This window comes from Martes martes, assembly GCF_963455335.1.
Source record: "Martes martes genome assembly, chromosome: 5".
NCBI classification, from domain to species: Eukaryota; Metazoa; Chordata; class Mammalia; order Carnivora; family Mustelidae; genus Martes; species Martes martes.
In genome coordinates, this window is record NC_137892.1 from 120,647,408 (window position 1) to 120,935,765 (window position 288,358).

General features: G+C 46.5%; 2 protein-coding genes across 2 annotated transcripts in view; both read right to left on the bottom strand.

Moving 5' to 3' along the window:
- The window catches only part of SAP30L (SAP30 like), a 9,725-nt gene extending 8,600 nt beyond the window's left edge, over positions 1 to 1,125 (bottom strand). Inside the window, exon 1 of the mRNA XM_080804397.1 lies at positions 269 to 1,125. Coding sequence (XP_080660523.1) covers positions 269 to 466 — 198 coding nt within the window. The 5' untranslated portion in view covers positions 467 to 1,125. The remainder of the gene's footprint in view (positions 1 to 268) is intronic.
- A 10,117-nt stretch (positions 1,126 to 11,242) lies between these two features.
- Positions 11,243 to 225,431, bottom strand: GALNT10 (polypeptide N-acetylgalactosaminyltransferase 10). Its single transcript, XM_080804209.1, has 12 exons — positions 225,223 to 225,431; positions 131,396 to 131,498; positions 128,208 to 128,346; positions 101,755 to 101,921; positions 54,878 to 55,063; positions 50,855 to 51,038; positions 45,750 to 45,867; positions 31,007 to 31,114; positions 27,079 to 27,300; positions 24,082 to 24,198; positions 15,719 to 15,868; positions 11,243 to 15,208 (listed from the first exon to the last, which is right to left on the bottom strand). Exons 1-12 carry the CDS (start codon positions 225,379 to 225,381, stop codon positions 15,050 to 15,052), a joined length of 1,812 nt encoding a protein of 603 aa, XP_080660335.1. The 5' UTR covers positions 225,382 to 225,431; the 3' UTR covers positions 11,243 to 15,049.
- Between the last annotated feature and the right edge of the window lie 62,927 nt (positions 225,432 to 288,358).

Here is a 288,358-nt window from a genome sequence, read left to right on the forward strand (position 1 = left end):
TGTTAAGTCTTCCCAGGCAGGAAAGGTCCTCGGAAGCCCCCCTTCCTCCGCCCCCCAACTCCCCGGATTTGGGCAGAATCCCAGTCCGAGCCCGTCTGCGCTGAAGCGGCCTTTGAAATCCCGAGTGCAACTCCCCAGGTTTGCAGATAAAGGGCGGCGAGGCCCAGAGCGGGGAGGGCCCCGGGGTCCGGCCCGCAGCCAGGGACAGCGGCCGGAGGGTGGCGACGCGCGAGGACCCAGCCGGGGCCAGGGGCGGGGGCGGACTCACGCTCTTGTCGATGTCCAGCTTGAGTTTCTTCTGCGAGATGCTCTTCTGGACCCTCTTGCTGAAGGAGGCGTTGCCCGCGGGCCGGACGCAGCGCTCGCCGTCCTCGATGAGGCAGCAGCTCTGGCCGTAGCCCGGGGCGGCGGCGGGGGCGGCGGGGGGCCCTTCGCGGCTGTCCTCCTCCGTGCTAAAGCCGTTCATCTCCCCGCCCCGGGCCGGCCCCTCTGCGGGAGGATCCCCTGTAGGCCACTCCGAGGCCGCGCACCCCGCGGGGCAGGTCGCCGAGGCCCCCGCACCCGAGGGTCCCGTAGTCCGTCTCCAGACCAGGCGCTGCTCTGCCCCGCGCCCGGGAGGCCCGGCTCTGCTCCGCCGCGCTCCGGCTCCTTCGGCCCCCGGCCCCGCGCCTCCGGAAAGCCCCTTGCTCCCCGCTCGAGGCCCCGGGGTCGGCTCCCGCGGCTCGCAGGGCCCCGCCGGGGGTCACCCGGAGGCACCTTCTGCCGGGGGCCCAGAACCGTTACCCTTCGGCAGGGGCGTCCGGGAGGGCGTCCCAGGAAGCAGCCGGTCCCCGGGGACTCTGGACCCGGCTTGCCAGGGGGTTTCGAGGGCCCCCGCCGGCTCCCGCCTTCTTTCGGCTGCGGGGCAAACTCGCCGCCGGGCAGCTCCCCCGGGGTGGCGCGGCCTCCCCGCGCGGGGCCCGGCCTCGAACCCGCGGCGCCCGGGCCCCGGGGCGCGTCCGGCTCGCCCCACCCCTGCAGCCGCTCGGCTGCGCCCCGAGTCCCGCGGCAGCCCCTGGGCCGCCCGGCCGCCGCCCGCCCAACGCACCGCACCACAACAGTTCGCTCCCCCGCCCTCCGCGGGACAGCGGAAGTCCCGCCTCAGCACGACCATTGGCTGCGTTTGCTCTCTGGGCGGGGCCGATGCCGCCGCTGGCATACTGCATTGGGCACCTCCGCCGCCAGTCCTCGGCGCCTGGCTACTTCCTGGACTCTGCTGGGATGGGTTCAAAGTAGAGAAAGTGGAAGAGGGAAGAGTTACCCGGGTGCGGGCGGGGAACGGGGCCGCACACTCCTCAGGCCGGGGGAGGGATGGTGAGCCGGGGTCTGGTTGGACAGAGGGCCAGACTCCGGGAACAGAGGAGCACATTCGGGGGCGTACAGAAGTACAGACGTGGGCGGGGGTGCCGAGGGACAAACATAGGGAGGGGCATTTGAGGGGGGACCTTACGGGGATAGAGGCTCTGCCATGAGAAGGACAGACAGGGTAAAACCGAAGAACCAGGGTTCAGAGGACCCGCAGACCGGTGGGACGTAGGGTGGATGAAATAGGACAGAAAGCCAGACATGGCGGGAAAGACTGAGGGACAACCCGGTACAGATACGTGGAAAGACATGCAGAGGAGATGATGAGGGTCTGATGGCGGGTATTGCAAGGTAGTCGGATGCTTGAGGGTGGCGGAGACCTCAGACTGTAGAGACTGGGACTGGCTTGGTGCGCGCGGAAAGAGGAGGAGAGGGTTGAAGAAGACCCCCAGGGGGCTTGGGTGACCCCTCGGCGGTGAAGAATCGGAAGTCATTATAAGGTCTAGAGGGTGGACTCGGTGAAGCGCGGGGAAGAGGAGGGGCAGCGGAGCCCGCGGAGAAAAGGTTGGGGGTGGAGGATCAAGGGCCAATCTCCGCATAGGGAAGGGCTTGCCGTGTGCGGAGTCCCTCCCTGGAGCTCTGTAAGCCGTAGCTTCTATTTCAGCCTCCTGGTCTGTCTGCAAGGTGACCGTGCCCTACCAACACTCTGAGCTTGGGGTTCGGCGCGAGGGCATCACACACACTTAGAAAGGCCTTGGGGAAATCTAGTCTAGCACCCCAGTTATGCCGCCGCTGAGTGACAAATGAGGGCCTGTGGCCCGTCGTAGGGACTAGACCAGGGTCATGCTGTCATGCAGTCATTTAGGGATGGGTAGCATTGACATTGACGGGGGAGGGGGTGGGGGACGGGGCGGGGAGGTGGGGGAAGGGTGGAGAGGGGGTATGGAGGGGCGAATGTTAGGTGTGCAGGTGTACCTATTTTGGTATTTTGGTAGTACTAGCTGGCTTGGTGTTGAAGAGGCTTCTGGTTTGCGTCCTGATGAAAGAGGACCAGTTTCCATATTCAGAAGCAGATGCCCTGTGATCTTAAATTTTCTTAAGTGACTTTAACCGTCACTTAATTTCACATGTGGGATAGCCATTTTAGGAAATTGGCCTACCAGAGAAAAAATAAAACGATGATGTCCGTTGTAGGATTATAACAGGAAAATTGAAAAAGAACCTCAAGTTCCACAAGAGAAGTGGTTAAGTAAACTAACATATTCAGAATGAGGTATTTTGTGATGTTTTCCACATTTAAGGTAGTTTCAGCATCAATGTAATTTTTTTCTATATATAATAATTCATTAACTCTTCAACAAAGAATTGATGAGTTGGAGAAGTGCTCTATTCATGTTAAGTTAAAAATGCAGGATATAAAATTGCATATGGGATATGATGTGTGTACATCTAAATTTAAAAAAAAAAGGAAAAAAGCAAAGCAACTATTTGTGCATCAAATGTACACCAAAGTACTAATAGTAATTACTTGTGGGTAGCGGAAATACGGCTGATATTTTTCTCCTTTTGGTCTACTTTGCATTTTCCCCAACAAGCATTTATTGCTTTTGTAGTAGGAAGAATAGAGTGAAAATTAATGTAAAAAAAAGGCACAGTTTAATAAAATTCCTCACTCAGAGTTCATACATTCAGAAGTAAATTATTGAGCATATTATGTACACTCATTTCAGGGTTGGCCACAGGAGAAGGATAGAACATAATCGCTGCCCTAAAAGAGAGTATCTTCTATTAGGGGAGCTCAGATACATATACAAAACACAGCTGTGTATCTGTACAAGTCAGCATCTGATGTTGGTTCCAAAGTTGACTGGTATGGGTGAGCGCCCTACATTTCCCACATATATTTCACCCTTACATTTTTTTTTTTTTTTCAAAACCCCACTTGCATCCAGCGCCAGGCTGCTACAATACACACAGCTTCCTCAGCACTAGCTTCCCCTGGCATTGCCTGTAGAGCAGGGGAGGAGGACAGACAGGTGACTTTTCCTTGGGTGCGTTTTCTCAGCCCTAGGGGTATTGGCTGCTCCTTATCTGTTATTTCTGTATTCTTTAGAGTTCTCTTTACTCTCTTTTGCTACAGTGCCCTGTTATAATTAATAACCACATTAATTTTTCTCCCTTCAAATTGCTGTGTGGTTTCTCTCACCTAATTGGACCCAGACTGATAGCCCCAACCTCTGTGTAATTTTTTGAGCAGGGGGCATATGCTTTTAACTATCCTTTATATACAATCCTATAGTCTTCCTTCCAGGAATATTTTTCGTAAGTCCTCCCCCATGTTATTATGTAGTTCAGTTCCAAATAGCAATATTTGGAAAAAATTCTGATTCCTTTGCTAGGGGAGTAAATCCATAACTTCAGAAAGGAAATATAAATATTCAGATAATGAAGAAATGAATACAGAGAGAATCTTCTGTGATTCTTGGTCTGCTTTGTGTAGGATTTGAGATTGTTGAAACTGCCAAGAGAATCTGCTTTGCTACATTTATAAATTTAGGTAATTAATTTACGTCAGTTGCTTAAGTGCTTAGAAAGATCTTGCTTTTTAGACTTTTAAGTCGGCCCTGTTGGGCATTTAAAGTGTTTGAGAAAATTAGGCATATTAAATTTGTAATTGTAGTCTGAAATGTCTAAGGAAATTTGATTAATTAAAGCTGTAAGTCTGTGAAATGTTTAAGGAGGACTGAATGTACTAAAACTTCAGAATTAATTCAACAGTAATCAAAGAACAAGTAAAAGTGATCTTATCTTTATATGAAAAATCACTAGGTTTATAACGGAATAACAAGATTTGTCAATTGAACATAAGGCCTTTGACAAAAGCTAGGTTTTATAATGGACAACTTGAGTTTGTAGCTCTAAGATTCTTTTCCATGCCCAAATCTACCTCCAGATATTTAAAATCGCAGCTATATCACCCCCAACCTTATAGTTCTAGCTGAGGCCTCTCTTCTGAGCTGCAGAAAGCAGCATCCAGTTCTTTGCTCAGACGCTCCAGAGGCATCGCAGACCCAGATGTTCAAGTTAGAAACTTTTCTGTTCCCCGAATCTTTTAACTATGCAGCCTGTACCCCCTTGATTCTCCCTTCTTTTCACCCCACTCAAAGCCCACCCATCTTGGAAGCACCTTCTTCTCCTTCCAAAAGGTATTCAGAATCTGTCCCCTTTGCTTCATACCCTATGGCCAGCAGCACTAGTGGAGGCCACCATCATCTTGTGCCTACAATGCGTCACTGGCCTCTGAGCTGGTCCCTAAACCACTCTCTTCTGACAGAGCCTCCATACAAACCAGACCTTGCTGCACCCTTCTTAAGGCCCTATGCCAGCTTTCCAGTGCATTCTGACAGTGCCACCTGCTATCTCTTGGCTCTGTTGCCCTGCCCCAGCTCTTTTATTCTGCCCCAAGTTCCTCAAATAAGCTGAACTCCACCCTACCCCGAGGTCTTTGCATTTGCATTTGGCTCTACCTGGAATGTGGTTCTGCTTGCTTCTCCTGACCCACAGCTGGCTCTAGCCTTCAAGTCTTAGTTTATTTTTTTTTTTTAGAGAGAGAGAGAGATGGTGGAGGGACAGAGGTGGGGAGAGAGAGAGAGGAGAGAGGGAATCTTAAGCAGGCTTAGTGCAGAGCCTGATGCAGGGCTCGATCTCACAACCCTGAGATCATGACTGGAGCTAAAATCAAGAGGCAGATGCTTAACTGATGTACCCATTAAAATGCCCCCTTCAAGTCTTAATTTAAATGTCACCTCTGCAGAGAGCCTTCCCTGATTAAAAGGAATTTCCCCCCATTGGCCATTTCTATTCTCCTTTCAGTGTCTTTTCTTATTAGCACTCACCACAATGTGCAATTGTCCCCATTTCAAATATTAAGCTCCATGAAGGCGAGGACCGGGTCTGTCCTGTTTGTTGTAGCTCCAGGGCATCTGACACTAATTCTCCAGTTCTGGTGGCTAATAAGAATGGGACTCAGCAAGCATTTTTCAATGAATCACTTTATTTTTTCAAAAAAGATTTGTTTACTTATTTGACAGAGAGTGAGCACAAGCAGGGTGAGTGGCAGAGGGAGAGGGAGAAACGGACTCCCTGCAGAGCAGGGAGTCCAATGACCTGAGCCGAATGCAGACGCTCAACCACTGAGCCACCCAGGCGCCCCTCAACAAATCACTTTAATATATTCAACTATACCAAAAAATTTATTAAGTAATAAAAAAGATACAAAGCAGTATGCAGAGTATAAATTCCATTTGTTTTTCTGAAAAGGTTTATACACAAATACATATTTTATGGAAACACAAGAAACTAGTCATTGTGGCTGCCTCCACAGTGGGAACCATAGGACAAGGGAAGAAAAGTAAGAAGAACTTAATTTTTATAACCTCTTTTCCTATTGCATATTTTACAATGTGCCTATATTTCTTTTGCAATAATAAAAAACCATCCTTTGGTATTATTTGGTAAGAAATATGGAATACCAAAGAGGTTGGAAGAATCTCAGATAAAGGATAGTCATTTATTTTTAATTTTAATTAATTTTTATTTATTTAATTTTTAAAAAGATTTTATTTATTTATTTGACAGAGAGAGACACAGCGAGAGAGGGAACACAAGCAGGGAGAGCGGGAGAGGGAGAAGCAGGCTTCCCGCCCGAGGATGCAAGGCTCCATCCCAGGACTCTGGAATCATGACCTGAGCTGAAGGCAGACCCTTAATGACTGAGCCACCCAGGTGCCCCTGTTTTTATTTTTTAAAACAATTTTATTTATTTATTTGAGAGAGAGAGAGAGAGAGAGCATGGGCGGGGTGAAAGGGGACAGAGGGAGAAGCAGACTCCTCACTGAGCAGGGAACCTGACGTGGGGCTCGATCCCAGGACCTGAGCCAAAGGCAGCCACGTAACCTACTGAGCCACCCAGGGGCCCCAAGTGCAGTCCTTTCAATGGAATAGATTTAGCTTTATGAAAAACCCACAATATTGTCCTTATTTTTCTCATCTTGCTGAGCACCTGTGAAAGCTTCACCTGACTCTGGCACTTGACAGGCATCGGCCGTGGGCCAATGATAGCCACTGGCGTGGTGAGCAAGAGTAAAGACCCTGGTTTGAACTCCAGCTCTGCCACTTCACTAGCTGTAGGACCGCTGACAGCTCACATGAAGCCTATGAGTCTCCATTTTCTTCATCTGTAAAATGGTGTGATAATAGTACTTCTCTGATGGGGCAATTGTGAGCATCTGATGTGATATTGTAAAGCACTTGGCACAGTGTTGTCTTGTACCCAGTAAATGTTCATCCATTACATGCTGATGCCCCTAAACTTCCCCTTGTACCCAAGCTGAGATTTCTGCAGGAAACTCAGGCTGTGCTCAGTTTTCACTCAGGCAGTCGCCATATCCATCAGCACAGCAACAATTGGGAGACTATTTGATTATTTTATTGTATCTTAACCCCATCTTAAAAAATTTTGTAAGAGGAAAAATCAAAGTACCAATAGTAGTGATAAGAAGTATGTGTATATCAAGAAAGTGAAGAGGGGCGCCTGGGTGGCTCAGTCAATTTAATGTCTGCCTTCTGCTCAGGTCATGATCCCAGGATCCTGGGATGGAGCCCCGTGTCAGGCTCCCTGCTGAACCTGCTTCTTCCTCCCCTGCTCTCCCTGCTTGTGCTTTCTGTGTCAAATAAATAAATAAATAAATAATCTTTAAAAAAAAAAAAAAGTGAAGAGACAACCAACAGAATGGGAGAAAGTATTTGCAAGTCATACATAAAATAAGGGACTTGTATGAATATATAATGAACTCCTATAATTCAACAATAAAAAAGACAAAGCAATTAAAAAGTAGGTAAAGGTTTTTTTTTTTTTTAAGATTTTATTTATTTATTTGACAGACACAGAGAGACACAACTGAGACCACCCAGGCACCCGTTTGTTTATTTTTAAGCAGCAGCGCCCATTAAAGCATTTTATTTGCATGCATATATTACATTTGGGGCTCTATCTCACAACCCTGAGATGACGACCTAAACGAAAAAAATCAAGAGACACTCAACCAACTGAGCCATCCAGATGCCCCAAGCATCTTTTTTCTTTTTTTCTTTTTTAAAGTAAGCTCTAGGCCCATTGTGGAACTTGAACTCATGACCCTGAGATCAGGAGTCACATGCTCCACTGGCTGAGTCAGCCAGATACCCCCTTACGCATGTTTTTTGATTAGTGAAGAAAAATAACCAAATTGGGGATATAGTAGGAAAAGCAGGAAATATATCATCAAAGATTGTATTAAAAAATGCAGGTGTAATTGCAACTGATATATCCTTTTTATTCCCTAGGAATAAATGTGCCCTGTTGACAAAATAAGGCTTTTGTTTGACTCTTTGCTTTTGACATTAGTCCCATTTTCAGAAACCAATTATGTATGGAAGTGGGGGTGTATGTGCCTTCAGGGGAAAGCAGAAGATCCCTTTGCCCTTTCTGATTCTCCTTCCTTGAATGCTAGATCACCAAGCAAACTTCTCCTAAGGAGTAATTCAGCCAATTCTAGGAGGTTGCAAAAAATATTGACAAAGGGAGCGCCTGGGTGGCTCAGTGGGTTAAAGCCTCTGCCTTCGGCTCAGGTCATGATCCCAGGGTCCTGGGATCGAGCCCCGCATCGGGCTCTCTGCTCAGCAGGGAGCCTGCTTCCTCCTCTCTCTCTCTGCCTGCCTCTGCCTACTTGTGATCTCTGTCTGTCAAATAAATAAATAAAATCTTTAAAAAAAAATTGACAAATTAATGACCTACATTAAATAAGATGTCTTTAAACTGAAATACACATAAAACAAGGTTATGTGGCTCTTGTGGGCCGAGGCTCACGGGAGCCCACCTCTGTACTTGCCTTAGGGGTGTGGTTCAATATTTGCGAATTCAGTGTTCGCGGTGATGCGATAGAACAGAATGACTGTGAACAAAGGGAATGAGCTGTGTATCAGGAGAAGTGCCATGAAGGAGGCTACACAGTTGCTCAGCACGACGAGAATGATGTGTGCAGGAGGTATATTCTTGACAGGGTGGGCTGGAAGTTTCTTGGGAGAGGGGAAAGCTAAGCTAGGACTCGAAGTATGGAAAGAAGCTGCCAAGTGGATAAGTATATCCCAAGTGGTGGGGCCAGCAGGGGTCTGGAGGTGACGAAGACTTGGCCTGCGGGGACCTGAGCCCTGCTGAGGAGGTGGTGGAGAAGCAGGCAGGGCCTAGTCTGGAAGGACTGTTAGGACCTAGCTAAGAAGTTTTCATTTTCTCCTAGAGGCCTATGGTAAAGTTACAAGCAGTGCAGCAGTAATCAGGTGTTGCTGGGCCCTTGTTTGTTCTCAACACTAGGCTGAAGAGGTCACTGATTGTCCCTTATTCATCTCTGTATTTCCAGGGCTGAGGACAGAGCTGGGGCCAACTACTGTGGCACAGAGCATGGACCACCGCAGGCCCACAGTGTATATTTCAGTTTGCTTTTGTCGTCTGAATGACCAAGCCCTGGGGTTCTGCAGCTGTAGCTGTCAAGAAACTGTCGCAGGGACTTTCCCCACGATGTGGACAAACCCAGGATTCAGGCCTTGGCTTCCCAGGCTGAGAGACCAATGGTGGGGGAGCTTAGCGCTCAGTTCCAGCAAAGGCAGACCCGTCATCCCCTTCCTCCCATCCTTAGGCAGGAGCTGGCAGGAGATCAGATGCTACTTCAGTTCCAAGGGGCTCATGAACAAAAGCTGCCAAGTTGCTTAGAAACCTGCTTTTCTGAGGGTTCACCAGGTTTTCCTTTGTTTCTATGGCATTGTGTGTGTGAGTGTGCATGAGCACACTGAGGGGCCATCACCCCGCCAGGTCTGCAGCAAGCGGGACCGGAACGTGAGAACTGCGGGCTGCCCTGGGACACTGTCGCAGTCCCCAGGTATGGCCAAGTCAGGCAGCCCAGGCGTTTGAGGGGCAACAAAGCGGAGCCAGCTGCCTGCGGCCAGAGGTGGGCAGAGCTGTGAGCAGCTGCAGGAAGGAAGCTTCGGATACTGAATCCTGCACTCGCTTCAGCAACAGCCCAGAAGCCCTAGCATGGGAGATACCAACAACAGAACCGAGAGGGGACACCACTCTCATCCCCTCGTTGAGCTTGGAAAATAAATTCTTGAGATGAGGGTCACTGCAAAATACCAGGTGTAAGATTTGTAGGACTACAGCAGTCCTAGCTGCCCATGATCTAATTTGGTCCCCTTCTTCCCACTGTCATGTGGGAAGTCTGAGGCCTGGAGAGGGGAAGGGACTTTCTCAAGAACACATAGCGTATCACAGAGGTAGGAGCACTCTTTCTCAGAAGGTCTGTGGGTTGTGAGTGGAGGGAAAATAGCCCAAAGCATAAGCTGGTACTATGTTATTCACCTATTTGTCTCTCCTTCAATTACTTATTGAGCCCTTACTTAGTGCCAGGAGCCCCAACAAGGAGCTAAAATGGATGAGAAATTTAATTTCCCCGTCTTCCCACCTGCTCCAGTGAGGAAGGACCTTTCCTCCCAGCAATCAGTAATTTTGAGATTCTGGCTGCCCTGGATTTTCATGCCTACTATGCACCCAGCACCTTGAGTCATTCCTGGCTATCCATATCAGCCAACGGCACATCTGATGCTCTCACCCTGCCTGGTTAAAAACCCTCTAAGAGTTCCCACTGCTTTAAAAATAAAGCTCAGAGACTCCTTAACATGGCCCAGGAGGCCCTGCAGGGTGTGGCTTCTGCCCCTCCCCTCCCCTTCCTTCTTTTCTCTCTTCCCCTGCTCCGGCCTCACTGACCATCATACCTGTCATGCTCCCCACACAGGGTCTTTGCACATGCTGCCTGTACACATGGAATGTTCTCTCCTCTCTCTCTTCTTCTTGTAAAGGAATTTAATCTTTATAAAAAGAAGCCATTACAATTTTAGAAGAAAATTAACTTAATATGGAGCTTCTGGTTCCAGTGCTCAAAACCTGCCCCTGTGGCAGGTGAACTGATTCCCCGCTCCTGTTCATCGACCTTCTGCAGGCCGTGGGTGGGTCCACAGCGCCCTCTGGTGGTCTCTGAGTGACAGCACCAGCAGGCAGCTTTTGCTCTTGGTCATAGCAGTCCCACCAAGTCTCAACCACAGAACCACAGTTGGAGCTGGAAGCATCATCCAAAACCTTCCTAGTTTATGGCAGAACACTGAGGCCTAGATAGGGGGCGGGATTTGCCCAAGACCTTACAGTCCGTTGCAGAGCCAGGCCAGCCAGTGCTCTTTCTACCACGTGGCATTACATATATCTAATATTCAAAGTGTCACCATGTTTTGGTAGGTAAAAATTTGTGGCTGATAGGTGAGCATCAGAAATGAACTATTTCATGTTGTTCTGTCCATCCAAAATCTTCAAGTCCTGGCTGTAGTCTGTAGGACCCTGTGTGGGCTACCCACTTAACCCGGGAAGCTCACCTCCTTCTGTGCCTTCAACATGGGAACACCCTCCTGCCTCAGGGCCTTTGTACTAGCTGTTCCCTTTGCCTGGAGCCCTCTCCCCTGAGCTGCATCTTGGATCCCACTCCCTCCTGTGTTCCAGCTCTCACAGAGAGGCACTCTCTCACCAGCCAACCTAATGTTGATCCCCACTCCAGTCTCTCAAACATCTTGTCTCTTATCCTTCAACACCCGGTTCACATCTAGAATCATCTTCGTTAGTTGTCGGGGGTCTGCCTTCTTCTCTAGAATGATGGCTGTTGGGAACTTGTTCATTATCCTGGGTACTGAGCAGACATTCACTGAACATGTGGGGAATGATGGGGTAGAAGACGGTGTGTGACAAGAACAAGGCAGATAGCATGTTACAGAAAGTCTGGAGGTTTATTCAACAACAGTCACAATCACAATTGTACGCGGTAAGTCAGCTCTTCACAAAGGCTCACTTTTCCAGGCAGAAGAGGGGTTGGTGGTCTTGAGCTTTCTGTGTAGAATACCCAGTCTGCCATCTCAATATTCCCTGCCTATAGTCCCTTTGGGATCCCAGTCTTCAAGCCCAAAACAGAGCGGGAGCCCAACCCTGTTATCTGACAAGGCAGAATCAAAGCCATGTGGTGAGCAGGTGTTAAGAGGGTCTTGCCACTGGGGATGTAGGTCCAACTCCCACCCCAGAGGTGGCAGTGGGCCTTGGCTCAAGATCAAGTTTGGACTGAAATAGGACTTGGATTTTCACAAAGAGAAAGTAGAAAACAATTCCAGAGTAGGACTGCACCCTTTGCCCCTCTTCCACATAAAAATCTCCAGAAAACATCAAAAGTGCACAGCTTCCCAGGAATTAGAAAAGATCCCCCAACCTGTACAAGCTAAGATCACTGAAGCAAGGAATCCAGGTTTCTTAGTCACTACTGTAAAGTGCTTTGCCACGCTTTTGAGACTCCAGAGACAGAAAAATGAAGATGCACGGAAAGAAACATGGAGTCATTTAAAAAGATTATCATCTCTTTCTTCAGGAGAAAAAGAAATTCACCAGGTAGGTTTGCAAAGTGAAGACAATGTGGACTTTGGGGACCTATCTGCCGCACCTACAGCAAGAAGTGCTCCTTCTCCCCTAGGCCTGTGGGAGGACCCCCCTCCTGCCTCTGAACTAGTTCTTCCTCAGGGGGTGGATGCCTAGTTCCCAGATGGCTTTCGAGGTCAAAACCTCCAGGCAGAGGCACACGGTGGGATGGCTTTTCACACATGTGCCTGCACACTTGGCTCCCTCCCAAGGCCTTGTATCTCCAGCAAAGATGCTCTCTGCATTGCAAAATGCTTCTGGAGGCCTCCCGTGGAAAGGCTGCTGTTGGGCCCCCTGGTCAAGATACTCTCCAGCCACACCGTTTTGTGACCTCCTGCTCAGAATAGAGAGAGGAAAAGGGGCCCCCATCCTCACCCATTACCCAGATGAGAGCACCTGCGCAGACTCTTGGCTGCCTTCCGGAGCGATAGGGGGCAGTGCCAGCAGGAACCGGAATCTTTGAGACAGGTGGTTTTCAAAATTGAGGCCAAAATGAGGGGTCAGTATTTAGTATTCCGTCCATCGGTCAGCTAAGCCATGAACGTCTCTCTTTCTCTCCCCTATTACTCTGTCAAGTCCCAGGACCTCCGGATAAGACCTGCTCATGGGAACTCCCCCTCCCTTGTTGAGGGGGCCGAACCAGACTTGAAAGAGAATCAAAGGATGGCAAAGAGGAAGGCTGTGGCCTGCTGGCTGCTGCTCCTGCTGTCCAAGCAGTCCTGGTCTTGCCAAGGACACAGTCACCCCCTCAGAATGGGACCACTTGGGAATCTAGTGAGTGCTCGGCACTCTGTCTGGGGGCTGGGATGGGGACTTCAGGCATGGCCTCTCTGGGGCTGCTGAGGCCCTTCCAGGCCACAGACTAAACGAGTTGTCCTGCTGCCCCTTGAAGGGCTTCTTTGTCTCAGATCCTGCCTGCTCTGGGCCCAACGTCTCCTACTTGAAATTAGAAGTTCCGAAACACACACTCATCCAACAGAAAATGCACACACCACCACCAGTGTTTCCCCTCCCCCCAACCCTGCCCCTGCAGGTTTGTCTAGCAAGGCACTAGGAAATTGTTCAAGTTTAGGGATTTGCTGTACATTTGCATTTTGTCTTCTTTTTAAAAGGCACAGTTTTTATTTAAATGATGCTGCATTGCTTTCCGAGGATGACCCCTAATTCAGCTCTCCAAACTGCAACACTCCTGTTCTCCTAGATCCTGGAAGGGGCCTCCTCTTCGGACTCCTTCCTACGGAGGGCCAATTCGAAAGATAGAGGACTCATCTGGAAAAGACACGAGGGATCAACAAGGAAGCTTCTGAGCTTCTGTGAGCACAGGGGCCACTTCTCCTGTTGGCAGGTGGCCAGGGCAGGGCTTGTGTGGGGGGCAGAAGTGGAGGAAGTGGTGCTCTGCCAGCTCTTTGCATAATCGGGGTGGTGGTGTTTGGGAGTTAATCCCTCCCCCCACCCCCAGACAAGAATGGCCTTGAGATCAGCCAGCATCTCAAAGGCAGATTTGTGGCTCTGTTCCCAGATATATGTCTCATTTCATTGGTAAATGCCACAATCGAGAGATCCAACTCTAATTGGAATACCGACTTCAAGTATTTCCCGGACTAGCTGGTGGAAGCCATAGGTTGTGGAATGTGATTTCCATTTCTGAATCAGTGGGGGGCAGGCTGGTTGCAGAAATGATTCCTGTTAGTTTGGGAGCCCTCTGGGAGTCTGACACATAATTAACAAAGCAAAAGGTAAACAAGAAGGGACTGGCATGGACCTAGGTGTCCATCTGCTCGTGGGACACTGGGCGCTTTACTCCACCGCAGCTGGGAGGGTGGTGGAGGGTCACAGGGCTTCGGGACTGCGCTGAGGACTGTGTCATACCAAGGTCTCTGGTACGAGCTGACGGACACAGGTCACCCACCCCCCACCACCAACCTCGGATTTCAGAGATTGTCTGTAGGCAGGGGGGCTGCCTTGACTGTACTACACTTGGCTGGCTCTTTCCAGTCACAGCATTCCAGAAGTGCATGCTGGATGCTAGAATACCAGAATCCTGGGTAGCATTCTAGGTTGTGATCTAATGATAGAGTTCTTGAAAAATTCTAGAGCTCTATATGAGAACTAGAGCCGCGATGAGGTCAGAGGCTGGGCATCTTGCCCACGGTCTGCCCTGGAGGCCTCCAGATGTTGTGAGGGGAGCACCTCAAACGTCTGCTCCTCTCTTGAGGCAGGTGATTGCCCAAGACAGAAAGAGGAAGACGGAAGCACTGATCAGGGAAATTCTGCCAGCCTATCTAGTTTGGAGGTCTTCTCACTAGGCCCCTTCCACTGGCCCAAGGCCATGTGACACAGCTCTGAGAAGCTGGTGGCTGAGCTGTCCTGTGCCTGCCGAGCACTAATGTGGACATTTCAAGCGCCCAGAGAGCAAGGAAAGAGAGCCCATGTGTCTGTGGTGGCAAAGGAATGTCTGGGGGTCCCACTTCTGCCCCCAGGCCTGGCAGTTGGCCAGTGCTCAGTATTGAACACCGTGACAGTCCAGGTGAGGCCTTTGATTGCATCACTTGGGGCTGTGACAAAGCCCGTAACTGCAGTTGGCCCACGACAGGCAGATACTGAACATCTGGCATTGGCGGCCCCCAGAAAAACCTCCTCCCTCCCTTCCTGGGGCAGATGAGGGCACTGGTGCTACAAGCTGCCCAGACAGGCAGAAGCTGCCCCTTTTCTGGAGGACCGTTCCGGATGAGCCATCTGAAGGCTAGGCAACCTTGTGGGACCCACTGTGGTGTGGCCTAGGGCTGCCCTGGCATTCCTCCCACATAATGCTCAAGGGCCCGCGGTAACAAAGCTGAAAAGGCCCTCCGGGATTTCCATGATGCCATCGGGGGTTAAAGCAGGCACTGCTCTCTGTGGGGGCTCCTGTGGGGTCTGTTCTCCACCCCACCTCCACCCCTGGGCTTTAGGGACCAGGCGGACACCTTGCGCCAGCTTTAAGAGCCCTCTGTGCCCTGGACCGGCTGGCCAGCACCTCTCACATCACGGTGCCCACGGAAGCCCTGCCTCCCTCGGGAGGGGAAGGCTGCGGCGGGGCCAGGGACGACTCCGCCAGGCCTGCTGAGGAGACGTGAGGGCTCAGTTCCTGTTGAATTTTTCCAAGACTGTCGAGTTGGTGTGTTCAAACAGCCACTGCTGGGTGAGAGAAGATGGGTTACAGGTGTTCATGAAGATCCGGTGGTCACTTTCGCTGCAGTCCATGCAACTGCCGCTGACGGGGTGGTACAGGGTCTTGTCCTAGGAAAGAGGGAGGCAATCAGCCAGGCGGTGCTGGGGACACTGAGCGGCGGCAGCAGCAGTACCATAAAGCAGACTCGAGCCCCGGGGCTGGCCTGCAAATCGCCCACCCGGCAGGCTCGCCTGCCCCGCCCTCCCTTGCCTGGCCTGGGCCTGCTGCCTGAGTCCGGCCTGGACGGATGCAGGTGGAAGTGAAGCGGCCCACTTTTGGCTGCGCCCTAAGTCTGCTTGTCTCTGGCCCCATTTCACCGGTTTTCATCGTGTCTTTGGTTTGTGCGTGTTTTTTAGTGGACAAGGTTGCCAACATTTAAGATCCTATAGATTCCACATAAAAATCTGGATTTCTGGCTTCTCTCGAATGACTGAGAAGTCGGGCATGGCGGGTTTGTGGTGCAAATATGTGAGGGAGTGGGCTCTGTGGGGGGAAGGACGGAGGCATGGAGTGTTTATCGGCTTGTCTTTTTTTAAATCAAGCCAGTTGCCCTGTTCCGCCCACACAGCCTGCCTTACTTTGCGGTACTTCCACAGCTGGTTGCCCTTCATGCTGTGGCAGTCATAGAGGGTGACTGGGCTGGTGTTGGAGACGGCGTCAAAGCAGAACTTCTTGGTGTGCTGGGGGTCTCCGGGCCGGATGTCCTCTCTCCAGGTGAAGGTGAACACCTGTATATACAGGGACGTTGTCACAGGGACAGCAAAACCAGGGGACTTTCTCTTTTTTTGGAGTGATGGAAAACGTTAAACACAGAGATCCAGAAAATAGTATTGACCACGCCTGTTCCAATCACCCAGCTTCAAGAGTTACCACTCAGGGCGGATCTTGTTACAGATTTACCCCCTCTATGACCCCCACCCCCACACTCTTCTGAAGCAAGTAAGAGACCTCACATCATGTCCGGTGTAAAGACTTCACCAAAGTGCCATTATGGAAATAAAAAAGTTACCACAAAGTCCTCAACGTCATCAAGTAGCTAGAGGTCAAGTGCTCTTGCCTTGTAAGTTTCTTTTCACAGTTTGAATCAGGATCCAAACCAGGTTCACATATTGCATTTGGCTGAGAAGCACCTTCCCCTCCACCAGCAGCTTTACTGAAGACTAGCTGGCATACCACAGACTGCACACACTGGAAGTGCACAATTTGATAAATCAGACTTGTTTACAGCTGTGAAACCACCACCATCATCAAGGTCATGAATATATCCATCACCCATGAAGTATCCTCACTTCCTCTGTGGTCTCTTTCTCTTGTCCCTCCTCATTCCCCATGCCTCTGGGCAACCACTCCTCTGTTTTCCAGCAATAAAGATAAGTTTGCAAGTTCTAGAATTTTAAGGAATCCTATGGTATATATATATTTTAGATTAATATATAAGGTATTATTTGTTTCGGGGTAAAGGTCTGTGATACATCAGTCTTATACAATTCATAGCACTCACCATAGCACATACCCTCCCCCGTGTCCACCACACAGCCACCCCATCCCTCCCCACCCCCTCCATTACAGCAACCCTCAGTTTGCTTCCAGACATTAAGAGTCTCTTATGGTTTGTCTCCCTCTCTGGTTTTGTCTTGTTTCATTTTTCCTTCCCTTCCCCTATGATCCTCTGCCTTGTTTCTCAAATTCCTCACATCAGTGAGATCATATGATAATTGTCTTTCTCTGATTGACTTATTTCGCTTAGCATAATACCCTCCAGTTCCATCCACATTGCTGCAAAAGGCAAGATTTCAATTTTTGATGGCTGTATAATATTACATTGTATATATATACCATTCATCTGTTGATGGACATCTAGGCTCCTTCCATAGCCAATAGTTTGGCTATTGTGGACATTGCTGCTATAAACGTTTGGGTGCGTGTGCCCTTCAGATCACCACATTTGCATCTTCAGGGAAAATACCCAGTGTGATTGCTGGGTTGTAGAGTAACTCTATTTTCAGCTTTTTGAGGAACCTCCATACTGTTTTCCAGAGTGGCTGCATCAGCTTGCATTCTCACCAACAGTATAGGAGAGTTCCCCTTTCTTCGAATCCTCACTAACATCTGTTGTTTCCTGACTTGTTAATTTTAGCCATTCTGACTGGTGTGAGGTGGTATCTCATTGTGGTTTTGATTTGTATTTCCCTGATGCCGAGAGATGTGGAGCACTTTTTCATGTGTCTGTTGGCCATCTGGATGTCTTCTTTGCAGACATGTCTGTTCATGTCCTCTGCCCATTTCTTGATTGGATTATTTGTTCTTTGGGTATTGAGTTTGATAAGCTCTTTATAGATTTTGGATACTAGCCCTTTATCTGATATGTCGTTTGCAAATATCTTCTCCCATTCTGTCGGTTGTATTTTGGTTTTGTTGACTGTTTCCTTTGTTGTGCAAAAGCTTTTGATCTTGATGAAGTCCCAATAGTTCATTTTTGCTCTTGCTTTCCCTCGACTTTGGCAATGTTTCTAGGAAGAAGTTGCTGCAGCTGAGGTCAAAGAGGTTGCTACCTGTGTTCTTCTCAAGGATTTTGATGGATTCCTTTCTCACATTTAGGTCTTTCATCTATTTTGAGTCTATTTTTGTGTGTGGTGTAAGGAAATGGTCCAGTTTTTTTGTTCTGCAAGTGGCTGTCCAAATTACCCAACAAAACATTTGTTGAAGAGACTTTTTTCCGTTGGACATTCTTTCCTGCTTTGTTGAAGATGAGTTGAGTTGAAGATGAGTTGAGATGAAGATGAGTTGACCATAGAGTTGAGGGTGAATTTCTGGGCTCTCTATTCTGTTCCACCGATCTATGTGTCTGTTTTTGTGCCAGTACCATACTGTCTTGATTACAGCTTTATAATAGAGCTTGGAGTCCAGAATTGTGATGCCACCATCTTTGGTTTTCTTTTTCAACATTCCTCTGGCTATTCAGGTTCTTTTCTGGTTCCGTACAAATTTTAGGATTCTTTGTTCCATTTCTTTGAAAAAAGTTGATGGTATTTTGATAGGGATTGCCTTAAATGTGCACATTGCTCTAGGCAGCACAGACATTTTCACGATATCTGTTCTTCCAATCCATGAGCATGGAATGCTTTTCCATTTCTTTGTGTCTTCCTCAATTTCTTTCATGAGTACTTTATAGTTTTCTGAGTACAGATTCTTGGCCTCTTTGGTTACATTTATTCCTAGGCATCTTACGGGTTTGGGTGCAATTATAAATGGGATTGACTCCTTAATTTCTCTGTCTTCTGTTTTGTTGTTGGTGTACAGAAAATGCAACTGATTTCTGTGCATTGACTTTATATCCTGACACTTTACTGAATTCCTATATGAGTTCTAGCAGTCTTGGAGTGGATTCTTTTGGGTTTTCCACATAAAGTATCATATCATCTGCAAAGGGTGAGAGTTTGACTTCTTCTTTGCCGATTTGGATGCCTTTAATTTCTTTTTGTTGTCTGATTGCCAAGACTAGGACTTCTATTACTATGTTGAATAGCAGTGGTGATAGTGGACAACCCTGCCGTGTTCCTGACCTTAGGGGAAAAGCTCTCAGTTTTTCCCCATTGAGAATGATATTTGCTGTGGGTTTTTCATAGATGGCTTTGATGATATTGAGGTATGTACCCTCTATCCCTACACTGTCAAGAGTTTTGATCAAGAAAGGATGCTGTACTTTGTCAAATGCTTTTTCAGCATCTACTGAGAGTATCATATGGTTCCTGTTTTTTCTTTTTTTAATGTATTATATCACATTAGTTGATTTGTGGATGTTGAACCGACCTTGCAGCCAAGGACTACAGTATGTATTTTTAGTCTGATTTCTTCCACTCAACATCATTTTGTTATGACAGCATTTATGAATAGTCTGTTCCTTGTCATTGCTAAGTAATATTTCACTGCAACATACACCTTTTACCTGTAAGACATCTAGGGGCTCTCAGTTTTTGGTTATTACAAATAAAGCAGCTATGAACATTTGTGTACAAGTCACTGTATAGACATACCTTCTTTTCCCTTGGACAAACACCTCAGAGCAGTATGACTGGATCAAAAATAGATGAATGTTTAACTAAGAAACTGCCAAACTGTTTTCCAAAGTGCTTGTACCATTTACATTCCAAGCAGCAGTGTATTCTTCCAGTTCCCCTACATTCTTGCCAGCCCTTGGTATGGTCAGTCTTCTGAATTTTAATTTCCATTTTTCCAACGGAGTTAAGCATTTTTAATGTGTTTATTTGCCACTAATACACATTCTTTGCTAAAGTGTCTGTACAAATCTTTTACCCATTTTTTAATTGGATTGTTTTCTTATTGAGTTTTGAGAGTTTTATGTATTCTGGATCCAAGTCTTTTATCAGACACGTGTTTTGTAAACATCTCTCCCAGTCTGTGCCTTGCCTATTTTCTCAACAGTGTCTTTTAAAGAACAGAAGTTCTTTGTTTTGTTTTTATTTTATTTTTATTTTTTAAAAGATTTTATTTATTTATTTGACAGAGAGAGAGAGAGAGAGATCACAAGTAGGCAGAGAGGCAGGCAGAGAGAGAGGGGGAAGCAGGCTCTCTGCTGAGCAGAGAGCCCAATGTGGGGCTCCATCCCAGGAGCCCCTTGTTTCGTTTTTTAAAAAGTCCAATTTATCAGTGTTTCTCTTTTATGGATTGTGCTTTGGTGTTTTATCTAAGATAAAACTTTTTTATCCAAGGTCACAAAACTTGTGAGTGCTTTAGCCAAGGTCACAAACACTTTTGTCTACATTTTCTTCTAAAAGGTTTTAGGTTTTAAGTCAATGCACCATTGTGAGTTAATTTTTCTCATATAATATAAGGTATGTATTGAAGAATTTTGGGGGGCCTATGAATATCTAATTGTTCCAGCACAATTTGTTGAAAAGACTATCTTTTCTCCACCGAACTGCCTTTAAACACTGGCAAAAACTGATTGTCCATGTACATGTGGGTCTATTTTGGTCTCTTGATTCTGTTCTATTGATTTTTCTTTATGCCAATACCTCACTGTCTTGATTACTGACAGTTATATATCTTGAAATTAGGCAGTGTGAGTCCTTTAACTTTGGGCTTCTTTTTGCAAGTTGTTTTGGCTATCTAGGTCCTGTCCATTTCTGCAGGAAATTTTAGAATCAGCTTTTCACTTTCTGTAAGAAAAGCCTGCTAAGGGGCGCCTGGGTGGCTCAGTGTGGGTTAAAGCCTCTGCCTTCGGCTCAGGTCATGATCCCAGGGTCCTGGAATCGAGCCCCGCATCGGGCTCTCTGCTCAGCAGGAAGCCTGCTTCCTCCTCTCTCTCTCTGCCTGCCTCTCTGCCTACTCGTAATCTCTGTCTGTCAAATAAATAAATAAATAAATAAATCTTAAAAAAAAAAAAAAAAGAAAAGCCTGCTAAGATGTTAGGGTTGTGATGAATTTACATAATGGTCTGGAAAGACCTCATGTCCAACCTCTGGACATGGCACGGATCTCCACTTACTTAGGACTTCTCTCATTTCTACCAAAAATGTTTTGTAGTTTTCAGTGTACAGGTCTTTTGTCAGTGACAGGCCTGAGGATTTCATATTTTTTTTGTTCTAGTAAGTGCTTGTTTTTAATTTTAATTTCTGATTCTTCATTATTCATATATATAGTAAGTTGACTTCTGTATCTTACAACTTTGATAAGTTCATTTATTAGTTCTGGTAGTTTCTCTGTAGATTCAACTGAATTTTCCACAAAGATGATTATAGACTCTGCAAATAATCATTGTTTTCCTTCTTCTTCTTCTTCTTCTTTTTTTTTTTTTAAAGATTTTATTTATTTATTTGACAGAGATCACAAGTAGGCAGAGAGGCAGGCAGAGAGAGAGGAGGAAGAAGGCTCCCCGCTAAGCAGAGAGCCCGATGCGGGGCTCGATCCCAGGACCCTGAGATCATGACCTGAGCCGAAGACAGAGGATTTAACCCACTGAGTCACCCAGGCGCCCCCATTGTTTTCCTTCTTTGCCCACCTGTAGGACTTTCCTTTTTCTAGCCACAGGGTAGAACCTTTAGTATAGTTCAAACAGAAATGGTAAGGTAGGAATCCCTTTCTTGTTCCTGATCTTAGGGGTAAAAAGCATTCAGATTTTCACCATTAAACATGGTGTTAGCTGCAGGCTTTTTATAGACAATCTTGATCAAGTTGAGGAAGTTTCCTTTATTCCTGGTTTGCTGAGAGTTTTTATCAGGAATGAATGTTGGATTTTGTCAAATGTTTTTTCTGGGTAAAGCTGTAAAGGTGATTATATGGTTTTTCTTTTTTTTTTCTTTAAAGATTTTATTTATTTGACAGACAGAGATCACAAGTAGGCAGAGAGGCAGGCAGAGAGAGAGAGGGAAACAGGCTCCCCGCTGAGCAGAGAGCTTGATGCGGGGCTTGATCCCAGGACCCCAAGATCATGACCTGAGCTGAAGGCTAGAGGCTTAACCCACTGAGCCACCCAGGTGTCCCTGGTTTTTCTTTTCTACTTAACATGGTGAATCTACTGATTAATTACCTTTTTCTTTTCTTTTTTTAAGATTTTATTCATTTAGTTGTCATAGAGAGAGAGAGAGAGAGAGATCACAAGCAGGGAGAGTGGCAAAGGGAGAAGCAGGCTCCCTCCAGAGCAAGGCTCCCTCCAGAACAAGGAGCCCAGACTCGATCCCAGGGTCCTGGGATCATGACCTGAGCCCAAAGCTGATGCTTAACCAACGGAGCCACCAAGGTGTCCCGATTTTCTAAAATCGGGATTTTTCTAATTTTCTAATTAAGCCCACCATGCATTCCAGGGATAAGTTACACTTAGTCATAGTGGATTATCCTTTTTATATACTGCTGGATAGGATTTTCTAAAATTTTGCTCAGAATTTTTGCATCTATGTGCACGAGGGATACTGATATGCAATTTTCTTATCATGTCTTAGTCTGGTTATTGCTATTTAGGTAATGCTGGCCTCACCAAATAAGTTGCGAAGTATTCCTTCCTTTTCTGGAAAAGTTTCTGTGGAATTGGTAACATATTTCCTTTAAGTGTTTTGTAGAATTCACCAGTGAATCCTTGTGGGCCTGGATTTTTCTTTGAGGGACAGTTTTCAATTGCAATGTCAGTCTCTCGAATAGAATCCCGTTGTTTTCCAGTGGGGCTGGTGAGAGCGCTCATCATCTCTGGCCCTGTGTGAGCACTGGGCATGGCGCCCTCAGTACTCCAGCAAATGTCCCAAGGGGAACTTGGTAAATCCCACAAGTTCCCTCTGTGTCTGGTGCTCTCCTCACCTAGGAAGGACTGGGAGAGCCGTAGGGCTTATCTGCTTGCTATCCCTCAAGGATAACTGTCCTCCACTGGCTGATGTCTGCTCCCTTGAAAACAGTTTTCCACATACTTTGTTTTTCAGTCGTTTCTGGCAGGAGGGTAAGTCCAGTCCCTATTGCCCTACTCCACCCTGGCCAGCAGTGGACTTAATGGTGGCAAAGGAGTGGTACCGGCAGCTCCTGCCTCCTGATGTTTTGTTTCCCAGACCCCCTGTAACTTAGGGGCTGCATTTTAGATTCACAATTCTCCCTTTACAGGCTCACTACAGCTCTTCGCTCAGGGTGGTTGAGAGCCCTGGGGGATACAGATCCCACTGGGGCAACCAGGCCACCATGCTTCCCATTTCAGAGTGGGGAGGCGGGCACAGCCACACCCCCAGGCACCATTTTGTTGCTCGTTTTCGGGAACCCCTCAGGCGTTAATGTGGACTCTCTGCCACACAGTGAGGCTCTTCTAGGCTGAGCAACCTGGGCACATTCTATCCAGGCCCTGGCTGTTGCTGGTCTCTTTTAGGGTCCTAGGGTGGGGTGGGTGTGGGGAGCAGTCACATGCTGCCTTGGCGAACTCAGGAGAATCCGCGAAGGGGAGACACTTCTAAAAATAATTGTTGTCAAGAAAGGAGGAGGGAGAGCAACAAGGACTTCCAAGGGAGGAGCAGACACTGTCAGGCTGGGCACTGTGCCCATCTGAGAGGCAGCGCTGTTCCTGCTCAGCACGCATGCCATGCACTCCTCCTGAGTTTTGTTTTAGCAGAGGACTCACAATATAGGCTTCTATCCGTGTGCTCTTCCAAAATGCCAGAAAACGTAGTAGGGAGACTATAAAAATGTACCTTTGAACAAAGATTCAATGGATGTGGTGTGATCTGGGGTTAGTTGCTTGGAGGAGGGGACCACCGAAAGCGGAATGCAGTTTCTTGAAAGTGGTGCCTTTTCCTGCACTGCTGGCTTGCACTCTTCATTCTTCTGATAACACTCTTCATGATCTCCTGGGGAAGCCACCCTCTTCACTGTCCTCCCACCCCTCCGGTGAGGCTGACCGCACCCCCGGCTCCAGGTGTGGGCATGTGACCTGGGCCTAATCAATACAAGGACTCATCACATCCCTATTGTAACGGGCTCAGGAAAGCCAGTATGTGAGTGCCCCAGGGGTTTTCCAGGACTCTGGAAAAGGACATGCCTTTTCATGGAGGGACTGGAAGCCTTTGCTGCTGGCAGTCCTATCTGCAACCACATGGGAAGAGCCAGGTGAAGGATAAAGCCCAGGGCAAGGAGGCAGAGTTGAGACCCTGGAGGGGTCTCAAGAACATCATTTAAGCTTTTCAGCGGTATGAGCCAATATGTTCTCCTTTCTGTTGAAGGCCATGTGGACTGAGAGTCTATGTGCAACTAACAGACCAGATTGGCGATTTTACTGCACTGGGAAGGATTCCTCTTTCCAAGGTGTTCAGGAAGCTCTTATAACTCATCCCCTGGGCTGACTTTGGTCTGTCATCACTGAGCCTTCGGCTCTCCCCTGAGGCCCTGATACATGTGCATTCCAGGCCGCATACGGCACAGGGGAGCCGGCAGCCACGCCCCGAGGAGTGGCCCTTACCTGCATGTTGTTCCAGGCAGCCTCCCCGCGGCCCCGGACACAGCTCTCCAGCCTCAGTGGGGAGCCCAGGGCCCCGTGCTTCGTGTCAGCACACAGCCCTGTGCCCACATTGTGGATCTGATAGAGACAGAAAGAGGGGACCAGTGAGCACCTTGAGATAACCCTCTGGCACCATGCTGGGGTGGGACAAGGGAACCCAAAAGAGACATCAGAGGGGAAAGCTCTGCATAGTATTAAAAAAGCTTGGCCTCTGCTGGGGGAAGTGCCCTGTGCCTCTCAGTAACAGAATACTCAGCCCACAGAGATGAGCTCCTCCAGGCCTGCTTTGTCCTAGGGCATGTAGTCACAGGGTGGTGGGCTGGGGTGGGGGCCTAAAGGGGGCGGGTGGTATTCAAAGGACTCCCTGGCTCGGCTCCCAGAGAATTTGATCCACTAAGTCCAGGAACTGAATTTGGTTCCCATTCCGGGAGATCCAGGGACCATACCTTGAAAACCACTCTAGAAAAGGACATGACACCTTTGCTGTGGGGTCTTGGACTCCCTGCCTTTTAGACCAGGTAAATGACAAAAGGTTCTCCTTCCTGAGAATACCAGAAGATGCAGTGAGCCACGTGCGGAGGAGCCCCGGGCTAGGAGCCAGGAGTGGCCTCACTAGCTGATGGCCACCGTGCAGGTGCCGCATCCTGGAGTTCCTGGCTCACAGAAGCACTCCATTTTGACGGAGGGTTTGGAGGTGTGGTGGCTGTGAAAATGTGCCACTCAGTTATCCTGTTGCAGGGAGTCTGACTGCCCAGCAGCCGTGGTCAGAATCTGCTGTGTCTGAGCGGAGGCCATGCTCCCCGTGGGCTGCTTCCAGCCAGCATCGGAGGGGGCAGGGGCACTGCAGCAGGGCCCGTTCCTGTTCCTGGCGACGCCAGACTCCTCTGATCCGGCTCAGTTACTTGGCTCAAGCTTCCTTAGAGCATCCTTGCAAAGTGCGACTCCTCCTACCCCAGCCCTTCTTCCTCCCCTCTCCCCCTCCTGGAGGGCAGACCAGCCCCACAGTCAATCTCCCAGCCTCTCCTGGCTCCCTTCTCATTTCTTCTCTCAGGTGTTGCCCCAACAAGTCTTTTGGTGTCTGTTTCTCAGAGGACTGACCTAATACAGGGGAGAAAGTCCAGAAACTGGCAAAGAAATGAAGAGCTTCATGAGGGAAGTCCACACGACACGTCCTCTAGAATATTTGTGCAGGGGTTGGGTAGGGCTGGCCAGACGGCTTAGTCAGGAAAGGTCATGAACAAGTCATTTCTGCTGGCCCCAATGCATCTGTCCTTGCTCTGGTAAAACACCCTGGTTTTCTATGGGGCTACCGCTCCTTGCCCACCCTGTGGCCTGTCAGAGTATCTGTCCTATCCCTGGTTGTCCCCTTCCTCCAGTGGCCACAGGGATCACTGCAGACCAAAATAAGACCTTAGCTGGCTTCACTGGGAAGGAGGAATATACTTTTTGCTGATTGGCCAAGGTTTGTGAGCTCTGAGCTTCTGGAAACCATCTTGCTACCCTCAGTGTGAAGCTAACACAAAAGGAAGCAGAGGTAAATAGGAGAAAAAGAAACTGACATCATTTGAGCCCCTGGATCCAGGTGTGTCTGAAGCCACAGCTACCCAAAGTTTCTAAGAGAATTAATAAATTTCTCTTTTCACTTTAAATTGGACTTCCATCACCTACAAGTGAAGGAGACCCAACTCTTATTATGCTCTTTGTCCCCAAGCCTCAATATATCCATCTATCAGGGAATGGATCCTCTCAGTTCAGAGACCCAAGAGCCAGAATCTGATGATGGAGTGCTTCTCCCCCTAGAAGATGGCATACCTTCCCCAGCAGGACTGGCTTCATCAGTGTGTGACATGGGCAACGGCCTGGGGCCCCTCAGTCAGAATGGCCTGACACTGGTTTAAAGTTCGGCTATCATTGTCTTAATTTTTTTTTTAAGATTTATTTATTTGTTTTAGAGGTGGGGAGGGGCAGAGAGAGAGAGAGAGAGAGCGCGCACGCACACGCCTCAAGCAGACTCTGCAGTGAGCACAAAGCCCAACTTAGGGCTCCATCTCACAACCCCGAGATCACCACCTGAGCTGAAACCAAGAGTCAGACACTCAACCGACTGAACCACCCAGGCGTCCCATTGTTGTCTTAAGATTTTTAGTATTTGATCTTTGTGAGTGAGATCTGATAGTATAAGGGAACCTGCGTGTGAGCAGAGGTGCTGACACATTACACGAGCATCCGATGTGCCTTCCTTCTGTGTTTGCATACAGCATCTGTGATGCACCCCCAAGCGCAGAATCCCAGAGGTCCCGCTCGCACAACAGTTCGGCAAGACTCAAGTTACGGCTATGACTGAGTGGGGTGCTGGCAGGTCTGAAGGCTACACTTCCTTTCCAACCAGGACTAGACTGCACAAAGGAGGGCCACAGCATTCTGGGCTGAGGAGCTCTATTTATCCTCTTACTTGTGTGATTGCCCTGGAACCAGATACCACTTCCCTCACCAGCAGCAGATAACCGCACAGAAGGGAGAATAGGACAGCCCACAGTCCGCTTTCCTTCCACCCTTCCTCACTCAACAGCAAGCTGCAGGGAGAGCATCTTGGTAGAAACAAGTGAAATTATCAACAAGTGAAATAAGATCGGCTGAGTCCGTTTCGTGCAGGGTTTGCACTGTTCTGGCAGGAAATACATATGCACGTACAAGGGCTGAAATACAGATCGTGAAATTTCATCCATCTGGCCTGTGAGTTAAATGCTCTTCTGTTTGCATTTAAAACTGGCTCTGCAGAGTGGGAAGATGAATGGTAAAATTTCTGCTAATAATTTAAGACTTTAATTTTTCCCTACTTAGAGCATTAAGTAGCAAATGAAAAACCCCACCATCACAAGGCTAGAGAGAATCGGGAGAGCTCTACCTTTTTGCACTGGGCTCCACTTATGCACCCAACCCAGGCCCCTCTGGACTCACCTCCCCCCAAGCCGCGGCCGGGGGCTCCACGGGCGGGTAGAATTTGGGCAGGTCCCAGGCGATCTTGGTCATAAACCACTTGAAACTCTTGCAGTTAAGGGAGCTGCGCAGCTTCTTCTGGGCAGTGACGTCCCCGGCCGAGAGGTGGCGGTACTCAGGCCGGCGCTGGTAAATGTGCTCTGCGTACTCGTCCATCCACACTTCCGCCACTCGCTTCAGGTTCTGGAGGGCGACAGGCAGGCAGAAGGGTCAGGCCCTGTGAGGGGCTGAGGCCAGGGGGTGGGGGGGTGGGAGGCCTTGTGGACCATATGGTCTCAACTCTGAGGTGGCTATAAAGGAGCCCGACATAGTACGTAAATGAATGGGTGTGGCTGTATTCCAATTAAACTTTATGGACATTGACATTTGATTTTCACATCTCACAAAATATTCTTCCTTCATATTTTTACCTTATTTGAAAGTGTAAAAATCATTCTTAGCTCATGGGCCACACAAAAACAGTTTGCTGACTCCTGAGCAACGAGGAAGGAAGCCAGCAGGAGGGGGGGCCCATGCCAAAGGCAAAATTCACCAACTCCTCCATTTTGCTGACTCTTGAGTTTGGGACTAGGAAGCCATGAAATCACCTAACCAATGCCTCATTCTTTCTTAGTGCTGAAGAGACTGACAGTGGGTTAGAAACAGGTAACGAACAATGTTATATCTGCCAGGCCCCAGCATGGCCAAGGCTGGGCTTAATTTAAAACTGAGCTCGACGCCTGGGTGGCTCAGTGGGTTACAGCCTCTGCCTTCGGCTCAGGTCATGGTCCCAGGGTCCTGGGATGGAGCCCCGCATCGGGCTCTCGGCTCAGCAGGGAGCATGCTTCCCCTGCTCTCTTTGCCTGCCTCTCTGCCTACTTGTGATCTCTGTCAAATAAATAAATAAAAAATCTTAAAAAAAAAAACAAAACCCAAACAACTGAGGCCCGAGGAAGCTGAAAGCCTGAAAAAGCTGGCACACCTGAAGACTCTCCTTTTCCAGTCTGCCTGCCCAGGTCCTTGGGCACACTCATCTGCTCATGCCACAGGGAGGATGAGGAACTGCTACAGATTTCTCTCCAACCACAGGCTGAAGTGGCTAATCTGACCAAGGAGAGGTGCCCGGATACACCAGTGCAATTATAAAAGGACCAAATCACATATTTTCATTTTAATTGCTCTTTAAATTACTATTTTAATGAATATTGCACTTTCTAGACATGCCTCTCCCAGATCTTGAACTTTTGTGCAGTTGACTGGACCAAAGTAAAGGACTCGGCATTGACTTCTGTTACATCTCCCCTTGCTGAGTCACACGGAGGACTCTGGGATTTTAGGAGGCTGCGTGCTCCTCTCATCCTTCCCCCTGACACCTCCCTGGTTCTGGGTCCCAGTCCTGCCTGAAGCCCCTCTGCTCTTCTTGTGTTTGCATTACGGATTGCCCAGTCTTTGGAATAAGAGGCTTTTTTTTGTTTTGTTTTTGCAAGTTTGAGTGGGTTTCTGTTACAGCCTTCCCTAAGATCCCTTTCCCAGGGGCAGAAATAAGAAGGATTTTTGGTAAATTTAGTAAACAAACTAAGGCCAGTTACTCGTTCTTGAGGCAGGTGAGCTGCTGGTTAGCTCATCCTTCTTAAATTGCCACTTCACTGCTCTCTAGCTGTTTGTCCTTCTGGAATCTGACAACTTTAGTAAGACTGCAGTTTCTCTCTTTATGGGGCTCTTTTAGGACTTTTAGACGACCTCTCCTCAAATCTATCAAAATGATCTTCTAGGAGATAATGCTCTAGAAGGATTTGGCTGTTAAAACAAGAAGCAAACATTTACAATATGATCTGCAACTCAATGAGGGCAGTTAGACGAGGTGATAAAAATTCAGGGGAGCTTGATTCAGGCATTTTTGTGGTCCTGTAAACCGATGTGGGGAGCCCCCTCTGATTGTTAACTGGTTTAAAGTCACCAGGAGACTGATGTGATACAGTCGAAAAAGAAGTTAAAATGTTTAAACACAGAATTCAGAGAAGACCTTGAAATAAACTTCCCAGTCTCGTTAACAGATGGAGACATTAACACTAACAACAGCAGCCACTGTTTAAGGGACGATTGCTGTGTGCCAGGCACCGGTCAGGCCTAAGTGGGTTTGAATTCCAGTTAGTTAAAGTCTCCACATTTCACTCTCCTCATCTCTCAAACAGGGATTAAAGGCACATGAGAATTAAGTTCTATAAATATGTAAGAAGCTTTGCGTGATGTCTAGCTCACAGGAAGTTTTTATGTGCTACTATAGTTAGCTATTACCCATTGAATTCATCTATGGTTCAATAAACAGGAGGTCGTGGTGCCTTTTAACCAGGTGGATCTTATAAATGACCAGGTAAGAAAAAGCTGCTTCGGAAATGAGCCTGCTCAGGCTCAGAGGTGTCCCCACTGTCCCACTACTCCCAGTAGCAGCGAGTCGCGCACGTGCGCTCTTGGGCTTACTGAGTGACTTTGCACTGGTTTCCTGTCTGGCATCTTTCTCTGGGCTTGCCAGGGATCTCAGAGGAAACGTGATTCCGACCCGCCCCCGCGGGCTGTGCCCATGGGCTCTGCAAAGTGCAGAGGGCCGGTGCGGCTCTCGTCGGAATCTTCTACCACTAGAGGGCACTGCTGGCTCTCTTTTTCTTCAACGCGGGCCCCAAACCAGCCCCTGCCGCCTCCGCAGCTCAGCTCCCACCGGCGGATGGAGTCTGGGGGGGTCCCGCTGCCGCCGGATGGAGCCTCCCAGTCTTCCGTGTAACTCGTAGGCCCGGGGCTCTTCCTGACCTGGCCTACAGTTCTGCACTGCATCGACTGTCAAGTGACACGGGACGGGGAGGTGGCGGCTGGGCCCAAGGAGGCTGTTCGGACTGATGCCAAACAGGCTCCCGCGGCATGGGGGGCTCTCTGTCGGGAGGGGTCTCCACCAGGCACAGCTGTACCGGTTACCTGGTTACCTTTCCAGCTTCCCACAAACCTCTCTGCGGCCCTCTTTACCTTCTGGGGCCCTCCCCCGCCCCATTTTTCTTTTGTGGTCACCTTCCCCCCAGCAAGACACTTAATATTTTAAAATGTTAAGGTTTAGGGGAAGATCATTAATACAAAAACAAAAACAAAAAACAAAAAAACCCAACCCCCCAAACAAGCCTCTGCCTAACACAGTTCTATGTGTAGCCAATGGCCAATTTAATTCAAGCAATGATTAATACAAACCATTTTAAGGTAATGAAATAGTTTGACATAAGTTTTGGCAGCGAAAGTGGGGGAGGGGGCGGGGAGAAGAGAGAGACACTGACATTTATTCCTCACCCTCCTGCCGTGAACTTTTAAGTGCTTTGCCTCAGGCTTTCCCCAACACACCAACACACCACCCCACCTGTATTAATATTGATCTAACAGGTTTCTTTAAATCACTCCTGGCCTAACTTTGCACCTACTTCAGCTTTATCCTAAGTAATCATATCTGAAAAAATCGTAAGTTTGCTACACGAATACATATTAATTTCTAATGCACATTAATTTAAACACATGTAAATAAAAATGTTCCTATGTCTGGCACCTAAAATCATCTTGTCTGTCACAGTTGGGGAAACTGTGCCATCTCCTTAATTCTCTGGCAACACTGAGAGTTGTGAAAAATTAGCTTCCTTTGAACAAAAGAGGAAACACAGGCTCGGAGGAGTTAAGCAACCCTCTCAAGGTCACAGCGAATGAGTGGTTAAGCAGGGCTTTAATAAGTTATTTTAAATTGGGTTTCACCTACAGAGTTGGGGGCGGGGGAAGCATGCACATCCTCACACCCGAGTCACTTGGCTTGGAGTCCCAGGTGTCTCAGGAGGTCTCTGCTGTGCTGATGCGCCCATCCCCCTCCCCCTCCAGGAAGTCACTGCCTTACCCGGGCCAGGCTGACTCCAGCCGGAACCTTGTAGGGGACGTACTTCCTGTAGATATGGCCCACCCTGGAGCAGGGGATATCTTCCATGCGACCCCCACACATCCACACCTGCAGGATGGGAAGGGACAGAGAAGACGTTATTTCTGCCTCTCGTTCATCATTGCCCCCAAAGGCCACTGTCCCCTCCTCCCATGCATTCACTGAAAGGCTTGGATGGTCTACTAAGCCCCCACTCACAGAGTGAGGAGGAAAACACAGTAGTAACAACAGCAGTTTTAAATAGCTGACGGCGCTGAGTGCTTACTCTTTGCCAAACGCTATGGTTTAAGCTCTCCATGCACAACCGCATTGAAGCCTCATCAGAAACCCTACAAAGTGGGTAGTAATGGCGCTCCATTTTATAGAAGAAACTGAGGCTCAGAGAAGCTAAGAGTCTTGTCTAAGGTCACAAGGTGAGTGAGTGGCGGAGCCAGAATTTAAACCCAGCTTCAGCTGACTCCAGAGCGTGAGCTCCGAGCAGGTGCAGGTGCATGGAGAACTGTGCTGAGAATTCTAAGGCAGCAATGGAGGCTCAGTGGGAAAGATTTCGGGGATCGCTTCGCGATGTCTGTCACAACTATGAGAGGGAAGGAATGGCACACAGGTTCTGTGTATTCACTGTCTGTGGCATCAGGTTCTGGGGTCTCCTCTGAGACCTGTAAGCCTCCTGCTGGGTCACCGTGAGCAGAGGCAGCAGGCTCCCTGGACGGACTTCTCTGCAGTCTGGGTTCCTAAGCCCCGCAGCTGGGAACACGGCAGAGAGGAATCCCGAGCTTCTCCTTGGGGTTCCCTACTGGGCTGGCATCACCAAGAGCTTCCTGCTGGTCTGATGGCAATTTAGGAATTCATTAGTATCTTGACTCACACCCCCTGCAGGGCTCGGGCTAAATGGACCCTCCTCAGCAGTCCTGGGTTGAAACCTCAGTCCAGCCACTTACTGGGTTTGTGACTTTGATCAAGGCACTTAACTTCTCTGAGACTCAGCTTCCTCATGTGTAGACGAAATGAAGCCGACCTTGGGGATGAGATCTCACACGTGAAGGGCTTACTGAGCACAACGCTTGGCACACAGTCCCGGCAGGGACACGCACCACAGTGATTCATCTAGACATCTGACTAGTATGTACGGAGTATCCACTACGTGCCAGGCATTGTGCTCGGCGCCTACAGGGGTGAGTCCACCCAGGGTGAGTATGGTGCCCAGCTCCAGGATGGCCCCCCGGTGAGCCTCACCTTCTGGTATTTGCACCTTTAGGGGGTTCCCTCCCAAATGTGTCCCGTAAGGACGGACCTGTGTAGCCAACAGAAAAGTCTAGAAACAATGGTCATAGAAGACACCATGGCTTCCGCCTTCCTCCCTGGGACCACTTGCTTGGGGGCCCCCAGCAGCCGTGCTTTGAGGACACTCAGGCGGCTCTGTGGAGAGGTCCTGGTGGTGAGCAGCTGAGGCCTTCTGCTCCTTGTGCCAACGTGCCAGCCACGTGAGCGAGCCTCTTAGAAAGGGAGTCTCCAGTCCCTGTCCAGCCTTCAGATGCCTGTGACCCTGGCTGACACCTCGACTACAGCCTCGTGACAGAACCTGAGCAGAGCTGTCCTGCTAAGCCACTGCCAACTCCCTGAGCCACACAAAGCTCACGGTACTGCTTACTGCTGCTTTGGGGGGCATTCTGGGAGTATTCTTTTCCTGCAGCAGTAGATAACTAATACAGGAAGGCAGTTTCAGACCGTGATGTGTGCTGCGAGGGAGCCAAAGCAAGGCCAGACTCACTGTATGGATCTATGAGAGGTTCTGTGACACAGATCAGGGAAATCTTCACTTTGAAGGGAATGTTAGATATGAGACTTAAATAATGAGAAGATAAAAGTAACATAAAGATCTGAGGGGTGAGAGAACAGGTGGAGAGAGGAGCAAGTGAAAAGGCCCTGAGGTAGGGCCAGGCTTGACTTCATCACTGAACAGAGAAAGCCAGAGGCCTGAAGCAGAAGCAGAGATGGGAGCAGAGGTCAGAGAGGTGAGCAGGGACCATCATAAGGGTCTCACAGGGCAAAATGAGGAGTCTTCACCAAAAGTGTTCAGTGAGGGTGACAATATGATCCAATTTCTATTTTACTAAGATGACTCTGCCTGGCTGGAGAATGGGCTAGGGTGCAGGGAGGGCCTGGGAGGTTCTTCCAGATAGAGGCAGTCATGCTTCGGTTTTGTGGATGCTGTAGTGATGGTAGGGCTCAGCTGTACTTGGGAATATATATATATATATATATATATATATATATATATATATATAATGTTAATATATGTACATATATAATATATTAATATATAATATAATATATATTAATATATATTTATATATATTATATATATAATATAATTAATATATATATATTAAAAATAGGCTCCATGCCCAGTGCAGAGCCCAATTCGGGGCCTGAACTCATGACCCTGAGATCAAGACCTGAGCTGAGATCAAGAGATGGTTGCTCAACTGGCTGGGCCACCCAGGTGCCCCTCGGTGTGTTATTATTAACGTTATTACCATGTTCCCTCATTTATGAATGAAGAGCAGGAGTGGGAACATTTGCAACCCTGATTCTGTGCAAGAGTATTTTCCAGCTTGAATGGCTCCATGGGATATTGGGGATCTGGCTTCATGTCTTAATTAATTCACAGGCTCTAGAAGGGCTGCTTTCCCACCACAGGTACCTGGGTGTCCTCAGTCCCTCATTGGCCTCCGCCAGCCACTGTCTCCAATGACCCCGGAGGTACTGTGGCCCAGGCTGCCTCCAAGGGGATCTGTATGCATGGGGCTACAATTAGTGGAAGTGCTGCCTGGAGAAATGCAATTATAGTCTGATCTTGGGGGAGAAAAAAAAAATGGAGCAAGTCAATAGAACAGAACATTGGTCTTGAGATAATGGGCTCCTGATGGTAGATTAATGTCAAGGCCAAGCCAAGAAGTTTATTTTCAAAGCAGGAGATATTGATCAGGCGCCAGCATCCCATAACAATAACTCTTCCTTTATACAAAATGACTGATGTGGAAGCGATGCTTTTGTCTGGCGGATATTGCCCAGCTTGTGGCTGGGCTAGCCCAGCCTTTTGGGAGGCAGAGTGGTGCGGAGCAGGTGGGGGACACCTTATCCCACTCTATTTTTGACCGTCTCCTGGAGAGTTGACTAGGCCGGCATCCAGCTCCCCGAACTCCATATTGAACTCGCATTAGCCAGCCAGGATGTATCTCCAGCTCTGCCTGGCAGGAAACCTTCCTTTGTGTACAGAATGATCAATCTTCAAGTCCTTCTCTTTGCTGTGACCTCTGGTTTCTTTGGCCCTGACCACGGTGGCCACCAGCCTGAAGGTTCCTGAAGGACCAGGATGCCCTTCATCTGCTGAGCGGTGTGAGTTGTCCCAAACTCACCCTCAGAATCCTGAGACGTCCGGAGCCCAGAAGGAGTCCCGGTTTGGGAGGACGGGTTTATGCTTCAGCTTCCCTGCCTTGACCATGACCCACCGACAGCCAAATGAGAATGGGAACTGCCTTCAGACACAGATATCTGTTTGGCTGAAGCTGCTGTCAACCCCCGAGTCCTCTGGGAGCACCCGAACAGCCTGAAAGGGCCCAGTGTAGGGCACGCCCAACTCTTCACAAGGCCCTCTAGCATCTTCCACAGTGATCAGCACCTCTGTGGTGTTTGCTGGTTATCTGGCAGGATCCCAAGACTGGAGGGGACTCTCCCTCCAGGAACATGACAAAAGCTGAAGGCCCAGAATGGGGTCATGACTCGCCCTGGGTGGGATGTGGCCACAGATGGTCTTGATCCCAGGTCCTGTGGTTCTGCTCATGGACCTGGGCCCCCACTGGTGTACCGTTAGGGCCCTCTCCCGCCTTCCTTCACAGCTGAGACAGCTGCCACTCAGACCCAGGACAGCCATGGCCTGGGGCTCTGAGCACACACCCCTCCCCATTCCCAACGCTGCCTTGTGCAGCTGTGTGGTTGGTACCAGGCCTTCACCTGTAGCACTGTGGCTTCAGGGGAGCTGCAGTGTCCTGTGACCTGGGTGTGACAGCTCACTACTAACTCACCAGGGTGCTCACGTGTAATGGGACAGTCGTGAAAAGCACTTAGCTTGATGCCTGGCCGTGGCAGGCTTGACCATGTTCATTTCTGTTTGCAAAAGAACGAGAAGTACCACCACCTTGAAATGATACAGCATTTGCCCCTTTGCCCAACACCATCATGGTTTCTCACCCGTGGCCTGATTTCCAAAACGGAGAAAACTGAGGTTCAGAGACATGAAGTGGTTTTTCTAACTTAGTGGCAGAACCTGTAGCTGACGAGAATGACAGGGCTGTTGGGGGTGGGGGGCGAGGGTGGCTGGTACAGTCATGGGGCACCTCTGGGGGCCTGGCTGCCCCAGGGTGCTTGTCTCTCCCCAGAGTAACACACGGGCAGAAGAAGACTCCAGCTGGTGGCAAAGGGAGTGGGGCACAGCCTGCAGCAGCCAGACCACATGTGGCTGGGACCCCACATATTTGGGTGCAGACACGCATAGACCAACGAGATGACATATTTGCAGCCCCTTTCTTCTGTCGGCTTCCTTCCCTCCCTCCCTGTCCAGCCCCTTGCTGGCCTCCTCACCCACAGGGAATGCGGCTGCCTGTTCTGGGCGCCGGGCTCCTCGGCACAAGGAGTAAGCAAACACCGCCCCCACCCCCTGCCCCTACACCATCAGCCCGTTTTTTGGTGCCTTTCTCCCCTGCAGAACGAGTACAAACCAAATTGTAAAAGCTTGCTCCCCATTCATTTTCATTGCTGCTTTGATTTATTTTATTAGCAAACTTCTTTTGTGTGATGACAGGCTTCATTACAGTGTCTATAAAAGACAATTACTTGCTCTTATCTTCTAAACTGAGGAGTAAAGAAACAAGTGGTGATATGCATCAGAAAGACACACCAGGTCCCAGAGAGCACATGGCAGAAGGGCCAGTCCTGTCAGGGGACCTCCCTCTGTCGAAGACACAGCTGCCTGGATGCCACCAGGCCTGGGCGGCCGTCCTACCTGCTGATGGCCAGGAGAAGATAACAGCCAGCAACAGCTTCTACTCCTGGCATCTCGGCTGGGGACCTCTATGGGGTCCAAACCCTATTTAGTTGTACTTGGGGGAAATAAAAACAGTAATTACCCCCAGTTATTCTGCCATCTGTGTGCTCAGAAGGTGCCCAGGGTTGCTGTTAGGAGCTTGGTTCTAGAGTAAGGACTGAGGTCTAATCCAGGCTCTTAAGCAAGCTTTGGCAGTCTGAAAGCCTCAGTTTCCCTGTCTGTGAAATGGGATGAAGTTTTGTGTTTGCCCCCCGGGGTTGTGATGAGGCTGAAATGAGGTAATCCCGAAGCAGAGGGCTGTGAGCAATGTGTACGTGGGTGCACGGGAGCTGGTGGGCACTTCCCTGAGGAAATAAGAAATGGTGTTACATCCGTCTTTTCTGAGGCTCTTGTTATTTTGAATATATTAGGGGATGCTGTTTTAGGGACTCTTGCCAGCATGAAAGGACCTCACTCATGGTAGTTTTAGATGATTACTGGATGCACACAGCTGGTACAGAGTGGGAAAAAAAACGGTTTTATTTGATTTTTAAAACCCACTTGAATTTACTTTTAAGTTAATATTTTACATAATATAGTTTTAAGCATATGTGTATCTAAATGAATAAATTAAGTATTTGACTAATTGAACCATATCCCTAGGTGTTTATAGACAAGTTGGCAAAAAAAAAAAAAAAAAAAAGGGCGATAGTTGCCTTACATTAGGGTTTTGTTTCTTAAACTAATAAAGAAATTCAGTTAAGATGCAGGGTCCCTGAGGTTTGACTTGTACTTTGAACAGAGCATTTACATAACAAGCCATTGAGGAAGGTGCTATTATACCTTCTACGTGTGAGGAACCCAAGGCCTGGGGAGATGAAGCGCCTTCCCCAAGGTCCCTCTGCTCAAAAATGGCAGAGCCCAGAGTGGAATCCAGGGTTGGCTCCCCCAGAACCAGGCAGCTCGGAGACCTCCAGGGAGTCTGCACCTCTCCGATTTAATCTTTCTAAAGCCTGGTCCTGACCCTATTATGGTCTTCTGCCAAGCCCCCTATTAGCACCTGTCTTGTCTGCAGAACAAAGCGTACCCTCCCCCGCCCCGACTTGCAAACAAGGCTCTCTCCTACCTGTTCTTCTGTTCTCGGTCGCTTCCAGCCCTCTCCACGTGCCATGTACTTGGGCTGTGGAAGCCGCTGAGAACCATGCCGTTCGTTCACTTTTCTGCTCGGTGGGGCACCTTGCCTTTCTTTCCATCAGTAATACAGCCCATACTAACGAACTTCCTCCCTCCCTCCCTTCCTTTCCTTCTTTCATTCATTTATTTACACATGGCCTAGTCACTGGTCAGCCTTGCTCTAAAACCCTGTTGGAAAAACTGGACTAGAAACTCGCTGCCAAGCGTGGACCCAATGACCCAAGTCTATAGCTGGGGGAAGGTGCTGGGATGTGCTGGCCAACCCGCCAGGCAGCTTGCCTGTCTGCTCTGTCCTTCCACATCCAAGCCTGAGCGCTCTCTGTACAAGACCCCATGTATTCATCACAGCCACAGTTTTCACCCTTAGGAACATCAGAATCACCTGGAAAGCTGGCTAAAATACAGACTGCTGGTCCCCACCCTTAGGGTGTCTAATGCAGCAGGTCTGGGGTGGAGCCCGAGAATTTGCATTTCTAACAAGTTCTCAGATGCTGCAGATACTGCTGGTCTGGGGCCCACACTTTGAGCACCAGTACATACTGGAATAGTGACAGCCTTCCTCAAGATAATGGTACTAGTGAGTTCACACAGCCAGCCCTGTGAGCTTGGGGTTACTAGTACCCTCATAGATGTGAAGATACAGCTTCAGCAGAAAGGGCAACGGAGACGTCCAAGAGCTCACTGAGAGTTCGCTCCAGAGCTGGGCCTGGAGCCGAGGCTTTGGCCTTTGTCTTGTCAGCCTCCAAGCTCTTTCCACTCTGTCTTTCCTGCCTTCCTACACCTGTAGCCCCATCACATCAGCTGCAACAATGCCAACATTAGTAGCCACTGTTTATTGAGCATTTATTATGTGCCAAGCCCTGAGCTAAGTTTAACACCGTTTGACTAACATGATGTTAACACCTACGCTATGAAGTAAGGATTATTCTATCCCCATCTGATAGCTACGAAGCTACGTCCAGAGAGGTTAGGTCACTTCCCCAAGGCCACACAGTGACTAGCTGATCACGCCTGCACCAGAACCCAGAAGGCATGCCTCTGAGGGCCAGGTACTTAATCCCGCGGTGTGGTAACATGAGGGTTCTGATGGGAACAGCTATCACTTACTGAATGCCTCTTTTCCGCCTGGCTCTTAGGCCAGATAAATGTTCCATGCCATTTAGTTCTCATGGCAAAGCTCTGAAGAAGCTGCTCTCGCCATTTTTAGTGATGAAAGATGGAGGCGTGGAGAGACAGGTGTGTGCTGGTTGGTTAGCCGTGTATGACAGACGGCCTCGGGCCTCTGAGCCACCTTTCTGGAGGAATGGGGGGATTCGCAGGCCCCCACAGACAGAGATGTTCGTGGAATTTTAAAGGGCTTGCTCAGAGTCATGAGCAGAATGCTCTCCCTGCTTCCAGCAGGCGGCTCTTGGGCTGGGCACCTGTGGCTGGCAGGGGGAATGTGCAGCCAGCATGCTCCTGGCATCCTTGGATAACCCACTGAAGGAAAGAGCTAGCGCCAGGGGGGCCCTGCAGCGACACTGCAGCTGGTCGGAGTCAGAGGGGCTGGAAGGGGGAGGGGAGAGAGATAGGGAAAGGTGTTGGCATGCGGGTGCTTGGATTCCCGGATTGCCTTCTGCCTCTTGAACTGGTCTCTGGAACTCATTTCTCCCTGCTGGGCGGCACCTTAACTCCCCTGGGGGCTGGACCTGACTTCCGGGCCCTGCCTGTAACAGTGGCCTCTCTCTAGGTGGGCTGGCCTTTCCTCCACCTCTCCCACCATGGGGAGTGACATGAGCCTGGGGCTCTTTAGGATCAGGACACCTAGGATCTAGCCGAGGGACCCTGGCCCAGTCACTGGACCACTAAAGATGTCAGGTCACAACATCGACTGTAACCAGTTTCTGGGGGTGCTCCTACCTTCTTTCCACACTCTTCCATTTAATCCTCCTGATGCTGCTGTGAGTTTTATAGAAGGAAAACCTGAGCATTTCCTTTTTGAAAATCTGCCCCAAATCTGCAGCCTGGGACTGGGTTGGGCTTTGACAGCTATATCAAACAAAGCAAAGCCAGGCCCCCTGACACTCCTGCCTCTACTCAAACGTGATGGGTTTCCCTCTCCAACAAGGCTGTCCCCCGTCTCCTCGTGTGGCATTCCGTTACTCCCTTGCTAACGTGAGCCTGCCCCAGGGGAGCCTCAGGATGTCCCTGTCTCTCCCTCCCATAGGGTAGTGGCTGCTGCCTCTGCCTTCTTGAGCCCACCCTCCTGAGCTCAGGGCGCTCAGTCCTTCCCTGGGGTTTCCTCACTGTCACTGCCTTCCCTGGAGTCCTGCCTCGGTGGGAACCCTCATCCCTGAACTTGCAAATGGCCCAGACACAGCAGTGGGATATATATGGTGAGAGGGTGCTAGGAGGGCTGAAAAACTAACATTTTTTTTCCTTCTCAGTTAAAAAAAAAACTTAATTTTTTCCTGATTATAGAAGTGATAAGTACTTATGATGAACATATTCATTGTTACAGAAACACATCAGTAGAAGGGGATGGCCGCATCTGGAGCTCTCCTACCCCTGATGCCGCAAGGGACAGGAACCCTTCATGGTTCTGTGGGTCAGAGCCAGGCTCCGTCTGAGTCCAACAAGCAGGGCTGGCATCCCTGTTCCAGCTGTGTGATTCTGTGGAAGTGATTTAACCTGAGCCTCAGTATCCTTGTCTACAAAAAGAAGAAAATCAGAGCAGCACCTTGGGTGTATCATGGAGGTCGAACGACAGTGTGTGAACAGTGCCATGCATGGAGCCCCACACATTTCTGGTGTGCGTGCCCAGGAAACATTACTTGGCATGAGGAGAGTCTCTGGGTTTTTGTTTGCTGGTTTGCCTTCCTCATATTTTTAAACATGAAACATGAGATCATATTACATATAAACTATCTTTCACTTCTGTTTAAACTTAATTTTGCAGGCATCTAACTTTTTATAATATTCCATTGTTTAGGTGTGTTCTAACTTACTTATACCTGTAGGATGTACATTTGGGTCATTTTCCATTGTTCCCTATTGTAAGTAAGGTCTCAATAAATAGCTTCTACCTAAATCTTTGCTCATCCTTGTAGCTGTCTCTTTTGCACAAACTCCTGGGTGTGGAATTTGAGGTCAAAGAATGTGCTTGCTTTGGCATGGAACAGATTTTGCCAAATTGCTATTCCCACGAGCTATCCACTCAGCATGTTGCAAAGCCCTCCTCTCTCCTGCAGGCACATACATATTGTCCTGCTGATACTTCCTCTCTCCTGGATCTCAGAGTTGAAGACAGCCTAATCGTGGCCTCCCAGAGACACTGGGCAGTCCTCCTTCTGGCTCATCCTACTGCTACCATCTCTACCAAGCCATCCTTGTACCTGTGTACCCCCACGGCATCTTATTTGATTCTATCTCGTGGGATAAGAAGGAAAGTTACAACAGCACTGTCTGGGATGTGAGGGCCAGAGAGGTCAAGCGATTGGTCTAGGGCCCCCAGATGGATAGATGGAGAGCCAAGATGAGAAGCCAGTGCCCTGCCTTCTTGTTGAGTACCCTTCCCACCACATCACTGTTACCCAAAGATGGTGATATAAGTCTGGGCGAAGGAAGTTTTGTCAGATATGAACTGATGCCACTAAGTTATTTAAAATACCTACTATGGGCCAGACACTGGGTCTAGAGATAGCCTCCAGGGAGCTCACAGTCCACTGGGGAAGACAGTCCACCCCTTGGGTCATGTCAGAGTGAGGAATCCAGAGCCAAGCCAGGACTGATGTTGGGGTGGACCCTAGCCAGTACAGGGAGCTCAGGTAAGGCTGCATGTGGGCTGGCCAGACTAAGGAAAGGTGTTTCAAGAAGTGTGAACAGTATGTGCTTCCAAAGATGACTTGACATATGAGCATAGAGCTTGTGAGTAGTTCCATATGGCTGGGCACACACATCTGTATGGACATCTGTGGTTTGCTCTGCCCCACATCCATTCTCCTTCTAGATAGAGTCCCTGGACTCTCCTCTGGGGAATCGGCCCAACCCCACTTTCCTGTCTACAGGATGGGCAAGGAACCAGCAGGCCAGTGAGACTCAACTTGGGGACTTCTGCAGGAATGATGGGAAAGACAAACTCTCTTTCCAGTGGGATGCTGGGTATTTCCACAAGAGAAAGCCTGCCCTGAGCAGGAAGCCAGCCCGGATGAAAGCAGAGTCAAGGGACTGAGAGAGATGGAGACCAGAGGAGATGGATTAGTCCCCTGGATCCAGCCAAGCCTGAAAGGTCCGTCCTGGAATTTCCACTGTGTGAGCCAACTGATTCTGATTTTTTGTTTTGTTTTGTTTTTGTTTTTAAAGATTTTATTTACTTATTTGACAGACAGAGATCACAAGTAGGCAGAGAGGTAGGCAGAGAGAGAGAGGAAGGGAAGCAGGCTCCGTGCTGAGCAGGGAGCCCAATGCGGGGCTCAATCCCAGGACCCTGGGATCATGACCTGAGCTGAAGGCAGAGGCTTTAACCCACTGAGCCACCCAGGTGCCCCTGATTCTGATTTTTCACTGAAATCAGATTGACTAGGATTTGGGTCATCTGTAACCAAGAGTGCAGACTAAGGCAATGGGGCAAGAGGACAGGGGGAGGGTGGACGGACAAGCAGGGGTCAGCTCACAGAGGCAGGTACAGGCAGGCTGTGGAGTTCAACATTTAACCAGCCACTAGGAACAGGGAAGATTCTAACTGCAAACCTGGAAGACTTTGATAGTCTGACTGTGCCTTTTGGAAACAAAATCTCTCCTGGCTGAGAGAGAGAGAGAGAGAAAGAGAGAGTGAGAAAAAAAATCAATGACTCTTCCGGAAATTTCAAAGCCTTCAGAATACCTCTTCTAGGGTTTTCCCATCAGGATAGATGGCCTACTCTGGAATAGGAGCCAAAGTATTAATTCATCAGTCCTGATGGCGCATATCAATTTATCTTAATTTCTGAAAATACACTCGAGCCTTTCAGACCATTCTCTTTTCTCTGTCACCAAGAAGAAAACGGGTCTCAGCAGAGATGAAGCAGAGGGAATACCGCCCTTTCAAAACGTTCCGCTCTGGCTGAAATGGAACACCTGGCATCACAGGGAGGCGTCTCTGGCGCATGAATGGGCTCTCCTGTCCCCTCAGCACGGCAGGCAGGCCTTCCGCGGGGGCTTGGGAGACAATGTGCTGGAGATGAGCCAGCACGGGCTCTGGGAACCCACACTCTCCAAGCCAGGAGAGAGAAAACTGAGGGAGGCCAGTCTCCCTTCTAGACCTGGGAGCGTCCTCATTACACAGAACACTTTCCCCTAGAGAAGAAGGACATTAATTGGATCAAATGAAACAGGAGCCAGCCCTCCGTCCCCCTCCCGGGTGAGAGACTTCCAATATGGCTTCATTAGCAAGTCTTTTGTAAATAAACTGTGTGGAGAAAAATGCCATTTGTTCTGCTGTAATTGCCTGATGAGCATCATTAGATGGGTCTTTGAAACCCACAGAAAGAAGTCTTTTTGGGTTTAGGAATTCCTTTGTGCAAAGCCTTCTCTGTTGACTCTTCTCCAAGGAGGGCGTTTCTGAACCGGGACTTCTTGACCATGGGGGTTGGTTTCTGGCCAGTGACACAATGGCTCTGTTTGACACACCAACACAAAGTTATTCAGTGCCTCGTCTGTGTCAGGCAATCCTTTAGGGACCTGGGATACAGCAGTGAGTGAAATACACACACATTCCTATCCTACTGCCATTTCCATTCTGGTGAGCACTCAGAACACAGGTGTGCCCATTTCTGGGCACACACTTGGTAGGAAACTTCGTAAGTCAAGATTATTTGCCAGATTGAGGAATTGTGAGGTTACAACTCTTTGGATTCCCTGTGTGTGGTTTCGCTGTACCCATGAAGATGTGACATTTGGAAAACGAGACTGCATGGCCTAGGGATATGAAATGAATGACATCTGTGCCATCACTTGCTAGGCCTGCACCCATGGCAGACATCACTAATCAATCACTGCCTTTCCTGGTTAGCTTGGCTGCAGCGTTGGAATACACAGTGACACAGTGTTGGGTAGCCCCTATCCCTGAGCAGATCGGAGTTGGCTGTGAGAGGAAACCTCTTTGCTATTTCTTACTTAGACTGTCATTAATTCACTTCACTGAGAGGCTGTAGAATATCCCAGTAAATTAAGAATAACCCCAGGAGGGGGACAAAAACAAATGAAAGGAGGAAAGACTGTGGTTAACTTCACAGGCTCATTTTCCTCTCAAGTGTCCTTCTCTCCCTCTCCTGTCCCCACAGAGGCCTAGGAAACGTGGCAGGTCAGAGTGCGGGCTCTGCAGTCAGGCACACCTGGGGCCAGGTCCTGGTTCCATTACTCCACCTATGTGGGGCCTTGGTCTGAGCCCCACTTCCCTGCCTGTGAAATGGGCATAATGACGACATCACTCTGCTAGGGATGCTGGGAGGATGAAATAAGCCGACACGTATGAAGGCTTTGGCACAGTGTCCTGTCAGCTCTGAGCAGGGCTGAAATCCAGCTGTTGCACATCAGAGGGGACACAGACCTGTTTGCAGCTGGCGTCCCCTCTGACTGGTTGGTGCCTGGACCCTCATCGCCGTTAAGTATTTCGACTATCAGCCCTGGACACGAGTGTTAGTTTAGGGGCCGGGCCTCTTACGGGAGACAGCTCAGAACTCCGGAGGTAGAGCAGACACAGATCGCCCTTCAAACCCAAATAATGTGGCAGAATTCCAGGTTGTTTGCTTGCTAAGGAAGGGTTTACGTTCCCCGGTTCTGACCGGCTCAAGCAGCAGTTCGTGCAGTGACAGTAATGATGTCGAGAATGAAAACAGACTTTGGGATGTTGTTCAGGAGCACCCAACCAGCATGGTCACATTTAGTTCTCTGCTCGGCCCTGTGAGGATTCAAATATCATTAAGCTCATTTTGTGGAAGCAGAAACTGAAGCTCGGAGAGGTGAGCCTTCCTTATCCAAGATCACACAGCTGGTCGGAAGAGGCAGAGCTGGGATGTGACCCCATCACCAAAGTCTCAGTCACTGAGACAATGGTCTCTTGCATAAAAAGTTGGTGCCCAAGCTGGGGGTGGGGGGGGGCATTGGGGTTGTGTTTTCCCAGCAATGCTGCTACTGGCCATCCCCTGTGGGCGAGGAGATGCCCTTCCAGGGCTCCTGGGGATGTTAGCAGCAGGCCCTGGCCGGCCCCAAGGGCACAGAATAAGCTAACCCTTTCCTCAGAGGGGCCAAGCCTCTCTTCCTCACCTGACTCAATGTGGAATTCCACAAGTGAAGGAGAGAAAGTGGCCCTAGAAGTGTGGGTAGCTAACTAGTAACCACCATTTCCTTACTACCATTGTCCAAGCTTCTATAGCACATGGGCTGGTGTAGGGTAAATGTTCATTCGCTGGATTTTTTTTTTCTTAACATTTTTAGTTTGTTGTTGATTAATTATTTTAGACAGAATATGCACGTGCACCCACCCATGTAAGGGAGCAGGGGGAGGAGCAGAGGGGAGGGGGGAAAGGATCTTGAGCAGATTCCCCGCTGAGTGCAGAGCCAGATGTGGGGCTTGATTGCTGGGCCCAGGGATCATGACCTGAGCCCAAACCAAGGGTTGGATGCTTAAATGACCGAGCCACCCAGGCGCCCCTCACTGGTTCTTTAAAAAATTCTACCAATTCTTGTTGGTTGTGTCCCCAGGTTGTATGTTAAGCACTTCTAAGATATTACCTCATTCAATCTTCACAACAGGCTGTACGGTAGGTAGTATCATTACTCTCTTATTTCAGATGAGGAAAGAAAGCTAACTGAACTTGGCCCATCACCAAGCTCCTGAGAAGTGGAGTTGGGATTTGAAACCACACTGAGAAGTGGAGTTGGGATTTGAAACCACACTTTTCTAAGTCCACAACTTGGGCTCTTGACCACTACTGGTCTCTACGGCCCACTCCAGCAGAGGTGGGTACAAAAAGGAAAACCTGAGAGGGGCGGCCAGGAAGCACTCAGGCTACCTCAGGATCTGGGAGGCCGGGGGACATCCTCGGAGCACAGTACTCCCTAAAACCTGTGTATCCTGCTTGTCCTGGTTTCTGTGCCCTGCTGCTGGTTCGCTGCGTGTCTCACTGGGAGACAGGACACCATCCTCACCGGAAGAGAGACCTGTCTTATTCTAACACTGCCCTCCTAAGAAGTGGCCAACGTAAGAGCCGTGGTTAAGGCCGGTCTATGGCAGCCTGAGAAGGCACCCCATGTCCACTATCACACACAACAAGGAGTGGCCCATGGCCCCCGACTTCTTCACTTGATCAACAGGAGCTGCAGAACCCTGAGGGTCCAGGCTTTCCAGGCTCAGGACAGATGTCGAGGGGGTGCGGCAGGGAGAAGGGGGCATCCAAGAAGGCGGCTCACCTTGAATGAGATTTCATACTGCTCCCCTCCCCAGATCTCTAGGCCTGGGTCATACCCGCCCAGTTCCCAGAACCATTTTCGATCCACAGCGAACAGTCCACCGGCCATCACGGGAGACCTGTCAGGGAAGAAGAGTGTGGTGTGAAGACCAAATGCCCCAGCCGCGTGCTCTGAGTGCGAGCGGACACTGCTGCTCCCCTGGGATGGTGTTGCACGCTGCCCTGTGAGCGCAGCCCACATGCCTAGCAGGGAATCCAAGGCCCTTCCAAGGAAGGGCTCAGGCTGTCTTCTATCTTGGCCGTAACATCCCTTCTTAAATGCTACCTTTTAACTGAACCGATCCAAAGCTCCTTTCAACCATTACTTGTGAGAGGAAATCATAGGAACGTGGGCCTTGCAGCTTCGTTGGCCATGCCTCTCTGGTCCCCCCATGCATTCAGTTGTCTCAATCAGGTCCCTCCAAGCCTGGCTGGGTGTGGAATCTCTTAGAGAGAAGACAAAACACAACTTGCTGGGCCCTACCCCAGACCTATGAAGCAGGTCCTGGAGGATGAAGCCTAGGATTGTGTGTGTTTTCAGACAGGTTCCTTGGGTGATTCTCAGTCAGCCCAGCACTGGACATCTATTCTGCTGAGAGTCTGCAGAAGAAGACACAGTCTCTGTTCTCTCTGTTAAATTGGGATACAGCTAACTGCACACATTCACTGCCTCATTGCTCTAATCACTGAGTGCCAGCTGAGCTGTAGATGCTGGGGGAATGTGGAGGTAAATCAGAGTTGACCTGGGACTTCAGGGGATGCTAGTGTGGGTGGGCAGCCTTGTCAGGATAGTAGGATCCGTAAGACCAGTGTGGTGTCACAAGGGCCTCTGGCAGGTGCAGCGAACCCTATAGGAACACCAAAGGAGGGACTGTCTGCTTCCAGATCTTGGGAGGTGACAAAGGAGGCTGGGGCAAGAGTCAAGGAAGGGTGCTTGCAGGGAGGCATTCGAGGTGGGTTTGGACAAGTGGGAAGTGAAGGAGAAGAAGGAACCCTGGAGAGGAAAACCCCAGGAGCAGGAGCAAAGGGATGATAAATTGGGGCACCACGGGCAACAAGATGTCAGCATGGCATCATGCCAAGCCCATGGGGGATGCCACACTGCAGCCCGCCTGCATCCCTGCAGTGTCTCACAGACCTGGTCCTTGAGAGGGCTACCAGTATTTGCTGAGGGAAGATCTCTCAGAGTTGCCATGTCCTTGTCAGGCTCCACTGAAAAACTCCAAACCCTCAGACCAGATAACATTCCAGCAGCAACTTCCTACCACCTCCTGGCCTTGGGAACTGCGAGCTCATGGAAATTGGGCTGACTGAAAAAGAACGAGCTAACCCACATGCCTCCCAAGCTTCCCTTCGCAGGTGAGCCTTGACAGCAGAGGAGGGACTCCTTTCAAAGAAGAGCCCCTTGAATATTCACGGAGGGCTCAAATGTGGCAGGTGCTTGCCTGAACTAATTTTTTAATAAGATGGCTACTCCTCGCATTGACCTCCTGAGATGGGCCTTGTCCTCCTCACCCCGCTGATGCATATAGAAACCAGAGCACAGACAGGTAACTTGCTCAAGGCTTCACAGCCACCAACCTGATTTTGAATCTCTAATCTTTGCCAGAGCTCACACCCCTCAGGGCCACAAAACAATTCTTCCTGTCAGGCAGGAGCCATCAAGAGGCAGGTGATGCGTGAACAGGACAGGGATCGGGGTAGGTAAGTCAATCCTCCAGCTTCCTCTCTCTTTTACCTTTGGTGGGATCCGAGACGAAGCATTTAACCGCTTAACCCTGTGTCGCCTGGTACAGCAGCCACAGGCCACGTGTAGCTGCCAAACACCTGGAATGTGGCTACTATGAACTGAGATGTGTTGGAAGCATAAGATACGCCTGGATTTCTAAGACTTAGTGTGAAAAAAATAATAGGGAAGGCCTCATTAATAAGTTCAGGGGTGCCCGGCTGGCTCAGTCAGTGGGACTTGCAACTCTTGACCTTGGACTTGAGAGTCTGAGCTCCATGTCAGGTGTGAGATGACTTAAAAAGATAATCTTAAAAAAACAAAAAACAAAAAACCAATTTCGAAGTGTAGGTCACATGTTAAAATAAGACTATTCTAGGTATACTGGGTTACATAGAGTATATTACAAAAATGAATCTTAGCTGCTTCATTTTACCTTTTTTATGTGGTCACTAGGAAATTTAAAAGTACTCATGCGGCTCACATTATATACAGACCGTGCTGACTGCACACCTCTGGGCTGGTCTGCCCATCTACACAATGAATGTATAGCTGTGTTTCCGAGCTCGCATTGCCATTATATTTCTGAAAGTACCCAGTATTATGAAAAATAAGGTGTCTAGTATCAACTTTCCTTTGTCTCCTGCAGGTTGCGGGGTTTGGGGTTTTTTTGGCAGGAGCCGCAAATACCCCGCTTGGAGGGGCAGGGAATGTTTCGGAGCCTTGTGGTTCATGGGCAATCAAACCCAAGGCTCTGTCCAGGGAAATCAGCCTGGGTGGAAACCAGGGTCAGGGGCCAAGGAGCTGCTGTGGAACTGGGAGGATATTAGCCTTAAGGCATGTAGGTGCTGGAGGCTCACCTCCAGAGGGAGGCCTCCCCTCTGGCCCTGTCTGTTTTCTGCTGTGTTCAGCAATAATGACAACAATTCTTAGTGTCTAGTGTCTACCGCTCGCTTTCCCGACATCATCTCCGACTCTCACAAAGCTCTATTTCTAGGCCTCCTTTCAGATGGAGAAATCTGAAATTCAGAAATGCTACCTACTCTGCTCAAGGGCAGGCACTAAGTGGACGAGGCTCGGTTCCATCGGGGGCTGCCACCAAAGCCCGGTCCTTCAAACATCATCCTACTGCCCTGTGCCTGCAGACTGCCTGCTGGCTGGCCCTGTGGAGAAAACAACCCGGATTTTTCCAGTGGCCTCCCCCTGGGTTTTGTCCAAGTACAGTTACAGAAAAGACACTTCTGGATAGAATCAGGATACAACAGGTGGAGAGTCGCTCAGGAAGCATCTAGGCCAAGGGCTCTCAACTGTGGCTGCACACAAGCATCCCCTGGGGCTTTAAGGAGCATGGATACTGAATCCCAGCCCCAGAATCCAGTGTAACTGGGCTTGGGGGTGGCTGGTGGGTTTTGTTTGTTTGTTTGTTTTGACAAACTCCCCAGGTGACACCAGTGTGCAACCAGGGTTGAACGCCACTGCCCTAGGGCAGGCCTGATGCCTACTGGGAGACATGGGGGAGAGGCCCCGGAGGAAACCAGAGGTGGCCTCCGCCACTAAGCAGCTGTGGGGACTGGACTTACCCTTTCCTCATCCTGCACTGAGAAGATGAACATGCGAGACCCATCTTTATGCACATTTCAAATGTAGGGCCTATAAGTCAGCTTATGGTACCAGTTCAAGCCCAAAGGGGTTCTGGTTACCCCGAAAAGTCTGTTTTCTGGAGTAGTCCATGTCACCTTGGGCATGTCTCATGTCCTCTCTGAGCGGTAGGGTCTGCATCAGGCAACGGTGGAGAACGGTACCCACCCCTTCCAGGGCACCTTGGTGAGGACTGTGTGTGAAGTAATGACCCCCTTCTCAGATGGGGAGCATGAGGTGCAGGGAAGCTGGGGTTCACTGGGGTTAAACTGTGCTTAGGTAGGTGTGGTACACAGGATAATGGTCCCCAAAGAAGCCAATGCCTACCTCCTGGAACCTGGGAATAGGTCATCTTTTCAAAGGGACTTCGCAAATATAATTAGGTGAAGGATCTGAGATGGGGGGAGATTGTCCTGGTGGTCCCAGTGCAATCACAGGGGTCCTCGTACGTGAAAGAAGGAGGGCCAGAGTGAGAGAATGGGATGTGATGATGAAAGATGGATGGATGTGGGAGAAGGAGTGGGAGGGGAGAGGGATTGAGAGGGAGGGGTGGGGGGAAGAGGGAGAGAGAGAGACTTGGAGGTGTTATGCTGCTGACTTTGAAGATGGAGAAAGGAGCCAAGAGCCAAAGGATGTGAGCAGCCTCGAGAAACTACAAAGTGCAAGCAAATGGATTCCTCCTTAGAGCCGCCAAAGGGGACACAGCCCTGCCAACACGGTGACTTTAGCTCAGGAAGACCCCTTTTCAGACGTCTGAGCTCCAGAACTTTAAGAGAATAAATATGTGTTGTTTTAATGAGCCAGTAAATCTGTGATCATTTATAATTAGGAAACTAATACAGCCAGGAAGCTGGGTATGGGCTTTCCACAGGTCTTTCCACACCTCCAGCAGGGGAGCCAGATTGGCCCACAGGACAGCACAGGATGGGTGCCTGAGAGGCCCTGGCTCTAATTCTAGTCTGGCCGCTAACTTACTGTATAAGTCAGCTGCACCCTCCCTTCCTGGGGCCTCAGTCTCCCCATCTGCAAGGGGCTGGAGTCCATTACCTATAGGTCCCCCTGGCTTTCACATTCTAGGACATTACAGGTCCACTCCATACACTCCCAAACTTCTACCATGGGACAAGCTGCGATTTCCCGAACACTTCCCTAATCTTTCTGAGAGGGAGTAACTAAAGGATGGGACAACTGGCTCCAGAGGCAGGCAGACAGACCTGCGTGTGTATCTGGCCTTGACCCACTGTGTGAGCTGGGAAAGCTGCCTCACCCCCTGGAACCTTTGTGTCCCCGCTTGGACAAGATGGAGAATAATTCTGACTACCTATGGTTGTGGGGGGTTAAAGAGGACTTGCACGCAATGTGCTCAGCACTCAGCTGGCACTCAGCAAGGGTTCAGCCTGTGCTGCTGGTGCTGCTGACAGTGATTATGATTGCATACTAGGCTTAAGGGACAGAGCCACTGGGCTTCACCCCCATGGGCCGTCTGGCTAATCACAGATGTGGACAAGGAAGAGGTGGCCAGCTGGGAGGTCCCTGAGCTGAGGCTCTGTGACAGGCTGGGAGGAGCTGTGCTTCCGGTTGGGGATGTTGGCCCCGGTCCCCATGCTCTACACTCCTGGGGGAGGGGGTGATCCTGAGTTGGATGTGTTGGGAAGGGGTCACCGGGTCAGCCACTGGGACCAGCCTGGGTCACTTGTACTTACTCAAATGGGTCGCTGGGGTCAGCTTTCTGCAGTTCTGGAGGAATTGGGATCCGCTTATAGTACATCTCCCAGTCAAAAGCGCCCCGCATGGCATCCCCCGCCTGTGTTTCGTACCGGAAGTCATCGTGGTCAATCACATCAATCATCGGGCACACAATGGTCTTGCGGTTCCGAGCAATACGGTCTGAAGAAGCCAAGAGATCCCCGTTAGGGAGGCGAGACGGGGGAGCAGCTAAGAACACGACCCCGCTCTGCAGCTTACTCGCATTTTTAATGTGCCCTGAGTGAATTCTCTGAACACTGGAACTTGAGAATCCCAAAAAGAAGGGAGAGCGCAGGCTTTAAAAAAGATGGGCCAGGCCTCCCATCCCAGCCCTGCTGCCTGTGAGCTACATAAATAATGTCTCTGAGCCCCAGTGTTCTTTGTGAAACAGGGAGAAGAGGCTCCGAGTCCCAGGTGGCTGAGTACGAAACACCGTGACAGCTAGAGGCACTCAGGACGGTTGCCTGTAATTGGTCAGCACTATGGTGGAGAGAGGGTCATTTTCTTCTGGGAGACCTCCTGTCCTGGCCTGTCAGGCTCTACCTTGCAGGTTCTAACCTTGACTTGTGGCCCAAAGTAGCCAGGCATCCTGGCACGTGCCCCTGACAGTTTCTCAGAACTTCCTAGCTATGGTCGGTGGCTTAGTGGCCCTCCCTGTGAGAGTTCAGCTCAATTCTTCCAATGGTGGCAACTACTGAGGAGGGAAATGGGCTATGTCATGAGTCCCTCATGACCTGACATGTGCAAGCAGGGCCCGGCAGACCTCTCTCTGCAGGAATTCTATAGGCTAGGTGATTCAAGATGGCAGGTGGGCTCCCTAACTGGATGGCCTTTCATGGTCCCCTTTCAGTCAGGAAGAAGCTGATTCTATAAAATTCACTCCGCTCAACCTACCAACCAGAATTTTAAGCTTTGGTTGGCTTTGTTTTTCAATGTTCCTTCTGCGAAGAAGCTCTGACTGCACCTTGGGGGATGCCAGCGATTGGGGAAGATGATCTGCCATAAGGGGCAAATGGGCTGTGCTTGGGGGCCTGTCTGCTTGGGCCAGCAGTCAAGTTCAAGGCTTGGAGAGTGGAGCCTGGTAGGGCCAGTGGAGGCTGGCAGCTGCCTAGGGCTCAGGCTTCATCAAACAGAGTTTTCTTCCAGGAGAGAAAGCAGCATTTTTGCCTTTTTCTAAGCTGCAAGACACGATCCATAGGTGGGTCATGAAACTGATTGAGTGTGTGTGTAAAACGAACCAAAAAAGAATACTGTCAGGGTGCATTCCAAGTGAAAAATACTTCTTCAGGAAAAGTGTTTTAGTCCTGCTGCATGGGTGTGTGTTTGAGTACCAGATTGAGATGTCCAGTGTATTTCTAACTGTGGCACATATCAAAACAGATCGAGAAATGCTGCTTTTGGCAGTGTGTCCTCTGGCTGCCAGTGCCAATGCATCCACGGTGTGTTTACAAGCCCGCCAGGGCTGCCCCTGCCCCAGCTGCATTGAATCAGAATCTCTGGGGGTGGAACCTGCGTCTGCCTGGTGAATGGGCTCCCGAGGGATGCTTAGTGAAGTCGAAGAAACTTCTCCAAGGAAAGACCTAGAGAAGTGCTTCCCTTCCCAATTATTCAGGGCTGTGCAAGGGATTTCACTTCTACAGAGGCTCTGGGCCCAGGATGTAGGGCTCTGCTGGAGGTTGGCTGGTTGTGGGAGGTGGTAGGTCAAGGGTGGCATCGGACAGACAGCATTCCGGGGTGCTGCACTCACTGGGGGACAGAATGCCCAGGTCCAGACCCTGGTGTCATCACCTACGAGCAGCAGTACCTTGATAAAGGTTATCTGATGCCTCTGAACCTTGGTTTCCATGCCGACAAAATGGAGAAAGACAACACCAGTCTCCTGGGGTCCCTGTGAAGACCGAGTGGGACAGTGGGGCCAACATGCTCAAGCCAGCCTCTCACACATGCGCACATGCCATCAGCACGCCGCAGACATGGTCTGTGACCAGGCTTGCGGAAAGAAGCTCAGAAGCTGGGCATCTCCCTCGTTCTCTTGGCACTTTAGTTTTCTCATTTTTTGTATGTGGATAATAACGCCTGGCCTGTCTGCTTTACCCCATACCCATCAAATTCAAATATGCCTGTGTCGTAAAAAGCTAAGGGACTAGCAGAGCCATGTGGATGATGATGATGATGATGATCATGATGATGACGACGAGAGTAGTGGTGGTGAAAACGAGGATCAATAGTGGCTTTCCTTTGGGGGAACTGAATCCTTCTCAGGCTCAGGAATGCCTTATCGCCACAGAAGGCGGAGTGAGCTATGCAAGGAAGTGTTTGTTCCCGGTTTCGAGACAAAAGCCCTGATGCACACTGTGGGCTGCTCTTCTGAACAGGGACAGACTTTTACATCTATACCACCCGTTCACGTTTCTATCGGAAAAATAAAAAATAAAAAGAGGGAGCATGTTTCTTCCATGTATTCTGCAGATTATGACAATTACCCTCATGCATTTCCATAGAAACAGAGTTAAGGGCTATTTAGGCTCCCAGCTCAGCTTCGCGCCCCACCACTTGCTTCTCTTTATGAGTCACTGGATAACCCAACAAATGGGTTGTTCTTCAGTACCATCAATTAGGTGATTGATGGTGAGGCTTTTTTTCTTCCTCTTTCCCTTTTTCTCTTTCAGTAATGAGAGGCAGATGCAGACACCTCTTGGCTTAATTAAATAGTGTACCAGAAAATTTGTGTTATATCCTTTTCCTAATCCGGTGGGATCCTGGACCCTTGGGGTCAGAAGCATGAGGTTCCACGCTGATCGGTGTCAGAAAACAGATTTGCTGGATTATCGCATTGAACTGCGTGGGTTTTGCTTCCAGTTCTCACCTCTGCTTGGTGGCCTAACCAGGGCTCCTCCAAGTGTGGTCCCTGGAGCAACAGTGTGGGCACTACTGGGAGCTGGTTAGAAATGCAGCTTCTCAGGCCGTACCCCTAGATCTCCTCAGTCAGACACTCTGGGGGTGGGTCCAGCACTCTGTTTTAATGAGTCTTTCAGGTGATTCTGATGCAGGCTCACGTTGACCCTAAACTTCAGTCCCCTTTGCTCCCCAGCTCTCTGTTGTGGAGAGCGTACCCACCCGTGTGTTACAAGTTCAGCTTCTCTCTAGGTTGACAACTCTTCTCTGATTTGCCTCTGTCCCTGTCCCTCACCTGATTCCCGGTCTCAATGGGTCATTTCCTCGATGCCCCCCTGTTAGCTCCAGCTCACCACCTTCAGTGAATCTGAGCTCTGCAGAACTCAGACCTCTTCCTCCGCCAGCTATGAGGCACCTCACCGCCCAGAATCCAATCCTCATGCTTCCCTTCTGTCTGCAAGGCTGTGGTGGATGGCTGCTGGATCGTGCTACTCTGTCCACAGCCCTTCTCTGATAGCTGTCAGAAACTATCCAGAGAGGAAAGGAGTTTAGGGAAGGCAGTGTGGTGTTGTGAGAGTGAACAGACTTTGGGGCCAGACAGATGGTCACTTTGACACTTACCACCCAAGGGAACAATACTGAGTCACCCAGTATCTCTGAAACTCAATTTTTTTCTACAATTCTGACCTGGCATGGTTTTCTGAGGACTGGAGATAATGCTTGTAAGTTTCCTGGCTCGGTAGCAGTGCAGTGAAGGTTAACTATTCTAAATTGCTAGGATAATGTCCCTCACAGTTTGGCTCCTACCAGTAGACAGCCTTGGCTTGCTTTCCAATAAAGCTTGAAGTGATTTGGGGGAAGCAATTATGTAAGTAGATGTTAGTTTGCTGTAGTCACTTCCCCTCTCAGCTTCCTTCTCTATAAAATGAAGGGACAGGGCTTGAGTGGATTTTTAGGGTTTCTTTGAGCATTCCTGTGTCCTCGGGGCACCTGAGCTGGCTGGCTGCATCTCAAGCAGCCAAGGGAAGCCCTGTGGACGATCCCTGCAGAAGGCTGGGGCTACCTAGCCTTGGGAGGCCACTTACCGAGCAAGGGGGGTAGCCAGTTGACATTGGCTTCACAGTGCGAGTCCAAGAATGTGATCACATCTCCTGTTGCTGCCGAGGCCCCCAGCATTCGGGTCCTTATCAGACCTTCCCGTTTCTTGGTTCGAAGAATCCTCACACTGGGGAAAAGGGCCATGTAGTCTTCAAGTGGCTTTTTCAGGTGCTCTGTGAAAGGGACAGAAGGGGACAGACGGGTAAGAACAGCTGCTTAGTGACCATTCTTGTCACCCCTCCCTTACGTGTGCACTGTACTTTATAATTTAGACGCAGCTTTCCCGCAGGGTGCCTCGTTGGCCCTTACAGGTGGGATCAACACCTGTATGCCCTACATGGGAAAACTGAAGCTCAAAGTCGTCTATGGACAGTGCTGGGCCTGGAACACACAGAGCTCGTCTGTATGAGAGGGTGCGCAGCCGCGGTTTAGGCATGACTGGGACCTAGTCCCTCTCTTTCCGGAAACAGTACTTGGATGTTGCTTTGTGACTGCCACCCCCCCTTCTTAGGAGGTGCTCACTCCAACCCCTGGAGCCGAGGGGCAGGAGCACGTGGCACGGGCCCAACCAATCAGGGCCTTTCATTTCCTTGCCTACAGTGTGATTGGTTCAGGGATGGCCACGTGACTCCAGTAGCTACAAATAATGAACACTTGAAAAAAAAATTTTTTTTTGAACTATGGAAAAATGAGGCCCTTGCGTTTTACTAGAGTTGTTAAGTTGGTTGGCCATAAATCTGGAGGTGCTGGTGACAGTTTTGGCAAATGAGGTGATGAGAGGTGGGAAAGGGGATTCCTGCTGGGACTGAAGTAAGTGTAAAAAGAGTTGAGATGGAAATGATCCTGATGGCGTTTTGATTCCCCAGATCCCCCTGTGCCCCAGGCAGGCAGACTCCTATATGATCTTACTACATGTGAAACAAATTCCTCTTTTTGCTTATTCTAATGTGGGCTGGGTTTCTGCCTTGTGCTTGGTAAAGTTGTTCTGAATATATCTCGAAGGTAATTTCTTTTTATTAAAAGTCCCAGACTTAACACTGGTGTCTCTTGATTTTATTTTTTAAAAGTTTTTTTAATTTTTTATTAACATATAATGTATTATTCGCCCCGGGGGTACATGTCTGTGAATCGCCAGGTTTACACACTTCACAGCACTCACCACAGCACATACCCTCCCCAATGTCCATAACCCAACCACCCTCTCCATACCCCCCCTCCTCCCAGCAACCCTCAGTTTGTTTTGTGAGATTAAGAGTCTCTTATGATTTGTCTCCCTCCTGATCCCATCTTGTTTCATTTTTTCCTTCCCTACCCCCCAAATCCCCCACGTTGCCTCTCAAATTCTTCATATGAGGGAGATCATATGATAATTGTCTTTCTCTGATTGACTTATTTTGCTCAGCATAATACCCTCTAGTTCCATCCATGTCGTTCCAAATGGTAAGATTTCACTTCTTTTGATGGCTGCATAGTATTCCATTGTGTGTGTGTGTGTGTGTGTGTGTGTGTGTGTGTATCCCACATCTTCTTTATCCATTCATCTGTTGATGGACATCTAGTCTCGTTCCATAGTTTGGCTATTGTAGACATTGCTGCTATAAACATTTGGGTGCACATGCCCCTTTGGATCACTACATTTGTATCTTTAGGGTAAATACCCAGTAGTGCGATTGCTGGGTCATAGGGTAGCTCTATTTTCAACTTTTTGAGGAACCTCCATGCTGTTTTCCAGAGTGGCTACACCAGCTTGCATTCCCACCAACACCGTAGGAGGGTTCCCCTTTCTCTGCATCCTCGCCAGCATCTGTCATTTCCTGACTTGTTAATTTCAGCCATTCTGACTTGTGTGAGGTGGTACTTCAAGGTGGTTTTGATTTATATTTCCCTGATGCTGAGTGATGTGGAGCACTTTTTCATGTGTCTGTTGGCCATCTGGATATCTTCTTTGCAGACATGTCTGTTCATGTCCTCTGCCCATTTCTTGATTGGATTCTTTGTTCTTGGGTATTACTCTTAATGATGAAATACTAAATGCTTTTTATCCTATGGTGGGAATAAAGACTGTATACTCTCTCACCACTTCCATTCAACACTGTACTAGAATTCCTAGCCAGTGCAACTGGCAAGGCAAAGAAATAAAAGGCATAAAGATTGGGAAGAAAAAGGATACAGTATATTTATTGTAGATGACAGGACTGTTTACACAGGAAAATCCTAGGAAATCTACAAAGACGCTAGAACTAATAGGTTCACTTAGCAGGATATCAGGATACAGGTCAACTCTCAATTAATTGTGTTCCTATGTACTGGCAGATAAAAAAAAGAACTGGAAAATGCAATTAAAAATGAATACCAGGGCGCCTGGGTGGCTCAGTGGTTTAAGCCGCTGCCTTTGGCTCGGGTCATGATCTCAGGGTCCTGGGATCGAGTCCCACATCAGGCTCTCTGCTTGGCAGGGAGCCTGCTTCCCTCACTCACTCTCTCTGCCTGCCTCTCTGCCTACTTGTGATCTCTCTCTCTCTGTCAAATAAATAAATAAAATCTTTAAAAAAAATAAATAAAAATGAATACCATTTGCAATTTAATGAAAAGAAGTAAAAACTGTATACTTTGAAAACTGTAAAGCACTGTTGAAAGACATAAAAGACTAAAATAAATGGAAAGAAAGTCCCTGGTCATGGACTGGATGACTTAATATTGTTAAGATGGCAATACCTCCCATATTAAACTGAAGATTCAATGAGCTAAAAAATATCACAGCTGAATGCCTTGCAAAAACTGGCAATTGATAAGCTGTATCCTAAAATTTATGGAACAGATCAAGGGATCCAGGATAGCTAAAGCAATCTTTCAATTATTTATACATGAACGTCCATAGCAACACTATTCACAATAGTCAAATGGTGGAAAGAACCCAAGCTTCCATCAACTCATGAATGGATAAACAACTATGAAATATATCCATGCAATGGAATATTACTCAACCATAAAAAAGGAACGAAGTACTAATCCAGGGTACAATGCAGATGTACCTCAAAACGATACACCGAGTAACAGATGCCAGACACAAAAGGTCACATATTGTATCATTCCACTTGTATGAAATTCCAGAATAGGTAAATCCATAGAGACAACAAGCAGATTAGTGATTACCAGAGACTGGGGCAGAGAGAGAAATGGGGAGTGACTACTTAATGGCTATGGGGTTTCCTTCTGATCAAACATACTATAACTAGGTGATGGTTGCACAACACTGTGAATGTACTAAATGCCAATGAATTGTATCCTTTAACATGGTTAATTTTATGTTATGTGAATTTTACCTCAATTTAAAAAAATGGGTAAAAGATCTGAATAGGCACTTCTCCAAAGATGATATACAAATGACCAATAATCACATGAAAAGAAGTTCAACATCCTAGTCATCAGGAAAATGAAAATCAAAACCACTATGAGATACTACTTCACATCCACTAGGATGGCTATCATGAAATAGTCAGATAATAAGTGTTGACTGAGAATAAGAATCTTCATATACTGTTGGAGAGAACGTAAAATGGTGCAGGCACTTTGAAAAGAGTCTGGCAGTTCCTCAAGCAGTTAAGCAAAGTTACCATATTACCCAGCAATTCCACTCCTAGGTAAATACCCAAGAGAAATGGAAACACAAGCCCACCCAAAAACTTGTACTCTGATGTTCACAGCAGCAATATTCAAAACAGACCCAAAGTGGAAACCATCCAAACATCCATCAGCTGATGAACGGATAAACAAATATATCCATACAATGGAATACTATTCAGCAATAAAAAAGGAAAGAGCTGTTGCAATAATACAGATGAATCTTAAAAACAGTATGCTGGGTTAAAGCAGTCAGACACATAAGTCTAGATATTATATGATTCTATTTATGTGAAATTTATAGAAAGGCAAAATTATAGGGACAGAAAGAAGGTCAGCAGTTGTCTGGGGCTGGGCGGGGAGTGGGGACTGATGGCAAACAGACACAAGGGAGCTTTTTGGAGTGATGGAAACATTTAAAACTGGATTATGGTGATAGTTTCACAACTGTGTAAGTTCACCTAAGAACACACTGAACTGCAGACTTAAAACGGGTGATTTTTACATTATGTAAATTGTATCTGGTTAAGGCTGTTAAATGAAAAAATTGTATTTCTATGTACTGGCAAAGAACAACTGGGAAGCACAATAAAAATACCCTTTATAAAATAGCTTCCTATAGTTAAAGACTCAAATAAATGGAGACATAAATCATACGTATAGATTGGAAGACTCCATATTGTTAAAGAGTCAATTCTCTTCCAATTTGTCTATAGATTCAATGCAATCCCAATAAAATCACAGGTTTCGAAATTGACAACTTGCAAAGAACCTTGTAGAGTGAAAACAATCTTGAAAAAGAACAAAGTTGAAGGACTCACACTGATTTCAAAATGTATTATAAAGGCAAAATAACCAACACAGTGTAGTACTGGCAAGGGATAAACAAAAGTATCAACAGAATAGAATAGAGAGGCCAGAAGTGTACCTACTACATATATATCGTTGAACTGATTTTTGACAAGGCCACCAAGATAAATTCAATGAGAATTATTAAAGAATTTTCAAAAATGTCAAACGAAACAAATGAGCAAAGAAAAAAAAAAAAAGAGAAAGACAAACCAAGAAACAGACTGAACTACAGAGAACAAACTGCTGGTTACCTGAGGGAGGGTGGGTGGGGAGGGGGCAGGGGAAACAGGTGATGTGGAGGAAGAGTTCACTTACCATGAGCAACGAGTCATGTACAGAATTGCTCATCACTGTACTGTATACCTGGAACTAATAGAATACTGTATGCTAACTATACTGGAATGGAAATAAAAAACTTAAAAAAAAAATAAGACAGCATAACTGGATAGACACATGAAAAAAGACAAACCTCAACCCCTACCTCATACCATACACAAAAATAATTTTAGATGGATTGCCGGTTTAAACATAAAAGCTAAAGCTATAAAGCTTCTTGAAGAAAACATAGGAGACTATCGTTGTGAACTTGGGGTAGGGAAAGATTTCTTAGGATATAAAAAGCACTAGCCCATAAAAGAAAAAAAAACCTGATAAACTGGACTTGATTAAGAACTTGATCTTCAAAAGATATAGGCAACAAAATGACAAGGCAGGCAACAGTCTGGGAGAAAATATTCACAAGACAAAGGACTTGTATCCAGAATTTGTAATGAATTCTGACAAAATCAATCATAAAAAGATGACCAATGTAAAACTGGGCAAAAAACGTTGAAACATTTTCACAAAAATACATTTCACGAAAGAACTGACAAATGGCCGATAAGTATATGAAAAGCATGACCCAAATTAAAAGCCTGAGATGCCGTTCCCTATACATTCCCCAGAATGACAAAAAGGAAAAATGGGAAAAATGTCAGGTTCTGGGGAGGAGGTGAGCCATTGGAATTCACTACTTGCTGGAAGAAATATGAAGTGTGCAACCGCTTTGAAGAGCTGTTTGATTCTTTCTCATAAAAGTAAATGGGCAGGTATCCTATATCAGCCATTCTATTTACAGTTATTCACCCAAGAGAAACAAAACATACCCCCCCCAAATGAGTGTTTCATAGTAGTTTTATTCATAGTAGCACCAACTAGAAACAACCTAAATGTCACCAACAGGTGAAGGGATAAACAGGTCGTGGTGGAGTCATACAATAGATTCTACACTCAGCAAAAAAGAGCAGACTTTTGATATATCCAACCCCATGGATAAATTTCAGAATTATTACGTTGAACCAAAGAAGCCAGATACAAAAAAACTTCGTGTATGATTCATTTGAGGTTCATCAACAGCCAAAATAATCTTTGAGGATGGAATTAAGAGCAGTATTTGCCTTGGGGTGTGGGGACTGGCTGGAAGGAGCATGGAGGAAATTTCTGGGGTGAGACAATTTCTGTACCTTGACTGGGGTGTTGGCTTCTTAGGTGTACACACCTGTTAAGCCTCATGGAATTGTGTACTTAACACAGCTGTGCATTTTTTCCATTATTTGCAATTTTTACCTCAATTAAAAAAATATTGGTCTATCAAACTTTACACTCAAAAAACAAATACTCCAGTTAAGAAATGGGCTGAAAAAAAAAAAAAGAGTTATCATGCAAAAAAAAAAAAAAAAAAAAAAAAAAAGAAAAGAAAACAAATGGGCTGAAGACATAAATAGACATTTTGCCAGAGAGGACATCGAGATGGCCAACAGACACATGAAAAAAGATACTCAACATCACTCAACGTCAGGGAAGTACAAATCAAAACCATGGTAAGCTACCACCTCACAACTGTCAGAATGGCTAAAATTAACAACACAAGAAACGAGAGGTGTTGGCGGGGATGAGGAGAAAGGGAAACCCTCTTGCACTGCTGGTGGGAATGCAAATTGGTACAGTCCCTTGGGAAAATAGTATGGAGGGTCCTCAAAAAGTTAAAAATAGAACTATCCTATGATCCAGCAATTGCACTACTAGGTATATTTATCCAAAGGATATAAAAATACAGATTCGAAGGGACACATGCACCCTGATGTTTACAGCAGCATTATCAACAATAGCCAAACTATGAAGAGAGCCCAAACGTCCACTGACTGATAAATGGATAAAGAAGACATGGTATATATACACAATGGAATATTATTCAGCCATCAAAACGAATGTTGTCATTTGTAACGATGTGGATGGAACTAGATGGTACTATCTTAAGGGAAATAAGTTAGGGAAAGACAAATACCCTATGATTTCACTCGTGTGTGGAATTTAAGAAACAAAACAGATGAACATATGGGAGGGGGAAAAGAGGAGAGAGGGAAACAAACCATAAGACTTAAAGATGGACAACAAACTGAGGGTTGATGGAGGGAGGTGGCTGGGGGATAGGTTGGATGGCTGATGGGCATTAAGGAGGACACTTGCTATGATGAGCACTGGGTGTTGTACGTAAGTGCTGAATCATGGAGTTCTCCTCCTGAAACCAATATTGCACTGTGTGTTGACTAATTAGAATTTAAATGAAAATCTGAAGGAAAACAAATACTGGTCAAAACACATACTTGTTCTCTCTCTGCCTCAGCTGGGAAAGTTGGAGCTGACCGGGAATCAGGAGAACAGGGCTGCGCTCCCACGTCCAGCACATTGGGCCCATCCTTGATTTCCTCTGGGCCTGAATCAGGGTTTGGATCAGAAAGTCTTGCAGGGCCCTGGACCCAGACCTCACAGAAGCCCAGTTCGCACGTGACCAGAGCTCCTGGGTGATCCCCTTCCCTAACCCAGGCCCCACATCCTGCTCTAAATTCACTCCATCCAGGGTTAGGGCTGGAAGGGCCTTCCTAAGTGCATCGAATCAGCTGGTGGGCTGGCTGCAAACGCAGCTGTGCTGGGCACCATCCAAGGGCTGTGACTTGCTGAGCCTGGGGCAGTAAGTGATTCTGATGCACAGCCAGGCCTGGAAACTAACAGAGTAGTTCAGTTTCTTTATTTTTTAAAAGAGATTTTATTTATTAATTTGAGAGAGAGCAAGAGCGAGCGAGAGAGAGAGAGAGAGAGAGCATGAGCAGGGGTAGGGGGGAGGGAGAGGGAGAGGGAGAAACAGACTCCCTGTTGAGCAGGCAGCCCAACTAGGGCTTGATCCCAAGACCCCAAGATCATGACCTGAGATGAAGGCAGACACTTAACCAACTGGACCACCCAGGAGCCCCTCGGTCTCTTTATTTTAGAGACAGAAAGCTGAGGTCCAGAGAAGGGAAGGAACCTTCCTCTGACATATACTTAACAACAGGCCTGATTTCAAACCAGGATCCCCTGGCTGCCAGAACCCAATGACCTCTTTTTTTCCCCTAACCCCATATAGAAATGAATCACTTTCACTGTTACGTAAGGCAGATTATAATCTGCAAAGGAACTTCACACATTTGATCCCCCCTTGCTTCTTAAAATCATACTCTGGATCGTGCTTCTGTCCCCTTGACAGGGTGAGAAAACAGATGCTCAGTGAAGCTAAGAAACTTGCCTGAGGTTGTACAGCCAGTAAATCACTGGTTTTCTATAGAAACATGATGCTTTCCCCCTTCTTGTGTTTTCCCAAGCTCTCATAATCACATATTACAATTTTTGCCAGTTCCACTACCCTACTATAATTTATTTAGTTTAAAAATCAACTCACCTTTTTATTTTTTAGTTTTTTTTAAAGCTCTTATTTAGTTGAGAGAGAGCGAGCGAGAGAATGAGTTGGGGAAGGGGCAGAGGGAGAAGCAGACTCCCCGCAGAGCAGGGAGCCTGACATGGGACTTGATCCCAGGACTCTGGGCTCATGACCTGAGCCGAAGACAGACACTTAACTGACTGAGTCACCTGGGCGCCCTCAACTCACCTTTGTAAATTAAGCATTTTTATTGAATTGCATTTATTTTAAAGGGAAACAAACACCATAAATGGGAAATTAGTACTATTTGTGAAAAAGAGCTAATAAATAAAAAGCCCAAATAAAAGCAAAACAGTGTGACTCGATTTTAGCCAGAACCTCCTGCTTCCCCACAACTAGGAGCTTATGGTCTATCCTCTCTCTTTGTCAAGAAGGGAGATATGGGCAACCAACCGAGACTCTCCATCCGAGGTAATCAGAAGAAATGGATGCGAGCTGAAAAGAGAAAATGTTCTCGCCACATGATTCAGCGTGGCCTAATGCAAAGTCTCTGAACCAATGGGGATCATCTCAGGTGCCACTTAAAAACATTTATGCCATGGAACACTCAGGATGCTGCCCTGGTCTCTTGATGTAAGTCTCCAGAAACTTCCAAGACCTGAAGTGTGTTTTGTGTTGTAGCGCCTGGCGCCTTGCAGGTTGGAGCAATTACATGATACACAGAGAAAAGATTATCTACACATACACAAGTGCGCTGGAAGGCTGAAAAATACTCCAGGTCGCCTTCTCGCTTGCTCGCCAAGATTAATATGGCGCCTCCTGCCCTCTACCACTTCGCTTTGGAACAGCGACTCTGTAGAAAGCAGAAATCAATTTGCCCTAATTGAGGGACTAAATCTTTCCGAAAGAGACTTTCTTGGGCAGTGAAACAAGATAGCAAGAGGCATGATCATGCTCCAGATATGCTGCTGTTCGGGCAGGAACACCAGCTTGAAAAAAAAAAAAAGGAAAAAAAAATCCATAGTCATTGCCTGTGACCAGCACTGCTTCTTGGCTGGTCATTAAAACGAGGATGAGATAATCTCCTTCACCCACACACCACTACTCCCATCAGAGGGTGAAATACTACCCCGTCCGGCTCTAATCATCGAGGGCCTGGCTCGGGCAGAGCCCCGTCGCTAAATCACCCTGAACGCAGATGGCTGCAGTCATTACAGATCGACCAATTAGGGCCTTTTGACAGCTTGTGGCAAAATCGGAGCAATTATTTAGGGGCAATTATGCTCCTCCTGTCCTTATCAGAACATACATTTACACAAAATCAGGGCTGTTGCCTTATTTTACCGTGCTGTCTTCTTGGATGAGCACATTCCCTAAAGTCACAGAATTTTAGAGCTGGAAGGGACTTTGGACGAAGATGATGATGGTTATGATGATGAAAATTATAGGGAACAATTACTGAGCCCTGGCTCACAAATGGAGCTCCCTGCTTCATCTACATCATCTCTGATGCCTACAACAACACTACACACAGGGCATCACAGCCCCATTTTAGAGAAGACGCCACAAGCCTCAGAGTGGGTGATGTAACCCGCTCAAGGAACACAGCCGATCAATGACCAAGCCGAGGTCTAAAACCCAGCCCCGCCTGACCATGCAAGCACAGGCTCTTCCCACAGCACCAGTCCTCCCCTCCCCCTCACATGAGTCAGGTCCTTCATTCCACCCAGAGAGGAATGGGGAGGGCCAGAGAAGTTAAATGTCTACCTGCCCAGAATCCTACAGCGACGCAGTGTTTTCCACCCTGGGATTTCTCTCGGCTTCCTAAGCACTAGGACAAGGATGGAAAACAGGCTTTGCTAAGCTAATGGTTGTAACGGATACCTAAAGCTGTGTTAAGAAAGACTCTGAGGTTATATCCTGGCTCAGCATCAAACTGCCAGGACTGAGGAGAGATGTCTGCCCTGAGGCAGCAGTCCTCGTGGCACATCTTCATTCCTCTTTTGGGGCCTGCTTGGATTGAAAAGCAATACAGAATCGCTTCAGCCCTCACTGGCCTTATTTAATGATGAGTCAGGGCCGTCCAGGAGGAGTGAGGTTGATTCTGAGGGCGAGCGGTGTCACGGTAAGGCTTTAGGCAGACGTCAGAGAGCACTTAAGGGTGCTCCCAAGTGGATGCTGTGTGCCCCGTCTACACCTCCTCGGCATCTGTTCTCACCTGCCTCTGCTGGGCACTCTCTGCGCCCATGGGTGGACCTGAGTCAAGGGCTGCGGTGTGGTCACACGGCCGCCCGGCTCCCTCGCTCCTGGGGTGGGATAACTGGTAACCCAGGGCTACCGTGGGAATCGTGCACAGCGGTGCCAACACGGACCTTCCGTTCCATTCCCACCTCCTCACTCTCTTGCTGGTGTTTCTCGAAATCTCCTCCAGAGTAACTACTTGCACTCAAATCGTGTGTCAGTTTGCAGGAAACCCCAACTAAAACAAAACCAGGTAGGGACGCCTGGGTGGCTCAGTTGGTTAAGCAGCTGCCTTCGGCTCAGGTCATGATCCCAGAGTCCTGGGATCGAATCCCACATCGGGCTTCTTGCTCGGCGGGGAGCCTGCTTCTCCCTCTGCCTCTGCCTACCACTCTGTCTGCCTGTGCTTGCTCGCTCTCTCTCTCTAACAAATAAATAAATTTTAAAAAAAATTTAAAATTAAGACAAAACCAGGTAGCAGGTAGGATTTCCAGCAACTGCAAGGTCGGCTGTTTGGTTCTGTGAGGCTGTCAGTGAGGACTTCTGCTCAGTAGCCCCCTACCCACTGTCCTGCGGCACCTGGGTTCTGTCAACAGCCGTTACCGTGTGTTCTGTACCAAACCCATTCACTCACAGAAGCTTCACACACTCCCTGCGGCAGCTTGTGATTGGTGGCCCTGTTTGACCGATGAGGAGACTGGCACCCAGAGAGGTTGAGTAACCTTCCCCAGGGCCACACAGTTAGGAAGTGGCCGGTTTTGGATTTCGATCCAGGCAGTCTGGCTCCAGGGACTGTTGTTGTCTTTGTTAAAGACACTCTGGGAAAAAAAATTAAGTATCATTTCACATATTAACAAAGTAGAATAGAATAAAGGCCCCTCTGCCATCAGCCCATCACTCAGCTTCAGGAATTATCAACGTCAGGACGCTCCTGTTTCCTCTCTGCCCCCCACCACTAGATGGTACTGGAGCTACCGAGTCTGCGCTCAGAACCATTCCTGCAGTCAGAGGAGAAAAGCCTGGGGAGTTACTGTGCGAGAGTAGGACAGCTCCCACCGGAAGCGCACCAGCCCTTTCTCAAGAACGCTCCCTGTGAGTTACCTCAAGGTCAAGCACATGGTAACTTTTCGGGAAATATTTACTGATTACCTTGTTGGACTCCCCCAAAAGCCAGTATGAGGACGGTGGGACAGGTATCAATTCTGGCACTCCTAGAGAGCAAACAGGCCGAGAGAAGAGAAGTCTTGCCCCAAGTCTTTCAGCCAGTGGGGTCTGAGTGAGGACCAGACCTCAGGGCCTGTGCTTCCCAGGGTCCTCCCTATATACCTGTCGATGTCATGCTGTGTGTGCACACACGCACACACGCACGCGCATGCGCACACACAGGCTTCTCTGGGGTCTGCAGCTTCTCCTTCCTGTCTGGTCTCCAGGAGAGTCAGGACCGTGAGGATGGTTCTAGCTGGCAGGCTGTGGCACAGCGAGGAACTGCAGTCACGGGAGCAGCGCTGGGTTGACTGTGTCCCCCCCAAAGATAATTTGAAGTCCTAGTCCCTAGAATCTGTGAATGTGACCTTCCTTGGAAATAGGGTCTTTGCAGATGTCATCAACTTAAGACAAGGTCATAGTGGTTTGGGGTGAGCCCAAATGCACTGACTGGTATCCTTTATAAGAAGAGGGAAATCTGGATGCACAAGGAGAAGGACACATGACCACAGAGGCAGAAACAAGCAGAGATACACCAAGGACTGCCAGCAACACCAGAGGCCTGGAAGAGGCAAGGAAGGATCCTTCTGTAGAGCCTCCTTCGGGAACATGGCCCAGCAGCCACCTTGATTTCAGACTTCCTGCCTCCAGAACTGAGAGAGAATCAAGTTCTATTGTTTTAGGCCCGCTGGTTTGTGGTACCTTCTTAAGACAGCCCTAGGACACTAAGACAGAAGGGTGAGGTTTTCACCCTGGGATCGTAACAGTCGGGGACACAGCAAAAATATAGTCCCAGTCCAGCCACTGCTATCCCTCGTCTGAAGCACTGTGATCTCTGGGCAAGCACGGTGGCCGTGATTGCTGTCCCTGCTCCACTCTGTCCCTCTTTAGTCTGCACACAGCAGTTCACGTGGTCTCTAAAAGGAGAAGTAAATCGCATCTTGTCACTCTTCCACTGCCTCGGGTAAACCACCTTCAGTGGCTTCCCTTGGCTCTTGGAAGAAGGTCCAAAATCCTTAACAGGGATGACAAGGCTGTGTGTGCATGGTTAGTCCCCTCCCTTCCTTGCTGCCCCCACCTCCATGCCTTCTTCCTTCAGGCATCCAAAGGCCCCACAATGATCCCCTCTGCCTCCAGTTGTCTGTCCATGCCAGTCCTTTGGCCTGGGTTGCCAAGTTGGCAACTCTCCCCCGTGACCTCCTGCTCATCCTTCAGCCTTGACTCAAGACTTCAGCTCCTCACTAACGCCTTCCTGATGACCTCCTTGACCACAGCAGATCTCTAGGGCAGATCGTCCCAGAGCCCTGGAACAGGTCCTTCACGTCCCTGAGCTCAGGCCATCATCTATCGTTCTGCATTCATGGAATTACTTACTCTGTCTCCCTCCCACTTTGAGCTCCCGAAAGGCGAGCCCTGTGAACACTCTGCTCGCCATGTAACTTATGCAGAACCAGAGGCCTCTGCCAATCTCTGCTGAACCCACACGCCTTCCTCCTCCATCCTTTCATTCGGTTTGATTTGATTTGATCTGATTTCCCTGTGAAGGAAGCAGGTCACAGTTCATCATCCTCATTTTGTGATGAGGGAAGTCAAGTTCAGGGGATGTGGCTTCTGGTCCAAGGTTACAAAGCCAGCAAGGTAAGTGGTTAAGACAGGACTCAAATCTAGTTCAGTGCATTTGGGGATCTTTACTCCAGTGCTGTGTGCAATCAAATCAATTCCCAGGTAGAATACTTGAGCGTTGATCCCTGGTGCCATTGAACCTTGAATAGACACCTGCTGAGGGGCACCCGAAATTAAGGAGCTCTGTGTGTTCCACACTCTGACAGGGCCCACAGCATGTGGGAGAGGGGCCCAGGGATGGGCAGGAGGGAAGAGGAGGGGGAGGAGAAGGGAAGTAGTGATCAAGTCACAAACCAGACAGATCAGCATCATCCCTGTGTCACTTGGTTCTCCAGCCCCCGGGGTGTTGTTAATAAGGCAGAAGCTGCAGTGGGAGAGGCTGCCCTCCACACATCTGGGCTGGCTTCTGGGAGCTATAGGTGTTCTGGGTCTTGTCACATCTCAGCTCCACTGGGCTTCTGGCTATTAAAATGTCATAGCTCATCTGTTTCCAGGACTGACTTATTCACTTGTACGTCTTAGTGTATTTCAAGGCACTGCCAATCCACTTGGAGGACGGAGGGCTCACAGCAGTCAAAAGTGTCACCCTTTGTCCTGTTACGACACTTAGGTGTTTCTAGCCAAAGGAAAATTGTTAAGATGAGGTGGACCCTCATCTTTATTATCACTGTCATTGTCATGACTTCTGTCGCATGCTCACTGTGTGCCTGGGCCTGCTGTCTCATTCCCACAACAACTTTACTAGGTGGGCACTGTTAACTATCTTAGATGGGGAAACTAAGGTTTAGAAAAGTTTTATGCTAATCTATGTCCAAACAGTGAGTAGGTGACAGCCAGAGTCACACCAGGTATTCCTGATTCCCAAAGCTGGCATAATTAACTACAAAACTACATCACCCTGGTCTCTCCATTCTGCCTGGTGGGTATGTTTCCAATCCCACAACCTCTACCCTATCTCCCATCCCCTGGGATGCTCGGGGCTTTCACTTGCTTAGAAAACTTACATACAGGTGACTTCGAACAGCAGGAAAATTTTAAAAAGACAGGTCGGGAAGGAAAGCTATGGAAAGGAAGGAAATGGAAGGAAAGCTATGATGGTGCCAGGATGGGTTTTGGCAGGTGAAATGCACAGGCGTTTAAGCATCCTTTACTGTTTGGAAAAGGCAAACAGACCAGTCCTTCAGGAAAGACACACTGTTCTGGCCTTGAGTTCCAGAAGAATTTCAGAGTGGCAGAGCTGAAAGGGGCCCTGGGGCTCAGCTCGAAGCTCTTTCTCATTCTCCTTGGATGTGCCTTCTCTCCTAAGACAGCTGAAGGTGTAAGGGATATTTTTGATGGCTGGTTCTAAAAACCCAGCCATTTCTTTCCCCCTTTCTCCTCCCTGCTCTCCCCTTCTTGAAAACAGCTTTAATGAGATATAATTCACATCCCATACAATTCACCCATTTCAAGCCTACAACTTAATGTCCACCGGCCAGTCCTGCACTGTTCAAAGTAGCAAACCAGCTGTACCTTAGCGAAGGCACTTCTGTGGAGAGAACTTGGGTCCGTTTCATCAGGAAAGCATGTACTGTACTCCTGCTGGGTGCCAGGATCTATGCTGGGCACATTCCTTTCTGCTGATCTAATACCGCTGTTTTCAAAGTGCAGACCCTGGACCAGGTGCATTAGCATCCTCTAGGAACTTACGAGAAATGCCAATTCCGAGGCCTTTCCCCAAACCCCACTGAGTCAGATCAGTGGGGCCCACTCACACAGATTTTAACAAGTTCTCCAAGTGATGCTTGTGCATGTCAGCGTTCAAGAAAAACACCAATCTGACTTAATGCAGAAGGTGAGACCAGAGAAATGAATCTAGGTCAACACGATCGTATCAGGATTTCTAAATGATTAGAAATGGAACCTCAGTTTTCCTGCTAGAATAATAGAAAGCTGAAGTTCTTCAAGGAGTGCAAGACTATTTGCTGGCCGCCAGCAAAACTGTGAAGGGGTTGGGTCCTGGCTTGGGTACCATACCTCCCTCCTTGTCCTTGGACTCACCTGGGCTCTCCTTCACCTCTGCAACCCTCCTCTTGCCTTCAAGTGAGAGAAGATCTGATAAATGAATGTTCCTCCTGATAGGCTCAAAGCAAGGGTTCTCAAACCTTAGCCCTAAGAATCCCTGGGGGAACCAGTTTTCACGGACATTCTCTGTTGCGGAATAGTGACTTTCAAACGTTATGGCTGTGACCCATAAAAAATACGCTTTCCATTATGACCTGGTACACAGACACATAACTGAAATACAAGGTGTGATGCATTTGGATATGTTTTTTTCTATTCTAGCCTCTTGTATTTCATTTTTGTTAAAAAGGTGGTCACCATCCCTGAAACTGGTGTCATGACCTTCCAATGAGTTTACTACAATCCGAAAAACCCTGCCCCAGGGCATGATCTGGAGCCTACAGTGTTAAAAAAGATGCCTCTTTTGATCCTTAGATCCTTGGTCATGGCCCCTGACCAGAGGCCAGTGCTCCCTGGCCAAAGCCCATTGTTGTTACTGTTGTTATTGCCACGATTCTGAGAAAGTGTGCCCAAGGTCCAGTTCTATAAGCACGACAGCCACTGCATGACCTTAGGAGGCCATTACTAGAACGCCTGTATGTTGATTTGAGATCTCTGGAGTACCACATGGGTGGAGAAACTGATTATACCCAAATGGTCAATTTTCTTCTGCCAGAGACTCTAAATGGCATATTTAGGTGTCCTTTCTCTCATCATAAGAGCTGCCAGGAAAGTGTGTGTCTCAGGGCTTTTGTATCTATGGGTCCTGCGTCCCTGCGGCTGGAAAATATAAAGGACACAGCAGATCTGAGGGAACCAGGCCTAAGCTCTTTGTCAGAAGCCAACATAGCTCCAACACCCGGCTGGCTCACCTTCTGATTCAGGGGTTTCCCAACCTGCCCTACTCAATGTCCCTTAATTTACAGTTAGCTTGTACGGTCCCCTTTTATACTTAAAATAAAATTCATAAATAATATGACCTGCTTAATACCCAGTTTGAAACAACTCTAGACCATGCCTCAGCTGTGATCTGAAGGAAACATAATAAAAGAACATGTGTTCCAATAAGCAAATACTTGGGATGACTAGGAGAAGACAGAGAAGTAGCCATTGGGTTACATTTTAGTTCAGCTACCGGATCAGTGCAGGTAAGTGGGTTGGCAACTCAAGTCCCAAGAGCAGCACCCAACTTCTGTTGATGATGTCATTTCCCAAAACAGAAAAACTTCTAGAACAAGTACAATCTTCCCTTGATATACATGTATTCCTGGAAAACACAGAACATGCCTGGGGGGGAGGGGAGAAAGCTCCCCTGGGGGAGAACACTACATGTGTCTGTAAGCTGCTTTGAGTGGTAGTTGGCGACAGGAGAGGAGAGAGAGGAAGAGAAGGTTGGGTGAAATGCTCAGAGGCATGTTCTAGTAACAAAATACATTTCTGGGGGTAAACTGAGGGAGGAGGATGGAGAGCCAATAAGGTGGGGCATTGTGTGGTCCAGGGGCCTTGGGAGAACAGGAATGTCTGGTGAAAGTTGTACCTGGGTTGCTATGGTGTTTATGATATGAAACGTCTCCTCTGTCTCTTCCCATCAAGTGTTCAGTGAAATTGGAAGCCGTCCCTGATACCTGTGCACACATGGATTCTTTCAGGGGGCTCTTGGTCCAGGGTGGAAACATGGTGAGTCCCCAGAGCAGAAGCCGGAAGCCAAGGTCAGCCGACTCAGGTGTACACCCGCTGGGCGCCAGGCACTGTCCTGGGCTCTTGGCTGGCTCTAGCCACACACACCCTTCACCGCCACCTTGGGAGGGTCACCCCTACAGTGCAGACGTGGAAACAGACCCACAAATGGTCTGTCACTGCCCATGGTCACACAGCTGGTAGAAATTCCCCTGGAGCTTGAGCCCAAGTCTGTCTTTCTCCACCACCCCTCTCAGTCCGTGGCCCACCAGTCGGAGGGCTTAGACACACGAGTGAAGTCTACTGCTCTGGCTCGTTTCTGAGAATGAACAGGAAGTAGACCTCCAAGCTAAAGACAAATTGCACATCTTCCCCAAACATTTGCTTTGAAACCACAAGCCCCTCTGTTCGCTGGCATCACATTACAAATCACCCCGCTCCTCGGGGCCCAGGTATGTGGCTTGAACATGCCTTTGGTGATTTTAAGAATGAATTATGCTCCTTCCTCAGGCAATCACATCCACGAGCTAGCTCCCAGAAATAGAAAGCACTTCATCACACAAATTAACTCCTCTCCCCGATTTCACAGAAGATGAGTAATCTATGAAAAAAGAGATGCTATTATCTAAACAGGCAGCCTTATCTGCACTTTTAATTTCAACTAAATGCCTTGGTTCCTTTTCAGCGGGTGGGCAGGGCCATAAATCTGTTTAATAATCAGATGACGAATAAAAACACTCCAGAAAACACCACGATCAAGTTAATTACAGCCTCCCCTGTTTTCTGAAAGCGACTCCCCACCAATCAGCTACAAATGGGAAGAGAAGGTCGGGGCCCTTGGATGAGACCTACCCCCTTTTTCACCCAGTCGGAGCCCGTCCAGGGGAGTAGATTCATGGGCAGTCCGAGCCGTGGACTCTTGGTAGCTGCTCTTAAATTATGTCAGGTTGTCAGGGGTTGGGAGAGCAACACGTGTTTCATTTAGGACGCCGGCTTCCATGCCTATCCTTTAAGGTGTTATTAAAAAAAGGAAAAAAAAATTCTTCCACTTCAGCAACAGTGTCAACCTGTCAGTTTCGTATTTGTTAAAGGGCAAAAGTATTCTCCTGGGGGAGATTTTCCTGCTCGGCACACAGGAAGAGAAAGTGGAACATATGTCAGAGCGTTTCCTTAGCACCCCTCTAACTACTGCCACCCCCTCTCCCCACCAGTTCCTTAACCCACCCGTGGCTCTCTGGAAACCTCTGCTCTGCGGAGTCCTGCAGACTTCTCATCCGGCCCGGCCCCTCCGTGCTTCCTCACTGCTCAGTGTCACAGCAGACACCGTGGGATCTTCTGCTATCTACACAAACTCACACGCAGAAATTAATCTGGGTACACAGGTCTCTGGCCCCTCATCCTTCATCTCTCATCCCATCCACACTGTGACTACAGCACGGCCTGCTGATGTTATCCGGTAACACGCCAGGCCTCTCAGTGGATGTCCAATGCCCACCTTCCCAGGCCAACCTCTCATGTCAACCCTGTACCTGAGCCTCTCTGCAGATACCACTCGACCACTTTCTTGCCTTCATTTCTTGACTCTTGCAAATCCCTCAGCTCAGAGCATCCCTCCCTGCTTCTTTGTCCTGGAGGATCCTATTCTCCCTTCCAGGCTCAGCTCACAGTGCTCCTGGAGGACCAACTGTGTGAATGGCATTCTCTGATGATTCCCACTGACTGTAGTGTGTGCTCTGACCACAGCTCTGTCCGCATTCCACGCGTGTTCTGGTCAGGACTTGTGTCAACCTGCCTGGCAGCAAGCTTCTTGAGGGCAGGACCAAGGCTGATTTATTCCCCGCCCCTCACAGCACCTGTAATTCTGCAGGTGCTCACAGATAATCCGGGCAACAATTACAACTTGGTTAGTTTTCCTGGTCATTTGCTGTTTTTATTTTTTAAAATCTGTACACATAACGTGCTTCCAGAGGACTCAACGTGTCACCCAGGGGAAGAGGTCAAGCATATTTGGGAAGGTCCCTGTCATTCAGGTATTCACTTGTGAGTTTTTAAACATAGGAGGTAGCCAAGGGAGGCAAAAGTTATCTTCATAGCAGGATGTTTATCAAAGAACTGGCCGCTCACAAAGTTTCCACTCATACATCACTCCCCACTTACCAAAAGGATTATCTCTGCCTAATACATCTGTATCTATTTGTGAGATGGCTGTGTTCCAGACGTGACTACCGGCAACATAACCACAAACTGATTAAAGTTGCTGCAGAGAGAGCAGCAAATGCAAAGGCCCTGAGGCAGAGGGGGCAGGACCTAAGGCAGTCACTGACTTTCCTGGTTCATGTTTAAGGCCATTTCTCGTAGGCAGACACTTGCACTGAATCCTGTGAGGGCATGCCTCAAACATTCAAACAGCCTGCAGGGAGAGAGACACAACTGACCCAGAGGGACTCCATTTTCAGATAGGAGGCATTCTGGGTATTTCATTTTTTTCTTTCAAAAACAGAAAAATCTTTACTATTTTCTGAGATTATAAGTGGGATACATTTGTTGTAAAAAGAGCTTTTTTTGACCATCAGGGAGGAAAGTATCATGTGAACAAGCCAGTCTAGTCTCATCCCCCAGTGACTGCCATTCAATAGTTTGGTGTACTTCTCTGCCAGTTTCCCGATGTTTTTGAGCTTATTTATTTATGTTTCCTGAAACCTGTTTTTTTTTCTCCCATTTAACAATACATCACAGTCATCCTTCTACATCAGCACGTGCAGATCTAGCCTGTCCTTTTCCCCACAATCACTCTCGGTCCTCCAATGAACCCAAGTGAGGGAAAAAGCCCCATTCTGTCTGACACAGAGATGAAAACGTTGGAGAGGTGGAGTGTTTTGTCTCAAAGTCGACAACTGGGAGATCAGCAGACAGGGCTCTCTGCCTCTATAGCTCACATCCTGTGCCTCTATAGCTCACATCCTGTCTCTGACACCAGGCTGCATGCCTTCAGAAGAAAGGACCAGGACCAGGACCAGGAGACAAAATTTGCAGAGTTACAGTTCAGTTCGACACAAAGAACATTCTAACAGTGAGAGCTGCCCAGTAGGGAGTATCTCATCAGTGTGTTGTCCACCATGGGAAGAACTCGAGCAGAGGCTCCACTCATTATACACGCCACAGAAAAGACTCAAACGTGGGGGAAGGACGATGTGGCCTTGAAAGCCCCTGCAAGCCCTGGGATCGTGTGATTCTGTGGTTACAAGATGAGATGGCTGTCCGTACCATGAACTCCAAAATGGTGAAAATCCAGCTGAGGACCTAATCCTTTAACTGGAGGACTCCTTCTGAGATGCACTTAGCAATCTGCATATAGAACACGGTTTTCCTTTCATAAGGTCTGGCCTATTTTATCTACCTCTGTAATTTTCTCACTGCCCCAGCTGTGAGCAAATTTTACTTTCAAGGTTGTATTTGTTTTATTTGTCTAGGACCAGAAAGCACACGGATGCTGCCTCGGGCTGCACGCCACGGGGTGGGCCTGTGTCAGGCGATGTGAACACAGTTCCATGCATTCTGAACACAGAGCAGCACCACACAAAAGACTTTTCCTGTCCTCTGGTTGTGTGTGAGTCATTCGACGTCCCGTGGTCTGGTTTGTTAACCTGTGCTCAAACTTCCACAGCCCTCTAACGTCCATCGCCAAAGTGCCCTGGAGAGCCATCTCGTTCCCAAGCAGGGGCCCAGGGGGCTGGCTGAGTGGCAGGGCCAGAGTGGACCGACATCACCCAGAAACCAAGCAGAAAGACCTTGGCATGCCAGCGACGCCCCCTGCTCCTCGGTACCTGTCCTATTTGGGTCGGTCACAGTGACCTGACTTTCCCCCATTCGACCTGTTCCTGTGGGTTACCAATCTTCCTTCTGGGGAGTGGGGCATTTAAAAACTGAAGTCGTACGTGCTCATTTTGAAAATCAGATTGCAAAAATCAGTGAAATATCCCCATTTAGTGCACTGTCGGCGTGGCCTCTCTTAATCCTTTGTGGTCTGTTGGGGCTTTGATGGCTCCTTAGTAGAAAATCCCCCTGATCCAGATGGTCACCCTTCCATAGTCCTTACTGCGGCACAGCACTGAGCCGAGCCTCCCATCTAACAGGGACGGGGCAAGCTGTTCAGGAACCAGGACAGTTGAGCTCAGGCCCCAGGTGTACCGAGGAAGATATTTCTGCTGCTGGAAGCCCAGAAACAGCTGTCCCACAGTGACAGTGACTCTGGGTCAGGCGTGGCATTCCGCCTCCTATGAGTTTTATCTCATTTCCTATCCTGGTGATCCAATGGGGTGGGACTGTCATCTCCATTTTAAGGATGAGAAAACTGAGGCCTAGGAGAGCTGGTGCGTCTTCTCTCCCTCCAGGAAGTAGCTAGCAGAGCAGGGACCTGAAGCGGGGGAGGCTGGCTTCAGAGTGAATGCTCCACTGCCAAAGATGCACAGCAGGGTGCTGGGAACAGATGAACCTTGGGGAGCAAGGGCTCCCCAGGAGAGTTTCAGCGGACTCCTCAGCGGGGTCAGGTGGGAGGGACTTTTTAGGCACAGAGAGCCACCGGAGGAAAGAAAACACAGCCCTGAGGCAGTCGAGTTTCCAGGGAATTAGACAGAGTTCAATGTTTTCTCACCATGATAAATTTTAATAAACACTGAAAAAGTAATTCATGATTTCTTCTAATTAAAGAGCGGTATTTCCTAAGACTGTATGAGTATCAAACAGAAATACAAATTTAGCCTATAGAGGATTAAGACACAAATCCTCCCCAACCCTTTAGAAAGGGAACATGCTAAATCTCTAAAACCTTGCAGGAAATAAATTAAATAAACCATCTCCTTTCCTTCAAGACAGTATTATTTTTTAATTAGATGAGAAATAATACACATATTCTGCTTGTTAAAAAAAAAAAACAAACAAAACCCTACAAGTACGAGACAGGGTTAAGCCTTTTCCTGCCTGTACAGATCTTCAGTCCTGCCTTAGTCGGGGCTTACTCCTAAGTCAACAATGTCAGTGGTTTGCAGTGTACGTGTCCACGCATTCTTCTATATGACTGCACACACATACACATACATGTCGGAAACATACAGAACTGCTTCTGTTTGCGTGTGTTTACATAAACGGGTTCCACAGCTTGCTTTTTCGTTGTTGTTGTTTCTTACTTTTTCATACATCTCAGAGCTCTGTTCGTGTCATTTAGATCCGGTCCCTTGTTTTCAATGGCTGCATCATACTCCGTATTAGGGCTATGTCTTCGTTTATGCCGCATCCCCTATGGATGGGCCCTCAGGCCGTCTCTAATTTGGTAACCATTAGAAACAGTGCTGCGGTGAGCAGGCTTCTATGTGCCTCATGGCGCACACGCTGCACAGTTCTCTAGGATAGACACCGAGAAATGGTATTCCTGGATTTTAGGATATGCACCTTAAAATTTTCTGATACTGCCAAAGTGCCCTCCAAAGTGGAATTCGCAATTTTTAGTACCCCCTGGGCAGTTTCTGTTTAGAATGGTGCGAATCTTGGGAAAGAAGGTGGGGTGGAATGAGGAGAGAGGTATTTTAAATGGGATATTTGATATCAGAATAAAATGATTATTTAGAAAAATAGCTACTGTTTTCATATTATACACTGGATAAAGTAGCACAGGACAAAATCTTGGTGTGGGGTAATACACAAAAGAAAGGCTCTCCAAGAGGGGGCCAGGCCCTGTCCTCCAAGAATCTCTGGTGAGGGCTGGAGATGGGATAGGATGGGCATACTTCTCAAAGGGAAGGAAATGGTGAAAACAGCAAGATGCAGAACCCTGTTAGGATTTGGGTGAGGGTCACTGATTACGGTCTGGGAAGCAGGGGGATGGGGTGGGCAGACTATGCTCTCCTTCCCCAGGCCTGCTCCTGGCCTCTGGGGCCACCTGTTTAAGGAGGCAAATCTGGTAACCATCAAAACCACAGTACGAGGCATAAATTCTCTGGGGCTGAAGGGAGAGCTGCTCCTCTGAGTTCACAGATCGCTCCCTGGGTCAAACACTCCCTCCTGGCCCGTCTGACTGAAGAAGGTCTGTCTAACCTGGATGGCCCAGAATTTCAGGGGAAAATGTGGTTCCTTAGTAACTTAGTAAGGCTGCCTCTGTGGACAGTGGTGGTTAGAAAGGCACATTTCCTGCGGCTTTTAACGTGTTAATGGTATATGAAGGAGGAGACAACCCTTCAGAACACAGCCCTGTTCTGCTCCCAAGTGTGCACCAATTAAGATGATTACTGGTTTCCTTACAACACAAATACTAATGGCCTGTCACGCTCTGGCATATTTTTCTTGGTAACCTTCAACTTGGAATGATTAATATGGCTCCTGTGGCAAGGCTCATACACACAAAGGCAGAAAACGGGGGATGGAGGGGGGCACCCAACTCTGACGACGGCACATCCAGGGAGGCAAACATCTGTGAAAACAAGTTCTGAAGGGCTGTGTGACCATAGGAGGCCACGGTCATGATCAGCGGGGGAGAATGTTCTGGGAATGCTCTGAGGAGTCAGGATCAGGGCCAGCTGTGTGATTCTGCCGGGGTCCCTGTCCCTCTCTGGGCCTCAGTTTCCCACTTTTAAAGATTTTTTCTTTTTTTCACTTGACAGAGAGAGAGGGAACGCAAGTGGGAGAGTGGGAGAGGGAGAAGCAGGCCTCCCCCCAAGCAGGGAGCCCGATGCGGGACTTGATCCCAGCACTCTGGGATCATGACCTGAGCCGAAGGCAGGTGCTTAACAACTGAGCCACCCAGGTGACCAGTTCCCCACTTTTAAATGGGGATCGTAATCCCTTTCCTGCTTGCCAGGTGTTTGTACAGGAGGGGGCTTAAAGATGCAGAGTGGATACTTCCTTGTTATGGGCACTAGTTAAAACGAAAGGGCCAGGGAGGATGCATGGCACAGCTCGGCTACTAAGACAATGCCTCCCCTTTCTACATTCCATCTCTGTAAGCCTCAGTTTGCTCATCTGAAAAGTGGGGATAATATAGAACCACCCTCCTTAGGGTGCTGGGATGAAAAGAGATGATAGGTGCCAAGTGGTCAGCAAGCCCGGTGTCTGAGCCAGACTGAGGATCAATACTGTGGCCACAGTTACTATTCCTGCCGCTGTTACACCAAGCCAGGGAAACCAGCATCAGCCTTGAAGCTCCCAAGGAAACCCCACCTCCCCAATTTACACTGTCTAGAGACAGTTCCCCCCATAAAGAACACTTCAAATTCTCCTTCTATGTCATCGAGGCTGGGGAGGGCACCCAACTGCCCTAGACAGAACTCTTTCCCAGTTCCCAGTTCCATGCCTTTCATTCAGGGAGAAAAGTGGTAAAGACTATCTCCATCTGGTCTGTTCAGAAATACAAACTGCTAGGCAGAGGTACCCCCCCCCCCCCCACTGAGGGTTTTGGTCTAACATTCAGTGATTCATGAGGAGGTAATCACAGGAGGCTCCCCTAACCATCCCTCCCCCAGCCCATTCACCTTATGTAAAGCACGGTACAAAGACAGTCTCAAAGTCTTCTCTCTCAACTCGGTAATCACCCCTAACCCTACATTTTGGAGTACCGTGGGCATCGTATCATAGGGGAGCTCACATGCTTCCAGGGCCAGGCAGCTGAGAGATGTATATGAAATGGGCCAGATGGAAACCCGCAAACCCAAGTGGGGTCACATGGGGGCTGTCGGCCCAGAGATGCTAACAGGAGAACCAGAGGTTCGGATTTTTTATGGGAATCCTCCCAACTTTCAACTATTGACAGACAATTGAATCAGATGCTGAAATTATTTTGAAGGCCTAGCAAGCAGATCTATGGGGATATATCCAGCACCTTGAAAGGAACATAAACTCTTCAAAGCCAGAAATTTATGACCTAGAGCAAAGAAGGAGTCATTTACCAAATGGAGTTCTCTAAACCAAAGGAGTTTAATGGATCAGAAAAGACAATAAAAACCACCTGTATTTCTGCCACCCAAACACTCCTAGCATTTTATGCTTCCAAGCACTTAAAAGTATATGTATGTTTGCAGATGTTTTGCTTGGTTTTTATATTTCATAGGATGGGTCCAAGTGTGCACGCAGACCAACATGTTGAGGAATTTTTTGCCTGCGCTCACCTCTACCTTGCAATCATCTTCGAATGCTGCCCTCTTCAGGCAGCTCCTTACAGCAAACCCTCTTCCTTCTTTCTGGGCCCTTCCTCAGGAAGGCACTGGGCCAAAGCTCCTCAAAGTCATGGATGGTGCCCATTAAAAGAGGCAAACTACTGTGGGCTCCTCCACAAACACCCCCAGGGATTTACCTGAGAAATATTAGCCAAAGCACTGACTTTCATGTGTGAATTTTCACTGCAAAGAGAAGAACCTTCATAGTTGCTAAAATAATTTTTTTAAAGATTAAAACTCAAAATGAAAAGGCAAATTAAAAAACTCCTGGCTAACTCTTGGATCCACTGAACCCCCATGGAGAAACCCTGGTGTAAGGCACAGGGACCCAAGGTCCTTGTGAGCTGAGCCTCTGAAGCTTCTCTTTGTCTGGGAGTCTTCCCCCCACCCCCATCCCCCACCCCATGGGGTCTTCTTCCCTGCAAACCACAGGGCTTAGAAACCACAGAGGCCACTGGTTTTCACCCATGCACCCTGGGGTGCTAGAGTTGAACCCAGGTGTTCCTCCCACCTCCTGAGGGCTGGGGCGGGGTGTGGGGGGGCATACTTGAAATTATTTTCTACATTGGGCTCTTGGGCAAGATTTCTTTTTTAAAAAGTTTTCACTATTGAAAAAAGGGGGGGAAAAAGTTGGCAAAGCACAGACGTAGGCCACTCTCCTCATTTCACAGATGGGGAGATGATGATCCGGAGAGGGGCAGGGCTGGTGACAGATGGGCCTGAGGACGTGAGTTTTCTAATGGGCTGGCGCTCCCTCCCTCAGCCCTGCCACCAGCCTGCCTCGGACTCCTCCCCCAGATTTCTCTTGCCTTTTTCCTCCGAAACCCCTGAGGCCTCTCAGCTTTCCTGGTACACCCTGTGTCCTCCCTGATAGAAGCCACCAGCTCCTTCAGTTTTCAAGTGTTCCCTATGTATTTCTGACGTGTAGATGGGAAGACACAATGCACCAGGGGTGATCTGTGCAACGTGGGGGAGCCTGTTGAACCTGTTATCGTGTCAGATGTGTGCAGCCGAAGGCCTCTAGCATATTAGAGGGAGGGGGTTGGCCCAGTTGGCAGGTCTGTAAAGAGAGACATAATCTCTTAGCTGGAGATACCTTTGAGTCCATAGAAAGAAGAAATGAATTCAACCTCAGGATCCGTTCTAAACATTAGCACAGAGGTTTTCAGGAAATGGAGTCTTGCAGCCAAACATCTCACTGATGGTGGCACTAAGGTGCTAGGTCTGTGACCTGGAGGAAGAAGGGGCTGTGGGGTGGGGGTGGTCCTTGGTGGACCTGTGTTCTAGACCTGAGTGAGGCTGGCCTCTCTATGTGACCTTAAACCATTCATTTATCCTTTCTGGGCCTCAAATTCCTCATCTCTGAAATGTGGCCACTGCCACAGAGCTGACTTCGCTGGGTTACACTAAGAATGGAAACATGGGAGGGATGGTGTCCAGAGTCAGTCTGACAGGTTTGTCACTTAATCCCTGCATTTCAGTCTCCTCATCTGCAAGATGGGAGCAAACCAACTTACTCAAACTGGGAGGAGTAGGGAGGTATCAGCGAGTCTCACTAAAAAAGAAAGTTAGGATACCAAAAAACCAATTCTTTGACACACAGTAGCGGTGTTTGCCTCAAACACACCATTCGTAGCAAGGGGTCACATAGCCAGCAAGCTTTCAGCAGGCAGGCCCACTCCCTGTACCTCTGCCCTTCAACTGCTCACTCTACAGCAGGAGAGGCAAGTGCCGGCCTGGAAGCACACAGACCAAACAGTGAGGGTCCACCTTCTAGGCTCAGCATCCAAGGCTCAGGGCCCCAGGAAAGGGAGACCAGCATGGGCTGGAGCATCCAACAAGACTTCTCAGAGGACCTGACCAACTGGGACCTTGCAGGGTGACGAGGAGTGTGAAGAGGAAAGAAGGTGGTACTGGGGGCTGAGGTGGGCTGGGCCGGCTAGACTTTGTGCCCTGTGAGGGCAGACACCTGACTCGGACCCCTCATCTGTCCCATCTCGGCCCTGTGAGCACTGGCGAGGCCCTATGTGGCCGGAGCATCCTACATCTGACCACTACCAGTGCCAGAACTTGACGATCTAGCTGCAGAGATGAGAATGAAGCAAGTAAGCAAAAAACAGCACCGACTTGGAGTAGAGATGGCGATGCAAGTGACTGGCGGATGTTCACAAAGTTACAGGCTCACGTGACCATAATGGGGTCCCGCAGCATCCCTATGCCTGGAGTTCTAAGAGCCACAATGCCATCGTGTGTCTATCCCATTCAGGGCACAGCAAATGTGTGTCATAGTGATAAGGACAGATAGACACACAGCTGTGGGTTTTCTCAGAGGTGGAAGCAGGGGGCACCCATCCCCATCTGGTCACGTGGACACTTGAGCTACCAGAAAACACCATACATTATGGCAGGAGATGGAATCTGGCTTTCTGAGTGGTCACCAAAGGGCTGGGAAGGAGTTTGAGCTTTGACCAACGGGGAAATCGATGAGAGAAATTTTCCTTCCTCTCTCCCGTCCATGTGCAGGGATGACGCCCAGATGCTGTTCCTTCTCACAATCTACCGAGGCAGGCCCCCACCCCGCCGATTGCTCCTGCCTGCCCACACCGGACCTTACTGTACAGTGGGAGCCTCTGCAGCAATTGCCTCTGGTTTCTTGCTCCTTCTCCCTTTTTTACCCTCTGCCTCATTGTCTTGGGTTTGCTCCTTGCTAATCGTGGCTTAGGGCCTGTTTTTGAGAGGATGGAGACTAAGTAAGACAAAGAAGAACCACACATTTGCTCTCATTTGTAAAATAAAAAGTAAGTCATTCACAAGCTCGGTGCTTCAAGAGTTGTCAGTAACAAAATGACTTGCCTGGGGCCCCTGGATGGCTCAGTTGGTTAACGGGGGACTCTTGATTTCAGCTCAGATCCTGATCTCAGGGTCCTGGGATCTGCACTCAGTGAGGAGTCTGCTTGAGGATTCTCTCCCCCTCCATCCCCTCCCCCTGGTCACGTGCACGCGCGCATACACACACACACACACACACACACACACCAAGATAAATAAATCTTAAACAAAAAAATGACTTGCATGCAACGCACCTTATAACACATCCCACCCAGTGTCCTGACACTATGGAAGAGAGGGTGAGATGAGGAGACAGCCTCAGGAGGGTTTTGATGCAAGGACTCCAAGGCACTCTGGTATCTGTCCATTAATTGAACAGACACTTAATGATGCCGCTCTGCACCTGGCATTGTGTGGGGTGCCAGGGATGCAGAGGTAACTAAGACATGGTCCGCAGCCTCAGGGAACTTATGGTTGAGTAGGAAAGTGGACACGGCAATGCTGGGGTGGGCACCAAACAAGAGCTATTTCAGGAAGAGGGCAAAAGGAGGGAAGGATCTTCGCTGTCCTGCTTGAGGATGGGAAGGGGGAGGAGATGGCTTCACTGAGCCTGGTCCAGAGAGGTGGAGCTTAGTTTGCCACGAGACAAGGGCTTTGTTTCATTCCTCCGGGTGAGGTGGAGAGGGCTTCCCCTGTTAAGACCTTTGCTGGGGAGCTGGCAAAGAATTAAATCAAATGTGGGGGGATGATATTTAAATAAATACTGGGGTGCAACAGTGGCAGCATCACTGCTGTCTGTTTCTGCTCGCCAACTAGTGCTTCACCCCCTTTACTATCCCTCCCAGCACCCCCAAACCTATACAGAAACACCACAGTCCTGGAGATAGAAGCCATAACCAACGTCGGAAAACTGACACAAACAACAGTTCCTGCAAAGCCAAGGTGCTGGCAGAACAGTACCTTTGGAAGAACACCTCCTGTGTAAGCGTCCAGCCCTCACCAGGACTCAGAGCTCCGCAGAGCGGGGCTCAGGAAGTGGGCGGTAATCAGAGAAGCAGAGGGGGAGGTCACAGCGGGTGAGGGGGCCTGGGTTTGAGGCAGAGTTTGAGGCAGGAAATCCCATTTTTTAAAAAAGTTTACAGTTTTGCCCACCTGAGTGAAATTTCTTCCTCGCCGTACTTATAATCTGATGTAAGACTTCGGAGAGAGCAAAGCTTTCTTAAACCTGAAAACATGAATAAAATGTCCTCAGCAGCTGCTATGGGGAGTTTGGCCCCTTGAAATATGAAGAAAACAGTCAGTGGGAGCGCAGCTGTCACCTGGTGTCTGTGTTCAGGCTTGGGGCTGCCCATCACCTTACCGAAGTTGGTCAACCATTTACAAGGCTTCGCCCACTAAGTGCCAGCAAACAGGCTTCTGCATGAACAGATATGTAACTGGCATAATTTGAAAAATGGCAGGTGACAGTGTCAGATCCAAGGCCATTTCCCTTCTGCTGCCTGATAGGCAAGGTCTCTGGGGGCAGAGACCAGAGAAATGGTAGAAAGGAGTGGGATGGGCCTGGGGCCCACTCATCTCAGGGAAGCTCCCGGCCCCACAACTCACTAGCCATGTGACCTTTGCCAAATCACTTCACCTCTCCAGCCTCAGGGTCTGCAAATGCAAAATGGGGGTCACACTATCCCCACGTCACAAGGCGGCCATGGAGAAGTACTGAGACATGAGTACAAACCACTTTACGAGTCTCATGCTCTACTGACTGAGCTAGCTGGGTGCTTACAAACCACTTTAGCATGGAGCCTGGTACACAGTAAACACTCAGTCAAAGGCCAGGAGACCCTGATTAATAGATGAGCTTTATGCCCACCTGGGGAAGGATGGTCACACTCACAGAGTCACTGCCATCACGGTGGGCTGTGTTGAATTTGCCAGGCATTTACGCCACTGACTGAGCCATGTGGATGTGGTTAAAGTCGTTTGCAATGATGTCGTGAGAGCTTGACTCACTGCTATGACCTGACAACAGCTGAGACCCTGTGTGCTGCACGCGTGCTTGAAGAGCTCAGACGATGGAGTAATATTCTTACAGATGTGTTCTCAGGTTCTGGTGTCTTTTTTCCTCCCCTCGAAGGAGGTCCAGTCTCTCAGCTGATCTGTAACGCTGCCAGAAACTCTCTCAACAGAAGTCTGGAAGCCAGTGGTGGAGCTCCTGAGTAGCCCAGATTGCATTCAGCAGATGCTACTTTGCCCAGCTGGAGCACAGGGAACAGATGAATGAGCATCGCAAGAGAGCCTACAGCTAGCTCCTTCTGAGGAGCTCCTTGAACTTGTTAGCAGCAGCCCTGATGCTGAGTTCTCCAAGCAACTAAGGTACTTGGTATTCAGTGATAGCATGAGTATAGCTGCTAATGATCGTCCTCTGCCTAGTTAGGTAAAGAAAAATGTGTTTGTCTGGAAAGCAAAGATAAAAGAAGCCCATACATCTTAAAAAAGGAGGGGGGGGCGCCTGGGTGGCTTAGTCGGTTAAATATCCAACTCTTGATTTCAGCGCAGGTCAGGAACTCAGGGCCATGGGACTGAGCCCTGTGTAGGGCTCTGTGCTGAGCATAGAGCCTGCTTAAGATGATTCTCTCCCTCCCTTCCTCTCTCCCTCCCTCTGCCCAGTGCCCCCCTTCACTTGCACACCTCTCCTTCTCTTAAATAAATAAATAAACACATTAATAAATAAATTAATTTTTTTAAAGGGCAGTAAAGGGAGGGAGCAGTTAATACCACAGAAATCAGCAATGTTTCAAATCAGGGCTCCCCACCTTCACTCCAGCTGTTGCTACTTTTTACCAGCACGTCATTGGCTATTTGCGTTGGTTTTGGCTGTTACAGATAACACTACAGTAAACATCCATGTCCAGACATCTATTTGCTCATCTTTGATGGTTTCCTCTAGAGATGGAATTGCTAGATCAAAGGCAATTTTTAGGGAGTTCTGATCCACATGCCGTCACCTTACACTCCTGCGAGCAAGGCAGGCTGGGTTCATTTCCCTGCATTGCTGAAAGCAGATGTTTGAGCAAACACTGCCCTGCAGAGCCAGGATCCCGCACCTGGCTCCCACCATGCTGAAGATACAGGGCAAGCCCAGACATTCTACACCAAGCACCCCCTCCTGCTTTGCTCTCCGGCACTCCCCGCTCCGTGGCGACCGCACATCACTGCTGTTTCACGCTTGGCCCTCTGGAGTAGCACCGTCCGAGAGAATTTTCTGTGATGTTCTGCCTCTGTCCCATCCTAGGTGGTAGCCACTCGCCATGTGAGGCTACTGGACACGTGGAATATGTCTTGTGTGACGGAGAACCTGAATTTTTAACTTCAGTGAGTTGCCATTTAAATTTCAATAGCCACACGTAGCTGGTGGCTACTGTATCAGACAATACAGCTCTAGGGGTTCCAGAAGGACTGTGGCTTATAGTTCTTCTGTAATTGATAATCATGGCCATAAGAGATCCTGCATTATTTGCACCAGCCCTGATTTCAAATATTTTGTTTCCCACTGACCCATAAACATTGACATTCTGGAAATTTCTTAAATGTCTGGAAATTCTGATATTTCGGAATTTAAATTACACTCTCCCAGACTGCATTTCACACCTAGAAACTTCTGTCACATTATGTCTCCTTAAAGACTGGGAAATATTGGGCTCCTAGCTCAGCAGAGAAGCAGAGGTCTGTCACTCAAGGGGTATAGTCTCTCAACAATCACGACTATCAGTCTATTGCTGATATACCATTCTGCCTCTGTGCTTTTGTTTATGCTGTTCCCTTAGGCCAGTGAAACCCCTTCACTAGGCAGTGACATCTCTAGGAAGCCCTCCCTGATTATTCCCTTTTAGAATTAAAGGCTGCATCCTCTTTGGGACCACTAAACATGTCTCATGGCTCAGGTGAGGGCCTTAAGTCACCACTTGGGACCTATTTAACACTTATTTTATTTATTTATTGAACATTTTATTTATTTAACTAATTTATTTTACAGAGAGCGAGAAAGACAGTGATATCAAGGAAGGGACAGAGGGAAAAGGAGAGAGAATCTCAAGCAGACTCCTCACCTAGCATGGAGCCTGAAACAGGGCTTGATCCCATGACCCTGAGATCATGACTGGAGCTGAAACCAAGAATCAGATGCTTAACGAACTGAGCCACCCAGGTGCCCCTAAGCCCTATTTTAGATAAAATTTGAGTAACTTTAGTACTGGATTTTTTACTCCAAAGCTTATTTGAAATAGCAAATGAGGTGGGAAAAAGGCTCAGAGGGACAGAGGCACTGGAGGTGACAAGAAGTAAAAATCATCTAAGTGTCAGGCAGTAAGGGAGAAGAGTTAGACAAATACAAATACCAAACCTGGGCTCCTGAAAACTGAGGCACTGGGTCATCTTGTGCAAGAGCAAATACTTTTCCAGACCTCAGTATTTCTTGAGAGTATGGTTATAGTGAAAACTGATGCTCATTAAGACAACTATAAGGCATCAAATGCTAACTCTAAACACTGGGGAAGTGGAGAGGAAAGTCATCCTAAAGTTCTAGGATTTAAAGCTTGGTAGGACTTTAGAAGTCATCCATACTTTCTAGATGTAGACACTGAAACCCAAGGAGATGATGTAATTTGTTCAAGGTCACAAAGCTATTTACTGGCAGGGCAGGAACCAAAGGCGGTCTACCAGTTCTCATACCAATACCTGGAAAAGTCACTTGACGAAGTTTTTCACTCCATGACGCCACTGAACTGATGAGGAATTAATGGAGGAAAAAAATAACGTATCTTCTTGGCCACTACACGAAGGTATTTTCTCTTGTCACTAATGATAAACACTGGAAAAGGATATCTCTTTGTATGGAAATGGTGTCAAAAGGAAGAATGAAATAGGAGTTGGCATTTTTATCTTTATGATGAACATGGTGTGAATAGCATGACTTGGGGGTGACATAATACTTGAGAGAGCATTCTCTGATTGGGGTGATTAATATCCAAATTGGTAATACACATGGGCAATACATTCAGTCTGTCGTGAAAATGGAATCCCCCAAACACACGACTGTCCATCATGATGCAAATGGCAGAAGAGAAGTAAGTGGCTGATGATACACAAATGATTTCAATGCCCTGTCCACCCCCAGCCACTTATTTTAGGGCTCTGGCCATGGAGAAAGAATAATAGGATTGATCTAAGGCAGTTACAAGCCACCAATGATAGATAAATACACATCTTCCCACTCTATGCCAGAGCAGGTATTCAGAACAAGGTGGTTCACAGAGACAGACAGCTCTTTAAATGATACCTTGCAATTACATTGCAGCCTTCCAGCAGATAATAAACCTTCAATGTCTTGAATAATTTAAAATTTTCCAGCGGCATGAAGGTTGAAAGGAAAGAAAATCACACTCTGCTTTGGAGGGAGAAAAAAAAAATCCTCAGCAGATCAACTGTGCGAATTCTGGCAGAAAAATGCCGAGTTTTTCATTCTTTTTCCTGATGGGTGGATATAATCATTCCAGCCCAACCTGGTCCCTGATTTTCAAAGTCAAAGAGCTGAGAGTGAATGGATCTATGAGACATAAAATCAGAAAATATAAGGCGTTAAATCTTTACATGTTATCACTAACGTCACAAAGGTGGTAATATGTAAGAGGGTATTATTCTGGATCCAAATAAACTTGAGTTTGGATCCCAACTCCACCACTCACTTGTGGTGTGAACTTGATCTTTCTGATTCTCCTTTATCACCTGTAATATTCAGGACAGTAATGCCAATCATAGCATTCAGTGGATTATGAATTAACAGCTCCAGGCATATATTAAATGTTAATAAACAATGGCATTAATTATTAGTTTTATAAATTATTATTGCTAATAATGGTAGTTTAAGCTTTGGGGGTCTTCAAGGTGTAGCTAGCTACAAGGGGGATGAGTGGAAAAAATAGAGACAGATGAATAGTTTCATATCAAGGAACATTATGGTGTCTACATCAATGCTTATGGTGTGGTTACTCTGAACCAGTCACTGCTCTGATCCCTCTACGAGCAATATCTCAATTAATCTGCACAGCTCTTTATGGAAGTAGCCCAATTTTACTCAATGAGACACAGAGAGATTAAGTGCTAGTTCAATGTCACCTATTGTCTGACTCTAGAGCAAGGGTCCTTAGAACCCAAGGATTCAAAGCCCAGACCACTTAAGGTTTAAGTTTTGTTTTTAACTTTTCAAAAAGATTTTATTTATTTATTTGACAGAGAGTGACAGAGAGAGGGAACACCAGCAGGGGGAGCCGAAGAGGGAGAAGCAGGCTCCCCTGACGTGGGACTTGATTCCAGGACCCTAGGATCATGACCTGAGCCGAAGGCAGACGCTTAATGACTGAGCCACCCAGGACCCCCTGCATTTAACTTTTTAAAAACAATTTGCACAAGCACAATTTCATGCCGTTACAAAACCAAAAGTATGGGGCGCCTGGGTGGCTCAGTGGGTTAAAGCCTCTGCCTTCAGCTCAGGTCATGATCCCGGTGTCCTGGGATCGAGCCTCACATTGGGCTCTCTGCTTGGCAGGGAGCCTGCTTCCTCCTCTCTCTCTGACTGCCTCTCTGCCTACTTGTGATCTCTGTCTGTCAAGTAAATAAATAAAATCTTTGAAAAACAACAACAACAGTATCTTTAGGGGAGTTGATGGTCATAAAAGTTGATCCCTGGTACTGTCAAGGTGGGCTTTTGTAGTTACCGTCATGAGAGCACATGCCTTTGTGAGAGGACTAAGAATACTGTATGTGCTGTGTTAGCACCTAGCTCCAATGTTAAGATGGGGTGGACACTTGACAGCACTGGCTGGGAAACGTATTCAAGGCTGAGCTTTGGCACATATCTGGCTCACACAGTCAATCAGCAAAGGGGAAAATAAAAGGACATGACCTGGGTGTCTGCGTGTGCTACTGTAGCCTTGCCCTTTGAGGCCAGTGGACAGTTGGGCCAGCAGCAGCAGCATACCCACTGGCAATAGCCGGACTGGGAGATAGGACTGTGTTCCTGACTTCTGCAGGTGCCTGTGCCCAGCCAGCAGCAGGTGCTCCTGAAGGAAAGCAGGACTTCGTCACGAACCTGCCATATGACTGAAGGGCCCCTGGGGCCTGCACTTCTCATCTCAGAAATGTGCAGGCTGGCTATAGATTCCTGAAAGTAGAGCAGAAATTCCCTAAACTCTGAAGTCGTGCTGCCTGCAAACACGAGGCTTCTTACCATCAGTGGAAAGCCTTGATTTCTTCCAGATTTAAAAATAGATTTTGCATGTGGGTAACTTGCAAATGCCTGAACTTGAGGTTTCGCATGTGGAGAGCTCGCTAAGAGATAGGATCCGTGGGAGTGTGGAAGAAATATTTAAAAATAAAGGTTGAAATGTGAATAGAACCAGAGTGTCTGTTCTTGAACTTACTCTACCATCACATTTTTAAGAAATTTATCTTGCAGTGGAAGGAACTTGGGGGTGGAGATACAAACAGGGGCTTCTGAAACACGGAGGGAGCCGTGGGAAGACCAAGGCAGAAATAAACCTGGTTGCCGGATGTTGCAGGGTGAAATGATTTTAATTCAAGATGAGGAAACGCTTTCCCAAGAGCTGCCGGGTTCATCGTGACGCAGCAGGATGGACCTGGCACTGGGGTGCAGAGGCGGCCATCAGCAGCACAGACCTACCCTCATGGCAAACCTTGGTAGGTGAGTACGCTGAGCTCAAAGAACCAAAACCCGGGGTATTCTCTATTTCTGAAGTCATGAATGTGGTTAGAAGTGGGCTCACATGGAGGAAGCCCTTTGTGGGCAAAAATGTTTACAGGTGAGTTTTAAATGCCTCCAGAAAGGGCTTGAAATCCATGTGCTGGAGAAGAGGGCTTTGAAGTCAGGGGGATCCCAGGCTGGAGGAAATGTGGGTCTACCCCAGAAAAGATGGGACCAGTAACAGAAAAAGCAGGGAGCTTTTGACAGAGGACCAGGCAGGGACCCAAGCACATTCTCACATCAAAAGAAATATTTTTTTCCTGGATGTTTCAGGAGGAATTTCTTCCATGCCTGCTGCACTTAGAGTTATGAGCTTGGTTGGGGCCTCAAACAGGTGATTATGGTAATTTAGGGAGAAAGTACTAAGCCATTTCTGTCACAAGGCCATTCCAGCTTGAAAATAATAGTGCCTCCTTGTATTTATAGAGTGCTGAATACTTTCCAAAGCCCTTTCACATCTATTATCTCATTTGATCCTTACATCGGGGCCAGAGATGTGGGTTGCGGCTCTGCTGCAGGGCTTGGAATGACAGGTTTCCCCTGTCGGGACTTCAGTCTCCCTACGGTGGTCCTGGGACCACATGCATCAGAATCTCCAGACAGAGGGGCAGAGTGGGGATTCCCGGGCTCCACTCAGACTGAGGACCTGGGTGTTGGCGGGTGTGGGGCCCGGGAATCTGCATGTTAAACATACCTCCCAGGAGACTCTTATGCATACCACAGTTTGAAAACCCCTGCTCTAGGATTTCATACCTCCTCAGCAGTGAGGTCTTGTCCTATGAAACACACATACTCAGCCACGGAAAAAACCCTGAAAAAGTATAAAATTCTGACGAGTGGGGAGGAAACAGGCTGCTGTTGGCTGAGTGTATGTGATCATCCAGATAATAACAGCCTCTCGAGGTTGTAATTAGTGCCCTCGAAATTGGACTATGACTGTTTAATAATTTAAGTGAGATCATCAGGATTAATGAATAGCAGTTGAAATTAAATGTGGGACCATAAATCCACATGGCCTTTTCCAGGCCGGCACTTATTTATGACAAGGCATCCTGGAAAACAGGGGTCTGGCCGAGGCTGAACCTGTCTCTTCCCGCAAGGGCTGTGTATGTGTGTTTGCACCTCAGGCAGCCCAGACTACACACATGTTCAAAGAAATCACCATCCCGCTATATGACATAGCATCTGTCTGTGACCCATGTCCTGCCATTGCCAGAATCCAGTGTTTTCCAACTCCAAACACCGTTTCAATACCATCAAAATAGGATGAGATGCTGGTGACGAATGCGGATCACCACGGACCCAGAACCTCCGTGGGTGGGCCCTGCCAGCCGGCGTTTTAACAAGCTCCTCGGCTGACGCCGCCACGGAAGAGTTACGACCCACAGCTTGAACCCTGCTGGAACTGGCTGCCACAGGGGACACACTCCAGGTGCTGACTGCCTGCTTTTGAGGTCACTTTCTCCTTGGCCAGCAGGCTGGTGATTCCTTGGGGTTCTTTCCTTCCATGGAAACGGCATCCTCTTCAATGTTCTTATGGAGTTTTTAGCTCTCACACTTTTCTGATTTCATCTGAGCCCTAGAACAGACCTTTGAGGCAGACGGGGTAGCTCAGCGCCCATCACACCACTTCCTAGTTACTAGTACTAACCACCACCACAGCATCATTATCAAGGACCGTTTACTGAATGCCAACGTACGCCAGACGCTGCCGAATGCATCGGCTCATGAGATGGGAAAGGACGGGGGTCGAACGGGCTGGGCTCAGCTGGCACCACAGCCCAGCCCACTGGATGAATCACCACGGCCACGGGGAAGGACATCACTGGCCAGACGGGCCGGAGCCATCCCCATGGCTAGGTGCTAGTATTGTCCAGCTGTCCCTGCAGGAGCAGAGGAACAAACTGGGGGCGAGGAGTAGTTCACCAAATGGATTCTGGCCCTCATCATCCCTCAGCCGGAAGGCAGGAAGGAAACAGGGTTTTGTGTCTACTACGAAGAATATGTAGAGTCGATTCTGCTCAGGAGCAAGGTCCACTTATAGGTCATTTTCATTCACTCACTGCTTCTTCTGTCTTACGGCAGCAGGGACATGTTTTCTGGGGAAGGTCAGGCCTCGTCTTTCCTCCCACCCGGCTGAAACGAATCTGCTGGTTGTAGTGGGGGTTTCTGGGAAGGTTAGCGTCAATTTGAATTTTACGTTAACAGAGACTGGAATGCAGTTATTATTTAGAATATTCTAGAGCAGATATTCTGGCAGCATACAGAAAATAAAAACAACCTCTAACAGTTTCTGAGAAGACTGGACACAAAGCAGGGCTCTATAACTCCCCCTGTATTCACCCTCATGGCGGATTGTCAGCAATGCCCAGTAAATCCCACGCATTACTAGCACAGGAATGGAGGGCACACAGTTGATGGGGGGAGTTATTGGTTATTTTGAGATTCCTGGATGCTCATAAATAATGTGGGCATCTCTGAAGAGGTCTGCATTTTTGAAGCAAACAAAACTTATTTTTTTTTTTTTAGCGTTCTGGGAAGAATGAGCGCTTTGGTCTTTCAAGAGAAGGAAGTGAGTATACACAAGGATCCAGAAAGTTTGGAAAAGGCAGTCTGAATCTGTTAATACTTTACAGGAACCGACATCACTAAGCCACCCAAGAGGAAGGGATGTTACAATAGCCTCATACATGCCTATTTCTTTGTTCTAGAGAACGATGCAAAAATGACATTTTCAGAGTTTTCTATTTGAGACAGTAAAGCTAGAGACTGAAGAGAGAGAGAGGAGAGAAATTAAACTCTCAATGCCCATGAACACTAGATTGACTGGCAGGACGGCAATGCTCTCCTTTCAATTTTTGGAATAAATAAAGGACACTTAAGTGTGTAGATTGAGCCTGCTTGATCTTCAGAGCTGTCAAGTATTGCCTATTTTCGACCATGAACACTGGTTACATTTTAAGTTGTCGTGTTTACAGCTCTGAAGCTGCCTCTGGATCCAGCTTACACCTAGCTCTGGAGTTGGGGGTTGCCCAATAAAGATGCCTGTCAGGGGCTGGAAGTTCTGCAGAGAAGTTGGGAAGAATCCCTGATGTATCTTTCCCAGTAATTCACCAGTCGCCTGGGTGTCAGGTGTCCAGCGGTAGGTCAGAGCTAATGCCTACTTTTCGGCCAGTGTGCTTTGTGAATGGGTTAGGAACTGTATTATTTAGAGAACTGGGCTGTTACTTATAGTGACTGAAAACAGCAGACCTACAGATTAGACATAAGCATTTCTTTACCTAAGAACTTTTTGTTTTTTTTTTACCTAGAAGTTGCTTTACTTAGGAGGTGGGGTAAGGAAAGGATGACAATTTCTTGTACTTTGGTTTGTACTTTCTACTAAATGTGAATTTTCCCTTTAGGCAAATGCTGGCAACTAAGAGGCTTGGTATGAAATCAAATACGCGGTGTTTGAATCACTTGCAGAAGTGTCTGGTTCACAGTAAGTGCTACACAGTTACCATACCTCATTCTTGTTATTGCTGGTACGGCCTGGTCCTTGTTGGGATGCAGACAAAATCAGCCCCTTCAGCTCCCCACCTAATGAGCTAAGTGTGAGTGATGTAAAAAGACTTGGTTGGTTTGAGCCAAATCAAGTTAGGTACTAAGGAACCTCTTCCTTTCATTTCAGCCTCAAATTTCATTTCCCTCAAGACCCTGAGTAAATAACAATTCATGTCAGCCCTAAGCCGAGGGCTTTTTGTAGTCCTACTTCTGGGGGCCTTATTTCAAGGACCTCTAATAATAACCTGCTGTCTTGCGTGTTGCTTCCCCCATTATGTTTTCAAGGAAACACTAAAACAGTGGAAAGGGTTGGTTTTTAATCCTCACAAGAAAATCAAGAGAATATTAGCAATTTAGCACAGCTGGGATGCACCAAGTTTTTAAAATGTAGAAAGCTCACCCACCTCAACAGAAGCGTCACCTTTCTGAAAATATAATGCAGCTCTTTTCCACTACAGAGATGATTCTTGCCCAAACATCAGAGTTTTTGATGCTTCAGATACAATCTGAGCAATTTATCTGATTTTTTTGCTATCTCAGTAAATCATTTATACATAGTGCTTGATTCACAAAATCCTGTTTTTTTTAAGATGCACAAAATATTCCATAAAAATATTGACTCCTGCATCTAGTTGTTCCTGCCAGATACCCACCAAAAGGTTTATAGATTTCCCTCATTATAAACTAATTGATATTCTGTAACAGCTCTAATCTGCTTAGTAGTCCTCTCCTTTGGAGTCCAAGAGAGAAGCATTCCAGATGTCAAAGATATTACAGGAGAAGGGAATCAAGAAGCCTGTGGGTTTTCTTAGTGGTAAGACACCCTAGAGACTGATACTTAAAATGTGGGATTCTTAAGATTACGGAGCCCATCGTGGGGAAGATCAATCCTTCCTGTCAAGTGGGATTACCGCCCAGCAGGAGACAAGCTCAGTCCCTCCTTACCCGTGGTTTCACTTTCTCTGGTTTCACCTACCCGCTGTCATTTGTGGTTCTCCAGGCAGGTGACCCTCCTTCTGACACACGGTCAGAAGGTCAACAGCAGCCTAAAGGGCACATCACAGTGCCTACGTCATTCACCTCACCTCATCTTCTCGTGGAGGCATTTTATCATCTCACATCATCACAAGAAAAGGGAGGATGGCACAAGGATGTATTTAGAGAGAGAGAGAGACCGTATTCACACATAGCTTTTATTATAGTCTATTGTTATAATTGTTCTATTTTGTTATTAGTTGTTAAACTTTTATTGTGTATAATTTATCACTTAAACTTATCACAGGTAGGTATGTATAGGAAGGACTACGGTAAATATGGAGCTTGGTACTATCTGTGGTTTCAGGCATCCACTGCGGTCCTGGGGACATATCCCCACCCAGGAGGGGGGGACTCCTGTACTGTAAGGGCAGGTAAGCAGTTTAGGCCACTTACCACCAAACTCTTTGAACCTTGGTTTTATTGTCTGTAAGACGGCACTGCCTCTCCTGCCTCCTACTACAGAGGGAGCAATGTTTCACTTCTGGGGTGGTCAGGGGAGGTCATGCTGGGCAGCTAAAATACAAACAGTCATTCTACCTGCATGGCCTGTTTCATCCTCTCCTGCCTGGGGTGTGCTCACCGGCATGGGCTCTGCCCTGCCAGGGAGGCTCACAGGTCCTCGGCCGCTAAGCTCGTCCTGGGGTCACTTAGTTCAGGAGGAAAGCGGTAGGAACAGATCAATGCTGTGTTCTCTGGATCAGCCTCTCCAACAATACAGCTTGTATTCTGGGGTCATCTGACTCCTGTCTCTATTGCACAGTTGCCTCAGAGGAGGAGAGGTGTGACAGTTTATAATGACAAAGGGAGCTCATGGTAGAAAATTAAGAGAAACCCGGATACAAAGTTAAATACGACTGGGTGTCCATGACACAAAGTACAATGTAAAGGCACTAAACACAGGCTCAGGGTGTGGAACATCATATAGCTATTAAAAAACAGATGAGTTAACTCTCTATCTTTTGACTTAAGGGATGTCTGTGATACATTAACAGGAATCAAAAGAGTAATGGGTACAGGATGACCCCATTAAAAGGAAAAAAAAAACACATGTAAAGATGAGGGATAAAGGCTTTAGCATCAGCGTGCATGGTTTTAAATCAAAGTTCTGTTTCTTTGGGTTAAGTACATGCCGACTATTTAATCTCTCTATATCTCAGTTTTCTCATCTGTAAAATGGGGATAAAAATATGGCCATTTTTAAGCAGAAAAAAGTGGTTTGAGATCACTGAGTCCAGTGGTTTTCACACTGGGAATGCCAGAACCCTCAAGAGAGGCAATGGTAACGAATGCATGAATTCGCTTAGCACAAAGTAAGTGCTCAGTAAGCACTACTTCCTGTTACTACGAGCTGTTACATGTTAGTATTACTGTGCAGGATAACACGCACCAGACTATTAACATTGGTTACGCGCAGTGGGAGTGGAGCTAGAAGGGGACTGGGAGGGTATGAAAAAGGAAATGGAAATGAAAAGACAGTGGACACCAAACAAGACATACAAATGGCAGAGAAGCATCTGAAAAAATGCTCAACAGCAAAGATCATAGGGAAATGCAAATTACAGCAACAAAATCCTCCTACACACCTATCGGAAAGGCACAAATCCGCAACACTGACAGGACCAAATGCCGACGAGGGTGAGGATCAACAGCAACTCTCATCCACAGAGTCTCTTACACAACTAAACACACTCCTACTATGTAATCCAGCAACTGTACTCCTTGCTATTTATCTACGAGGGTCGAAATATGTCCACACAAAAACCTGTGCATGGATGTTTGTAACAGGTTTATTCGTACCTGCCCACACTCGGAAGCAACCAGGATGTCCTTCAGCAGAAGAGCAGAAAGAAAGACCACGATAGCCACAGATAATGGAATATTAGTCTGCAGCGAGTGGAAATGAGCCACAAGCCGTAAAGTGACAAGGAGAAACCTTAAATGCCTATTACTAAGGGAGAGAAGCCAATCTGAAAAGCCTACATACAGTATGATTCCAGTTATGTCACACACTCTGGAAAAGGCAAAACTATGGGGACAGCAAGCAGGTCAGTTGCTGCCAGGGGCTAGGGGGAGGGGAGGATGAACAGGCAGAGGGTAGAAGAATTTTAAGGCAGAGAAACTACTCAGTACGACCCCATAATAGTGGATATATGTCCTCATGCATTTGTCCAAACCCACAGAATATATGACACCAAGAGCGAACCCCAATATAAAACTATATATTTGGGGTGATAATGATGTGACAACATAGGTCCATCAGTTGTCACCACTGGACCACTCTGACGGAGGTGCAGAGCACTGACGAGGCCTGGGGGCTAGCTACGTGCGGGGTGAGGGTGGAGGGGCATGTGGGAACTGTCTGCACTTTTGGCTTGACTTTGCAGTGAACCTAAATTTGATCTACAAGATAAAGTGTATTAAAACAAACAAACCTGAGCGGGGGGGGGGGGGGGGGCGGGGTGGAGGAGGGGAGGAAAACCTAAATGCTAATAGTAATTGCCTGCAGATGATGAGGTTATCAGCTCTTTCTGCACTTTCAAAGTTTCCTTCACTCCAACCCCGGGCTCATGCTGTTCTCTCTGCCTCTTCCCATGACCTGGGGAGTATTATATACTTACCCGTTAGGACTGAGTTTAGCTGGAATTTTCACTGTGAAGTGCTCCCTGACTTTCTCTGTGTTCCGCAGAGCCTGGATCTCCACCGACGGGCAGACATTCTGTGGTCTTATCATTGTCTCTTACCTCGTCGGTCTGCCCTTCTAGATGTGAGTCTTTGGGGGGTATGTCTGTCTTGGTTCTGTTGTACCCCCAGTGCGTCTAGCACAGCATCGAGTACAATCAATTCATGAAATTTGTTGAATATATGAATTTGAATTAAATCAGGACAAGTGTAGAGAAAAACAAAATACACAGTACAAATCTCAGGGTGAAAGAACGGAAACAGTATGGTACAAGTGGGGAATGGCCACCCCAAGAGTTGTGGGGGTCCTGGCAGCAGATGGAGGCTGAGAGAGGAACAGACCTGCATGCAGTGTCAAGAGCGGTGTGTTGAAATGCAGAGTAGGACAGGGCAAAAATGGATGTCCTTGACGGGTCCCCACGACTGGCAATGGTCAGAATTAATAAGCCCATCATGGAAAGAGGACCCAACTCCAGCTTCATCAGTGAGGGCCTCTCCTGTGTGAGCCAGTGGGTCGGGCAATGTCCATGATCCTCCCAGCACCAATCACTGCTGATGAACCATCACGAGCTCTGCACACACTTGAAACACTTGCTTAAGGTTTCCTTCAAGGGCACCATTCCCAGTACATGTGCTTGTTTGTTTGTTCCCTGATGGGGGAACATTCTAGGGAGCCCATCATCATTCAGCCAATGTAACCAATGGAAAGTAACCCTTTCCATTACTACATATCCTATTTTTCTGCAAAACCAACTCTATTTGAAAGTGTAGAGGAGAAGGAGAAAAGGAATAGGAAAAAAACCAGATGAACAAAGGCCTCTCTTGTTTCTTCTAATAAAACATCTCCCATCCGGGCAGCGTAATCTGGAGGCAGGTCTGCTCCTCTCTACCCTCATCTCTCTCTCCCACTGGTACAAAAACACCTCTATGTCCTCCTAATCCTCAAGCAAAGCTCACACATTTGAAGAGCTTTTGGACACCCCCGGAAAACTCCGCACGCTCTATTTGTAAGCAAGGCCTTGACTGTTCTGGGGTCAGCACCAGCCTCCAGTCTAGTCCCCAGCGTTCCCTGCACAGAGCCCTGGATCTTATTTCAAGCATTCATCTGCTCCAATTTTGTCTCCTACCCGAGGTCTCAACCCTTAGCTGAATTACAATTAGTTGCCCTGAGGAGCCTGGAGGAGACTCATTTCAGAGGAAAATGCCTTCTGCTGGGCAGCGCCAATCTAGCCCGTAGTTAGCATCTATGAATTTCAACTCTGAGAACTGCCTCTGCTCATACGGCCCAGAGACATCTGTCTTTTATGATGGCCCGTATTTGCTGTACTTTGGACAGGCCTCTCCATAGTTCTGAAATTGCTTCTCCCAAATCTCATTTTTAAAACAATCACTGCTGAGTAAGTTTTCTTCCAAAGCTGCCTTAAGAATTCCTTCTTGAAACCAGAATAATGATTGCTTTTCTGAAAAATGCAGGTTGGGAAATCTGACAGCCACCGTGCAGGACTGAGGGGCATGAAGTAAGAGTTGGCTTCTGGGTTGCACACCTGATTCACTTAGAAAAAGGGGCAACAATTAGGGGCCTTAGTTGTCATTCTCATCTGGGAAATAGGGATAGTATCTCCTCTTCCCTATCTTATTAGGGTCTGGCAATGGCACCACATTGGACCAATATGTTTGCTCTCTGGAGAAAGAGATGCACTTGGAAAATGTCATTCTTATGAAATTTACCACTTCTTTCTGAAGACTGTCACATTCTTTTATTATTGGGGGGTGGGTATGTCATGTTATTTTTATCACTGAGGAAATTGGGATATTAGAGGTGCAAACCATTATAGCCAGGATTGGATGTGTTTTATAATGAGCTCTTTTTAGAAAGAATCCTGCTCTTTAATACAATGGAAAAGTAATTTATCGAAAAGTGTCCTTGGGGATAGAGAAGAATGCCGCACTTCTGCCACGTTTCTCATAACCAGCTGAGGTGAGGAGGGACAGGCTGCCCTGGGAGCCCGGAGACAGGCTTCCTGTTCTTCCTCTGCAACCAGCCAGCTATGAGCTCTAGTTAAGCCTGACCACAGTTCTAGGCCTTGGGTTTCCCACCTGGAAAAGGAGCAGGCTGAGCGGTTATCTGCGATATCATTCATTCTTAAGCAGTGCAGCTCCTCTTAGTGAACACCTTTTCAGAAACCAAATACAGACCATACCAGGAGAGGGAGCTGAACTCACCACCCTCCAATGCCCCACTGCACCAGCGAGGCTCACTCTACTGCTCACAGTGCTCCCTGAGGCACCCCTGGGCCCTTACTGCTCTGAGATGCACACTGAAAGCCAACAGCCTAGATGGTCTTAAAATTCTTTTCTAATTGAGCAGGGAGACACACTCATTTCTAGTCCAGTGGATGTGTGGTTTCTTCTACCTCTGGGGGACTCACGCCCCACGACACTCAGACAGGGATCCTGCCAAGTGGTGCAGGGTCCACCCCCTGGACAGCTGCTGCTTCAGAACACAGGTGACAGGGACTCGCAGCTGAGCATAGAGACACAGGCTAGCACCAGCCATGGAAGGAATGTCTGTCTTCCCCAGCCAGGGCTGTCTCCGTGGCTGCAGATGACCCTGCTGCTGGTGTGGCTTTGTGTGCGTGTATGCGTGTGTGTATGCGTGTGTGTGTGTGTGTGTGTGTGAGAGAGAGAGAGAGAGAGTGCGTGTATGGCTGGGACGTGCTTCCTCCCTCCTTGACCATTCATTCATTCAGTCGCACACAGGATCCCCTGCTCTAGACCATGAATGATCTAATGAGGAGGACCAGCAACAAAGAGCCATGCAACTACGCAACGACACACAGAGTGGAGTGAGCGGTGCTGATGACACACCTGACTGAAGACGGTGTGGGGAGTCAGCATGAGAAGAGCTGGCAGGAGGACATGCAGGCAGAGGGAGCAGCGGGGAAGATACCAAGGTAGGATGGAACCTGGCCTGCTGGAGGAGAGGGCAGCTGTGGCTGGTACCCCTGGACGGTACCTAGTAGAGCCCTGACACAGAGGCCATCAGGTTCAACCAGGCGGCGAGCCTGCTCAGAGCAGGCGAGCTGGAGCTCAGTCTTCTCAGCTATAGAATGGTGTGGCAGAGACCAGAGAAAGGCACGCTCAGCCCCTTTTCTAATGTACATCTCCCTTTCCTACCTCTCTTCAAGATGCCCCAAATCAAAACACTTCCACTTCCAGGCACCCTGGCAGATAGGGACGCCTGCATGTCAGATTTTCTGGCCAGAAGTCTTTCCTGAATAAGAAGGCAAAATCTTGAAAAAGGGAGGCTTTGTTCTCTTTACCCTTCTTCCTTCTCCCTGCCTGAAAGGCAGACTTCCCAGAGGCACAGCACCTATTTTGGGACCATGAGGATGAAGAAGAAGGAACAGAGAAGCCTGGTTCTTTGATGATAGCCTGAGGCAGCTATACCAGTCCTGGATCTTATGGTGAATGAATGAATGAATGAGCCCTTACCTGTTTGAGCTATTGTTTATTGAGTTTTCTGTTATTTGCAGTTCAGCGCACATTGATACAAATAGGATAAAAACAGAATCTACTTCATGGGATGTTTCGAGGACTAAATGAGATACTGTGTACAGGGCCAGGGTCACGGCCAGGCACACAACAAGCATCAGTAAACGGTGGCCCATCTGCTGGTGCTGCTGAAGAAGAAAACCTGCCACCCCTTTGGCCAGTCACTGGATGGAGCGCAGGGGCAGGAAGCTGGGGTGGGGGTGGGGGGGGTCCTACCTCGATCACTGAAGTCATCAACCAGCACGATCTCGGCGATCAGCTCCGGGGGTGAACGGTTCAGCACGCTGTGGACAGTGCGGAGGAGGGAGGACCAGCCCTCGTTGTGGAAGGGGATGATGATGCTGGTGTTGGGGAGCGTCTCCAGGTAGCGTTTGCCGTTGCAGCTAGAGGGAGACACAGGGTACAGGAGACGACAGGTTCAGCTCTCATCTTGCCAAGAGGACTCCACAAGCACACGGCTTGGCTAACCGCAAATGCCACTCCTTTCTAGCCTTCAGGGAATGGGTGACAGCCAGGGACAGCTCAGTCACTTTAGAACCTCCTTCCGCTTAGCATCCCGAAGTCATGCTTCCAATTTCCTGCACACACAGTAGACAGGGGTATGTCCACAAGAACCCCTGACTCTGTAAAGAAGCAGTTACAAACCCACGACAGCAGCACTAGGGTTTGGTGTCCTCCATGTGCTAACATGTTTAAGCCTCAGTCACTATAGGAGCATGGTTGCCCATCTCATGATTCCAAGTGGAAGACAACCCTTCAGTAATGCTCTGGCCTCTCTCCTCACCCCTCGCACATTCCTCACCAGTGGAGGAGAAGTCATTTGCCCACAAGTTTGGAGGAACACACTGGGCTTCACCGGCTCAGCCCCTCCCCCTCCCTCCCTGGACTCTGCTGGCAGAGGGTACATTTTCCCCTTTCTCTCCAGAGTCCCACGGTAAGCTTGGGGATGGGAGGCCCGGCCCCTTTAATGTCACTGTAACACCCAAAGGGATTAACATAGTTCCTTAATATCATCAAATACCTAGTTGGTGTTCAAGCTTCCCTGATCTTCTATCTTTTCACAGTTGTTTAAATCAGGATCAAGACAAGGCCTACGGCTGTCTTTAGCTGATGCACCTTCTAAGTCTCTCTTTTCCTTACAATATGTTGAAGAAACTGGGTCAATTGCGCTACTGGATTTCCTACAGTCTGCATTTTGCTGCTTGCATTGCTATGGTGTCTCTGAACATGTTCCTCTGTCCGCCCCCTTTGGCTCCTGTAAACTGGTAGCTAGGTCTAGGGGCTTGACCTAAGTCGGTGAGACATTCTGGCAACCTCTTCATAGTGGTGTGAGCCTCCTACAGGAAGCATGTACAGCCCAGATGTCTTCCCTTTTGTCTTGCTGGTGGCCACTGATGATCAGGGCCTAAATCCTTCAATTCATCAGGGGCTTGCAAAATGGTGATACTTTTACTCTATCATTCTTCATTTACTGGATGGGATAGTATAATGAAGAAAAATGATCACAACAACTATTTGGTTGAGGTACAGGAAAGTATAGGAAAAGTATAGGAAAGACATGACAAATTCCTGATCATTAGTTTTCAGAATGACTGGGTTCCCTACTATGTTCCAAAGATGGCCAATTATTTGTTTTCATTATGAACTAATAAATCTTCACATAATTAATATATTTCAGTTCAGTGCAAATATTCTTCTTCTTTTTTTTTTTTTTTAATTTATCCATTTGACAGATAGAGATCGCAAGTAGGCAGAGAGGCAGGCAGAGAGAGAGGAGGAAGCAGGCTCCCCGCCGAGCAGAGAGCCCGATGCGGGGCTCGATCCCAGAACTCTGGGATCATGACCTGAGCCGAAGGCAGAGGCTTTAACCCACTGAGCCACCCAGGCGCCCCTCAAATATTATTATTCTTAATGGTTCCCAAATAATACCATCTTGAGTCCAAGAAAGTTTTCTCAAGTTGTCTCCTAGTCCTTTGGATATGACCACAGAGTACTGATAACATCCTTGCTTCCTGATAAAAGATTACAAAAGATTCTCCAGGCTTAACCTGTATATTTTTTGCCCCAACTTGGATCAGCCATTCTGCCAAGGAACCCCAACTCCTGATTATCATCGAGATCACCATTTGGATACTACAATATGGGTGCTGAGGGCATTCATTACTACTGGGTTGGTTATGGTTTCTATGCCTTTACAGTGGTCAGAGCCAGAAATGCTTATTTTATTTTATTTATTTTTTAAAGATTTTATTTATTTGAGAGAAAGAGACAGAGAAACAGAGAGAGAGCACAAGGCGGGGGGAGGGACTGGGAGATAAGCAGACTCCCTGCTGAGCAGGGAGCCTGATGCATGGCTCAATTCCAGAACCCTGAGACCATGACCCGAGCTGAAGGCAGACCCTTAACCAACTGAGCCACCCAGGTGCCCCGGAGCTAGAAATATATTTTTAATACATGCATCATGAGTTCATGCTGAAGTTTTATATTTGATAGGGCTACAGAGTTTTGCTGAACCTTAATATTATACTACATGTCCTTTTTGAGATATAATTCACATACCATAAAATTCAATATAAGATTCACCCCTTTAAAGTGTATAATTCAGTAGTTTTTAATATACTCACAAAGTTGTACAGCCATCACCACTATCTAATTCCAGAACATTTTCATTGCCCCTAAAATAAACTTCATATCCATTAGTAGTCACTACTTATTATCCCCTCCCCTCAGTCCTTAGTAACTACTAATTTGCTTTCTGTTTCCATTGGTTTTCTTATCCTGGACATTTTATGTGAATGGACTCATATAATATGTGGCCTTTTGTGTCTGGCTTCTTTTAATCAACATGTCTTCAAGGTTCATCCATGTTGTAGCATGTATCAAGACTTCATTCTTTTTATGGATGAATAATATTCCAGTGTATGGATAGACCATATTTTATCTATGTATTCATCAATTGATTGACATTTTGGATACCTTTTGGCTATTATGAATAATGCTGGTATAAACATTCATGTATAAGTTTTTGTGTAGACATGTTTTCAGTTCTCTTGGGTATATACCAAGTAGTAGAACTGCTGGACTATATAACTCCATGTTTAACTCTTCGAAGAACTGCCAAACTGTTTTCCAAAGTGGTAAGAACATTTTACATTTCCACTAGCAACCTATGAGGGCTCCAATTTCCCACATGTTGACTGACTCTCATTATCGTCCATACTTTTGGTTATAGCCACCCTAGTGGGTGTGAAGTGGTAACTCATTTGGTTTGATTTGCATTTTCCTAATGACTGATGATGTTGAGTATATTTTCAAGTACTTACTGACCATATGTACATCTTTTCTAGAGAAATATCCAGTAAATATGTATTTCCTTTTTAGACTGTTCTTACTAATGCATAGAAATATGATTGATTTTTGTATACTGAACTTGTATCCTGCAACTTTCTGAAATCCCTTATTAGTTCTACTAATTTTGTGTACTTGTGTATTCCTCAGGTTTTTCTATATATACAGAAGACAATGTCATGAGAAAATAGTTTCCCTTTTTCCAAGCTAGATGCCTTTTATTTCTTTTTCTTGTCTAATTGCTTTGGCTAGAAATTCCAGCACAATGTTGAAAAGAAGTGGCAAAAGCAGACACCCTCATTTTGTTCCTGGTCTTAGGAGGAAAAGCTTGCAATCTTTCATCAATAAATATAATGCTAATGTGGGTTTTCCATAGATGTTCTTTACCAACTTGATGAAGTTCTCTTATATTCCTAGTTTGTTGAATGTTTTGTTTTGTTTTGTTTTGTTTTAATATTTTTTTTTATTTATTTGACAGAGATCACCCGTAGGCAGAGAGGCAGGCAGAGAGAGAGGAAGAAGTAGGCTCCCTGCGGAGCAGAGAGCCCGATGCGGGGCTCGAACCCAGGACCCCGGGATCACGACCTGAGCTGAAGGCAGAGGCTTTAACCCACTGAGCCACCCAGGCACCCCTGTTGAATGTTTTTGTAACAGAAAAATATCGGATTTTGTCAAATGCTTTTTCTGAATCTACTGAAATGATCACATGGGTTTTGTTCCTCTATTCTTTTAATAAAGTGTATTACATTGATTGATTTTCATATGTTGAACCAACCTTGTTCCTAGGATAAACCCTACTTGGTCATGGTGTATAATCCCTCTTATACATTGCTGAATTTGGTTTGCTAGTATTTTGTTGAGGATTTCTGCATCTACATTCAAAATGGATATTGGTCTACAGTTTTCTTGCAATGTCTTTATCTGCTGTTATGTATTTTATCTCTTTTGCTAAAAATCTAGGTTCTTAACATAGTTACTTATTTGTTTTTTCCTATAATATATAACTGTTTCAGAAAAGCAATTCCAATATCATTGCTAACAATTTGATTATATAAAATTTGAGATTCCTCTTGTCTTTCGTTTCTTTTTGTCTATGGGGTACATTTCATTCGTGATATTAAGGATTTTCCTAGGGCCCAAATGATGGGACCTGAGGACCAGGCAGTCCCAGAACTAATGTCAAAACTGTTTACTTCATCCTCAGTCAGAAGCCAGGTATGGTAGGCAGAGTATCAGCCTGATGATGTCTAAGCCTTAATCCCCAGAAGCTATGACTATGTTACCTTACGTGGCAAAAGGGACTTGGCAGGTGTGGTCAGGGTTAAGAACCTTGAGATGAGTTTGAAGAGTTTGGATTACCCAAGTAGGTCCAATGTAACCACAAGTGTCCTTTAAAGGTAGAGCACCTTTCTAGCTGGGTCAGAGAGATGAGAAGGAAGGAGTAGAGAAATGAAGTGTGAAAGGGACTCAACTCACCACTGCTGGCTTTGAAGATGGAGGAAGGAGGTCATAAGCCAAGGAAAATGGGCAGCCTTTAGAATCCTCAGCTTACGGCCAGCAAGAAACCAGAGTTTCACTCTTCATAACCAGTCTGCCAACAACCCAGATAAGCAAGATTGCCCCAGGGCCCTCAGAAGGGAATGCAGTCTGGCCCACAACTTGATTTTAGCCCAGTGAGACCCATGTTGGACTTCTGACTTACAGAACTGTTAACAATAACTTTGTGTTGTTTAAACTGCTAAATTTATGTTAAACTGCCAAGGCAGCTACAGAAAACTCGTACACAAAAGTCATCTCTGATACCCTTTACCCAGTCTGTAAACACTTCAAAAGTTCAAGATTTCACAAAAAATCCTCATGAGTCTCACGTGGCAGCAGTGGGCTGGAGCTGACAACCCTCTCCATTGGGCAGGTGCTCTCTGGGTCCCCTCAGCTTTTACCACTCTCCACAGCCTTACACCAGAGCTGTTTCACTCCCTTACGTTGTCTTCCAGGCCCCTAGAGGCCTTTGGAGTTGAAAGTCCAGAAGTAAAAGACATTGTAGGAGGGAGCTAGCTCTACAAGACTGGTAAGAAGTTTTGGGGAGAAAATGTGGAACAACAGAAGTAACAACAAAGTATCTCCTTTTGTATGCCACTGCAATCCATTGTTTAACTGTGAAAACGCATCAGGGGTGCGCTGCAACTTACTTTGAAACATCTCAAACAATAAAATAGATTGACAGATGGAGAGAGGGATGGACAGATACGTAAGAAAGCAGGGAGAGAAGTGCTAACTGCAGAATCTCGGCGGTGGGAACACCAGCGCTCAACGTGCAGTTCTTTCAAAACTTCTCTCTATGTTTGATGATTTTCAGAAAGAAACATTAGGAGGAAATGGGTCAGGGTCCACAGTCTCCTTAGTTGCAAATTCTGTCTCTGCTAGAGGCACCAAGGGAAGCTGGGGGTGGGGGGCAGGGACAAGAATGAACCCTTGGTGTCTGACAGTGAGCTCCGTTCCAACTGTGTGGACAGGAACCCCCCCTTAGAGCACATCCCCCACTCAGCAACACCCCAATTCCCACCCCCCGCTCCCCTGCCAAATTCTGCCAGTCCAGTTCTGCTGGACAAGTCAGTCTCTTTCCTCTTGGGACCTTGGGACTTCTTTCAGGTCCCGTCTTGCTCCTCCATCTGGCTGGACGGTTTCTAGCCAGGCCTCATGCAGCAGCCCTCCTCTGGCCCTTCCCCCAGCTCTTTCCCCACCTCTAATCCCTTTGGTCACGTCAGCCAGCTTTCTCAGGGAGAAACTGCATTATGTGGGTTTTTGCAAATAAACGAAAGCACCTCTTTCTTTAAAAAAATCCCTTTCCCTTGACTCAGCTGGGTCCTCTGTGGCCAAGAAAGATGGCGATATCTAGTTTGCTACGGAAATTCCTGCCTCCCATCCAATTTCACAGGAGGCTCGTTCGACTGAAGCAGGGTTGGGAGGGGGGGTGCGGTTAGCAGTAATAAGTTGCCTGGAATCCATGGGGCGAAATACAATAGAGCTATTACCCCACAGAGAGGCCTGGCTCTCTCGAACCCCAGCCTGGGCCTCACAGCCTGCCAACAGACACACAAACACCATCCCGTATTAAGGGAAATAGGCAATGCCACAATAGACTAAATTCACTTCTAATTTCATTCAATCATGGAATTACAGATCATTCAGAACTCAAATGAAAGGCTCAGCTTGGATCATAGCCTTGAACATGTACCTTTTTTAGGGGCCTGGGGACTAGTCCTTTTCTCCCTCCTCTATCCATCCGCTCATTTATTTACTACAGAAACACACAACAGCACTCTGACTTTTGCCATGGGCACTAGTCATTAGTTGGCTTCCAGTGTAGTGGAGGCTCTTTGTCTGAATAAAAAATTGTCTGACTTGCTGAAACCAGTCTCTCCAGAACCCAGCAGGAAGCATGGTGCCACAGACCTGCCCACAAGCCCCCTTCCCGTAGGGGAGCTCCTGCAAAAAGCCCCTTCTTTCCTCTCTTAGGAGGCCTCAAATACCAGCAGGAAGAGGAGGCCTGGGGATGGGGGATGGAAACAGAAGGCTCCTGCCTCCACTGACACCCTCATCTTAGCGGTCCTCTTTAAGACCCATCTGCATGTTGTGTCTTGAGATGTCACCACTGCAAGGTGGAGTTACGCCCAGTTCTTTGGTGTGTGATAAACACGAGGCATCCCTGCGCCCGACGCCTTTAGTGAGTGGCCAGGAAGGGAAACTAGGGCACGATATTCCCAATGTAAGGAGGCTGGGTTCGGCCACGACCAGACAATAACAACTCTGCCTTCCCACAGTTCATCGTGCCTGATGGTTTCCAGAGCACTTGTCCTTCTCTCTCTCCTCTAATCTGTACCAACGCCAGGGAGGCAGGAGAACTGGAGAGTGCCCATCGCATTTCCACAGAAGGAAAACAGGGCTCAAAGAGGTAAGGGACCTAGATCCAGGACTCAAATTTAGACAGTATTTATTTAAAATAATACTTATTTTAGCCATTCTGACAGGTGTAAAATGATCTCTCATTGCGGTTTTAATTTCTATCCCCCTGATGATTACTGATGTTGAGCATTGTTTTACACCTGTTGGAATGGCTGAAATAGAAAACACAAGGAATAACAAGCGTTGGCAAGGATGTGGAGAAAAAGGAGCCCTCCTGCATTGTTGTTGGGAATGCATACTGGTGCGACCACTCTGGAAAATAGTACTGAGGTCCCCCCCCCCAAAAAGCCAAAAATAGAATTACTGTATGATTCAGTAATTCTACCACTGAGTATTTATCCAAAGAAAACAAAAACACTAATTCGAAAAGATATATGCCCCCCTATGTTTCCTGAAGCATCATTTACTATAGCTAAGACATGGAAGCAACCCAAATGTCCATTGATAGACAACGGATTATCATTCAGCCATAACAAAGAATGAAATCCTGCCATTTGCAACAGGGAGGGACCTAGAAGGTATAATACTGAGTGAAACAAGTCAGAGAAAGATACCATACATGTTCATTCATATGTAGGATTTAAGAACAAAACAAACCAACAAGAATAAAAAGAGACACACAAAAGAACAGACTACTAAATATAGAAAACAGATGGATGGTTCCCAGAGGGGAGATGGGTGGGGATGGGTGAGATAGGTGATAGGGATTAAGAGCACATGTATTGCAATGAGCACTGAGTAGTGGAGAGCATTGTTAAATCACTACATTGAGCACCTGGAACTAATATGACACTGTATGCTAATTGTACCTGAATAATAAAATACCACAAGGTTTTTCTTGAGGAGAAAACTGAGAACTGCTCAGGGATAAAAGTCTTAAAAAGCACAGAAAGGCTAATCAACAATGGTAAAGGTAACAACGGCAACATCCTGACACTTGGGGCGGGCCGCTGCTAAACATTTAGGGAATGTTCTCTACTGCGCGCTTCCATGAACATGCATGTTTCTATGACACGGCATGTGGCAAACCCACTCGATGGTGCTGTCCTGTTGCCTGAGTATTTCTGGCCCCAGACAGCACCATAAAAGAAGCGCCTATGCCTGAGTGAAAAGCAGCTGCCCCTTGCACAGGCATCTGTGCTCTGTCTTCTTTCTCCTTCTTCGATAACAGCATCCTGCTTTTCCTTAAGGAATCAATCTCCCACTCTTCAATTCTATAGGGTTCAGGGGTGGTCTCTGCCTTGCTTTGAGGGTGGGCAAGGAAACCTGGCTCAGCCAATCAGAACACTGACTTTCTCCAACCACAACGACAGTGCGGGAATGGGCACCTCTAAATCAGAGTACACTCTGGCTAAGAGAGAGATCAGCTCTTTTCTGCTGACACTGAACATGGGAGGATAGAAGTCTGGTCTGTCTGAGGCCACCATACATGTTCACTGCCTTCAAATGAATTTAACGGAGTAGAAAATAGAACCAAGAGTTGAGAGAGGTTCCTACTGGCATCATTCAGGGACACAGATCCAGCAATAGCTGAAGCCAAGCTCTGCTCCTGGCCTTTTCAGTTACGTTGAGTCAATACATTGTCTTAGGTAAGTCTGAGTTAGGTCTCTGTCACTCATCACTGAAAGAATCCTTGCTGTTATAACTGGATCATCTAAGCCCTCTCAATCAAATCAATCTGTTTTGGAACCAAGGATGGCTTCTGAAGGACAGAAGCAGAAACGGTTCCCCAGGAGTCACCTCTGATCTGCAGGGGCAGCCTCTGTCTCCCGCTGAATTCTGCTCATCACTGCCTGGGAGAAAGGGGCTGGGCTGAGGGCCCTTGTGAGGGTGGGAGGCAGTGCAGCGACTGGGAGATAACTGAATCCATCTGTGACTGAGCAGCCCCCAATTTCATATTCCCTGCAGGATTCTGAGCTCTTGGGACCCAAATACAAATCTAATACACTGGCCCTTGAGATGCCCCCTCAGGGCTTAATGCTGGAGCACTAGAATATGAACGAAAGAAGTCAAAATCAAAGGGAAGCATTTCAAAACTCTTCTCTCCCGAGACAACTTTGAACAGAACAATCCAATCATTTTGAAGGGAATTATAAAAGACACTTAATTCTCTAGCATAGGACACCATCCACAGACCCAGCTGAAATGCAAGTCAATTGAAAAAACCTGATGTTGTATGTGTCTAAGGGACCAAAAGGGCTCTCAACCTGGCTTCAAATCCTGACTCTGCTACTCTGCAGCCATGAGACCCAGGGGCAGGTGTCCATACTCGCTGAGCTTCTGTTTCTTATCTGTGAAGTGGGGATGGTAATACCATCAGAGTGTCATGGTAACATTTAAAACAGCCACATGGACAGAGTGGCTAGCTCTGTCCTTGGAGAAGGGTAAATGTGGAGAAGAACTAGGAGCAGAAGAATGTCCCAGATTTCAATTCTCTTGGAATCAGAGATGGACATTCCAGAGAAAGGCACAGGGCTTTAGTAAGGCCTAAATAAGAGTTTTGCTGCTGTAGACATGCATCCCATTCTTGGTACCCCAGGTTTAGCCAGCTTGTGGCTCAAAACATTTTCATTTGTTGGCTCCCTTAATCATGCATGCATTCAAGAAATGTTTACTGAGCACCTACTATGTGACAGATACTATGCTAAGCCCTGGGATTACACTGGTGAGGAACGAGTATCCCTAAGGGATACAGAGTTGAATGGAGGGAGGGAGATAAATAAATGAGCAGTAATAAAATCATGATAACTCTTCCCACCTCCCTGCCTGTGGCTGTAAGGGGAAGGCAGAATGAAAATGGCTGGAAAGACAAAGTGTGAAGGCATTACAAGCAGTGCATCCTCGCACCCAGCTCTGCGCCTTGCCAACAGGGAGTAGGTAGTTAATGGTTGCTGGGTTGAACTGGAGCTGGAAGGGCCTAGTCCAACCCTTTTGTTTTCCGAGTATGGCAGGGAGGCTTAGAGGCTGTGTGGAGATCCCAGCCCACATGGCCAGTGGCTACTGGACAGGGAGCTGGGGCTAGTTCTTCAGTTTAGTCACAACATGAAGAGGAAAGCCTTTGGAATCTCTGGATGTAAAGAATAAATCTGAGTCATAGAGAGTTTCAAGGACCTGGTGTCTGCTGTCATGTTCCAAGTACTACCTGGGGGCTTTGGCAGGTCTGAGGACGGCTTGACCATGCAGTCTAGAGGAGTGGGTCTCTGGGGGTTTTGATGAGCTTCAGCATAAAAACTACCACTAGTAGGAAGGTGGGTGCTTTCAATATGCTTGCTGATGTCCATTCAGTGTTTGTTCACCTTTATTGGAAGGAGTTTGTATGGATGTGGAGCGGAAAACACCAACTACTAGTTGCCTAACCCTGGGCAAGTTACCAAACCTCTGCAAGCCTCAGTTTCCTCCTCTGTAAAATGGGCCTCAGTTTCCTCCTTTTTAAAAATGGATTTGCAGAGGCACCTGGGTGGCTCAGTCGGTGAAGCATCTGCCTTCGGCTCAGGTCATGATCTTGGGGTCCTGGGATCCCCGTGTTGGGCTCCCTGCTCAGTGGGGAGTCCACTTCTCCCTCTGTTCCTCCCTCCCGCTCGTGCTTGCTCAAGCTCTCTCTCAAATAAATAAAATCTTTAAAAGAAAATGGACTTACGGTATGAGCTGAGAAGTGACTAGGACAGGAACTCTGCAAAGATAAGGGTGCATCAGAGGCCATCTTGGTTCAAAAAGAAACATCTGTGCTCATCAGGTCAATCATGGGCCTCCCTTGGCCATGCCTTCTCCTTGAACAGAAATGGCTATGCCTGAGGAAGGCTGAGGAACAAGTCCTGGGTGAGCCTTATAACCACACCTTCCCTGGCCATGATGGTGCCTGGGGCAGGGGTAGAGACCTGACCCAAGAGCAGCCAATGCATCAACTTGCCCGTGGTCAACAGCCTAGTAAGAAATGTGCCTAGACTGGGTGCACCAGGCCAATGAAACCTCTTTCTCTTTCTTGGAGATGCCCCTGATGTATGGAAAGGGAGTCCAAGAATTAACAAGGGAAGCAGACACACAGCTATACAGAGAAGAGCCAAGGCCTCTTGATGGATGGGATCCAGAAATTTCTGCTGTTGGGGGGGGTCATAAGAGACTCTGGTAGCCAGACTTAGAAACATCTTCCCATTTCAGGCACCGGGAAGCCTGGCTACACCTTGCTTTCACCTCTTCCTCCTCGAGAGCCTCGATGGTTTTTCCCACATTCCAACTAGCTACATTCCCTTTTCCCTTTACTGCCCCTGCCTCCCTGCAGGGGACTGCCCCATCAGGTAAAGTAACCTTGCGGCCAAGGAGTCCATCATCCTATTCCCAAGTCCATTCCCAGAAGAGAAAAACAAAAACAAGCATCCAAAAGTTGTACTTTAGCTAGATGAAGTGTCCTTATTTTTTCTTTATTATTTTGAAAAGAATGGACCCTTATAGAATTAAGCTTTCCAAACTCCAAAATAAAGCTGATATGGAAATCGGGACCCGCCAGGTCACGGACACTTAAGGCTGCTGGGGCACACTGTATTGTTCCACGTGATTCCTGAGGCCTTACCAATACTGTGCCCACTGGGCCACCATGGCATCATGAACGATTACCTGCTGTCCGTGGGGTTTTACCACCACTGTGCTCTGTACACTATACAGTGAACTGTTCTTCAGTGAATATAAGGGCAAGTTGTGTGTGTGTGTGTGTTTTTAAGGGAATGATCATCTGAAAAAATCCTTGCGGAGTGACTCTGTTGTTTAAAGCTCCCAGTGTTTATTGTCTTAGATAAACAGTTTTCTTCTAGAAACGGGTGCACCATTTTAACACCTTCCCATGGGAGTCGAGTCAACACACCCTCCTCTGCCAAACAGGTGAGTTTTGGGTTTTCCGCTGACCAGATGGGTCTTTGGGAGTCAGTTTGTGTGTCTTAGGCGTGGCAGAAGCCAGGATCTCTTTGGGTTGAGGGAGAAGGTCAACTACCGCGTGGCTTCAACATGAAAAGCCAATGAGAATCGCTGACAAGGAAGGCTGGAAGGGCTTGAAGCTCACCTTGTTTGCGCTCCTTATTTTGTAGATGAGGAAACTGAGGACTGGAATGGGGAGGGACCTTTCCAGAGTCACAGAGTGAGATGATACATGGATTATCTCAAATAGTAGCCCACGAGAAAGGGTACTTCCTGAAGTAGCAATAGCAGGTGTGGTGAGGGAAGGGGCATGGGCTGGAGAGACCCTCAGATCTGGGTCCAAATCCCACAGCTGTCATTTAGCAGGGGGTCACCTTGGCAATGTCACAGCTGCCCTAAGCCTCAGTTTCCACCTGGCTAAAATGGGAATATAATTCCTTCCTATTGAGGCTGTCACAAGGAATGAAAGAGATACTACAGGTGAATATAGCTGGTACAGTATCTGGCTCAATAATGTGAGTTTCCACCTTCTACAGGCCACAGTGTAGGTCCTTTTCCAGTAAATGGTTTAAGTTCAGTATTCTAGTGTTTTTCCCTATCTATTTTACATAAAGAATAGTCAATCCCTTATAATAAAACATTCTCAGTAAGACTATGTCCAATGGGCTCTGGAGCCACCGAGAAGCTAAGAGGAAGTTATAAATATCTCCAGGTTCTGGAACAAAAGGAAGAAACTGGGTGTTAGTGGGCAGAGTGTGAAAAGATCCTGCCCCCCCATTCTCTCTCCAGATGCAGCTCTGGGCCCTCTCCTGACACATCTTGACAGCAAGCCTTCCCTCCTCCGCTGGGGCTTGGCTCCCAGCCCTTCTCTACACCTCTTTGGGGGATGGGATAGATGCTGGCTTTTTCGTTAACAGTCTGGCTGCAATCAGAGGACCCAGAAGATTAGTGGGACAACATGTGCCAAGGCTGATGTCTTTACGAAGGTCCTTTTCCATTCAGGGAGGCTTTGCTAGAAGCCAGCTGCACCCACCTGCTCTTCCCTCTTCTCAACAGACAGCTCAGAGAATCTCGAAGAGTTATTATTACTAGCTATGCACCCTGCACTGTCCGTTCATCACTGGTCCTGCACCCCTAACCCGCATCTGAATTCAGATACAAGCAATATTCAAGACATCTTGGTTTGTGTTACATTTTCCTTTCCCTTTGAACTCACATTTTGGAAAGCCCTTTGTTCAGACCATATCTAGTTTTAAGACAGTTATGACAACAACAACAAAATTTTCTAAAAGCACACAGCAAAATCTAATGGTTTTTTTACACCGCTGTCCATGATAGGGTTGGTCCTCCCACAGATGTAACACGTGATGTAGTCCATGTGCTCCAACTTCCAGCACAGGCTGACAGTGGGAAGAACTCTGGTTTAATCGATACGGAATGGGAGGTCAAGGTACCCGGAATTAGCAGCAGGAAATAACCATCAGAAGGACCACACTTCAGATCCTGAGTAAATGCCAACTGCTGGGCAAACATCATTAGGAGGAAATGGGTTTCAATAACAAGATTCTTGATGATTCATGAAGGAGGAAAAAGAAAAGTAACCTTGTTCAAGGATACTGTTGCTGCTCTGTGTCTAGAGACAGAGAACTGGAAGAAGCAATCTGTATGCCCATCAACAGAGTAATGACTACGGTAGGTCAGATTTTTGTGGAATATTACATGGCTGTTTGAAATGTCTTGGAAACATGACCACAACATGCTAAGCAAAAAAAGCTACTTGTAGAATAAAATACATATGGTACAACCACATTTTTGTAAAAAGGACCCCAAAACTCCCCAAACAACAACAACAACAAAAAACAAACCCCTTCATCTGTCTATATATGTTGCATAAACAAAGGGGAAAAAAAAAACCACAGAGAGCTCAACTGTTAGCATTCACTACCTGGGCAGGTTTAGGATTGGAGGTGGGTGCTGGTGTTAGGGATACTGCTGATTTCTTCCCCCCAGAAAGGTGGGAGCAGGAGGCTTACAATCAGGAGTGAATAATGTCCTATTCTATTTATTTATTTTTAAACATCTATTTATTTATTTGACAGAGAGAGAGAACGAGATAGTGTACAAATGGGGTGGAGAGGGAAAAGCAGGCTCCCCACTGAGCAGGGAGCCTGATGCAGGACTTGATCCCAGGACCCTGGGATTACGACCTGAGCTGAAGGCAGATGCTTAACCGACTGAGCCACCCAGGCGCCCCTGTCCTATTCTACTTAACAGCGCTCCTCCGCTGAGCTGCTCTGGATACCACCTTAATGAAGGGAGAGAACTGATCATCGCCTTAACTCACAGTCATCATTCTCTTTTTCCTTAAATTCCTTCAAGGCCAGCGCCACTTAGAAATCAAACCCGTCTCTGTAACCAGTTTTACTGAGTGTTATCTGTCTGCTCCTGGACAACCATATATTACCTTCAGCATCTGAGTCATCTGTCGCTTGTGTCTGTTTATATATATATATCTCACTAATCCTGCTTGCCATGCCTGGTCCACTTGAACCTTCATGCACAAAGGATTAGAACCTAGAACGTCTCCCTCCTTCTCTGCAAGGAAGGGGTCTTGGTCTGTGTGTGAGGCAGCAGGAAGAGTTTAAGCTTGGATCCAGGTTTGAGTCTTTCCTGCTCTCTGCTGGCTGAGCTCATCTGAGGTCCGGTTTATCCACCTGTAAAATGGAGCTAGTGGTCCCCGTGAGGTTCAACAATTTCAGAGAGGCTGGAATCACACGGAGCTGTAACAGTGTTTTTGTGCATGAGAAGACAGTGTTGAAACAGAAAGGGAAAAAACATCATGCAAAACCTCAAAGTTGGAAGAAGTAAACTGAGGCTGGTAAAGTGCTCAACTCCACGCTTGGCACATAAGTGCGTGACAAACGGGAGACATTGTTATTATTCATGGGGAATACAGCCTCCATTTCTAGAAGATCCAGAAAATGCACTGGTCTGCAGAAAAGATAAAAGAACAGAACCACACATCAGCTCATGCGGCTGTCAAGTGCTTTCCACCTAGCATAAATTGTAGGGGATATATGCCCATTTGATTTCTTAGTTGACAGGCAGCCATTTTTGCTTACAACCCATCTATCTCTGAAATTTCAACGAAGGGCTGAATTCACTGAAATCTGTTTTTACAATTACAGAAAAGAAGTCAACCTGAGAGGTTTTATTGGCTGCCATTTTATTTTAAGGCTTATAAGCAACTTTAAATCTCAATATTAGGTCTGAGGATCAATAACTATTGTCTTGAAAGAAACACCACTGTTCAGAAGGGAGTCATGTAATTTCAGAGAACTGATTTAAGCCTCCTGAAAAATCAGTGATGCTCCAAAGAAATCTGGACTTTTTCCTTTCTCTGCTCACAAATCACTCAGGCTATGCCCCTATTACACAACTGCCTTGCTACCAACCTGTCAAACCAGGGCATCCTCATCCCTCCCAGACTGAGCATCCCGGGGGTGCTAGGCTTATACTGAAGTTCTCCATTAGCAACTGTCAACCAGCTTACTCCAGTACATGGATCAGGAGAAAAAGGGTAAGAACTGCAAAAATACAGACTAAATATGTCTTCCAAGCCTGTCGCTGTTCCACAGAGGATCTGACACATCTCTCGGCACTGTGGTGGGATAGGGGCGGGTGCAGACTCAGGCCATCCAGTCCCATTGCAGAGGGAGGAAGGTGTGCACGTGTCCCTGCCATGACCTGCACAGGGCACCCAAAATCCATGACCCCGCACACCACCCCATAGCCCACAGCTGATCTTGGATCACTTCTAGATTTACTATCCATTATGCCTCAACCATTTCTTGCTATTCAAGGAAAGCAAGTTAATTAAAATCACAATAAAAACAGAGCAACTCAGAAAAGGATACCGTCACCGTTTCCATTTTTCACAACATAAATGGCACCATTTACTAAACTGCCTACTTGACCTCGTCATTTGGATGCTCAATGACGTCTTAAACTTGACAGAAATAAAAATCTTTGTTTTCCCCAAGTCTGCTCTTCTCAAAGCCTTTGTCTCTGTAAATGGCAACTCCATCTTCCCAGCTGCTCTGGCCAAAAACCTTGGCATTATCTCCGTCTCTTCTCTTCTTTTCATATCCATATTGTCTATAAGTAAATCCCGTCCTCTCCACCTTCAAAGTCTATCTAGAAAGCGGCCACTGGTTCTCTGCTACTTCTCTGCCACTGTGGTCTGAGTCACTGTCGCTCTGCTTGGCTGTAACAAACTCCTAACTGGTTTTCCTGCTTCCACCGTTGGCCGCCTACAGTCTGTTCTTAACATAGCAACTGAAGTGATCCTCTGAAAAGGAAAATCAGATTATGTCACTCTCTGCTCAAAACTCTCCAGTGCTGCCCATCTCACTCCCTTTGGTAAAAGCCAAAGCCCCATGTGGCCCTGACACCTCTCCAGCCTTGCTCCCATCACTTTCCTCCTGGCTCATTGGGCTCCACAGTCCAAACATGATGGCCCCAGGGCCTTTGCACTTGCTTGTTTCCTCTGCCTGCAGAGTTCTTCCCCCAGTTAACTGCCCTGCTAGACTCCTCATTTCTTCGTATCTCTGTTCATATGTCATCTTATTAGAGAGGCCTCTCTCCCCCACCAAAATAAAATCCATCCCATTCCCATCACTTTCTCTCTACTCTCCCTCTTTCCATTTCTTAAATCTATTTATCACCATCTGGAAAAAAAAAAATTTGTTTATGACCTCCTCCACCCAGTAGAATGTAAGCTCCAGGAAAAAAGGAAATTTTGCCTATTCTTTTCACTGCTGCTTCCCCCAAGGACTAGCTCATATAATAAGCACACATGGTAGGCACATGATAAATATTTCCTGAATGAATGAATGAAAGACTTGCAGAGGCAGGTTGAGGTGACTAATAGGCTTGCGGTCTCCTTATGGCAGGAGGTGACACTTGATCATTTTAGTATAAATGAGTAGGGGCTAGCTATATTTTAGGTAGGCTACAGATTTGGGGTGGAGGCCCCTGATACATAGTTACTTTAGATTAAGTTCCTGATTTAACTAGCTGGGGGTACACCCATAGGTGGTCATGCAGGACAGGAGCCCAAGAGCACAGGTGGCAGTTCTGCCAACAGCTTCCTTTGACCCCCAGGGTCCCCAACATAAATGTGTAGCGGGCAACATCTTCTGGGGTCAGGAAAACTCAATTCTTGTTACATCCCTGGCCTTTCTTGCTCAGGTTCACATCACCATTTCAGAAGATTCTGCTTCTGTTTCTGGGGATATTTATAAACATCAGGCTTTCCTAGTTCTCAAGTCCTCAGGGCTACCAGCTCTCCTGGGCCCACTCATTTCCCCTGAGGTGTCTCCCTCCTCCCGATTCCTTACTCTTTTATCTGGGTGTTTTGGATACTGCAATGGCTGGCAAACCACCACAACAAATCTATTTCCAACTGGACTCCAGCTATAACTCTGCCCAGGGTGTACCTGTGTGACTCTGGCCACAGGTCACTGTCCCTCTGCCATTTTGATTATTCTATTTGCTCATCTGAAGAAAGTGAGTAATGATGATGATGACAGTAACAGCACCTGTCCAACCTGCTCATGAGGGATGCTGGTTTATAATTTAATTTTCCTGCAAGATCTTTGTCTTGTTTTCATAGCAGGGTAATGCTGAGTTCACAATGAGTTGGAAAGTACTCCACTCTCTTTCATTTTTTGGAGAAGTTTAGGTAGAGTATGTATTAACTCTTTTTGGGGGGGGGGGATTCACCAGTGAACCCATCTGGGCCTAGAGCTTTTTTTGTGGGGAGGTTCTTAACTATATTATCAATTTGGACTATTCTGGTTAATCATTTCTTTTTGAGTGACTTTGATAGTTTGTGTCCTTCAAGGAGTTTATTATTTCATCTAAGTTGCTGAATTTATAGGCATAAAGTTGTTCAGAGTATTTCCTTCTTAGACCCTTAATAGGTATAGTATCTATTGGATATATCACAATATATCACCTTTCTCATTCCTGATATTGGTAATTTGTGTCTTCTTTTTCTCTGTAGTGGTCTGGTTAGAAGTTAATCCATTTAATTGACCATCTCGAAGAGTTAGCTTTTGGTTTTACTGATTTTTTTCCTATTGTTTTTCTGTTTTAAAAAATTTTAAAAAAATTTTTAGAAGATTTTCTTCATGTATTTGACATAGAGAGAAATTACAAGTAGGCAGAGGCAGGCAGAGAGAGAGGGAGAAGCTGGCTCCCCACTGAGCAGAGAGGCTGATGTGGGACTCAATCCCGGGACCCTGAAATCATGACCTGAGCAGAAGGCAGAGGTTTAACCAACTGAGCCACTCAGGCACCCCTGTTTTTCTGTTTTTTACTTTACTGATCTCTGCTTTGATCTTTTTTATTTCCTTTCTTCTGCTTATTTTGGATTAACTTGCTCTTATTTTTCTAGTATGTTAAAGGAGAAGCTGATGTCATCAATTTGAGACCATTTTTCTTTTCTAAAGTAAGCACTGAATGCTACAAACTTACCCGGAAGTACTGCTTTAGTGACACCCCCAAAATTCTGATATGCTGTTTTCATTACCATTTGGTTCAAAACATTTTCTAATTTTCCTTTTGGTTTCTTCTCTGACCCATCTGTTATTCATACACGAATTACGTAGTTTCCAAACATTTGGAAATTTTAAGAGACTGTTCTGCTATTGGTTTCTAAATTTAATTCCACTGTGGTCAGAAAACATATTTTGTATCACTTGAATCCTTTTAAATTTGTGGAGATTTGTTTTCCAACCCAGAATATGATCTATCTTGGAAAATGTTCTGTATGCACTTAAAAAAAAATGGACATTCTGCTGTTATTGGGTAGAGTGTTCTACAAATGTCAGTTGGGTCATGCTGGTGGATAATGCTGTTCAAGTCTACTATATCTTTGCTGATTTTCTAATCATTCTATCAATTTTTGAGAGAAGAGTGTTGAAATCTCATAATTGTGGCTATGTCTATTTCTCTTTGCCCTTCCTTGACTTTTTGCTTCGTGTATTTTGAAGCTCTCTTATGAGGTACATAAACATTTTAGGTTGCTATGTTCTCTTGATGAAGGACAGCTTTATTAAATTACAAAACCACCTCCTTTTCCCTGATACTCTTTGTTCTGAATTCTACTTTAACTGATATTTGTTTGGCCACCAAAGCTTTCTTTTGATTGGTGTTAGCATGGCAGATCTTCCTTATCCTTTTGCTTTTATTTGTATCTTTGTGTTTCTTGCAGTCAGCATGTTAACTGACTGAGCCACCCAGGCACCCCTCTATTTCTCTTTTCTGATCTCAGTTCCTCTCTTTTTCTGCATTCTTTTGATTAACCAAATATTTTTCATTATTCCATTTTGTCTCCCTTGTTGACTTATTTGCTTACAAAACTCTTTTGTTTTATTATTTTAGTGCTTCTTTTATAATTTATAGGATATATTTTAAAGTTATAACAGTATAACTTTATATGATATATTACTTCACAAGTAGTATGAGAATCTAATAGTAGTATATAATAATTTCTCCTCTCTGACCTTTATGTTGGCATACATTGTACTTTTATATAGGTTTAAACCCAACAACATGTTGTTATCGTTTCTGGCTACACAGTCAGACACTTTTAAAAAATATTTAAATAATGAGAAAGAAATAGCGTAGGGGATGGGGTGGGATGGGGTTGGGGAGGGGGAGAAAGAAATAATTTACCCACAGAGTTACTATTTCCAGTGATCTTCATTCTTTATAAATGAAATCCCTATTTCCATCTGTTATCATATTTTTTCCTCTAAAGGACTCCTTTAACATTTCTTATAGGACATAACTGCTGTGATAAGTTCTTTCAGCTTTTTTATGTCTGACAAGTCTCTAATTTGCCTTTATTTCTGAAAGCTATTTTCTCTGGGTATAGAATTCTAGGTTGACAGAGTTTTTACTTTTAGTACCTTCAAGAAGTTGTTACACTGTATTCTTGTCTCTTTTGTTCCCGGTAAGAATTCTGTCATCCTTGCCTTTGGTCCTCTGTGTATAACATGTGTTATTTCTCTGCGTACTCTAAAATTTGTCTTCATCACTGGCCTGTAGTCATTTGATTATGATGTACAGTGCTGTCATTTTATTCATGTTTCTTGGATTGGGTTTCATTGAGCTTCTTGAATCTGTGGTTTTATAGCTGTCACTCCCCATGGAAAAATTCTGGCCACTGTTTTCCTCCTCCCGTTCACGGACTCCAATTACCTAGATGTCTGACTGCTTAATGTTGTCCCATAGTTCATTAATGCTCTTTTAATTTTGAAAAATTCTTTTTCTGTATTTTATTTTGGAGTAGTTTATTTTCCTACTCTTCAGTTTCACGTTTTCCCCCCTCCTGCAATATCTAAGCTGCCATTCATCTCATGCACTATTTTTCACTGCGTTGTTAGCTTCAGTTATAGAAGTTCAGTTTGGGTCTTTTTATATCATTCCTGTGTCTACTTAATTTTTGAAACATATGGAATAGTTATAATAACTCTTTTAGTGTCCTCTGCTAATTCTAAAATGGTTGTCAACTCTGGGTTTATTTTAATTAGTATTTTCCTCATTATAGGTCATGTTTCTTGGCTTCCTTGCATGCCTGATAATTTTTGACTGGGTTTTACCTTGGTTCATGCTGAATATCTTTGGGTTTTTTTTTTTGTTTTTTTGTTTTTTTTTTTTAAATCTTTGTCTTTCTATAGTCTCAAGCTTTGTTTTGGAATATAGTTAAGTTACTTAGAAACAGTTTGGCCTTTCTGGGTCATAATTTAAGTTTCCCAGTCTGAGTGGTATACAGTCTCAGCTCTGTGTGAGAGCTAAGAACTGTTCCCTTTAACCCTTTCAGGTGACCCCTTTCCCAGTCTCAGGAAGCTTCTGCACAGGTAAGTACTCATCAGACATTTGCTGAGTAGCCGAGGTCTGCTCTGCAGATCTCCACAGCTCAATCTCCATATGGCTCTCTCTTCTCTGGGACCTGGTCCTGTGAACTCTGACCTCTTTGGTCTCCCTGGACTCTACTTGGGCTCTCCTTCCTACACCATGGCATGGAAACTCTCTCAAGGCAAAAGCTGGGAAACCTGTAAGGTTCACCTCATTTGTCTCCCATCTCTTAAGAATTACTCTCTGTCCCTGGCTGATGTTCAGTACCATGTAAACCATTGCCTCACAGTTTGTCCTTTGTTGTTGTTATTTCGGGTAGGAAAATGTCCTTGTTACTCTGTTTTGACCCCCAAACAGCATTTTTGTATGTCTCTGTGTACATTCATATTGGGGGCACTATGATTACCATTACAACAAGTGCTGTAAGTGTGGTTGATTTAAACTTGTGCTTACAAGCCACCTTTCTTTCCAGAGTATATATTTAATAAATGTTTGTCAACACAAATAGGCCATAATTGCCTCTGTTATTGCTTCTGTAACCCACTGGAGATGTAGAGGCGATCAACAGAATACTGGCTTATTATAACATTATGTATGAACTTCTAAGTTCTTTTGAGGAAATTCAACATATACCATAAATCAACAGAGTTAATTTAGGAAAAAGCAGTAAGCAAAAGGAAACATGGAACCAAGAATCTGGTAGATTTGGGCCTTTAACTGCAACAAAGATTCCATTTGGGTTCGCTCATTACTGAAAGCTAAGCCAATGGACTGGGGAAAGCAGGTCACGACTGTAGGTAGTTTTCATTCCTACCATGAATGTTGACTGCTTTCAGTCCCACCATGGACAGTCTTTGCATGGGAGAAAATCAGCATTTTCTCAGAGGAGAAGTTTGCACAGGAACCTTCAGAACCCAGGCACTCCAGCAGTTGGGGCTGCTGCCATCAGCTCTGTGCCCTGGAGGGGCCTTCATGCACAGCTGCTGAACACCCCCCAAACCCCCCGGGGAGGAGCAGGGAAAGCAGGCCCGTACACCAGCCAGCTTCCATTCAGCTCCCTCAGCCACAGGTTGCAGCGGGCAGATCCCCGCAGAGCCAGCTGGCCGCCTCCCACTTGCAAGCCCATCGAGTCAGGCCCAACTGCCTGGTCTCCATTCTCTGTGGCTCCATGGTCCCTGGTACAGCTTCTGGTGGGAGCAAATGCAGCTGGCACAAACAGCCCCTCAGTCCTGCTCTTGGCTATTGCCAAAACTCAGCTGAAGAAGTAAAAGGCAAACATTTTACTTATAAAACAGCTCCTGCTAGAGAAGTTGTTTCAGCTAAAAGAAACCAGAGGGAGAAAGTGTCTCCACTGCTCTAATTTCCTCACACTTTTCTGCTGTCTGCAGGAAAGATCCACCAAACCCCTCCAGCCCGGGAAAAAAGTAAAAGCTCTTTAAGACATTTATCAACTCATTTCTGGAAAGTGAGCTTCCACACTGGGAATTCTAAAAAGCGTGTGTTGGGCAGGGGCTGGGGGGGGGGGTCAGGAGCACTGGATTTAGGAACATCTTTCATGGTGACTTGGAGCAGAGCCTGAAGCATCCTCAGGCTCCATTCACATCCACCTAGAACAGGGGTTCCTCACCATACTGACGCCCTGGACCCCTCTGCCAGGCTGCTGAAGCCTGTGGCTGCTTCTCAGAGCAGCTTTTATGATGCATAAAATAAAATAGGTCAGATGATAAAGGAAAACAATTAGACCGAGATACAGTTATCAAAATAATAAACAATTTGAAATATAGTAATAAAAATATTTCCTTATGAACACATTACACAACACGATCCAGGGGCAGTTCTAAAAACTACCTTCCCTTCACAGCAGGGATGAGTGCTCAGGACGTTTCTAGACACTTGTAAAGTGATGTAAAGGTAAGTGATTTCTTTTGGTGATGACATCACAGGTGCTTTGTTGCCTTCAGTCATAACGGCAAGGAACACCACATTTCCATGAGAGGTTACTGAAAAGAAAAATGCAATGTTCTGCCTCATTCAGGTTTATGGTACTATCTGTGGGCCCCAGGACTCCTAGATTAAGAAGACCTTTCTTTTCCCGAGCTGTTGGGGCCTCTAATCAGCTGGGAGCCTCAAACTTGTAGTCAGTAAGCCAGGAGAGCCTACATCTCATGCCTACTTCTCCACCTTCAGTGTCTTCCCGCAAAGGCTGGGGCTGGGTGGGGGTGTCCTCTGAGATTCTGGGTACTCTGTGTCTACTCTTATTAACTCTCATTACTGGTCTTCTCATCTGGGATGTAATGACCTGTTTGGCCTGTCTGTCCCCATCTCTTGCACAAGGCAGCAATAATGGCTCATTTATCATTGTGATCCTGGTGTCAAGCACAAGGCCTGGCACATAGTAGACCATGCTTGTATATTTACAGACTGAACAGATGAATGGACAGATGAAAGTTGTGACCACACCTAGCTTCTCTCTCTTGTTGTAAAAATCTTCCTTATTTCACACCAGCAGTTTCTCAACCCTAGTTATATAAGTGAGCATTGCTTTACGAGGTTTTAGAAACTACCAAGACCCCGGAGGCACCCCCAGAGTCTCAGATTCCAGTGGTCTGGGGTGGGGCCCTGGACTTTGTCTATTTTTAAAGCCACCCCAGGTCCAGCCAGAGTTGAGACCCCACAGTAGCACAGAGCAACACCTGAGGTCAGAGGGCAGTGCTCCCAGATGAACTTCTTTTCCAGAGCTGGCAAGATGAAATTAGTGTAGAATTCTGAACTCTGCAAGGGGCTAAACACATAAATTGAGTTTCTGACCCTCAGAGTCAGGTCACAGTTCTGAATCCAGCAACATCAGTAATACCTGAACTATATGCTCAGACAGATGAAAAATCGGGGGCTTGAAGTGAAGACCATGAAACAAATTACTGCAAAAGCCACAGACAAGCACTCCAAGGCCCCACGCTCCCTCCCCTCGTGGCAAGAAGTCCTTAAGAATAGGGCCCATCTTGGACAAGCAGCATATTTTCTGGGGGACAGATTCCTGGCTGGGCAGTTTTCTCATCTACAAAGTAGAGAGGATAATAATAATAAGGCAAACTTCAAGGTGTTGCTGCAGGAACTGAAAGATTGAACGGGACAGAAAGCATCTTGTAAGTAGCCCCAACATATTATCAAGATTAATTCTTTACTATTGGGATTAGCATCTATTTATGGTCACTTTCCTTTACTGTTTTCCAGATACCTTGTTTTTTATGAAGTGAAGGTTTGTGTTGGGCAAGTCTGTTGGTGTCATTTTTCCAATAGTATTTGCTTGCTTCGTGTGTGTGTCACCTACTGGTAATCCTCACAGCATTTCTAACTTTCTCTTGGTCATTGTTATAGTTGAATTGCTGCAATTTCATGATAAAACTTTAATGGATTAGAAGCTGTTTCTTATGGGTGAGCAAAAAAAGTGGCTTCTTGAGATGGAAACTACTCCTGGTAAAGACGCTGTGGAGATTGTTGAAATGTCAACAAAGCATTTAGAATATTACACAGACTGAGTTGATAAAGCAGTGGCAGGGTTTGAGAGGACTGATTTCAATTCTGAAAGATCTCCTTTTGAAAGATCTCCTGTGGGTAAATGCTATCAAACAGCATCACATGCTATGGAGAAATCTTTCTGGAATGGATGAGTTGATTGATACAGCCAAGATCATTGTTGATTTATTTTAGGAAATTGGCACAGTCACCCTGGCCTTTGGTAACCTCCACCCCGATCAGTCAGCAGGTGCTATGTTGAGGCAGGACCCTCCACCAGCAAAAAGTTACGACTCACTGAAAGCCCAGATGATGGTTAGCATTTTTTTTTAGCAATAATGTGTTTTTTAAATTAAGGTATATACTTTTTTAGACGTAATGCCATTGCACACTTCATTGACGACAGCATAGTGTAAACTTTTATGTGCACAGTGTAACCAAAGAACTTGTCTGACTCGCTTTACCGCAGTGTTCTGGAGTAGAACCTGTAATACCTCCAAGCTGTGCCTGTCCTGCTTTCTACCAATGGAGTTCTTCTAGGTGGAGAGACCTTGTGTTATAGATGTCAAGTCACAGTCCCCACATTCAAGTTCTGATTCCACTTACCCACTGTGCCATCTTATGCAAATCATCTAACCTTTTCATGCCTTGATTCCTTATCTGTAAAACGATGGTAATAAAGGTATGTACCTCATTGGGTTTTTGGAAGGTTTGGCTAAGTGAGGTAAAGCACTTGAAGTATCTAGAACATCTTCTAAAACTTAAGCTTTGCATCAAAATCACCGGGAGGGCTTATATAAACACTGACTGCTGGGTCCTTCTCAAGAGCTTTTGATGCAGAAGATCTGGCCTGGAAACAGAGAATGTGCACGTCTAATATGCTCCTAGGTACCCATGGCATTGCTGGCCTGGGAGCCACACTTTGAGAACCACTGACTGAGAACCAAGCCTGGCATACAATAAGCACCAACTAAGTGTTAGCTGATACTATCTTTTCCTGGGCTCTACTTCCTAAACCCCTGAGCAAAACACTGTGTACTCCGGTGCCACTTGGTACTAGCCTTCCTGTAGCAGCCGTTTTGAATTCAGCCTGCAGAGGTTCCCAAAGTGTGGATCCAAGATAAGCTGCATCAGCATCACATGGGAGCCTACTTATAACGCAAGTTCTTGGGCCCCAACCCAGTCTATTAAATCGAGACCTATGGGGGTGAGGCACAGTATCCTGGGCTCTTAACAACCATCCAGGCAACTCTACTGCAAACCTACTTTAAGAACTCTTGCTCTAGTAGAAAATCACTACGACCAACACAGTAAGCCTCCTGAAAATGGCTAGGGAGGCAGGACAGCTTAAGGTCCCAAGTATAGGTTTTGGCTGAGTTGGAGACCTGGTTCAGCTTCTTTGCCACCCCAGGGCCATGAGTTAGGATGCTCATTTAAGCCTCAGTTTCCCCAGCTGTAAAATGGGCACCACTGTAGGACCTACCTCACAGGAACCTCAGATGCTGCAAACAATGCATGATAACTGTTGAGGGAATGTTGACTGCCACTCTTACGCTCTTTATCCCTGCTACAATGTGTCCAGTCTCAAAGTGATCTGAGACAGCTTATTAAAAAAAGACATAAATATACAGGCACACAACCCTCTTTTAAGAAAAGGAAAAAAAAGTAGCACACAGAAAGTGGGGAGCATGAGGGTTGAAACTGTCGTTGCAATTGTCTGAATGTGAGGTTTGCACGTGCCTGGAGGCCAGAGCAGAGGGGAAATGCAGAGGTCCAAAAGTTTCCACTGCTTGAAAAGTGAAGGGGAAGGAGACAGGTTCTTTTTCAACCCTCTGCCACCCCACCTCTAAATGCAGGAGAATCTGATCATATAAACCTCTGCACCATGGCCCTGTGTACCAAGGAGGGAATTTCCTCCAGCCCGCTTGATGTACCTGTTTCTTTAATTAATTCTCATCAGGAGCCACAGGCAAAATCCCTAGATCCCAGAAGAGGAGAGATGTCACACTCACTTTGGGTGCCGAATATCAGGGAGAGAGCGATTCAGGGAGATTTTATCGCTGACGTAAATGTTAAATCCATTTTCTCGGTACGCCTGATCCACTCTCTCTGCATCGGTCATGGGGTAAGGTCTCCCTTGTTCTCCATTTCCTAGGAGCAAAGAGCAAAGTCAATGTTGCTAATCAAATGGAGTAGAGGGGAAGAAGGATGAAAGATATGATTAAACCAGAGAGATAAAACTTTATACATGGTTACAGAGTGGACCTCCAGATTTTGCAGGGGGAGTCTAAAGAGGGAAGAGGAATGAGCATTTTTTTCAGCCATGCTCATGTCATGCACTTTACAGACCCGTTCTCACGTCATCCCCACAGCAAGCTGTCAGGGCAGACGTGCGAGCCTTCATTCTATGGATGGACAAACAGGGACTCAAGAAAGTTGTAAGAGCAGGTTTGTGAGCTCCAAAGTCCATGCTCGCCCTACTCTACCAGGGGCCCCAAACATCCCTGACCATGGCATCCCATCAGCTGGACAGGAGGCCAGATCTACTTCATATGAGCTGACCAACCTTGGGCCAGTCACACCAACTCTCTGAATGGCAGCTTTGCTCCATCTGGAGCCCACACCCCACTGAGAAAGTCCAATGTGAGGGTGTATATATGGCAGAATTTGTAAACTATTTTATGATTACTCTCTAGGCAAGGCAAACTTCATATGCAAAGAAAAAATGCTACAAATGATAAAAGATGCTTTGATCTTTTAAGTGAGCAAATGATTAAGATCTGCCTAGCCTAGGCCACAATTGCCCGAAAAGTCATGGATTTGGGTGGATAAAGTGCTAGCTGTCCTTTCTCTGTACAATCCAAGTGGGGAAAGAGTTCCTGATGCTCCAGGAAATTATTCTCTGGGTTCCCAGGGTGCAGATGGTGAGTAGGAAAGTCCACACCCACCCCTGCAATAACAGTAACAGTAATCTGTAATAAACAGTAATAACAGTAATCTGCAAGTGGACAGAGTCTTAAAGAAATGGCCAAAAAATCAGCTCGTTAAAAATCACCCCATCTTCTGGAGCTTGCAGTCTGAGCAATACCCTATTTACTTTGCAAAGTAAATGTTGACAACATCAGCTTGATGGGAAGGAAGGTGCAGGCTGACAGGTGGGGCCAAGGGCTGTGCCTGCTCCACCCTACCAGATGAGAGAGAGGATGCTGCCATCTGTAACTCAGAAGGCTCCATGATAAGACGCTGCTGGCTCGTGCCCAGGATGGATTCCGCAAGGGACACAAATGTAGCCAGCAGAAAAAGGACAGCCAAAAGCATCTGCTTGGAGAGGGAAGTTTCAGGAAGGCAGTACAGGGAGTGACTCAGAGTTCAGGCCCTAGAGTCTGGGAGAGTACAGCCTGAAGCCCAAACCTGCTACTCGCAGCTTTGTACCCTGGATGTGCCATTAGACTTTCTCTGATTGGGCTTTGCCCTTTGGATTAATGGGGAAAAGAAGGTTCAATGTGGTAATTAAGGAGATAATGCAGGGCAAGATGCCTGGCACAGAATTAGCACTCAACACAAGCTGGTTATTATTATTCTTTTTTTTTTTTTTTTTTTTTTAAGATTTTATTTATTTATTTATTTGACAGACAGAGATCACAAGCAGGCAGAGAGGCAGGCAGAGAGAGAGGGAGAAGCAGGCTCCCCGCTGAGCAGAGAGCCCGATGTGAGGCTCGATCCCAGGACCCTGGGATCATGACCTGAGCCGAAGGCAGAGGCTTTAACCCACTGAGCCACCCAGGCGCCCCGGTTATTATTATTCTTAATAATGTCTCTACTGAGGCGCCTGGGTGGCTCAGTGAGTTAATGCCTCTGCCTTTGGCTCAGGTCATGATCCCAGGGTCCTGGGATCGAGCCTCACATCAGGCTCTCTGCTCAGCGGGGAGCCTGCTTCCTCCTCTCTCTCTGCCTGCCTCTCGGCCTACTTGTAATCTCTGTCAAATAAATAAATAAAATCTTAAAAAAAAAATGTCTCTACTGCTTACTCTTTGTCTTGCTAGTTAGCCTCATGTTCTAATAATTCTTGTATGATAACTGCCTGGAAAATCAGCTTGTTTCAAAAGTTTCCTTTCTCAGTTTACCAGCACCCACCCCCACCTTCATTTTCAATCACTGCCCTACAGAAAAATGCATATTGTGTTTTTAGATTTCCCTGACCATCAGTTATTGTATCAGCTCTAATTAGAGCCTGCTGTAGTCTGGTTTTTCATAATGTAATCTTAAAAAAAAAAAAAATCAATAGTGGTGGGTTCTTTTAACTAAGATAAAAATGAATAAAATACCAATCCCTGTATTTCTATGGTGCTTTCCAGTATTATAAAGTTGCTTCATACCCATCACTTTATTCATGTCACGTTGACAATACCACCGAGGTTGTCTGAGCAGCAAGTGTGAGCCCCACTGACACATGGGGAAACTGAGTCTCCAGGAACATGGGATCTATCTGATGGTCACGTGGTTGGTCAGTGGTACCAGAGCTGCCATCCTAACTCCGAGTCCAGGCTCTCTAGAGATGACTTTCCACATTATTTCTATAAACCCCACCCTTCCCCACCCCTTCCCAACTCCCCAGTGTAACAGGAACTGCTCCAAAGACTAATCAGCCAAAGAAAACTTTAGCTGAAGCCTGCTAAATCCATTCAACCTTGTGGCTACATCCAGACCTGGGTTCGAGTCCCAAGCCTGTCTCTTTCTCACTGCTTGACTGTAGGCAGATTACCCCACATCTCTGGGCTTCAGGTCCCTTCTTGTCAAATGGGCCACAAAGGGTGACTCGGGGTTTCCCTGAGAAAATGTGCCAAGTGTGGAGCCTGGGTCTCGCTCACTGCAGGTATTTAATAAATGTTGGCTCTTATCATGACTGCTCCTCATTTTAGTGGTAAATTATCTCATAAGGGGTAGGGGGACATCATCTGTCACCCAGTAAAGGTGGTGGGGACAATTCCTGAAGGCAGTGGATCTGGTGATGTGAGTGGAGAAAGGGATCAGCTAACAGGTGAAGAGGGAGCCTTCTCAGGAAGCAGGGGAAGGGATGGCGGCAAATGAAGAGGGAGTGAACAGGAGGTCCAGACACGCCTGCTAAACATGCACACGTGTGTGCACGCATGTGCACCTGCCCTTGACAGCACCCGCCAATGCATGATACTGCTCTCCATACCTACGCGCTGGGCGTCCCTTCTGATGGCTTCTTTGTCATGCCAATCCTTCAGCTTCTGCCCATCTCCCACGAAAAATATCTTCTTCTGCTGATTGTGGGAGCCCTTTAAAAAAAGATAAAAACAGTGAAAAAGAAGGAAAGGGGAAATAAATTCAATAACAGAGACCCAGAAATTGCACTCTCTATGGGAGCTTTTGGTACTGATTGACGATCTGTCATCAACTGCTCATTTATGAATCCCCTCGATCTGCCTTTGTTAGTGCTGCCGTATGCCAGTCAGGTGGGCAAAGGTCAGAAGGATGACAGGTACACAGTGTCCAGCCTCCTGGAACTCTGAAACCAGCAGGAGAGAAAACAGATGGACAGACAGTCCTTTCCCCCAAGGGAGAAAGCACAAGTGTAGCTCTGTCCAACAGAAATATGCAAGCCACAAATGTGAGCCACATGTGTAACTTTAAATTTTCTACTATTCACACTAAAAAAAATTAAAAATAAAAAACAGATGAATCAGTTTTGATAATATATTTTACTTAACCCAATATATTCTATCTGAAGTACTATCGTTTCAACACACAGTGTAAAAAAATCCCTGAGATATTTTATTGGGTTTTTTTGTACTAAGCTTTTGAAATCCTTTTTTTTTTTTTTAAGATTTTATTAATTTTTTGTCAGAGGGAAGTGGGGGGCGGAGAAAAAGAGTGAGAGTGAGCACGAGCAGGGGGGTGGCAGGGAGAGGGAGAGGCAGAAGCAGGCTGGCCTCTGAGCAGGGAGCTTGATGTGGGGCTTGAACCCTGGACCCTGGGACATGAACCTGAGCCACCCAGGCATCCTCTAAGCCTTTGAAATCCAGTGTGTATTTTACAGTTGTGTTCATCTCAATTCAGACCCTTCCAGGTGACTCATGGCCACATACTGGACAGGGCAGGTAAGTGAACCTCAAATCAGAGGCCTGGAGAAAGGGCTATAGGAGGAATTGACTTCCACTAGGGAGAACAGGGGAAAATATCACAGACTTGAGGGTGTTTGGGCTAAGCTTCAGGTAAGCAGAAACGAGAGGCAGGGCAAAGACTTCCAGGGGCAGCAGAGGGTGGCAGAGCTGGGCTGGGCCTGAGGAGCTCTGCACCCAGAGCAGAAGTTGGGTCTTGGTCACTTCCATAGTCCCAACGGCCCAATCCCAAACAGCATGAACATTTGGCCATTGTGTGCGGAATGTATGAACAAGCAATTGGAGAGCTGAAAGAAAATGGGAATATATACAGCAGTCACAGAGAGTGGCCCCTAGGGGGCATTTATTGTGTCTGGGAGGTAAGTCCATCCTGGTGGGCCTATTAGAAGCAGTTTCCCTAATTAAAGGAGTTGCATTCCAGTATGTGGGGTCATTAGAAGGCGCCAGATGCTTCCCCATGCCAACAGTCCAGGCTAAAGACTTGGCCCGGTGGCTCAGTTAGAGCCTTCCTTAGGTAACACCGCAGTGTACGGCTGTTTAAAGATCTTCCTGTGTTCACGTAAATGAGAATGGCTTTCCACATCACCTTGCCCATTAAAAATCTTGCAGACTTGTTCTTGCCATTGTGGCATACGAGATCCAATGGTCCTATTTCCTATGTAATTAGCTACGAAGGCCCTGAGCATGTGGCATGCTGCAACATTAGCACTAACAAGAAGCCACCAGAATAAAATCATCCCCAAGCCTGTTTATTAAGTCTCTGGCTGATCCTTGTGTTAGCAGATTTTCCACAATGGCTCAATATCCTTACATCAGCTCTAATGATAATAACAATCCTTTGTGCTCCCTCTCCTATAGACCTCTCTGAGCTGTAAGGAGAAGATCTGGAAAGTTAGCATGCCAGATGTGGTCAGAGAGGGAAAGAAAACTGTGAAAACAAAGCCCACGTGCCCACGAACAGTTCTCAGGGTTCTCAGAAATCACAGAAGCTGAGCTGGAAGTTCCTTCAGCAAGTTTCAACTGTGCTCAGCTACATGTCTACAGGAGACGCTTAGCACTGTCTTGGGAGGAGGGGTGCTGAGAGTGGGAGGTCGACCCCCTTTCAACCAGACCAGCAAGCATCTATCTGTTTTCTGAACCGTGGTTCCATGTGGATTTCATTTTAGAAAGCGTCCCTACTAAAAACAAATGGACAATTGGGGCACCTGGGTGGCTCAGTGGGTTAAAGCCTCTGCCTTCAGCTCAGGTCATGATCTCAGGGTCCTGGGATCAAGCCCTGCATTGGGCTTTCTGCTCAGCAGGGAGCCTGCCTCCCCCCCTCTCTCTGCCTGCCTCTCTGCCTGCTTGTGGTCTCTGTCTGTCAAATAAATAAATAAAATCTTAAAAAAAATAAAAAATAAAAACAAATGGACAATCAAATCTCCAAACAAGTGAATAAATCTACTTGGAAACTGACCAGGGCCACTTTCCCATTTCACACACAGAGCAGCTGAGTCTTGGGGTGGGTCAAGGACCTGGGTGAGGTAAAATCCTTCATTGCTAAGAGGTCAAGAGGGATCGGTCAACGGCCGGTTAGCAATCTTTTCTCCAGTCCTCCCTCCCAATTCCTTTTCCCTCTTCTGCTATGCAAAAACTGGGAACTTCAGTTGACTGCTGAGGTCACTAGTGGGATGAAGAAGATTGGCAAGTTGAGGCTACCTTAATGGAAGGAGCCTATACAAAGAGATTCTCAAAGTGTGAGCAGTACTGCCCCACCTGGGACCTCCTTACAAATGTCCATTCCTGGGCTGCCTGGGTGGCTCAGTCAGTTAAGTGTCTGCCTTCAGCTCAGGTCATGATCCCTGCTTCCTGGGATCGGGCCATGTGCTTGGGCTCCCTGGCCACAGGATCTGCTTCACCCTCTCTCCACTCATGAGCTCAACCTCTCTCAAATAAATAAATAAACACAATCTTTAAAAAAAAAAAAAGGAGAAAGAAAGAAAGAAATGTTAATTCCTGGCCCCAGTCCTGATGAGGCAGAAACTCTTGAGGATGAGGCCCTATGATCCGTGTTTTAGCAAGTCCTCCAAGAGATTCTGATGCACACTCAGGTTTGAGAACCACTGGTCTAGAATGAAGAAGGCCATCATCCTGCCTGCTTGGGTGCTGGTCAAACCAAACATGGGCTCCAGTATCTAAGCTGAACAGATATTTAGCATCAAAGGTCACAATAAAGTTAGTTATGATCGCTGGCATACACAAGCTGGTGGTTTTTGAGGTTTTATTTTGTTTTGCTTTGTTTTTTAAATTGCCAGTGTGGGGGAGAAAAGGAGATTTCCTATTGTTAAGGCTCAGGTGACCTCCAAGGACAATTTCAAGAGTCTACACAATTCCATGAAGGGCTCTGTTTCCTCCATCTGCTTGTGAAAGTCTTCCCTCGATACTGAAAATGGGGCATGGGACTAAATCTCACAGTTGTGACCTCATGGAAGGAGACTCCATGAATCTTCTCAGGATGAAGAGTGAATTGCTGAACTGACAGGGTAGAGAATAAAGGTTCCAAAATTCTGGAAGATTCACACCCTCAGCTTCTACCACCTGCACTGATTTTGCTTTCATGATGTCTGACCCTCTGGAATGTTCTACGCAGAAGATTTATGTTGTTTAGGTGGTCTCAATAACCCTTCCATCTCCCTAAACTAATAGGATATCAGAGCCTGCAGACACAGGGAGTTCTGCATGTCTAAGCATGGAGTTATAGAGGAACCTCAAATATCCAAGCTAAGCAGCTGCTCAGAATCAATTAGTCCACTCCTCTCCCATCTTACAGATGGGGAAGCTGAGGCCCAAAGACGCCAACCTACCCAATCAAGGCCACATAAGCAGGCAAGAAGATAGGAGCCATGTTCTTTGATTCCCAGCCTAGTTTTCAGTGAAGAGAGCCCTTGCAGGGTGGAGAGACCTTGGACAAGCTACAGGAGTCACAGTGCCCCAATTTTCCCACCTGGAAAATGGAGACAGCACTACTTACCCAATAGGTACTTGCAGAGGAAGTGAGAAAAATCACAAAAATAGAATGTATCCTGAGGACTTCCAGAAGCTACACATGAAAACTGGTCATCAACTCCTTTAGGATTTTAAGAATCTACTATAAACTGACATCTCATCAAATCGCCTTGATAAAGAATTCAGATTTTGTTACACAGACTAAAAAGCTTTCCAATTAATAGGTCTGAGCATTTGATAGCAGAAAATTTAGGTTTCAGTCCTAAAATCACAGAGCTTTCAGTGCCTGAAGGACCCTTTGAACCCTACCCACAAATAACAAAAACTGGTCTGTTTCAGGTGGTTCAGGACTCTCTGAGGTCCATCCATGGAAATCCCATAGATGGATCATCCAAACTCTCACCAAATGTTTATCAAGACCTACCCCATGCCAGACACTGTGCTAGGCACTGGAGATACAAGCCTGACAACAAATAGGTCCTGTGTAAGTGTTAATGGGGTTTACAGCCAGATCATTCTCTCTCAAAGGGTGGTTTTTGGGAGACCTAAATGTAATTTCCTGGCGCCACCTTGAACCTACTAAATCCAAGTATCTGCGGGGGCGGGGTGGGAGGCCAAGATGTGTTTTTAAACACATTCCCCAAGTGATTCTGATTCACAGTAACGCTGGAAAAACCACTTGTCTAAATCCAGCTGCCTCGATGTACAGATATGAAATCTGAAGTTAAGAGAATAGAATAGATTTGCCCCAAATCCCATAGCTTGCCAGCCCCAAAGATCAAGCCAGATCTGGCTGTTCTCTCCCTGGGATAGACTGTGAGCTTCTGGAAGGCAGGGGGGCCTCTCTTGTTTTGGTTCATCACTGTGTATTCCTAGGCCAATACCTGGCCCATTTTGGGCCCTCAGCAAACGTCAGCTGAATGAGTGAATGGCGGCTCATCAATGGGAAAGGCACTTTAGTTTAATGACTCAGAGCGTTCTGGTTTCAGAGTTGAAAAAAACCTAGGTTTCACTTTCAGGGGAGGTGCACCCCAATTTCCCTGACTGATAGATAAGGAAAACTGACAGAATAACCATAACCTGTGGGTTGCTGGGAGAGCGAATGGAGCTTATCAACACAAAGCATCTGGCTCAATGTCTGGCACGAAGTTAGGCTTTCTCAGTAAAGGGGGCCTATTAATACATTATTTTTAGAGTGCTAAATGATCCGGTGCTTGTGATGGGCACGTCTAGGGGAACAGAAGACGGATGGGAATCAAATAATAAAACCATAAGCCCTCCAGAGGCAACCTAACACCTGAGCCGATTCAACTGGCTATCGCTGGTAACAGGATGTAGAGAGTCTCCTCACTGACAGAAGGGCACGTGGCCACGTGGAAATGCTTCAGACAAGAACAAAGTTCCTACTTAACAGTGGCATTCTGCGACAGAAACAAACATCACAAGACCTTCAGCCACAAGAAAGGCACGGACAACACTTCTCAAAAGACAGCAATTCCTATGCAATGGTAATCACTTAATAGTGTGCAAGAAAGCACGTCTGGATTTTTCAGTCCAGAGGTAGCTGTAAGTTTCTTTAATACTATAGGCTCAAATCTCCGTCTGTAAAAGCTGTGATTGTCTGCCCTTGGTTTCCAGGGGTCCTGTTGCTACAGGAAGCAAAAGGGTTGGGAGGGCAGGGCCAGAGAGGCGAGGGAGAGTCTTTGGAGGAGGCTGGCAGAGTCCATGCGGAAATCCCATTAAACGATAAACTGGAAACGGATTTTGACTGGCTGCTCTATATAACCGCTCCCGGTGTCTGCGAGCTTTCACTTAACATTCCACAGGAAGAACCGGTTAGTGTTCAAACAGCCACATGCTCACACACACAAATGGAATTTTCATCTTTTGTTTAATCACTATTTAGTGTGCATGGCACCCTTTGGAGGGAAGAAAGGAAGGTGGTGAAGCGAGCCAACGGTACTCTGCCCAAGGAGAAAGAGCCGTCAGAGGACATGCTCGAATCCCAGTAAGGCAGGCGCGGTGACTCCCACTCAGAGGAACCCAGCACCTCCAGCTGAGCCGGCCAGTGTCTTCAAAATACGGGAAAAGGGCTATCCACTCTGAAACTGCGACACTGGAAGTTACGCCCAGCAGGTCATCTGCTTCACCTAGGGTCCCAGGACATATTATGGACCAGATTCTGCAGCAAATTTTAGCATGGCTTCTTCCCCCAATCCCCCCTTACAACTAACCCTACAAAGGCGCTAGAATGATTTTGCTTTGAGGTTTAGATGACTTTATATAATTCCAAAGTTCTGTCTATCTGCTAAGGAGATTATTCTAATAACCTTTATAGGCATACACACACACACCTACATACACGCATACAGCAAAGCATTCTCTTCAAGGTTGCCTGCAAGGTTATATTTCAAAGATGGCCAGGTACAGCTTCATTTAGCTGAAAGCATAAAGTTACTTAAAGCGAGGGAGTTTGGACAATTGGATAAAGGTACTTCCTTTATCAGTTTTGAGGACGTAAGCTGGATGATCTTTATGTATTCATTCATCTAAAAAATAAGGATGACTTTGTTGATAAATTGAGGACCTACTATGTCCAAAGACCTGTGGGGGAGACAAAGATAAATAAGACAGTCCCTGGATTCCCTTCTCAGGCTATGAGACAATTACGTAAGAAAGGGAAAAACAAAAAAAAAAAAACAAAATAAAACACAATACCAACATAAGGGTCCCGAAAGTCGTGTGGATAAATTCCAGATATTTACAAGTGACAAAGATCAAATTCTGCCTAGGGCAATCAGGGAAGGATTCCTACAGAAGCAGAGTCTTTGAGAGCTGCCTGAAAGAAAGGATAGGATTTTCATGGGTAGCAAAGGGGGGTCAGAGTCTAGCTGGAGGAAAAGCACGTGCAAAGAAATGGACATCATGAAGTAATGGACGGATTCACTTAATGGCAAGGAGCCTGATTTAGCTGGAGTGAGTGGGTTGCAAAAGAGTCATGAGGGGTGCCCAGGTGGTTCAGCAGGTGAAGTGTCCAACTCTTGATTTCAGCTCAGGTCATGATCTTAGGGTAGTGAGATCAAGCCCCCACATCAGGCTCCCTGACAGGCGGGGAGTCTCTGCTCTCTCTCTTGATCTCTCCCTCTGCCTCTCCCCCCACTTATGTGTGTGCTCTCTCTCCTTCTCTCTCTCTCTAAAATAAATACATCCTTAAAAAAGAAGTGAGAGAGTCACAAGCCATGAGGCCAGGAAGTCTGGACCAGAATCTGAGGGCCTTATACTGGAGCTCTTCAGCAGGTGGGAGCCACAGAAAGTCTCCGAGCAAGGAACAGGCTGGAGTAGCAGCTCTCCAGGAATAAACTGCTGCTACTCATCCACTTGCAGTTAATCTCAGAATCCTCCTTTCTCTGAGAGAGATGTCAGAAGATGATGATTTTGTTTTCATTCAGAGAAAATGTTCCCTCTTTGTGGGCTGAGGATCACTCTCATTCTGGCTTCCCACAGGTCAGACTAAATGGGGCTGACCGAACCCCAACCCCAGTGGATAGGGTGGCTGTTCTGAGACCTACCGTTCACCACCACCATTACCAAGCTGTATGAGAAAACAATCAAACCTAAAGGGCACTGTTTATGGGGGGATGGAGACACTACAACTCAGCAACCACAAGATTCCCCAAGTTTGCTGAGCCCAGGTTCCTCGAGTTGGCTCCTCTACCCATCAACTGGGCATGTCCATCTTCTTCTCTCTAACTGACTCCGTGGTCACAACACCAGGATGTTAAAACCTGAAATCTAGAAGGGTCTCCACTTCCTAAGTGTCCAAGGTCATTTACAGACAGGAACCACTGTTTTAAAAGGCTGATCCTGTACTTCCAAGGGCAGAACGATACCACCTGTCCAATTCACCCTTTGTTTTGAATAGATGGCACTAGAAAAGGTCATTTGCTACTTAAGGTGTGAAAGCTCATTAAGAGGCTTTTTCAACAGCGGAGAGAAAAATAGCCAAGATATTTTGTAATGTCTATTACCTAAAGGGCAAACGGAATCTTTAGTAACTTCTCTCTTGCATTCTAAAAGAATGATACCAACTTGTACCATTTTCTTCAGAGGAAGTTCCTGTGTTTTATCACTGGGGGTGTATGTGGGAGGGAACAATACTCTGGTCAGTGGTTTGATATTGTTCACTTCAGTCTCTTACCTGTCCATCCACCCAACCGTTCATCTGTCTGTCTGCCCATTCGTCTATCCACTTAAATGTTTAATGGGTACAACCACATGCTAGGCTCTGTGCTAGGTGTCCAGGATATTAGTGAGCAAGACAGACAAGGTCACTGCTCTCGTAGAGCTTACAGTACTGTGTGTGGCAGGGGGGAGTACACACTTGATTCCGGAACCACAAATAAATTAAAAGAGCTACAGTGGCATGTGCATAAAAGAAAAGTACATGGCACAAAGAGAGTCCTTTTCTTTCAGATTAGATCGGGAGAGTCTGATCCAGTCAGCAAGGTCAGGAGAGGTGTCCTTGAAGAAAGACAAGGAGTGTAACTAGGAGTTAATTCAACAGAGAGAGAAGAGCATTCCAGACAGAGGGAAAAGCAAGGCTGTGCAAAGGCCCTGTGGCTACGCAAATATGAAACACAGGCAGGACTGAAAGAAAAGCAGTGTGTGTGGTGCACAGAAGAGAAGGGGAAGCCTAGTGGGGATGAGAAGTGGGAGGGTATAAGGACTTTGTCTGTCCAAGTATTAAGGAGGCAGCAGGATCAGGCTGCATGTGGAAAGTTCTCTTGCAGCCAAGTGGAGAAGGGATTAGGAGACCAAGAAGGATGGAACTAAGGGAAGAGGCTATCACAGTGTATATGTATAGGCAGAGATGATGCTGGCATGGACAAGGAAGATAGAAGTGGGGATGGACGCAGACAGATTTTTTTTTTTTAATAGAATAACGAGGGTTCTGTAGGTCTGTAGTCAAGAAATGCCTCCTGAGAACTTTGACACTTGACACTATCTTTAAGGTCCATAAGCCCAAAGTCCTGTGGATGCAGGTAGGGCTGACCTGGGACCTCAGCCCAGACCTTCCCTCACCTAACCTGCTGTTTGTTTCATCACGTTACTTCCAAGTCTGAGCCCTTGTTCACAGACAACTAGTCAGGATATCAGACCTAATGAGAATTGTATCATAGGTCTATTAGCCTTCAGGAATTAAATGACATGTCATCAAAAAGAAAAAGAAGCAAACGGTAACTGGGGAAGCCGGCGATCCTCCCATCCCCAAGCTCGGCAAGCCTCTGCCATGGAAGGTGTCCCTAGAGGCCTTGTTATTCCCAGCCTTGGCAATGTGAGCACTTCGGTGCTAAGTGAACTTTCTCTCGGAAGTAAGTATTTTCACTACCTCGGAAGGCACTGTGATGCCTTCAACCAAAGAAATTGTCATCGGTTTTAATGCCAGAGAAAAAACTGCCTAAATTGAACTTTGAGAGGTGGTTTGTCATTATATTTCATGGGCAATTGTCAAGGGTGATTCTGATTTTATCTTATTTCCCCCTACAGTGGTGAGTTTATTATAACCTAACCCTTTCATAAGATGAGCCTTTACTATGTTATTATTGTCATTATAGCCACTTTGAAGATGACAAAACTGAGGCCTGGAGTGAAAATCAATACGAAATTGTTTTACAAACTGCCAACCACCTCGCGAGTGTCATCATCACAGCTAATGGTTCCTTCCACACACACACACCTGCCCACTCCTTCCCACATCTTGGAACACAGTCAGTTTTCAGGAAGGAAAAACCCGCTGGAGTGAACCATGCTTCTGTGCCTTATTCACAAGGGGTCTTGAAAATCTGTCTAGCTGGTAAGTGATCAACCACAGGAAAGTCTTCAAAATGTGTTCTCAGAGGCTTGGCAGATGGAGCACAAGAGAGGGTCATTATACCGCTCTACAGAGCAGGTGTGGATACATAAAGAGGACGGCAGGCAAAACGAGCAAGCTGAAGACGAGGCAAGTTCCAAGTTCTCGGGGATTGAAAAATCTGCAGACACATCCTATTGGTCTCCTATTTGGAGAATTAGAACTGAAACACCAAGCAAGATTGTAGTTGTTCTAGTAGTGGTAATAATTACAAACAAAGTACATAAGGGCACCTGCTTTGGAGTCAGAAACACCTAGGCTTGAGTCAGAGTTCTGCTTTGCTTGCTAGCTGTGTGACCTGAGGCAAGTTACGTTGTTTTCCCAAGCCTTGGTTCCTCAGGTATGATGGAGGATATTAATAGTATCTGGCATAAAGGTTATTGAGGATTAAATGAGATACAGCCAGTAAAGATCTTAGTGGTGTTTGGTATTTAGGAAGCACTAAAAATCATAGCTATCATGATTAGTTATTATTTGCATAGTACTTTGCAAGCTACAAAGCATTTTTATATATATTATCTTATTTTTTCACTACAATCACACCAGGAAGAAGGGAGTTATCACCAGCTTATCCTAATGCTCTTCCTTGGGGACCCCAAACTCTGAGAATTCTCTCAGTACTGTGCTCCGAGTAGCCCTTCACAGTAAGCCAGCAACGGCCAAAGGATAGGACCTCTCTGCCATGCCTGCCTCGAGCTGGAAGACTGAATTCCCAAGTACACCGGCTAGGCTGTGATCCACTGGTTGATTTCTACATCTTAGATCTTCATTCAGGCTGGCTGACTACTGACCATTTGCTAAGGTCCCCCAAGGCAGTGGGGAGGGGAAAGTGGGAGAAAGCAGATGGTGACTAAGTCCGTCGCCTCCTCTGGTGCTGCCCTCCCCTCACCCGCAACTGCCCGGGCCTTCCCATGTGTCGTGTCCTGAAGTCACAGAATCTAGATGCTGAATAGGAGCTGAGGTGCTGTGATGATTCACTGGGCCCAGTATCCCTTTGCTGTGGCACATGCATGGTCTCTGAGATTGACTTGGGCACCAAGGGGAGAGCCTCCAGACGATATAGATGGCACAGTTATTAGAAAATTCCTTCTGGTACTCAGCTCCCTGGGCTCCTTCTTGGCTCACAAGGAAAGTCTCTGAATGGACTATGATCCTGGCCCCCTCCATCTGCCATCTTGGGACCTCTAAACTCTTCTCCATGTCTCTTGAGGTGGGAGCCACATAGGGCTCTGAACCTCCTTGAGCAGCATCCCCACCACCTCCCCGCCCCCTCCCTTACTCACACTCTGCCATTCTTGTTCTTCCACACTCATCTCTTAGACATACAGTGGCCCGGGCAGGACACGTAAGGTGTGGCCACAACAGCACATAGGACGGTGTTGTTCGAACACATGACTTTGCTGTGAAAGTAAGCAGTCCCTGTAGGAACAAATCCCAACTCTTAGGCAGGCCTTCCCTGACCTCCCCCTGACTAGACCATAATCTCTAAGTGTGCCCTGATAGCATCCTTACCACTCCTTTGTGATTTCACATTCATTTGGGTGATTACTTCATTATCGTCTGCCTCTCCCCAAACTGTGAACTCCGTGATGGTAGGAGATAGCAATTTTTGTTGAATGAATGAATGAGCGGAGACATCTTTTGTTTTATCTTTTCTAGAGAAGGAAGGTCATCCATGATTAGACATGTCTAATATAGTCATAAGGATTTAATACCATAAAGGGGTTCTGGGAATTAACTTTATCCTCAGACTAAAAGGCTTCAGGGCAACTTAATGGGCTACAAAACTAAAGAGATCTTACTTAGATCCTAAAACGATTTCTGAAAAATACAACACACTGAACTCTTCTACCTTCTTCCTTCATGTTCCAACTCTTTCCTCTCTGGATCCCTAATATTCAGGTTTGTGCATAAATTGTTGTATGTTTCCCAGGAGCTGTTCTCTTCTTCTACCACAGTAATGGGAATTTTAGCTGGAAAAGGACTTCTCAGAATAAATAAAGGTTATATTTCCCAGACACCCTAACAGCCAGCTGTGGCTTGACTAGGTCCTATCTGATGAGAAGTGAGTGGCAATCCATGGAACCCACTGGAAGAAACTTTGATTCCTTCTATCTTGCTGCCTAGAATGCAAGTGCCTCCAGGTCGGATCCTGAGATAGAGGGCCACACTCTAGAGATGGTGAGGATTTTGGTGGGAAGGAAGCCTAGATTCCTGAGGACTTTAGGGAGCAGAGCTGTCACATCAGTCCTGGACTGCAAACCCCCAGACCTTCTTTTCTTAAAGCTTAAAAACCTGAGAAATAACTTGGTATGATGCAGAAGACCCTGAAGGACAATTCGGAAAACCTGGGTTTCAGACTTCTGGCTCTACATTTATGAAAAGTGGGATGGTAGGCAGGTCCCCTGTCTTTCTAGATCTCCATTCTTTGACCATAGAAGGGAGATCAAAATAATATTATCTACAACATGATTCTGTAAAAAAATGCTAAGGAATCTAAAAAAGGGAGTAGAACTAGTGAGTTTAGCAATGTCACAGGATACGAGGTTGACAAATGAAAATCAACCATATTGCTAAATACCATCAATGAATCACTGGAAATTGAAATAAAATATAGCATTTACAATGGCATCAAAAATATTAAATACTTGAGGGATTAATTTAACAAAAACATGCAAGACCTACACACTGAAAACTACAAAACACTAATGAAAGAAATCAAAGCTCTTTAAATAAATGGATAAATAAATGGAGAGATATACCATATTTACAAATCAGAAGATTTGATACTGTTAAGATGTCAATCCTCTATCTGTAGACTCAATGCAATCTTTGCAGAAACTGGCATGCAAGGGACATAGAAAACTAGTCAAAACAATTTAGAAAAAGAGGAACAAAGCTGGAGTGCTTAAAATCTACTAATTTTAAGGCCTCCTCTAGGGCTATAGTGACCAAGAGAGTGTGGTACTTGGGTAAGGAAAGACATGTGATTGATGGGAGTCAAATGGAGAGTCCAGATATAAATTGTCCAAAGGTGCTAAGGAAATTCAATGGAAAAAGATGATTTTTTCAACAAATGGTGTTGGAATCACAAGATATCCATATGCCTAAATATAAACCTCAATCTTTACCTTACACCATATACAAAAATTAACTCGAAATGAACCACTTACTTAAATGTAAGAGCCAAAATTATAAAATTTGTACAAGGAAATATGTGAGTGAACGTTAGTAATCTAGGTCTAGACAATGGTTTCTTTAGTAGGACACAGACAGCACAAAATATGGATAAATTGGAATTCATTACAATTTAAAAGCCTTTGTTCTTCAAAGGGCAAGGCATGGACTGAAAAGATATATTTACAGAACACATTTAATGAAGGACTTATATTCAGAATTCATGTAGCGTATGTTACAGCTCAACATCATTAGTCATTAGGGAAATGCAAATCAAAACCACCATGAGATACTACCTCACACCAACTAGGACAGCAGTATTTTAAAAAATGGAAGATTACTGGGGTGCCTGGGTAGCTCAGTGGGTTAAAGGCTCTGCCTTCAGCTCAGGCCATGATCTTGGGGTCCTGGGATCCAGCCCCGCATCGGGCTCTCTGCTCGGCAGGGAGCCTGCTTCCCTCTCTCTCTCTGCCTGCCTCTCTGCCTACTTGTGATCTCTGTCTGTCAAATAAATAAGATCTTTAAAAAAAATGGAAGATTACAAATGTTGGCAAGGATGTGGAAAAACTGGAACCCTTGTACACTGCTACAGAGAATGTAAAATAATGCAGCCACTGTGGAAAGCAGTTTGGTGGTTTCTCAAAGTATCCAGATGACCCAGCAATAACCCTCTAGGTACATATCCCAAAAAACTAAAGGCAGGGACTCACATAGGTATTTTTATGCCAATGTCCATTGCAGCATTATACACAAGCCCAAAAAGTGGAAACGACTCAGGTGTCCTTCAACAGGTAAAGGGATAAACAAAACACAGCACATACATACAATGGAATATTATTCAGCCATCAAAAGGAATGAAATTTTGATACATGTCACAATATGTATGGATCTTGAAAGTATAATGCTTAATGAAATAAGCCAGACACAAGATACACATTACATAATTCCACCTACATGAGGCACTTAGAATAGGCAAATTCATAGAGACAGAAAGTAGAACAGAGCTTACCGGGGGAAGAGGGCAATTAGTGCTTAGGGGGAGTCATTATTGTTGGGGATGATGAAAAAGTTTGGAGTATGGTGTTAATGGTTACACAACTCCGTGATGTCTTTAATACCACCAAACTGTACTCTTACAAATGGTTAAAATGATAAATATTATATTATGTATCTTTCCCACATTAAAAAGAAATACCTTCCTCATTCTCCCCCATGTCCCCAAGAAGCAAATTCTTCCAATTTTCAACCCTTACATAGTCTAATAACTCTCTTGGAAATTCACAGTCAATGTTAACACATTTAGGCTCTGTAAAGTCTCACAGGAAAGAAAGCTGCCTAACTTTTGTTTAATCCAGCATTTCACGAATTTATTTGACAGGAAGTCCCCCTCCCCTGCCCGCCTGCTTGCAAATGATTAACACCCTGAGGAACTCAGGGACCCTGTTTTGAAATGCTATGCTAATGACAGGGTTTATGAGGAAGAACACAACATGATTCCTCCCTCTGCAATGTGCAGTCAGGTTTTTTTTTCTTTTACTTTGAAGCATGTAGACATGGAACAATGACACAAAGATTTCAAGTTGACATACTGATGTGGAAGGAGGGAAATAAAGTTTATGATCATCTAAGATTTTCTGAAAGAAAGCTTTAGTCACCTGCTGAAGCCTCTGACATCCATGTCTACTCACCCATCCATTCATCTCATCTGATAAACATTAATTGTGCAACTACTATTTGTTGGTCCCAGGCTACGTGCTTCCAGGACTATCATAAAAGACACAGTTTCTGTCTACAGTGTAGCCAGATTTGAGATCATTTCATTCTAGATTTTTTTTAATTTGATAGAGAGGACATGATCAGAGGAGAGGCAGAGGGAGAAAGGGACAGACTCTCAGCTGAGCAGGGAGTCCAATTTGGGGCTCAATCCCAGGACCCTGGAATCATGACCTGAGCTAAAGTCAGATAGCATAACCGAATGAACCACCCAGGCGGCTGGAGACCATTTCTTTCTAAAAATTGCTACTGGGACATGGAAGAAGAACCATGAGTTATGAGTTATTCCAGAATAACTCCTCTGGAAAGAGTTCTGCAGAGGGCACTGGGAATGGGCACTGAAGGATGGCCACAATGCGGGCTGGGGAAGATGCCACAAAAGCGAAGGTGATAAGGTTACCCAGGAATGTCCCTCACACAGAGGAGTACAGACTATTTTAAAAGCCTGGCTTCTTAGAACTCTGGTTAGTGGATCACTTTACATTTTTGGAATGGTTTTGTTGGGTCCCTCAATAATGGGTCCATGGTCAAAGGAGCGAGACTGATACAAAGCGAAGGTCAAGCAAAGCTTTACTTCGCGCCAAGCATCAAGACTCAAACCGACTGTCAATCAGACTTGTCAGGGCCGCCCCTTACAGAGAGGTCGATCCTTCCCTGCCCCACAGACTAACTTTTATAGAGCAAAGGCCATGTGGTTGGGCCTGGCCACACACAGGTGGCCAATGAGATTGTAACACACATAGAAAGCTGCACAGTTATGCTCGGTCCCGCACGGGTGGCCAATTGAATTACAATTCACCCCATAGTAGCTATTTGAACTAGCCTATCACCTTGGTCAGAATTGGTGCCCAAAAGGTGGGGCCCATACTCCTTGGTAGCTAGGGAGACAATATGCATACTCCACTGATTGGACGTCTCCACCTGACCCGACTCATCCCCGCATCCCTGCATTCGGGCTGTTATCTCCACCTGACCTGACCCACCCTTGTATTTGGGCTTTGTTACCTGGGACTGGTTTCCCAGACTTGCTTTTAAGTAAGTTCCCCTGGGTTGGGGGCGGTGGGGGGGGGGGCAGGGTCCATTTAAGTTTTACTGCATAAACAACAAAATGGCTGTTCAACCGAGGTGGGGCCGCTCTGGCTAAATAGGCCCTTACAGTTTCTCATATGTAAATTTCTCCAAAACCCCTTGATTGGCTTGAGAAACAATGCCCTTGAAGTTGGAACAAAAGCTCTTGTTTTTCCTCTAGAGAATTCAGGAAGATTTCTCAGGATGACTGTGGTAGACTGAGAAAGTGGCCCAGATCCTCCAACCCCCTCTGTGTCCATGTTCTCTGCAGTGGGATCCTGAGGCTCCTCTCATCAGCAGGTGGCATCCATTGTCTCACCTTCTGAATCAGGACAGGCTTCGTGACTTACTTTGGCCAGAAGAATGAGGCAGAAGGAACAGCGTGTCAGTCGTGAGCCTAAGCCTCAAGAGACTTGCACGCTTTCCAGCCTGCGTTTTGTTCATCTGCGGGAACAAGCCCAGGCTAGTATGCTAGAGGGATGTGAGGGGTGAGCGGAAGTTGAGACACGTGGAGAAGAACTGAGGTCAGCTTGGACAGAGAGCCAACCCCCAAAGATATGCAAGCCCCGCCAAGGCCAGCAGAGCTGCCCAGCCCTCCCATAGCTAACCAGAGTCACATGAGACAACACAGCCAAGGCCAGAGACGCCACCCAAGTGATCTGTGGACCATAAGGGATAATATATGGTTGCTGTTCGAAGTCACTGCCTAAGCCTGGGGTAGGTTTCTGGGTTTTCTTTTTTTTTTTTTTTTTTGGTGGTAATAGAGAAGGGATAAATGACCTTTGAGAGGCTTCAGTTCAGTTCTGTTTACATCCAAAGGTGCCAAAATAGAAACAAAACTGTAGGAATCCTGTCCTCCTGTCTCATTTTTTAAAGGATCCAAATCACACCTGTGTTCTTAAGCTCAATTCAAATACCAGATCCTCAAATACGATATCCTAATTCTATTCCCTTCCACTTAAATAATCATCCTCCCCCCACGAACCTCTCACTGCACTCTCTCTATCCCTCTCTTTTCGGAAGTTAGCCCTAAGGTCTCCAATTATAACCATTTGTATATGTGTCACTCCTTTCCACTGGATTCTAAACCAGTGCTGTCAAACTCTCTGTGATGAAGAACCACTTTGTTTTAATTTCCAATTCATTGTGAACCAAGCCATCTGTGGTCGGCAGGATTCTAAGAATGACTTCCAATGACCCTCATCCTGTTACACTCCTATCCACGTGAGTGTAGGTGGAACCTGTGAATACAATGAGAGGTCTCTTCTCTGATTACACTGTGGTACACGGCCAAAGATTATCCAGGTTGACATAATCTAATCACACAATAAAGCAGAGCATTTCCCCCATCTGGCAGTATGACAAGTCAGAAGGATTCAAAGAGTGAGAAGAATATGATGGGGTACCGATGGCTTTGAAGCCTGAGGGACCATGTGTGGGTGGCCTCTTGGTGCAGAGAGCAACCCCTGGCTGACAACTGGGGAGGAAACAAGGACTCCAATCCCACAACCACCTGCCAACAACCTGAACAAGCCTTGAAGTGGATTCTTCCTCACAGCCTCCAGAGAAGAGCCTGGACTGGCTGACACACTGTGAGACCCTGAACTGTTAAGTCGGCTTGGACTCACGACCTATGAAACTACGAGCTAATAAATGTGTATTGTTTTAAGCCACTAAGTGTGTGGTAAGTGTTGCAAAACACAACTAATGCACCCCTGTATAGTGTGGCAGATTATAATTTCCAAAGCTAGCTGTAACAAACTCTTACAACCCATGTATATTTCTAAAACCTTTTTCCACAAGCCCATTAAAAGGTGGAATCTGTGTCTTCTCCCTTTGAAGTTGGGTAGGCCCTTGCGAATGCCTCAACCAACAGAGCCTGGCAGAAGAGATGCAGTGTGACTCCTGAGACTAGACTATGAAAGTTCTGTGGGCTTCTGCCTGGCTCTCGTGGAAGCCAGCCACGGTGCGATGAAGAAACAACTCCCTCTTCCTGTAGAGAGGTCAACATGGAAAGGAGCCGCCAGACCGGTGAGTGAGCCACCTAGGAGGCAGGCCCTCCCACCCCCCTGTGGAGGCACCCCAGCAGGGACGGTGTGGATCAGAGATGAGCTGCTCTGCCCAGCCGTGCTCAAACTGCAGATCTATGAGCAAATAAATGACTACTGTTTTAAGCCACTTGGTGTTGGGACAGTTTGTTAAACAGCAACGGTAACCAGAATGAGTGTACAGCTTGTACCCCGTGTCCTTCACCCTGTAAATTCAAGAGCATGTGAACTGATGTATATCTATTCCGTAAGACACACCCACTGAGCGTGTACGTGGTATAATGGTGTGGTCAAATCGCCATAAAAGTTTCTAAATGCTTATCTTCCATTTCTATGCATCTCTCAGGGTTAGCTGGTGCCATTTTGCAGACTACACCTGGGGAGGCGTGGCCGTTCTTTATCTCTGGGCCAACCCCATTCTTATTCACCTCTGCATCCTCCCAAATGCCTGTTAGAATTCCTGGAAAGAGGAAGGATTCAGTAAGTGGTTATGGAGTGACTAGAACATCCAAAGAAAGGCATGGCTGAAAGCTCCACTCTCTCATGTTATAGATGGCAATGCGGCAATCCAGAGAGGTGAAGGGATACATTCGGGGTCATGGGATAAGCTAAATGTAGAGCCACGAAACCTTCTAATCTAGGCTTTGCCAGCCCAACTGCCTACATGTAAAGAGGGGTTAGCCAGGTCTGAAACACTATGGAATGAAGGAGACTGGTAAAAGGACAAGTGAATGCAAGCCCATTAAGGGGAGGGGCAGCTGCCAGCTGACTGCCACCAATTGAGGGCAAGTGAAGACAGATGTTCAGTTTTTAAGAAGCTGGAGAATTCAAGTTTCTAGACACTACTTCTTAATTTTTGATATGCTATCTAGGTAAATATGTTTGCATGCTAAATTTTGTCCAGTGGCCCAACAATTTGCAATTCCTGAAGCACCTCCCATTTATAGGTAAGAGAATTAAAGGTCCTGAGAGGTTACAGATTTAACCAAGAACATACAAGAAGCAGCGATGAGCTTATTTCAGACTTGCCCAGGAATTCGGTGATGATGATGATTGGTGTTACGAACATTCACCGAGCACCTATTATGGGCAAGGCGCTACGCCAAGCACTTGGGACTTACAATCTCATTTAACCCCTCCGACAGTCTTAGAAAGTAGGCACCAGGATTTCCTCTTTTTACAGATCCAACAAGAGACTCAGAGAAGCTAAGTAACTTGCCCAAAATATTGTGTAAATAAGCAGTGGGTCTGTGTTCAAACCAATGTGTACAAGGGAAATGGGTCTTCTACCATCCTGCATCATTTCACTGTCCCTTTGGCATCCTAGCAAAGCTCCAGGTTCAGTTTTACCTGAAATGGCTACAAAATCCACCCTTCAACATCTGTCTATCATTTCAAGTCAGTAGCAGCAATCTGAGGGTGACCTCTTTCCTGTACCCCAGAGTCTGAATGACACTGAGCCTGGGCACTGCTCATCCTTCCCAACTGCTGATTCCCCAGAGGGGCAGGGTGTGTGTCTGCAGTCAGAGTAATGAAAGCAGCAGCTTGTGCTACAGGGCCAGGACACCCCAGCATCCTTTGCTAAACAGAAGGGAAGCACAGGGCTGAGAGGTGGGAGGGGTCTGAGGGAAACTGGTTAAACCTACCATTTTCAAACTATGTTCAATGGATCCCTTGGAGATGCTGCACCTGGGAGCTGGGCCAGGGACGTCCTCACAAGAGGGGCTTGGATTTCTTTATAGGAAATACATTCATTAGGCTTTCAAGTAAGATTATACGACAAGTGTTCCACTGTTAAAAAAAAAACAAATTTGAAAACCAATGATCTAAGCCAACCCCTTCACTGCATTTTTAAAAGACAGACCCTATAATTTGATCTGCAATTATAACAATAATAAGGCACACAGTGAAAGATTTAAAAAGTCAAAAGGGTATACAATGAAAAATATAAATCTCTCCCCACTCCCAACCCCTAGTCCTACTCCCTAGAAAGAACCACTATTAACATTTTCTGAGTATTCCTTCCAGAATTTTTAATAAGGAGACTGAACCCCTGAGGTTGTCTTATTTGAGATTATTCAGCCAAGCCTATGTACTGAATATTATGCTCCTGGCATTTCTCTCCCCCTTCCTAGCTTGCAGAAGTCTCAGTGTTTCCATAGATTGCAAACTCCACAGTCCCTGTAGCTTCAGAAACCATACATTACACATCTTCTGGTCTCACTCACTGAACAGGAACACTCTGTGTCTTTTTCATGGGACCCTATTTTCCCATGGTCTTTGTTTCATGGTGGAAAAACAACCAGGATCATATTCTCAACTGGCTAGTGTTCAAGCCAGGAGCAGTGGCAGCAAAGTGCATGCTCAGCAAGAGGTCTCAGCTGCTGGGTGGGAACTCAAGCTTAACCCCAAATCCTAGAAGTCGTAGAATAGGCAACATCTCTGTACCCTTGGCTCCTCTCTGGGGGCACTGCCAACCTCCTCACTGGTCGCCTGGCCCTCGGGCTGCAGCCCCCAATTCCCAACCTTCCTGCCTGCGTCCTGTGCCTCATTCTCCTGCATCCACCTGCAGCTTCTTTTCCTACATGCTTTCTCTTCTGGACCAATCTCCAGACTGAAGCCATTTTCTTCCTGGGAGTAAAGAGCACATATGTGCACTCGGAGCTCTTTCTCTCCAAGGGAAGACCCAGAGGGCTGATATTTATTCAACTTTCCACGTACCAGGCTGTGCTAGGCAATTTACAGGTATTAGCCTCGCAATAAGCCTAGGTGGCACTGACTCTTATTGTCCCATTTGACAGGTATGGAAAGTGACTTGGAAGCTAGCCCAGGATTGCAGAGCTGGCTCAGGAGGGGCTTGTTCAAGTTCCTAAAGCTGAAGAGTTGCCTTTGGTCCTGAGGCTTCTGACATCAAGCCTGCCCAGTACACTGCTCACATCATGCTCTGCAAGGAGACAAAACACCCACCTTACCCCTGGCAGACTCTGGCTAATTACCCTATTCTCTGCTCCCCCCCCACCCCATTATCCAACAGCTCAGCCTTTTCTCAAGGCTCTTGAAGTGGACTCTGAGCAGAAGAGAAGGCCTTAGATCTGTGAAAAAATTAATCCCATGTTACTTGTCAGCAGAGGTTCGGGCTCCCTGCTGTTGCCTAGGTTACGTGCCTGGAGCTTAAGCCACTGCCGATCACTCCCCTATTTACCGTAATTAATCAGACCCGCGTGCTCTCTCTGGACTGGGGCTCGGCCCTCCCCAAGGCACCCGGATAAACAAGGAAGTTGGGGAGTCCTTCTCGGTGAAATAACTGAAGCCACTTCAGCCCCAGAGGCCCGTGTGAGTGGGAAGAGCACCCCAGAGGGGCCACCTAGAACCAAGGTGGGAAGAGAGGCTCCCTGTCAACGGCGTTCACTTGCCCAGAAATTTCAGCTACACTTGGAAGGCAAAAATACGCTGCCAGGCCAGGCATAACTATAAGCTGTATTATTCAGGCTAACCAAAAGGAAGGTGTGAGACCTGAGCAAACAGCTGTCTCCTCTGTGAAGGGCCCCATTTCATTTGCCATGCTTTTAAAAATTACACCGGAAGGAGGCGGAGGAGAGGGGGACACCACTCAGTCTTCATACCATGGAGGACTTATTTTCTAAGAAACACACTCTGTCGGCTGACCTGAATCGGCATGTGGGCTCTCCCTGCGTTTCTGGTTTTCAACTCTTTCCTCTCCTGGTGTGCATTTTAGTTTCCTAAAGGAGTCATGGACCACTGGACACGTGGCACTGACTGGGTCACTGTCTGAAACACGTCAGGGCTCAAAGAACACAAAATTTATAGACATATTAACTTCGGCCTCCTTGCTAGAGAGAAATGGACACATAAGACAGACAGACACACCTACATAAGCCCTTGGACTTGGAAGGCTTGAATGCAGCCAAATCATCTAAAGAAGCCCACGACGCTCCGGTTAAGCCCCCACACCGATCCCTATTTGCTCTGCATGTAAACTCATTTACAGGATTTAAATACCCGTCCCAGGCCAGCATCTCCTCGGTCAAGGCGCCAGTCCGAGTTCTCACTTTCTCTCTTTAAAGCACAGAATTGAGTGACACAAGCTGCTCCCAGCAGGTGAATCCTGACTGGCCCTGTGAATTCCCAGGAGCTGTGACTTCACGTGAGACCCTGAGAAGAGCACCTACTGACCAGGCCTCGGTTTCTTCATCTGAAGAAGGGAGAGGCTCACACCTGCCCCGGAGACTCCATCAGCTGTAGGGAGGCTCAAAGGGGACCATATACGTATGTATGTTTGTGTGTATATATATGTATACACACACACACACACACATATGAAAGCATTCAGTGATTATGAAGGGACAGACATGTGGAAGTGGTCACTGTCACCTTGTGAAGCCATGAAACCAGCGCTCTCACGTTGTTGAGCTGAGGATGTGGAAATCACTCTGCCCATCTGCTTCCTGTCTGTAAAAAGCCTGCTGCATCCATGGGCCTGGGCCATCTTCAGCCTGGCCCTGCCCTTGTTCTTAGGCAAAATGATGCTAAGCTTGGTTAACTCTGTCACTGGTTATCCAGGCACACAACCAGACTGGAGCCAGATCAAAGCCTGGCAGGAGGAAGACACGCTATCCTGTTCCAACTTCAGGATTCCCCACGGGAGACTGATGTATGAGTGAAGGTGGAAAGGTGGGGACATGGCTCTTGTTAGACAGGAGAACTCCCAGCATGGAGCCAGATGGCTGACAAGAGCAGCCCAGGTCAAATGCAGTCACACAGGGAGGAGCCGATTATGTTCTGAGAGTGGGGATCCCTTGACCCTCACCATGGAGTCAGTCAAGTCACCCAGCTTTGGGGATGAGTGCGGCCTCTGACAGGAGAAAGAGGAGGATCACTGGCCCCCAGATTTGGGGAGTCAGCATCCTCATGTGTGTCAGACACTTGGCCTTCCTACAGTAGCTTCAGTGCCCGAACTTCCTCCTTCCTTCGGACAAGGGTCACCTTCACCTGGGCGTCCCCTTTGGTCTCCTGGCCCAGAGCCCCACTCCTTCTGCCCTCTGCCAGTCTGGCCCTAAGCTCCTTGCCCAGATATATCCCAGTGTCCTGTCTCCTGGCCCATGCCAGCTCCCTCTTCTCCTGTCCTGCATCCCCTAACTGTCAGAGGCCTGCCGGTGGCCCAGCTTCGGCTGTGGAAGCCCACCTGGCTCAGCAAGCCCGTCGAGTCCCTGCCACATCCAGCTTGGCCCTGCTCCACTTCCCACAGTCTCACCTTTCTGTCCTGGGTCCAGGCTGCTTTTCGAGACCTTCCGATCCCACACAGAGGAGGAAGAACATCACAAGAGACCAAGTGGCTCTGGCACATTACAGATCCTTCCTTCAGACCACCAAATGCATTGACAGGGTTGTTGTTGTTTTGTAATTATGTATTCATGGAATCCAGTAAGAGAGCTAATAATGTTGGGATGTAATAAAAAGTTCTTGGAAAGGAACAATAACAGCTAATATTTATTGAGCTTAATAATTTGTAAGCCCCTGCTTAAAAACCTGCCACGATTTCCCACTGCTCCTAAGATTAAACCAAACTCCTTAACATCCTCACAAGGTCCTACACGGCCTGGTCTCTGCTCAGATACCACTCCTCCAAGAAGCCCTCCCTGACTTCTCAGTCAAGGCTTCTGGCAGACCCAGGGATCCCATTCTTCAGAACAGGAAGTTAGTAAGCAGACCTTTATCTGGAGTGGTTGTTTAATTAATGCATACCTGAGCCTGCACTATAAGCCCCAGAAGGGCAGGGGCAGCATTGTCCTGGGTCACCTAGCAGTATAGCCAACACAAAGGCGCTCAGACACGGTCGGTTGAGTAAACCAAACAGATGAATGGGTGTGTATTATGTGCCAGGCCCTGGAACAAGTCCCTCTCAATGTATTACCGCATTTATCCTCGAAACAACCCTCTGAGGCGGGTACAATTATTATCCACAAGTTGCAGACAGGAGCTAAAATTTTACAAGGGTTTGGTAACTTGCCCAGGGCCACAAATATAGTAAGTGGTAAAGCCAGGACTTGAACCCAGGTCTGCCTGACTTCAACGCTTGTGCTCTTTACTCTTTTAAAACTTGATCCCAGCCAGGAAGAAGAGGACATCTCAAATATGTCTCCTCTGCTTTAGAGTATAAATTTTGCTGGTGGGTGAGCACAGGGAAGGGAGAATGTCCTCCCGTCTATACACATGGGTCTGAGCCACAAAAAGGTAAGGCATCTCAGATTCTTCATATTTTCCCAAATGAATTGTAGCTAAGTTCCTTGGGAACCTCTCAATAATTCCATCTCCCACCTCTCCTTTCTGGAGGGCTCTGGAGACTAGGCCAGAGTGTAACTTGTGAGTGAGAAATAAATCTCTGTGGGTTACAATGCTGACATTTCAGGGTTGACCTGTTATACCACCTAACATTACCAGTAAGAATGCAAATCCAAAATCACACACCAACACGATTCCTTGAGTAGATTTTCCTGGATAGAACTTCATATTCTTTGTCACCTTTGGAAATTAAGGATGTCCTAAATTGCTACGGACATGTGCTAGCTGTTTGCCCAAATTTGTCTGCTCTATCGTCTCTTCCCCTTGGAGGCTGGCATCTGGTTTTCTCTAATCCACGTGTGCTGTCTTGTCTAAAGGGGAAGCCACCCCTCTCGTGCTTGGACATTGTTTGGTGAACTTCTTCAGCCCCTCTGGGGGTGTAACCTTACAACCGGGCTTGTAGGAGTGTGAAGCTCCACGGGTGGGGTGGCCCTGTGACAGGGCGGTGCTCGGGGGACTGCGGTGTCGGTGGACTGTGCTGCTCCCAACATTTGAAATGACCTCATGGGTGAACACCTCAGGAACGCCTGTTCCCCTGCAAGATGCTCGGCCAAGTTTGCTTTGGTGATGGCATCTGATAAATGCACTACTGCACAAAGCACATGACCTTGGTAATAACTGCTCAGGCTACAAACTTTTTGAAAGTCACCATGTTTTAAGCAATTATCTGGCTCTGTGCAAAAATGTTAATTTCATGCTTTGCAATCACATCTTTTGTAAAAGACCAACCTGCCTATAAAAATTGCTTTTGACATCCCCAACATAATCTTTAGGGGAAAGAAAAAGTTACCAAAAAGGGAGGGGGGGGTCTTCACTTCATCAGTTTCTATGACCTTCTTTCACTTGAGACTTTTTTTTTTTAATGACAAAAGAGAGATGTTGACAGGAAGGGTCACCAGGAGGCAGAGGAAGACCCAAATCAATGAAACTAACTTCTAAGGATGCTAAAGCCCTTACAGGCTCACTGTGCATTGTGCTTCCTTAATGGAGGAAGTCTGAGAAGCCTGGGAAAGTCACTTGCTTCACGCTGACTGCCCTAAGCATCTCAGCCCATAGGGATGCTCTGGTCTGAACAGTTCATTCTGCTGGCAAGAGAAAGGAGGCCCAGAGACGAGACGTCCTGCCAGGTTCCCACAGAGGTCAATGCTGGGGTCAAGAATCCAACCCAGGGCCCCCATCTTTCCAGCAGTATGCATTCCAGCAAGATGTGGCACGAGGACAAAGAGAAAATCTAAACCTTTTCTTCAGAAGTTAAGGAGAGTGACTCCAGTCATGCTCTTTCCCCGTGAGTTCCTACAGTGCTGTGTGTTCCCTGGTATCTACCAGACGGCATGATTTCAATTCAAGAAGCATTTCTTTAGGGTTCACTAGCAATGCTTCTCAATGACTTTGATCTTACTCATCGTAGCTCAAATCTTAACTTACCACCCATAATGTGGATGTCTTACTTTAACTTTGTTATAAAAGTAATGTGTTCCTTTCTTCTTCAAATAGTTTGAGTAAACTTACTGATGGTTCTGGAAGGTATGCTTTGTTGTTCCAACAAAAACTCAATGCATGAAAGCCCATTCCTGGCAAAGATGTGATTAACTACCATATTAGCTGGTGCTAAGCAGGTGGACCAAAAAGCCAGGCAACAGGCTGTGGGGTCCAGGAAAAGGGGAAGATAGATCAGTTACAGTCCAGAGTAAGGTACCCCAAAAGGACAGATAAATTTGTTGTTTTTAATGAGAGTGCTTAATTGCATTTTCCCTGACTGTAGATTTTTTTTTTTTTTTTTTGAAAAGAGAAAAGCACTGAGAAGAAAATTTAAATACAGGAAACTGGGGGAAAGGCCGCACAGGACCTCTTTGTAATGTTTTTACAACTACATGTGAAATCTACAATTATCTCAAAATAAAAAATGTAATTTTAAAAATCCTCATAATCCCACTACCCAGTAATAACCACTGTTGATAATTCCGTGGTTACCCTTTTTGTCTTGTTTCAATGCATGTGTCTGAAATCTAAAATCTGAAGACCTAATTGGAGGTCTGGAACCAGCTTTCTTTACCTGTCATTGTGTCAAGAGAAATTTCCTATTATTAAAAGTTCTTTGAAAGTATTTTCAAAGGGTGCATTATATTCTATTACATGGGTGAATCATATCCCCTACTGCTGGACATTTAATTGCTTCCAATTTTCCACTATTATGTTTTTTCATGTTATATATATTTTACTACAATAAAAAAAATTTTTTTTGTGAGTTTCAATAAACATCCTATCCATCTCACATTTCTGATTACCATCTCAGGCTGGACTCCCGGACAGCAAATTCCTGGCTCTTTTTCTAAGACTCTCATCACATGTTAATAACAAAGTTCTTTCCTGATGGGAATAGAGGGAGGTGGGCAACATATTTTTTTTTAAATGAAACTGAAAAATGTCTTAGTAGAAAAACTCCAGGTGACTGCAAAGTGCCTAATTGATGATTTTCAAATGTAGGGCCATCTGGGAGCCGGGTAGGAGGATCCAGGAAACCCACAAACCCACCTGCCTGCAAAGTGAGGTGGGTGCCTCATCCAGCTGTCATGCTTTCCTCACATCTCAATAAGAAATGATCTTTGGAGAGAGACACACTAAACAGGACATATGGGACTGTCTTTTGTGAAAGGAGGTTGTTCACTCTTCTCCTAGGAGGGTAATAGCTTGGGAAATATGCATAAACCATTGCTGCTAGGATATAAACAGCACAGAATTATCCAAACTTGGAGCCATTAAAGATGCACATTGTGAATTTAGAATCAAAACACTCTATAAATTTATAGCAAATCTGCACATTGAAAAATCAGTCTGCAGACTATAAAAGCGGTTGTTGGTTTAAAGCTTTTGCAAATGTTCCTGACTACACTTCCAGGATGGGCACAAGGTGCGAGAGCAATGGGTTTCTCTCATGGAAGCAAAGCAGCTCTGAGATACCTTTCAAGGAGGTCCCTTTCTTCTGAGGTCTGATGTTCTCCACTATTGGTTCTACCATTTATTCTGGAAGTGATGTGGTCAAGCTCTCCTTCATGAGCTCAAAAACGACCTGAGACCTTGCTGGTTCTTTCATATATTGGGGAGCGGGATAAGAAATAAGGGACTGGACAAGTTACCATAAGGCTCCACATATCCCCCTTCCCAAAATATAAATACTGCCAACAAGGGAAGACATGTAAGGTTTGGAAAACTCACTGAGACCTCTTTGTCTTCAGAAATTATACTTGCTGACTATTTTTCAGTGTTTTCCTTAGAGAAGAGAGATAAAACTGCCTATCATGACTCCTCCCCACCCTGGAATAAGATCAGGGAGGGAGGGGCACCTGGGTGGCTCAGTGGGTTAAAGCCTCTGCCTTTGGCTCAGGTCATGATCCCAGTGTCCTGGGATCGAGCCCTACATCAGGCTCTCTGCTCAGCAGGGAGCCTGCTTCTTCCTCTCTCTATCTGCCTGCCTCTCTGCCTACTTGTGATCTCTGTCAAATAAATAAATTAAAAAAAAAAAAAGATCAGGGAGGGAGCTGTGAGTGGAGATCCCCTTGGCTGTCATTTCTGCCCATGGGAGGTCAGAAGAAAGTCCCCTCTTTGGAAGATCCCATGTGAGTCTGTAGTGTTTGCCTGTGGTTTTGGGTACTCCCTAAGAGCTGAGAGGGGGTCTATACTGCTCAGAAATGGAATTAATTTCTTCCAGGGAACGCTTAAACAAGTGTTTGTTTAGCCTTGTCCTGGAGAGACTAAAGGGTCAAGGAGGACAGCCAAAAAGCCTTTTCACTTGTCTCTGTCCCTTGGTATTCTAACATTTCCACCTCACTTTATAAAAAACGTTATTTGCCAACCTATCATTTTGAGCAATTTCAACGGAAAAGTTGTACAAATAATAAAAAGAACACCAGTATACCATTCACTTAAGTTTACCAATTAATAGTATTTTATCACACTTGTTCACCAACCTCTCTATACATTTTCTGCTGAATCATGTGAGAGTAAACTGCAGACATCATGATACTTGACCACTAAGTACTTCAGCATCCATTTCTCAAGCAGAAGAACCTTCCCCTATAGAATGACAATTGCATTATCACATTGACAAACTATTATCTAATATTCACTCCATGTTCAAATTTCCTCCAAATTATTACTTTTAACATTTATTTATTTATTTGAGAGATAATGAGAATGAGTAGAGGGGCAGAGGGAGAGGGAGAGAAATACTCAGGCAGACTCCATGCTGAGTGCAGAGCCGACTCGGGCCTCCGTCTCGGGACCCTGAGATCATGGCCTGAGCCGAAATCAAGAGTCAGACACCCAACCGACTGAGCCGCCCAGGCAGCCCCCAACCATGTTATTTTTATTAATTTCTTAACTAGTACATAATTCATACCACATAAAATCCACCCTTTTAAATGGTACAATGTAGTAGTTTTTGGTATTCTCCAAAATTGTGCAATCTTCACCTCTAATTCTAGATCATTCTCACTACCCCAAAAGGAAACTCTGTACCATTATCAATCACTCCCCATTTCTTCCCCTCCCCAGCCCTTGGAAACCACTAATCTATGTTCTGTCTCTACGGATTTGCCTCTTTTGGACATTTCATATAAATGGAATCATAAAAAAGGTAGCCTTTTGTGGCTGGTTTCTTTCACTTAGCATCATGTTTCCAAGGTTCATCCATGTTGTAGCATAGGTCAGCACTTCATTCCTTTCTAGAGCTGAATAATATTCCACAGTATGGATAAGCCAAACTTTGTATGTCCATTCATCAGTTGACAGACATTTGAGTTGTTTCCCCATATCTACTATGAATAATGCTGCTACGAACACCCCCATGCTAGCTTTCATGTGGATGTGTGTTTTCATTCCTCTTGGGTAGACAGCTAGGAGTAGAACTCCTAGGCCACATGCTAACTCTGTGTGTAACCTCTTGAGAAACTGGGGACTGTTCTCCAAAACAGCTGCGTCATTTTATAGTCTCGCCAGCAATACCTGAGGGTTCGAATTTCTCTACTTCCTTGTCAACACTTGTTATTGTCTGTCTCCAAAGTGCTTTTACAGTTACCTCTTCCCTGAACCACAATCCAATCAGGGATTTTACACTGTATTTACTCTTTTGTTTTCTTTAATTTGGACCTGTTCCCCAACCTTCTTTTGTTTTTCCTGGTTTGGCATTAAAAAAATGAAAACACAGTCTAGTCCAGAGAAGGTATTCAGCTCTGATGCTGGTGGGCCCTAGAGCACCCTTCTCTTGCTCACTGCATCAGCACACTGGGAGCAGTCTCTGGGCTGAGGAGCTTACTAGCCTTGTACAAGTTCCTGGTCAGAGCCAAGCAAAATGATCTTGTGACTTTAAGTGGGAAATGCTTCGCAACACCTTAAGGCTTCCGTCTGGCGTCAGCAGGCATTTCAGGAGAAGGCAGCAGCAGGTTAGCTGAGGCAGAGGAGAGCGTGTCTGAGGGGCACTGCGGAATCTGGGCACCTGCCTTGAAGTAGCCCTCCACGACGCTTGCTTGCCGGGCTGTCGTGAGCGCCGGAGCTAATTGGGGGCACTGAACTACAACAGGGATGGCACTGCGGAGTCATACCCACCAGCTCCACCACCGTAATGAGCTCTGACATGTATCACATCTTAGACTGTAGCTAATTAAATTCACCACAGCTTCTCCAACAGCAGTGAAGACTGGAAGCACTGAGTGGCGGCGGGGGGGGGTGGGTATGGTCAGGGATCCTGGGACCTACTCCTGGCTTAGCCACGGATTCCCTGCACAACATGAGGCAGGGAAATCCATCTCTCTGGGCCCTCCGTTGATCTCTACTGTGGGGGGAGAGGAATACAAGTGAGGTTTCTTTAATCACTAGGAGTCTCTCATTCTAGGCACCACACTATCAGTTCATGTGACCAGACAATAACTCAGATGTGCTCTTGTCAAAGGGTGGTCACTGCAAGAAGAGCTGATGCAATCCGGTTATAGCCTAGCTATAGCACAGCACCAGTAACCCCTGGGGGCTCGCTCTTCCTGGTGCAGCACCTTCCAGCTCTTCCACAAATGTCAGCTCACTTGTCCCCACAGCGGGTAGAAAGGGAACGAGGAATCGTGCCCAGTTTGCAGGTGAAGGTTTGCAGATCAGAGCTGAACTCGCTCGTTGCTGAACCATCACGGAGCATCCACCGAGTGTCCGGCGCTGTGTGCTAGGCCCTGAGTGCACAACAGTGAGCGAGGTAGGTAGATTTTTCCCTCCTGAGCTTTCAGCTGGGTGCGGAGGACGAGTAAATAAGCTACAAGAACAAAATGTGAGCAGGAAGTCCATGCAGGGCGTCTAACTTAGGCTCGTGGTTGGCCTCAAGTGGCCTCATGGACGACGCGACACCTAGTCCTCACCCAAGGTTCTTCGAGGTCTGCTAGGGTGCAGCAGATCTGCTTCAGGTGGTAGGGATACAGCTCTCCCCGGGGACTACTTGGCTGATGTAGGAAGGGCAACAGAACGCTTTTCCCCTCAGGGCTCAATACAGAGCTGCCGAATGAATGAACTCCAGCACCCACTGGCCTCATCTCCTAAAGAGACAAGAAACCAGGGCCAGGCCGCTAAGGGACCTTCAGTTTTGAGTAAACTCCCTGAAGTCCTTGGCTTTAGCAGCATCATCTAGTGCTCTTGGACAGTGCTGAAAGTCTGGTCCCTCTTGCTGGGGCTCAGTATCCCTGTCTCCCCACCTGCAAGGTGAACAGGTTGAACTAATGCTTGCTCTTTTGCTCAGATCTACTTAATGAGCTTCCAAAACTTTCTTCCTTTCTCCATCAAAAGACAAAGACAAAGCATGAATTGATGCATTTCAGTGTGTCTCATAAAATGAAATTAACGGTGTCAGGAATCTTTATTGACCTCTGAAGTCAAATTCTTCAAGGCTGATTGGCTGGACACAGCTGTTTAATAATGAGTGCCCCCCCCTTCACCCCACCTCATACTTCTTGGCAGTTAATAGGGCCATCCCATAACTCTTCCCAAGAGAAGGAGAGGAGAGAGAACGGCTGGTGTCTACACATTCTGCAGAGGCTGGTTCATAAAGCAATATTTATACATTCCCTTTAACCTGACATTGCATAAGATCTATTACCAGTTAATTAAATTGTAACCGTTTTATACATTGACTTCTGGTTGTGATCAGCATCTAAATTTAAAGATCCACAAGTCCGCATTGACTTGCGTGAAGAAGCTAAATAATATTCACTTAAAAGAGCATTAAATTGTGCAGAACCATCATGAACAGTCAATAAAGGTTTCATGTTAAACAGAATTTAAAGAGATGGTATTTGCTACTTTACTCCCTTGAGAAACATATGCCTTTAAAAGTTATTTCCTGCCCCTGAATTCCCTGTGACTACAGTGGTTTTGACAATTTCCTGATTTGTTTAAAATGAACGATTATAAAACTTCGTTAGAGGCATTTGCATTCATCTAAAAGGGGGTACGTCCTCGATCTTGCCACTGTCATAAAGGGAAAAGAGACAGGAGACTAATTAAGTAACAAAGCCTCAGCCAGAAACCTCCTTTCTAGAGGCATAATCTCCTTTGCCAGGCGCAGGGCAGATGACTGGCTGTACGCTCCCTCCTCGGCCTAATCCTCCCTCCTCAGCAAGAAGCGTTCAGACAGTGTCTGGAATAATAATGCAATTATGGACAGCTCAAACACCTCAGCCATGAAGGACAAGAACCTGGAGTCTTTCAAATATGGGAAGGAGACTCAAAGGCACCAAAGGGTGGCTCCTTTTTGGGGGGCCAAGGGGGTTGGGGTTAGAACGGTCGTTCTCTCTTTTTTTTTTCCCCACTGAAGTAAACATGCTTCTCAGAAGGAAAGGAATTGCTTTCAACCAAGTCATGAGGGCGACCCAGGTCAAAGTGACCTCTTCACTCACTCAAATCACAACCCCCCAAACCTCAAGTATCTTTCCCCAACAAAGCCAAAGGTTTTTTGTTAGTTTTCTCCCATCATGGTTCTTCCTTCTCTAGATTACAAAGTTCTTACTGTTCTGGAAGACTAGATACAGGACTAATAGGCAGGGACTATGTTTTATGAATTTTATATTCCCTGGATTTAGCGTAGTGATGGTACACAGAAGATGCTAAATAAATGATTGCTGACTGGCTTCAGTTATACATCATGTTGTTTAAGGTAAAGCTAATTTTGCTAATTTCAATTTGGAAGAACACCATCTCATGGAATACTTTGAGTACAGGGGCTCCTGCTGCACATGTAAGTATCATAAAAGCCAAAAGCCAAAAACCACAGTCCAGAGCCTTGATTTTCAAAGAGCATTCCACAGAGGTCTATCAGTTCAACAGAGGTGACTCAAGGGTTGTGTTAGGGAGGGAAGGGGCAGAGACTGCTGGGCTGCCAACCCCATCCTTTGTCCATTTCAATGGAAACAACTCACTTCTACCTGTTTTCTACGCTAGGCCTTCTTTTCTTTTCTTCTTTTCTTTCCTTTCCTTTCCTTCCTTCTTTTCTTTCTCTCTTTTTTTAAAAAGATTTTATTTATTTATTTGAGAGACAGCAAAGGTGGGGGGAGCGGCAGAGGGATAGGGAGAAGCAGACTCCCCCTGAACAGGGAGCCCAAAGCAGGGCTCGATCCCAGGACCCTGAGATCATGACCTGAGCTGAAGGCAGCCGCTTAACTGACTGAGCCACCCAAGTGCCCCATCCTTTGAAGAAAAAAGTCCTACAACTGGACATTCACATTAGTCTCAAAGTATCTCCCTACCAGATAATTACTAACTGCACAGGGAAGAATAGTAACTTCACATTGGAGAAGCCTGGCATATATCATCTTAACATTGTGGTAATAACTCACCATGTACATCTGATGTGATGCCCTAAGAAGGACACATGTCATTTTTATGGTGTTCTTACCCACATGCATGAGAAACATCAGACAAACCTGAATTGGGGGACATTCTACAAAATAACTGGTTATTCTTTTCCAAGTGTCAAGGTCATGAAACACAAAGGAGAGACTGAAGAAACATCACAAGTTGGAGGACACTAAGGAGATGTGACAACTAAATGTAATATGGGATCCTGGGATAGAAAAAGGAATCCTAGTGGGAAAAAATGGCAAGGTTCAAGTAAGGTCTGTAGAATGATTAATACTACCATTTCATGGGGCACCTGGATGGATCAGTTGGTTGAGTGTCTGACTCTTGATTTCGGCTCAGGTCGTGATCTCAGGGTTGTAAGACTGACCTCTGCATCGGGCTTCAGGTGGAAAATGAAGTCTGCTTAAGATTCTCTCTCCCCCCTCCATCCGCCCCATCCCCACCTCTAAAAAAAATAATAATATTGTTTCATGGTCTAGATAATTGTACTATGGTTGTAAAAGATGTTAACATTAGGGGAAGCTGGGTGAAGGGTCCAAAGGATTATTTTTACAGTATCTTTTATAAATCTAAAATTATCTCAAAATAAAAAGTAAAAAAAAAAAAAGAAGAAGAAGAAGTTTCCAAACTAAGTGAACTTTTAAAAAAATCACCATCTGAGACAAATAGAATTGGAATTTTGGATTGATCTTCAAATATGAAAAATATATATAGAAAAATAACAGAACCCCTGTCATGCCAAGTCTGATTTAGGTCTATGTGTGAATTTTAATGTTATTCATTTTAAAAAGCTTGACTGTCTGGCTTTTCCTGGCAATCCTCCATTATTCCTAGAATAAAGTAAAGACCAAGTGGTGATAGAGAATAGCTCCAGACAATATACACTGAAGAAGAAGAGCACCACAGCTTGGACACACTGGTGAAGAGGCAAAGAGGGATGGGCAGGGAGGGAAAGATGGAAACTGGTGATTGAATCAACTCAGGTTTCACCCATAAAATTCAAGAGACTTTTGCATTCTATTCCCTAATGTACTTATGATTATTTTCATAGAAATGTTAGTCATTATACAGTTGCCCACCCCCAAATCATGTCCAGAAAAGAAGGGTCATATTAATTCTATGGGTTCTCACACCTATTGGTGTACATTCTAACTTCCAGAAGCACGGTGTATAAATGGCTTAGGAAATGTTTATATTCATTGTATCAGTGTATTCTGCTAGTACAAAGAAGATTTTTTAAGAAAGATTTTTTTTTTTTAACAGACCTAAAGCTTAAAAACACAAACATATCTGTAAAATCTCACTCATCCAGAAAACCCTGCTGCCTAATGACGTCAGATAAAGGAAGCACTGCTCTAGCAGGAAGTTGTGTTAAGACCTCAGGAAATCGGCACTGCACATACATTAGCTATGCATGGGAAAATAAAGCCTGCCCTTTCTTTTTCTATTTTAAAAGTGTGCGTTTGGCCAATGTCCCCATGGTTCTTTTCTTTTTTTTTTTAATTTTTTAATTATTTTATAAACGTATAATGTAGGTTCTTTTATTTTTTTAAAAGAGAATATCTGAACTGCTGATAACAGATGACCTGTTTTTGAAGAGGTGTTAAAATTCTGCATTTGGCCCTTCTTTCTTGGAAAGTCAGGGTCCTTGTGAGTATTTTTTTTTTTTTTGGGTCCTCAAGAAACTCAATAAACATTAAAATATATGTTTGTTTGTTTGTTTTAAATATAAAAGTAGGAATTGCCTTCTTGGTCTTCATTCCTTTGTTTTTCTAGAACCTTTCCCAGTGTCTGGTTCACAGAGCTTAGGGGGGCTGGCCTCTTTTTCAGTTCCACAAATGGAGACCTGACCCATACAAAGCGTATGGTATCTTCCTGACAACCATAAAAGGTTTAAAGACAAGTGCATGGCCCAGAGTGAACACAGAGATTGGCTCAGTGACTTTCACTATGAAGATCAAAAAAAGAGCCTTTCTCTTTCTGCTGGAGCTCCCACACTGAAGGAAGGAAGCCTGGAGCTGTGGGAGGCCTTCTGCCACCACTAAGGGGAGAGCTGGCCTGAGAAGAAACAACCAGCCCCCAGCGAGGATTACTGAAAACCTCCCAGCCCCAGGATGCAGCCATGCCTGAAGGCAGTCCGTTCCACAGTCTTTCTCTTACATAATCCAGTGAAGTCCCTCTTCTGCTTAAGCCCATTTGGGAAGAATTTCTGTCACTTGCAACCAAAAGAGTCTTCATACAAACATCTTTTTTTAAAAAATAGAGAATATTGGGAAGGCAGAGATGAAGTAGGGCTTTCTAACCTCTAAAATTCAAGTTTAGATCTATGGTCAGACAATTCTAAGCAGATAAAAGGATAGCCAGGGGCGCCCAGTGGCTCAGTCAGTTAAGCGTCTGACTCTTGGTTTTGGCTCAGATTATGGTCTCGGCTCAGGTCATGGTCTCAGGGTCATGAGATTAAACCCTACATCAGGCTCCACATTCAGCACCGAATCTGCTTGGAGATTATCTCCCTCTCCCTTTGCCCCTCCCTCTGCTTGTGTGTGTGCTCTCTCTCTCTCACAAACAAATAAAATCTTTAAAAAAACAAAAGTATAGTCATAAGGGCAAGAAAGCAAAAAGAAGTCAAAAGAAACCGGTTTTGAAGTTCAGAAATGGGATTCCAAACTATGCAACTGACCAGGTAAACAGCCCTGGGCCACCGCTAACCCTCTCTGAGCTTCTGTTTCTACATGTCTCAGCTGCGCGTGGTAACTTCACAGGGTTGGTATAAAAACCAAAGAGATACTGGATGACCCAGGGAAGCACTGTCTGGTCTCACAGGTTCTTTTTTTCCTTTGCTAGGGCACAGAGAAGGTGGCAGGGGAGGAGGGCAGCCAATGGGTTCAGGAGACGGTGGCTGAAGCCCACGTGGAAGTCTAACATCAAAAACATCTGCGGTGGGGTGCCTGGGTGGCTCAGTGGGTTAAAGCCTCTGCCTTTGGCTCAGGTCATGATCCCAGGGTCCTGGGATCGAGCCCCGCATCGGGCTCTCTGCTCAGCGGGGAGCCTGCTTCCCTTCCTCTCTCTCTGCCTGCCTCTCTGCCTACTTGTGATCTCTGTCTGTCAAATAAATGAATAAAATCTTTAAAACAAAACAAAACAAAACAAAAAAAAATCTGTGGTGAACGATGAAACAAGGGGGAAGTCAAGCCATCCTGTCCAAATGGTGCGATGGTGCTTGAAGATACATGGTGGTAGAGCGCGTCACAAACCCACTATTGTCCACGGCTCTATTTAGTCTTCACATGGAAGAACACAGTTACATTCCACTAATGGAACTTCTGGGAGCTGATCTTTGGTTTCCCAAAGCTGGCTCCGGTCGCATACCAAGAAAACCTGCCCTACTTGGTATGAAATAATAATAAATACATGGAAGAAAGGAATGCAAAATAAATGGGAATACATGAAAAGAAGTCTCAAACTAGAGGTCTAAGGTCACCTCCCAATCCACAAGGGACCACACACAGTGCCTGTTTAGAACAATACAAACATATCTTGCCAACTACTAAAAAGCCAGAAAGTTCTTTTAAAGATCTAGATGTCCAGTTTCTCTTGAGTAATCACAAGGCCTGGCAACCTAGCCCTGGGTCCTTATATGGCAGCAGTCGGCCGCCGCTGAGTTGCTAGTGGATGCCCCTAAAGGTGGGGCGGAGGGCATGTTCTCCAGCCATCTGCTCTCTCTTCCCAACCTGCCCCACTCTCATACTTGGCAGGCATCGCTCATGCAACTGGCCTCTGGAGCCCCTCTAAGAATCTATTTGCTGCCCCTGAGAAGGGGTAGATCTAGGATCTTAGGACGCCATCATCGGCCTCTTTCTCTGTCAGTTTCCCCACTCCAGAAGCAAAATTATAAGGGTTACTAAGAAGGTAAGACTTGTACATCTGCAGTTGGCTTAGGTGATGATCCCAGTGTTCTGGGGTCGAGCCCCACGTGGAGCTCCCTGCTTCAAAGGGAGCCTGCTTCTTCTCCCTCTTCCTCTGCCTGCCACTCCCCCTGCTTGTGCACACTTGCTCTCTCTCTGTCAAATAAATAAATAAAATCTAAAAAAAAAAAAAAGAAAGGAAGACTTTCAGTGGTGGTGGATGTACGACTCTGTGAACATACTAAAAACCACAGAAATATACACTTAAAAAGGGTAATCTTAATGGTATGTGAATTATGTTTCAATAAAGCCAGAAGTGGAGGAGTCTGAAGAGGGGGAAAGGGTAAAACAGGGGGAGGAGGAGGAAGAAAGGCTCCCAGGAGGTCAAGGTCTCGACCAGACTACAATACTGACAAGGTTTAGCCTTGGTAGCCTCCCGGTTTCCTTTTTAGTGTCCCTCTCCTGGAAAAGAAATCAGGTTTTCAGCCAGACATCAGAGTTGTAAAGTATGGGAAAGTGGAAGGCATACGAGATCCACAGTCAGGAAACCCTGCCTTGTCATCCTTAGCTGTGTGATCTTGTGTGATTCCATCTGCCTCTCTGGGTCTCCATGTCACTACTATAAAATAAAGATGAGAATCCCTAAACAGCTTAGGTCAAGGACAGTTTTAAGTAACAGTAGACAAGAGATATGAAAGCAATTTTTTTTTTTAAAGCGAAGTGTTGCACCCGGTGCAACAGATAAGGATAAGACATTGTATCTCTTGCCTTGTGTCTGTGAGAGACATCATTAATGAATTACAATACTCCTTATTGCAGAAGTGCTGGAATTGAATACCTAAAAGCTCTTTTCCCCATGTGCCAAGCTGGCAGGGCCCCAATTTTCATATAGCTACCACATTTCCTTCACGTAATTGACCAATATATGTTGGTGAATCTGTGCCAATCTTGGTGGTTCGATTTTCCTTTCTAGGCACTGGTGCAAGGATAGAACCAAATGGGCAGGTATTCATTATTTGGGGTTAGAGGCATGAGTTAGGGAAGGATTTCTTCATGGATTAAAAGATGACAGAGAGAAAGAGCACACCGCATAACTAAGAATATCAATCTGGAATGACCAACCCTAAGACATAATCCAGCAAATGTACTGGGAAGGAAGGAAGGACGGAGGAAGGAAAGAAGGAAGGAAGGGACGGAGGGAGGGAGGGAGGGAGGGAGGGAGGGAAGAAGAAGGAAGGAAAGGAGGCAGGGAGGGAAGGAGTATCTTTTGGGTATCTAAAAAACAAAACAGCAAGGTACTTAAAAGGGGAGGAAAATTAGATCACCACCAGACTTTTTAACAGTAACACCATATGCCAAAAGAAATGGGAGAAGTAACATATTCAAGATACCCAAGGAAAGAAAATATGGAACAAGAATTTTATAAAGGACACAACTATTATCGACATTCAAGAACTCAAGAAATATTGTTCCCATGTGGTCTTTCCAAAGAATGTCCCACAGAACAAGCTTCAGACAACCAAATTGACTGTAGAAATATGGTGAACATTAAATAAACACTTACCTGTAGAACTAAGACTGAATGGGAGTTAGAGGGAAACAGTAGTATGCATAATAAAAGACAACTATAAGACAAGTTGGGGCAAGGCAATGGGGAAAGGACATGCAAAAAAGATGTTTTACTATTTCAAGTAATCATATTCATAGCAGTATTTGTCTTGTGATGCCAACACCTGTTGGGTGTATACTATGGACTAAGACAAAAGAGTTCAATTCCATTATCTCTTGTGTTCTTGAAAACCAGGGTTCTTGATGCGAAGAAAGGAGATACACAGATGTCAACAAAGAAAAAAAAACCTCCAGCCTTGAATTTCCATTAAATACATATTTATGAATTCATGAGCTATTTGCTCTTTTAATGTAAATCAAATATAAGCATAAACATATTTATATGTTTATTCTCTGTCCAGTTGAGAAGTCTACGAGTGAGTCCACTAGCAAAGACCATCTCGAGCTCCCCCATAAGGGTCTTCAAATACCATTTCCCGCTAAAAGAAACGAAAGGGTTCTGAGAGAAATGACCGAGTCCAGGTTGAGGGCAGGATACGTACTGGAAGCATCTGAAATATCTGGACGTATCAGAGAGCAAGGAAATGATCAAGATTACTGCGGTCATGCTGCGGAGCTCAGGATGCATCGAAGAGACTCCTACCGAGTAAGTGAAGAAGAAATGATAGAATCAGGAGGCCAAGAGACGTCAGCGGCCTCCTGCTGAAGCACAGTGCCCCTGGATTCTTGCCAGAGGGATCTACACCAGTCTGAGCAAGTCTCTGGATCCAGCCGCCAATTTGCAGGAAATCAAGAAAATGGAGGAACGTGTTAATCTGAACCGTGAGTGCACAATCAGCAAAATCCAGACCTGACAGGCCTGGATTCCTCAAAAGTCTTGCCTTCAAAAGACAGATTATAAGGAAAAGAAAGAACTGGAGGGGGACTCTGTAGATTAAAAGGCTTAAACACCACCTTTTAAAATGGGTAAGACTGAACGACTAGGGATGCACATTTGGGGGATAAATCTCTTTTTTTAAATGGAAGGACGTGATTGCTGTGGTCCTATTAGGGGAGAGAGGGGCAGTGGTTGGATAGGGCATACGAAAGGGTTTCTAGAGGGACCACAGAATTTATTTCTTGGCTGGTGCTGGTTGCAAGGGGACTCATCTTAAAATAATTCTTCAAGTCTGCAGTTGTTTTGTATGGCTTTCTGTATCCTGTATCTTATTTTACAATAAAAAGTTGTTCTTAGGGGCGCCTGGGTGGCTCAGTGGGTTAAAGCCTCTGCCTTCGGCTCGGGTCATGATCCCAGCGTCCTGGGATCGAGCCCCGCATAGGGCTCTCTGCTCAGCAGGGAGCCTGCTTCCTCCCTTCTCTCTCTGCCTGCCTCTCTGCCTACTTGTGATCTGTCTGTCAAATAAATAAATAAAATCTTAAAAAAAAAAAAAAAGTTGTTCTTAAAAGATAGGAACAGGAGGGAGAGAAGAAAGGCACTATTTCTATCCCTGTCCTTGACATGTCTTGCGTCGAGACATGGATCACAGAGAGGCTGTATTCCCAGATACAGGGCACAGGCTAAAACAAAGGCAAGTGGGAGAGATGAGAGATGTGGCACATTCCAGCAAAACAAGTGGTCCTGTTTGGCTCTGCAAAGGCTCTGCGCAGAGAAAGTAGGAGATAAAACTAGAAAAGTAGTTGAGGTTATCCTGTGGCAGTCTCATTATGCCTGTGTAAGATGTTAATGCCTAAGGGGAAAGAGAAAGAATGAATATTTCTGAACAAGGATTGATAACGATACCCCAATGGTCATTTCTCACCCCCACCCCTTCCTCCTTCTTAACAGAACTCTGATTTTGTCCAGTTACCCATCCTACAGGTTTCTGTGTCTACATGAAATGTCTGGAGCTACAGCAGCTGCCTAGGGATAATGAGAAACTTTAACCAGGGAGAACATGCTGAGTATGGCAGAGCAGAAAGATGGTAGGAAAACGAATCTCAGATCATGTTGCTGAGCCACTGAATTAATTAACCCCACAGCAGCCCTTCTGCTAGGGTTCTGGTTATGTGAGATAATAAATCTCTGTATCATTTAAACGATTGGGTCTTCCATTACTTGCAGCCCAAAGTAGCCAAAATTATAAACAGGTTTTAAGGGAAAATAATTTAAAAAGCTCAGCTAGACCCTTACAGATAAGGCGCCAAAAAAAGTTGTCTTTAAAGAGGCTCATGCCCTGAGTGGTCCAGAGGACTTATGACCCAATTGGTTGCCCTGAACAATCTCCCAGTTCTGCAGAAACACACAGAAGGTTCCAGCAGCCAGCTTAAGTTTACCACTTAATCACACAACTCTAGCTGATGTCAAACTCTTAAAGGAGTTGATCCCAGGAAACGGGGAGAAAAATGAAAAGGAAATAAAATTGAACAGTTGCCTGCAGAGAACACCAGCTGCGTGTGATTGATTTCCATGTAATCTCCATTTGTCTCCCTGAAATTCTTTCATCAGATCTCTGGCACAGGGTCACAGAGAGGCACAAAGCTGCTCATGCTCAGAGTGCGGTCAGGAAGGAGAAAAAAAAAAAAAAAAGAATCCCCTTATGTGTCACTGAAGGCCAAGGAAGCCAAGACAGGTGATCTGGGGGAAAGCAAGAGAGAAAAGCTTTTCCATTCCTTAGCCCATGGCAATAGTCAGGCCATGGGCCATTGTGACCAAGGTGGAAGGTCAGTCTGTTGGCTGCTCTATGAGAACTCTCACCCCTCAGGCTGGTGAGTCCTAAGATCTACAGGGCCTATGCCTGTCCTGAGTGTCTTCAATTCATCAACTGCTTAGGGCAGGCGTCTTGGCCCTAACAACAGCTGGTATGTGGGGTTCCTCCACTGACCCATCCATCCTAAAAACCACACAGGGAAACAAATTATTCTGGGGAGGAGGCTGAACTTGAGGTCACCAGCAGTGGGGAAAGGACCACAAGGAACAGAAGAGGATGGGAGGGTGGGGTGGACTGTATCCTGTTCTCATTTCAAAGTGCCACACCTGTCACTGGTTTAATGCTCTTGGCCTTGGGCTGAATATTCTCTGCTATTGATACTGGAGTGCACACTTATTTGGTTGGGGTGTTCCTGCCCACAGGAATGGGACTCTAAGTGCAGAGGGAACAGCGAGAGCGCCCATGCAGTGGGGCCTGAAGTGTAGCTCCCGGTCCAGCGGCACTAGCATCTCCCTGAAATGCAAATTCTCAGGCTTCACCCCAGGCTAACTGGATCACTACTCTGGGGGTGGGTCCCCGAAATCTGTTTTAACAAGCCCTCCAGGTGACTTCCCGCGCACACGAGACAAAACCAATGCCCTCATCATGCAGTGGCGAGATGGCCTAAAGTGACTTACTTTGGATCACGTGGCTGGGAACCAGCAGAGGCTAAACTAGAGCTGTGTCTGACCCCCTGTCTGGTGCCTCTCCCCTTGCACCAGAAAAGGAAGCAAAGTTGCAATGCCACAAACCTACAGTGAGCTATTTCAAAGCCATTTTTAACCATTTTTAGTATTTCTGCATACATCCTAGCAACTTATCTGAGCCCTGAGCACTTCCAGTCCTCATGTGGGATGATCAGACCAGGACTCCCCCTCGCTTTCAGACTCCTCTATATGGCCGGCAACGGAGGCAAGTGTCCATAATCATCTCATGACCAAAGCCAGAAACCCCAACAACAGAGGGGTAGTGCCGTTCCAAGCAGGAGCTTAGCAGACTGCCTCGGTTCAAATCCCAGCTATGTGACTCATTCTCTGTGTTACTGTGGGCAAGCTGGAACCTTTCTGAGCCAACTTTCCTCAGTTGTGACTTGAGGACAGCAAGTGTCCAGGGACAGCGGCCGTCAGGGAGGATGAAATGAAACAAACCCAGTCCGGTGCTGCGCACTGTGCCTGAGACATGGCTACGTGGCACTGCTAGCCTCCAACACCTTACCCATACTCTCCCCGTGTCCAGCTGGGGACCAAGTCATGCTGACTCCACCTCTTTGACAGTTCCCACATCTGGCCTCTTGTCTTCGTTTGTGTGCCTGTCCCCACTGCCTCTGCAGTGGCTCTGCTCCTCAGCTCGTCCTCCTGCCCCGCCCCACAAGTCTTCCAACAGGTCCTCCGGCCCCTGGTACACTCTATAGGATGACAGCTCAGCGAGCTTTAAAAATTGCAAAGCTCAGCCACTCATTCTGCTGCGTAAGCTTCCTGAATCCCTGGAGGGGCCCCTGCGGTCCATGGGGTCGAGTTCCAGCTCCTGGACAGAATGTGCCAGTCCCCTGGTGATCAGCACCCCTACCTTGATCTTACTTCTGGGCCCCTCCCAGGCTTTACACTACTTACTCTGGGGACCCCAAGAACGGTGGCCTCTTCACAGCAGGAATGCCTGGTCCCCTTCTGCCTGGCACATCCACATTCATCTTTCCAGATGTATCCAGAGTTGGTGCCGGCTCCAAGTCCTGTTCTCAGGGAGCTGTGACTACCCCTGTCTGTGCCCTCTCTCGCTGCTGCACCTGCTTCCCTCCCAGCATCTGTTCTACCTTCCTGGGCTTATATGTGTTCACATCTGCCACCCTTGTTGACTGCTGGATTATCACCCAACCTGGCACAGGGGAGGTACTCTAAACTTATTTAATAAATGGATAAACACTGAACTCCCCCAATTTCACCAGTCCCAGTGCTGCCCTCCAGGCTCACAGAACAAACCTGCTCTAGTATTTCTCAGGAAAACCTTTCTGGGGTTGGAATCCCATCTCATTTTCACAGCAGGCTGGAATGATCCTCTGCACAAATGTAGCTGTGATTATGCAATGAGTAAAGCAGGCTGTGTGAATGATAGCTCACAATGTAATCCATCCATCACCAGGCGGTCATTTAGTTCCCAGCATGGGCAAAGCCCTGGGTTTAGGAGAAAACGAGCCTTCTCATCCCCAACTGGTGTGGAATGTGGCCATGAAGACTAAGAGCTTGCAACCATAGTCTGAGCACTGGGCTGGAGGCTTGGCTTCTAGTTTCCGGCACCATCACTCACTCGCAGGGTGACCCTAGCAAGCCCTCTCCTGATCGGGCCTCCGACCCTCATCTGTGAAACCAGAGTGATAAACCAGAAGCTTTCTAAATACCCTTTAGCGCTCAGAGCTCGAACATTTCATAAACTGAAGTGCCATTCCTGAGGAGAGAACCGGGATGACTCTCCTGCTTTCTACCCCACTCCCTTCTGAGCACTTTGCAGTTCACATGGGAGACAGATGAGAAATACAGCGTTCACTGAACATATGACGTGACTCTTCCTGTCTCTATCCAGGTGCTCTCTGACTTAGGACTGGGTGCCAGAACCTGGGTGTTCCTGGAGGCTTTCACACCTTCCCCCATAAACAGCTTCCCCTCTCTTTGAGATTCATCCAAAGGAGGCAATATTGCATAACAGTTAACGCACAGCTGGAATCAGTCTGCCTGGCTTTGACTCCTGGCTCTCTTTCATTTAGTACTGTGTGACCCTGAGCAACAGTTTAACCACTTTGTATCTCATTTCCTCATCTGTAAAATAGGGACAATAGTAGTTCTACCTTATGGGGTCATTGTGAGGATTAAAATATTAATACAGTTAATTCCCTAAATAGTGACAGCCACAGAGTAAGCCCTGGACAGAAAATTATTATTATCTTTTCTCAAAGATCCTTTGGGAAAAGAGTACTGCTTGTCTAATGACATTTTAAGAAAGGCACTAACTCATTCAAGAGAGAGCAAACCTCATGACCTAATTACCTCCCAAAGGCCCCACCTCCGAATATCATCACACTGGCTCTTCTATTTGAGGAGATGATGAGAAATCAAAATTGGCAGTCTGCAGTGTGGGAGAGGCCTTGACCAGAACCCGACCGTTCTGGCACCCTGGTCTCAGACTTTTGGCTTCCACAACACTGAGCAATACGCTTCTGCTGTTTCTAAGCCACACGGTCTGCGGTGTTTTGTCGCTGCAGCCCAAGCCAAGACACATGAGCAACAACAAAACGTGAGTGGACAGATACTACAAAGTGACCGGGGTGGTTATCTCTGGAAGGTCATAATCACTGGGGATTATCCTTTTGTGTTTGTGCTTATCTGTATTTTGTAGCATTCTACAATATCCTCTATCTTCCGCCAAATGTCTTTTCCCACATTCCGGGGACTCTGGGCTGACGGATCTTGCAGCTTCGCTCCCCAGCTGGGGCCCCTGCATTCCAAGGAATTGCCAAACTCCAAACCCATACTCCTCAGGCATGGGCTGGAGTGGGGCCTCCAAAGGGGCCTCATCTAACTGGCAAGAACACATTCTTTCCATGGGCATTTCCAGAAAGAACCTCGGTCAGAAGCGAGAATGACAGGTATCTGAAACAGACCATCCATCAGGCAGAAGGCTGTGCGGCTGAGAATCTTGGCAAGGAGCCCCTCAAAGTAACACCTCCAGCCATTTACTGAGCGTTTAAGCTCTGCCCTGCACCAGAGAGCTGTGTGAAGTGCATTCCAAGCATTATCTTATTTGATCACCACCGCCTGAGAAGGCAAGTATTTTTCTCCCAAATTATGGATCAGGCCACTTGAGGCTCTGCCATCTCCTGCCCCGGGTTGCACAGCTAGGAAGGCACTGAGAGGGAGTCAGCCTCGGGTCTAACCCTCCTACCTGCCAGTGACACAGCGTCTTCTCCTGGGTTTGGTAGACCTCAGTGTACCCGGCCTTGAATTTCCCTTTCCTCAGCCAAGGAGCTGGGCTCTTGGTTACACTCGAGACTGCTAAATAAGGTACTCATAGCTGCCCGCATGTGACTTTTCCCAACTTCCCAGACTGCTCACAACACAGAACTGCAGTTACCTTCCTTGATAGCTAGTGTTGAGTATATACCTTGAGTGCTTGAGACTCACACTCAACCCAGGACACCATACAAAAACCATGGGAAATGGCCTATGTCCTTAAGCACCTAAACATCTCTTTGTAGATCTACAACCCACAGACTGAGAGGTTCCGAAAATGCAAGCAAACTGACCCTTCCCAGGAACTCTGACCTGTGATGACGGTCTCACTAACAGGTCTGTGGTAAGCGCTACCATTCCGTGCGCCCTCCACATACCAAGTACTTTACAAACTTTCTCTCTTCTAAGCCTTGTCCTAACCCTGTGAGATATCCCTCACTGTTCTGTAGGAGAGGAAACTGCTGAGAGAGTCTAAGAGACGTGCCCTGTAACACCTACCACAGCTGGTCGCATCTGAGGGTTAATTTTGTGTCTGTCACCCCATCAGAGAGACAAGGATGGCATCCTATTCGGGACTGTGCCTTCACCGACCCAATTCCGGACCCGATAAGCGTAAGCTTACACACACACAAGGGACATACTACAAGGGCAGGTAACTCAGAAGGAGGCCTCTGGATTCAGAGAGACCTGGGTTTGTGCAGCAGCTCTGCCTCATCCAAAGTGTCTCTCCCTTTAAGCAATTCAGGCTTCTCTGACCTTCAGTTTCCTCACCTGTTAAATGGGGACTCCAGCTTACCTCTTAGGAGGGTATGAGGAATGAAGAGGAGTCAGGGATATCGATCTCTGAGCACAGATCAGGCATGTAGTAGCGGTTTATTAAAACACAGACCTCTATCACTGCAAGGCCAGAAAGAGAAGTGCCCAATTAATGGGCCACGTGGAATGCCAGGCGTTCGGTCTCCCCACTGGAATGTGACCTCCTCGAGGGCAGGGCTAGCATGTGTGCATCTGTGACCCCATCCCTGGCCAATAGACACTGTTCAACAAATGGCTGCGGCTGCTGGGGACCCTTCCCGCCCAGGGCGCTGACTCTGAGCTGTGCACAGATGGCAGCAAGGCGGGAGGGAGGAGAGAGAACCTCCTCCATTGCAGCAGAGGGCTCCTGGGCTTGCCTCACCTCTAACACAGGGATAAATAAATACATAAATAAAATGGGGATGAAAACAGTGGCTACCCTGCAGAGTTCTAACAAGGCAGAAACGAAATATCATCAGAAAGCCTTCTGCCCACCTGAGACCCAGGAGAAAGGGGCAGGTTGTGACAGCACAGGGCAGAGTGGGCAGCGAGGCTGGGACTGAAGACAGGCATTAGAGGGAGGGCTTTGGAACCCTACAGTTACAGGTTCAAATCCCAGCTCCGACATTTATCAGCCTTGTACTCTCACCTCCCTGAGCCTCCGCCACCTCATCTCTACAAGGAGGAAAAGAACAGAACCTCCCCCAGGAGACTGCTGTGAATCAAATAGAAGGTGTGCTGAGCCACCGGTACATAGTACGACCTCAATAAATGGTAGTTTTATTATGGAGGATACACTTTTTTCTGAAGGTAAAAGCCAAACTCCTCAGACAATAACAGAGCCAAAGAGGAATTCAGCTTAGAGCAACTAAAATAAAAACAGGAGAGCCGAAACTGTTTCCCGAGGATGACTATTTATGAGGCCAATTTCAGTTTCCGAGTGCTAATGAATCCCCCACGGCAGGCTGTGTGCAGCTCCGAGCCCAGAGAGCAGGGACGCGCCCTCCCCTGAGTTCCTGGAGGCGCCGTGCACACTTGCGGCACTCAATCAGCGTTTACTAATCACAGCAATAATCCTAATAATGATCAGGGTAAAGTGCGGGGTGCGGGGGGGAGACACAGAGGGTGCAGGTGGGGAGGAAGAACACTTAAGCTACTTTGTTTCTTCAAGACAAACTTCTGCCTGAAATAGATTAATTCAATCTGCATATTAATGTGGATTACTAATTAATGACTAAAAATGCTTTCAACATGGAAAGTGCTATGCAAATGCTTAAGACAATAACAACATCCAGGAGTCACAGGATAAGTATGGAAAGGAAATAAGCTAGGCTCTTTTTTGTTAACATTTAAAATTTTATGGTTGAAGGAAATGGAGGGCATTAGGAAAATTCACTTAAAGCACAAAAAACATAAAAGAGGAAAGCCTGGTGTGAGGGAGGGGACTTCCTTTGCGCTCCCGTGGAACCTTCTCACTGCACTAACCACAGGTCTTTGTGGCTGCAAGCCTCCTCTTTGGCCTTGAGTTCTGGACCCCGAATTCCCTGAGGGCAGTGGCCACATCTGACATGCCCCTCTATTCCTGGTCGCCAACCCTGTGCCAGGCATGTAGGCAGTAGTGAATACCATGTAATGAAACAAACAAATGACCCCCAAAGGGTAGGGTGAGGGAGCGCCTGGTGACTCTCCTTTAGAGAGTACAGTGTAAAAAGGAGTAACTTCACAGTGGAAAAACATCAGACAAATACTATCTCAGCCAGGTGATCAAGGTCAATGTCAAAGTGCTAAGTCATGTTCATGGTATGTGCCCTTGACGTGCGGCAATGCGAATGGTATTGATCCATGGTATTCCTCCCCAAAGCCTGTAACCCCTGTCTATGGACAGCAGAAAAACATCACACAAATCCCAGTGGATTCTGCAAAATACCCAACCAGGACTCCTCAGAACTGTCAAGGTCATCAGAAACAGGGAAAGTCTAAGAAACCGTCCTGGCCAAGAGGCACAATTTAGTGTAATGTGGCATCCTGGAGGGCTGTCACAGAGGGTGAAGTGGGTCTAGGAGGAGAAGGGACCCATCTAAGTTCTCACAGGCTCTCCTGGTAGACAGGCTCTCGTAACATACATCACAGAATGATGGAAGCGATGCTCCTTTTCATAGTGAATACTTTGATTTTTTTTTTTTTAATTGCAACTTAGATGCAGTTTCCTTCCTCCTCTGAAAACCCTCAACCTCTATGGACCAAAAATCCTGAATAATTTGGCAGCCAAACATCTCACAGGAACCCAGGAATTCAAAGGACTGGAAGTATGATCCTCAGAGCTCACCAACACCAAATCCTCCCATATCACAGAGGAAAGACTGAGGCCTAAAGTAGGGGACGGTGTCTTGCCTACTCCCAGTTTAGTATGCTTAGTTATACTTCATTCACACTTTTTCACTTGCAATATCCAAAAGTCACCCTGCTACCTGGGACACAAAGAACCAGTTTAGGGCCATGGAGGAATTCCTGCCAAATTCCAGCTCTATCTTTGCCAACTCATGGCTGTAAAGAGCATCCATGTGGAAAACAGTGTAGTATTTAGCTACACATCTTTTTGCCCCAGGCCCCTGGCCATTGCCAAGCAGAAAGCCCAGGCCTGGCAGGCTGAGGCCGAGACACAAAAACGGTTTCCCGGAGGGGTGTAGGGAAAGGGCACAGCTCCGCCTGGCTGGCAGGCCACACTTCCCTGCGAGGCCCCATCCATCAGCCACCCTGGGGGATCTCATTTTCCAGCTCGGCGTAGGGTACATTTTCTAAATGTGACCCTGTTTCTGTTATGAGAATCAAAGTGCTTCAACCGCAAGATCATAAATACTCAAAAGTGACAGCTAATGGCAGTGGCAGTTTGCAAAATGCCAAATGGCAGCGAGAAGTGGACGCTGTAAATTACAACCCGACTCCTCCATTCTCACTGAGGTGTTTTGTGGGTTTTTAGTGATGAGATCCGCTTTCAAGTGGATTTACAGGGGCTCCCTGTGAATTCAGACGGAGCTTTTAAAAATACTTCTAACAGATGCTGAAAAGAAAACCAGAAGAGCCTACCATTTCAAGCCTAAAACGAGTTTATTAAAAATGCGTCTAATGCATAATGGCCAAAATATGGAAAGTGGCTCATTTAGTGTGAAATGCTAACGATTATAATAATAGTAACGATGACTGCGAAGACGGATTGGGTCGGGCACGGGGCTGAGCATTTTACATGGATTATCTCACTGCCTTCTCTCAGACATTCCATGTGGTCAGTGCTCCGACTGTCCTTATTTCATACATGTGAAAATGCAGGTTCCCAGAGGTCAAATCATTTGTCCCAGGTCACGTAGCTAGCTGGGGAGTGGCAGATTGGAGCTTTTGAGCTCAAGGTGTGTGTGACCCTCTGGGTCTCCCTCTCCATGGAGCACACCAGGGACTCCCTGACCTCAGCAGAACAGCACTGTGTGCTCAGGGAGGACTGTGGATGACACAAATGCCAGGCTTCAGGAACCTGTCACCAGGATACTGAACAAAGGGACAAACTTTTAGAAAGTACAAGGGTCCCTATTATGATGGAACTGTCAACTTCCAAAGCCTGACTTTTGAGTTTCAGTTCCTGCATCAAAGAAATGAGGGCGATACCATACCGCCTGGCCATTCGGACAATTTGGCGCAATCACATATGTGCAAAGCACCGTACAAGTTGTGTTATTAGTGAAGATACTGGATCAACTTGAGCAGGAAGGGTGCTAACATACATTCCCTCATGTCCCCCTCACAGAGGCAGAGACTGAAGGTGAGCAGAGATTAAGTAACTTGCTCAGGGTCTCAGAACAGAGAGTCAATGACACAGCCACAATAGGGTTTGGAAGGCCATGTGTTCCTCCTGCTCCCAATTCCATTCTCAGTCCCCAACACACACACACACACACACACACACACACACACACACCCCAGGGCTGCAGAAAACACAGCTGAGAACTCCTGGGGAGAACTCCCAAAGGTCCCCCAGCGCTGAAGCTGCAAGCAGTGTTTACGTCTGCAGGTGGCAGGGAAAGACTGCAGAGAGGCTGGCCTCAGAAGACAAGTGACCTCATGGTCTCAGAGGGAGCCCCATCTGTGCTGCCCTGAGCACAGTGTTACAGTCGCTGCTGTGGCCAGGGACCCGCAGGTGGAACTTGCAGGCCCATGAAGACCACAAGGCTGCCCCCTCTGATGCTCTTATCTGCAGCTGGTGGGGACATATCTGATACGAGTGAGGAAGAGCAGCAGGCCTTTGCTAGCCTGCAAAGCTACCACTGCCAGTTGCCGAAGGAAACGTCTCCAGGTTCTATGTCCTTCCACAGAGTTCTTTCCTTTGGGAACTGTCCCACTTTTCCACAAAATGCTATGCATCAGACCATTTCCTTCAGGCCCTGTTTCCTCTATCTTTGACTCTTGCAAACCAGTCGAAGGGGAAGTTACAGAATCGTAGACTGTCCGGGCTCAGAGGCTCTCAGAGACTAAAGGTTGTCTCCTCCACTCTCCTACCCTTTACCCCTTCCTCCCTGCTGCCACTTAGGTCCCTTCTAAGGTATTCCTACCAAAGGACTGGCCAGCCTCTGTTTGAATACCTCTAAGGATGGGGGACTCACTACCTACTGAGGCAGCCTGTTCCATATTCTATCATCAGAATAAGGTAGAGAAAGGTTAAGAGAATGGGTCCCTGACCAGAACTGATGATATATCTTTGTAAAGCCCCATGCAAAATGAAAATGCAGGGATCCTTGATCAAAAATTATTAAGAATCTTAAAATGGCAACAGCAGAGCCATTAATCTAATGCGAGGTCTTTCTAAACACTGGACCCTGAGCAACTGCACTGGTCACAGCCCATGTGCTCTGATTCCAACAGTGAATTCCATGGGTTTGGATTCCACTTACTGACCTGTACTAGCCTCATGTGTAAAATGGAGGTAATAATTCCTAGTTCATAAACTTGTTTCTGAGGATTAAATGTGTCACTACGTGAAATGCTTAGAACAATGCCTGGCACAGAGTAAACAAATCATTTTTCTGCCCATGTTGCACAGAGAGAAAAAGAAGTATACATAGCAATCTCCATGCCAACCCTGCAGCTGGCTCTTACAGCCTCATACACCTTTATGTTTTGGGGGTGAGGGTAAGAAGATCTTTAAGAAAAGGAAGATTTAATTAAGGCATGCACACTATGTATTTTTAACAAGCTACCAGATGTAGTTCTAGCTCAACTTTTCCACTGGAGGACCCTAAAAATGCCTGAGGCCACCCCAACATCAGCTGACAAGAGGAGAAATCAGAATTGAGAGAGAAAGAGGTCTTAACTGCGTATGGTTAAACCATCTTGTTTTTGCAAATCTTAAGAGAACATACCCTTGGCTGTGTCTACTTCTCTCCAGCATCCCTCCCTGGGCTCCACACTCCCAGATAGATGGCTGTCCTCCTGGCACCCCTGTCCCCTCCTGACCTGTCTCTACAGAGCAGCTGCAGTGATTCTGGAGGAATGCAAACCTGACCATGTAAATCCTCCAACAGCTTCCAGCTGCCACTGGGATAAAAGCTCCTTAACATGGAGCATTTCTTCCTTCCAAGACCAGCCCCTCTCCCGTCCCCAACCTCACTGTGCAGCCCCTCAAGGCCAACCCTCCATCAGACAAGCCACACCCCTGCAGGACACTCTGCCTGGAATCCACTCCTTCCCCACTCTAACCTGGCGAATTCATCCTTCGATATTTGCTTCAAGGGTGCATCTCCCAAGCAGGTTTCCCGGACACTGCAGAACAAAAACAAACCTGGGTTCGGTACCTGCTGTGTGCTCCCACTGCACCCTTCACGTGGCCCCCGAAAGCGCTTCTGTCACCTCTGGCCATTACAGCACTGTGTCCCAGCTAGGCTGTGATGCCACGCAGGAGGGCCCTGTTTGGCCCGGATCCCCACGGCTAGCACAGTATCAGAAGCCCGCTAGGTGTGCAACACCACTGAGCACTGGGGTGGCCCTCCAAAGAGCCTCAGTCTCATCCCAGTGTTGCCACTAACCCGCTGGGTAACCCCGGCTGAGGCGTCCAGCCCTTGGGGCCCATTGGAGACCACAACCTGTGCCCTGCTACTGTCACCAGCAGCACACCCACCTAGCCCTGCAGACACAGGGCGGAGAGGCCATTTCGTTCTGCTGAGTTTCCTGCGCACGGAAATCTTGCAGGAGCAGCCAGACTTTGGAGCCCTTCATTTATTATTCATTTATTTCCTTGTAAGACCATTGCTGCTGCACTCGAAGGACATGGCCCCAGCACAGACTTCCCCCACTGCAAGCGAGCACTGATTCAACCCAGCCACAGCAAATCTTGTCTGAAGGTCTCCAATCATGGACAGCCAAATTAGCCTGGGATGCAAAGAGGCAATCTGGAGTCAAGACGCCCTCTTTCCCATCAACCACACTCTCTAAACAGCCCAAGCATGTTTGCATTTATCACTGCCTTTTAAAAAAATCTTATTTTCCTAACAATCTTCTGAGGGGCAAAGCTTGGGGTTTATTATTCATTTTCCAGATAAGGAGACTGAGTCTCAAGAAGGCAGAGGACCTTGTCCCGGGTCAGAGAGCTCCTAAGTGACAGACCTGATGAGAACTCAGGGGACAACCGGTTCCCTAGCCCGCACCCTGTTATACCGTATCCTCCCTTCTCGATGCTAAAGGTATTTTTAAGAATGACTATAAAATCTTGAACGTATCTGTAAATTAATTTTTATTCCCCAAGACAAACGAGTTTGAAAAACAGGAAGAAAAGCATGAAACAAAGGGGAAGCTACTCCATACCTTCCGAAGTCAAGCGTCAGTCTGTTACAAGTCCTAGCACTCAGGCCACAAGGCAATCCTGTCTCATCTTCAAGCACGCCAGCTCTCGGTGGCCTCAGAGCCCCTGTACTTGCCATTCCTTCTGCCCGGACATTCTTGCCCTGGCTCATTCTTTGCCTTCAGGTCACAGCCTGACCATTATCTCTTCACAGAGACTTTCTGAACTCCCTCCCCTGACCCTCTTACACCAGCCTCTTCATTTCTGGACAGTGCTCATCATCCCTGTCTTATTCATGTCTTTTCTCATCTGTTTCTTCCACTAGAAGCTAAGCTTCCTGAAGGCAGGGTCTGGTTTTTTCACCAGCATACCCACTCCACAGAACTATGCCTAGCACGTACCAGGCACTTAATAATAAGTACGCTGAATAAATAAATAAAGCTTATTTGCATTTGACCATTGTCAAAGCCCACAGCAACCCATTTATAGTAACCAAATCATATCTATTAGCCAAATAACCTTACAATAATCAATTAAATGTAGGACAGATAATAGCCTTCCATTTTTATTAAGGATGAAAATAAGGGGCCCAGAGAAATTAAGGGGCTTGCCTGAAGCCACACAGCAATCAGAGATGGGGCTGGGCCTTGAGTTCACTCATGATTTGGCTTTCTAATACTGTCAAATTTTAGAAAACTCTGCTTAAAATAGTTTTCCTTCAGTTTCTTCCCATTGCCTTAAAGATTCTCATAGGTCACTGTGTTATGCTCTGAGCCCTCTGGCTCACCCCAAGAGGGCAGGGGGTGCCCATGTCTGCAGCATTTCTTTGAGTTGACATACTGCCAGGAATGTGAATTAACAGAGTCTCTGGGGTAAAGCTAATCCACAACCCGATGTACCCAGGATCTTGTGCAGAAAAGCTGATGGGCACAAAACCCAAGTTTTCTAGGATTCAGCAAAGGCAACCATGCAAGTGTCAAAGGACTCATCTGTATCCCAGAGAGCCAAAAAGGGTACAAAAGGAGACAGATGCCAGAAATAAGGCTCCTACCAAACCCATGACCTAGAAACCATGGGCATGACCTTGACACAATGCACCAAGATGCTGCCCCACAAGGACCTCATTCCTCCGCAGGAAGGGGCTTCACTCTCATTTTAATATACTCATGGTAAAATATTAAACCAAAAATGAAATGAATCAAAACCCAAACTTCACAGCTAATAAGAAAGGGAAAGTCATCTCTCCCCATCCCCATTCCACACACTGGAAAAGCTAAAGCTGTTCAATTTCAAAGTCACCTAAGCTGGCAGTCTTCTGACTTCTGAATTCAATGAACTTGAAGAGATTCCCCCTCCACTCCCTTCAAAAGCTGTTGGGAAGAGACAGTGTCGTCAGCTTTGTGTTCTGTTCAGGGACTACATTCAAAACAACAAAGACAACGTACTGACTGCTATCATTTCATAAAATAAAGGCTATATAAGGACATACTTCAAAAAATAAAGGACATATGATACAGAGTTGGAAAGACGTCCACTCAGGATCAGTATCCCACTGAGCTTTTTGACAAAACTCATTGCTCTCCCCTCATTTTCTCTTCATTTTACCTTGGACGGGTGAACAATTCAACACCTGGAACAGGTCTGTGGACCAGTGAGTGGGAAGCACAGGTCCGGCCCAGCCCCTTCATCTATAAATAAGGACAAGACGACCCCGAGCTCCACGAGGCTGGTTAGTGGCAGGCCCTCAGGAGCCCCGGCCTCACCTGGTCTGTGACCACACGTGCATCAGAGAGATGTCACATGAGCCTGACTTCCCTTTAGTTAGCAGATGTTGCATCTATTCTTCCCAGGCTACAGCGAACCCTGGGGATGGTCTGGGTTGCAGAAAGAGTGAGAACCACAATGTGGATTAATTTCAGTCACGGAACTTTGGTTTAGCCTGGCAGCAGCTCCAAAGCAGTGCCGAGGAGGCACACAGTGGGATGAGATGCAGGGGGTACGTGCCACAGCTCCCCAGTGCCTTGTGTCTTCTCAGAGGGATCCACACAGCCCCATGAAGACACGTCTGCAGGTTTGCGAGGCACAGAATTGTGGGTTTGTTACCTATTACATTTCTAGCCTCTTTGATCCTAGGAAGCAACTTCTAAGACTATAAACCTGCATCCCAGCAAGCTAGACACAGAGGCCTAAGGTGTGTGCCAGGGTCCTCTTATCCATGCCCTACGCTGCAGGGCCTAGAGAATTTTCTATCTATGTCCACTCAGGGCTTCAATGGGCAGATCCAGTCCTGATCTCCTCATTCCCAAACAAACTCCTTGAGGAAAAGAACCAATATTTTATGTTAAACTCACAATTCCCCAAGCTGACACAGTGAACCACACGATACTCAACTGGACTAAAAAGAGGGCTGAGACAGGTGTCTCCCCATCTCAGCAGGGTGTGCCCACCTGGGCTGTGGCGGGGACACACAGTTTTGTGCACACAGGATTACAGTACTTAAGCCCTGGGCAGTTCACACCCAAAAGAGTCTATTCAGCAGGTAAGGAACTTATCCTTTGAATGGGGAAAGGCTAACAATGTAAATACGGCCTTTTCTCCACTGGACTGTGGGTTCCTTGAGGGTGAGACCCCTGCTTTGTCCATCTTTGCATCCTCCAAATATGTCTGGCACGAAGAATGACAGAGTAGGGGCTCCATCGAAGGGTGCTGAGCTAAAACTGAGTTATTGCAAAGTTCTGCTTCCTCGGTGTATTCTGACAAACCCCGTCATACATTCATTCATTTTGTTTATTGAATGTTCTTTGCGTGCCAGGCACTGTGCTAGAAAAACAGGGATAAAGGCTGTCCCGGTCCCTGATCTCAAAGAACTTGTGTTTTTAGCAGGGGGGGTAGATTTTAATCCAACATGAATACAAATAATCATATAGATTTAATTTAATAGATAATCTAAAGGAGAGAGAGACAGACTGTGGAATACAGACATTTTAACAGTACTGCAACAAAACCTCAGCTCTGTTGGCACAGATGATTTAGTAAAAGGAAAAGATGTAAAGCCCAAGGGCTCATTAGGTGGTTGTAACATCACAGTGTACAGATCACCAAAGCAGGAAAAGTAAACACCTTCTTCCACTGGTTCTCTAGTGTTTACCAAAGGAAATAAAAACTAACATGAATGCAATCAATCCCACAGAAGAAACAATCTTTAAAAGCACAACATAAAAAGTTGGAGGCCCTGCTTCCATCTCCAGTGGTATGGTGGACTGGATACCCCAACAGAACCACTAGCTGAAATCAACTACAAAGGGAGAATAAAGACCAACAACAAAAACAAAATCACGTATTTTAAATCAATTGATAAACTTGCAAGAAAGCCCCCCCCGCCAAAAAAAAAAAATCAGAAATGAAAACAGAAACCCAGAGGTAAGTGGATAATTGAGACCAGCTTTTTTTTTTTTTTTGTCTGAGAGTATTTACAAAACCAGATTAATACAAGCATTGATTCTCACACCATCTTAGAATACGGGACATAGAGGACAAAGCCAAAGTCCACACGGGGTGGGGAGTTTGATAGGCATCTACTCTATACCAGCACACATAGATAGATGGGACTCCCTACATCCTTCATGTAAGAATCAGCTAGAAATAGGGGCGCCTGGGTGGCTCAGCGTGTTGAAGCCTCTGCCTTCAGCTCAGGTCATGGTCCCAGGGTCCTGGGATCAAGCCCCACATCAGGCTCTCTGCTCGGCGGGGAGCCTGCTTCCTCCTCTCTCTCTGCCTACTTGTCATCTCTGTCAGTCAAATAAATAAATAAAATCTTTAAAAAAAAAAAAAAAAGAATCAGCTAGAAATAAACCCAGCTCACCAGAAAACTAGCTTAACTTTTGAAAATGAGTAAACTAGGTGGGAGGGAATCTCTCCTGAGAATTTGCTACCACAAGCCAGCTTATACAGGTCTGTGTAATAATCAGAATACCCAGGCGTCTGAAAAATGTGAAGCTGAGAATTTAGTATAAAGAGACCCCACTGGATATATAGCAGAACCAAATGCCAATCTTCTCCAGCAGAACACACCTTCACCAGGCCTCAAAGAACCCCTAAAGAAAAAAAGTGTCAAGAAATATAAGCAAAACCAAACAAATATAAAAAATATATAAAGAAAAAGGGAAACAGAAAAGCAGTGAAAAACAAAAACAAAAACAGCAAAACTGGACCCACAAAAAAAACTTAAATTGCCAAACATGGGATGTGTTTAATTATGCTCTCATAAATAAAAAGATTTTAAAATATGAAAAATAATGGGACTATTAAAAAGAACGAGCAGATTTTAAAAAGATCAAAATACAAAACAACTTTTACAACTATAATAATAAGAAAAAAAAAACCCAAGGTCTATGGGAGGGTATAACAGTACCGAACTTGATCTCAAATAAAACTGATGAACTGGAGGGGCGCCTGGGTGGCTCAGTGGGTTAAAGCCTCTGCCTTCGGCTCAGGTCATGATCCCCAGGGTCCTGGGATCGAGCCCCGCATCGGGCTCTCTGCTTGGCGGGGAGCCTGCCTCCCCCTCTCTTTTTGCCTGCCTCTCTGCCTACATATGATTTCTGTCTGTCAAATAAATAAATAAAATCTTAAAAAAAAAAACCTGATGAACTGGAAAAGAATTCTGAGGTAATTATTCAGAAAGCTGCATTGACAGAAAGAATAAGGAAGGTATGAAAGATGTTAAGAGACACAGAAAATAGACGGTAAAGGTCTAAAAAATGATAAAGTAGAAAAGGAAAGAGAAAATGCAGCAATGGAAATACTGAAGAGATCATGGCTGAGAAATTTCCTGAACTGATAAAAGACAATAACCTAAGATTCCACAAAATTAATCCAAGCAGGGCTTTTAAAAATATATTAATACCCAAACCAAACAAAGACATTAAAAGAAAACTATACACAAATTCCCTCTTCAACAGATATAAAAATTCTAAATAAAATTTTGGTAAATCAAATCCAACAACATAAAAGATAATCATGACCAGTGGAGTTTATCCCAGGAATGCACAGCTGATTAACATTCAAAATCTATCACTGTAATCCAGTATATTAACAAAGCAAATAAGAAATACCAAATAATCATCCCAATAAATACAGAAAAAGTTTAACAAAATTTGACATCAATCTATTCCTCATAAAGACTTTCAAGAAGTAGAAGGGATTAAAAATAGAAGGGATCTTCCTCAATCTGATAAAACAACAACAACAACAACAAACCTTACAGCTAGCATCATCTATACCATCACCATTAAGACTGGACGCCTTCACCCTAGCATCAAAAACAACACAAAGATGTCCACTCTTGCCACTTCTATTCAACACTATACTGGAGGTACTAGCCAGTGTTATAAGGCAAGAAAAAAAGAAAAAGCCACCTAGAATGGAAAGAAATAAGTAAAACTGTCTTAATTTACAAAGGACATGATTGCCTGTGTAGAAAATCTGATGGAAAAAAAAAAAAAAAAAAAAAAAAAGAAAATCTGATGGAACCTACAAAAAAAAAGCTACTAGAACTTACTAAATGAGTTTGGCAAGATTACTGGAGACAAGATCAATATATTAAAAAAAAACTAATTGGATTTCAATATATGAGCAATTAACAACCCCAAACTGAATTTTTTTTGAGAGAGAAAGACAGAGAGCACACAGGCATATGTGGGTACAGGGAGGCAGAGGGAGAGGGAGAGAGAGAATCTTAAGCAGGCTCCATGTCCAGCATGGAGTCCAACAAGAAGGTCAATCTCATGACCCTGAGATGATCACGACTGAACTGAAACCAAGAGTCAGACACTTAACCGACTGAGCCACCCCGGGCCCCACAAACTGAAATTTTTAAAACACCATTTATGAAAGCATCAAAATTTATCAAATCCTATGGTTAAATCTGGCAAAGATGTAAAGACTGAAAACTATAAAACATTGCTAAGGTAAATGAAAAATCAAATCAATGAACTATACAATGCAGCTGTGTCAAAAGACTATCAATAAATGTCTATTCTTCTAAAACTGACCTATGGATTCAATGTAATCCCAATTAAAAATTCCAGCAGGGGAGTGCCTGGGTGGCTCAGTGGGTTAAAGCCTCTGCCTTCAGCTCAGGTCATGATCCCAGGGTTCTGGGATTGAGCCCCACATCGGGCTCTCTGCTCAGCGGGGAGCCTGCTTCCTCCTCTCTCTCTCTGCCTGCCTCTCTGCCTGCTTGTGATCTCTGTCAAATAAATAAATAAAGTCTTTAAAAAAAAAAATTCCAGCAGGCTCTTTTACAGAAATATGTAAAACTCATCTGGAAATGCAAAGCACATAGAATTGCCAAAACAACTTTGGAAAAGAAGAAAGTTGGATAATACCTGATTTCAAGATAGTATAAAGTGAGAGTAATCATCATGGTGTGGTATCAGCTTAAAGAAAAATAATACATCAATGAGACAGAATACAGGGTACAGATACAGATGCACATATATAAGGGCAATTTATTTTTGACAAAAGTGCAAAGGCACTTAAGTGAAGAAATGATAGTCTACTCAACTAATGATAATGAAACAAATGGGTATCAATATGCAAAAAATAGAAGAAGAGGAGAAAGGGGAGGGGATATCCACATTTTATAATTTACACTACATACAAAAATTAACTCACTATGGATCATAGGTCTAAATGTAAAACCTAACTTTATAAAAATTATAGAAGATAACAAAACAACAACAAAAATGTTGTGAGACTGAGTTACACAGATTTCTTAGATACAACACTGAAAGCATGATCAATGAAAAAACAAATTGATAAATCAAACTGCAATATAATAACTTCTGCTCTTCAAAAGACACTGTTAAGAGAATAAAAAGATATGCCGCAGAGTGGAATAAATACTGCAAAGCATATATCTCATAAAGGACTTCTACCCAAAATACAAAGAACTCTCAAAATTCAACAATGAGAAGACAAACAACCCAATTTTAAAAGAATGGACAGAAGATATGAACAGAGACATCACAAAAAGAAGATATACAAAGGGCAGGTAAGTACATTAAAAGATGCTCAACATCACTGGTCACCAGAGAAATACACATTAAAAACACAGTGAGATACCAGCGCACACCAATCAGAATGGCTAAAATTGAAAAGACTGATCATACTAAACGTTGATGGTACTGAGGAAGGAACTGAAACTCTCATACATTGATGCTGGGAACTAGAATGGTACCACCACAGCTTTTAAAGTTAAATATACACCTAAAATACAATCCAGCCATTCCATTCCTATGTATTTGCCCAAGAGAAATTCAAGCATATGCCCACAAAAGACTTGTATGTTAAAACTCACAAAAACTTTGCACTAGCCCCAGACTGGAAACGGCCCAAATATCTACCAAAAGGTAAACGGATAAACAGACAGTGGTATACCCATACAAAAGAATACTACTGGCTAAAGGAATAAACTACTGATAATATTACAGCAAGAATGAATCTCAAGATATTCAAGCTCCATGCAAGAAGCTAGATTTTAAAAAGGGTACACACTATATGACTCCATTTGTGTAAAATTCTAGGAAATACAAACTGGTCTACCGTGACAGAAAACAGAACAGAGGTTGTCTGGGGAATGGAGGAGGGCAGGAGGGACAGAGAGAGGGGTTATAAATACAATGGCACACAAGGAAATGTTGGCAGAAGACAGGTATGTTCCTTATCTTGATGTGATGGTTTCACAGGTATACACACATGTCAGAGGTTACCAAATTACATATACACTTTAAACAAGTGCAATTTACTAGACACCAACTGTACCTCCATAAAGCTGTCTTTAAAAATCTACATTATAGTGAAACTGCAGAACAGAACTTCAAAAACAGATAAAATCTTTTTTATTTTTGGTAAAATCTTAAAAGTAGCCAAAGAAAAGTCAGATTTAGTATAAAAGAAAAATCATTACATTACCCCTGACTTCTCAACAGTTATATTAAATCCTGATGGCAGCAGAATAATGCATTGAATATATGAAGGTAAAAACTGTCAAACTGGAATTGTATACCCAGCAAGAACAGGAGCAAAATAAAGATATTCTCAAGCAAAACCTAGAGTATGCTATTAAGAAACCCTCAAAGGAATTTAAGAGGATATGCTTCAGGCAGAAGGAAAGTGATTCCATTTGGAAGGCCTACATAAAAGAGTAAGAATACAGTCTTAAGGAATTAAAAACGATAACGAAACATAAAGAATACAGTCACTGATATAGTAACAGCGATGTAAGGGGACGGATGGGAGCCACACTTGTGGTTATATACAGCATAATATATAAAGTTGTCAAATCACTAAGTTGTACACCTGCAAATAACATAACGCCGTGTCTCACCCATACCCAAGAATAAGAACTAAAATACATGACAAAAGTAGCGTGTTAAATCAGGAGAGGGGGTGATCAAAGGTCAGGTGTTCACTAAGTTCCCTGCATTGGCTGGGAGGAGGGTGAGCATACTGACTAATTTTAGACTCAAGAATACATGTTAAAATTTCCTAGTTAACTATTCAAAGTAGAGAAACAGAATACTGAACTCTCATAGTAGAAAATAGGGAAAAAGGCAAAATGAGGGGGAAAAACCCCAAAAGAAGTCAAGGAAGGAGAGGAAAAAAACCATTTAAAGGTGAGATAAAAAGAAATGCTTGAAGACGACAGAAATAAGCCTCCACTAAAAATGTGAACTTGCTGTAGAGAGAGGCTGTATGATGCCATCCACGGGACCTTCGGAGCCTACCACGGTGCCTGGCACATATCACCAGCTTTGATAAAGATCACGCGACTGAGTTTGCTAAGTGAATAAATAAATGCTTCACTGAATGGACGGTAGAATAAAACATATATTTGGTCTTTGCCCCAGGTTCCTGGCACAAATGTGCTAAAACCTTTAGAAGTTCCAAAGCTGGAGGAGTGCCCTTTGTTATTCCTAAATCGTCGGGGGAGGGGGGGTTGCTTCTGAGTACACTTGAATTTATGCTAATGAGGCGATTTAATCTGGCTAGTCTGAGGATGGGGCCGGTCACCAGAAAGGCTGGCTGCCCAAGCACCTCAGAAAGGGGGAGGGGGGAGGGAGTGCGGCAGATTAATTTTTATAAAAACACCTGAATAAAAAGATTTGATGAGCCTCTGGATTGGTAAACGTGAAAGGAGAGTAGAGCGCCCCAGTTCCACCAGGACAGAAACTCCTGTGCTCAGGACCCTTCTGGACCTCACCCTACGTACCTCTTCCATCTGGCTGTTCCCTTGTATCCTTTATAACATCCTTTATGATCAACTGGTAAACATTCCTCTGCGTTCAATGCGGTGCTCTAGCAAATTAATCACACCTGAAGAGGGAGTGGTGGGAACCTCTGATTTATAGCTGGACGCGTAATTGACATTTGAAATGGGGGCAGTTTTACGGGACTGAGCCCTGAGCCTGTGGGATCTGGTGCTAACTCCAAGTTGATAGTGTCAGAATTGAGTTAAATTTGTAGGACACCAAGTCATTGTCCACTGAGAACTGGAGAACTGCTTGTTGGTACGGGGGAAAAACCCATTGGGATGGAAAATGAATGAATCTGGTTAGTTGAATGAATAAACGTATGACTAATACAAAACTTCATTTTGGCCAAAAGTTTCAACCTTCTCCAGGTACCACTTCATTTATCAGAATTAGCCAACAAATTACAGGCAGGACAAACTGAGTTGCTCTCTTCTCCCTGGCCACCGTCTGAGAGCAATGAAGTATGAGAAATGCAGATGGACGAGAAAAGCAGCAGCAGAAAGGGATGGGGTCAAATTAGTCCCAGCTTACAGAAAAGTTGGTAGAATAAAAAATTATGGACAGGAGGCAGCTTCTATTTTAGAATTACATTATTTATTCCCTCCTGTCCATTTCCATAGCTAATACCCTAGTTGAAGCTCTCTGTACCTACAGTAGGGGCCACAAGGTCCTCCACTGCCCTCGGACCTTCTTCTATTGTCTTGTCCATTCAGACTTTATCCCATCATGGATACAGAACCATCAGGGTATCACTTCCTCCCACCCTCCCGGCTCAGATGTTTCAGTGGGTCACAACTGTCTCTTGGAATCAAGTTCAAAGCTTTTAGCCTGATTTTCAAGGCCCTTTGAGAGTTGATTTTCATTACCTTTTCTCGTACCTTTCCCTCTGAAGGATACTAGGCTTTAGTCAATAGATCCCATGACCCTTCCAACCTCTGCATCCTTGCTTATGCTGTTCCCTTCAAGTGTCATTGCCCTTCTGCCATCTTTGTTACTGAGGTTGTGAACATCCTCAAGGCCCAGCTCAGATGTTAACTCCTCCATGGTGCTTTCTGCACACTGAGCCAAAAATAAATTTTTTTACTTCTTGTTCCATAACACTCTGTTTATAATTCTCCTATGATTCTCCACACACATCCTATCTTATGCTCTATCTAGGCAATTTGGCCTAAGTGTTAAGGACATGAACTTTAAAGTCAGACAGAAGTGGGATTGAATCCAGATTGCCATGCCCTAGCTGTATGAAGCTTCTCTAAGCCTTGTTTCCTCATCTGCAAAATGGCGAAAATCTATACCAGAGGATCATTCTGAACATTAAGTGAAATCATGCAATCAAGCACATAGCATATACAAAAATTGTTATTATCAGAATATGTGTCTTATACCCACTCTTCCATGGATGTAAGTATATCCACATCTGATGATGTTTCTACCTTTCCTTCTATCTCCTCTAATACCCAGTGTGGTACCCCCATGCAATGGTTTTCTCAAATTATGTAAAATAATTTCTAAACCAAGAGGTAATATGTTATTAAATACGCTCTCATTCACGTTGGTACCATGTTTAGGTTCTACAGGATTCTTAAGATATATGGCATGTGTTCAATATTCAGTGTCTTTGTTATCCCTGGAAACCCCCTATGTTCCAGATTTTACTAGACAATAATGACAACTTATTAGGAAAACAAAAAGGCACAGCCATCGACTAGGAGAATACACTCACAAAACATGTATCAGACAAAAGACCTGTATTACAGAATATATTTTAAAAACTCTTAAAATTCAATAATAAGACAAACAACCCAATTAAAGGTTGGCAAGAGATTTTAACAGATACTTCACAAAAGATACAAAATAGCCAATAATCCCATGAGGAGATGCTCTTCATGAGAGCATCTAAATGCCATGTCAGAGGTGTAAATATTTCACAGCCCGCAGAATAGCTAAAATTAAAGACTGATCATTCCAAGGGTCATCAAGGATGCTGAGCATCTATAACTCTCATATACTGATGGTGGGATTTCGAAATGATACAACCCTTTTGGAAAACAATTAGGCAGTTTCTTAAAAAAGTAAATATACGCCCACTATACCATCTAGCCAATACATTGTTTTCATAGGTATCTAACCAAGAAAAACAAAAAACCTACATCCACAAGCAGACCTGTACACAAAATGTTCATAGCAGCCTTATTTGCAATAGCTAAAAGCCAGAAACAACTCCAGGGTCCACCAACACGTGAATGGATAAACAAATGGCAGTACAGTAACATAATGGGAAACGACTCAGCAATCAAAAAGAAACAAGCTATCGATACACAGAACATGGATGTATCTCAATTATCATCCTGCTCAGTGAAAAAAGCAAAGAGGAACCCAAACTGTGAGTCCTATACAATTTCTAGAAAACCCAAGCTCATCTTGGGAGACAAAGCAGGTCAGTAGTTGCGTGGAAAGAGGCAAGGCTGGGTTACGGAAGGGCACAAAGAACCTTCCAGGATGATAGAAATGTTTATTATGATTGTGATGGCTGGCTCACAGGTTTATACATATGTTAAAATTGATCAAGTTATATACTTTCAAAAGTATGCAATTTACTATACTTCAAATATACCTCAATAAAGTCGTATGGGAAAAATGTACTTTAAACCTTTTTTTTTTTCTTAAAAAAACGAACAACAAAATGAAGCAAGCAGGATGTTCGCTGGCAAAGTAAGCAAAACCCAAAGTTGGTCTGCAGGCTGCTCTTGAAAGCCTCATCTCAGCACAAAGAGTGGGGGGAAGGCCAAGAGGCAGGAAGCTAGGCAGACAGGCCTCAAATCGCAGCAGGGAGTGCCATAAATGTGGCTTGGATATGATTGGCTTTTTGAGGTTGCCTTCGTGGCAAAGCTAATTTATTCAGTGCCCAAGTCTCCGGCAGTCCAGTATTTCAAGCCTGAAACAGTTGTCAGGTTGCATTCCTGTGGCCTTTTTTCTTTTCCTGTGTGCATTTTGAAAGAAATTCTTGGGTGCCAGTGAAGGCTTCACCCAAAAGGCGAATTATAATGGGAGATACCAGGCATGACCAGAGGCCTAAAGACACAGAACCCTGGAGGAAAGGAGAGGCAGAGTTTTGCCTGGCTCCAGGCATGGATGTGCAACCTGAGTGAGCACAACCCCAGGGGGCGCCAATCACAGTGGCACAAGTGGTGCACTCCCTGAGTACAGGGAAGGGAAGGGAAAGTGCCCCTGGGAGGTCGAATTCCTGGTTCCAGCCCTCCCTCAACAAAGTACTGAGTTCTCCCAGTGCTCCCATCATCAAACATTATTTTAAGAAAAAATCTTAAAAGTGAAATGTCAACGGAATGAGAGACTCTTCCCCTTGCTGTAGCCCTTGTCTGCCATTACCTTGGCTTCCAGGTGTCCTGGTTTCCCCCTCTGCTGGTTGGAGGGGTCAAAATGGCAGGCCATGGCCAAGACCCAGTGGGCACAGATGGCTTTATTTAGCTCACACAATTTTTAAAACTCAGCAGAGTCCATATTAAAAAAAAAAAAAAAAATCAGAAATCTAACTTTTCTTGAAAAACCCAAAGACCTGGCCTGACTGGACCCACATTCCCAAGCAACAGCTGGAGCTGAGGAAGGAACCCCTTCTCACTTGTCCACAGAGCTGCTGCTCTGCCCTCCAGAGAACCCTTCACGCCCCTAGGTCGCCGGCTTGGGCCTGTGGGCTTTGAGTCTGTTCTCAGATCAGTGAGAAGGGCACGTGGACTTCACCCAATCCAGACTACTCACCCGGGACACTGCGTGACAGGCCCCAAGATGGCCCCTACCTTAGAAAACACGTCTCTCGATGAGAAACTCATCCGCCCCCTTGGAGGACCCTCAGGGGCACGATTCCATCCGCTTACACCTTCAAGTGGCAGGTCTCTCCCATCCTCATGTAAGGGTTCTGCTTTCCTTTCATGCTCTCTCCCCACCATTCCTGAGTGCTTCAGACATTTACGGCCATTGGTTCTTCTGTGAAAACCCAAACAGCCGCCCAGTGTCTTTAGCCCTTCCCTTCAGACACATGTCCTCATCCCTTGGCATTCCAGCACTTTCCTCTGAGCATGCTCCACTTTCTCTCTGCCACATGTGGAGCTGGTGGGTTCTTCCTCCCTGTTTTGTCCTAGTGAGCAGGTCAAATTAACTATGAACACATGTTCCCACACAGCTTCTCTCTGGCAAGCTTTGAAGAGAGGCAGCATCACCGAGTACTATAAGCAACAGTAAATATGTTCTGTCGGGTTTAGTCTCAACATCCTCATATGGATAAAAATAGACCTCATGGCATCAGGCAGGATAATTCTTACTCTTTACAAATCATGTCTGAACTAGAAAAATGAAACATCAGGGATTTCCCACACTTGGAAAAATGACCTAAGTCTTGGAGTAAGAGTAATTGTCTCAAATTTTAAAATAAGTACCCCATATTCTGAGATTACATACCTTTTATGGAACAGAAATTAAAAAAAAAAAAAAAAGTCAAAATTCCCTAATTCAGACCTGAGGGTAGAACAAGGACAAAAAACAAAACAAAAAATTCTCTCCTGTGCTTCCGTGGGTTTCTTGAAGATCAGCATTGTAGGAGTAGAAGAAACGTTGGGCCTTTATTTTGTCTTACAGAAGTGTGTGTGTGTGTGTGTGTGTGTGAGAGAGAGAGAGAGAGAGAGAGAGAGAGAGACTGAGACCTTGCAGAAATCACTTACTGTCTGTCTCTGCATCTCGCTCTCCGGTTTTGTGAAATGCATGGCTTGAATGAGATCACTGAGAGGTCCTCAGATCTGCATTAGAACCACTGGGGATGCCCCTGCGGATTTCCCCACATACCCACAGAAATCCTGCATCTTGGAGAGTGGGATAGGGCCAAAAAGCTGGTATCTGACAAGTGCCCAGGTGACTCTGATCTCCCCAGACTTGTCATCTAGTGGTAAGATCCTAAGTCCTTCCTCCACTTCATTATCTGGCATGCGCTCTGTGGCAGGAGGGATGACAGGGCCACGGGGCTATGACAGTAAACAAGTCACACAGGCATAGTTCTCAAGGTGCTCATGCAGGAATGCAGGTGGTAGGCAAGGAGAGGCTTCCAAGGAAATGGATATGGGCCCTGGGATGTGGTCAGGGCCATAACACCCACAAGCACAGAGCGCCACAGGAAGCCATCCAGACTGAGGAAGGCAGGATGGTCGGAGAAGGTTTACTGGGGGAGGTGATGTCTCAGCAGAGCCCTGTAGCACATGGACGACCTGGCCAGGGAAAGCCCAGATTGGTAGCGTGCTCAAGGCCTGAAAACCAGGTAGAGAACATGTGTCTGTGAAGTGGATGGGCTCTGGCTAGATGCAAGGTGGCCAGAGGGAGAGCGGGAGATGGACACGGGAGAAGGTGGCAGGGACCAAGTCATGAGGGCCTAGACAGCTGCACCAAGAATTCTGCATTTTATCTTAAAGGCTCCAGGCAGCCATGTAAGGGTTCCAGGCAGGATAGGACACGACCAGACTTGTGTTTTAGAAAGATCACCTGGGCTGCTGCGTGCAGTATACATTGCAAGAGGGAGGAAGCAGGAAGCAGAGGCTGGAATAAACACCACTTTCTTGGCTGTAGGGGCGGAGTGTCAGAACCGCTAGGGACCCTGACGCTCAGGCTTGTGGCTTCTCATCCCAGGTCCCACTGGTATGACCATCTTCCCTTGTTGGAGGAGGAACCTGTACCCCACCCACATGCCCACCTGCCTAATTCTCTCGGGCTCAGAAAGGGGGATGAAACCTGCTAGTGGTCTTAAGTTATCAAGGAACAAAAGAAAGGAATGGCTTCCCTCATGCCTGCCCCTTGGGGATATATATACGTGCACAATAACATCTTACTGGTGGCCAGCACACGACAGTTTACACTTGTGATCACCATACTTTTTGGAGGCTCCCAGCACTTCCGGGATAGCCACTCCCATTTCAGAAAGCAGGTAACTGAGGCCCAGAGGGCTTGAGCACCTGCTGCAAGCTGACAGGGAGAGCGGAAAACAGGGCAGAGGCTGGGAATTCATTCCACAGCTCTTCCCTGCTATTGATCCCGGAGCCCACGGGGGCTGTAATTAATTAAAATGTCTCTCCTCAGCCCTAGAGACAGCGACCTGGAGAATTCAATGAAAATGATCTACCCAGTGTGGAAGTGTTTCATCTTGAAGTCCTGGGAGGGCTTCTAAAATGAGAGGGACTAGGCGGTGGGAAGGGGAAGAGGCTGCCAGCCTGTTAGCAAACATCACCTGGGCTGAAAACACCCACTTGGAGGAGACTCAGGCTGTGCAGCTCTGGGGAGGAGTGAATAATCCTGCCCGGATGGACCAGGAGAGGCCTGGCTGGAGTAGGGAAGGGAGCCAGGAGGAGGAGCCGGACAAATTGCACAGAACGCTTCCCTTTCTTCTCCCCGCACCCCCGACAGCGTTCTCTGGGGCTAGTCAGGTCAGTCACATGGTACACTTTACTTGTAGAAGGGAAAACATGCTCTAAACACCACTATCACCCAAAAATTAATAGCAATTATGAAGCCTTAACAAAGTGCCAGGCACAAGCCCTGTCTACACAGTCTCAGGATGAATCGCTAGCATAAATCTATGCACGTGATGACTATTATCTCCATTTCTCACACGGGGAAACTAAGGTCCAGAAAGGTTAAGCATCTTGTTTAAAGTTCGTTCACACAACTATGACAAACGACACAGCCAAGATTAAAATCTTGGCTCCCCCCCCTTTTTTGAGGGGGCGGAGGGGGCAGAGAGAGAAAGAGAGCACGCACAAGCAAGTAGAGGTGGTCAGTAAAGGGAGAGGGAGAGAGATAATCTTTAACAGTTTCCATGCCAAGCACTCAGCCCAATACAGGGCTCAATCTCACAACCCTGAGAGCATGACCTGAGCTGAAACCAAGAGTTGGATGCTTGACCAACTGAGCCGCCCAGATGCCCTAAATCTAGGCCTTTCTGATTGCCAATCCTCTGTTCCGCTTGAGGAGGAGGTGGCATCTGAGGGAGATGCCCCCTCCCCAGGTTGATTTTGATGACAGGGAAAGGAGGGATGAGCTCACTCTGTGTGTGGGGGAACCTTCACTGATTTTCCTTCATTCAGAAAGCAAGCTGGAACTCCTGCCATCTCCTTTACTACCTGCTGTCCTGGGAGGAGAGAGAAGGGAACATACTTCCTAGCAGCCAGGGCTGGGGCAGTGCACAGATACCAACTCCATGGGAAGATGCAGCAGAACCTGGGGTTCCCATGGCAACAAGCACCCCAGTGAGCAGGGAGGGTGAGGCAATATCTTCATTTTCCACAAGGCGGGGGATCTGACTTGCCAGAGGTCCCAGAACATACAAATTCTGGGATCCACTAGCATTGCATCACTGGGATGGAAAACAGGGCTTTAGGCTGAAGCCTTGTAGTTCACAAAAACTTGGAAGAATGGGAGTGGGATCAGAGAGGTCCGCCAGACAGACTGAGAGGGTAAAAGAGAGATCCGGTGAGACAATAGGAAGGAAATGGGGGCTGCTTCGCCTCAAAAAAGCTTAGGGGTGATCTACTGGATCATTCTAGGTGTCCCACAGCAGCTGGAAAAATTGCCCAATAGGCCTCTAAGCACATGAGAAAAAAACGGGGACAGGAGGTAGAATGTTATGGGTTTATAATAAAAGCATGACCATCTGGGATTGGGCAGAAGGAAGAATTTCTCACTCATGAGCACGGAGAGGGGAATTTCTTTCTTCCACGTGTCAACAAAATCTAGAAGGGAAAAATCTGACAGGGTCCACTCACAAGTAAAAAGCAGGTGCTTGGGACATACACATGAAAATAAAAACGCCAGCTGAAAGGCCTTCTAATGCAAATACCATGTTGTTATCCAAACAACCTGGGGCATAATTTAATAGGTAAGCAATGATGGGCCAGAAGAGGGTCCCAGCTACTCTGAAGGATGCCAGTTCTATGTTCTATGAAAGGTTGGTAGGTTTTCAGTGAGTGAAGTCTTTGATTACTAAGTTGCATTTTATTATTATAAATTTTAACTTTTTGAATCAATAACATGTCTTTAGTATGAAGTCAACCAATGAGAACAATGCGGCTGTTCTGATCAACATAATTTGACTTCAGGAGAGAGACAAAACATCTTATAGCTCACCTCTGCCTCAAAGTACAGTTTCCCTATTCTGCTTTAGTTACTTGGTATTGAGAAAACATTTGTGATGTAATGAATAGTAAATATATTTGATGAATAAGCAAATGTATTTTTTTTTTTTTAAACACAGCCTGCTCTGCAATGTCGGGACGGTCTTCAATTAAACAGATACTAGAAGAGTAAGTTGGTGACCTCCGACATGTAAAAACGTAGTCTATAACATATATAAGCGATTTTAAAATTGTATGACAGCTTAACAAGAGTCCACACAACGTGAACAAACGTTTCCAGAATCCCTGAAGCACCCAGGCAGACCTCCACAGGCGGTCTGTAAAGTGTTCCCAGCGTCTGAAGTCCTCCCAGCCCTGGGCCCCCCTCCTTACCCCCACCGTTCCACCTCAAACAGGAAGGAATGAACTTCCCAGGGGCAGGAGCAGGCCTGAAGGAAACAGGCTTTCCACCAAGGGATTCCCCCAACCCCCCTTTTGGAAGGGAGAGTGAGGAGGGGAAGGAGAGTGGTAACAACTGATGTCAGACTCTACCTGCTGAGAGAAATCCATATCTACCTACAGCTAAAAAAGACCCCACTGGCTGAAAAAGAGAAAGGTGTTCAGATGCACAGAGCTAAGAGGGCCCTGCCAGGTCGTCTTCCTGCTCTGGGGCTCAGGCAGGCTTAGTCCTGATAACTCAGTAGCTTCTGGTACAGAGAATACCAGATCCCCCAAACAAGTAATTCAAATACTTCAGAGACCGGCTAACATACCTCCAGCAGCAATGTGTACAGACGGCAGATCTGCATAATGCATGCCATGGCACGCTTATTCTTTTTTAACCGTGACATTATTCTTCTGCTGTCTATCTTACGGAAAAAGAAATCACTGGTATGTCCTATATCTGCAAGAACTGAAGGGCTGGGATGAGGAGAAAAAAGAAGAGAGAGAGGTAGTGACCTCCCCATCTCTGGAGCTATTCAAGCCAAAGGCTGCCACAGGGAGGATTCCTCCCCACGGTAAGCCAATGTACTGAAAGACTCCTAATATTCCCTTCCAACTCAAACTCTGTTTCTAAAAATATGAACAACCCTTTTAAAACTAATTTTTAAAAAATCATATAAGTTATACATATATGCAATCATCTCTCAGTACCAGTACCAGTATAATGGCATTTACAAAAGCATTTTTCCGGCACGTACTTTCTCAGATCATCATCGCCACAGCCCTACAACAGAGCAATTACTGTCATTATCCCCATTTTAAAGGTGGGACAAGACTCTGGGTTAAAGTAATTGTTCTGAGGTCAGACAGCTAGAGAGCAGGAATCGCTGACAGCTCCAGCCTCCTCTCTGACATTCCTCCTCCTCCTCCTCTTCCCCCAACCTCTCCCCTCTCTGTCTTCCGCTAAGTACAGTTTAACAATGGGAAAATGGAGGAGAGACACTGAGAACGAGCCTCCTATACAGACAACTGACTGAACCCCCTCCCATCACTTTGTGCCACCAGATGATCCAGGGAGGGCTTACGCGTAACCTCCATGGGTAACGAAGATACAAAGATGCACAGTGATTTTGTAAAAAAAAAAAAAAAAAGGTTCATGCATATCCGAATTTTAAAAAGAAAAAAATTAGTCCCTTTTTTAAGTTTAAAAAAGAAGTGTTCTAGTCTAAAGTGAGGAAATGAAAGGAGGAAGATTTTTTTTTCTTTTTCAAAGTGGGTTCTGTCATTCCCACGGGCGGTGAGTGAGTGCACACTGCTTCTGAGATCACAGTGAATGAAACATTCGGATGAATCCCATAATGAACTGGTGCAGAAGACAAATGCCAATTCATTAAGAGAAGAAAAAAAGATTAATTTTAAAAGATAAGTCCCCCAAGTTGCTTGTCGGGTTTGAATTTTCAAAAAGAGGACCACCTGGTTCTTGATTTTGTTTAGAGGCTGTTTTGATCTTCAGAATTCAGATCAAAACTGACTTTTCTCAAAAATGTTTTAGCAAAGAGGGTGTGGGTTGCAATGGGTAGGGAGGAGTGACTCTCATCACACGGCCTTTCTGTATTCCAACTGCTTAAGGAACCACCGTTTCTCAAATGGTTAGAAAGAAATGAAGAGGGGCGCCTGGGTGGGTCCGTTGGTTAAGCGGCTGCATTTGACTCAGGTTGTGATTCCAGGGTCCTGGGATTGAGCCCCGCATCGGGCTCCCTGCTCAGCCTGCTTCTCCCTCTCCCTCTGCCTGCTGCTCTGCTTACTTGTGCTCTCTGTCAAATAAATAAATGAAATCTTAAAAAAAAAATCAATAAAAAAGAAAGAAATGAAGAGGTCCAAAGCCTTGAGGCTGAGTTTCACGGATTTCAAAATACTCTTTCTCCATCTTCTTTCTGATGGAGAACCCTGGAGGGGAGGCCCTTGGAGCCCAGAAAGGTTTGGTAGCTGACTTGAGGACACACAGCACAGACTTACATCCTGACTGATATTCAGTCTGGTGCTCCTTGCTTCCCAACAGGGAAAGCATTTCCAAAGAAAGCTGCCAACTCCAGTTTGGCTTCCTAAAACCCAGTCTGGCCATCGCCTAGGCCCATGCAGAGGAGGGAACGGGCATGTGTCTCCCGAAGCATTCACACCCTCATGGAATAGAGGAGAAACTGAAAACGGCAGCATCAGTCACTGAAGACCCACTGGCATGTTCAGCCTGGTCAAATTATTTTTCTTTGCAAATCTGCAATCCCTACACACAAAGCGGGGGGCGGCTGAGTTACCACTTGCTTCTTGCCCTTTATAACAAACCAACGCACAGAACTTGAGGCCAGCACGCTGTGTGTTTGACTCTGCGCTGATGACAACAGCAATAGGAGCTAATGCTTACCACCTGCCAGGCACTGCACTGGGGACATGAAACAGTGTCATCTGCACATTACAGATGAGGTAAGCGACACAGTGAGGTTCGAGTCACTTGCTCACGGCTCTAGAGCTCTGAAGCACAGCGCTGGAATTTAAACCTACAGGCCCTGCGGTCTTCAGCTCTCTGCCACTTTCTAGCTGTGTGATCTTACGTAAGTTATTCACGGTCTCTAAACTTTACTTTTGTAATCTGTAAAACGGGGATACTAATAGCAAGCTCATAAGGCAGTTCAAAGCAATAAATGAGATGACATAAGGCATCGGGACTGTCCTACTACACTAATTCCAAGGAATGCAATTCACAGACAGAGCTGCTCTATGAGGCAGTCCTCCTTGGCATGGCACCATCACGGTACAAATGCTCCAAGGCTACAAGCAGTATTCATCAGCATTGTACGACAGTGCCAGGAATCAGGGTCAAGAGCCCAGAGGAGCTACTCATCTGTGAAGGCCCGGCTCAGGTGTTCCAAAGAGCTCTTTTTTGCTATCCATTCTGCCTTAGCTTGCCATGGACTATCTTGGTTCTTATGACCAATTTCGGAGCATGTCTTACATCCCTAAGCAGATGTAAACTTCTAGAGGGCATTAGTTGATCCATGCCTCTGATCTCTTGAACCATCTCTAGTGCCAAGCACGCAGTAGGCCCTCACGAACTGTGGTGGTTTTAAAATGCCCACAAGCGAGGCGCCTGGGTGGCTCAGTGGGTTGGGCCTCTGCCTTCAGCTCAGGTCATGATCTCAGGGTCCTGGGATCGAGCCCCGCATCGGGCTCTCTGCTCAGCGGGAGCCTGCTTCCCCCTCTCTCTCTGTCTGCCTCTCTGCCTGCTTGTGTTCTCTCACTCTCTGTCAAATAAATAAATAAAAATCTTAAAAAAAAAAAAAATGCCCACAAGTTCTTTCACATTCCTCCCTTCAAGAGGTGGGGTCTAAATCTCCTCTCCTTGCAGGTATGCTAAATGCAGTGGCTCACTTCTAACTAACAGAACAAAGTGTCCATGACAACATGCAACTTCTGAGACCAGGTCACAGAAGGAACTGTGACTTCTTGCTCGCTCTCTCAGATCACTCGCTCTGAGGTGAGCTAGCTGCCATGCAATAGCCTCACTCAAGCCTCCCTATGGAGACGTTGTGGCGTTGGGAACCTGAGGCCTCCGACAACAGCCACATCAATGAGCCTTCTTAGAAACAAATCCCCCCGCCCCCGTCAAGACTTTGGTCAACATCTTGACTGCAGTCTCATGAGAGACCCACCAAAAGCCACAGCCTCCCGGCTAAGCCTGGATTCCTAACCCACAGAAACTGAGAGAATAAATGCTGTGTTAAGCTACCACAGATTTCAGGATAATCTGTTACACAGCAAAACATAACCAAAACGGGAGCCATGCGGTGAGTTAAACAACAGACAGACAACAGGAAAGTTGTAGTTTTGGGGTAGAAGGAGTAATCCTCATACCTGGATGAGAGCTTCCCTATTACTGAGCCACAAGAGAAATGAGACGGAAGACCCAAGATGGGCTGGCTTCACCCATTCAGGCTTCAGCTCAGTAACCACCACAGGGAAACAGAAGAGGAATATGGACGACTGTAGCTAAGGCTGGCAAAACCCCCTCAAAACATGTGCAGGCCAGCGGCCCAGATGAGGGACCCAGGTCCGGCTGACCCTTCCCCGGTCCCAGCTGACCCTATCCCCAGCCCCAGGACCACACGCCACCTACACAGCCCCCCTCAAAGTTCCCCAGAGGAGCCAAGCCCTTTCCTGCCCCTTTGCCTTTCACTTGGGAGGGTCCTCCTCCTAGCATCCCTTTTCTCTTTTGTTCATTTATTTCTATTCACTGAATTCTTAAAAATGTTGTGTTGTGGGGGTGTCTGGGTGGCTCAGTCAATTGGACATCTCGTTTTTGATTGGGGCTCAGGTCATGATCTTGGGTTCGTGAGATCAAGCCCCGTGTCAGGCTCCAGGCTCAGCAGGGAGTCTGCTTGAGAGTCTCTCTCCCTCTCCCTCTCCCTCTCCAAGCATGTGTGCTCATTCTCTCTCTCTTTCTAAAATAAACAAATAAATAAATCTTTAAAAAAAATTAAAATGTCATGTTGTGAAGTAACTTTGAACTTACAGAAAAGGTGCAAGAACCAGCGTAATGGATGCCTACATATCTTCCACCTATGTTTGCTATTACTGTCTTCCACATGGTTTAGTATTCTCTCTCCCTCTCCCCCCATCTATCTAAACTGTAATTTTTTTCCTGAAACATTTGAGAGAAAGCTGGAGCCATGATAACCCCTTACTCCTAAATTCTTCAGGATGCATTTCCTAGAAATAAGGACACCAAAGTCAGGAAATTTACCATTGATACAATACTGCTCTCTCACCGACAGTTCATAATCAAATTCTCCCAATTGTTTCCATAACGCCCTCTACAGCAAATTCCTTTTTTCCTGGTTCAGGATCCAATCTGAGCCTGTCCATTCATTTTCTCCTTGCTCAAATATGCCGTATGCCAGGCATTGTGTAAAGCCTTGGGGATAAAATCACGAGGGGCAAACACAGACACAGCCACCATCCCCACGGCACTTAGCGTTTCGTAGGGTGACATATGAATCAAGTAATCACATTAAGTTTGTGTGATCACAAACTAAGACATGTGCTTTAAAGAAAAAAAGGCCTCATTATGGATGAGGGCTGGAGGATGGGGGCAAAGAAGGGGTGAAGTCTCCCCTGAGGTTGACCCCTGAGCTGAGATCTGAAGGGCGAGGCAGTGTTAACCAAGCCATTTGTGCATGTGTGTGTGTGTGTGTGTGTGTGTGTGTGTGTGTGTCTGGAGGAGCAGGGCAACTAAAGAATGCTCCATGCAGCAAGATGGTTTGTTCAAGGTCAGCATGAATGGAGGGCAGAGTGGGCAGGGACGGTAGTGTAGGGAGGGAGGGAGCCTGGAGTACAGTTGAGTCTTTATCTTAGCCAGTGGCATAATGTACATTTTCCAAAAAGACCACTCTGACAGCTGTGTGGACAAAGGTGATGAAAAGAACACGAGGCAACAATCCTTTAGCCTCGAGTTCAGAATCTAAAAGCTTTTTTTTTCTTTTTTTTTTTTTTTAATATTTATCGACTGGGGCAGAGTGCACAAACAGGGGGAGTGCCAGAAGGCAGAGAGAAGGAGACCAGCAGACTCCCTGCCAAGTGGGGAGCCCAACACGGGGCCCAATCCCAGGACCCTGAGATCATGACATGAGTCGAAACCAAGAGTCATATGCTCAACCAACTAAGCCACCCAGGTGCCCCCCAAAGCTCTGTTTTATAAGATTTTTTTTTTATAACACAGTGACAAAACCTGGCCTGAATGCACATGAAGCCACTTATAGTCTTTACTTATCACTTAGTGTGAATATCCTTATATTTTTGCCACAGGAAAAAGTGTGTTATGATTATGGGGACCTACCAGAGGTCCTACTGGGGCTATTAATAATACAGTGTATGCGCTGTATCAACTTTCCTAAATCAGAAAGACTCTTGTGCCACTGAGCAGTTCATTGCCTCTAAACCACAAATCCCCCGTCGGGGACCACCGTGCGAAAAGGGATCTGGGCCCCTTACACCTTTTTCGCTCGCCAGATAACATGATGTTAATAGTAATGACAGTGACCAGTAGAAGATGCTGGAGAGACACTGCAGGAGGAAGGGTTCTCCTGTTTCTCTGTTTTTCATCCTGGTTCTGATGTATTTGCCAGGCAGGCAGCATGATGACTCTGTCACCAGCTGGACCCCAGGACCTGACCTTACCGCTCACATGCTTATACCCACCAGCCTTTGTCCTACATTTTTCCTTAAGCTCTTTTTTTCCAGCTTATCTCCTATTTCAGGCAAAAGACCCAAGGGGTATTGCACCTCATGATGGAAACCGAAACACACCACAAGCAGTGATGACTGTCCAACAGAGCTCTGGCGACCCACACCACCCAGACCCATTTCAGCTCCCCTTCCGACTCATGCCTGTGCAGATGGACCACAGAGTGACCCATGGAGTGACTGACCACCACCTTCACCTCATTACACTAAAATCTCCCCCAAGGAGGAGCACAAGCCTCATTTCCATAACATACAGTACATATAAAGCATGTTTCCTTAAGGTGTATCTGCAACCTTGCGCCCACCTCTACATACGATGAATATTCATCCTAACCCTAAATGAAAGGAACCCATTCGTCCATGCTTGCAGAGTCACAGCTTTGGAAGTTATTCCTCAGGATCTCCTTATCCGCCGCAAATAAAGTTTCCTTTGTGCGACAACTCCCCCTGGTACAGTTTCCCATCTGTGACTCACCAGGGAGCAAACTCAAGTTCGGTTACAACTTCTCTAGCACGGGACTAGAGCAGCAGGCCCAACCTGCCCACTGTCCCGCTGCAGTGACCGACAGTACCAAGCAGCTCCCCCTTCACACTTGCTCCCGTGCGCCATGCTGCAGCAGAGGGCCTTCTGTGAGGCCCCTCACCATGATCGGCATCCCCAGCACAGCTCACTGATGTGGCACCACAACTGCTTCTCTGTCACTCGGTCAGCACACCTGTGCCCTTCCCAGCAAAGCCAAGATCACAGCCTGGGGGCCTCTTCTGGGAGCGCTCTATCTCAGCCCCGAGGTGGGGGGTGGGGTGTCTTCCTTAGAAACTGTCTCAACAGGAGTGGGGGGGAGCCCTACCCATAGAGGCTGCTCCTCTCTCTGCTACTCTCACATTCTTTAGAATATACTTAGAGCGCTCTTTACTTCATGATAGCCAGTCCTTCATTATTGCAATTTCTTGTCACAGATGATAATTTTTAGATGAAATTTTCTGTGTTTAGATTACTGGGTGGTTTCTCTCTCCTGACTGGACCCTGACTAATGTAATTCCGAAACCTAAAATGTGCCTCATATAGAGGGTCTGGGCTGAGGGATTCTGGACCTAAAAGAACAACAGCATCCATGGACCACTTCTAATACGCCAGGCACTATTCCGTGTGCTTTGTGTACATGAACTGATGATTATCTGCTGAGGTAGGGACTATTATGGTGATCATTTTAAGACAGAGGACAGAAGTTCCGAAGTCACAAAACTAGCGAAGGGCAGAGCTGGGATTCAAGTCCAGGCAAACCTGCGGCCTTATAAGCCTGGAAGTGAGCTGCGTCAGGGGCAAGGAGAGCGGGGGCAGCCAGGAGATCCCCCTGAAGCCTACCGTGCATCCTCTGCCATGCTCTCGGGGCCCCCTGGCCACTTCGCCGGCTGCTTGCATCCCACTGCCCGGGAACTATCTGCCTAGTGGTCCAGCAGGTCCTCAAGGACAGAGCCCAAGTCTTTTCCTCCTGGACTATCAAGTGCTTAGCAGAAAGCCAGCCTGGGCACGTTCAGTATTCAGTCAAAATCTGCTGGATAAATGACATGTTGAATGAAGCAGAACCACAGACCCAAACACTGGCTAAACAACAGGCTGAGCCTTCTGAGTCACGTCCCACAGTTGAAGTGCACTGGCCTCGTGAATCCTGTCCTGGGAGCTCCTCTGTGTCATCTGGCTTCATATGCAGCCATCTGACAGTGACTGACAAAATGACCTCCTGGATCTTCTCCAACTCTTGGACCCATCCGAAAGCAAATCTGGTCACAAGACTTCTCTGCTGAATACCCTTTAAGTCTCTGGGAACCAGAAGGCAGAGTCCAGTCCATGAACTTGGCCCTACCTACATTCTAGCTTCTCCCAAGTCCCCTCCTGTCTTTATTCTCTAGGGGCCAGCAACACTGAACTTGGAAGGCCCTGCATATGCCATGCTGTTTTCCCCACTCTGGGCTTTTGACTGTGCTGTCCCTTTCTGCTAAAAATGCCTGCACTCCCCACTCCACAGCTAACCCTTTCCCTGCCTGGGTAAATCATCCCATTCACCATCAAGGGCCTAGGTGACGATTCCCTCCTTCAAGAAGCCTTTCCTTGCTCCACCCACCCATCCCACCTGGATTTATCTGCTCTCCTGTGTGCTCACGTAGAACCCACACCTGCAGTCACCAGAAGGAGATCCTACTATTCTGAATGACCTGCTGGGTGTATGGAGTCAAGGTTAGTGATGAAGGCTCAGGACCCTGCAGGCCAATCCCATTCCCATCAGTGACCAACCCGTGACCTTGGGTGCAACATTTCCTCTTGCTGGTGCTTAGTGCCCTCATCTATAAAATGGGGCTATTAGAGTGTGTACCTTTGGGTTGCTATGAAGATTAAGAACAGCAATTTATATAAAGTGCTTCACACTGTGCCTGGCAAAAGTAGCCTGCAAGGTATAGTTCGTATTATGAGGGTCTGATGCTCAGAGCTGCAGGTTACACCTCTTCATGTCCTCACTACCTGGTACGGTGTCTGGACCACTGCAGGGTATAATGCACAAATGAATGGACTCATTCTGCCTCCACCTGTATGTCCCCCAAATGGCCTGCAGCCCCCAGTGCTTCCCACACTGCCATATTCACCTTTCTGATCTGGCCCCTCCGCTCAGATCAACTTTTGTGTAAAAACTGTCCATGGCGGGGGGTTTAGGGGGCCTGGGTGGCTCAGCTGTTAAGCCCATGCCTTTGGCTCAGGTCATGATCCCAGGGTCCTGGGACTGAGCCCTACACTGGGCTCCGTGCTCAGCAGGAAGCCTGCTTCTCCCTCTCCCCCTGCTTGTGTTCCCTCTCTCACTGCCTGTCTGTCTGTCTCTCTGTCAAATAAATAAATAAATAATCTTTTAAAAAGAAAAAAAAAAACTGTCCATGGCTTCCCTACTTCCAGAAGTCCAGCCTGGTCAGCCTCCCAGCCTCCCACCGGAGCTCTGGCCCTACCTCCCTACAGCTACTTAACAGACATCTGAAAGTTCAGTGACTTTGGCTTATTCCTGTTCTTAGAATGGGCTCCCCGCTTTCTGCTACCTGAGAGGCCTCAATCCTTCCCCAGGGCCACCTTAAAAGTCACCACTTTCCAGATGTCTTTCCTGACCTCAATCCATGCAATCTGCTCCCCACGCACGGTATCCCACAACACCGGGCTGACCCCTTCTTCAGTACTAAGTATGCCCTGCCTTGTGCATACATCACTGAGAACTGTCTAGGTCCCTTGTAGACCACAAGCCCTCTGAAGGCAGGGGTGGTTTTCTGTACTTAACACATGGTTGGCCCCCAAATCAATGAAGCTGGGACCCAAAACAAAAAGAAATGACTGAAATCATTATACCTGAAACTCAGAAAAAGAAAGATAATACGGTTAAATGAAAGGCAGTATGCACCAAGTATTTACTCATTGGTATTCCAGGCTAATGGCTAAGTTAAAGAATTATAAAAAAAAGAGGCTGATCTGTTAATAAGGAGAGTGGCATTAAAGAATACATACGTGCAGGGTAATATGCTAATCCTCCATAGGAAAAGAGGATTTTTCCATGAATTAAAAAGGAATCGAAGTAGCTGGCAGAGATTATGACAATTATGCCTGCCTTGCAGAGTGTTTTATCCACCTCTACCCAAACACAACACACCAACACACTCACGCACACCCATGAAACAATCTGATGAGAAAATGGGAAACGGTCCATGTATGTGTGTCTTAGGGCTGCCATAAAAAAGCACCACCAAGCAGGCGGCTTAAAACAACAGAAACATATTGTTCCGGTGTTCTGGAGGGTACAAGTTCAAAATCAAGGTGCTGGCAGGGCCATACTCCCTCCAAAGCCTCTGGAGGACATGCCTGTGCCTCTCTTAGCTGCTGGGGGCACCAGGCATTCCTGGGTTTGCAGGCAGTATCAGCCTGGTCTCCGCCTCAGTCTCCCCACAGTCCTGTCCCTCGCAGTGTCTCCTCTCTTGTAAGGACCCTAGTCAGTTGTATGGGATTGAGGCTCTACCTACTTGAACATGACCTCATCTGAACTAATTACATCTGCAACGACCCTATTTCCATATAAGGCCACATTCTGAGGTATGGGGGTTAGGACTGCAACGTATCTTTTTAGGGGATATGATTCAACCCATAACATTGCATTTATCCATTCGATGGTAGATGGGGTCCTGGGAGAAGGACCTCACCACCCCTAGGGTCACATAGCAACTAAACACATTTGTTCCACTGGGAAGAGACTAGAACATGGGTCAGCAAACCACGATGTGCCAAATCCAGTCTGCAGCCTGTTTTTGCAAATAAAGTTTTATTGGAACCCAGCACAGTTGTTCATTAATGTATTATCTCTGGCTGCTTTCACACTACAACGACAGAGTTGAGAAGTCGCCGCAGAGACCATATGGCCCACGAAGCCTAACATATTCTCTGGACTGAAAGAATACATAACATACACTGGCCAAGTTTGGAGATGGACCTTCTAGAAACAGGAGGAAGCCCAGGCCCACATGGCAGCTCTCTGGGATCCCTTCTCTCCAGCTGGAACCTCACCCAATGGCTGTCCTACTGGGAAAGCTCCTCCAACATTACTTTCCTCTGCCTAGAGAAACAGCAAAACATAGCACTATAACATTCATGCGCTAAAGCTAGACAAATTAAATTCTATAAGCATTTCCAAGAGATAGATATTAATTCTAACTGGAAAGATCAGGGAAGACTTTCTGGGAAAGGAAAGATTTGAGAAGAGCCTGAAAAGAAAGATAGTGGGCACTCAAGAAATCCTCTAAGCCTCCCTGAGCCACAGCAGATTACCCAAGACTCTGCTGAGCTAAGAGAGTGAGTTTCCTCTCGCTGAAGGTGTTCAAGCCAAAGATGGCTGACCTCTTGGCAAGGAGGAGGCTGGGGGAGATGGGGGAAGATGAAAGATAGCCCCTTGGAATTGTGGATTCTTCAGTCTCATCTCTTACCACTTGCTAGGCGAGACACACACAGCATAGTAACAGCAGGAGACGGAGGCAGAGACAGACGGACACAGAGCAGAGAGGGTTGAGGACAGGAGGGGGTGGAAGAGGCATACTCACTCCCAAAGCAGGAGAGCCCACATGAACCACACAGACAGGAAAGCCATCCCAGCTTCCTTCCCCTTTAACTGCTACAAAGAAGGAGCAAAAGCCTGACAACTAGGGTTAAAACAAATCAAATGTCCCTTCAATACCTCTGGCTTGGCACCTGGCAGCCTTCTTAATGTGCCCCATTGTTCCCCGGCCAGGCCTCCCACTGCCAGGGGAGAGGAAGGGCAGCAGCCCAGTCAGGATCCCAGCTGGGGAGGGAGGCATACTCCACATATACCCTGCGGACTCCTCAGGGAAACCGTGGCGCTCCAGAACAGAGGAGACCTGCCTACCCCAGCAGGAAAGAGAACAGAGCAGAAAGCACTGTCTGACAACTGCCCACGGCAAGGGGCACAAGCAAGTCTGAACACTGACCAGTCCTCTTAGCTGGACTCTTCTGGCATGCCAGGAACACAACCCTCACTTTACAAAGGAGGAAATAGAGGTTAAGAGAGGTTCCATGACTTGCCATGGTATCAATAAAGCATGGTAGTTAAGAGCACAGGTTTTAGAGTCAGAAATCTGAGTCACAGTCCCACCACTTGCTTCCCCTGCAGGTCTGGGAAGCTGCTTCAGCTTCCTGGGCGTCAGCCTTCCCATCTGCGAAAGGACCACAGTAAGAGCACATACCATGCTGAAGAACCGAGAAGGGCCCAGTACATGGCATGCACCAAGAACTCAACAAATTAATGATCATTATTGTCACTGCTGAGGAGCCAGGGCTCAGAGAGCAAACTCTCAGCTCTGGACCGGCTGCCACACCTTCTGTGCCCAACACCCCATGCCCTACTGCCACACCAGCAGCCACCTGGAACCTCTAAAGGAGGTTCCTGAAGCAGGTAGGGGGAGGAGAGCTGCAGCCACCCCTGCCCCCGGCAAAAGGTCCCGTACTCATAGACACAGGTGGCTGTGTTCAGCTGAACTGCCTCACCCAGTTAGCTCAGAGCCCTCATAGAAGCCCTCTCTTTTCCAGAAATGCCCCCAGAGGCCTTTGAGGCCTCCTCAGACAAGGGAATGCAGCATGTGCCATTCCTGCTGGAAAGCTGTCTTTCCTCTCCTTTTAGACTCCCAACACTCCAGCAGTAACAAGAATGCACGTTCTGGGTTTCCTGACATGCCAGGAAGCCCAAGGCAGAAAACAAAGTGGGCTTTGTGCTCTCATCGTTTCTAACAAACCTACAGCAGCCCCTGATGCAGCTAGAGCAAACTTCATCAGACAGGGTAGCCCTCAAATTCAGAATACCTAAAAACACAGAGAAACAAGGTGAATGGTTCTTGGACTCAGACAGAGCTGGAATATAAATCATCTGGATATAAACTTAAGTGACTTTGTTCAAAAGCCTAAGGTTTATATGTTTCTATTTTCAAGTAACTATCTTCTCCCCCACACCAAAAAGTGCATTAGGCTTAGAGTCAAAAAGGACGAGCCTCCACTTACTGGCTCTGTGACTAGTCACACACGTCCCTATGCCCTTCGAATCTCAGTTTTCTCTTCTGTAAAGTGGGGTCATAAGCCCTGTTGTGCCTCCCCGGGGACATCAACAGAACAAAGTAGACAAAGGTTAGAAAGGGGGGCTCCCAAGCTCACAAACCTCCAGAGGCCAGGCTGGTTATGTGAAAGGGAGAAGAACCGAGGTTTGAGCTGAGGCCCATCTAGAGCAGGTAACTTCGGCCTAGCTCCAGACACGTTCTGTGACACTGGGCCCAGCAGCAAGATTTTCACATTTTTTCTCATAAGCCAGAAGTGAGAATTTTTTTTAAATGTGAAATATCCCAGTGTTAAGTAGGGACAACTTTCCAACACTTAAAAATAAAGATGCCCTCGGGGCACCTGTGTGGCTCCACTGGTTAAACGGCTGACTTTTGGTTTCCACTCAGCTCACCATCTCAAGATCATGAGATCAAGCCCCTCTTAGGGCTCTGTGCTCAGCGTGGAGCCTGCTTAAGTCTTTCCCTGCCCTTTCCCTCCCCCTCTGCTCCTCTACCTGCTCTCTCTCAAATAAATAAACAAAATTAAAAAAAAAAAAAGCTTTTTTTTTTAAAATAAAGATGCCCATCCATCTGTGGGCCAACCCTGGGTGAACCATGGGAGCCACATGGCTGCGTCTGGCCACAGGCCACCAGTCTGCACCTCCATTAAAGCATACAGGTAAGGCTTAAAAAAAAAAAAAATAGTACAAAGGTCAAATGAAGTTCTCTGAGGGAGAGAGTCATTAAGGATTATTGTCAATAAAATGACCAGGAATCCTACTACAGATCCCGACACCCCCAAAATATGATCATGAACTTTTCCCTACTAAAATGCCAGATTTAGAAACTTATTATATCACAAATAGACATGCATATATATTTTTTCACCGTCAGCAGCTGACGCTGATCAATACTCAGGAGGAAACACGCTAAAATAACAGTGTTCAGTTGAGCACATACAATGTGCTTCAGCAGCAGGAAGTAATTCTCACACACATTCCCCCACCACATGTTTCCAACCTGTTCCCTTTAAGAAACCCCCCTCCTCCAGAAGCCCCCACCAGCACCCTCTGCCTCACAGACGGCCCCTCGGCCCCTCGGCCCCTCAGAGGAAGCTGGCATTTGTAACTCACAGGAGAGATTCATATACACACACAACCCCAGTTAACTGGGCTCTTGGGAGGCTGCCCAAGGGAGCAAGTGTGGTCCTGGGGAAGAAGGTAAAGGGAGATTTCCCCCATGGTCATAGGGCCAGCAGGTGGCAAGGCAGCGGAAGGAAGCCTGGGGCCAGGCACTCTGCTGGAGTGAGACACCTGGCTGGAATCCTGTTTCCATCTCTTCCTAGCTGTGTGGCCCTAGATATGTCAGTGACCCCTCTGTACCTCAGCTTTCTCATCGTTACTATAATCCTCACAACACTGTGGAGCAGTGACCACTGTGCTCATTTTAGGATCAGGCTGGAGCTGAAGTTCTGAGTGGGAAACTGAGTGAGCGAGCAAATGCCAGTGGTGGGCCCGGGATCAGAGAAGCTTGTGCCCAGTCCTGCACTCCTTCCGGCTCAGTGGAGAGATACACAGGCCTTCCTAATGCCACACCTTCCCAGGGAGGCCCTGGTTCAGTACTCCCCCCAACCCCTACTTCCAGACACCTCCTCCTTGCCCCCAAGGCAGGAGGGCAGAGCACCCACCCCAGAAGGGCAACAGACCACAGGCATCGGGGAAAACACATGAGACACCCAGAGAGTCCTCCCGGCCTGAGGCAGAGGAATTTTCAAAGTGCACCGCCCATCCCACCCATCCTGGATCCCGGATCCTGGATCCCGGTTCCGCAACCCCAGGAACCCGATAGAGTGCCATGAATAGCAGGCACCACAGAGCCCTCTGGGAGCACTGCTTGCCAACCTGGGAAACTGCAAATAAACACACTCCTCAGGAATACAAGTTCAAAGGCAGTCCCAGAGCGCTCCTCGGGAGAATGGAGTTGGCCCCTGGGGAAGGTGAGCTCTGCCTCCCAGGGGTGCTGACGAGTTTGAGGATGTGGGCAGAAAGGTGAGAGTTCCTGGATGGACCCTCAACAGAATTTGTTAAATCCTTGGCCCACCCCAGACTGGCCCCATTGTGCTCCTTCGGCCCTGGAGTCCCCACTGCTAACAGGCTCCCCAGGGACTGCGAAGCACCCGCAAAGAACCATTCTTTAAGGCTAAGCTTCCTGCTCTCGGCCAGAAAGTTACTGAGTACCAGCCATAACATCCACTCCCTCGCTTCTTCAGTCACTCAGCAAATATTTTGGGCAAACAAGAGTGGGTGACTGAGACAGAGTTTACTCCCTGCCTTCAGGAGTCGACACTCTGGACAGATTAAATAAAAACAATTACACTGCATGATACATTTATGTAAGGGGCTCTGGGCCCTTTTAGGGGACCACATACCTGCAGGGGTGAGTGAGGCTTAGGGGCCAGGTGGCAGGGAAGGAGATATGAGAGGCAAGGGAGCAGCGTGGGTGGAGGCTGAGAGATGAGGAATAGCCTGACAGGTGCCAGGAGTGAGCCACAGGAAGAAGCACAAGGCCGTGCGTTTCTGCAAAGTCCTCTGATCTAAGCGGGCAGATGATAAGATCAGTGTTCAGGGGACCTAAGACCAGTGAGCAACTTCTGGGGGCTGGAGTGACCACCAAAGACTTCCTGGGGAGGACTGGGTGGCTCAGTCGGATAAGCATCTGACTCTTGATTTCAGCTTGGGTCGTGATCTCAAGGGTCCTGAGAGCCAGCCCCACAATGGGTGTGGAGCCTGCTTAGGATTCTCTCACTCCCTACCCACCCCCCCACATCCAAGCTCTCTCTTTAAAAAAACAAAAAAAAAAACAAAAAAAAAAAACTTCCTGGAGGTGGCAAAGAATACTTCCTAGAAGGATGCAGAGGGGCTGGGCTCTTTCCTAGGGTAGGAAGTGGGAAGGTGCCCTCAATAATTGCTTCAGATTGCGAAGAGTCAGGGGGAGTGGGGTACAAAGAGCAGCCTGTGCAGACACAACTTCCTTCCCACCCCTGATCAGCAGCAAGACTGCTCAGCTTCCAGCAACAATTCATTCAACCACTGAAAGAACCCCGACCCCCAACACATACATACAGAACACTGTTTCCATTTTCCAGATCAAGAAATCCAGGCACAGAGGTCAAGTGACTTGCCCAAGGCTAGGGATCTGAATCAAGCAGTGTAGCTCCAAAACTAGAGCCCTACACGTTGCCCCTGAGCAGCACAATCTAGGAGGACTGGGGAGTCCCTCTGCCAATGGGGCTTTAGTGGGTGGTGGGCGAGGGTTCCTTGTCAAGGTCACACCACCACCAACTGACCTCGTGGGTTGCTCCTCAGCCATGGGAGAGGTTCAGTCTTAGAACAGTGGTATTTCCCATCTGCTCAGACGTCAGGGCTCCCCTAGCAGCCTTGTAGGAACACATGGAAGGGCAGGGTGGGAAACAGGTCCTTTGTCCTGCTTAGGCCCTGGCTCAAACACCAGCTCCACAACCGCAGGCTGCGCAGGCTGCGCATCCTCAGCCAGCACTCGCACCTCTGAGCCCTGGTTCTCTCGTTCGTTCCTGCCTGTTTATAATTGGGAGTATTTAACAAGATGTACAGGTAAAGGGCCTCTTAGTCCACTGCCTAGCAGAGTAAGTGCCAAACACATGGTAGCTGCTATGATGACGATTATTAACCTCATCATTCTCCCTGTCATCTGTACCATCACCATCCTTATTAGTGTCATTTAATGCTGGGGCTTTTATGACCCGAGCAGACAGAAGAAAATCCAGCATCCAAAGCTCAGAATTCTGTCAAAACCAAAGGGAAGGAAAACGTGGGCCTGCTTTTTTCCCTTCCTTTTCCTATCTACACTCAGCAGAGGGCAGCAAACAGGAACCACCCAAAGATAAGAGAGAGAGAGGAGAGAGACACATGGAGAGAAAGCTACACACTCATAAATACACACCCACCCACCACAGCAAGCTGAATTGTTTAGCTTCCTCTAGCTTCCAAAGTATGAACACTCCGCCTCCTCCAGCTAAGAGGGCCAGGCAGAAAAAAAGTCGAAGCTGAAGAGACAGAAGTTCTTTTTCAGCTTGAGAGAAATTTTCAATGAACTGACTTTGAACGTGTGTGTGTGAGAGCGCGCAGGGAGGGTGGGCAGCAGCTCTCAGGACGTCTGGGAGGGGAAGGAAGGCAGCAGCAGAACTCATAGGCAAGATTGAATAAAGACAGCTTTCAACCACACTTCATCTCAGCCCTCTACTCCTCACTGGCAAGCCTCCACCTTCCAGCTTTCCTCAGGAGCACAGTGAGGCTCCCAGAGTGAAACATCCCAGCCAAAGGACAGCAGAGCTGGGATGAGAACACAGACCTCCGGACTGAAGGTACAGTGATCAACGCTGAGTCCACAATGGTCGAGAGGTTCTTACCTCAGGGACCAACCCTGATTCCCCGAGTAGTGACAGCTTGGGACACTAGGTCAGAGAGGTTCTGGAATGGATGGATACCTGTTGTCTTCATCCCTAGACTGCATTTCCCCTCCTCTCCACAAAAGCACTCGGATTCTTCTCTGGGAACTGTTCTTCCTACAATTCCGATGGCCTGAGCCTCACTCTAGCTCCAGGGTGGGTTAAGTCAATCAGCAAAGCTCCTGCTCTTGGTAAGTGTGAATGGTTCAGAGAGCATATTCGATCTAAATTGGGCGGTTAATAACTGAAGAGATCTTGCTAGCACTTCTGAGGGGGAAAAAAGTTTCCTCTCTCTTCTAGAGAAGCTACCAGAGGAGACAGACTCTCTCCTCCAGGATCTGGGTATGGATATGAGGTCGGAAAGAGCTACAACCACTTTTTGCTACCATAAGGGCTCAGTCTAGGCCATGAACCTCTAGATCAGACCACACCTGAAGCCATCATGATTACAGTAGCTAATATATCCCCTTACTCATTTCAGCCCATTCTGTTACTCTCAAGTGACAGAGAATCTGAAGTGGTTCCTCAGCTCACATGAGTGCCATTTGCCACAGGTGGCGGTAATGACGATGCATGCGATGCACCCATTTACTTCCTCAATTTCCCTGTCGGATCCCTTTGCCACCTTAAAACCTGATTCATTTTACTTGCTTTAATGCTATAAAAACTTGAGAAGAAATGTATAAAAATGGATCTGCAAAAAAGCCAGATAAGTTCCAGCCAATAACTGGGCAATAAGTATCACCCTCCAAAACCGGGACAGATGATCTTGACTAATGTGGGATAATGGTAGAGAAGGATCAATTATTAGGATGTGGGGGGAAAAATATTCATGGTGAAATAGAGAGGAATGTGGAGAAGAACCGGGTTCTGATCTGCACTACCCGCTCTGAGAACAGATTTCCCCTCTCCTGGGCTTCAGTCTCCACACCTACAAAACAAGGAGGCTGACGAAATGACTTCTGAAGCTCCGACACATCTCAATCATTCAGCAAACACGTTCTGACCATCTTCCAAGTACCAAGCCTTACGCTACGTTCTAGAAAAGGATGCGTTTCCTCCTTCAAGACTTTTCTGGAAGGGGAGGCCCTGATGCACTTGATGGCCAAAGTAACTCGGGCAGGTACAGGGAACCTCCTCTCCCCACTGCACTGGCGGGAAGACAGAGGTACTCTGAGAAGCAAGACTCTTATTTCAGTCTTCCTGGAAGCCAGGATATCTAGATGGGATGCTGAGGGTCAGATATATACAAAATACAGAACCCAGTGCAAACAACATCATAAGCCGCCGGTTTGCCTCGGGGTGTTTTTCAGTGATGGGCTCCTGATGCCATCCTTGTGTAAGAATCAATTGTGTACAAAGTACGATCAGCAAGCTAGATGGTTATCTTTGAAACGGGTCTTTGCGTTTTCTTTCCTGATTCCCTTATTTGTTATCATGCCACTGATGCCAACAGATTAAAGACTGACCATCCTCAGAGTATAAACACATCCCTAAGTAGTACTGGCTGTGTCACAACCTAGGTACAGGGAGGCCTGTTTTAACATACTTCTGCTGTTTGGACCTTTGCAGTACGTGCTTCCAAACAAACTCATGGAGCCCCAGGAAGTTCAAGTTGGAAACATCCTAACAGAAGATCTATTCCCTATGTCGCAAATAAATTTCAACATGCCATTAACTCCACTTGGGTAGCAATGTGGAGAAACAGTCTGAAGCCAAGTCTGGGCTTAGTGGGAAAGAGACTAATGAGCAAGGTCTGCCCTAGCCAGGGATGGGGAGCACCATTATGATACACATCTACCTTTCCTCTCCTGAATATAAACCTTTACTTCACGGTTGAGAGATCCAAGGCTCAAAGAGGTTAAACCACTTTCCTAAGATCCCACAGGGAGTTTAGGGGCAGAAGAGAGGAACTAGAACCCCAGCCTCTGTTCCCAGGCCTTCCTTAGCTGGGCTCCTGAGGAGTGTACAAACCTAGGATGACAAGAGGAATGCAGGGAGCCAGATTTGCTCAGGGAAACCAACCCAAACCAACCCAGCCCCACTGGCATCAGATTTCAGCTGGGCATGCAGACAGACAAGAGATTAGCAGGATAAAGGGTCCCAGCCCTCCGTGGAAAATTAAAGAAATAATTCCAAGGCTACATTTCTATGGTGTTTAACTTTTTGATGGGTAAGGCTCTGCCACCAGGAAGACTAAAAAGGGGTGGAGTGAGAGGGAAGGTATTGATTTCTGGACGTTCTAAGAATAAGGTTCAGCTCTGACACAATGAAAAAAACTCTTAATACTTGAAAATTAAAATCACTGGTATTCTATTATCCTACCAATTTCCATTCCACAGTCGCTATTATCCAATGAAGTCATTTCTCACAAGAGATTATGGCTCTGAAACGGGGGAGGAGACTACATCACATTTCCTAACATGGGTATTTGACAGCTAGTTCCCAGGTCTGGAATGGGAAACGGACTGCAGGATCAAAACAAGGCATTAAACACACTGGGGCTAGGAATGAGCGGGACCCCTAAATTAAAATGAAGATGGCTCTAGTTAAATTTTAAATCAATCAATAAGTAGAATGAAGATGGCTTCAGGACTGACTTTTCTTGCTCAGTTTTGCAACTCTCTGAGAAGCCAGCTGTCTCACCAGCTGAATGCTGAAATCCTAAAAGCATTGTGTGTCCTTTATAAATCAGCTGCCCTACCCAGCTCCAGAGCTATACCTAGGATGAGCCAGCAGGACAGTTCTACAGATTTACTTTCTAACAGACGATAAATGCTCATAACTTGAAACTCTTTATTCTTCAATCCAGGGGAGAAGTCAAGGAGTTAAAGGACTGCTCTAACAGTGGGTATGTTAACCCTCAAACCCATAGGGAACATATTTTCCATGTGGATAAAGTCCTGTCAGACTTTCCTCCAGAGCCTCTGCAGTTATTTCTCCCCGAAAGAGCAACAAGGTGCTCTGGGATGATGCTCAACAATCACAACAGTGACAAGCTGAGCTCAGAACTGGTCAGCCCTGTCGAAAGGAGCCCTGTGTGCTCAAGATGCCAGATTTTCCAGAGAGCAGGCTGACGTGTTCAGCGCATGTTCCAGTGCCCTGGGATGAAGGACAGAACACCATCACTCTGAGAACTCAGCCTCCTCCCTCAAGGCCAGCTGACATTCAGACAGGGGACTGGGGGCCAAGCCCAGTGCTGTGCATCTGCAGGAGAGTGACACAAAAAGTGGCTGTGTGGAAATTTGGCAGAGTATTCCTGAAAGGCAGCAGATGAATGCTGAATCCTACAGCACCTAGCAGAGCTTCTCACTGGGGAAACAGCTCCTTTCTGCTACTCCCAGGAAGCAAGGGGAGTTTCTTTAAAGCAAGGATAAGCCATCCATACCCCCCATAACCACCACCACACCCTTTCACGTCTTCTTCCTCCTCCTCCTGATATTCCAGGGCAAAAGAAATGAACGAGAACTAGACCCTTGCAGATGAGCCTGTCTGTCCATTCCAGTTAAGGGCTCTAAGCAGGGCCCAGCTGTTGCTCCCCGATCTGTTCGCCCAAAAGGCTGCCTTACTCCATCAATTCCCTCTTGCACAAGTGAGTAATTTACTTTGAAAGCTCAAGCCAAACTGGCAGTTAACCTTGACCTTCTCTCTACACATCTGGGTCTATAGAAAATGAAAATCAGGACGTCTCTGGCATTCACGGCAAATGAAATACGAGGGCTTTCTTCAGGCAGAGGCAGAATGTCAGGAGCTATTTCAGAACTGGCTACAGCTATTCTAAAGGAGAGTTAGTGCTCAGGCAGGACACTCCCCACCTTGACCTGGGGCTGTGTCCAGTATGGAGCCCCCACTGCCAGGGATGCTACGAGGGACCCCAGCCCTCAGGAAAGGCACAAGTGGCCACTGTACTCATTGATTCACTGATGGTATCATAATGCTGGACCAGGACCAATAACCACATTTTACGGATAGAGAGAGGGAGGTTCAGAGAGGGAGATGAGAGGTGATCAAGGACAAACACATCAAGTTACAGGTAGTGCTAAGACAGAACCCTGACCTCTGGCCCCTAATGCTGGGACAGGGTAAGAACAGAAGAAAAATTTCATGAAGGAAAAACTCATATGCATACAGAATTTAAGGGAAAGAGGTCTAATATGTCTCTCAGGGTTTGAACCAGGGGTTTAGAGAAGGAGTTGAGGGAGCTTAATATCCAAACAATGATATCTACCAAAAAGATCACCAAGGCCCTCCAGGACGGTTTGCAACAATTCCCAGAGTGACAGGCTGTACTCATATTGGTCATCCCTGTGGCAAGCAGCCTTCCCTCCGTGTTCAAGATGCCAGGCTGCCCAGGCAGCAGCCTGATACCAGGAAGAGAGAGAAAAACGTCAACCTCAAAAGTCAGCTTCTTCCCTCATCCTGCCAACAATCAGTCAAGTTTGACCCCGATGGACAAATTATCCACTTCCCATGGGGCCAAGAAATGCCCTAAGAAAACCTGAAATGCCCCACTGCGTGAAACAGTTCAAGCATGTATACACTCACTCATACCGAATGAGCCAGGAGCTGGGAAGGCAGGAGTGCTCCGACAGAGCTTTCTGCTACGAGTCTATATCTATGTGTGACACAATACACACACACACACACACACACACACGTGGGTGAGTTCAGAAGAAGCAGGAACAATTAAGATCCTAGTCTTGGCTGCAAGAAACAACGCACCTAATCAAGCTGGACAAGTTCAAAAGGGATCATGCGTACTCTGCAAAGGGACACGGAAGGCACCTGATGTTCCATCCTCAGGTCACACAGCGCACAAATAGCCTCTGGGAAATTTGGGGGGGTCCCTCCACCAGAACTCCCACTTCTGGACTCCCAGAAGGTCAAAGGCAGGAGGTCCCTCAAGAACCAAGAGCTTCCTCCCTCCCCCAAGATCTGAAGCTCCAAGGGGAGCATGATCTTTGTATCCTCCAAGGCACTCACAGGTCTGGGTAAGAGGGAGGGAGAGGGAGAGGTGAGGGGAGGGTAAACAAATGGGGAGAGGAGGGAGGCCAGGTGTCCCATTGCGCAGACGGGAAAATAGGAAAGGGGCTGACCTGGGGAGGCAATCTTGGATCAGCAGGTGGGAGCAAAAGCAGAAAAGACCTGGACACTAAATAGAAGGACCGGCAGCTCCTGAAGAAGGAGTCACCCTGGGGGTACAGGAATGCAGACAGGACTCTACAAAAGCAAGAGATGCTGGGAGGAAAGGGGATACCAGACAGGGACAGAAAGGAGGATGGTAACCTAAGGTAAGAAACAGACCTTCCAGACTGAGCAACAGGAGTCTCGGTTTCTAGTTCTGACTCTGCCTATGGCTGACGCGGGGGCCCTGGACAAATCCCTGTCCTTCTCTGAGCCTCAATGTTCCCAATCCCCAAAATGGGAAGAACCGAAGAACTGAAGGGTCTCAGGGGCTGACACTGAGGAGGCAGAAAAGGAAAGGTGGAGGAAGGAACCGAAGGCTCCAGGTGAACACGGGGAGAGAGTGTTCCCACCCCCACAGCAACGGGGGACTCACCAGTCCGGCCGCCGGGACCACCGCCGCCCCCGATCCCCCGGGGGTGCCGTCGGGCTGCCGCTCGCGGTACAGCGCCCAGAGCCCCACGTTGGGCAGAAAGACCAGGGCCGCCAGCACCAGCGCCACCGCCTGCAGAAGCCGCTTCTCCTTCCGCCTCATCGGGGCCGGTCAGCCCCGCCGCGCCCCGCCGGCCCCGCCGCACGGCCCCCGGCTCCGCGCGTCCGCCCGTCCGCCCGGCGGCGGCAGCAGCTCGGGCGAGGAGAAGCTGCCGCGGCGCCGGCCCCGCTCCAACTCCGCGGCACTTCCGCCGCTCGCCGGCCGGGGAGCCGGCCTCTGCCACCGCGCCGCCGCCACGGGGGAGGATGTCGCCGCCGCCGCCGCCCCTGAGCCGGCCGAGCCGCGCGCCCCGCACCGCCCCCCTCCAGTTCGGCGGCTGAACTCTGGCCGCCGCGGGCCCCGGCCTCGTCGCGGCTCTTCTCCGCCCGCCTCGGCGCGGCCGGGGCCCGGGAGCCGAGCGCTTCCCCCTCTCGCGCCGCGATGGTGCGGTCCGCTCCTCAGCGGCTACCCCGCCCGCGGCAGCTTTGCGAAAGTCCGGGAGTTGGCGAGTTGGGCGCTAACTGGTATGGGCTGAGCGAAGGTGCTGGTCCGCGCGCTTGGACGCGCCGGAGACCGCCCCCCCTTCAGCCCCCCCGCCCCAAGCTCTGTCCGCAAGCTCTGCTCCGGACTCCCCCCCCGACAGTTTGCGAGCTCCACCGGGGTGTGCAGATAGTGCTGGAGCCCGGCGGGACGCTCGGGGCTGCGGCTGCCCACCCCCTCGGAGTGGCTCCGCTCTGGGGACCAACTTTGTCCCGGGGACTCGGTAGTCCCAGGCGTGCAACGGAGCCGTAGCTGTGCTCCACGCGCACGGGTCTGCGGCGGGCCCCTAGTTTTCCTCCTCTCAGAGTTCCTGGCGTTAGTTGTGAACGCCCTCTGTAAACTGTGGAGTGCTTCGCCTGCCTGCCCCCGTCTGTTGTGCCTGCAAAGCGGCGGGAGGGGACCGTAGCCTCCCTGCAGGAGCTTTGCAAGAGCTTTTCGCTCGCAAGCCCAGTCTCCTTGGCGTAGGAATGCCCTCCACTCCCATGAATACTTCTAGGTGCTTAGCTCATGGAGCCCTTTCTCGAAAACTCTTGTCGGTTTCTGTCTCCTGTTCAGCTATTCAGCAAACCACTAGTGAATGTCTTCTTGGGCCAGACACTGTGCCGGGCACCGGGATGAAATGAAAACAGATTCGAGCCCTGTCATCTGGGTGCTGAAACATTAAATGCATAATTGCGTTAGACGAGGGAGTGTGTCTACAACAGCGATGAGGGCTCTGGGGAAGACGAGCTGCCTGGGCTCTGTGAACGGCCACGGAGCGGTCTCTGACGGTGATGCCTGTGGCTCCTCAGTGCTCTGCCTTAATTGCTTCCTCTCTGATGGCGAGGGATGACGCACCCTCTCGGATGCCTTTCTCTTTGCCACCCCCCACCTGTGTCCTTTGGATTCTCTGCGTCTCCCACCCAACCACTGACCCCCATGCCTAGTCCCTCTAACCGCCATCCTGCCGTCCTCGCCGTTGTTCCAGCTCCAGGCTGAGCCATGGGGGTTCTATTTTGCTGAAATTACAGCTTGGATCTGGGCATCTCCAAAACCTTAACAACTCCCGTCACCTAGGCTCCAGAGTTCACACTCCTTGCTTTATCTCTGCCCTGCCATGTTGCTGGTTGCTTTCCTTTATGTGCTGTTGTCCAGGAAGTTCCTTCCACCCTGAAAGCCTGCTCCTCTTCCACATCTATATTGATGGAAATCTTTGTTCATCCTTCCACATCTAGTTGAACTGCTACCCCTCCACGGACTCCTCCAAAACTTCTCCTCAGAGGGCTGCTGTCTTTCTTTGAATTTCTGTCACAGTAATGCTGACCTTTTTTTTTTTTTTTTTAAAGATTTTATTTATTTATTTGTCAGAGAGAGAGTGAGCACAGGCAGACAGAGAGGCAGAGGGAGAAGCAGGCTCCCTGTGGAGCAAGGAGCCCGATGCGGGACTCGATCCCAGGGCGCCGGGATCATGACCTGAGCCAAAGGCAGCAGCTTAACCAACTGAGCCACCCAGGCGTCCCTAATGCTGACCTTTTATTGAAGGCTTACTCTGTGCCAGACACCACGTTAAACCCTTGACACACATTATTTCTTTCAATGCCCACAGTTAGCTACCCTGTGGAGTAAGTGCTTTTCTTACCCTGGTTTGCAAAGGAGACTCATTAAAGAAAGCCACTAGCAGGGTTTTAACAACGGGAAGTTAGTATCACCCCTCTGCTCAGATCTGTCCAGTGCTTTCCCATCTCCTGGATTTCTATAAGGAGCTGCAAGATCCTGCAAGGCCATATATGAAGAGCCCTCACCTTTTCTTTCTTCATTGTGCCCCAGCTCACTTGCCTTCTTGCTATCATCAGAGGTCCTTTACTGCTAGAAAGGCTTCTTCTGCCTAGAAGGCTCACTCTTCTATCCCTAGATCTTAGCTCTATACCTTAAAAATGTTTTTTTAAATTATTTTAGTGGTAAAATATACATAACATAAAACTTACAATTTAAACCATTCATTGGCATTAGTATATTCCCGTTATGCATCATCATCACTATCCATCTCCAGAACTTTCTCATCATCTCTAATTGAAACTGTACCCGTTAAACAATAACGCCTCATTTCCTTTCCTTTCAACCCCCAATAACAACCACCATTCTACTTTCTGTCTTTATGAGTTTAACTATGTACTTCATATAAGTGGAATCGTATGATATATGTCCTTTTTGTGTTTGGCTTACTTCACTCAGCATAATGTTTCTGAGGTCTATCCATTTGTGGCAGGTATCGGATTTTCATCCCTTTTGAAGATTTAGTAATATTCCATTATATGTAGATATCGCACTTTGTCTAGCCATTCATCCGTGTGTGGACATTTGGATTGTTTCCACCTTTTGGCTAGCATTATTAATCCTGCTAGGAAGAGCCCTATGCTTTTTACACTGTGGTTGATAACACAGTATTTATGGAATTGAATTTCCATTTGTCTCTGACAAAAAGGAAGTTCCTAGAGGAACTTCTCATATGTGCCTTCACAGCGAAAGCACAATGCTAGAAACAGAGTAGCTAGAGTGGTCCTTTTATAAACATAAGGCTCACTCTGCTCCTGGGAACTTGCCTGGGACTTCCCTGTGTGTTAGAATAATCTATGAGACTCCTTACCATATAGCTCATGGGGCCCTACATGATCTGACCCAATTTCTAGACTTTGTTCTTTCTCCTTCCCTTCTAGTTACACTGGTCTTCTTGCTGCATGCCTCAAATGCACCAAGCTGATGATACCGCCTCAGAGCCTTTGCACATTTGCTGTGCCATTGTCTAGCAATCTTGTCTTCTAAACCTCTCCCCCACATCTCTCAGGAACCAGACCAAGTTTTCTGCCTGGGAGAAAGCCTTCCTGACCAGCGGATCCAAAATATCAAAGAGCACCCCATTTCCATTTGCTGCATTTTTCTTTAGAACAGGTATCCTTCACAGTATGTTCTGCTGCTGCTAGCACATACTTCTCTTTTTTTGGAAATCAGAAAACTGATGTTCCTTCCAAGCAGAGGGATCTGCAAAAGAGTCCCCCTTCTCCCTGAGCCAAAGCAACAGGAGTTGAGGCAGGGCACATGGGTTTCAGCTCATACTCTTGCTCAGACCACACAAAGCTAACCTATGGCCCTTCCCAGGCCTGAAACACAATAGGTACTCAATAATTACAGGATGAGTAAAGCATAGCAGCTGAAGTCATGTACTGGAAAATCTTCAGTGTCTCTCTCCTCCTCATCCCTCCTTCCAGCTCCCTAGAGGAGTCTGTACGAAATTGGATTTGAGCTTTTTCTTGTGTCTTACCGAGTGACTTGTTGATCAAAGCTGCACACCAGCTCGGTCAGCCTTCAATGGAAACTCTAACCCATGAAACCAGCTTTAATCCCAGAGCTCTTTGATCACCTTCTACAGTGTGGGGATGCTGGGGGGAGCTCCTAGGGCTTTATCCCACTCGGACCATACCATTTGAGACATGTAGGCAGCCTATTAGTTCTGGCTGTTTTTCTGGGAAAACTGATCTGGTCACTAGCTGAAATAGAACAAGATTGGTTACTTTTGGACCGACCTGTCTTAAGTCTATTGTGGGCATTAAATGAGATGATGTGCATAAAGGGCTTACTGCACACACCCATCTGAAGATATTAGTAACTTTGGCTGAAATAAAAGCCCAGCACAGCGAAGAACACTGAAGACAGGGATTAATAGCATTTCAGCCAGATCTTTACCCTTGGCCTGGGCCTCTCCAATCTCATCTCCTATCACTCTCTTGTCACTCCAAACCAGCCGCCACACCTTCTTCCTGGTTCTGACCCTACTCTCTGCCCAATCCAGCCCCAGGGCCTTTGAATTAGCCCTTATCTCTGCCAGAAATGCTGGTTCCCTAATCTTCCTCCACTACTCCTCCCTCTCATTCTTCAGATATTAGCTTAAATGTCACCTCCTCACAGAGACCCTCCTGGATGGCCCACCTGAAGTTGCCTACCTTACATCTTTTTTTTTTTTTTTTAAAGATTTTTCTTGGGGCGCTTGGGTGGCTCAGTGGGTTAAAGCCTCTGCTTTCGGCTCAGGTCGTGATCTCAGGGTCCTGGGATGGAGCCCCTCATCAGGCTCTCTGCTCAGCAGGGAGCCTGCTTCCTCCTCTCTCCCTGCCTGCCTCTCTGTCTGCTTGTGATCTCTCTCTGTCAAATAAATAAATAAAATCTTAAAAAAAAAAAAAGATTTTTCTTTCTTTATTTGACAGACAGAGATCACAAGTAGGCAGAGAGGCAGTGTTGGGGGGAGGGGAAGCAGGCTCCCCACTGTGTGGAGAGCCCGATGCGGGGCTCCATCCCAGGACCCTGAGATCATGACCTGAGCCGAAGGCAGAGGCTTTAACCCACTGAGCCACCTAGGCACCCGCCGACCTTACGTCTTACTATGTTTTCTTCACAGTGCACATCCCTCTAGGCCATAATTTATTTAATTGTGTATTTGCTTGTTTGTTATTGAGCTCCTCCAGATGATGTGTGCATCAGCTGCATGGAGCAGAGGCCTTGGCTGCTCCTTTCCTGCTCTATCCCCAAACCCTGCACCATACATGCCTGACACATGGAAAGGATTTCATACCAATGTTTGCTGAACGGTTGAGTATCTCCTCTCTTCCCCCATCTTCCCATCTTTGCTTCCTTTTCTTCTTTCTTTCTTCTTTTTTTTCAATGAGCTGCTTATGCTCTTGCTTCCTTTTCACTGTGCCATCCTGTCATCAGTAACAGGCAGATCCTTTGGGATCCCCTGAGACCCACTTCAGCAAGAAGGGTCAACCAGAAGAGAAGTGATAGGGGCAGGCCCTTGCCCTTCCTGATGACAATATGAAAACTTTTTAATGAGATGTCTTCACCTTGGCTTTCTTGGGGTCCTTTGTTGCTGACCCCATTTATGCAGGGCTATCCCCTCAGGCTGGTCTGGCCTAGGCCTGAGCTGATGGGGTATGAAAATGGAACAGAGCGGCAAGCCAGGGGGTGTGGGTCTGCAACTCAGTCCACCTCAGACACTCTTTAACCTTGGTCAAGTCAGTTAGCTATGCTGAGCCTCAGTCTCCTCATTCGTGAAATGGGGATAATCATGACCCTTTAATGATATAACTTCCAAGATGGTAAGACAGAGGTCTGCTTGACCCTAAGCAAAACCTAAGATGCTCTGGGTGTTGGGCTTCTATGCCTGATGCAAACCCAAAGCCTTCTTGCTCTTCCACTCCTTGGAGATCATCAAGATCCGCATACGTTCTCGAAGAAGCCCGCCTAGCTTTCTCAACGGACTAAGTTCCTCAGTTGTGTGACCTCTTAGCAATGCCTTTCCTTAGCAGTCACAGTGTTTATGGTTCCTGGACAATTGTTTGATATCTGCCTCCTCCACTGGACTGTAAGCCCAATGAGGACGGGGATCGTGTTGTTTGTTTGTGTTTATCTGTTTTGCTCCCCAGGATACTCTCACTATTCGTACAGGACCCGGTCCAAAATAGATTCTCAGAAAACACTTGGGAAATGAATGAATGAGTCGATTAATCAATCAAGCACTCACCTCTTTAAAACCTGCACTCAGGAAACTCATTAACACTGGTGTCAATGACCCATATTGCTATCTCTACCAGGTTGGTCGTTTAACAAGGCTCCAACTTCTTATATAGAGGAAGAGAACAAAGTCCTGGAGGTGACATTTCTACAGCTGGCTCTCAGCCTAGATCGGTCCAGACCTTGCTCTTAACTTCCTGTGTGGCTCAGATAGGCTGCCCAAATTCTCTGAGCATCAGGTTTATCATGTATGGTTCCATGAGTGTATGTGATAGCAGGAATTAGAGAGGTCTAAATAAATATAGAATATGGTTGCATTAAATAAAACAGTGAAACCAGATGCTCTTTGAGGTCTTTTTAAATTCTAAAATTCAGGGACTCAATCTTGCAAGGTAGGGAGGGAAAAGGGGAGCCAGACATGGAACACTACTCAGGTGGTTCAGCCCAGAGTGTGCATTTAGTGGCATTTCAGCTCTAGTTTGAATAAAAAGAAAGGGTTTGCAGGATGCCTATTTGAAATGACCTCTAGACAGAAAATTGTCTGTCTCTCTCTCGGAGTCTACTTTGTCATTTCCACAATGAGATGCCAATTAAACCAGTCCTGCCAACTATAAAGAAATGCTGCTGAATCAAAGCGGCAGATGTGGAAGGTGCTTCAAGTAGGATACGTTTTGAAAGAGCAAACAGAGAATGCCATAAATCTCAAAAAGTAAATAGACTACGTCATTAGTTCCACACATCTCAAACAGAGTATTCGTCGGGAGTGTCAGATGCAAATATCAGGTGTTTAGGGAGCCATCCTTCTCCTGGCACTGCCACTCAACTCAGTATCTGGGTGTGGGAAATGAGAGTGCTTCCCCTTTAATTATTTTTCATTTGTGCATGAAGGGAAAAAGTTGTCCAAAAACACAAATGGAGAGGTGGTGGGGTGCAGGAGAAAGGGGCTTCTTAGGAGTCTGAGACCTGTGGAGAAGTGGCTCGAATCTGTGGACACGTCTGCAAGATAAAGGGTTGGATGCTCTACGCGACCCAATGGTCTCAACCTTGGCGGTGCATAGAATCACGGGGGAGTGCCTGCCCTGGACCCCACTCAAATGAAGTCAGAACTTCTGGGGGTAGGACCAGGCGATTGCCATCTGCAGTCCAGTTCGAGAGAACCGTGGCTCAGTGGCTTTCAGGCCTCTAGAACCCTCCTAAGGGTTCTTTTGATCTAAGCGGCAGGTCATCTGATGTTCCACTAGGTGGCACCTTCCAGCAAACTTCAGTGGGTCCGGAGAGGTCTGTTCCAGGTCTAAAGGCAGGGAGAGAATTCAGAAAACAATCCTTGGAGGTCTTTACTGGCTACAGGGGTTTGCACTGTTGATGAGAGGGCTTAATTTGTTGGTTTGTTGGTTAACAACTCTCTGGTAAGTGTTGGAAACACAGAATATTAAGACGCATCTCTGCTAGGAAACTGAGGCCTGGGGAGAGGGCCCTTCCATCCTTTAGGGCTGGGCTCACCCATTCACCCATTGTGTCTTACCTCCAATCTGTCCAGCAAGAACAAAACAACAACAAAAAAAACCCTGCTCCAAAGTCCTCAGTGAGTCCCGTTATGGGCAGTAGTGGACCTCTGTTCTTTTTATCTGATTAGCTAGACAGCACCCTGATTTTTCTTGGGGATTTACCTTCCTTCATCTCAGCTAGGAGCTTAGATCAGCGCTGACCCCAGCCTTAGCTTCTGGCTCAGCCATTCAGAGCATGCTATCCCTTCCCCCTATAATTACTGGTCCAAGGATGGATCCCTGATTTACCTAAGGCAAATTAGAACCAGTCACATTTCTGTTCTGTGGCTATGATGTAGAGGCTATCAAGAAGCCGTGGGCACTTCCAGCCCATGGGAAGGGGACTGGCTCCCAGCCCCACCAGGAGGAAGGAATGTAGTGAATATCTTACCTTTGCTCCTCCCAGCTCCCCGCCCCAGAGTGGCTCTATACCACACATCAGCGGGCTTTCTTCCTCACAGCCTTCCTGTTGGGGTTAGAGCTGGGCCAGGATTTCAGAGGGTGAGAGAAGAACCAAGGCCGGGGGTTTCTTTGCCCAGCTTCCTTCCTGGATGTGTCTGCAGTAAAGGCCACACACAGCTGCAGTCAGGGGGCCTCCCTCTCTGCATTCCCGTAAGAGGGGGCTCCCCTCACCACCTCCCTCTGGACAGCACAGCCCAGTTCCCTGCCCCAAGGTCCTACATGCTCCCTTGTCGTTCTCCTTTCCTGTTGCCCTCTTACTAAACTCTCCTCACGTTTCCCGGGGTGAGAGAGCCAGAGACCCTAACTGAATCAAATGGAGAAGCTTCCCGAGAAGCTGAGAACAGCACGGACATAGAGGAGAGGGGAGCCGAGATATCACCCAGTGACCCAAGCTGGCCCCTGACGTCATCTTTGCCTCCACTCCGGCTCACCTCCCACATTCAAACAATTACCTAATAATGCTGATTTTATTGCCTAATAAATTGTAAACGTATCCCTTCCTCTCCGGGCCTCCTGTGTGAGACATATTTCAGGGGCCTGCGAGAAGCCTCCCTGATCAGAACCCTGCTACCCCAATGGCCGAGTCCCCTGGCTTGGGAACCAGCCTCTGGCCTCACCTCTGGGCTGCTGCTGGGCCGAAGATGTGCCTGACCTGGATATAAAGCATGAGCAGAGCCCCTCAGATTCTGTCTCAGAAATTAGAATCAAGGGGAACCTGGGTGGCTCCGTCGGGTAAGCATCTGCCTCCTGCTCAGGTCATGATCCCAGGCTCCTGGGATGGAGCCCCGAGTTCGGATTCCTACTCAGTGGGAAGTCTGCTTCTCCTTCTCCCACTGCCTCTCTCCCCCATTCATCCCCTCTGTGTGTGTGTGTGTGTGTGTGTGTGTGTGTGTGTGTTTCTGTCTCAAATGAATAAATTTTTTAAAAAAGAAAAGAAATTGGACTCAAGGGCCACCGAGGGAAGAAGACAGCTGCTGGCGCTCCTTGAAGGTACAAGTTCAGGTAACATCAGGGTGGAGATGACTCTTGGGCCACACACAAGGAGAAGGTTCAGGAAAGCAGAAAGCCAGGAGTAACACAGGGAGTGCATCAGTCAGAAGAAGACAATGAAGCAGAAGTGAGAGGAACAGAGGTGCCCGGAGAGAAAACTATGTAAGAGAACCACCTTGGCTCCTGGTCTTCTAGCTCCAGTGATGGTTTCTAGGGTCCTCCCTGGATCCCTGCCCTGGGGTTTCTTTTCTGGTGGGGTGGGGTGGGGTGTAAGGGGTGGGAGGGGTGGGGCGTGGTGATGGTGGTGATGGCAGTGGTGGTTCCTGCTGTATTCCCTTTCCCTGAAGGTGTGAGTGATCTTCTGTCCCTTCTGATCAAAAGAGCCCTGGCCTTGGCACTCTCATCTCAAAGTCCAGGTTAAAGCATTTATCATATCCCACGTGCATTGTTGGAAGAGTCTCTAACAACATTGTCATTGTGGTCCTGCATCCCTTAAACATCACCCTGCCCACGGACAGTGTGCAAACTTGCCATGTGGTTTCCCACAAGTGGTCTCCTCATTGTCTTCTCCCTGAGGTCAGAGTGCTGGCCTTGCCCTTTGTGTGAAACTACCAGTAGCTCCATAATCTTGCTTATCCCAGCGCCATGCCCTGGCTCACGCTGATCCCCCTCCAGGTCTACTCAGCACTGCCTTTTGTGGGTGAATTCCTAGCTTAGATGTCAGCTCCCCCGGCCTCATTTACTCACTGGCTCCTTCCGCCTCCTACCCAGTGGAGCTCTTTTTCCCATACAACTTGTGTAATTTCTGCTTTAGTATTTACATATTCATAAAGATGATGATGGTGATGTTAGCTAATATTTATGGAGATCTTATTACATACCAGACTCTAAGCTAGTACTTTACAAACATTATTTCTTTTTTGTTGTTGTTTAAGATTTATTTATTTATTTGAGAGAGAGAGAGAGGAGGGGCAGAGGGAGAGGGAGAATCCCAAAGCAGACTCCCTGCTGAGTGTGGAGCCTGTTGCAAGTCTCCACCCCAGGACCCCCAGATCATGACCTGAGCCGAAATCAAGAGTTGGCCGCTTATCTGACTAAGCCACCCAGGCGCCCCCCAAATTTATTTCTTTCAATCCATACCAAAAGCCTATGAGGTAGGTTCTGTTATTATTCCTATTTTCCGGAAGAGAAAACCTTAGCAGAGAAATCACACAGCTAGGAAGTAGTAGACTCAAGTCTATTGTTCATTTCTTCCTTTTTGTTTTGTTTTGAAGAGCAGCATTATTGAGATAGAACTCACGTGTCCTACCTTCACTCATCCACTTAAAGTGTACAGTTCAGTTGTTTGGAGTATATTCACACACTTATGCGCACCCACCACCACAATTGTAGAACATGTTCATCACCCCAGCAAGAAACTCAGGGTCATTAATTGCTTGTTTCTCGAGGCTGCACTTAGCAGCTGGCCTGGTACCCAGCGTGTAGTGTCTGCTCAGCCAGCACCTGTTGAAGAATGGACAGGGCTACCCTAAGCTGGAGGACAGTGGAAGGTGCAAGACAGCCTCTTCTTGGAATGCTCTTGACCCTTCCCATCGAACAAGGGTTTGCCCGATTTTTCTGTTTATTTTACACTGTTTTTCTAATCATAGCCACCACTTAGTATCTCTTATGTGCCAAGCCATACACTGAGTGACTGGTATATGTTATCTTATCAATGCTCACATCGACACCTAGAAGGAGGTATTATTGGGTCTATGACACAGATGAGGAAACTGAGCCTCAGGGATTTCATTTGTCTAAAGTCACACACCTTGTCATCACCTTCATCCTAACATTAAGTGAACTGCTACTCTCTGTAATAGAACACTTCCCCATCTCTATGCATTCTGCTAACTTCTTTACGTACATCACCCATTCATTTTAGTCATTCATTCCACTGATATTAAGAACCTACCCCATACGAGGCAGTATGGCAAGTGCTAGAGATTCCATGATGGGCAAACAGATAAATCCACAGTCTCGCAGCACTCACGGTCTAGAGGCAGAAAAGACATTATAAGCATGAACACACAAATAACAACTGTATTAGGTGGGAGGAAGGAGAAAGGTCCTCATGGCAGTAAGATGCAGAGCTGGTATTAGAACCTAATACTATGGAAATCCAAGTCGAGGAAAAAGTCCAAGATTCTTTCTGGCAAGTTACACCAGTGTGACTCCTTTTGGGTGATCAGCTAAGACATTGGTTTTGCCAATGGCTCTCTGGGCAGTCCTTGTCCCTGTAGGAAGTCTGCCACTTACTATGGGAGACCTAAATGAACTACACAACAAAAGCTCAAACACACACAGGCACACATGCACATAGCTGACCCATACCTCCAGCTGCAGAGAAAGCTAGGAAGGAAGCAGTGCAGTGCATTTTGCAAATGCGTTCTTTCAGCTGGGGGACTCAAGTTTGAAGAGCATTTTTCTATTCACTGTGTTGCACTTTGCTTTTATCATGTAAATGATTCTGGAGATCACGCCATTTAAATACATAGAGATTGTCCCATTCTGTGTTCCACTTGCAAAGTACTGCTTGGTGTGAATAAAGCAGGGTTCAAACAGTCCCCTATGGGTGGACATTTGGAGTTGTTTGCATCAGAGGCTAGTAAAGTAATGCCTTCGTGAATAACCTGGTGTAGGTCTCCTTTGTTAACAGGGAGGTGAATTTTGAGAAGAAATTCTTAGAGGTAGGATTGGCTGGATCAAACGTAACCACTCCTTTCATTCAAAAGATAAACCCTAGTTCCCTCCCATAAGGGCTGAATCCTTTTGCACTCATACCAACGATGTAGGAGGGCACCTGACTCTTCACATACTAGACCCATGCGATATATTTTTTTAATCACTCATTCTGTATAGAAATCGACCCTCCCAGTTTCTCTTAAAGATCGCAAGATCTGGCAAACCATGGGCCTGTTTTCCTGCATGGCCATAACAAGCTGGGGGCTGAGGGGTCATTGAGCCAAGTTGTTACTATGGCACTTGTGGGTCTTGGAATTTTCAACTCCTGATCTGCTCTAGCCCCTTCAGTAATTTTTTTTTTTTAAGATTTATGTATTTATTTATTTGACACAGAGAGAGATCGCTAGCAGGCAGAGAGGCAGGCAGAGAGAGGGGGAAGCAGGCCCCCCGCGGAGCCAGGCCGACCCAGGGCTCCATCCCAGAACCCTGAGATCATGACCTGAGCCTAAGGTAGAGGCCCCACCCACTGAGCCACCAGGAGCCCCTGGCCCAGCCCCTTCATTATGAACGTGAGGAGATTCCACAAATCCATAGAGGAAAGTGAGTGGGGACTAGAACCCAGATCTCCTACCGACGTGGGAAATAAATGCAAAAGAAAAATTAAATTTCCTTACTGCCTACAGCCCACGGACAAGTCCTTGATACAGGCAGAGTGACAATCCTCTAGGAACTCAACTCTCTCGATGTTAATAGTTGGCTAAGAGCAAAACCCCCAGGATCCAGTAAGTCTACTTTAACATATCAAAATTGCTTTGGAAATTTCTTTTACCTCTAACCCCCAAGATATATGTTGGCAAACATCCCGGAAGCCTATGACCCACCGATACACATCTGAAGGGTCTCATGACTAAGGTTTTATTAAACAGTCATAAATGACCAGCTGGCCCCCTCAAGGTCCTGAAAACCCTGCTTCCAAAATGGCTCACAGACTTACCCTATTCCTAACCCCCTCCCAACTTGAAATATATAATCGGTCTCTCCTCGTGACCCCAACACAGCTCTTTCTGTCCACGGGTCCTGTTCCCATGCTTTACCTTTTGGTGCCAAAGATGTCTCAAGAATTCCTTCTTGGCCATTGTCTCTGGACCACAACATCTTTCCTACATCACTGTCTCAGTCCAGTGCATCAGTTGGCCTCCGGAGTAAGCCCAAGAATTGAGGCAGGGTAAGTGTGTGAAAGCACTGACAATTTAGCTTTAAAATTGGAATTGTTTTTTAGCATTCACTTTGCTCAGTAAATAGATCACACTACCCTGTAGTTGATTAAACTGTGACTAATCCGCATAGAGCAGAGTGACAAATTGGTTTCTATTCCTTCTGAGCAACCAAAAAAAGGGGCTGATGCCACAGCAGAAAAGATTCAGTTATTCATTCATTCCCTTATTCATTGAACACAAATTGTGGGCCAGGCCCTGCTCCAAGCACTGAAGGTTCAAAGATGACTAACAAGCTTTTAAACGCCCCATAGGCAAGTATGCAAAACCTTGATAGAACACTAGACGCGTTTTATTGGGAACGCACAGGCTGCCGTGAGAGCACAGAAGAGGGATGGTAATCCTGCTGTGCGGTATATAGGAGAGGTCACAGAGGAGGGGATATTTGGGTGGATCCTGAAGGATGTGTAGGAGTTTGCTAAGAAAATGAAGGAACACGGGACAGAATTTCAGAACGTGACTGTATTTGAAGATAGGGTCTTTAAGGAGGTAATTCAGTTAGAATGAGGTCTTTGGGGTATGCCCTAATCCAGTCTGACTGGTGCCCTTATACAAAGAAGTTTGGACACAGAGAGACATCAGGAATGCTCTCACAGAGGAAAGACCACGTGAAGACACAGCAAGAAGGTGGCCCTCTACAGGCCAAGGAGAGAGGCCTCAGAAGAAGCCAAGCCTACAGACAACTGATCTTGGACTTCTAGCTTCCAGAAAAGCATTTTCTATGTTCAAACTACCGAATCCATGGTATGTGGTTATGACAGCCCTAACAATTTAATACAGACGCCAAACCCTACTGAGATCAGTTAAGAGCCAGTGACAGTCAAAACAAACAAAAAGAAAGGGAAGAGGAGGGGTAGGGAAACGGAGGATGAAAACAGGGCAGGAAAGAGGAGGAGTTTGAATGTGGCAAAAACAGAGATACTCAAGCCAGAAAAGTTCAGTAAGCCTCCAGTTTTCTACTGTCATTACCCAGTGTGTAGATATACTTTAAAATTTTATTTTTAGCAATGCAATGTGCCCATATGGCTACAAAATTAAGTAATTCAGAGAACTGATAATAAAAAGCAACCATCCCTCCCCTACCATGTCCTATTCCCCCAGACTAACATTGTTTAACTATTTCTCTTGTTAACTTTGGCTAAAACAAAGGCTTGTCATGTGCTAAGCCCTGTGCTAAACCTTTTCTGTACATTGTTTCCATGAGTGCTCACCACAAGCCCATGAGGTAGCCACCATTATTATGCCCACTGTACAGATGGGGAAACTAAGGCATGGAGAAAATAAGTGACCTGTCCAGGGTCCTACACAGCTGGTAAGCAATAGAAATGGGATTTCAACTCAGGTCTGGATTCCAGACACCTAAATGCTCTTAATCACCATACTCTGGTGGTTCCTGTCAAAGACTTATAACCTGTATTCCTTGATTTATCAACTCTGAACATTATCCATTGACTTCTTAGTATGATTGATGAGGATTTAGCTCACTTAATCCTCCTGCCTTCTGCCTTCCAATTTTAGATAGATACTCTGCAATATTTAGTTCTGTTGTGGGTGCCTTTGGGGTTTTAAATAATACACACCTCAATTCCTTGCTTGTACTCTACAAACATGTGTTAATTGGTTGTGAGGGATCACGTGTGAGTGGGTGATGGCAAGGCCATCCCAAGTGGCTCTTCTTATCCATCCCCAGGCTCCGTAACACCCAGCTCTGTGACGGGCACCCAGCAGCTGCTTGATAGATATCTGGGTAACTAATCAATGCAGAGAAACTTAACAGCACCAACGGTGGGAGATGACCAAGAAATCTCAGCCAGGCGAAGGGCATGGTAATCGCAGCCGCAATGTCAGACTGACTTCTTCGGAGACACAGCCTCCCGCTGAGAAGGGAACAAGGAGCTATAAAATGGAAATTGAAGGAGAATCGCTTCAGAGCAGCTGTCAGGAAGCACTTCCCCCAGCGGAGACAGCAGATGACCCGGCTGCAAGGTTGTCTGGGCTCGCACACCTGGGCCTGTCCTGTCAACCAAAGGGAGGCCACCGGGGAACCCCACAGGCCCCTGGCCATCTCCCCATCGTGGGAAATGGGGTGGGGGGGGTCTTCTGCCAGCAGCAATTCCACATTTCCTGAATGAATGAGTCTGAATTCAATCCCTTCAATCAAATGGGTCACATATGTGAGCTTCCACCCCCTCAAAACCCAGTATCTTTGTACCTAAAGAGAATGAAGCTTTCAGACCCTGACCGCCCCAGTCCAGACTCATGATTCACCTTCTGAAATGCAGTGACTGGCATTTCGGATGACTCACACAGACTCCTGGGGGACACCCCCCAACACACACACACACACACACACACACACACACACACACTCACACACATACACACATTCTTTCTTTCCTTTCACTCGTGTCCTCCCCCATCAATCTGTCAGCAGGCTGGGTCTCTTTACCTCCTACTCAGTGGTTCTCAGCTCTGGCTTCGGCTGACTGACCTGGGAAGCTTTTAAAACATACAGATGCTTGAGTTTCTGATTCAGGGGCTCCGATGGGGGCATGGGCATGGGTATGTTTCAAGATTCTCCCCAGTGACTCTGATGTGTGGCCCACTCTCTAAATTGATCTCAAAGCTGTCTCCTTCCCTATAGCCACCTGCCCTACTCCAGCTCTGTCCACACCCTCTTCTCCCCTGGGGACAGCAGTCTCCTCACTGGTCTTTTGGGGCTCCAGGCCTGGGTTCTCCAATCCATACTCTGTGAGGCAGCCTGCCAGAGAGATCTTTCTAGAATGAAAACCTCTAGAATGTCACTCTTCCGCTTAAAATGTCCTCCTACATCTCACTGCCTACAGGACAAACCCCAAACTCCTGGAGAGCCTCACAGACCCATTTATTTCTCCAGACAATTCACTCACACTCTGCCCTAACATGTGAGCTATGCTAAGGGCCTCAATGAGCTGGTCCATGTTCTCTCCTTCTAAGTCTGTGCACAATGGTTCTCCTTATCCAGCATTAAGGAAAAATCTATCCAGACACTTGTTAAACCAGAAAGGAAAACTATTCAGGACTGATGTAATAGGAGTTTTGCAGTACAGGAGAGAGATAGGGCTCAGCTCCCAGTCCAACAAAGACAGCTGGGGATTTATAGGCAATGAGCACAAGGAGGGGGTCAACGGATGGAAAATTACTAAGAGGAAGTGTTCAGGTTAGGGGGATTTTGCTACACTGACTTAACAGGGTTCTTGCTAAAGTCCAGGGGTTAGACAGCAAGAGTAAGAGATGAGGAATTTGTTCAGGTGTCAAGGGTGATCAGATCTTCTGGGTGAGGGGATGACCTGAAAGGATTCTTTGCTAATACTGGGCTGGGCAGACCAAAGGCAGGATGAGTGCTACGATCGAGGCCCAATTGAGAAGACGGCTCAGAGGAGGCCTGGTAAAGGTTGGTCAAGGAGAGAGTCTGTCCCCAGGAACAGCTAACTGTTCTCTGCTCTGTATCCGACAATGCAGGCTCTTCCAGGTTCTGGAGAGGAGGTGCTGCCTCCAGGGGGCCTTGCCTGATACCCCTCCACTGCCCACTGTCCCTCCTCCATTCCATGTTAGCATTTGTCACCTCCCCATGCTGTGATCTGTTTCCTTGCCTGCTCCTGAGCTCAGCTGTGAGCCATTTGAGGACAGACACTCGATCTTGAACCCCCAGTGCCTAACGCAGTGCTTGGTTCTCAGTAAGTATATGTTAAATGAATGCATACTGATGCACCCGGCTCTCACAGAATCGCTACTCTGCTCGGAAACCATCAACGACTCTGCATCGTCCACATCAGTGGTTCGTGGACTTGGGTGAGCATCTGAATCAGCTGGAGGGCTTGTTAAACACTGAGGGCTTGGCCCCCCTCCCGAGTTTCTGGTTCCTGAAGTTGGACGGGGGCCTAAGAACAGGTGAAACTGACACAGCTGGTCCAGATGGCACTTTGATCACCACTGACACGCAGGATGGCCGCTGATGTCATCGCCCGGTGAGACGCATCATACTATTTTAAAAATCCGAAGATAATAAGATTTAATAGGCAACTTTCAGGTGAGGTGTGAAGCAGTTATGATCTCATGATCTAGGTGACCTCCTTCCCTGCCTGGAGTATAAGATTCTCTTTCTCTCTCTCCGTCTCCCTCATTTGCAGCCTGGAGCAATGAGCAAGACTTCATTGCCTGGCCCCATGCTTCATTTGCTGTGGGAGAGGCTGCCTCCCGGGCACCGCTGCCAGGCCTGGTGCCAGGCTGAGAGCAGGGACTACAGGCCCCCGCGGTGGCTGAGTGGCATACTAATGTACATGGCCCAAGGAGCTGCAGTGCCCCGAGTCCCCGACCACCTCCGTCCCCATGATCGGCAGCTGCTGTGGTGCACAGGGAGGGCAAAGCCAGGGGGACAGAGGCCCTGTCCACAGCAGGCAGGGCACGGCAGAGCTTCCCCAAATGAATCTGCCTGGCCCGAGGGGACCCAGGCACAGCTGTTTGCAGGGCACGTGGACGGGACTGGGATGTGACAGCTGTGGTGTTCGCACGTGATGGGAGGCTTTTGGGGCATGAGACAGAGTCCTGGGTGGAGAGGGGGCTGCGCCAGGAGATGGGGCCAGGGGACAGCTCTCTCTCTATGGCCACGCTCCAGGCGGCGAGGAGCTCCTTCACATTTCAAATTTGAACTTGGCCTGCCAGGCCCAAACAAAAGAATATTTGTCAAGATAGTAAGACAGAACATGGGTTTTTTTTGTTTGTTTTTGTCTGTTTGTTTGTCTTTTACAGTTTGTTACCTCAATTTGTAACTTCTAACTCCTCAGACATGTGAGATACTCTTGCTCAGGCCCTACAAATGCTTGGCATGTGGCTTGCCTGCAGGAATGACCGGGTGGGCTCCCTGAGGGGCTGCGCTCTTCCCCAGGGCCAGAATCATCACCCGGAAGCCGAAGCCACTGGTAGCCCTGCCTCTCTGGGGACTGGCCGGGGCCCCTCCAGAGGGCCAGAAGGGCTCTCTCTCTTGCTGGGTGGTCAGGGTGAAGTCTGGCCCACAGTTAAACGACAGCAACTTCATCTGCTCACTGAGAGAAAGGAAGAGGCCGGGGTCTCGGGAGACTTAGATCTGGGGTTCCCATCAAGCTGTTGGAAGGTGGTCACAAGGGTGGAGTCAAACCTTACACTGCCACTTTCTGGATATATTTCTGGGGGCAAGCCACCCCTCTGAACCTCAGTTTCCTTGTTTGTTAAGTGGGGATCAGTGTCATGGCTGCACACGGAGGGGTGACGTCAAAGCCTCTGGACTAGGTTTGCACAGGTGGGTACCCATAAGTGCTGGCTGTCATTTGGGATTTCCTGGTTAGTTCTTCCCTGTCTGGTGGGCCTTCCTGCCCAAGCAGCCCCAGCCTTGGCAGCGTTTGACAAGTTGGGGGCGGCTGTCCTCCAGGTTCCCTGCTTTCCCTTGGGACATTCTTTGCTCGTGGCTCCCTTCCAACTCATTTCAGGGACCCACAACTCTCATGTTGCCGAGAAGGCACCCTTACCAATGCAGAGTCCCAGGCCCCTGCCTCAGATATTCTGGGTTGCCAGGTTGGGGTTGGGCCCAGGTATCTGCATTTACATGCGCTCCCCAGAGGATTCTCCTAGATAAAGCAGCTCTTGGAGAAACACTGTGGTTGAGAAAGTGGACTGAAAGTCTGAGCCAAGACCCATAGCTAGAGGCAGATTCCTGTTCCATCTGAAGCACTAGCTGCCCAAGAGAGGAATAAGCTGCCTTGAGAAATAGTGAGCCCCCTGTCAGTGGTGGTATGCGAGCAAATGCCAGATACATACCTGGCAGAGACACGACAAAACTCCAGCCATAGCTCAGGATTTGCGGTTCACACCCGGGACAATCTCTGTGGTACCATCTTCTTTTCCTCTGCCCTTCATCTTGGGGAATGCTGTCAGCCTTCCAACACTATCACCATACTCCCTTTCCCAGGGACCTCTTGGTTTGAGTCTCATGCTTGAGCAAGGAACGAATGCTCTCCTGTCCTAGGACAGAAGTCTGGTGATGAAGAAGGTCATTCTAGGCTGCCCCATTCAATTGTGCCACCAGAGGAAACCCCCCATCTCAGCCCTTGGGGAAAAGAAACCCTTTCTTGGGCCTCCTGTGCCCCCCACTTCTCCTCCATCGCCACACAGAATTTATAGAAGGAGTTGGAAGCAAAGGAGGCTGTGGAGTCAATTTGAGACTGTGCTCAAGAGAGGACTCGGAGCTGTGGCGCCTTGTAGTAACTGTGCCTAACACCGCGTGTAATCACCGCCATGTGTCTCTGTCAAGAACTCCAGTAACGCTCCAGTGCAGTCCCTGGGAGCTCCCTTGTCAGGACCCTCCAAGCAGAAGACAAATGGACAAGTTAGGGCAGTGATAAATCCCGCTGTCCTTCTGTTGTCAGCCGCCCCCTGCAGCGAGTCAGCTCAGCAGGGGGCAAAGGGAAGATCACACCTGGCAGCAAAGTTCTGGGGGACTAGGGTATGTGGTTGCTCCCCAAGTATGTGCTCTCAAAGTGGGGCCTGGCCAACAGTTTATTTTGAGGGGATGAGCTGACATGCCATTTGCTAAGGATGCGAGAAAGAAGTCAGGGAGAACAGTAGGTTTTTTATCTGCTTATTTTGCCACCAATTCACAATGAAAGCCCCATATTCCAGCCTTGTCTGCCCCTAGACTTACTCCCCCAGATGGCTGAACCTGGCTAAGTGTCCCCCCCACCACCTGTGTTCTAACAGCCAGCAGAAGACCCCCACCTCACTGCGAGTTCCACAGCTGTACTTGGAAACTCAACTCCTCTGAGCCAAAGCTGAGCATTTCCTCCTTGGCCTGGACACGCCACTCCCTGCAAGGGCACTGTATCTGTCTCCAGGCCCCTGCCGTCTCTATACCTCAAATAGCAGTTTTAGAAATGGTGGCCCCCTGTTGATCACCCAATATGTGCCGGGGGTATCATGTGCGTAACCTCAAATGTTCATAAACACAAAATCATTAGCTCCATTTTGCAGATGGCAAAAGTGAGGCACAGGATAGTTAAGTGACTTGCCCAGGTCTGGGTGACTTGAAATTCTGCAACTATTTGGGTTGAAAGGAACAATTACAGTGAATAATAATAGCAGTGGATCAGAACTCCTGAATATGAATCAGAGTTCTGGCTCTTCCTTGTTATCTGGGTGAGTTTAACCCCTCTGTGCCTTAGTTTTTCTCTGTGTGAAATGGAGATAATCATAATTATTATCATACATACTTCTTTGTATTTGTGGTAGGCAGATAATGGTCCCCCAAAGATGTTGACATGGAGAGATTATTCTCGATTGTCCAGGTGGGCTCAATACAATCATAAGGGTCCTCATAGGAGGGAGGCAGGAGTGTCAGAGAGAGTTCGAGAAGCCTCTCTAGAGAGAGAGAGAGAGAGATTTAAAGATGCTAAGGTACTGGTTTTGAACATGGAAGGGTCCACGAGCCAAGGAATGCAGGCAGTGTCTAGAAACTGGGAAAGACAAGGAAACAAGTTCTCTCCTAAAGCCTCCAGAAGGAATACAGCCCTGCTGACACCTTGATTTTAGTTCAGTGAAGCCTGTTTCCAACATCCAGAACTATACCGTGCATTTTATTTTCTTTTAATTTTTAAATTTTTAAAAATATTTTTATTTATTTATCTGAGAGAGAGAGAGAGAGCGAGAGCATGAGCTCATGGGGAGAGGGGCAGAGGGAGAGAGTCTTCAAGCAGACTCCCCATTGAGCACAGAGCCCAATGTGGGGCTCGATCTCACAACTCATGAGATCATGACCTGAGCCGAAACCAAGAGTCAGAAGCTTGACGGACTGAGCCACCCATGCACCCCTAGATTGTGTGTGTGTGTGTGTGTGTGTGTGTCTTAAGATTTTATTTATTTATTTGATAGACAGAGATCACAAGTAGGCAGAGAGGCAGACAGAGGGGGGGGGGGAAGCAGGCACCCTGCTGAGCAGAGAGCCCCATGCGGGCTTGATCCCAGGACCCTGAGATCATGACCCGAGCCAAAGGCAGAGGCTTTAACCTCCTGAGCCACCCAGGTGCCCCTAGATTGTGTGTTTTAAACCACCAAATTTGTAGTTTGTTACCACAGCAACAGGAAACTAATACAGGGTTGTGACTTAAAAAAAATCAGTTAAAAAAAATTCGGTAAAACAGCGGGCACATGGAGTTGGTTATATAAGAGTTCACTACGAATGCTGCCTCCTGTTTTTACCACAAGGTACTTAATATCTTAGATATCTCTGTTTTCCAAACATAATTTGTTATAATATTTGGCACATAGTAGATGCTTTTAATATTTAGTGGATGAATGATAATTTCTTCACTAGAAAAGGGGGGGAGGAAGCAACCCTGGAACCCTGGAAATGGTGGTTAAAACTAGAGGTGTGCATACAGAATATAAGAGGTGATTTCATTTTCTTCTACTTAAGGCATTGATGGCTCTGGTTAAGACCCTAATGGTTGGAGGGCCTGAGTGGCTCAGCAGGTTAAGCCTCTGCCTTTGGCTCAGGTGTCATGATCTCAGGGTACTGGGATCGAGCCCTGCATCAGGCTATCTGCTCCGTGGGGAAGCAGGCTTCCCCCTCTCTCTCTGCCTGCCTCTCTGCCTACTTGTGATCCCTCTCTCTGTCAAATAAATAAATAAATATTTTTTAAAAGGCCCTAATGGTTTATCCTCTGTATAGAGTGACATATTAAATAATTAGCATTCTTTACCAAAGACCTTACTAGATATGCCTTAATACAGAAGAGAGTGCAGTCAAGGTTTACCTTCTATAGGAAGTCCTCTGTCCCCAGTCCAGTGCTTTGTGATGGATGTTTGTTGGAATTCTTGGTTATAGGTGGTAGCAATCCAAGTCAAATGTATCTGAGAGATACATATGAAACTGACAAACTGTAGCTATAGGTCTAACTTCAGGTACTGCTGGATCCAGGCATTTGAATGATGTCATCAGGATTTGCTCTCACCACCTCTCAGGCTTGCTTTCCTCTGTGTTGATGTCATTTTAAGGCAGGCTCTGCCCATGTGGTAGACCCCAGAATATCTAGGCTTGCCTGTTACCAGCACAGCAATCTCTGGAAAAGAGCATCTCTTTCTCAACAAGTGTAGCAAAAGTCTTGGGCTGGACTCTGATTGGTCCATCTTGAATCAGATGCCCATTCCTGAACCAATCACTGAGGCCGGGGAATTGGAATACCCACCTCATGGTTGGACTTGGGTCATGGGCTGAACATGGAAGCGAGACAATCTCAGTAGAACCACACGAACTGAGAATAGGGGAGGAATGGTCCCCAACAATGGAAATGGAGGAAGTGTTACCAGAGAAAGGGAGTTGGTGCTGGGCAGACATAAACTACAGAATTTTCTTTCTCCAGATCACCTAGAGAGTAAGATTTAGAAATACTACTAGAATTCAGCCTCTCGAATCACCCAAAAGTCTGGTTCTTTAGTCAAATTGGCTGGAGTGTGGGGGCTGGATCTGCAAGTAAAACTCTCAAGCCTCATGGGATTTCCTGGAAAAATAATGAGGCGTATGAGGGTGGAGGGCTGGCAGAAATAGACACTTCCTGTTCATACGAGAAACTCAGACTCTTGGAATTGGAAGGCCACCAAGTCTGACTTCTTCATTCCCTTTACAACATCCTCTCCAGGTGGCTGGCAGCCTCTGCGTGTGTGCTGCCAGGGACAGGAAACACACTCCTTTTCTGAGACAGTCATTTTTTGATACCTCTGACCATTAAAAATAAATATCCCTATTTTGAGTCCAAATCTGTCTTCCTGTAGCTTCCACCTCCTTGTCCTGGGAATCACAGAGAATAAGTTAAACTCCTTTGGAATGGCCCAGAATAAAAGTGCACAGAGCCTGAGAGTCAGAAGACTATGGTTCTGATGTAGGTCCTCTGCTAGGAGGGCAAGGAAAATGAGATGAAATGCAAAAACGAATGTGAAAGTGCTTTGTATGTCACAGACCATCACCATCATCATCATCATCATCATCATCATCATCATCAGTTAGGCACTTAAATGTCAGACATTGTTTGAAATTATTATCTAAATTTTTTCTTTCTTTCTTCTTTCTTCTGTCTCTCTTCTTCCTTTCAAGAGAGCATGAGCACATGCACAAGTGGGGATGGAGAGGGGTAGAGGGAGAGGGAGAGAGAGAATCTTAAGCAGGTTCCATGCTCAGCGCAGAGCCCGGTGTGGGACTTGATCTCATGACCCTGAGATCATGACCTGAGCTGAAATCACTAGTCAGTCAGATGTTTAACCAACTGAGCCACCGAGGTGCCTGCCTAAATTTATTCTTATCATAAGCATTTGAGATAAATTCTATTATTATTCCCATTACACAGATGAGAAACCTGATGGCACTAGAGCTTAAGTCACGTGGCTAATTTAAGTGGCAGAGTTGGGACTGGAACCCATCTGGCTTGATTCCCACACGTGTGTCCTTATCCTACACAGCACCTATAAAAAAGATAAAACAGTGGGCATTGCTTTGATTGGTTCAGCCTAATGGTCCTTGAGTCAGTGGGCACATTTGGTTCTTCAGTCTTTTCTAAGGTTGCTGAGTGGTTCTTGGCTTCCCTGATCTCTTTGTAGGACAGGGAGAGCGACTGAAGGTGCCAGAATCAGCCAGGAGTTGGCCCTCCAGCCAAGGGCAAGTTTCCTGCAGATGATTTTTCCCCAAACAAGTCCTTCCCTCTTCCCTGGTCCAGAGATTAAATAACCCACAGGCAGCTCTCCAGACAGAGAGAAAAATGAAAGAGAAGGCAGTGCGTATTACAAGAACATAAAAAGGACCAGGCTCTGTTTACTCAGATTGGGAAACAGATTCCAGGAACAATGTGTCTGCTTCAGTGTAATTATCTTGAAAGTGGTCGGCGTTTTACTCAGCTCTAAAACTCATAAAGAGGCTTCAAAGAGATGGGTACTCTGGGGACTGTTTTATCAAAAGGGACTTAAGAGGTAAGGTTTCTAGATCAAACTCAGCTCTTAATTGAATCAGCAAAACTGGAAAAAAGAATTAAAAAGGGAGTTTTATGAAACAGCAGGAAAACATTTTGGATATGCAGATTGAAAAGAAACGGTAGCAACTGACCCAGATACCCAGCAGAATATCTCTGCACGGCCGGCTGGTGTTAGTGAGAGTGGAAAGAAAGGAAGTTATTGCGATCATAAACCCCTAGCTTGGAAGAAACATGGAACGTCCATCTGTTCTATCTTTTTCACTTAATTCACTCACATTTAAGTCAACTTACCCATTCATTCATTTTTCAGTAAATAACAATTCTGCACCTACTGTGCAGCAGGGAGTGTTAAGGGCTGGAGAGGCAATGGAGAACACACAGGGTCCTTCCTTCAAGGAGCTGACCATCCCCAAATATGTCCCAGGGCAGGAGGCTCAAGCCCCTGCAAGCCCTGCTGAGCAGTATGTGTCTATTTCCCTAGCATTCTCCTGCCCCCGCCCCCGTAACCCCCACACTGCCGTTTGTTCTTCTGGGAAATCTCATGGGGCTTGATAGTTTGGGTAACAGTAAGTCTTCACATTCCAGTGTATTTGACTTTAGAACTGGATTACTTTAGGGTTCAGGAGGCTGGATTCTCATTCTCTTTCTGCATCCTGTTCTGTATGTGATTTTTCGAAAGAAAATTCTTTTCATATGGGACGGGAAGAAAATTGAGCCTCCAGGAAGGCTTTTCCCATCCTGCTCCCCCCATCCCTATGTTCTGTTTAAATCTTGGCTTTCCCGCTCACAGACTCTGTGCCCATGAGCAAGACGTCTAATCACTCTGTTCCTTAGCTTTTTTGTATGTGAAGTAGGATTGTGGAAGTTTTTATTAAGAAAAATGTATGTGAAAAAAAAAAAGAAAGAAAGAAAGAAAAGAAAAATGTATGTGAAATGCTTGCAATTGTCCCCCTTATTTAATAAACACTCAATAGACCTTAACTATTATTATTACTATTATTATCATTATTATTAATCAGAGCACTGTGGACCATTTCTTCATAGTATTGATCACCATTTGTTATTATAAATTTAAGTGGCTATTAGATTTATGTCTGCCTTCCCCATTAGACTGTAAACTCCCTAAGGGCCCTTTTATCTACTGCTGTATTTCCAATGTCCACCTCAGTGACTGGCATACAGTAGAAGCTCAATAAATATTTGTTTAATGAGTTAATGAATGAATGAATTTCTCCCCAAATCCATTTCAGCTTGCAGAGTAAAAAAGAATCGGAGCTACTGGCAGAGCGTCTGTTCCCAGAGGTTTTCTCAAAGATGCTCCGACAGCTGTTTGTGCTAGAAGCCACCATAAAAAGCGTTTTTAAAACAGAGAGGGAGAGAAGAGTGATAAAGAGGAGCTCTATGGCCCAGCTGGGATCCTGGACCTCCGACTGCAGTGAGACTCAGGGGAAGGAAGGGAAGAAGGGCAGGAAGGAAGGTTCGGGGCTGAAGAAAGGAAGACAGAGGCATAATTTTAATCAGAGACAGAGAGATACTCAGAGAGAAAGACACTCACTGAGGTAGAGACAGTCCTGGAGAAAGGTGCTCTGTGGTTGACAGAGACAAAGACAGAGTGGGAGAAGGAAAGGAGGGAAGACAAGTGTTTGAACTGGCAACTAATTCTCCAAATCCTTGAGGGTTTTTGAGAGCTAGAGAGTAATGCAGGCTTCAGCCTTGGCTGGTTGATTTATGACCAGTGAGAGTTGGACCACACTGGAGCTAAGCACGTTAGGCAGCTGTGTGGCTTGGAGCTTCTGGAAGCCAAGCCTGGGACTTCCCCGGAGAGCAGGATGGTGAGCAGATCAAAGGGTGGAGAGGCTGTCTGCTCTACTGGGATGGAACTCCCAGTCCAGGAAATACGGTATGGCAGATTTAGAATGCTTTTGTCTTCTCTCTCACTTCTCTCTTTTTAATGTTTAGAACATTTTATTAAAGTAAAAAATTGTTAGAATTAAGTGAAATAGAAAAACATAGTAAATATTTACAAAAACATTGATAACACTACTCAAGTCACACACATGTAAAAATGCAGAAATGTTTTAAAAAGTTTGTAAATTGATAATTATGGAGATTTCTCAAAATGGATATAACCGCTCACTGCTGGCTCTCTCACTTCTAATCAGGAGCCACACAAGAAGTTTTGACTCAAGAGAGGGATCCTTCCTCCCTCCCACACCCCCCCTCCTTCTTTCCCCACCTTCCCTCCTTCTCTCTCTCCCTCCTCCTCCTTCTCCACATTCCCTCCCTCCCTCCCTGCCTTTCCTCCCTTTCTTCTCCTTTCCTTCCTTCCTGATTCATTGAGCATTCAGAAGGCACTAGACCACCAGGATTAAGTAAGACGTGATTCTCAACTTTTAAAGAGCGGTGCAGGGGCGCCTGGGTGGCTCAGTGGGTTAAAGCCTCTGCCTTCAGCTCAGGTCATGGTCCCAGGGTCCTGGGATCAAGCCCCACATCTGGCTCTCTGCTCAGCAGGGAGCCTGCTTCCCTTCCTCTCTCTCTGCCTGCCTTTCTGCCTAATTGTGATCTCTGTCTGTCAAATAAATAAATAAAATCTTTAAAAAAAAATAAATAAAGAGCGGTGTAGCCTAAAGAAAAGAAAAGCAGGGAATGGAATGATAGGTACAGTATGGTACCATGCATACATATTCAATGTTTAATTTTTATTGGTTCATAATACATGTACTTAACACATACTTACAGGTATAAATACAAAACGGATTAGGCAGAAATAATCTAAATTTATGACCAGGGTGCTGGGGGATGAGGTGGGAAGGAAATGAAATCTAGAATGGCAAACCAAGGGGGTTTCGTCTCTAGATGATCAACATGTTGCTTATTTTAGTTTTAAGAGATTGAAAACGTTGACAAATGGTTTTTGAATGGTCATTTTTTTGATGGTGGATATTTGGCTATTGGGTCGATGTTGTCTTTTTAAAATTTCCCAGAATTAAGAGAAAAGCTCAGGAAATTGAAAAAGTGATCGTAATTCAGTGAGACAAGTCACTTTGATGCCTCTTTTTTTCCACATTAGCCCCGGAGATGGGAGCAGCAGGGATTCTAGGAGACATCCTCTCCCCCCTCCCCCAAACCCAGCCTGTCCATCTATCCTGCAGTCCATATTTGCAGGAATGAATTCCCAGGATTGAATCAAATAAGCTACTGCATGCTAAGTGCAATAAAATAATCCCCTTTCCACAAAATATATGCATCTTCCAGAGTGTTCCAAGAGTCTAGAACATGGTAGTTCAGGCAGGGTGGGTGCGACACTTGGGAGACAAAGTGAGCAGAATCCTTCGGGTATCTGTGGGAAAGAGGCACTGGCCATTGATGGTCTCTCTCTTCGAAGAAACCCTAATTTGTGGGATAGAGCCCAGGCTTCGGAGCCAGACAGATCCAGGTTAGGGGCCCCTTGCAAGCTTGTGGCCTCAAGGGAATTAAGTCCCTGAGCTTGAGTTCCCTCATGTGTAACACAGAGGAGATAGTGTTGCCCAAGGCAGTTGTGATATTTAAATGACCTCATAGAAGTGAGGTGTCTAGCAAGCACAGCACGGTACCTGGAAAACAATAGATTCTTTGTGCATATTAATCTTTTCTTTCCGTAGGGTGGGATTTCTTTAGTGTGATACCTGGAATATGGCTCCAAGAGCCAACTTCGTAAATGGCCGCAGTTACCAGGACTTCCTGTGTCTTAAAATCTTCCCTCACGGAGAAAACAGCATTGTAAGTGGCAAAGACGATGGAGACACTGAGCCTAAAGGAGTCCTGGGCCCGGGGGGAGAGCAACAGAGCTGGAAGGGACCTTGCTGGATCCCAGGCCGCCAGGCCCCCCCAACTCACCTCCCATCTCCTGGGAAAGTGGTCAGTCACGCAGAGTCTCGAGTCTCAGTTCAGAATGGCTGAGTTGGGGACCAGGAGTCTCTTTTTCTGAGAAAGCTCCCCACAAAATGCAAATTAAAACAATGCCATGCCATTTTTAATTCAATAGATGGCAAAACAAAGTTTGATGATGTGAAGTGTCAGGGAGGGCGTGAGGAAGCGTGTGTTTTCAACAGCTGCTGGTGGGTGCGGCCACTTTGGAGAGCACTTAAAATTGTGTGGGTTCCCAGGGGTGGAGGAAGCACAGAGCAGGCTGACCGAGTGCCGGTCCCAACGGCACTTCCCAGCTCTGTGACCTTGAAGATATTCTCTGAGCCTGAAGTTCTTCCCCTGTCAGCTGGAGCTACTATGACTTGCAAAGGGCTATGAACTTGAAAGCTGAACTTTAAACTGCTCTGCAGGGGTAAGAGGAGTATATCTGAGATGTGTATGAATGAACCTGCATATGTTGTGTGATACAGCTTGTATGTGTATGTAGATATGAATGTGTGTGTGTGTAGGAGGTGGACATGTAGGGTGTGTATGTCTATATACATATGTGTTATGACTGATTGTGTGTTAGTTAATGTGTGTGGGGGGAGGTAGGACAGATGGAGGGAAGAAGGGAGGGAGGGAGGGAGGGACGAAGGAAGGAGGGAGGGATAAGGAACTAATAAGAAAGTAAAGGCTGGAGGAAGGAAAGAGGGCAAGAGGGAAATGAGACAGCACTAGCCCAGATCTGGCTGTTCTTTCCAGAAGCCCCTGCCAGCTCCAGGAATGTAGACAGGAGTTGGTTCAGAAACTTCAGGGACTCTCCGGAGGCAGTCCATCTGCTGGCCTCTCTGTCCCAGAATCCCCTCTCGGCACATGGGGACATTTTCCAGGAGGCTGGGACCAAGGACAGGTGTGCTCAGAGTGGCCAGGTGGGTTTTATTGGCTGTCCCATGGGTAAGGGACTGCTCGGTCTCTGGGTGCTCCCCCTCTTCTGCACCTGAGCCCCTGAGCCACCCGCAGAGCCAGGCCCACCTCCACTTGCTCCCCCACAATTTCCACAGCAGCAGCCTCTTGCCACCTGTTTTCCTCCAGGCCCCCCTGCACACTGCCAGGCCTGTGTTCATGAGCCGTAGGGTGCCCATCGCCTCTGTCTGGCAGGTTGTACGTGGCTCCAGGCATGGCTGGCCCCTCTGACTATTCAAGCTGGGCTCAGATATCCCCTCCCCAGAGAAGTCTCTTCTGGCCCTCCAATCCACAGCAACACTGTTCTCCTCCCCATGTTGTTCCATTAACATTTTTACTTTGCTTTCAGTTGTGAAAAATAACACACGCGCAGCAAAGCACATAGAACAGGTGTGCAGCCAGGTGGGGGAGGATAAACCAAACAACCACGTAGCCCTCACTCCACATTAAGAAATAAAATATTGCCTGCACCCTAGAAAGCGGCTCTCTTCCGTCCCTAAATGGTTCCCCCCAGTGCACCCCTAACTTCGTCCTCAAGGCAAATTTGAGCTTCAGTAATCACCTCTGTGTGGATTCATAAGCGAGGGTCACTCTGCCCTCACCTCACCTTGTTAACCTCTGCCAAGACTGGGACCCTGCAAGCCCCTTTTATCTTCTGGAGCTAGCTTCCTCCTGGATGCTGCCCACAGGAGGCCCTTCGGGGAGAGGCCCTGCGGGGGACAGCAGAGCCCAGAAGAGGGAGAAATGACTCTCTTTGTCCTGTTAGCTTTCTGGACCTGGCAGCTTCATGACAGCAAGGCACTATACCTCAGGAGCAGCAGTAGATCCCGACTCAGTTTTCCGGGCGCTCACAGAAACAGTCTTATGGTGGCCCTTGAGAGACATCAGTGCCTGCCAGCCGGCCAGCCAACTCCCCCCACTATCCCCCCCACCCCTCCCACAGAGGAGTCAGTCCAGCTCCAAGACACGAAGCTTCCGGTCTGTCCTGCCTCCTTTCTCCGTTGGCCCAGAGGCTTCTTCCCGCAGTTCCCACCTCTGTGAACTACTTTTGCCCTTTCAGTTTTTGACTATGGATGATGCTTGACCTTCTCTCTGTTAAAATACATTGTGTGATGACATCTCTCTCATGAGTGGACTGAGTGACACAATTTCTTTACATTAAAAGAAAGTACTTTTCCTACCTAAGGATACATCCCTAAACACTAAAATGCATTTTGTCTAATACTAAACTTTGGCTACATGGGATGATTCCGTGCCCCTCATGGGTGGCCCATGTCTTCATTCCACACAGGGTATGCTGCAACCTACTGCCTTCCATGGCTGTGTAATACTCCATCGTATGAACATGCCACAGCTTGCTTATCCACTCTTCTCTTGAGAAACGTTGGATTGTCTCCACACTTCTGGCTCTTATAAATAATAAATACTACAATAAACATGCTTGTTTAGATTTGTTGGTGCAACTGCATACAAATTTTTATTGCACATATATTTGGGACAGAAACTGCCAGAACTTGCATTTTCTGGTGAATAATGAAGCTGGAAAGTTTTTCTTATGTTCCTTGGTCTTTCTGATAATCTTTCTTGTGTGTGTGAGATTCCTATTCAAGGCTCAGGTCTTCTTTTCTACTGAGTTGTCTTTTATTTATTGATTTGTAGCAGCTCTTTATATATTCAGATTATGACCCATTGGTCAGTTACAGTTTTTTAAGATATCTTATCCTTTTATGCAGAGCTTGGTTTTTCACATCCTTAAAGATATGATTATAATAAACAGAGGTTCTAAATTTTAGTGTAGTCAAATTTGTACTTTTTACCCCATTTACAATTAGTGCTTTTTGAATGCTATTGAAAAAAAAATTCTCCTTCACAGGAAAATGTATCTGTTACCTTTTCAAAGCTCTGTTGTTTTGCTTTTCAGATTCATGTCTATAACCCATCGGAGACTGATTTTTATGTATAAGTGATTTATCAACAGATTCTCATGAATTCTTTCTCTGTATAATCAGATCAAGTACAAATTATGATAATTTTATTTTTTGCTGTCCAGTCCTTATGCCTTAAATTTTTTGTTACCTTACCACCCTGGCCAAAATGTTCATTATAATGTTGAATAGAAGTGGGGATAGCACACATCCTTGACACATCCCGCTTCTCCAAGAAAAGCTCTTAGCTTTTCAACATCACGTAGGATGTTTGCACTAAGATGTTTTTCAAGATACTTTTATTTAAATAAACTCCTTTTTTAGAACTGGTTTTCTAAAAGTTTTATATCATGACTAGATATTGAATTTTATTATATGCATTTTATGAACCTATTGAGATTATCATTTGATTTTTCTCCTTTTTTTCAATTAACATAGTGAATTATATTGACTACTTTTTAAAAAACACTTAAAAAAAAACCCCTTGCCTGTAGGAACAAACCTAATTTGGTTGGTAAGTATATCCTAATTATGTATTGCTAGAATCATTTTCCTAATATTTTAATGAGTGTTTTTGCATTTATTTTCATGAATGAGATTGGTTTGTAACTCTCCTTTCTTATCCTTGCCAATGTTTGGTATCAAAATTTTATATCATAAAATGAATTGAAAAGCATTTTGTTTCAAAAAATTAGTTGAGAAGTATTTCCTTTCCTTTTTTTCCATTTCCTAGAAGAACTGGTATAATACATATAATAGCATTTCCCTATGCAGCCATCTATGCCTAAAATCCTCTTTGAGAGACAGTTTTATTTTATTTTATTTTTAAAAAGATTTTATTTATTTATTTGACAGACAGAGATCACAAGTAGGCAGAGAGGTAGGCAGAGAGAGAGGAGGAAGCAGGCTCCCCGCCAAGCAGAGAGCCCGATGTGGGGCTCGATCCCAGGACCCCGAGATCATGACCTGAGCTGAAGGCAGAGGCTTAACCCACTGAGCCACCTAGGTGCCCCTGAAAGACAGTTTTAAATATGAATTATAAGTAACCCTATTCAGATTTTTTTATTTCTTCTTGTGTCTATTTTACTAATTTGTGCTTTGCCAGAAATGTGCTCATTTTACCTAATTTATTTCAAACTTACTGGTGTAAAATAGTTTATACTATTTATACTATTTTATTATGTTTTAAATTCAGTAGAATATGTAGTGACAGCCCCCTTTTTGTTGGTTATCTGTTTCTACTTTCTCTTATTTTGATCAGACTTTCCAGCTCTTTATCAATGTTATTAGTCTCTTCACAGGAAAAACTTCTGGCTTTATTGATCCTGCCTATTATATGGCTGTTTTCTTATTTTATTAATTTCTGTTCTTATTTTAATTTTTAAAAATTTATTTGGGATTTAGTCTGTTGGGTTTTTTTAAATTGTTTTGAAATAAATAATTAATTTTCAGATTTTCCTATTTTCTAACATATGTAGTTAAAGCTATATATTTCTAAATACATTTTAATTGTTTCTCAATGTTCTAAACATGTCATTTTAATTAAAATTGCAGACAAAATATATCTGAATTTACATTGTTATTACTTTTTGTTTCTATAGAATATTTAACAATGTATTTGTTATTTTCAAAATATATAGAGATTCCTAGTTATGCATTTATTATTGATTTACAGCTTAATTGCCATTTTACCAGAGAATATGCTCTGTATAATTTCTTACCTTCAAGCCTAGCTGAAACTTGCCTTATAGCCCAAATATGGCCTATTTTTGTAATTGTGTGCTTGAAAAGAGGCTTGTTCTGTAGTTTTGAATTTTACCTTTAGGTAGATATTGCTAATTATTTTGTTAAGTCTTTTGTATGCATGCTTTTTTGGTCTGCTTTTTAAAAAATCATTTACTGATAAAATCTTCCACTATAATTATGGCTTGCCTAATAAAAAAAAATAAAATATATATATATATACATCTTAAATATATATATTTAAGGCCACGTAATCAGGTACATATGAATTTAAACTTGTTATCCATTTCTCTGATTGTTTTATCATTAAGAAAAGTGGCTCTTTATTTCTATAGTACTTTTTTAAAAAATATTTTATTTTTAAACCATCTCCACACCCACTGTGGGGCTCGAACCCACAACCCCAAGATCAAGAGCTTCACGCTCCAGTGATGGAGCCAGCTCGGTGCCTCTACAGTGGTTTTTTGTCTTGGAGTCTACTTGCTATTAACATGTTAAATTATGCCAGCTTCCTTTTGATTAGTATTTGCATGGTATATCTTTACTAGTATTTTTCTATCCCTTTACTCTCAGCCTTTTTGTATTCTTAAGTTTTGGACACGTCTCTTCTAAACCTTTGTTGCTGGTTTTTCAACCCAGGCTGATAATCTTTGTTTTAACTGGAGCATTTAGACTATTTATATCTGATGTCTGTATCAATATCTCTATCTTTTTAAAAAAGATTTTATTATATTTATTTATTTGACAGAGAGAGAGATAGCAAGAGAGGGAACACAAGCAGGGGGAGTGGGAGAGGGAAAAGGAGGCTTCCTGCCGAGCCCGATGCGGGGCTCAATCCCAGGACCCTGGGATCATGACCTGAACCGAAGGCAGATGCTCAACGACTGAGCCACCCAGGAACCCTTCAATATCTATATCAAAATTTATGATATATTTATTCCTGACACTGCAAGAAACTTGGGATGCTTTAACTCTTTCCAACTTACATGTTATTACTCTCCTATATTTTAATTCTAAGTGTATTTTAAACACCATAGGAATATCTCCTTTTTAAATAGCTGTATTAAGATATAATTCATAAACCATGTAATTTGCCCATTAAAGTGTACAATTTAATGGTTGTTACTACATTCAGAGATATGTACAACTATCACCACAGTCAATTTTAGAACACGTCCATCACTTAAAAAGACACCCTACACCCTGTAGTTGTTCCCGGTCTCTGTCCGGCGTCTCCACCCCCAGCTCTAAGAATCCATTAATCTCCTTTCCGTCTATAGATGTCCCTGTTGTGGACTTCCATACGCATGGAAGTCTCCTTTACCTTTGTAAAGTAATTAACCACTTAGATTTATTCACACATTTACCATTTTCTTCCTGTCTGACTTCTCTTACTTTCTATGTGGAATATCTTCCTTCTGCCCAAGAAAACACCAGTTACTATTTCCTTTAGTGTAAGTCTGCCAGTGATAAGTTCTCTCAGACAAAATATAGTTTGTATGAAATGCCTTCATTTCGTATTTATGTCTGAAGGATATTCTTGCTACATTTAGAATTTTACTGGAGGTGTTTTCTTTTGTTGGTTTAAAGATATTATCCCATTGTTTTTTGTCTTCCATTGTTTCTCTTGAGAAGTGAGCTGTTGGTCTAATTTCTGCTCCTTTGAAAGTAATGTGTCATTTAGGCTGCTGTTAGCTGGAGGGTTGGTTTGCTTTTGGTTTACCTTTATTTATACTGTAATACGGATATTTTGAGTTTCTGCTCAGACACAGTGGGTTGTAGACATTAATTTTTGTCCTCTCAGCCCTGAGAGACTGTCAGAGGAGCGCTTTTCAGACTCTAAGCTGACTCATTTGGATGAGCAGAGTCCTCCAGGACAAAATTCTGGACTCACATCTCCAATTCCTCCCGAGTTTTGGTTCAATGATTCTTCATTGCCCTCATTAGTTCTATGACACACTCAAGTCGATTTTTAAAAAATTGTCCATCTTTTCTTATTGTTCTCAGCTGGAGGGCTGGTGGGGTTGTCTGAATTACTTAGTTCAACATTATCAACTTTATCATATCACCTCAGTTTACTTTTTCAGAGCTTTGTACTGCCATTTGGAAAGCTCTCGTTTAATTATTTGTCTGTGTTCTAATTATCCTGCTAGGCTGTAAGCCCCATAAGAGCACGTTCCTACCTTAGCTTCTACCCCTGACCAAGCAGAGATCAGACTTCTCTCTTCACTGCCATCTGATACCGCATTCTTCTCTCCCGCTTCACTTCTTGCCCTCAAGGTCTTTTTCTCACCCTTGTACTTTCCTCATACCTTCTCACCACAGGGCTTTTGCACATGCTGTTACCTCTACTTGGAAAGTCCTTGCCTTCCTATCTTACCTAGTTAACTCCTCAGTTCAAACATAACTTCTCAGGAATCCGTCCTTAACGGCCTTTTCTTAGTCAATTTTCACTATTACATACTTTTATACTACTATGTGCATACCACTCATGGCACTTTTTATAGTTTAAACATTACACATATTTGTGTAATAATTTCATTTGTAAGCTCCATGAAAGAAGATACTTGTCTGTTTTTTTCCACTATGGAGTCTCCAGCACTTAGAACAGTGTCTAGATCTCCATAAATATCTCCTGCATGATAAATGAATGTACCAATCCTTATACCTTGTATTAGTCTCATCTTATAGATGAGGACATTGGAGAATTGGGGAGTTTTAAGTTAGATATAGCCATACAGAGACCCCAAAGTGTCCTTTCTCTGTATTTATGTGACATGAAGCAAAGCTTTAACCCAAGGTCCAATTTCCTTGACTGTAAAACAGGAATGAGCTATTCTCTTGACTGTCATGAGTATTAAGTGAGATCATGTGCACAAGGAGCCTAGCACACTGGACATGGTAAGTCATCATATCATGGGAACTCCTGTTACTTGTCCTGTTGTTGTGGGTTCTGCCCCACAGAAAAACTCCTTCAGCAGCCCAGCTGTCACAAGGAAGGAGCACATCACTTGGACCCATAGCCTCAGAGCACTGATGAATGGGTGGGTAGGGGCAATGATTGGTCTGAGCCATAATCAGATGCAGATGAGAATTAGGAAGAAGCAGAGTAAGAGGGAGAAGACAGGCCCAGAAGCTCTCTCTGCCCCAGGCTCCACCACACACTACCTACCCAGCCCCTGCCACAAAGGTTCTCTAAGAAAGTCCCTCCACGCTTTCCCTGAGACCCTCCAACATGCTTTCAGCAGGCTCCGTGGAGTCCTTTGGCTAACTCTCAAGGCCTAGTCACAATCAATGTACTAGAACTTTATCAGAGTACCAGCCAGCTGTGTTCTTGGTAAGCAGAAGCCAGTGAGGTCTTGCCTTGAGATCCTGTCTCACTCTCTATTGCTGACTCCATGTGACCTTGGAACATCTGATAACATCATAGGGCCACTCCTGAGTCTGCAGAGCACCTGTCAAAACCCTGTGGAGACTGGCCAGAGCAGCATGAGAAGTTTCTGCTGTCGTTCAGACCACAAAAGAGCCACAGTAAATACCCAGGCAGGACTGAACCTTATGGCAGTCTGCTTTGATTGACTGACATGAGCATACCTAAAAGCCAAGACTGTGTGGGAGACTCCAGTTGTGGGCTGTGACTAAAGGCCAGGGTCACCCAAAAACAACCCATGGTGATCAGTGGCATCCTCTGTGTCTTTGGAATTATTTTGGATCAATAAATCCATGATTATTCCCTCACCTGGATCACTGCACTGCATTTACTGGATAGAGGAAATTGTCTATCAATAATGGCAACAGTTTATACTCGGCAAACGGTTATTTAGCCACATGTTGATTTCATTAAGCTAAATCACAGTTATCATTATAATAACAGTGTGTGCGTCCCACTTTTCCTCCTAAGAGTGAAAGGTTTGAGAGTACCACCCTTGTCTGATGGGCTGAGACTGACATTGAATTTTGAGCAATCAGCTTGTCCCGAGGAGAAAGAAAGGGAAAATAATTGGGCAAGTGTTGGATTCAAAGGACTTAATGTCATTACACTGATTAATTAATTAAATCATTTATTTGCCAAATACTTTTCAGCACCTCTGATGTGTCATGTACTGTAGTAGATGCCAAGAATGAAATAAGCCAGTTTATTTGTTATCTGTTGCCATGTAACAATATCACCACAAACTTCGCAGCTTATAACAAGACACAATTGTGATCTCAGAGTTTCTGTGGATCAGAATCCCAGGCACAGCTTAGCTGCGTCTTCTACAATTTTGCAATCAAAGTGTCAGCCAGGCCTGGGTTCTCATCTGAAGGTTTGGTTGGGGAAAGACCCACTTCCCAGCTCATATAGTTGTTAGCAGGGCTCAGATGCTTGCAAGCTAAGACTAAGAGCCTTAGTTCCCAGCTAGTTGTTGGCTGGAGGTCACCCTCAGTTCCTTGCCCTATGACCCTCCCCCAAGCAGCCACTTGCTTCATCAAAGCCAGTAAGAGAAGGAGTTTCCTAGCACTATAGATATTACAATTTTATGTCACTTAATCAGCATTGACATCCCATCACCTTTGTCATATTGCCTGGATTAGAAGAAAGTCATGGTCCTTCCCATACTCAAGGTGGCAGGGGTTTGGAGGGGAACCACACATGGGTGTTGATATAGAAGATGGAGGTAATTGGGACAATCTTTAAGTCTGTGCACTATTTTAAGTCTCTGCTGTGACTCAGTTTACAGGGAAGATAGCCAGAAAATATAATTACCATGTCATGTGATTCAGGCTATGAAAAGTAAGAGCTCAAGTAATGAAGGGATATTTAAGCTAGGACTTGAAGTATGAGAAGGAATTGCTCAGATCAGTTGTGGGGTAGGTGTGTGTGTGTGTAGGGCATGGGAGTGTGTGATACACAGAGGGTTCCAAGTAGAGAAATTCTAAACTCATAAAGTGTTAGAGCAAAAGAGAGTCTTAGAGATTACCTAGTCTACTGGTTCCCACTCCTGGATGCACATTGGAATCACCTGAAGAGTTTTATAAAACGCTCGTCCCGGGCTCACTCCCGGGGCTCTGGTGAATTGGTGTCAGGGAAGCCTAAGGCACTGGGATTTTGAAAAGCTCCCCAAATGTTTTGAGTGTGTGGTGAAGGTTGAGGCCACCACTCTAGTCCAGCCCTTTCAATGATATAGATCAGGAATGTGAAGCTCAGAGAAAGAATGGAATTGGTCAATGTTAACAAAGCTACCAGCTGGCACAGCCAGGGTGATGAGTGGAAAGGGCACTGAGCTGGGAGGTAGGAGACCTGGGTCCCTTCTACTGACAGGTCTCTTTCCATGCCTCTCTCTAGTCCTCAGTTTCCCCTCTTTCATGGGCCAGATGATCTCCAGAGCCCCTTCAAATGCTGATGGTGCTGATTCTATCTGGCTAAGCATCAGCCCATATCAGCTGCTGGTTAGGGACCGCATCCAGCTGTCTCCACTATGAGCTATGAGCTATGTCTTTGGAAGCCTGGAGTCAGTGAGGTTGGGGGCCATGGCCAACGCTCTTCTCTGAGTGAGGATGCCTGGTGGACTGGATGTTCCCAAACAAGCCCTTTTGCTGGAGACAATTTTGTTTAGTGAAGCATATGAGAAGTTCACCCGGCAGGAAGCTGCTCTGGCTGGGCTTAATCTATGGTGTGTTTATTAGGATTAGGGTTTTAATTAAATTTGGCATTTCCAAAGACTACTGTTGAGGGAGCACTGCTTTAATGAAAAGCACATCATGGTGGCATAGGTGACCCTTCCAGGAGTTCATGCAGGTGTCTGTGGAATTCAGGTAGAAGCAGCGTGTTCTCTCTTCCTCTGCTACCTTACTCACTATCTGCTGGTGTTGGTGGTCCCATCCATGTTGAGTCATTGGCGATGGGGGCAACCCAGTGGTGGTCTGGCCTTCTAGGGACCAGACCTTCCCATCCATCTCTGGATGAGTGTATTAACCCTTTGGGGCTCAGTTTTCTCATGTGTAAAGTAGGCTGCTTGATTATCCACCTTTTCAGAAAATATTTGCTGAGGGGTGCCTGGGTGGCTCAGTGGGTTAAGCCTCTGCCTTCAGCTTGGGTCATGATCTCAAGGTCCTGGAATCGAGCCCCACATCGGGCTCTCTGCTCGGTGGGGAGCCTGCTTCCCCCTCTCTCTCTGCCTGCCTTTCTGCCTTCTTGTGATCGCTCTCTGTGTGTCAAATAAATAAATAAAGTCTTTAAAAAAAATTTGCCAAATGCACAGCTGCTGTTACTCCTTGAGGAATTCACAAGGCGAGGGGAGCAGAGGCAAAAAAATCAATGTAGGATAAGGCCCTCAGCTTTGGTGCCTGGCTCACAGGAAGGTCTTGCAATAATTCTTGTGTCCAGGTGCTGTAGGCTAGTTCTAGAAATCACATGGCAGGGAGAATAAGCCATGCCTCTAAGAAATATGATTATTAATTGATTCTCCAAATATTTATTGAGCATTGACAATATGCCAGCCACTGTCCTAGGTGATGAGGACAGAATGGTGAACAAGGCAGACAGTGACTTTGTCCTCACAGGGCTTACCTTCTTATGGAGATTGTAATGACAATCATCATAGCAATGACTTCTATTTGAAGAGTACTTACCATCTGCTTGGTACTTTATTTACATGTCTTATTTCATTTAATCCTCACCAACAACCTTATCATGCAGGTACTATTATTTTCCCCTTTTCCAGATGAAGAAACTGAAACTCATGGAGGGTAGAGAATCTTGTCCAAGGTTGCTGGGGCAGAACTGTGATTCCTACCCCGGGCCAGATCACTTAGGGCCTAAACTCTTCCCCACTATCTTATTCTGCTTTAGGAGCAAGGTCATGCACAACCAGTGGAAGTTAACCAATTGAATGAATGAATGTGTGTGTGTGTGTGTGTGTGTGTGTGTGTGTGTGAGAGAGAGAGAGAGAGAGAGAGAAATAAAGACAAGGAGGGAGAAAGTACACTGAGCAGTGACAGGGCTGTTCTTGACCTCATCTCCCTCCCTGCAGCCCCAGAAGACACGCTCTTCTCACTTCACTTGTTCACACTTCTCATGGCCCTTGTGGGTGACATGAAGGAAGCAGTCTCCTGAAACACTGGAAGGGAAAGCCACCGTCTTCTCTTATTTGAGGAACCCCAAAAGTTAATTGCTTATTAAAGTGAAATCCAAAAACAGAGAGGGATTAAGAGGGTTCCTTTTTTAAGTCCTTTCTCTCAAAATATTTATCCCCTTGGGTCCAGTGGTCAGTGTCACCATCCCCACTTAGCCTTGAGGAGGAAATGGGAAGAATCAGCCTTCAGCAGTTTCCTCCAGAGGGACCTCCCAGCCCTAGGGCAGGAGACCATGTTCCATCAGTAGACTGGATGAAAACTCCTGGATCCCCAACACTGGTACCCAGAGTCAAGAGACTCAGCCCAGGTGGGATTAGCAGCTGGACAGCCTGAGGCAGGACTCGTTTGAGAGGCTGAGGTAGGACCCAGTCTTTAAGGGTGAGTCCAGTTACGCCAGCTTTGGGAACCGGTCCTCAGGTAAGTCTGGGAGGATGTGTTATGACTCAGACAGTAGGCACAAAGAACAGAGATGCGAATTCTGGAACTAGGATTCAAATCCAGGAACTAGTATGCCCAGATAAATGAATAAAAACTCTCTCTGAGGTCAGAGAGGTTAAAGTTGTTCCAGGTCACACAGCTTTGGCATAGCTCCAGAGGTCACACTCTTTCTATGGTGCAAGACCCATGGAAAGTTCTGGACGTTCTGTGGGACTGCTGATGGCAAAGGAAGGAAAGGGCATGGAGCTCATCAAGAAGCCCAGGGTCTTGGTAGCCTTCCTCAGTCCTCAGTCACCTTGTCTAGAAAAGAGGCAAAGCTGGGTTGGGTGTGGCCTAGAGGAAGCCAAAGAGTTGGGCATCCACAGACTCATAGTCCGTGAGTGACAGAATTGGAGCCAAGGGCCACTCGCTCCTCTAATCCAGAGTCAGGGATCTTTCCCATAGTTCTAGGCTGCCATGTTCCCCTAGAGGGTGAGCATTTATCAGGACTATCAGGGGTCACCCAGTGAGACATTAGGGCTGATATAATTGAACTTTCCCCCTAAACTTAATAATTAATTCACTCACTAAGTGTTCATTCTTCATCAGACACTCTGCTAAGCTTTCTTCCCGACATTATTCATTCAGTTTACAGACAAGCCCCAGATGCAGGGTGTACAGCTGGATACAAGACAGACAAGGCCCTCACCACACAACCATCCCCACAGGGGGTTATGATTCTTCCCATTTTGTAGGTGAGGAAACTGAGACCCAGAAGGGTTAAGGAACTCACCAGAGTCACAGAGCTGGTCTGCATTAGAGCTGACATGTGAACCCAACTCCGTCTTCACCACGTCAGCATCTGGCCTCTCCCTGCAGCCTCCTGAATTTATTCAGACAGTGGTTTGGTTTGACTCTTTATTCCCCAAGCCAGACTCCCCAGTGGGCTCTGCCCATGTTCCCATTACCCGCCAAATGTCACCTCCCTGCCACCACTGCAGCCTCAAGGCAAATTTTCCAGATCTTCTTTTCCTCCTGCCAGAATATCTCTGCATTTCGCTCCAGCCGCTGTGGGGGGGAAAAAAAAAAAGTGCGTTTTCACTGTTCCTGTTAGCACCTGTTTCTCCTGTTGAAGTCCCCCTTCCCTTCCTTTTCGGCAACTCAGAATGTCTGGTCATCCTTCAAGACCAGGGCAGCTGTCCCTCCCCTGCGAGGCCTCCTGCCCTGACCCCCGAGGAGAGAATGTCCTCCCTGCTCCCCAACACCCACCCCCATCAGAGCATTTTCGTGGGCGTCTTGTCTGTCTCTCCTGCTGGCCTGTGAATTCTCTGGGGTCGGGACTACCCGTCTGGTTCCAGGAACCATTACTAACCATTCCTAAGCTCTCAGTAAATGTTTGTGAAATGAATGCCTGAGGACAGCATGGCCTCTGTCTCCTCCAGTCGGCATCCCAGCTACAGATTCCCTTCAGCCCAGCTCTGTCCTCATTCTTTATCCCAGCTGCTGACTGTGGGCTTAGGCCTTAGATGCTTCATTAACTAATAATAATGAGTCACTGTACTAGCCTCAGGAGCATTGTAAATGATACAGTGTCAGGAGAAGGCAGTGGGATGTGGAATTTCAATGAGGCTGGCATGGTTCTTGAAACAGAGAAAAGGCCACGTGCAATCTTTTCCTCCCTTACAGCTCCCATATGCCAGGCCTCACACACTAACTTAGAATTATTCCATTATTCCATTCCAGTTCTAATTCTAGGCTGACGGTAGGGACTGCAAATTAGCGCCAGGTGGCAGGTGGGGCAGGCGGAATAATGGATCCCCAAAAGATAGCATGTCCTAATGCCCACAGCCAGCGGCTGTGTTTCCTTATATGGGACAAGGGACTCTGCAGATGCCAGTAAGCTAGGAATCTGGAGATGGAGTGCCGATCCTGGGTTACCCGGGTGGTGGGCCTTAATGTCATCACAGGGGTCTTTATAAGAGGCAGACGGAGATTTAACTATGGGGAGAAGATGATTTGATGATGGAGACAAAGATTGGTGTGGTGTGCTTTGAAGATGGGGGAAGGGGCCACAGGCCAAGAAGAACACAGGTGGGTCCCTGGAAGCTGAAAAAGGCAAGGGAAGAGATTCTCTTCTTGAAGACTCCATCAGGAACCAGCCCTTCCAATCCCTTGAGGTCAGCCCAGTGAAACTGATTTCAGACTTCTGACCTCCACTACGCGAGAATACATTTGTATTGTTTTTAGCCACAAAGTGTAGGTCATTTGTTACAGCAGCAATAGAGCACTAATACCTGAGGGTCCTCCTGTTTTGGGGGAATCTGATAGAATGCTGTCCTCTTTTATGGAGGTAGCCTCAGAGTCCTCCGACCATCACAAACAACTGATGGGAGACGGAACGGGGAGATGGAACCCATCTGTTATTTGTTACTTTGTATCTGAACTGGTCCAAATCTCTCCTTCCAAGGTGAGGGAAATGGAAGTCCAGAGAGATCACATCTTTTCCAGAGACATGCAGACCATTAGCCACAGGACAATCTTCTGCACGCCAAGATTCTCTGCCCTATGTCAAGCCCGTAAGAGCCCAGCTTGGGAGCTAATGTATCAAGGGTGATAAAACATTCTGGCTTGAACTGCGTGCTCCTGCGGAAGCTGGGAGCTTCCCCCCGCAGCCAGGGCTGGGTAAAGAGATGGTCCTGGGGCGAAGGGGGGTGGTGCTTTCTCTGGCTCCACGCTAGGTCCGCTCCTGGAAGGTCAGGCTCTGTGGCACAAACTGGGAGAGACCTCTGGAACCTTGTGACTGACAGGCTTTGCCAAGGACTGGTCTCTTAGGGCAGATTTATTCATCAACGCCCTCCATAGAGATCTCAGCCACCCCACTAATGATTTACCTGCGGAATCCGTGCTTTGCTCAAAATCTGTGCTCAGGAAATCCGAGCCTGTGAAATGAGAGTCGTTAGGGGAGGTAACTGTCACCGGAGAGGTAGAGCTGCTGGGACATTAGTCTCCCCAGCAGGTGGCTAAGGTTACAACCTCATAAGCAATGATCACTTCTCTACCCAGGTTTATTAGCCAAATGTTCCCTACGGGCTCAGCTGTGGGTGAGCAGGCCCTTTCCTGCTCAAAGACCCTTTGAGGCTCCCCACGGCTTTCAAAACAAAGTTTCCCTCACCTGGACATTCCCAGCTCTCCTTGATTGGGCCACACCCTTTCTTTCCAGCCTTATTTCCCACTATTCTTTCTCTAAAGCTGCACTCAGATTCACTGTTCTCTACGGAGAGCAGTGGGGAAATGGTTTGCCTATTAGTGCAGGGCTGAGGCCAGAGTGCAAATGCCCACGTCCTCCCCCAGCTTTTTATCTTGTCCCCAAACACAACAGGACAGGAGGCATAACGTTAATGACATACAAACCCCTCAACTCAAGGTGTCGTCTTGATTTTTAAGATTGTAAAATCCCATCCAAACAAGTCTCATTATTTGGCTTCGTACATAACATGGGCTAAAAGCAGAGAAAAGATTTGGGACGTCAAGTTGAGAATCCTGGATTTTGTTCCAGTCCCTGCCCTAAACAGCCTGACCCTGTATAGTCTCCCTGACCCGTAACCCAGTTCACTTCAGTTCTGTACAATCCAAGGGCTGGACTACATGATCTGCAAGTCTCTTCTGGGGAGACATTTCTTTTTCCCCACCAAGAGCCTGGATAAACTGTGTGAGTTTGCAAGGAAGACATTTCCCAGGGTCGCTAGAAACTGGCCTGGCCTGGTGAGGAAGAGCCAAATCCAGGAGCTTGGCTCAACAGGAGGAAGGGATTGCTAATAGGGTTGCGGACTGGACTGGAAAGAGCAGGCCATTATCTCAAGTGTCACTGAGCCCTACTCTTGGGCTAGACTCTGAGTGAGGTGTGGGGGAAATGGAAACCATTCTTGGTCTTCTTTTTTTTTTTTTTTTTTTTGAGAGAGGGAGGGAGAGACAGGGAGAAGGGACAGAGGGAGAGGAAGAATCTTAAGCAGCCTCCATGCCCAATGTGGAGCCTAACGTGGGGCTCAGTCTCATGATACTGAGGTCATGACCTGAGCCCAAATCAAGATTTGGATGCCCAACCAACTGAGCCACCAGGTACCCCAAAATGTTCTTGGTCTTAAATAAGATCTTTGAGTCGGCGTGGGGGAGGAGGGGAGGCAGGCAGTCAAGCAGGCAATGACAACACAGAATGATGGTGGAGGTGGACGTATAGAGCCACAGGAACAGAAGGAAGGCCCTGTCATGGTGCACGAAGGTTCAGAGAAGTACACCTGGAGGGTGCCACCCCTCACCTGAGATATCTAGTCATTTATAAGCCAAGGCGGCAGGAAGGGTGTTCCAAGCAAAGGTTCAGTCTAGGCAGAAAAGGGGCAAGTCTTATTAGTCAATGACTAGCTAGACTGGTGGGTAGAGGAGGAGGCTGCAGTGAGGGTTGGAGCAGAGGCAACTGCTTTGTAGTGGCTGAGAGGGATGGAACAGGAGAAACAGGCATCCATGTCTGGCCCCTACACTTGCCTATTGAAATGTGAGTATAGGCTGCGCACTGCAGCCTGAGCGGAGGGCCTGAGGCTAGGATGCTCAAGGGATGAGACCCAGGCTGCAGTTGCTTAAGAGCAGAGGGTTGAGAGAGGGAGACAGAGCCAGCAACAGAGGAGAGGGAGAAGGGACCATATGTCAGGGGAGGGAAGGGAGTAAACCCTCATTGAAAACTTGCTGTGAAGCTTGGGGTTTGGCCTCAGTGTTTCTATCAGGCGGGGAGGGGAGAGGGTGGTGGAGGAGCTAGCAGGACTATGGTAAGGATTAAATAAGAAATGCATTTTAAGTGTTTAGCATGCAGCCTGCCACATAGGTTGCTTAATAAATCATAGCCACCATGATTACTACTACCCGTTGTTCATTCAGCAGCTATTTATGGAGTGCCTACTTTGTGTCAGGCACTGTTTTAGGGGCTAGGATACATCCTTAAACAAAACAGACAGAAACCATGGTTCTCATGGGCTCACATTTGGGTGCTCATTCCTTTTGTGTTCATAGCCTGCAAGGAGGGTCTGATTACCCTTATTCTATAGATGAGGACCGGATGCTGAGAGCTTAAGCAACTTGTCGAAGGCCGTGAAGCTAGCAAGTGGCAGAGGCAGGATTTGAACCCAAGTCTGTGCGATGGCATGCCCAAGGCCCTCTCCACTGCCCCACCTTACCTCTCTATAAAAAGCAACACAGAATTAACAATTGCTTGTGTGGTGTCAGTTGTCTTTTCAATGTGGATTTTCTGCGATGGCCCAGATTTTAAGCCCTCTGCCTCATCGTTCCTATAAATCATGAATACCCACCAGAACATGTGTGGGGTTTGGGCTTATGAAGCTGTGATTGCTTTACTCTTTGCAGCCGTAAGAGCTGCAGGGAGAAGAGAGGCCACTGTAGCCAGAGTCGTGGGGAAGGAGGAGGCTGGACCTGGAGCCACAAGGTGGGAAAAGGAAAGAGGAGGGAGTAGAAATGGGTAAACAATAATCCAGAAGAAAGGCATGCACAGTGTGTTTCTGTGTGGCGGAATCAGATATGTGTGTGCACGTATTGACGGCTTCAACAAATATTTATTGAACATCTAACATGTCAGGTGCCGCTCTAGGCACTGGATCCCAGCAAAGGAGGTGTGCTAGGTTCCTGCCCTCATTAGAGCTTGCAGTGTGTGTCGGTGCGTGCATGCACACGCATGTGTGTGTGCGTGGGTGTGCGCGCGTGTGTATGTGTGTGCATGTGTGCATATATGTGTGAGCATTGGGGAGGGTAAGGTCAAGGACAGGGATGGGAGGCCCAGGGAGAAGGTACATGCAGTTAAGAGCATTCATCCCGATGGAGACTGCTTCCCCTGAATTTTGCTCCCCTAGCTTTGCTTCTGGATTTGCCTGCTCCCTCCCACCCCACCCATGCTTTTGCCAAGAGAGGGAAAAGCACAGACTCCTGGAAGCTGCTCAGGAGGCCCCGGATGCCAGAGCGGAGGCGGCTCTGAGAGTGAGGCGTGGTGGCTGCATCCTTGCCGGCTGATGTTCCCTTTGGTGTGGTTCTTTTATCTACTAGCTCTGCGCAGACAATCGATGCTAATCCAATCTTCGGGGACCAAATGAAACAGCCGGCATTTAAAGGGCTCGAGCTCTCGTTCTGATGACGGAGCGACCTACATAATCGCTCTCGCCCCAGCCTGCCTGGGAGGGCACTGCCATCGACAAAGCCTAAGCAGGCACTCTTTCTGCTGGGAACTGGCTATGATTTCTTCAGAGCTTGCCAAACACAGAGGAGCCTGGGGTAGCAGGAGCCTGGCCAAGGGTCCCAGAGGCCTGGTTCCTGCCTTGGGTCTATAATTAACTCCTTGTGTGGCTCTGGGAATGTCTATTCCTACCACCACTACCTCCTGGGCCTCAGTTTCTCCATTTGTAACATGAGGGAGCTAGCTAAACCAGACCATCTTGGAGGTTCCTCCTCACTCCAAGGTTCTAGGACATTCATGATGCCAGGTCACGCTACTCCAGTCTCCAGGACTTCTCTGGGACCCACATGGTGGGTATGAAGGTTAGTAACATAGGAATTTGTGTGTGTGTAGGTATATATACTGATTTGAACATTTCCAAGTCATATTATGTGAAAAAAATTAAGTTGCAGATGATTTCTATGAGGTGATACCACACACACATATTACATACATGCTTGTACAAGCACACACGTGCATAGAACATTCGAACATCTCTGGAAAGACACATAACGAGAGCCCTATAATCTTGAAGGAAGGGCAGTGGATATCTAGGAAGATTTAAATTTCTCCATACCTTTTTGCACTTCCTGATTTTTTTTTAACCCTGCACATTGTCACTTTGAAAATTAATAAACAATTTTTAAAACAGAGTGTGAACTTTGCCACCAATTCATTTATTCATTTAACAGTTATTTACTGGGCATTGATTATGTGCCAGGTACTGACTTAGGAAATAGTGAGCAAGTCAGTGCCTGCCTTCAGGAAGGAAGCCCACATTCTTGATTGATAATACCCAGATTGATCAGCGTGTACTATAAGGCACAGTGGGGAGAAGGGGTGTGAAATACACAAGATACCCATGAGGACAAGGCATGGCTTTCTACCTGCAAACTGTTTGCTCCCGGGCAGGTCGCCTCACCTTGCTGATCCTCTGGTTCCTCACCTATAAAATGGTGGTAACAATATGTCCTGTTCCGCGGGGTTCTTGTGAGAACTAATTGAAAAGAGTACCTAGGATAATCATTAGATGAGTAATGGTACTTAGGACATAATAAGTGCTTCATACATGTTGATTATTGTTGTGGGAGGGGGGGTTTAGAGGGGAGTGGACATGGCCAAGCTCTGTAGGGAGTGAGAAAGGTGGGGGTGGGGAGACACCTAGGAGGCAGAGCGGGTGCAGGGGTAGGAAGAGGTGAATAAACTCAGCTGGCTGTGGGTGGGGTTGGGTGATAGAGAAGGAGAGGAGGGGTGTGAGGGATCCAGCTTGGAGGATAGAAGTGGGTTTGGAGCCCTAACAAGTAGGGAGTCCCCAAGATGCTTGGTCCAGCCAGGAAATGGAGTGCGGGTTGGGGAGGTGGGAAGCTCATTCATCGCATCCTCAGTGCCCAGGGACAGAGCCATCTCAGTGTTGGCTGGTCTGGGTCTGAGTGGCAGGTATCTCTAGGGTCTTCTTGTGGGCTGTTGGAAAGGTCCCTTCAAAGTTTCTATCCCATCCCTTGTGATGATGCCAGACTCTTTACTGTTAGAATCACTCTCCATGCGCGGGGCAGGGGACAGTGTCTGGGTGATGCTGTGTCCAAAGGTCTTTGCCAAGAATCTAGACTCAGTATAGGAACAGAGAGAGAGAGAGAGAGGGTCTTCCTCAGGAGTTTCCAAACTAGTTGACCTTCAGACTCTCCTGAGATTCCAGTACAGATCCCGGGGCCTTCATTGCTATGTGCTGGCCATGCCACCATGCCCAAACCAATGACAGGTGCTTCTCAGGCAAATGGGGCTGGGAGCTTTTCCTCTGAACCCCAGCCAGACTCTAATACAGGCCAGAGTCAAACTCCAGGGTCCATGTGTGTGAGAAACAATATAGTCATTTGTTCAGTGACTTAAAGCCTGCTGGGGGGCGTGTGCATGTTTGTGTGTGCGTGTACACTTGTGTGTGTGTGTGTGTGTGTGTCTTGTGTCTGTGTGTCTGTGTCTGTATCTGTGTCTGTGTGACATGTAGGAATAAGGGAAAGGAAAGGAGTACAGGTCCAGTCGGGGGAGAAAGCCAGGGAAAGTGAAATGTTTACTTCCTGAGAGAAAATGAAATCCAAAGGAAAAAAAAAAAAATCATTGCCCTGGGGGACTCTGTGAATCTCACCTGCATCCAGTGAATCTCAGTGAATAATCTCATTCAGTGAAGCTTTTTATGCAAATCCACACAAACAAATTCTGGGCCCCGCTCAGAGTCCTGGGAGGTCTGACTCCATTTCAGGAGCTGTGAGGGGGGAAGCGAATTTAGCAAGAGGCCCCTCCTGGAAGCTGAAGATAAGAGGCTGGCCACGGCCCACAGGGCTCATTTGACAGTTCCCGGTGATAGCTTCTTAGCCGCACACACAATATATATCTATGGCTTTTTGACACAAACTCAAAATATCAAATTTTTTCAAATTATTTTTGAGCAGCAAAATCACCTTTGGGCCAAAGGAGGTTTTAAATGGAACTCTGACATACAAAAGGAGAAGGAGAGCTGCTCTGGTCCCAGTATGGAAATGGGGATAGGGCACAGTGCCCCACCCACTCAGGCTGTGCCCACCGCCCTTCACGCAGGCCTGGCCTCAGGCAACAAAGGTCTTAGCTCAGATTTAAAATACTTATTCTGGGGGCGCCTGGGTGGCTCAGTGGGTTAGGACTCTGCCTTCGGCCCAGGTCATGATCTCAGGGTCCTGGGATCGAGCCCCGCATCGGGCTCTCTGCTCAGCGGGGAGCCTGCTTCCCCCTCTCTCTCTGCCTGCCTTTCTGCCTACTTGTGATCTCTCTCTGTCAAATAAATAAATAAAATATTTTAAAAAAAAACTACTTATTCTGGGGCTCCTAAGTGGCTCAGTGTGTTAAAGCCTCTGCCTTCGGCTCAGGTCATGATCCCAGGAGAGCCCCGCATCGGGCCTGCTTCCTCTCTCTCTCTCTGCCTGCCTCTCTGCCTACTTGTGATCTCTGTCTGCCAAATAAATAAATAAAATCTTTTCTAAAAAATAAAATAAAATGCTTATTCTCTGGGATACCTGGGTGGCTCAGTTGGTTAAGCACGTTCCTTCAGCTTGGGTCAGGATCTCAGGATCCTGGGATCGAGTTCTGTGTCAGACTCCCTGCTTGTGCTCTCTCTCTCTCTGACAAATAATAAAATCTTCTTTAAAAATTTAAAAAACTAAAAAGTTTTGAGAAATAAAATAAAATAAAATGCTTTTGCTCCTTCACCCGCTGCACTTCAGAGAATAAGAATCCTCCTGGCACCCCACTGCCATGCCTGTATCCGCTGTACTCAATAGGGGCCACCTGGCCACCACCTGGGGCTTGGTGCTATCCTGGGCTGGAGGACCAGTTCTTTCTGGAAAAAGGAACCTTAAAGGGACCATGGCCAGAAGCTTGGGAGATGACTCAGTAGTTCCTGGTTCTGTGACTTTGCCCACTGACGAGGGCTCAGACTCTGAAATCAAAGGTTCAAATCCTGACTCTGCCACAGAATGTTGTGTGATCTCGGGCAAATCTCTGAGCCTCTCTAAGCCTGTTTTCTCTGCCATAAAATGGACACGCTCCTACATGATAGGTTTGTGTAAGGAGTAACGAAGCTGGTCACCTCAGGGGTAGCAAAGGAAAACAGCAGAGGTGAGCGGTTGGTATGGTGACCAGCAGGAGGACACAGCCCCCCCCGGGGAAGCTGTTACTCAGTGCTGGCTGATAGTTCTCCTGTGGGAAGGCAGGCTCACAGAGAGCATTTTCCAAGAAAAAAAAAAAAAGAAATTTAGGTTTTTATGTAAAACTCCCAAATTTTAGACCTTGGCAATGAATTCAGTTTTTAAACACTGTGAGTCAAACAAAACACATCTGGAGGGCCAGGAGTTTGTAATTGCCCATAGATGCCAAGTGACAATGACTGGCACCTCGGGGTCACTCATTAGGCTCCACAGGCATAGATGAGCTTGCCTCGCCCAACTTCTCCCCTTTCCTCTCTGTCCCGACCATCCGATTAGCAGGCCAGCTCCGAGTTTCCTTCTGAGAGGATCAAGAAATCTTCACAAGCTCACCGAGCTGAGCCTGAACGTCAGGGTTGCAGGGGTCCTGCCCTGCTATCTGTGCTCCGTTTTGTTGCCACTCCGACACTTACCCCCTGCTCGAGGACGGTACGGGGCGGACTCCCCACAGGTGGTCATGGGCGGCTTGGCAGCCTCAGAGTGTGTGTGTGTCAAGGGAAGGGGAGCCCTTCAAAGGCACCATCTTGGCTTCCTGCCTCTTAAATTCAAAGCCAGCCTCCGGAGGAGTGAAGGATCTTTGCTCTGGGTGCCGTACATTGTAGCAGGATTAATCATCCTCTCTGAGAGGAACTCTCCAGGGTTCTGGTGCTGTCCTTGGAAGGTGCACAGCTGGAGTTGGTCCTTCAAGTTCTGGTATAGGTGTGTGTGTGTTACCGGCTGGGAAGTTAGGGGCACGGAGGGGTTAGTCTTCATTTTGTTTTTCTCCTTTCTTTCCTTTCCTCTTCCTTCTCTCCATACCGCCCCCCCCCCTTTTTTTACAAAAGTAAGTGGGTTTTGTGAGCTTGTTTGGAGGTTCTAGCAAGAGAGCGAGACTACCTGTATACCCTTGACCAAAGAGCACTCCTCTCCTCTATCGGGGAAGGTCGTCCTCTTCGACAGAGTGCGCAGGTTCTGGAGGGACGCACATGGAGCAGTGAGGGAGGAAGGGGACACCCGCTTAGCCAGTTAGATCAGCCGAATCAACACTGGTGATCAATGGGGTGACAGATGTCACAGCCAGATCGCCCTCACATCTGTAAGTAGGCTTTTGTATGAATGATACATACTTACTAAAAAATGTATAGCTCAGAAAAGTTCCAAGTACAAAGTATATACAAACAAAAATCAAATGCAAAATCTTGCTTCTCAGAAAAATCAGTGATAACTCAGTATCTTCTGAAATGTCTCTTTATATGTAGATAAACTGATATAGAAATGAGTATTTAATGTTACATAGTTGGGCTCATAAAATATCCGTGCAGTTGTACAACTTGCTTTTTCCTCTGAAACAGCACGTCTGGGGATGTCTTCCCCTGGCAATGCATTCGGATCTACACCGTGGCTGTGGCTGCAGAATGATTCAAGGATACGCCATAAATTATTCATCAGGTTCCCTGTTAAGAAGCTGCACAAACTCCCCTTGTCAAGGTCCCCAGAGCTTCTCCCCACCCACCATCCCATGCATGGACACGGGGCAGCCCCCTAACTGGCCCCCTACTTCCGGGCCTTCCCCTGACAATCCATTCCCACAGGACACCCTGAGCTGATTTGTAACCATGGCCAACAGATCATTTCACTCCTCTGTTTAGAACACTTGAATCTCTTCCCATCACTCAGAATAAATTCCAAACCTCTTACTATGGCCTAACAAGACTAACATTTTCATGATCTGGCTCTGCCCACCTGGCTTTTGCTGGCCTGCAAGATCATTCATTCTAATCTCAACCTCTGCCCGAAAGCCTACCCCTTACCCCCAATCAAGGCTGATCTCCTTGTCCCTGCCAGTCATTGTCCCATTACTCTGCTTTTTATTGTCTTTACAACACTTGTCACTAAGTGGAATTATCTTACTGACTGGTCTCCGTGTTTACTCTTGGCCACCAAGGGCAGGGAACTTGATCCTATCAAGCAGAACCCTGCCAGGTACCCAGGGGTAAGATCGAGCAATCCTTTATTGAATAAATGAGCCAACCACTCAGCCTCTACAAAACCCAACACTCTTAAATCCTAATTTCCACCTTTCTCAGATTTCCTCTATCTCTCCCTTAAAATAATTTTGCTTTTATTTATTTTGCTAATTTATTTCAGAGAGAGAGAGAGAGCGAGAGCCCACGAGCAAGCAGGGGGAGGGGCAGAGGGACAAGGGGCTCCATCCCAGGACTCCGAGATCATGACCTGAGCCAAAATCAAGAGTTGGCCATTCAATGGACAGAGCCACCCAGGTGCCCCCAAATAATACTGCTTTAAAAACTGAGCTTTGTGTCTCTCTCTGTTCTTTGCATGCAGAACAGCTCAATCCAGAAGCCAGCCCCAGCCCTTCTTAGCTCTAGCTCCTATCTCTTCTTTGCTTTAGCTCCCATACTCTCGGACCTTACTTTTCAGCCAAATGGGGTTCTTGGCCTCCTTCATACATGCCTGCTTCTGCCAGGAAGTCTACTCATGTCTCTACTTTCTCTCCAGCTCTTGCCATCTGGCCTTTGGGGCTCGAACTTTCCCTCAGTCCAGCTAAAATGTCACCACTCCCGGGAGCTGGTCCTGTCTTTGGCAGCAAGAATGATCTTTTTCTGTCCTCCTTACTCACGGGACACTTTATCTTTTCCACCCTTGAGACATTAGCACTTTATGCCTTCCAATATTGCCATTTGTATCCCTAACTTAATCTTTCCTACCAGATTGTGAGTTCCTTGCCAGGAGAGATTATGGCTTATTCATTTCTAACAGTTAACATTGAGAAAATGAGTTGCATACATTAGTTCTTTTAATCCTTACCAGGACACTCTGAGTTGGGAACTGTAAGTAGCATCATTTTACAGATGAGGAGGCTCTGAGAGTTTAAGAAACTTGCCAAAGTCCCCCCAGCTAGGAAGTGCAGGAGTCAGGATTTGAACCCACAGCCTGAAGTCTTAACCGTGAAGCCAGAGCAGTTCATCTTGGTGCCCGCAGCAAAAGCCCCTTTCCAGTTGTTTTTCTTCTCTCTGTGCAGTAGCTGCAGGTCCTCAGCTCAGGAACCCTCGGGCCTTTGAAGTGCAGGACCAGCGGTATCACCGAAAACAAATCAAAGGACTGAAGGGCTTGAATCAAAATCCGAGTGTCTGCCTGCGGGGGCCGGCATTGTTGCTCACTGATGATTCAAGAGTCAGGCTGGAGGAACCAGGCAGGGATGGGTGATTTCCATGACACTGTTGCACTGAAGTGTTTCTCTAAATTATGGCCATGCCTCCATCTCTCTGTCCTTGTCCAACTGGGAACGCACTGGGCGACTTCTGTTAGTTTCTGTGACTCTCCGCCCCTGCCTGACTCACCGCCCCTCTCACCTTCTTCACCCCTATTTTCCTTGCTGTTTCTTTTCTCTTCCGTTAGCCCTCCCCTCTTTCCCGAAGCCCCCTATACAGTGATCTCTCAGTAAAAAATGTTCTTGACAACATGTGTGACTTTGGGCAAGCCCTTTGCCCTGCACTGCTGAGTAGCCATTTCTGCTTCTTCTGTAGATGACGTGGTTGGGACACTGATGGGGAAGTGGTGGCCCAGAGAGGGGATGGACTCTGCCTAAGGCCACACAGCAAGAGGACGGCTAGCACTGAACCTACACACAAAGTACAAAGAGTATCAATGAGCCCCAATGGACCTACCACCCAGCCTCAACAACTGGTAGCTCATGGATGATCTCATTTCATTACTCTTAGCCACTTCCCCTCCCCCAGGTTACTTTGAAAAAATCTCAGAAATCCTGTATTGTTAACATATTGTTTAAATGAGCCAAAGTTGACCTCTGCGTATGCATTGTTTCTTTCATTTTTTTTTTGTTTTTTTGTTTTGTTTTTTTTCTTTCTGTTTTTTTCTTTTATGCATTGCAGGCTGAGACTCATTAGCTTAAAAGCCCGCAGGAGCCAAACTCAAATTTTTACACATCTCTTTGTTTTCAAAACATCCCAAACAAGCAGATTCTTAGCCGCTCAGAGTCAGTCTGCTTCACACACTTCTGATACCTCAGCGGGCATCTGCTGACTGCTGATAAGTCAGAGCCTCATGGTTATGAGACCCCAAACTGCCTCTCCCACTTCTCTGACCCAGAGACTCCCACGGTACTGATGAGTGACCGATGTCATCTGGACACCTAGGCCTCTGCCTGATCTCCCACTCCCCAGAATATTCCCTTGCTTCCTCCCTGCCCTAAGCTCTGGATGGTCTTATGCTGAGATGAACTTACCCCTCTTGCCAATAAGGTTTGTTGTATGTTGATGCTTCTCATGCTCATATGCTTTTTCCTTGATCAGTCCTCAAATCCCTCAACTCCTCCACAATTATTTCTCTCTCTCTCTCTCTCTCTCTGGCCTTGCAATTTGTTTGCTGAAGAAATGAACTGTCCTGCAGAGTTTCCCACAGATAGATGAAATTTACAGATTGTACCACTGTGGTGGTGTTTAACACGTTCCTCTGTCCTTTCAAGTTAGATCCAAAGGCTCGATCAGATTCAGTTTCAGTCTTTTTCAGAAAGTCTGTTTCATAGGGGGTGCCTCCTTCTTCCACTAGGAGCTCCCTCACGTCTGATTGACTCACTCGTGAGGCTCATGATGTTAACAGTTGTTGCCTGTTTCCAGGCTCATTAATTCATTAGGGATTGCAAAGTGGTAACATTCTTCTCCATTTATGAGCTGGAATGTTTCTAGAAAGAGAAATTTCCCCTCATTTACTTATTAGGTTTCCAGGGATATCGTTTGAATAGAGAAGGCAGGATAAAGGCTTGATTCTTTCCATTTCTTTGCCAATTTTCAACTTTTAAAAGTTGATTATCTTGCATCCTCCATGGTGTTCAAATATCTCATTTTGTCCTCATGTCATAATGTATCCATGGATTTAAACATACTGAATGTCTTTTAATCTATTGTTGTTATTGTCCTTATTGATGCCCCAATTATCCCCAATATTTGGTCAGTGGGAACATCTTCATGTGGATCACTGATCCTTTGGACATGTCTTTAGTAGGTGTTGATAGTCTTCTTATTATCAGGAATAAGACATTCTAAGCTCATCTCGTACATTATTTTTTAAATTATCCCTGACCTGAATCCACCACTTCTCCAAGAATCCTTAGTTCCTTTGGTGAGAAATGATATTTCAAGATCACACTATGGTTATTAAGGGAGTTCATTTGCACTGATTGGCTGTGATTTTTGGGCTTTTTCAGTAGATAGAGCTTGAAAAACTTTTTAAAGATATAGTATGTCTTGTGTTCAATAGCAATCCTTTCTATTTAAATTCAATGCTTTAAGATTTTTTTTTATATAACCTTTTAAAAATTTTCCACCAGTGTGTCCTTTCTCCTAACTTGAGAATCCAGGTCCTCAATGACAATGACAATGATAGCATCAGAAAATCACTTAACTACTCATTTTCTTTCTCCCACGGTACAGTCTGAAAATGACAATACCAACAGTACTACCGACAATGTCATCACCGGAGAGAGCTTAGATTTTTCTCTCGCAATTATTTTTGTCCTTGGCATGTATGCTATTAAGGATGTACAGTCAAATTATGGTATTTTAAAGTCACTTGGAATATTTTTCTATATATGGTTATGCCCACCAAATACATATATAATTGATTTCATTTAAATTTTTTCTTTCTATTTTTTTAAATTAAGGTACAATTAACACAGCAAAATGTTCAAATCTTGAAGTTTTTACTTTGCAAATGTTTTTATGTTTGATGACCCTTGACAAATGCATATATCTGCGTAACTTGTACCTCCAGCAAGATATAAATTGTCCACAGCTCAGAAAGTTCTTTTCTAGCTGTGAAATAACAAATATATATATGCATGTCTCTGCCTCCAGTTCCTGAGACAGAGCTATTAAAATCCTTCTAAACTGGGGTGCTAGGAGCACTTTTGTTCTAATATTTGGTCTTCAACCCCAGTTTCTGACACAGAACTCCTAAATCTCTTGGGATTTCCTGGGTGGTAGGAGCAACTTTTGTTCTGAGGCAACTCTTGGTGGGCTCCTGGATGGGGGCAGGTGACCAGAAAGACCAACCCATAATTAGAAGCTTGGTGCTTTCAGCCCCAGTCCCCATTTTACAGAGAGGGGAGGGGCCTGGAAACTGGGTTAATAACTGACCATACCTATGCGATGAAGCTTCCATAAAAATCCCAAAAGCATGGGGTTCAGAGAGCTTCCAGGCTGATGAGCACTTGTATGTCCCAGGAGCGTGATACACCCCAACTCCACAGAGACAGAAGCTTCTGGACCTTGCCCTATGCATCTCCTCATCTGGGTACTCATCTATATCCTTTAATAGGAACTGGTAAGCATAGCTGTGGCTGTTTCCCTGAGTTCTGTGAGCCATTCTAGCAAATTGTTTAACCCAAAGAGAGGGCCGTGGGAACGTCAATCATAGTTCTGTCAGAAGTACAGGGGACCACCTAGGTCTTGTAATTGGCATCTGAAGTGAGGGCAGCCTTGTGGGATCAGCTGACTCTAAGTCCAGGTAGACAGTGCTGGAACTGAATTGAGTAGTAGGACATCCAGATAATGTTGAAGAATTGGTCCACGTGAGGAAAACCCCACACATCTCGTGTCAGAAGTATTGTGTGAGAATAAAGGAAAACACTGTGTTTTTCCTAGCACTATCTATCATTCCCCTACCCTACGCCCACCCTGAGGCAACCATTCCTCCGATATCTTTCACCACAGAACAGTTGGCCTGTGAAATTTTACATACATGGATTCCTGTAGTATGAGCTCTTCTATGGTCGACTCCTTTCACTCAGCATAAGGGTTTTGAAATTCATCCATGTTGTATGTTTCAGTAGTGTGTTCCTTTGTATTACTGAATAGTATTCCAGTTATGAAAATTCATCGCGCGCTTATCCATACTCCTGTTGGTAGTTGAATCGCTTCCCAGTTTGGTAATTATAAACAAAGCTGCTAGGACATTCTCATACATAGTCTTTTTGTGAGCACCCCTAGGTAAATATCTAAGAGTGGAATTGGTGGGTAGGTATGTGTTCACCCTTATGAGAAACTGCCAGACCATTTTCCCAAGTGGTTGACCAATTTTCCAGGGTCGTCAGCAAAACATGGTGGTTCTAGCAACTCCCCATCCTTGCTAATATTTGAAGTTGCTGATCTTTTCAATTTTACCTGCTTGAAGGATTTATAGCTCATTATGATTTAAATGTACATTTCCCTAATTAATAATAGAAACACTTTTTCAGTTGCTTCTCAGTCATTTGTGTATCTTCCCTTCGAAAGTGTCTGTCCCATTATTTTGGCATTTAAAAAAAAACCTGAATTATTCTGGCTGTTGGGTTATAAGACTGCCTAATATATTTTAGATAAAAACCCTTTGTTAGACATTTGTATTGTGAACATTTTCTCCTAGTTGTGGTTTGCTTTTCCCTTCTCTTGATGGTGTCTTTTGATGAGCAGAAGTTTTTGATTTCGAGAAAGACAAATGTATCAATATTTTATGATGAGTGCTTCCTGTGTCCTGTCCAGGAAATCTTTGACTACCCGAGCTTGATTATGCTTACTATTTGTATGGTGTGTCATTTGAGATTTCTTTACTTTCAATCTTGTTTTTGCCTATTTATTTATTTATTTATTTTTGCTTTTGTATTTAAAGAGCATTTCTTGACAGTATGTAGCTGGGGCTTGCTTTTTTATCTGGTCTGAAAATTTCTGCCTTTGAATTGGAGTGTCCAGTCTTACCTAAATGTAATGTAAAGTCATGCAATTATTGATCCGGTCACCTTAGAGTCTGTTGTCTTGCTATTTGCTTTTTATTTGTCTGTATGTCCTACCTTCCTTTTTTCCCCCCTGCATTCTTTGTTTTCCCCCTGCATTCTTTTGAATTAATTATTTTTAATATTCTCTCTTATCTCCTCTGTTGGCTTTCCAGCTACACTTCTCTGTTTTATATTTAATGGTTGATTTACAAAAACAATATGCATCCTTAACCTATCATAGTTTACTTAAAGTTAAAATTTCATTAACTCCACCGGTAATATAAAAAATTTACAATAGTATATTTCCATTTACCCCTTACCCATCCTTTCTGGGATCATCATACATTGTACTTCCATATATGTTCTAAACTCCACAATACATTATGTCTTTTGCTTTAAACCACCCATTATATTTTTAAAAATTAAAAAACAAGGACATTTACTGTTTTCAGTTCTCTTAGTTTCTTCAGCTAGGTCCTGTTTCATGTGAAGAACCTCAGTATTTCTCCCACTGCAGATCTACTGATGACAAATCCTTTCAGATTTTGTTCTTCTGAAAATGTCTTTATTTCACTTTCCTTTCTGAAGGTTATTTCCCTGGATGTAGAATTCTGGAATAACAGAGTTGGTTTTTTCTCCTTTTTCTCAGCACTTTCAATATGTCATTACATTTTTTCCCCCTGACTTACATAGTTTTTAGTAAAAAGTGGGTGGCTTTCCATTTTTATCCAGTATATAATGTATCTTTTGGCCTTGGCTGCATTTGAGATGTTCTTTGTATCTTTGGTTTAAGCAGTTTGATTTATAATATACCTATATGCTCACTGTGTGTATCCTGCTTGAGGTTCATTGAGCTTTCTGAAGGAAACTGATACTAGACAAATTTGGGAAAAATAAATTGGTCATTATTTCTTTCTTTCTTTCTTTCTTTTTTTAAGATTTTATTTATTTTTTTTGACAGAGAGAGAGACACACAGCGAGAGAGGGAACAGAAACAGGGGGAGTGGAAGAGGGAGAAACAGCCTTCCCACTGAGCAGGGAGCCCAATGCGGGGCTCAATCCTAGGACCCTGGGATCATGACCTGAGCCGAAGGCAGACACTTAATGACTGAGGCACCCATTATGGCAGACACTTAACAACTGGCCCCGGCCATTATTTCTTCAAACATTTTTTCTTTCTTAATTTCTCTCTCCTCTACTCCTGGAGCTCTAATTACATGTATGTTAGAATGTTTGATATTATCCCAATAGTCACTGAAACTCTGCTCCTTCTTCTTTTTTTTTTTTTTTTTTTTTTTAGCCTTTTAGCTTTACTTGGAATTGATTCTATTGTCATAAACTCAAGTCCATTGACCTTCTCTCCTGCACTGTTCAATGTAGTTTATCCCAGTAAATTTTTTAAATTTCAGATATTTTACTTTTTGGTTCTAGAATTTCCATTTTTTATAGTTTCCATTTCTATACTGATACTCCTCCATAGGTTCACCCATTCTGTTTATATTTTCCTTGAAATTAAGAAAACATATTTATAATTATTTGTCTACTAATTACAACATTTCTATCATCTCTGGACCTGTTTCTCTTGAGGACTATTCATTATTTTTCCTAGTTATAGTCTTTTTGTTTTTTCACCTGTTTAACTTTTGATTGTACGATGGATATTATAGATGCTATGATGATGAATCTGGGATTTGGTGTCTTCATTTTAACAGTTTTGGATTTTTTTTCTGGAAGGCAGTTCATTTACTAGTGGATCACTTTGATAATTTTGTAAAGGAATGTCTAGAGTAGTCCTTACTCGGGAGCTATAGTAGCTCCATACTCTAGGGGTGGTTTGGCCAGCATCTCCGTTGAATGCCGAGAGTGTTCGGGAGGTCTCTCTGTTCTGGGTGATTCTACCTCATATGCCTCCCAGAGCTATGACTTTTGGAATCTACATTCAGATCACTGTTCCTTTGTAGCTGTTTCTCTGCCAGGCTTTTTGGAATCTAGTCGTGTATATTTACTCTTCGTATTCAGCTAGGACTTAAGGGGACTCCTGTGTAGATTTCAAAGCTCTTTCTTGTTCTTCTTTTTTTTTTTTAAGATTGTATTTTTATTTACTTATTTGAGAGAGAGTATGTGTGTGTGTGCTGGGGGTGGGGGCAGGAGCAGAGAGAAAGGGACAAGCAGATTCTGCACTGAGTCTAGAGCCTGACATGGGGCTCAAGCCCATGACCCTGAGATCATGACCGGAGCTGAAACCAAGAGTCGGATGCTTAACCAACTGAGCCACCCTGGTGCCCCTCAAAGCCCTTTCTATGCACAAGTCCCTCCTGTCTGTTACCCAGTCCTGCAACTCCAACTGGCTCAGTAGCCGGAATTCTATCTACCCCCTCCTCTCATCAAAACAGCTTTGCTGCTTGGAGTCCACTTCCCTGTGCTGCATGGTCTAGGGCAGTACTCCCAAGCAGAGAGCCCGGGTAGTTTCTCTAAGGGATCACAGTCCTCAACCGCCTGTCCCACGACATCTAAAAACAGTTACTTTATATGCGTTCCCATGGTGGAAGGGCTGGTCTAGTCTCAGTTACTCTGTCACTGCATGAAGCAGAAGTCATTTAAAACAATTTTTTTGGAGTTTCTTTTTATACTTCAATATCTCTTATAGTTACGTAGGATATTTGCATGATTACAAATCAAATATACAAATTATTACAATTATTCATAGAAGTCTAGCTGGTATTTCTGTACCTTCTGACCTATTTCCTTCATTCTAATGGTAGGTAACAATTAAAAATAATATGTATGGTTTCTTTTCCTTTTTTTTTTTCCTTTTGATAACATCAGCAGGTGTGTGTGGGGGGGTGAGTTTGTGTATGTGTTTTGTCTTCACCCCTTATTTAGATAAATAGTATACGCTACGTACTTGCCTCCATTTTGCTTTTTTTCATGTAACTATGCATTCTGGGAGCCACTCCATACTAGCATCAAGAGATATGGCTCCTTCCTTCATTACGGTTGCACAGTTCTCAATTTTAAGAGTGACTAACTTGTCCCTCTTTGCCCAGGACCTTCCAGGTCTTAGCACTGAAATTTCCATGTGTCCCAAACCAGGATGATTGGTTGTCCGGTCGTTGTATGAGTATTCTGTAGTTTTTTTCAACCAGTATTGGATGGCTATGTGAGTTGTTTCCAATCTTTTACTACTACAAATGGTTCTCAATGAGTAGCCTTGTGCATAAATCTCTTCATGTTTCTTGCTAGGGTATATTTGAGTTTTATTTTTAGAAATGGGCTTGTTGGTTCAAAGGTAAATGGGTATGTAATTTTTGCAGGTATTCTGAAATTCTCCCCCATAGGGATTGTACGATATGCGTTTCTACCAGCGAAGCCTGAGATCATGTTTCTCCAGAGATTCGCCAACAGAGAATTTGTCAAACTTTAATTTTTCCAATTGAATAGGTAAGAAATTATACCTCAGTCATGTTTTAATTTACATTTCTCTTATAATGAACACATTTGAGCACCTTTCAAAAGCTTAAGAGCGACTTGCATTTCTTTCTTGTGGACTGTTGGTATAATTCTGTAGCTTATTTTTCTATAGCTTGCGGGTCTTTCCTCTCATTTTAGAAGCTTGTGTGCATATATGTATATGAACTCTTTGTGATGTAAGTTGCAATTACCATTCTCATTTTGTTGTTTATCTTTTCACTTTGTTCCTAACAACTTTTGCCATGGGAAGAAAATTTCTTAATGTAATCAATAGATCTATATTTTCCCTATTGCTTATGGATTTTGAGTCATAGCTAGGAATGGTTTCCCCATCCCGGGGCTACAGAGGAATTCAACAATTTTTTTTTTAAGTGCTTGTATGGTTTCCTTTTTCACATTTATATTTCTGATCCATTTGGGATTTATCCTGATGTCTGACATGAGTAATGAATCCAATGATATCTTTTTTCTGTATGGTGCTTTAATTATCTGGATATAATTTTAACGTCAATGATTTTTCCTCTGATTTAAGTTGTTGTCTTTATTGCATATTAAATTTGTTATGAATGGGTCTTTTCTGGAATTTCCTGTTCTGTTTTATTTCAATCATAGAGGCTTCACAGCATGGTTTAGTATCTAGTAGAGCTAGATCCCCGTTCTTTGTTCTTTCTCAGGATTTTCCTCACTATTCTTATTTGTTTTCCTTCCAAATGAAGGAATCAATTTATAATCAACTGGCTTAGCTGCAGAAATAAAAAATCTGAAGATATTTTTATTGGGACTACCCAGTTTTATAAATTAGGGAGAATTGTTGTCTTCATGACATTCAGACTTTCTATCCAAAAACACAGTATCAGAGGATGCTTCTTTTCTTTCTTTTTTTTTTGTTAAGATTTATTTATTTGAGAAAGAAAGAAAGAGCATGCATGTGGGAGGAGGGGCAGAGAGAAAGAGAGAGAATCCCAAGCAGACTCCCCACTAAGCATGGAGCCAGGCATGGGTCTTGATCCTACAACCATGAGATCACAATCTGAGCCAGAACCAACAGTCTGATGCTCAACTGACAGCACCACCCCAGGTGCCTTGAGGATGTTTCTGATCACTTCATCAGATTAGGGAGTTGGAGAGATGCTCTGTGTGGTTATGTGGCTGAGGACCACAGGGTCTCACAAGTCTTCTTCAGCCCAGCCCATGCCACCTCTTCCAGGAAGCCTGCCTTCTTTTCTAGGGAAATGACCTCTCCATCCTCTGCAGCTAGCTTGTGGTTCACATTAAAACTTTTGAATACAGGTTCTACCCATACATCTGTGTACCTTCTTTCATCTTCTGGGCTAAGAGCTTTCTGTAGCTGGGTATGTATTGCAAATCACAGTAATACTGATAAAAGATAAACTAGAAGTAGAGACTCTGAGCTGGGCCCCTCATATCAGCTATGTCATAGCTTTTCCTTTGGGTCACCAGCTTTCCTCTGGCAAGCCAAAGCTGGCCCTGTGTTGGACCTGCATGGGAATTTTTAAAATTTTGCACTAGTTGCCAACATCTAAAAATGATAAGATATTGCATAAAAATGTCGGTTTTCAGATTCTCTAAAATAATAGAAGCCCTGGCCCTGCTGGGCCACATTCCAGAGGACAAGGGCCAGTGAGAATAAAGCAGCTGCTGCCCCCTT

What these genes read in the sequence shown, in the direction of transcription:
- GALNT10 (XM_080804209.1), bottom strand. Translation starts at nt 225,381, where the DNA reads ATGAGGCGGAAGGAGAAGCGGCTTCTGCAGGCGGTGGCGCTGGTGCTG. An exon ending in AGTATGAAATCTCATTCAAG is followed by an intron (nt 31,115 to 45,749) that starts GTGAGCCGCCTT and finishes CCCATCCTGCAG; the next exon opens with GTGTGGATGTGTGGGGGTCG. An exon ending in AGCTGTGGAAGTACCGCAAA is followed by an intron (nt 15,209 to 15,718) that starts GTAAGGCAGGCT and finishes CCTCTTTCCTAG; the next exon opens with GACAAGACCCTGTACCACCC.